The 240,105-nt window shown below is 40.1% G+C and overlaps 5 protein-coding genes, 1 long non-coding RNA gene and 1 pseudogene across 17 annotated transcripts; 3 read left to right on the top strand and 4 right to left on the bottom strand.

The window, feature by feature from the left end:
* The first annotated feature begins 12,498 nt into the window (after positions 1–12,498).
* On the top strand, positions 12,499–43,151 carry LOC137084836 (uncharacterized). Of its 10 annotated transcripts, none has more exons than XM_067451322.1 (21): positions 12,499–12,821; positions 14,494–14,628; positions 15,056–15,218; positions 25,082–25,274; positions 25,407–25,445; positions 25,584–25,683; positions 26,160–26,234; positions 26,369–26,397; positions 26,832–26,963; positions 27,665–27,736; positions 28,365–28,439; positions 28,859–28,930; positions 30,454–30,531; positions 35,733–35,807; positions 36,227–36,298; positions 37,259–37,333; positions 37,679–39,614; positions 42,313–42,393; positions 42,479–42,523; positions 42,645–42,686; positions 42,823–43,151. In XM_067451322.1, the coding sequence occupies exons 2-21, from the start codon at positions 14,523–14,525 to the stop codon at positions 43,035–43,037; spliced, it is 3,675 nt and encodes a 1,224-aa protein (XP_067307423.1). In that variant the 5' UTR covers positions 12,499–12,821; positions 14,494–14,522; the 3' UTR covers positions 43,038–43,151. The 10 variants fall into 10 exon arrangements, 8 of the variants coding, with proteins under 8 accessions (XP_067307423.1, XP_067307420.1, XP_067307424.1 ...); XM_067451319.1 differs by having other exon boundaries at positions 42,476–42,523; XR_010906806.1 differs by lacking the exon at positions 42,823–43,151 and having other exon boundaries at positions 40,187–42,393; positions 42,645–42,665.
* A 7,470-nt stretch (positions 43,152–50,621) lies between these two features.
* LOC137084848 (uncharacterized) lies at positions 50,622–59,763 on the top strand. The gene is made up of 3 exons (XR_010906809.1): positions 50,622–50,711; positions 51,513–51,630; positions 58,643–59,763. It is a non-coding gene; the product is annotated as an uncharacterized lncRNA (long non-coding RNA).
* A 469-nt stretch (positions 59,764–60,232) lies between these two features.
* Positions 60,233–64,282, bottom strand: LOC137084559 (gastrula zinc finger protein XlCGF49.1-like). The gene is made up of 4 exons (XM_067450849.1): positions 63,148–64,282; positions 62,791–63,025; positions 61,950–62,524; positions 60,233–60,256 (listed from the first exon to the last, which is right to left on the bottom strand). Exons 2-4 carry the CDS (start codon positions 62,843–62,845, stop codon positions 60,233–60,235), a joined length of 654 nt encoding a protein of 217 aa, XP_067306950.1. The 5' UTR covers positions 62,846–63,025; positions 63,148–64,282.
* Positions 64,283–78,358: 14,076 nt separating this feature from the next.
* On the bottom strand, positions 78,359–182,348 carry LOC137084841 (gastrula zinc finger protein XlCGF57.1-like). 2 transcript variants are annotated; one of them, XR_010906808.1, is made up of 6 exons: positions 182,113–182,348; positions 113,484–113,691; positions 113,164–113,222; positions 81,876–82,110; positions 80,496–81,625; positions 78,359–78,955 (listed from the first exon to the last, which is right to left on the bottom strand). XR_010906808.1 is itself a non-coding variant. In XM_067451335.1 (5 exons), exons 4-5 carry the CDS (start codon positions 81,958–81,960, stop codon positions 80,604–80,606), a joined length of 1,107 nt encoding a protein of 368 aa, XP_067307436.1. In that variant the 5' UTR covers positions 81,961–82,110; positions 113,164–113,222; positions 113,484–113,691; positions 182,113–182,348; the 3' UTR covers positions 80,494–80,603. The 2 variants fall into 2 exon arrangements, 1 of the variants encoding a protein (XP_067307436.1); XM_067451335.1 differs by lacking the exon at positions 78,359–78,955 and having other exon boundaries at positions 80,494–81,625.
* LOC137084845 (gastrula zinc finger protein XlCGF49.1-like) lies at positions 111,835–144,237 on the bottom strand. Of its 2 annotated transcripts, none has more exons than XM_067451339.1 (4): positions 144,173–144,237; positions 112,761–112,995; positions 112,080–112,529; positions 111,835–112,016 (listed from the first exon to the last, which is right to left on the bottom strand). In XM_067451339.1, exons 2-4 carry the CDS (start codon positions 112,843–112,845, stop codon positions 111,958–111,960), a joined length of 594 nt encoding a protein of 197 aa, XP_067307440.1. In that variant the 5' UTR covers positions 112,846–112,995; positions 144,173–144,237; the 3' UTR covers positions 111,835–111,957. The 2 variants fall into 2 exon arrangements, with proteins under 2 accessions (XP_067307440.1, XP_067307441.1); XM_067451340.1 differs by having other exon boundaries at positions 112,761–112,985; positions 144,173–144,226.
* LOC137084558 (zinc finger protein 721-like) lies at positions 158,781–231,238 on the bottom strand (annotated as a pseudogene).
* Positions 200,944–207,212, top strand: LOC137084835 (uncharacterized). The gene is made up of 2 exons (XM_067451318.1): positions 200,944–206,996; positions 207,090–207,212. The coding sequence occupies exon 1, from the start codon at positions 201,054–201,056 to the stop codon at positions 204,978–204,980; it is 3,927 nt and encodes a 1,308-aa protein (XP_067307419.1). The 5' UTR covers positions 200,944–201,053; the 3' UTR covers positions 204,981–206,996; positions 207,090–207,212.
* Positions 231,239–240,105: the final 8,867 nt, after the last annotated feature.

Genomic DNA, 240,105 nt, shown 5'->3' with positions numbered 1-240,105 from the left:
ACATATCTGGGCCAGTTTTGGCAAAGGTGAGGGACAGAAATCACTTGCAAATCTGAATATGAACCTAAAGTGGCCCAGACATGGCATAGCAAATATGGCCCGAATACATAACACCAAATTTGGGCCACATTTAGAAAATATATGGCAAAGTCAACACTGGCCAACCAGGGCTTGAACCTAAACTGGCCCACATTAAGTGCTGCAAATGTGGCCCAATTATGTTAAAACATATCTGGGCCAGTTTTGGCAAAGCTGAGGGACAGAAATCACTTGCAAATCTGAATATGAACCTAAAGTGGGCCACACATGGCATAGCAAATATGGCCCGAATACATTACACCAAATTTGGGCCACATTTGGCAAAAGTACAGCAAAGTCAGCACTGGCTAACCAGGGTGTGAACCTAAACTGGCCCACATATAATGCAGCAAATATGGTCCAGTTTTCTTAAAAACATATCCAGGCCAGTTTTGGCCAAGGTGAGGGACAGTAATCCCTCGTGAATCTGAATATGAACCTAAAGTGGCCCAGACATGGCATAGCAAATATGGCCCGAATACATAACACCAAATTTGGGCCACATTTGGAAAATATATGGCAAAGTCAACACTGGCCAACCAGGGCTTGAACCTAAACTGGCCCACATTAAGTGCTGCAAATGTGGCCCAATTATGTTAAAACATATCTGGGCCAGTTTTGGCAAAGGTGAGGGATAGAAATCACTCGCAAATCTGAATATGAACCTAAAGCGGGCCACACATGGCATAGCAAATATGGCCCGAGTACATTACACCAAATTTGGGCCACATTTGGCAAAAGTACAGCAAAGTCAGCACTGGCTAACCAGGATGTGAGCCTAAACTGGCCCACATATAATGCAGCAAATGTGGCCCAGTTTTCTTAAAAACATATCTGGGCCAGTTTTGGAGAAGATGAGGGACAGTAATCACTAACATATCTGAATGTGAACCTATGGTGGCCCACACATGGCATAGCAAATATGGGCCGAATACAATTACACCAAATTTGGGCCAAATTTTGGAAAATATATGGCAACGTCAACACTGGCTAACCAGGGTGTAAACCTAAACTGGCCCACATTAAGTGCTGCAAATGTGGCCCAATTATGTTAAAACATATCTGGGCCAGTTTTGGCAAAGGTGAGGGACAGTAATTACTGGTGAATCTGAATTTGAACCTAAAGTGGCCCAGACATGGCATAGCAAATATGGCCCGAATACATAACACCAAATTTGGGCCACATTTGGAAAATATATGGCAAAGTCAACACTGGCCAACCAGGGCTTGAACCTAAACTGGCCCACATTAAGTGCTGCAAATGTGGCCCAATTATGTTAAAACATATCTGGGCCAGTTTTGGCAAAGCTGAGGGACAGAAATCACTTGCAAATCTGAATATGAACCTAAAGTGGGCCACACATGGCATAGCAAATATGGCCCGATTACATTACACCAAATTTGGGCCACATTTGGCAAAAGTACAGCAAAGTCAGCACTGGCTAACCAGGGTGTGAACCTAAACTGGCCCACATATAATGCAGCAAATATGGCCCAGTTTTCTTAAAAACATATCCAGGCCAGTTTTGGCAAAGGTGAGGGACAGTAATCCCTCGTGAATCTGAATATGAACCTAAAGTGGCCCATACATGGCATAGCAAATATGGCCTGCACATAATACACCAACTTTGGGCCACATTTGGCAAAAGTACGCCAAAGTCAGCACTGGCTAACCAGAGCGTGAGCCTAAACTGGCCCACATATTATGCAGCAAATGTGGCCCAGTTTTATTAAAAAATATCTGGGCCAGTTTTGGCCAATAGGGACAGTAAATCTGATTGTGACCCTAAAGTGGCCCAGACATGGCATAGCCAATATGGCCAGAATACATTACACCAAATTTAGGCCACATTTGGCAAATATATGGCAAAGTCAGCACTGGCTAACCAGGCTGTAAACCTAAACTGGCCCATAAATAGTGCAGCAAATGAGGCCCAATTATGTTAAAACATATCTGGGGTAGTTTTGGCAAAGGTGAGGGACAGTGATCACTGGCAAATCTGAATGTGAACCTAAAGTGGCCCAGACATGGCATAGCAAATATGGCCCGAATACATTACACCAAATTTGGGCCACATTTGTTAAATGTACAGCAAAGTAAGCACTGGCTAACCAGGGTGTAAGCCTGTTAATAGTTAATAACATTTACAGCCATGTTTGCCAAATATACAGTACAGTTGACATGTAGCCTGACAAGCCAGACCCACATCAAGATGTTTGGTCTGGAAACTCATCATTGACAGCTCAATCAGAGGGGCGGATAAACTCTGTATTTACTAGAAGCACGCAAGCGCAACTCTGGCGTCATTATTTTAAGCCCCGCCCACCAACTCTATACACGATGTGATTGGCCTGACCAGAGTTTGGCGTTTACAGCTCAGAAGGGTATTGAGAGTTGCTAGACGACACTCGCGGCAGATTAGATTTGCTGCCGCTAGGGTGTGTCTAGATTTCTAGGCTAATTGACATGGAAAATATGCCATAAATATAATTACAGTTAATTTAGATGTATAGCTAAAAATGCCCACATTTGAAAATATGGCATAATACTTTGTAACGAAATTGGGCTATGTTTGATAGGATGCAACTCTTAATTGTACAGTTTAATCTGGACAAAAAGACTATATCAGTTGTGGATTGGCCTGCCTTGTGATAAAAAAAGTACATAACTTTAATTGTGTGTGTGTGTCTGTGTGTGTGTGTGAGGTGTGTGTGTGTGGGCATGTTTTTGTTAAATATCAGGACACTGATTAAATGTGTATTATGACATGGGTATGACACATGTGGGAGAGGGTGAAATATGAGGACATTACCCATGACCCCATTTTTCAAAATGCTTATAAATCATACAGGATGAGTTTTTTTTTTTTGTTGAGAAAATAAAAATGCAGAATGTTTCCTGTGATGGGTAGGTTTAGGGGCAATGTGTTTGTGTGTGTGTGTGTGTGTGTGTGTGTGTGTGTGTGTGTGTGTGTGTGTGTGTGTGTGTGTGTGTGTGTGTGTGTGTGTACTTGTTTATATTATATTGTAGGGACCAAACAATGTCATATAAACCTGAGATCACCAGCCAGCGGTCCCCACAATGTAAACGGATTCATAAACATACTATGTTTTTTGAAAATGTAAAACTGCAGCATGTTTCCTGTGATTAGGGGTAGGGGCAGTGTAGGGGGATATAATGTACAGTGTAAAATCCATTACGCTTATGGAAAGTCCCCACAATTCACACCAAAAACAATGTGTGTGTGTGTGTGTGTGTGTGTGTGTGGTCTAGGTATACCCTATGTTATGGGGACACAAAACTGGCAATATTTGAAATCCTTGTCCATGTGGGAATGTTTTTGGTCTCTATGAAGAAAACTAAATTAAAAATTATGCTTTTTGAAATGTAAAAAAAAAGTTTAGATTTCTCTGTGAAGGGTAGAAGTTTTAGGGGTAGGTTTAGTGTAGGGTGATACAATATACAGTTTTTACAGTATAAAATCATGTTTGTGTGTATACTGTGTACACACAGACAGCTACAGTAGGTTGAAAATATGTGTGTGTGTGTGTGTGTGTGTGTGTGTGTGTGTGTGTGTGTGTGTGTGTGTGTGTGTGTGTGTGTGTGTGTGGGTGTGTTTTTGCTACCTCCTGGGGACATGGATGTGTTTTTTAACCTTCCAAGTGGGGACACGATGACCAAGTGGGGACAAAATCCGTGTCCCCATAAGGATGAGCATTGGAACTGATAGAAAATAGCATGCTATATAGCCTGTGCAAATTTCACAGTTCCTTACTTGTGACCCCAGAAGGTGGTTTTACCAGTGTTGGAGTGTGAGGGTGTGTACTCGGATTTGCCCCTGGAGCCGGGTCTTGGTACTGCAGTGTGCATATTTAATAAATCTCCGCCTCATATTTACATGTATGGCGGGAAACTTAGAAGACGTGTTTCCCCCTATGGTTCGGTCCTGGCACAGCATTGAGCATAATAAATAAATGCCAGATATTACATATACAATAAATACTACATATTTGGACACAAGGAAGTTATCTCAGGTTAACTGCTCAGCTTTTGATGGAAATCAATCATGTATTATAGTAAATTAATAAAGTATGATGAATATAGACTATCCTACGCTTTGTCTATAAAAATTGATATCATTTTCAGACACTTTGTATGCTATAGCCTAGTAGGATGTTTAGATCTAGTTCTACAAGCAGCCATATAATATCAAATTGTTTTACCAAAACGTTGAAAAACCAACACCTGCTAAACATAGTAAATTACTAGTAATGAAATCATGTTAGTAGATCGCGTCGCTGATCGCTTAGGCTAGCTAACAATATAGCATCAGTGATTAGCACTACCTAGGTAACGTAACAGCATGTCCACGCACTAACGTTACAATAACCCCACACATTTGTATAGCGGCCAACACAAAGTAATGATAAAGCTATGAAACAACGTAGATTATGCAATTATTGTTATCCTACCTTAGACATGTTGTCCCCCGCACTTTTACTCGGTCTCACTAATCCTACTCGACCCGCTCCGAACGGGACTCGAACCGGCTTTCCTGCGCCGCGGCGGGGACAGGGACGCTAAAAATAGCCTTCTCTAAACTCGGTTGATAGCGCGCCCCTTAAAGTCACGGACAACTGTATTTACATGAAAACTGAAAGCTGAATTTATCATCATTATTCCAGACTTCAATGTCATATGATCCTTCACTAATCATTCTCATATGATGATTTCATAATCAAGAAACATTTATGATTATAATCAAAAAAAATGTTGAAAACAGTATGTTGTGAAATGTTGTGGAAACTATGACAGGCCTACATTTTATTTTTCAGGATTATTTGATGAATAGAAAGTTCAATGGACAGGAATTATTTGCATTTATTAAATAAATTATTATCTTTTGTATAAATAAGTAAAAGTAATAATTTCTCTATTTTTGAATTTTGCCACAAATGTTAGAATGGTATGGTTGTTTTCAAAAAAATTAAGCAGCAACACGAGCAGCAAAACTTTTAAACACTGATAATAATCATAAATGTTTGTTGAGCATCAAATCCTCATGAGAATGATTAGTGACACTGAAGACTGGAGTAATGATGATAAATGCAGCTTTGATCACAGGAATAAATTGCACATTATTATATATTAAAGAGAACAGCTGATTTACATCAGAATAATATTTTACTGTATTACGTTTTTATATATATATATATGCTGCATTTATTATTATTATTATTTTTTTTACATTGCATAAAATCTATGGAGACTTAATGTACAAGTGTTTGAAGTACATAAATACTAAAATTGGCATAAAATATAGGAGAATAATATTATAGATATTAGTGGTTATTGTTCAGCAGTGTATTTGATATCTTACCAAATTAAAAGCAAGTGATGCGATAAATTATATCGGTTAAAAAAATGGTATTACAACATTTCTGTCCCCCTCACTTCTGAAAAGATGGCTACGCCCCTGCAGAAGCTCTTCTTGAGACTGTCACTAATTGACTTTGCACGCTGACTAAAAATAGTTACAAAAAATAATTGTAATGAATACACATTTGAAATTATTTGTATGCTTAGATTACATTTAGGTGTGTATATTATAATCACATGGATTTCTTTCATTGGCTTTTCGTTTTTTTAGTTTTTTTTTTATTAAGTCATATACAGTGGAGAGAACAAGTAGGCCTACTTGATAACCTGCAAAATCGCCAGTGTTTCCCACAAAGTATATAGGAGTCTGTATTTTTTTTCATAGGTACTCTTAAACTCTGAGTCTGAATCTAAAACAAAAATCCAGAAAATCACATTGTATGATTAAAAAAAAAAAATCATTTTGCAGTTTATTTCATGATATAAGTATTTGATACATCAGAAAAGCCAAACTTAATTTTTGGTGCAGAAACCTTTGTTTGCAATTAAAGACATTATACATTCCCTGTAGTTCTTGACCAGGTTTGTACACACTGCGGTAAGAATCTTAAGCTCCCTCCAAACATGCTCTATTGGGTTCAGGTCTGGAGACTGGCTAGGCCACTCCAGGACCTTGAGATGCTTCTTACAAAGCCACTCTTTACCCACTAAGCAAAGTTATGTCCAAAAGACGTCTTTTCAAGGTCTTTGCCACTAGAGACTGACATTGAAAAGGCGTCCACTGAGGAGCCAGAATGAAAGTTTTTATGACGTCTGTTTTGGACGTGATCTGCACGTCTGATATATACGCTCATGGACCTCAAGGTTAAACACTAGTTCAAATCTGCTCATTGTGGACATATGTTCTATCTGTAATTGCAAAGCAAATCACAGACAATGTGTGTTTATCCAAAAATCATAAAAGTAAAAGAAACTTCACTCACACCTTTAGACACTTTAGACAACTTATCATCTGTAATTCACACATCTTTGGATCGTGAGAGAAACCAGACCTGAAGGAAAGACTCTCTGGCTCAGGATTCAATCCAGGATCTTCTTGATGTGAGGAGCCAGTGTTTCCCACTGAGACACTGTGCTGCCCTAATCACAGATATAAGACACACTTTGACTATTTCTGTCAGAGTCAGACAGTGGCGTAACTTTGTTTTAAAAAGTGGGTGGGACATAAATTGCATATCATATGCACGCAAAAAAACTGCCTACTATATGCACGCCAAAGCTCATTTTGACGTATAAGGGGCGCTCATCCGTCAACATGAGCTTTGGCGTGCATATGGTAGGCAGTTTTTCGCGTGCATATGATACGCACTATATGGTGTGTTAAGGGGGGTAGCATTGCTGATACAATGTTATATCAGATGTAAAATATGTACAATAACCATTGCAGAAAAATTAGTATTAAAATGTCCGGAAATCAATGAAATAGTTCATTTATTGATATAGATCTCGTTTAATTATTGCATCTAAAGTGCAATTGTTGTGCCAAGAATTTTCACGTGAATAAATGCAAATAGATTTGCACACTTGGTCTAGTCTGTTAAACTTGTCAGAAGTTCTCTTTTTTTCTAATCTGCCCTCGTGGTCTATTTTTTCTCTCATCAAACCGAATATCATCCGTACATCAAGAGTAGGGACAGTTTTTGTGCATTTTGTTTTGTGATATGACCTGAACTAATAGAAAGTCTCTGCAACGGCGTTATTAGCATTAGATTAAAGCACTCGTCTGTGTGAAGACTGCATGAGCCGCGAGAGAAATCTGATAACAGCAGCAACGAGCGCCAGATCTTATTTAACAAACGAACAAAATGATAGTGACTACTCTTCTAGTTAACCAGAGATGTTTTGTTTGTATTAGGTTCATCCATGAAGCAAGATGTTTTAAAAAAAAAAGTGTTGGGGACATGTCCCACCCGCAAATTACGCCTATGGAGTCAGATGTCTACAGAAGTGCTTACTGACAATGAACAGATATTTAGATGTTGATAAGTTATGGTTCATTTGAAGTCACCATTGTGGAGGGAAGCGTTTGCTTTAGTTGTGCTCTTGGTCCCCATATGTGTGTTAGTGTTTCTTAGGCTGCTGTAACTGTGTGTGTGAAACACAAGAGTTGAGGCTGAGAAAGCAAAGCTAAAGTGACTTCAGAGGCCTGTTGCATGAAACTAGCTGAACAAACTCTGAGTTTCAGAGTAGGTTTAGAGTTGACAAATGCAGATAAATCCAACCTGGTTTAGATCAAGTTCAACCGTTTCTCAAAGCTCGGTATAAACTTTCTCTGTCAACTCAAGGTTTAATCCAGAGTTAGCGATAAACTCTGAAGCGTGTGCACCTGAAAGTGTGAAGTGCGGCAAACAGCCAATCACAGCGTCTGTGTGATTTACTTCTCTTCTAAAGATTGAGAGATCATTTTGAAAATTATCATGAAATTAATTGCGTTTACAAAGTAGGAATAAATGAAACACAGAGAAAACAGCTTAAAGAATATCTGACTATATCAATGTATGATGTGAATCAAAGAATATGCCTAATAATTATAGGTTCACAAAGAGCTCAAATGAATACATTAAAATGTATTAAAAGTAATTTATATAATAAAAATCTAATAAATAATTAGCGCCAAAGGATGTGCAGTTTTGATGAGCAAACGTTTTTTTTCACTATAAACTGCAAATTTGGAAGAGATACAGGGGGTGTGGCTTTAGTGCGTCTTTGCTTGCAGCTAATTGGTCCAGTTTGGGTTCGCGATCTCAAACCCAGAATAAAACGGGCTCAGAGCAGGTTAGCCATGTAGTGTCATTTACCATGGTGATGACACATAATAAAAGACACAGACAAAAACCTATCCACATTCTTGAGCCCGAAAAAGAGTTTGCTCAAACTAATCTCGAACTTACCTGGGTAACAACTGAAACCAGCTTTGAGGAACAGGCCACAGGTGTTGCAGCTCCTTGTTGATGATCACTAAATCATCAGAAAGTGAGCATCTGATGTTGTTTTTTGTGTTCTTGTTTGGTACAATAGTAATGTGTTTTTAGCCTCTATAATCTTGTGAATCTGCAGTATTGGCACCAATAGCAATAAAATAGCCACCTATCCTGAAAGATGAGAAAAAAGTATGTGTACCCAATGTTTTGAGAAAATATTTCACATGGTCACACACAGACATCAAGATTTGGCCTATGATTCACAACAACGGTGACAATCAAATCACGCATCAGTTTTGTACTATGAAGCCACCTCATGAAGCCACTGCATGTATTGAGGCATGAAGCTTTTTTTGTCACCGTTGTTGTGAATCATAGGCCAAATCTTGATGTCTGTTTGTGAGCATGGGAAATATTTTCTCAAAATGTTGGGTGCTTATACTTTATCATTCTTCAGGATAGGGCTATTGGTGCCAATACTGCAGATTCACAAAATTATAGTGGCTATAAACAAATTACTATTGTGCCAAACAAGAACACAAAACCAGATGCTCACTTTCTGATGATTTAGTTATCATCAACTGACATAACCTGATGTCACTTAAGCTTTGCTTTCTCAGCCTCAACTCTTGTGTTTCACACACAGTTACAGCAGCCTAAGAAACACACATACGGGGACCAAAGCCCAACTAAAGCAAACGCTTCCCTCCACAATGGTGACTTCAAATGAACCATAACTTAATAACATCTAAATATCTGTTCATTTTGTTTTTATGATTTTTGGATAAACACACATTGTCTGTGATTTGCTTTGCAATTACAGATAGAACATATGTCCACAATGAGCAGATTTGAACTAGTGTTTAACCTTGAGGTCCATGAGCGTATATATCAGACGTGCAGATCACATCCAAAACAGACGTCATAAAAACTTTCATTCTGGCTCCTCAGTGGACGCCTTTTCAACGTCTGCCTCTAGTTGTAAAGACATTGAAAAGCAGCTTTTGGACATAACTTTGCTTAGTGGGCAGTTGTCCTGGCTGTGTGTTTCAGGTCATGCTGGAAGACCCAGTAACAACCCATCTTCAATGCTCTTACTGAGGGAAGGAGATTGTTGGCCAAGATCAGCCTTTTATCTCTTTGTCCCGTTTCTCTTGCCACATTCTGTTTAGAGCACATTTTATTATTACTTTAACTTCAGTTTTGTTTTACTCAGTGAGGAATTAATATCTATTTCAGTGTTTTTTTCAAAGATCTCTTTGCCAACAAATCTACCTCCTCATTGCCCTCTACCCCCACATGCACTGGAACCCATAAAAAGGAAATGTTTACTCCTATTCCATAAATTATGTATAGATATTGTAGTATCTCATACAATATATCCTGCCTAGATGATGATCTTCCACTGCTTAAACTCATCAAAACTGAAAAGAATCTGAACAAATCACTACATCCGTGGGGTGCACTTCTTCACCCATTGAAGTGCCATTAAAATTCCAATCATTTCTGCTGTATACTGAAACATGATCTGTAATTCTTTTTCCAATGCTGTATTTTAACTGATTTCTCAACCGCACGGTAGACCTTACTTTGAGTGTTAAAAAATGCAGTCAAAAGAAGGAGATGAGACAAAATTCTTCCACAGCTCTGTTGCTCCACTGATTTTGGAGCATGTCTGATTTTGGCATGGAGGGATTGGACTTTTCAGTCTTCAGGTGACAGTATCCGTTTGCACACTTCAATCGGTCACACAAAAGAATGAGGTTGCTGATCAGTCATCAAATAATGGGATCAAACAAGATATCAGTTGAGTAGGAAATCAAACCATAATAATGTAGTTAGTAGTCTGGACTCCAAACAATAAAAATATGACAAAATATAAGAAAAATGCATAAACACCTGTTTGCCATATTTTTCCAAAAGTATGTGTGACTATTCGGTTTGATATGTCTGTGAAGGGATAAAATAGCCAGATAGTAGGACAGACTGAAGTGTGACAAAAGGGCCTTCTAAGAGTGGATTATGAGGATGTCCAATGGGATATTTTATTATTTTCAAAAAGCAGACATAGTAAAATATATACATATATACACAATATCAATAATATTTCTCACACATACACCGATCAGGCATAACATTATGACCACTGACAGGTGAAATTAATAAAACTGATTATGTCTTATCACAGCACTTATTTGTGGGTGAGATATATTAGGCAGCAAGTGGAAATTTTGTCCTCAAAGTTGATGTTTTAGAAGCAGGAAAATGGCATATGTAGCAAGCAAGGTTTTGAGCAAGTTTGACAAGGGCCAAGCTGTGACGGCTAGACGACTGGGTCAGAGCATCTCCAAAACTGCAGCTCTTGTGGGCTGTTCCCGGTCTGCAGTGGTCAGTATCTATCAAAAGTGCTCCAAGGAAGGACCAGTGGAGAACCGGCCACAGGGTCATGGGCGGCCAAGGCTCATTGATGCACGTGGGGAGCGAAGGCTGGCCTGTGGGGTCCGATCAAACAGACCAGCTACTGGAGCTCAAACTGCTCCAGAAGTTAATGCTGATTCTGATAAAAAGCTGTCAGAATACACAGAGCAGCTCAGTTTGAGGCGTATGGACCAGTCAGGGTGACCTCTGACCCCTGACCCCGCCGAAAGCACCAACAGTGGCACGTGAGCATCAGAACTGGACCACGGAGCAATGGAAGAAGGTGGCCTGGTCTGAGGAATCACGTGTTCATTTTCATCACGTGGATGGCCGGGTGTGTGTGTGTGTGTGTGTGGCTTACCTGGGGAACACATGGCCCCAGGATGCACTATGGGAAGAAGGCGAGCCGGCGGATGCAGTGTGATGCTTTGGCCAATGTTCTGCTGGGAAACCTTGGGTCCTCCATCCATGTGGATGTTCCTTTGACACGCTCCACCTACCTAAGCATTGCTGAGACCATGTTCAGCCTTTGATGGAAACGGTATTCTGGTGGCTGTGGCTCTTCCAGCAGGATAATGCTCCTGACACAAAGCACAAATGCTTCAGGAATGGTTTGAGGAGCACAACAACCAGTTTGAGGCGTCGACTCGGCCTCCAGATTCCCCAGATCTCAATCCAATCGAGCATCTGTGGGATGAGCCGAACAAACAAGTCTAATCCATAGAGACACAACAGTGCAACTTATAGGACTTAAAGGATCTGCTGCTAGCTTCTTGGTGCCAGATACCACAGCACACCTTCAGGGGTCTAAAGGAGTCCATGGCTCGACGGGTCAGGGCTGCTTTGGCAGTAAAATGGGGACCAACACAGCCAACACCAAACCAATCAATGCCTGATTGGTTGTATAGTACATGTACAATAAATGTATACTGTACTGACATTGTTACCAATTTTATTCAACATTCAAAAAACATCATAAACTACTGTAAATGTAAAACAAGATTTACCACAAACGGACATCTGAATTTTAAGAAAAATATTTTTTTCATTAGCTCCTTCCAGAGGTGAGAGTTAAAGGGTTAAAAAGGGGAATGTAAACCGCTGCAGCTGTATGTCCAGAATCTGGATTCTTTGATCCATCTATGAATATTCGAATACTATTAAAATATTCCTGACTTAGGTGCTGCTTTACTACTATATCTTTTGTTTGTATCTTGTTTTGTATTGTTAGATCTACATCTAGTTCAGGGAAAAGCCAAGGAGGTATTGTTGGTATTACCACTGTGGTACTTAGATCTATCTTATTTATTTTTATATTCTGGGCTTCGTTTTCTACATTCCATCCAAAGTAACGAGTTCAAACCAGTGCAGTTAATAAAAAGGGGAGAAAAGGAGGGCTTCCTAAAGAAAGACTAACAGGTCTGTGAGAGCTGGAATTGTTACTGGTTGGTAGGTGATCAAATACTTATGTCATAAACAATAAACTGCAAAAAGATTTTTCTTTAATATACAATGTGATTTTCTGTCACATTTTCTCAATGTGACAATGTGAATTAATTTAAAATAACTTTCATATTATCTGTAATCGAATGTGTTCCATCCTACAATTAGTTTATTTTACTAACGTGATTTTTTCTTTTATCAACATGACAAAATATTTTGTCTTTTTTATTTATAATTCAGAGCTTAACTATAGAAACCTACATTTCAGTTGGATAAAGAAGGGTACATTAAATAACCAATATCAAGAGCGTATGTTGGTTGATTTGTGTAAGTTTTTCCATCTTATACACACACACACACTCGAGACCGGCGTATGTCCTGGTTAAGACTATCCGGGTCCCCACACGGTCAACCCTTCCCCCACACCGTTTCGCGCGCTCTGGAGCTAATGATGATCGAGTCTCGTGACTCACTGGACGACAGGTGCGAGTGCAGCTTCAATCAACGTGTTCATCTTCAAGGTAAGCTAAACACTTTTATTTCAAACATAATGTGTTTACTGCATAACAAATGCCACAACCATATATTATGGAGAAGGTTATAACAAAGCAGGCCTTGCTAGCGATAAATTTAACTTTGCAGTTTTCTGTTGGAGTCGGGTTAAGTCAGTATCATGTTAACGTTAGGTAGTTTGCGGCCTATAACGTTACACGTGCAATGTAGATGGAAACTATTTAACTTAGCTAACTACCACTACCAAGCTAATTGACTTATTAGCGAGGCACAGCTGAAACTTAATGAATGCCATAAATCCCAATTTTTTTTGCGTGTTGTATAATTTAACTACTTAAACTCCAAGACTTTTGGGGGATTTCCGTCTGGATTTGGCCGACCCAAATGGAAAAGCTTGCCCTACACACACATACAGTGGCCTAAGTTCAAAATGTTGGTGTAATTTTAAAGGAAACCCTTTGAAGTTACATTAAACACTGCTTAAAGTGATAAACATGTAAGTATATGTTTGTCTAAGCTGTTATAACCACCCCACCCCAAAAATAGGTGCCTTTTGATTATTATTTTTTATAAATTCATTTGTGAAAGTGTGTAACTCAGCTTAGACAACATATACTTACATGTTTATCACTTTTAGCAGTGTTTTATGTAACTTTAAAGGGTTTCCTGTAAAATGACACCAACATTTTGAACCTAGTTTAGTGGGACACTAAAATTATGATCAAAGTTATTCATCTAAATATACAAATAAAATATACGAATTAGGTTATATTTAATTCTATAAACTGTAATACTGATCTGCCAGCATTGTCTCTCTATGATAAATTAAAATAAGCTGATAACATCACTGTTTTCTCCAGAACGACTGTACAGCCAAATCTAATTCTGCTGCAGTATTGTCCTGTTTAACACTGAAGCTGCTCTGACACAATCGAGATTGTAAAAGCGCTATATAAATAAAGTTGATTGATTGATTGTATGTGTGTATGGGAGGCTTTTAAATTTGGGTAGGCCAAATCCAGGCGAAAATGGTACCAGAGTAATTTAGTGTAAATACATTACTTAGTATTAAACAAATGCAAATTATCTTTGGTCCCCTGATGCATATCTCCAGAAAGCAGAGACTCTAAGCTTTCAAATGGTACCACATCCATGGAGTTTAGCAATTATAGAACAATTACTCAGTCACCCTTTGTCGTTTCAAATAACGGCACAACGGCGAGCACGTCGAGTACACTTCCCCAAACAGACAAGCAAAGTCACATAATTTCATGATTTTTGATGTTTACAAACATTAACCTCTAAAATTAGAACAACATTAAAAAAAAATCATGAATTCAAAACCCATTTTGAAGTTCGGAGCCCTTCATAGATGTAAGATCCTAGGAAAGGGCAATTGTGGCATTTTTATAATTTAATTTGCCTAATGCGCCATCTCTCAACCACAATCGGCCCAGCTCCGCACAGCCATAACCTAGCCAAATCTGGCAACCATTACTGGGCCAGAGCTGGCTCACTTCCAGTGAACCGCTGTCAGTACACAGCCGAGTGCGCTGACACTCAGCCGTGATTGGCCCGATTCCAATGGCTGCTTGGGATCTGACAGGCTAAGAACTACTTTGTCATACAATTGGCAATGGGTTATTTACTGCATTTAAACTTATGTCTATTGTTACTTAGGTTAATGGTAACTACTTAGGTTTTCACTCATGGAGAGACGACGACGACTTCGACCAATCCAAGATGCGGAGTACCATATCCAAGCGGGGGTTGATAAACCATGTCTCCAGCAGCGTTTCATCAATAATTTTAAAGGTAAATGTTAAACTCCTGAATATGATTTATTAGGAATCAGTGAAATGCCTGCAGTGATTGTCTCTTGCTCAAGGGCACTGCACAGTGGTGGTTGCTAGTACACAGGGATGTTAAAACTGACAATTCAACAGCTTTTAGACATTTGATACACCATTTTTTCCTTCAGCACAGTGCTTTAAACAATTTTGCTTCTGTGCCCTGCTTGATTGCAGTAATCTAAGGGTTTGACAGGAATTATTCCCTGTAAAAACACACACTTTTTTTTACCTCTTATTTAACCAGGTAGGCCGATTGAGAACAATTTCTCATTTGCAACAGCGACCTGGGGACCAGCTGGGATTTGAACCCAGGACGTTGTACACACAAAGCATGCACTCTACAACTGAGCTACCAACTGCTAATTTAATCATCTTTTTGTTTATTTTAGGCCGAGGTGTTTTTGCCACTGAACTCATATTCAAAGGCGACTTTGTTGTGGAGTACCGAGGGAAACTACTGTCACAGCAGCAGGCAGAGCTCCAAACTATTGAGTACAATGAGTCTGCAAAGGTTTTTCTTTTTGATTTTCAGTGGAAGAGTAAAACATGGTGGTAAGTAGATGAAGTAGCTATGCAGCAACATTACAATGCAAGGGCCAATGCTAGAGTTGTTCTCTTTATGTTAGTGCCTTTGTCAGTACTACTTCAGTGACAGTTTCCTACCCTTCAGCACACCTTCACAGTGACGGTTTCATACCCTCCAGCACACCTTCACAGTGACGGTTTCATACCCTCCAGCACACCTTCACCTTCAGCACACCTTCACCTTCAGCACACCTTCACAGTGACGGTTTCATACCCTTCAGCACACCTTCACCTTCAGCACACCTTCACCTTCAGCACACCTTCACAGTGACGGTTTCATACCCTTCAGCACACCTTCACCTTCAGCACACCTTCACCTTCAGCACACCTTCACCTTCAGCACACCTTCACCTTCAGCACACCTTCACCTTCAGCACACCTTCACAGTGACGGTTTCATACCCTTCAGCACACCTTCACCTTCAGCACACCTTCACAGTGACGGTTTCATACTCTTCAGCACACCTTCACAGTGACGGTTTCATACTCTTCAGCACACCTTCACAGTGACGGTTTCATACTCTTCAGCACACCTTCACAGTGACGGTTTCATACCCTTCAGCACACCTTCACAGTGACGGTTTCATACCCTTCAGCACACCTTCACAGTGACGGTTTCATACTCTTCAGCACACCTTCACCTTCAGCACACCTTCACAGTGACGGTTTCATACTCTTCAGCACACCTTCACAGTGACGGTTTCATACCCTTCAGCACACCTTCACAGTGACGGTTTCATACCCTTCAGCACACCTTCACCTTCAGCACACCTTCACAGTGACGGTTTCATACTCTTCAGCACACCTTCACCTTCAGCACACCTTCACAGTGACGGTTTCATACTCTTCAGCACACCTTCACAGTGACGGTTTCATACTCTTCAGCACACCTTCACAGTGACGGTTTCATACTCTTCAGCACACCTTCACAGTGACGGTTTCATACTCTTCAGCACACCTTCACAGTGACGGTTTCATACCCTTCAGCACACCTTCACAGTGACGGTTTCATACTCTTCAGCACACCTTCACAGTGACGGTTTCATACTCTTCAGCACACCTTCACAGTGACGGTTTCATACTCTTCAGCACACCTTCACAGTGACGGTTTCATACTCTTCAGCACACCTTCACAGTGACGGTTTCATACTCTTCAGCACACCTTCACAGTGACGGTTTCATACTCTTCAGCACACCTTCACAGTGACCGTTTCATACTCTTCAGCACACCTTCACAGTGACCGTTTCATACTCTTCAGCACACCTTCACAGTGACGGTTTCATACCCTTCAGCACACCTTCACAGTGACGGTTTCATACTCTTCAGCACACCTTCACAGTGACGGTTTCATACCCTTCAGCACACCTTCACAGTGACGGTTTCATACCCTTCAGCACACCTTCACAGTGACGGTTTCATACTCTTCAGCACACCTTCACAGTGACGGTTTTATACCCTTCAGCACACCTTCACAGTGACGGTTTCATACTCTTCAGCACACCTTCACAGTGACGGTTTCATACCCTTCAGCACACCTTCACAGTGACGGTTTCATACCCTTCAGCACACCTTCACAGTGACGGTTTCATACCCTTCAGCACACCTTCACCTTCAGCACACCTTCACAGTGACGGTTTCATACTCTTCAGCACACCTTCACAGTGACGGTTTCATACTCTTCAGCACACCTTCACAGTGACGGTTTCATACTCTTCAGCACACCTTCACAGTGACGGTTTCATACTCTTCAGCACACCTTCACAGTGACGGTTTCATACTCTTCAGCACACCTTCACAGTGACGGTTTCATACTCTTCAGCACACCTTCACAGTGACGGTTTCATACTCTTCAGCACACCTTCACAGTGACGGTTTCATACTCTTCAGCACACCTTCACAGTGACGGTTTCATACTCTTCAGCACACCTTCACAGTGACGGTTTCATACTCTTCAGCACACCTTCACAGTGACCGTTTCATACTCTTCAGCACACCTTCACAGTGACGGTTTCATACCCTTCAGCACACCTTCACAGTGACGGTTTCATACTCTTCAGCACACCTTCACAGTGACGGTTTCATACTCTTCAGCACACCTTCACAGTGACGGTTTCATACTCTTCAGCACACCTTCACAGTGACGGTTTCATACCCTTCAGCACACCTTCACAGTGACGGTTTCATACCCTTCAGCACACCTTCACCTTCAGCACACCTTCACAGTGACGGTTTCATACTCTTCAGCACACCTTCACCTTCAGCACACCTTCACAGTGACGGTTTCATACTCTTCAGCACACCTTCACAGTGACGGTTTCATACTCTTCAGCACACCTTCACAGTGACGGTTTCATACTCTTCAGCACACCTTCACAGTGACGGTTTCATTCTCTTCAGCACACCTTCACAGTGACGGTTTCATACTCTTCAGCACACCTTCACAGTGACGGTTTCATACTCTTCAGCACACCTTCACAGTGACGGTTTCATACTCTTCAGCACACCTTCACAGTGACGGTTTCATACTCTTCAGCACACCTTCACAGTGACGGTTTCATACCCTTCAGCACACCTTCACAGTGACCGTTTCATACCCTTCAGCACACCTTCACAGTGACGGTTTCATACTCTTCAGCACACCTTCACAGTGACGGTTTCATACTCTTCAGCACACCTTCACAGTGACGGTTTCATACTCTTCAGCACACCTTCACAGTGACGGTTTCATACTCTTCAGCACACCTTCACAGTGACGGTTTCATACTCTTCAGCACACCTTCACAGTGACGGTTTCATACTCTTCAGCACACCTTCACAGTGACGGTTTCATACCCTTCAGCACACCTTCACAGTGACGGTTTCATACTCTTCAGCACACCTTCACAGTGACGGTTTCATACTCTTCAGCACACCTTCACAGTGACGGTTTCATACCCTTCAGCACACCTTCACAGTGACGGTTTCATACTCTTCAGCACACCTTCACAGTGACCGTTTCATACTCTTCAGCACACCTTCACCTTCAGCACACCTTCACAGTGACGGTTTCATACTCTTCAGCACACCTTCACAGTGACGGTTTCATACTCTTCAGCACACCTTCACAGTGACGGTTTCATACTCTTCAGCACACCTTCACAGTGACGGTTTCATACCCTTCAGCACACCTTCACAGTGACGGTTTCATACTCTTCAGCACACCTTCACAGTGACGGTTTCATACCCTTCAGCACACCTTCACAGTGACGGTTTCATACCCTTCAGCACACCTTCACCTTCAGCACACCTTCACAGTGACGGTTTCATACCCTTCAGCACACCTTCACCTTCAGCACACCTTCACAGTGACGGTTTCATACTCTTCAGCACACCTTCACAGTGACGGTTTCATACCCTTCAGCACACCTTCACAGTGACGGTTTCATACTCTTCAGCACACCTTCACAGTGACGGTTTCATACCCTTCAGCACACCTTCACAGTGACGGTTTCATACCCTTCAGCACACCTTCACCTTCAGCACACCTTCACAGTGACGGTTTCATACCCTTCAGCACACCTTCACCTTCAGCACACCTTCACAGTGACGGTTTCATACCCTTCAGCACACCTTCACCTTCAGCACACCTTCACAGTGACGGTTTCATACCCTTCAGCACACCTTCACAGTGACGGTTTCATACCCTTCAGCACACCTTCACAGTGACGGTTTCATACCCTTCAGCACACCTTCACCTTCAGCACACCTTCACAGTGACGGTTTCATACCCTTCAGCACACCTTCACCTTCAGCACACCTTCACAGTGACGGTTTCATACCCTTCAGCACACCTTCACCTTCAGCACACCTTCACAGTGACGGTTTCATACTCTTCAGCACACCTTCACAGTGACGGTTTCATACCCTTCAGCACACCTTCACAGTGACGGTTTCATACCCTTCAGCACACCTTCACCTTCAGCACACCTTCACAGTGACGGTTTCATACCCTTCAGCACACCTTCACCTTCAGCACACCTTCACAGTGACGGTTTCATACTCTTCAGCACACCTTCACAGTGACGGTTTCATACTCTTCAGCACACCTTCACAGTGACGGTTTCATACTCTTCAGCACACCTTCACAGTGACGGTTTCATACTCTTCAGCACACCTTCACAGTGACGGTTTCATACCCTTCAGCACACCTTCACAGTGACGGTTTCATACCCTTCAGCACACCTTCACAGTGACGGTTTCATACTCTTCAGCACACCTTCACCTTCAGCACACCTTCACCTTCAGCACACCTTCACAGTGACGGTTTCATACCCTTCAGCACACCTTCACAGTGACGGTTTCATACCCTTCAGCACACCTTCACAGTGACGGTTTCATACTCTTCAGCACACCTTCACAGTGACGGTTTCATACTCTTCAGCACACCTTCACAGTGACGGTTTCATACTCTTCAGCACACCTTCACAGTGACGGTTTCATACTCTTCAGCACACCTTCACCTTCAGCACACCTTCACAGTGACGGTTTCATACTCTTCAGCACACCTTCACAGTGACGGTTTCATACCCTTCAGCACACCTTCACAGTGACGGTTTCATACTCTTCAGCACACCTTCACAGTGACAGTTTCATACTCTTCAGCACACCTTCACAGTGACGGTTTCATACTCTTCAGCACACCTTCACAGTGACGGTTTCATACTCTTCAGCACACCTTCACAGTGACGGTTTCATACTCTTCAGCACACCTTCACCTTCAGCACACCTTCACAGTGACGGTTTCATACTCTTCAGCACACCTTCACCTTCAGCACACCTTCACAGTGACGGTTTCATACTCTTCAGCACACCTTCACCTTCAGCACACCTTCACAGTGACGGTTTCATACCCTTCAGCACACCTTCACAGTGACGGTTTCATACTCTTCAGCACACCTTCACAGTGACAGTTTCATACTCTTCAGCACACCTTCACAGTGACGGTTTCATACTCTTCAGCACACCTTCACCTTCAGCACACCTTCACAGTGACGGTTTCATACTCTTCAGCACACCTTCACAGTGACGGTTTCATACCCTTCAGCACACCTTCACAGTGACGGTTTCATACCCTTCAGCACACCTTCACAGTGACGGTTTCATACTCTTCAGCACACCTTCACAGTGACGGTTTCATACTCTTCAGCACACCTTCACAGTGACGGTTTCATACTCTTCAGCACACCTTCACAGTGACCGTTTCATACCCTTCAGCACACCTTCACAGTGACGGTTTCATACTCTTCAGCACACCTTCACAGTGACCGTTTCATACTCTTCAGCACACCTTCACAGTGACGGTTTCATACTCTTCAGCACACCTTCACAGTGACGGTTTCATACCCTTCAGCACACCTTCACAGTGACGGTTTCATACTCTTCAGCACACCTTCACAGTGACGGTTTCATACTCTTCAGCACACCTTCACAGTGACGGTTTCATACTCTTCAGCACACCTTCACAGTGACGGTTTCATACTCTTCAGCACACCTTCACAGTGACGGTTTCATACTCTTCAGCACACCTTCACAGTGACGGTTTCATACTCTTCAGCACACCTTCACAGTGACGGTTTCATACTCTTCAGCACACCTTCACAGTGACGGTTTCATACTCTTCAGCACACCTTCACAGTGACGGTTTCATACTCTTCAGCACACCTTCACAGTGACGGTTTCATACTCTTCAGCACACCTTCACAGTGACGGTTTCATACCCTTCAGCACACCTTCACAGTGACGGTTTCATACTCTTCAGCACACCTTCACAGTGACGGTTTCATACTCTTCAGCACACCTTCACAGTGACGGTTTCATACTCTTCAACACACCTTCACAGTGACGGTTTCATACTCTTCAGCACACCTTCACAGTGACGGTTTCATACTCTTCAGCACACCTTCACAGTGACGGTTTCATACCCTTCAGCACACCTTCACAGTGACGGTTTCATACCCTTCAGCACACCTTCACAGTGACGGTTTCATACCCTTCAGCACACCTTCACAGTGACGGTTTCATACTCTTCAGCACACCTTCACAGTGACGGTTTCATACCCTTCAGCACACCTTCACAGTGACGGTTTCATACTCTTCAGCACACCTTCACCTTCAGCACACCTTCACAGTGACGGTTTCATACCCTTCAGCACACCTTCACAGTGACGGTTTCATACCCTTCAGCACACCTTCACAGTGACGGTTTCATACTCTTCAGCACACCTTCACAGTGACGGTTTCATACTCTTCAGCACACCTTCACAGTGACGGTTTCATACTCTTCAGCACACCTTCACAGTGACGGTTTCATACTCTTCCCTACAAAGGGCTCCATAAAAAAGTTACTTACCTCAAGTATGTGTTAACATTTCAATGTAACAATACAAAAGTGCTTTAACTAATGTTTCCAAATCATTGCCATCTGCAGACCAAAGCATTACAGAATTGCTATTAAACAGATTTTGTTTTGTTTGAGGCAAACTGTTCTATTAAAGCCTAGTTCAGACTGCACGATTTTCAAACTCGTCGGGTCACTGCTCTTTTCACACTGCATGACTGTCTGGGGTAGCATTCAGTCACTGCTGTGTTCACACTGCACGATGGATCGGCAGGAGGAGGTTTCACACTGCGTGACTGTACAGGAGGAAGAATCGCCAATAACTCTTTCTCCGGTGCGCAAACTACGTTTCCCCACCAAACGCGTGCGACATGTAACAAGTAAACACGCAAGACACCGGAGTTTTCGCGTGAGACTTGGAATTGTTATTAAAAATGATAAAATGCACAAAGTTTGCTTCAAACTGTATGTGCGCTGATTTGTGGAGAAAAAGAAAAAAGATTATGGCGGAAGAAATTGTTGGAGAGACAGAGGGAGCCAGGATTGTTTTCTGCAAAGACAGTATGGGGTAAATAAATAATTTTGTAATGTGCTGCTGCGGCTGGATGTGCAAATGTTTGGGCTTTGTTTCCGTTTGATAGAATTGTAAATATATCTATTAAAATACTGATATTCTGCTTTATAACTCCTCCCTGAACCTCCCGCTGCCCTGTATCTCACTCTCTCATTGGCTGTCGGTCATCGCCGATGTAATTTTCAGTCCGAAATCAGGCCATCCTTAAAAATATTTTGGTTTGCAGTAACAGTAAAATTTTTTAAAAAAAAGGGTCGGTAGGTAGGTCACATTTTTTTTTCTTCAAATTTTAATGTTAAAAAAAAAGTACATTTTTGGTGATGGGGAGTACGTAGGTATGAATTTAAACTGACTGGGTCTTCAAGCCGTGCCTTCGGGCGCATAGGCTAATTGCAGGCTATATAGACCACAAACAAATTGAAATATTTGTCAAAAACATGTTTATTGCATAAATTTCAGGTGCATTCATTAAAAAAAGGTTCCACCACCGCTAGCTGTCATTGACTCATAGCTGTCAACCCTCCCTTTTTCCCGGGTTTCTCACGTATTTTAGCTCTTTTCCCGTTTTAGTATTTTCCAGTGATATGTATTGTATATGATATGTATATGTATTCGTATTTTTACGCTCGATTGAGTAAACTCAGAACACGCAGCTATCTGTGTCTCTGAAGTGGCTTGCACTTGTTGCTAAACCAACGCATCTGGTGATATAGACTAGTGCATTTGAATATTAAAAATATATATATTTTTTTATGAATTCAATTAATTAAGTAGCTATAACCTACTCTTTACTGGTAAATATTACAGTAAACAAACATGACAGACAATGGCAAACCATTTTTTTCAGACGTTATTTTATTTTTGTAATATTATGTATTGTCTCTCAGTTTTTTTGAAGAGACACTGCCCCTCTTTCCTCCTTCTTGACAGCCTACATTTACAATAATAGCTTTGATTAACATTAATGATGAAAAAGGTTTAAAAATCGTGATTGTTTGGATTGTTTTTCCTGCCGTCGAGCCACAGCCGTTCACTAAATCAGTGTTTCCCAACCTTTTTTCAGTCAAAGATCAATCCTTTTTAAAATTACAAAAGCTATTCAATCAAGAGCAGTGAGTGATGTCCTTATCTTTTGTTTGACAGACAGCAGAAGGCTACTGCCGCTTTAAGACCTAATACAGGGATATGCTCGTCTTTCTCGACTGTATACAGTTCACTTAAGGCATCAGACTATGTCTGCTTGGATACTCATCAAGATCGACATGTTGATATACTTTTTGTGTGAGTTTGTCCGTTCAAGCGCAAGACTTAAAATAACTCAATATTTGCGCGTTGATAGACGTGCGCGCGCTTTTGGACGAGCGCACAGAGACAGCTTCTCACACTGCAGAGTTCTCATTCGCGTCTTCTGGCGAATATACTGGGTGATGACGGCGAAATGACTGGTCATACGGCAGCACTCGCATGCATTGAACACAGTTTACAAAGATAGACCGTTTTGCCCACGTTTTTCTTTTATTATCGCTGTTGTAGTGTAGCCTATCACGAGGAGCCAGCACGTGTCTCCATCGACTGAACTTTACATAAAGCATTCATTTTCAAGTTACAACCAGTGCCGCCGCTCCCACCACGCGCTGCGGTCGAGCAAAACACACGCTACCCATAGCAACGCGTTATGACAACGACAATTCAGACTGACAGAGACGAGAGAAACTGCTTTTCCGCCATTTGTTACTGTTTTGTACACGTTGTTATTATTAATTAGAATTATAATTCTGTTTTATTGGCCACAATATAGTAATGATGAATGTTGAGAGGGGCACTTTTGATTAACTTTCAGAAAGGGCACGGGCTCAAACCCCCAAAGCCCTCGCCTCTGCAGTGCACTTGCCTGGTGTGTGTAACGTGTGTGTGATGTGTCCATGGTCCTGACTCCTGTCACACAATGCGGTGAAATCTCCGACAGGGCTTTAATAGTCTAACGTTACAGTGAATGAGAGGATGAGCCGAAACTAAACGAACGCACTGCAGGCCATAGTGTGACATCCGTTAACCTTAGTGTAAACATAGATGACGTCACGGGTTTTTCTATAAAAGAATGAACGTAGCCTTCGTTTGTAGACCCAGGCAATTTATATATTTATAATACTTACTCAAATATATTTCATATTATTTTATTACTTTTGTATTAGTTGTTTGAAGTGTAAAAAAAGAAATGAGTCGGTCTAATGCAAATTTACAACCGGCAAGTCGGTCGGACTAAAAGGAAAAAATAATAATAATTTGAGTCGGCCTTAAATTGACAGGGTCGGTCGGGTTACGGCAAACAAGAATATTTTTAAGGATGGCCTCATTTCACACAGCAGGAGTTTGAATCGCAGACAGGTCCAGATATTTAGCCAAATATCTTGCGGGCGTCAGCGACTCGTCGGCGATTCTCTCTGATTGCGTCTTTGATCATTCAAACTGCGTGATTGTCACTCGCGTGCACGAGCACCGATTTGCCTACGATTTCGGGCATTTGTCGGCGAGTCAAAATCGGGGCTAAAATCAGGCAGTGTGAACTAGGCTTAAGCTGCATATCTGGGAATGAGCGAGAGATGTGCATATTTATAAATTGCCTGGTTACTTGAACTAGTCTTTATTTGTATTAAAAACAACTAGGCTCATCTGAAACCCTATTTTCAGAAAAGGAAAAAAAAATATGGTGTGAGTCATTTGTCCAATTTGCTATTACTAAAACATTATTCCATACAATATTTGCTTATAGAATTGTATTCATTGGCACATCCTGCTCAAATAATTTAAACTTACCAAATGCCTCTTCATAGTCAAACCTCTGTGCTAATACATATTAATGAAACAAATGTTTCTAAACAGCATTGATGCATGTGATGAGGACTCCTCCCTTGGGAGACTTGTTAATGACGAACACAGAAGACCTAATTGCAAAATGAAAACCATCAAAGTAAATGAGAAACCACACTTGTGTCTCTTCGCGATTCGAGATATTACTGCTGGAGAAGAATTGAATTACAACTACGGTGACTCAAACTGGGCATGGAGAGCACAGGTAAGTTACCTTTTTATTTCCATCTCCAATATGCCACCTTCCTGGAGAAGAGTTTATTTTTCATGCAATTTGTTGCAGACACTCCAAACAAGAAAGTGGTAGTTGAATTTGTTTCTATCTTGGTTTACTTAGCAGGTTAACAAGGATGTACTACCTAGCGTGGAACCTGAGGTAGGAATTTATTAAGCGCATACTGTTTAAATCTTATCAAATGCAAAAATACATGTGAGTTGTTGTGGAACAGCTGTTGAACTTTTAGCTGTGGGCTATGCAATTGCACATTACAACTTGTAACATTTCCCTTTGTAGATTGGGAGTATAAAGTCTGCTGCTGCTATAGTACATGCTGATTCAGTAGAGACTGAACTCACCACAGTCACAACTGCAGACTCTCAGCCTGCTGACACAGGTATAGACCACTACAACTCTAAAACCCTTTCCTTAAACGCTGCTCTTTAATTGTTCAGGCCAATTTGTTTTTATGAGATATATTTCCTATGCCAAAGGTTTGATCACACCAACTGGTTTTTATTTATATAAATACCTTTATTTCCACTGTTTTAATGAATTGCATTAGGTCAGACGTCATAGTGGATTCTGTTTTGGATTTATCTATTGTATGCACCCATTGTGTACACACAGTTAGAACATGCAAAGTTGTAGAATTTTTTTTATTTAACTTGTGTTGCACTCATGCATCCATTAAAATGATTGAATTGCATGCTTATATTACAAAGATTAGAACCACGTATGGGGAATAAATGCTGTGGTGCTGTCTGATCAATACCTATCGTCTTCTGCAAGGATGTCCCATGTTTTTGTCAGTGCAAATACCCTCTTACTATATTTCACTTTTATTGCCATCTGTGTGGTTTCCTCTCCTAGCTCCCAAAACACACTTCACTGGCACAGACATGTCCCGTGACATGTTCCAGACATGTTCCAACATGCCCGTCTCAGGTAAAAGCAACTGCCCCCTACCCCATCACACATATAACTGTTGCAGGTCGCAAAGTCTAGACTGATTGGTTAGCTATTGTGTAAGGGAAGTGAAAAGTATAAATAAGGACTAACAAATTATGTTGTTCTTGCAGATGATAATTTGCAGAGTGAGCGCTCGAAGGTAAGCACATAAGTTCCCCAGACTGGGTCAGTTTGTGGATCTGCACTATGTATTCATGATTGTCAAAGTTTCCAGTGTCTGGTTCCAAAGTCTTCTGAACATTGAATTATACTCTTGCATAGGCCAAAAACGTCACTTCTACAGCTATTTGTTGCTATACTAATACTTCAAGCATAATATTGGCCCACATGAGTATGGACACTAAAGCATTTCTCATGTTTCTCATGAAATTAATTTTCAACATGGAAATCTTATCATCCCTAGTGTCAGTCTGTCTGAAGTAATAGACCATTCCAGGTTACTTAAATCCAAATTATTGTTTCAACCTTTTGGCAAATTTGGGAAATTGCATTTCACTTTTCACTTTTTTTTTTTTTTTTTTTTTACAATAATTTCTGGTACAGTGATTGTTATATTTGATTCAACAATTGCAGGCCAGGATTGACAAATTAAACGAACACCACAATAGGTGTGAAACTGTGTCTGAATCTACAGAGGAGAAGCGAAACGCTCTTCAAAGACAGCGACACTTACTTCTACTGCAATTGGCAAACTTGGATAAAATGGTGAGTCATTTTATTGTACGTTAACAGAACTTAGGTAAAATATTTTCTGTTTTAAAAAACGTAGCAGGTAAACCTAGCCTGGCTAACGTTAGACCAATTCTTATTCGAGACTTGGTCTGGGAACCACCTGTACATTTTCTTGTATTTGAGGCGTGGTGTACGAATGCCCAGAGCCGTTTATTAGGCGCTACGAATGTCTATTAAATGCGTTTGGTTTTGAAATTGTTTAACAGTTGGTATTTTTTCGAAACAAACTTACATTCTAAACTACCTAAAACACGATCTAAAGCTGCATCGAAAGGTAATTTCACGTCAGATCCCATGTTGGATCCATAAAACTTCTTCGATGTGTCGCACAGATGTCGTCATTGTCTTGCTGATTCCTCCCTGTTCTGTGATTGGTTCCCTTTTTCAGGGGAAAATTTAGTCCTTGGTGTCCAGGCTTCCTTAGCAGCGTGAATTAAATTGCGTGCAAGGCAGCCTGGGAACACCCAGGCTAAGGTAAACCAGGATTTGCATGAATTGAAAATAAGATTTACCTACTGCTAATTATAGATTTGATGGAACATATTTTAAACATTACTGTTTGTAATTAATAGGCATAAGGGATAGGGAACAACAGTGATTTTATAATTGTATGTACTTTAGTTAAAAATCATTCTACACTTTCTGTAGCATTGACTTTTTTATTTTATTTTTAGCTGGGTCCAGAATCACATCCAGTCACTCCACCAGCAGAAGATTCTGTGAGACCCTCACCAACAGACACACAGGTAATAAGACAAGTTGTTTTAGAACCATTTAGTTTCAGAGCTGCACAGTGTACATTATATTGTAGTAATAATTATTTCCCAGCAACAATGTTTATCAGAATAAGTTTGACAGAACGATGTGAGGATGGCATTATTACAGGCTTTGTCCCAACCCTGTTAGTGCATACTGGATTTTTTTGCACACATTTATGATACCTATCTACATTTGTGAGTTATGAATGACAAATCGTAATATAATTATATCGATTTCTACATTTTAAACGACTTACCACAACAATGGATACAAACACCTTCTAAACAAACCTGAAAGTTTGGTCGGCACTATAACCTCATAGGTAGTGATGAGTATTTATGATAAAGTGGGTCCAATTGGCCCAACTCGCGCTCAGCCAACATGAAAATGTAGGCTGTTATTTTTGCTGTTGGGCTCATTTATGAATTGAGGATAGAGTGAACAAGTGATGTGTGATGTTATTTGATACCTTCTGGGGACATTGACCTGTATTTTAACTATCCTTATGGGGACACCTTGTCTTAGTGGGGATTGCATTAAATGCATGATAATATAATTTGTGGAAAATTATCAAAACCTTCTTCCTTTGTATTTGTCCTGTTTGACTGATTACAGGTTGCCTTCCAAAACCACATGGACACAGATTCCAGCTCTGCTGAAGATGGGAATGTGTCCCACTCTAATCCCAAGGTAAGAAATTATAGATGATGGCCACAGTTCATAAAAGTTTGGGGAATAGTTAATTTTATCTTTACTGATTTTCGTAACAGTTTTAAAGGCAACACTTTCAGTGTTTGTTTGATACTTTAGACCCATTCATACTTGATAACTTGATTTTTGCAATAAGATATTAAACTAGATTATTAATCTGTTCTGGTCCATGCCTAAATTCTAAGACAATCACATGGCAATTCAAATAAGTTGGATCATTACTTGAGAAAAGTGACTACTAATTATAAATGTAAAGAACAGAAAATCATCGCATGGACATGACAAAAATGATCACTCTTAAATTATTATTTTTTTTTTTGCATTTTATAATTGTATGTACTTTAGTTAAAAATCATTCTACACTTTCTGTAGCATTGACTTTTTTATTTTATTTTTAGCTGGGTCCAGAATCACATCCAGTCACTCCACCAGCAGAAGATTCTGTGAGACCCTCACCAACAGACACACAGGTAATAAGACAAGTTGTTTTAGAACCATTTAGTTTCAGAGCTGCACAGTGTACATTATATTGTAGTAATAATTATTTCCCAGCAACAATGTTTATCAGAATAAGTTTGACAGAACGATGTGAGGATGGCATTATTACAGGCTTTGTCCCAACCCTGTTAGTGCATACTGGATTTTTTTGCACACATTTATGATACCTATCTACATTTGTGAGTTATGAATGACAAATCGTAATATAATTATATCGATTTCTACATTTTAAACGACTTACCACAACAATGGATACAAACACCTTCTAAACAAACCTGAAAGTTTGGTCGGCACTATAACCTCATAGGTAGTGATGAGTATTTATGATAAAGTGGGTCCAATTGGCCCAACTCGCGCTCAGCCAACATGAAAATGTAGGCTGTTATTTTTGCTGTTGTGCTCATTTATGAATTGAGGATAGAGTGAACAAGCGATGTGTGATGTTATTTGATACCTTCTGGGGACATTGACCTGTATTTTAACTATCCTTATGGGGACACCTTCTCTTAGTGGGGATTGATTTATATGCATGATACCTTCTGGGGACATTGACCTGTATTTTAACTATCCTTATGGGGACACCTTCTCTTAGTGGGGATTGCATTAAATGCATGATACCTTCTGGGGACATTGACCTGTATTTTAACTATCCTTATGGGGACACCTTCTCTTAGTGGGGATTGCATTAAATGCATGATACCTTCTGGGGACATTGACCTGTATTTTAACTATCCTTATGGGGACACCTTCTCTTAGTGGGGATTGCATTATATGCATGATACCTTCTGGGGACATTGACCTGTATTTTAACTGTCCTTATGGGGACACCTTGGCTTAGTTTGACACTGTGAAGCTGCTTTGACACAATCGTGATTGTAAAAACGCTATATAAATAAAGTTGGTTGATTGATTGATTGATTGATTAGTGAGGACAGAATCCTAGTCCTCTTAAGGATAACCATTGGAACTGATGTAATTTCTTACTGATATAATTTTTGTATATTTATACTATAATGATCCTGCTACTGTTTTTTTTTTTAACCATAAGGTGCATCATAGCAGTTTTCCTATATAGTTTATTGGGTACATCCATCAGTAAAAACCATTATAAATCCTAAAATATTGTTTGTCTAATTACTTTGTCCGCTGAAATTTGGAGACCATGTATTTAAATGGCTACCCTCATACACTGTCCATAAAAGATGGATAGAAACATTCTCTAAACAGAAGTTGGTAATAGCCTCAGGTCTTTATTTCAAATCCACTGTGCTTGTGTACAGAGCAAAACCAATAAAATATGTGTTTGGCCCAATACTTACAGAGCACACTGTAGATGTGTTAACTGGTTCCCGGATTTGAATTTTTGTTGTCACTCTAGCAAAAGGAAAAGCTTTTTCCCCTTGTTTTTGTTTTTGTTTTGACTGTTATTCAGTCTCAAAGTACCTAATCTTTTTTGTAATTTCATATCCTCAAATGATGATTATTTTTGTTACAGGTATGGTCAGAAATTGACCATGCATCTCCTTCAACCAGTGAATGTGTACCACCACTGGAAAGAACAGAGAGTGTATTTGTAAGTAACAACATGAATTACTTGCCTAAGTCTGTCAATTAGGGTTACATAAAAAATCTACCTTTTAACTCACTATTCTTGAAAGTTTGTGGTCTGAAGATCACATTTAACTGTGACGGGGTTAAAAGTATACGACTCGCCAATAAATATTTTGATTGTGTATTGCTCTGCATACAACTGTATAATGTCTAAATGTTAAACCAATATGTCTCCAATGATCTCTTTGTAAGGGACAAAACCACAGTAAGATTATTTATCGAAATGTCATGATAAGAGTGCATTATACAAGAAATTGCCCCAACTCGCGCTCAGCCAACATGAAATTGTAGTAGGGCTGTCAACGAATATTATAAATTCGAATATATATTCGAGTAGTTTTTAAAAAACAAATTTTGAAGGTGAAAATGAATTTTCGAAAAAAAGAATAAAAAAAAAGCGACGACAAACCCTGCATATCCGTAGTAGAGCCGCGGCTGTCTGCTTTCCGAGTGGGCGCGCACATTGGGGTTCAGGGACAGGTCACAGGAGTCACTGCTGAAAGTGGACGCGTCTTGCAGTGAAGAGGGCAGAAAATGCAGACCCCAACTCGACCGCAGCAAAGAAAGAGATTTTAACCCTATATAATCTAAAGCCATGTCTGGAAGTACTTTGGATTTTGGTCAGTAGGAGGTAAAATTGTTGAGCTGCAAGATAAAGTTGTATGCAAGCTATGTAATGTAAGATACAGTTAGCATACCATGCCTCATTTAAAGGCCCCGTTCTTCGCGAATCCATCTTTCAAACTTTAGTTAGTGTGTAATGTTGCTGTTAGAGCATAAATAATACCTGTAAAATTATAAAGCTCAAAGTTCAATGCCAAGCGAGATATTTTATTTAACAGAAGTTCCCTTTCAAAGCCTACAGCGAGCGGCCGGTTTGGGCTACACCGCTGCACTTCCTGCTGTGATGACGTCACTAGAACCGTTTGTTGACTAACCCTCCGCCCACAAGAACACGCAAAATAGGGGGCGTTGTCCTTTTGCTCTCGCAGGTCGAGAATAGGAAGCGTTGTTTTTGTAGAGTGTGTTTGTCGCCGTGCCATTGAAACGCTGTTATTTTCATCCCGGAGTCAGGTCACCTTTGTTTGGCCTTCCCACGGGCGCTGTACGTAGAGATCAATGGCTACAGTTTATGATTAACTCGGTTCCGGAAAATGATAATCACAATATAAAACTATTTGCAGCACATTTAGCTGAGGACGGCTTCCTCAATCTCAATCAGTTTAATGCCGGATTCACAGAAAGATTATTCTTAAAAGATGACGCAGTTCCCTCTTTGTCTGGAGAAGGCGTTGTTTATGAGCCACAACCGGTAAGTGTATTTTATTATTTAAGTCGGTCCGTTTAACAGTTTATGTAACTCATGACACAGAGTGCAACGCTGTTTAGCTTTGTTAACTAACATTAGATGGTAATTGAAACTAATCCGAAAAACTTAGCATATAAAAGTGTAGTAATTCATTCAGACACCATCGATTGTTGGTGTGTGTAATGATCAGTTTAAACTCCTGAATAGACAGCTGACCATTCTGAAACATCCAGCAAAAGTCTTTCCTGAGCAGGTTGTAATCGATCCTCTTCGATATTCTCCGGGTCTGATTCCGGCTCAAATTGACAAGGCAATATAGACATTTTTGCAATAAAATTGAGCGCGCGTATCGCCCCGTTATGGTAAGAGGCGGGACCTTTCCGGGCAACGTGCTAAGCTGCTGTCCAATCACAGCGCGGGAAGCGCTGGCCCAATCAGAACTCGTTACGTGTTTCTGAAGGAGGAACTTCATAGAACAAGGAAATCATCAGGCCGTTTTTAGGACAGAGGAAACAGCGCTGTACAGATAAGTTAACTGTGTGAAAAATACTGTGTTTTTACACGCGAAACATGAACTCATGTTATATTGCACACTGTAAACATAATCAAAGCTTCGAAAACACGCGAAGAATGGGACCTTTAACATTAAACAGAAACATTACTAAAGTGTAGGCTACTGTACTGACTAAAGAGATATTACATGAAGCCTGCTATATTTGGGACGAGTCGCGAGTCTGGCGACCTTATATTGCTTGCACAAAAATCTTGATCAGCACTCAAAGTTTGTTCATTGAGAGAGAGAGAGAGAGAGAGAGAGAGAGAGAGAGAGAGAGAGAGAGAGAGAGAGAGAGAGAGAGAGAGCTGTTCTCTGCGGTCTTGGCCATTAGTTAATTTACTTGTTTTTGAGTAAGTAATACATTGTCAAATATGTATAAACTTAAATAGACTACCTATACCATAAGTTATGTTTCTTTGTATTAATTTGTCCTGTTATTGGCGTAATACGCATCATTGACAAAATGAGCAACCAGATGTTCGAATAGTTCGAATATTTGTGTGTTTTTTTTAGCGGGAATATTCGAACGTCGTTTTTGAGCAATTTTGACAGCCCTAAATTGTAGGCTGTTATTTTTGCTGTTGTGCTCAGGCCATCCTTAAAAATATTCTTGTTTGCCGTGACCCGACCGACCCTGTCAATTTAAGGCCGACTCAATTTTTTTCTTTTTTTTTCCTTTTAGTCCGACCGACTTGCCGGTTGTAAATTTGCATTAGACCGACTCATTTCTTTTTTTACACTTCAAACATCTAATACAAAAGTAATAAAATAATATGAAATATATTTGAGTAAGTATTATAAATATATAAATTGCCTGGGTCTACAAACGAAGGCTACGTTCATTCTTTTATAGAAAAACCCGTGACGTCATCTATGTTTACACTAAGGTTAACGGATGTCACACTATGGCCTGCAGTGCGTTCGTTTAGTTTCGGCTCATCCTCTCATTCACTGTAACGTTAGACTATTAAAGCCCTGTCGGAGATTTCACCGCATTGTGTGACAGGAGTCAGGACCATGGACACATCACACACACGTTACACACACCAGGCAAGTGCACTGCAGAGGCGAGGGCTTTGGGGGTTTGAGCCCGTGCCCTTTCTGAAAGTTAATCAAAAGTGCCCCTCTCAACATTCATCATTACTATATTGTGGCCAATAAAACAGAATTATAATTCTAATTAATAATAACAACGTGTACAAAACAGTAACAAATGGCGGAAAAGCAGTTTCTCTCGTCTCTGTCAGTCTGAATTGTCGTTGTCATAACGCGTTGCTATGGGTAGCGTGTGTTTTGCTCGACCGCAGCGCGTGGTGGGAGCGGCGGCACTGGTTGTAACTTGAAAATGAATGCTTTATGTAAAGTTCAGTCGATGGAGACACGTGCTGGCTCCTCGTGATAGGCTACACTACAACAGCGATAATAAAAGAAAAACGTGGGCAAAACGGTCTATCTTTGTAAACTGTGTTCAATGCATGCGAGTGCTGCCGTATGACCAGTAATTTTTGCCATCATCACCCAGTATATTCGCCAGAAGACGCGAATGAGAACTCTGCAGTGTGAGAAGCTGTCTCTGTGCGCTCGTCCAAAAGCGCGCGCACGTCTATCAACGCGCAAATATTGAGTTATTTTAAGTCTTGCGCTTGAAGGGACAAACTCACACAAAAAGTATATCAACATGTCGATCTTGATGAGTATCCAAGCAGACATAGTCTGATGCCTTAAGTGAACTGTATACAGTCGAGAAAGACGAGCATATCCCTGTATTAGGTCTTAAAGCGGCAGTAGCCTTCTGCTGTCTGTCAAACAAAAGATAAGGACATCACTCACTGCTCTTGATTGAATAGCTTTTGTAATTTTAAAAAGGATTAATTTTTAATTTAAATAGTTAAATGTGCAGTTATTTTACATTTGATTAAAAACTAATGTTAGACCTACCTAAAAACTCTGAAAAGCATTGTTTATTTTATTAGTATCTTTGCTCAATAGTATTTTTTTGTGCTGTTGCTTGTATTTAAGTGTTTTGTTCTTATTTTTTTATTTTAATTTGACAGTAGTTCTTTCTGTCCCTGAGCATGGCAAATACCAAACCGTACTGAAACCGTGAACCTAAAACCGTGATACAAACCGAACCGTGAGCAATCTGTACTGTTCCACCCATAGCGTAACGCATGTATGGGGGGCCACAAAACATTAGAACATTTCCAAAGGGTGCCATGACTGAAAAAAGGTTGGGAAACACTGATTTAGTGAACGGCTGTGGCTCGACGGCAGGAAAAACAATCCAAACAATCACGATTTTTAAACCTTTTTCATCATTAATGTTAATCAAAGCTATTATTGTAAATGTAGGCTGTCAAGAAGGAGGAAAGAGGGGCAGTGTCTCTTCAAAACAACTGAGAGACAATACATAATATTACAAAAATAAAATAACGTCTGAAAAAAATGGTTTGCCATTGTCTGTCATGTTTGTTTACTGTAATATTTACCAGTAAAGAGTAGGTTATAGCTACTTAATTAATTGAATTCATAAAAATAAAAAAATCTTTTTAATATTCAAATACACTAGTCTATATCACCAGATGCGTTGGTTTAGCAACAAGTGCAAGCCACTTCAGAGACACAGATAGCTGCGTGTTCTGAGTTTACTCAATCGAGCGTAAAAATACGAATACATATACATATCATATACAATACATATCACTGGAAAATACTAAAACGGGAAAAGAGCTAAAATACGTGAGAAACCCGGGAAAAAGGGAGGGTTGACAGCTATGAGTCAATGACAGCTAGCGGTGGTGGAACCTTTTTTTAATGAATGCACCTGAAATTTATGCAATAAACATGTTTTTGACAAATATTTCAATTTGTTTGTGGTCTATAGCCTGCAATTAGCCCATGCGCCCGAAGGCACGGCTTGAAGACCCAGTCAGTGACGTCACGATATGCCAATTTGTTTAAATTCATACCTACGTAATCACCATCATCAAAAATTAACTTTTTTTTTTGTATTAAAATGTGGGGGGGAAAATATAGACCTACCTACCGACCCTTTTTTTTTATTGTTGCTGCAAACCAAAATATTTTTAAGGATGGCCTCATTTATGAATTGAGGATAGAGTGAACAAGTGATGTGTGATGTTATTTGATACCTTCTGGGGACATTGACCTGTATTTTAACTATCCTTATGGGGACACCTTGTCTTAGTGGGGATTGCATTAAATGCATGATAATATAATTTGTGGAAAATTATCAAAACCTTCTTCCTTTGTATTTGTCCTGTTTGACTGATTACAGGTTGCCTTCCAAAACCACATGGACACAGATTCCAGCTCTGCTGAAGATGGGAATGTGTCCCACTCTAATCCCAAGGTAAGAAATTATAGATGATGGCCACAGTTCATAAAAGTTTGGGGAATAGTTAATTTTATCTTTACTGATTTTCGTAACAGTTTTAAAGGCAACACTTTCAGTGTTTGTTTGATACTTTAGACCCATTCATACTTGATAACTTGATTTTTGCAATAAGATATTAAACTAGATTATTAATCTGTTCTGGTCCATGCCTAAATTCTAAGACAATCACATGGCAATTCAAATAAGTTGGATCATTACTTGAGAAAAGTGACTACTAATTATAAATGTAAAGAACAGAAAATCATCGCATGGACATGACAAAAATGATCACTCTTAAATTATTATAATTTTTTTTGCATTTTATAATTGTATGTACTTTAGTTAAAAATCATTCTACACTTTCTGTAGCATTGACTTTTTTATTTTATTTTTAGCTGGGTCCAGAATCACATCCAGTCACTCCACCAGCAGAAGATTCTGTGAGACCCTCACCAACAGACACACAGGTAATAAGACAAGTTGTTTTAGAACCATTTAGTTTCAGAGCTGCACAGTGTACATTATATTGTAGTAATAATTATTTCCCAGCAACAATGTTTATCAGAATAAGTTTGACAGAACGATGTGAGGATGGCATTATTACAGGCTTTGTCCCAACCCTGTTAGTGCATACTGGATTTTTTTGCACACATTTATGATACCTATCTACATTTGTGAGTTATGAATGACAAATCGTAATATAATTATATCGATTTCTACATTTTAAACGACTTACCACAACAATGGATACAAACACCTTCTAAACAAACCTGAAAGTTTGGTCGGCACTATAACCTCATAGGTAGTGATGAGTATTTATGATAAAGTGGGTCCAATTGGCCCAACTCACGCTCAGCCAACATGAAAATGTAGGCTGTTATTTTTGCTGTTGTGCTCATTTATGAATTGAGGATAGAGTGAACAAGTGATGTGTGATGTTATTTGATACCTTCTGGGGACATTGACCTGTATTTTAACTATCCTTATGGGGACACCTTCTCTTAGTGGGGATTGCATTATATGCATGATACCTTCTGGGGACATTGACCTGTATTTTAACTATCCTTATGGGGACACCTTGTGTCTTAATGGGGATTGCATTAAATGCATGATACCTTCTGGGGACATTGACCTGTATTTTAACTATCCTTATGGGGACACCTTCTCTTAGTGGGGATTGCATTATATGCATGATACCTTCTGGGGACATTGACCTGTATTTTAACTATCCTTATGGGGACACCTTGTGTCTTAATGGGGATTGCATTAAATGCATGATACCTTCTGGGGACATTGACCTGTATTTTAACTATCCTTATGGGGACACCTTGTCTTAGTGGGGATTGCATTAAATGCATGATAATATAATTTGTGGAAAATTATCAAAACCTTCTTCCTTTGTATTTGTCCTGTTTGACTGATTACAGGTTGCCTTCCAAAACCACATGGACACAGATTCCAGCTCTGCTGAAGATGGGAATGTGTCCCACTCTAATCCCAAGGTAAGAAATTATAGATGAGGGCCACAGTTCATAAAAGTTTGGGGAATAGTTAATTTTATCTTTACTGATTTTCGTAACAGTTTTAAAGGCAACACTTTCAGTGTTTGTTTGATACTTTAGACCCATTCATACTTGATAACTTGCATTTAATTTTGCATTTATTCATGCAATTAGATATTTAACTAGAGTAATTGCGTGCATGTAACAAAAATGCTTGCAAAATTATTTTTTGTGGATGTTAGAAGGAAATACTTTTATTCTACACACATTAGGAGATAGTATAGTTCTATTTTTTGACACAGACCTTGTATTTAGGAAATTTAATTTGCTGAATTCTGATTTCAGTTTAAAAAACAAATGCTTGGATATGATTCTGAAGACTCAGTAAGCAGCATGGAAATAACAGAGGATGAATATGTGCCAGGGTCAGATTGTGAAAGTGAGACCAGCTCAGAGGGAGGCAGTATATTAAAGAAAAATGCTACCACCATGCCCAGTCCTGCTGTTAAAGATGGAACAAGAAAAACATACAAGGGACCTAGAAACCGGAACTCTGACTCTGACAGCTCCATAACATCACTTACAGTCATGCACAGTCAAAAGACTGACGATGGATCTAGAAGATACACCAAAAAACATTACTGTCTCTTTTGTGAGAAACCACAGTCCAAAATCGCCAGGCATCTGGAACTTGTTCACAACGATCAATCTCAAGTCGCTAAGGCCATTTCATCTCCAAAGAACTCCAAGGAAAGAAAGCTCCAACTGACCATACTAAGGAAACAGGGGGACAGAGCACACAATGTCGATGTCATTAGAAAGGGAAAAGGTGTCATTGTTCCATGTAAACAAGCGAGTTCTCCGAATGTCAATCCAAATAAATTCTTACATTGTGCAAATTGCCAAGGACTTTTCAAAAAAAGATTTCTTTGGAAACATATGAAAAGGTGCCCACTTCGAGGTGTTCTTCCAAAACCTGGTAGAACTCGAGCCCAATCGATTTGCGCCTTTGCGCAACCTGTGCAGAAAGGAGTTAGCAAGGGACTGTGGAAACTTATCAGTGACATGAAACAAGGTGAAGTGGTAGATGTCATAAAGAGTGACCATTGTATTCTCAAGTATGGCGAGCAGAAATACAACATCATGGGACACCGGCGTTCTGATCATGAACTGATCCGTCAGAAAATGCGTGAGTTAGGGAGACTGGTTTGGAAAGGAAGACAGGTATCCCCTCTCAAATCACTTGAGGAATACATTGATCCAGCCAACTTCCAACACACAGTTAATGCAGTTAGAGCTGTTACAGGCTTTCAGTGTGAGACAAATAAGATGGTGGTGCCAACGCTAGCCAAGAAACTTGGTCAGAGCCTCATGAAGGTTGCCGACATTGTAAGTTGTGATGCAAGGATCTGCGGTGACACAACAAAAGTTCAAAAAGCAGAGGACTTCAAACACATCTATCAGACACGCTGGAGGGAGATGATCTCATGTCATGCTCACAATACCCTGGAAGGAAAAAGGTACAACGCTCCACTGATCTTGCCTTTTGCAGATGATGTCAAGAAACTCCATATATATTTAAAGGAGAAACAGCAAGAATACTACAGCACACTTTTTAATGCACCGAACACCAAGACCTGGGCTAAACTGGCTAAAGTCACTCTTGCACAAATGATCATTTTCAACAGAAAAAGGCAAGGGGAAGCCTGTCTGATGCCAGTACAATCTTTCGAGTCCCGAGACACCTCTACTTTAAATACTGATATTGCTGACTCTCTCTCAGAGGTTGAACAAGCACTATGCAAGTACTTTAGTCGTGTAGAAATCCGTGGAAAGCGCGGAAGGAAAATTGCAGTACTTTTGGCACCGGAAATGATCAAATCCATGGAGTTGCTGGTTGAAACACGTGAAGTTTGCGGTGTTCTGAAGGAGAACATCTACATGTTTGCAATCCCAGGCTGCGAGACATCATTTCGTGGATCAGACTGCCTGCGCTGCTTTGCCATGGAGTGTGGTGCAAAATGTCCAAAAGCCCTATCGTCCACAAAGTTGCGCAAACACATCTCTACAATGTCCAGAGTTCTAAACATGAATGACACGGAAATGGACCAACTTGCTGATTTCCTGGGGCATGATATTCGTATCCACAGGAAATATTACCGATTGCCAGAGGGAACACTCCAGCTTGCCAAAATCACCAAAGTCTTGATGGCAATGGAGCAGGGAAGGCTTAACGAATTCAGAGGGAAAGGTCTTGACCAGATCAACATCAATCCAGCAGGTATGTAAACTGTTTATAATAAATAATAATAATTTGTTACATTTATATAGCACTTTTTGCACCAGAACGCTCACCACATCGCTTTTCTAGGCACTCAAAGAGCTATACATAGAAGAGGGGATCTCCTCAACCACCGCTAATGTGCAGCACCACCTGGATGGGGCGACTGCGGCTATATTTCACCAGAACGCTCACGCATCGCTTTTCTAGGCACTCAAAGAGCTATACATAGAAGAGGGTATCTCCTCAACCATCGCTAATGTGCAGCACCACTTGGATGGGGCGACTGCGGCTATATTTCACCAGAACGCTCACCGCATCGCTTTTCTAGGCACTCAAAGAGCTATACATAGAAGAGGGTATCTCCTCAACCATCGCTAATGTGCAGCACCACCTGGATGGGGCGACTGCGGCTATATTCCACCAGAACGCTCACCGCATCGCTTTTCTAGTCACTCAAAGAGCTATACATAGAAGAGGGTATCTCCTCAACCACCACCAATGTGCAGCACCACCTGGATGGGGCGACTGCGGCTATATTTCACCAGAACGCTCACGCATCGCTTTTCTAGGCACTCAAAGAGCTATACATAGAAGAGGGTATCTCCTCAACCACCGCTAATGTGCAGCACCACCTGGATGGGGCGACTGCGGCTATATTTCACCAGAACGCTCACCGCATCGCTTTTCTGGGCACTCAAAGAGCTATACATAGAAGAGGGTATCTCCTCAACCACCACCAATGTGCAGCACCACCTGGATGGGGCGACTGCGGCTATATTCCACCAGAACGCTCACGCATCGCTTTTCTAGGCACTCAAAGAGCTATACATAGAAGAGGGTATCTCCTCAACCATCGCTAATGTGCAGCACCACCTGGATGGGGCGACTGCGGCTATATTCCACCAGAACGCTCACCGCATCGCTTTTCTAGGCACTCAAAGAGCTATACATAGAAGAGGGTATCTCCTCAACCACCGCTAATGTGCAGCACCACCTGGATGGGGCGACTGCGGCTATATTTCACCAGAACGCTCACCGCATCGCTTTTCTGGGCACTCAAAGAGCTATACATAGAAGAGGGTATCTCCTCAACCATCGCTAATGTGCAGCACCACCTGGATGGGGCGACTGCGGCTATATTTCACCAGAACGCTCACCGCATCGCTTTTCTAGGCACTCAAAAGAGCTATACATAGAAGAGGGTATCTCCTCAACCAACTCTGGACATTGTAGAGATGTGTTTGCGCAACTTTGTGGACGATAGGGCTTTTGGACATTTAGCACCACACTCCATGGCAAAGCAGCGCGGGCAGTCTTATCCACAAAATGATGTCTCGCAGCCTGGGATTGCAGTTCAGAGCTAAGCTGCACATTGGATACTCTTGGGACTGCTACTATATTGCACCAGAACGCTCACCGCATCGCTTTTCTGGGCACTCAAAGAGCTATACATAGAAGAGGGTATCTCCTCAACCACCGCTAATGTGCAGCACCACCTGGATGGGGCGACTGCGGCTATATTTCACCAGAACGCTCACCGCATCGCTTTTCTGGGCACTCAAAGAGCTATACATAGAAGAGGGTATCTCCTCAACCATCGCTAATGTGCAGCACCACCTGGATGGGGCGACTGCGGCTATATTGCACCAGAACGCTCACCGCATCGCTTTTCTGGGCACTCAAAGAGCTATACATAGAAGAGGGTATCTCCTCAACCACCGCTAATGTGCAGCACCACCTGGATGGGGCGACTGCGGCTATATTTCACCAGAACGCTCACCGCATCGCTTTTCTGGGCACTCAAAGAGCTATACATAGAAGAGGGTATCTCCTCAACCACCACCAATGTGCAGCACCACCTGGATGGGGCGACTGCGGCTATATTGCACCAGAACGCTCACCGCATCGCTTTTCTGGGCACTCAAAGAGCTATACATAGAAGAGGGTATCTCCTCAACCATCGCTAATGTGCAGCACCACCTGGATGGTGCGACTGCTGCTATATTGCACCAGAACGCTCACCGCATCGCTTTTCTAGGCACTCAAAGAGCTATACATAGAAGAGGGTATCTCCTCAACCATCGCTAATGTGCAGCACCACCTGGATGGTGCGACTGCGGCTATATTCCACCAGAACGCTCACGCATCGCTTTTCTGGGCACTCAAAGAGCTATACATAGAAGAGGGTATCTCCTCAACCATCGCTAATGTGCAGCACCACCTGGATGGTGCGACTGCGGCTATATTGCACCAGAACGCTCACCGCATCGCTTTTCTAGGCACTCAAAGAGCTATACATAGAAGAGGGTATCTCCTCAACCATCGCTAATGTGCAGCACCACCTGGATGGTGCGACTGCGGCTATATTGCACCAGAACGCTCACCGCATCGCTTTTCTAGGCACTCAAAGAGCTATACATAGAAGAGGGTATCTCCTCAACCATCGCTAATGTGCAGCACCACCTGGATGGGGCGACTGCTGCTATATTGCACCAGAACGCTCACCACACACCAACTGATTGCTGGAGAGGAGACAGAGTGATTAGGCCAATCCTTATATGGGGATTATGAGGCCATGATGGACAGGGGCCAATGGGCAAATTTGGCCAGGATGCCGGGGTTACACCCCTACTCTTTATCCTAGTGACTTTGGAAGAATCTGTGCATATCTCTGAATACTAAGATTATATTTCAGAGTGTGTTGAGCCTGATGCTGGGATGGAGAGTGAAACAGAACTGTCAGATCATTCTCATGATGTGACATCAAGTGAGCCAGGTAAAGATTTGTAAACAAATTTTTTTTTTAAAGATGTTTTTCATTTCCATTAGTTAAATAATAATTAAATCATGCCTTCAAGCAGGCACTTCAGGAGTGAAGAGCAGCAGGCGAGTAAACACGGATGAAGGTAAGATGTATGAACAGGCAGTTAAATGTTTAATGCAATCAGAATATCAAGAATTCCCACCAAACAGCCTATCAGTAATTAGTAGTTTGATTTAGAAATGTATATGATTGTGTTTCTAAAGGATCTCCAGAGAAGACACAGGAGGTCATGAAAGTAACATCAGGTAAGGAACCTGTCCAGTAATAGTTTTTATTTGCTTTATTTATAAAAGGTCAACAACATAAAGAATAGTATAAAAATAATCCAGTCTTGCTCCTACAACACATGCAGTGCAATTAATGTAATTTTCTTGTCATTAGTTCCTAGGAAGAGAAAGTGGAGTGAGGTGGAGATTGCGGCTGTAGAAGAAAAAATGATGAAATTTATTCACTCGGGAGTTACTCCTGGAAAATTCGACTGCATTGCATGCATTACAGCAGCCCCCAAAGCCCTCGGTGAACGAGACTGGCAGTCGGTAAAGTATTATATAAAAAACAGAATCACAGCTTATGTGAGAAAGACCACTAAAAAGTAAGGTGACATTTGTTTTTTTTAATTCTGTTTTTGCAATTTAATTGAATCATATTATCTGTTTTTTTTTGTGTGGAAACATTAAAATTTAAATAAAGTTTTGAAAGAGTTAAAACGGCTCGATGTTGGTTGTAAATTTGGTGCTTGGACTTCCTTGTACAGTAGCCATACGACAGAGTGCCTATAGTTTTCAATGCCTTTATTCAGGCCCCTTTATGTTTCACATTTTTAATTGTGTTGTGGATTTAATTTTAAATGGATTAATTTATTTTCTGATGGCACATTAGACAAAACACAACTTAAAACAAATATGTTGTAATATCTGGTGGCAAGCACGGAACCCATACTGTAACTGATTAAATTTGGCTGTAGATTCGATTTGTATCAATTTCAAGCTTGTACAACAACAACAAAAATCTTGGTACTAATTTCCCTTGGCTTTTTCTTGTTTTCTCAACTTTTGTAAATAACAGTTATACCAACTGACAATAAGTTGTCTGTGATACAAAAAAAAAGTTTAGTTGAGTGAACTTAATTTTTGTTTTCTGGAGATGCGAACTGTTCTATAACAAATCTTTAGTTGATCCAATTAAACCTTTTTTTGTCGGTAGAACTCAATATTTGAAGTCGAGTGAACAAAAAAATGCTATTGGAAATTAGTACCAAAAAAATACTATGTTAGGTGAACTATAATAACATTGGAAAAGTCAATAACTGAAAACAGTGAGCCAAGACATTTATTTCAAAAAGCATTTCAAGAAATGCTTTCAAAACAATTTGTACAGACTTTAGGTTAATAAAATGCCATTTTAGTTTGCTGTCATTGTGACAATTAGAATTTTTTATTAAAAGGTAGTGTTCACCCAATAATTCTCTCATTATTACCTTAAGTCACAAACTCATATGACTTCTTTTCTTCTGCAGAACACACACAAAAGCATACAGCTCCAATGGTTTAATCTGTACCTTCTAGAGCAGTGGTTCTCAAACCTGTCCTGGAGTACCACCAGCCCTGCACATTTTGTATGGCTCCCTATTTCTGACACACCCATTTTAGGTTTTGCAGTCTCTACTAATGAGCTCATGAGTTGTATCAGGTGTGTTAGATGAGGGGGACATACAAAATGTGCAGAGCTGGTGTAACTCCAGGACAGGTTTGAGAACCACTGTTCTAGAGCAATACAATCAGTAAATATTACTTGTTATACATCTTGACATCTGATTGTATTACTTCAGAACACCTGGAATAAATTACTGGATTCACATGCAATATATGTATACATATTGTAGGTTCTGAACCTCATTTAGTTGCATTGTATGGATTGTCTATGAAAACGTCTCTGTTTGTATTCTAGAGAAGAAAGGAAGACAAATGAGTTTGAGACATCAAATAATAATGAATAATTTAATTTTTGGGGAACCACCCCTTTACATATTTCTCACAGAAACGAATAAAATGCATCAATAATTGCTACAACTATCACATACAAATCCTGTTACACCACTTTTTTTTTTAATAATAAATAATACAATTGATTCAATAATGCATTACTAAAATTAAACACTGCAGTTAGAACAGTTTTAAAAAACAATGAATACTGAGTAAACAAATAAGCATTTATTTTTTTGTTAATCCAAGACTAAGTCTTAAAAATGTTAAATGCCCCATTCCTACAAAGATGTTCTGCATTGCCTCAAATGTATATTTGAATCCTTTTGTATACTCAATATTAAGCATATAGAAGTCCAAAGAGTACCGTGAAAGCAGTGGGAAGGTCAGATAGGTCCTCTGTGACCACAGTTTCCTCCAAGAAGCTGAAGTTTAAACATTTCTTTGTTTACGGTGTGAGGTTGTACTCCATGAAGTCCTAAGAAGTATATGAAAGAAAATAGTTGAATGTGTAAACTTAAATATCAAAACTTAAATACACTACAAACAAAAGATGGCGCATTGTGGTAACCTGATGTAAAGACTTCAGGATTTTTTTTTTTTTTATATTTACCAACCATTTCATTAAAAATATGAGAGAAACAAAAGTTGACTTACGAGAAGTCTTGAATATTGCATTACGCGTCCTAAAGGGTAGTCCCTGTAGAACTGTAGTGTATCTGTGTCATAGGACGTCTGTAGGAAAAAATAAATAATTGCATTAATGATTATTTACTTCTGCATGATTACTTCAAATCATAATTGAGTGTCACTGAAAATGTTCAAGGGATAGGAAGAGTATCAGAAATGAAGGGAAAAATTCCACAAAAACTTATATCTCTCTTCAGGTACTTAAGAAGAAATGACTGTCACATTAACCACTAACTCCTAGGCATTCAGATGTATAGTAATAATCATACCTACTTATCGTAGATTGTGATGGAGTCATTTTGTTGTTTTGAGGTCCACATGAAAGTTGGAAAAAAAAATCTTAACGGTAAAGTCTAAAAACAACCACGTTATTTTAATAATGTGCAGCTTAGCTCTGAACTGGAAGGACAAGAATTATTGTGGAGCCTATGTAGACAAGTTTTCAACATACCTGGTCTATTGAAAGTGCAGGCACACTCAGACACAACAGTGGTACGAGTCGTCCTGGGGGCCAATACAGATGCAAGTTAGTGAGTTACTAACACTGCATGAAATGTGCGCGCAGTGTAGATCTGTATTTAAAAAAAACAATGTGAATGATCAGGTTAATAAAGACAAAAATAATGAGAATAATTAAACGTTTACTTTATATAACTTTACTGCAGCACAGCTTTAAAATTATATAAATAAACATTATCTATTCAAAACTTTCCATAAAGAAATCTAATGTACAATTATAATCCTTTAACATTGCATATTTAAAAATGTTTGAGTGCTGCAGCTGCCCTGTGTATCGTTAACGTTAATAAGAATTATCAGATGCCCTCAGTTACAGTAAAGATGGAGAGTCGAGTAATAAATCTTACAATGCAACCGAAGTCATATGCACGTCTTCCAAACACACGAGCAGCTCGATTTAACCATTCAGGAACGTTTAAGGAAAGCAAGTAACGTCACATGCAACGTTAACTGTACTGTTATGCATTTTTCATATTGGTAGCCAATATCGACAAACGTAATGTAAAGGAGAACTGACAACAGAGAAAGGAAGAACAACGATCATCAAAAACAAAGGAAGCGCACTCACCATGAAGTTCTTCTGAATTATTGCCCACGTCGTGCTCTCATGAATATTTTCCTCCAGCCATTTGCAGAAACACTCCCCATTAAAAAGTTGATGTACGTTGACGTTGAATTCAAAAAGTAAGCGTTAACGTCCACAAGGGCGTGGTTAAGCGCAAGATCATTTTTTTTCCATCTTTTTGAAAAAAATGCTACAAATATATATTTTAAAATGTATGTTTTATTGAAATATAATTCAATAAACAGAACGGTCCACTCACGCAAATGTTTTTTGTTCTGTTTGTGCAGGGTATTACACACATGAGAGGATGCTTACTCCTGTTAATGAAACTGCACAATTAAAATCTTCCTGCTCCCAAGGCTGTGCAATAAGCATGTTTTAGTAATAATTTATAATTATTATTAGTAGTAGTAGTAGTAGTAGCTTAAATATTTTTATAAATTATATATTAGGCATATTTACGTTCTTTTAAAAATAGCAACAATTTTTCTCTTCAATTTTCTTTAGTATACATATTTTTTTTTAATCCACAATAGCACTTCACTCTATGGGAGGGCAGTTCCTAAATTTGATTGATTTAACTAAAATTAATTAGTTGGCAGGATGTCTTTTGGTAGCCTAGAAATCTAGACGCACCCTAGTGGCAGCAAATCTAATCTGCCCGCAAGTGTCATCTAGCAACTCTCAATACCCTTCTGAGCTGTATTCGCCAAACTCTGGTCAGGCCAATCACGTCGTGTATAGAGTCGGTGGGCGGGGCCATAATGATGACGGCCGAGTTGCGTTTGCGTGCTTCTAGTAAACACAGAAACTGGCGAACGGCGGCGGTCTGTCGAATCAGCTTTGACCGCGACTCTGGAAGACTTGGAGTTAAGCTTTTCTCTGAGAAAAGAACAAAGAACGGCACTGAAGTCATTCTTAAAAAGGGAAGATGTGTTCGGATTTTAGCCGACCGGATACGGCGAATGTTTAATCTGTCAGTTCCGCTTCACCGTCGTTGCTCTGGTTGGTTGTAGCGCTATCCTATCGTGTGCAGAGGGAGTTTGAAAGACAACCGTTTATCCGCCCCTCGGATTGAGCCGTCAATGGGGAGTAAGAATTGAGATTTAAGAATTGTAGCTCTGATCTACTAACCTTCCCAAATGTGTTATTACTGGTTAACTACAGGATATTTAACTTTACCTCAAACATAATACATACTTTTAACAGTAAGCTTACCACGTATACGTTTAATTGGTTTGGTAATTTTAATTTTTTTTTGTGTATCTACTTGTGTGGTCTGTAGGGTTTTATGGAGGACCAACCCTGCAAAAATTAAAAATAAATAAATCAATGAATGAATAAGTTAATAAATAAATAAATATACACATGTAAATTAATATAAACATAAATAGATAAATAAATGTGATAATAGGAAAATAAATAGCAGAATAAACGACTCGATAAAATAAATGATTAATTTTTAATCAAATACAATTTTGTATTATCTTTCCCTTAATTTATTTTTTCTGCTTTTATAAAAATATATCTTTAACTTTTATTTATTTGTTAATTAAATTTAACATTTATTTTTTACATTTATTTTTCCCTCATGTATTTATTTTTACATTTATTGATCGATTGATTCATTTCTTTTTCCGTGTGCAACATGTAAATGAGGAGGGCGGTCCTTGTGTAGCTTCAGCACATCATTGGTTGAGAGCTCACCACAGTCTCTGAAGCTCACACACGCAGAATCAAACCAGCGGAGGAGAGTCGTCAGTAAATGACGGCCGCATAATGTTAGTTCTTTCACTAAACAAGCGTATCATTGTTTCCAGCAGTTTGACCCATTGAGAGATTCGTTTCAATGGTCCTTATCAGAATAAAGTGCGATGGTCGTCCCCCCCCTTACTACCATCTGACTCACGGGTTTTGAATGTCCTGGGACATACAGTGTTGTGCAGCGTGTCTATTAATTATCGCGGCAACATTTCAGTCTTTAGTTCCACATCCATATCGGAATATAACTCTCCTAAAACATCGATAAGCACATCTAGTTTAACAACAGTAATTTGATGTGTTGTTTTCGACTTCATTCGCTAAGCGCAACTCTCTAACTAACGTTAGCTGTTTGTGAAACGTCCCCCATAGTATACACATGCAAGAGCTGAACTTACAACCTGTCGAGTTCAAAATCACTACTATAAGGACCACTGGAACTTCTCTCTCAATGGGTCAAACTGCTGGAAACACTGATACGCTTGTTTAGTGAAAGAACTAACATTATGCGGCCGTCATTTACTGACAACTCTCCTCCGCTGGTTTGATTCTGCGTGCGTGAGCTTCAGAGACTGTGGTGAGCTCTCAACCAATGATGTGCTGAAGCTACACAAGGACCGCCCTCCTCATTTACATGTTGCACACGGAAAAAGAAATGAATCAATCGATCAATAAATGTAAAAATAAATACATGAGGGAAAAATAAATGTAAAAAATAAATGAACGCATAAATATAAAAATAAATGCACAAATAAATATAAAAATAAATGTTAAATTTAATTAACAAATAAATACAAGTTAAAAAGATATTTTTATAAAAGCAGAAAATAATAAATTAAGGGAAAGATAATACAAAATTGTATTTGATTAAAAATGAATCATATTTATTTTATCGAGTCGTTTATTCTGCTATTTATTTTCCTATTATCACATTTATTTATCTATTTATGTTTTTATTAATTTACATATGTGTATATTTATTTACTTATTCATTCATTCATTTATTTATTTTTAATTTGTGCAGGGTTGGTCCTCCATATGGTTTAGGATGGGTGTTTGTAAAAGCACTCTGACAGCTTTGTTTTAAAGGGCTTTATAATATAAATTAGATTGACTTTGATAAGAGCAGCAAAATCACCTTCAATGTACGGCTCTCTTGTGTCATAATCAGTAAATGTAGCAAGCTAAATGTGTAAGAATGAGTTAAATGCAGTATATGAGTGTGGCAGTCTTGGAGGACTGAAATGACTTGCAGTTGAAAGATTGCATGTTGTTCAAGTTCATTTTTGAAGTGAAGCTGAACTAACTTATTAAACCACCCTATTTTTAACAAACCAATGTAACTTCCGGAAATACCATTATGAATTGGCCAGCTGGCCATATTATGACCTTTCTTTGTCTGTAGATTACACTGGTTTGTCCCCAGATAGGACATCCATGTGTACTTATTGATACACTAGTTGGTCAGGGTTTTGTCCCCAGATGGTACTTCCTGTTAATGCCCATATAAGGAGTTGTCCCTGTGTCCCCACATGTTTCAACCTGACCTGTCCCCAGATTACCACCTACCCTTATTTTAATGAATTAATTACATTTTAAGAGAGGTATTTATTAAACTTATGATTTTAGATTTTTTGATGTTTTTATCTAGTCTCTAGGATGTCAGGAAAGTGGTGTCCCCAAAATGTGGTAAATAACTGGTGTCCCCACGAGGCACCCCAAACAAGTATGTGTGTGTGTGTGTGTGTGTGTGTGTGTGTGTGTGTGTGTGTGTGTGTGTGTGTGCGTGCGTGCGTGTCTGATTAAGAATTGTTTGCAACAGGTCAAATTTGTGAACTGATGGTCCTGACTTGAATATTTGGCTGAGATACATTTTGAGTTGCTGTATGTGAAAATCTTTGTCATGATTTTAAGTAGGACATATTCCTGGGTCAACATATGTATATATTTATCCTGGAACACAATTCCTGTCATGAAACATAGTCCTAACCCCCTAACCCTAACCTAACCCAGAGGGAAATGATAGGTAAATAACTAGCACCAAACCCTGCATTTAAACATAAACTTGACATAAACTTTAAGCTTGTCACTGAAATATGATTTGTTGATTGGAATGCAGGATTAACAATGTTATAAATATCCAGAAACAGTCTTGTTGAAATCACATTCACCTGTAAATGTATGGAACTGTAAGGCAGTGTCATCTTATAAACCGCTTCAAGTGACCCTGATATTCTAAATTATTATAAATAAAATACTCAATTTGTCTTTCATTTTTGCTAAATATTGACTTAAATATTGAATATTATCTGTATCATATATGTCCTGTCCTATAACCTGTCAGTATATTAATTGAAATATGCATTTAAGAGTAGGCTAAATGAATGACAAATCAGCAAAACCTGCTATGAGAACATTTTATTGTTATTTTGAAGCCAACTTTTTTCAACCCTTTTTTTTTGTTATGGTTTCATTACAAAAAACATTTTTTATCCCTTGCTAGAATATATATATATATATATATATATATATATATATATATATATATATATATATATATATATATATATATATATATATATATATATATATATATATATATATATATATATTTAAAATCAACTGGTTCGAGTTCCTATTTCCGGCCCTTTAAATTTAAAAAATAGCCGCGGAAAAGGCGCCCAAAAGACGGAGCTGCAGAGGAGGATTATTGTTTGGAGATTTGACGGTGGAAAACGGCAAAGAAAGTTAAGGTAAGATTTAATAAAAAAAAATATTGCTTCGTTTTGGGGATTGCAATCATATTCAGTTGGAGTAACTTACTGCATGTTATGTGATATTTAAACGTTAGCTAATGAAAGCTACAATTGTTAGCTATCAAACATTAGTTATTTTGTCAATTCAAAACTTTTGCCATTGCCTGAAGGATTTTGTAAGTGACATAACGTTAGCAATTCAAGTTGATTATCGTTAGTTCACCTCTCTTTCATACATTTGTCACGTGATTTTTGATAATTACTAACTGCTAAATAAATGGTGATAAAATATTAATATCTGTCTGTTTCATTGCTGTACTAACGTTAGTCTATGCGGCTCTCACGTGACAAAAGTATGAACAAGGCCTAACGTTACCAGAATAACCTAAATGAATCATCTGTTTCTCATAATTTGTTATTTTGCCTGCAATATGTATAGTTTTTATTATCATTATTTTATTATTTATTTTAAATATTAAGTTGTTATCAAAGTTTGCGCTACTTGACGTGATTGCTAAATGATTTAAAGATCCAAGTCAGTAAAATGATCTGATTTTCCCATCACTAACGTTACAAAGAAGTCCTTCGAACTGAAAATCACATTGTCTTCTGCTGAAAAAAAAGCATAGACCAGCATGATTTCACTTTCACTCACTGTATACCAACCTGCAGTCAGTTCTGTATGGTCAACGTATTTTCCCAATTATAATGTTATAATTATAATGTATAATTTGAAATTCATCTATGTATAAATTTGACATTAAACTGCACTAACTAGTTGTATTACTTGTATTACAGAAACAACAGGATCACAGAGCAAGCGAGTAAGCTGTAGAATCCCACTTCAACAGATGGCTTCAAATTGCAAGTGAGACGGAGGGAGAAGAGAAAAGGAGTAACGAAAATGGACACGCAAGTAATTTACACGGTCTATTTTACTAATTGTTTGTAATCATTTGGAGTAAATCCGGGACTGCACTTCACTTCACTTGTTAGGTCTATCTCATCTATTTCATCTTTGTTAATAAAAATTAGAAGAAATATGCAATAAAAAACAGTAATAGAAACTGTATATATATATATATATATATATATATATATATATATATATATATATATATATATATATATATATATATATATATTTTAGGGATGCAACAATACAGTTAGTCCATGGTTTAATACATAACCTTACTTTGGTTTTTAACCACGGTTTTCCGGTTCGGTTCGGGTTTTTTTTTTGCTCTTCTATTCTTAGGTGACAGGAACAGGAAAAGGTAATAAAGGAGAGTAAAGGAGAAAATTGTTTTTATTGCAATACTCTTTCTTTATTTTACTTAAAAGACTTGAAAACCCTTACTTAAACTTAAAACTTTACATAAAAAAATGTATACACATTCCCAGTGTATTGTATTAAATAAAATAAATATATAAAGATTTACAGTGGCAGCTCAGAGATGTACAGTAGCATTTAAGTATGAAATTGAATGAATAAATGTAGAGTATAAACGTAAATGCGGGTAAACACCCTTAACTTTAGTGCATATGATTGGATATTTGCTCAAATCAGCGCATAGACTCAGGCAAACCATTAAAAAAAGAGCAGAATAAATAAAGAGGAATATTCAAGGGGGTAATCTAGCGCTCGGAAAGCGTTCCACCCATAGGGTGTTTAAATATTTTCTCCCGTTGCTTTTGGCTCACTATGGGCTTCTCCCCATTCTTCTCCCTTGACTTGATCAGACCATTGCTAACCAAGCCATCACCTGCTGTTAGCATCCCATTGACTCCCATTCATTTTTGCGTCTTTGACAGTGAATAACTTTACATCAGAGGCGTTTAAAGACTCAATTTGTCCATTGTTTATTTCTAAAGAAACTCGACAATGCATAAAAGGCTCCATTACCTTGTATCTCACACTATCGCCCCGCAGAAGCTGTTTTTGTAAAAATAGGCTAACTATTGCGTCATAACCAACGCGACTCTGTCGCACAGTTGAGAAATTACCGTATAGACCAGAGGAGACGCTCGCAGGCAATCTTTACTGTATATGAGGCAGTCGGGGGGACGTGGAGACATAAAGTCTGATAAAGTCAAGGGAGAAGAATGGGGAGAAGCCCATAGAGAACCAAAAGCAATGGGAGAAAATATTTAAACAATGTGATTCAGATTTCACTTTCCACATCTACTAGAAGACCTACAGCTGTCAGACAGGAGGCTCACGTCACATCTACGTCCTCAAACTCAGTCTGAGTCTGCGCAGTTCGCTCAGCCATCAGGAAGTGAGTGCCTCTGATTGGCCTCATTTTTCCGCCGTTGAAGTCAATGGGATAGCTCTGTCCATTTCTTTTACTGTCTACGGGAATATTTCAAACGGGGGGTAATGAAAATAAATAATTAAATGCAAAACCGAAAAAAAACACAATTCACCAGCGCAAATTGAACCATGAATGCGTACCTAACGGTTCAATATTATATTGAGTATTGTGGCATCCCTAATATATATATATATATATACAGCTCTGAAAAAAATTAAGAGACCACTGCAAAAAAACTAGTCCTCAGAATTGGGGAACATTGTCAGAGCAGAAGGAAGCATGTTTTCTTCTACACTCTTAACACGCTGGGTTAATAACAACCCAAGTTGGGTTGAAAATGGACAAACCCAGAAATTGGGTTGTTTGAACCCAGTGAATGGACCTTTTCAAACAACTCAATGTGTGGGTTTGTCCATTTTCAACCCAGCTTGGGTTGTTATTAACCCAGCATTTTTTAGACTGTAGGACAACCTTGTACGTGGTTTTATTCATGCGTCCTTCACAAAGACAAGTCTGCCCAATTCAAGCATTGCTGAAGCACTCCCAGATCATCACCGATCCTCCACCAAGTTTCACAGTGGGTGTGAGACACTGTGGCTTGTAGGCCTCTCCAGGTCTCCGTCTAACCATCAGAAGACCATGTGTTGGACAAAGCTGAAAATTGGACTCATCAGAGAAGATGACCATACTCCAGTCCTCTACAGTCCAATCCTTATGGTCTCTTGCAAACCTCAGCCTGGCTCTTCTTTGCTTCTCATTGATGAAGGGCTTTTTTCTAGCTTTCCACAACTTCAGCCCTGTCCACTGGGAGCCTGTTTCGAACTGTCCTCGCCGTGAACTTCACCCCAGCTGCCTTTTGCCATTCTTTTTGTAGGTCACCTGAGGTCATCCTATGGTTGTTGAGTGACATTCGAATGAGTTGGTGGTCATTCCAGTCAGTGTAGAGTTATTTTCGCCCTCTGCCAGTCTGTAACTTTGTTGTCCCCAATGTCTGCTGCTTGACCTTGTTCTTATGAACCGCCGTCTTTAAAATTTTAAGGATGGAAGCAACCCGACGCTCACTGTATCCCTATGCCAGTAAAGCCAGAATATACTTGTAGGCTTCCATACTTGTAGAGATGCTGATTTAAGAAAAAAATTGCAGTGGTCTCTTAATTTTTTTTCTCCCAGAGCTGTATAGATATTGTAGTGTTTTACTTATCTAAACTTTTTAGGGAAGAAAAACAAATAATCAAATAAAATAAAAATCAATGTTTAGTCTTTAGTGTGTTTATTACAAATGAATTGTACATTATTAAAGCTACAAATGTAGTTCAGTTAAGAACAGTGAGTGATTACCTTTTTTCTTTTATTGTTTCATTAACATAAATATAAAGACCTAATTCACAGATCTAATATAATGTTAGACATCATTTCCCCAACTGCTCCCCAAATGTTCACTTAAAACTGCATTAAGTTAGCCTGACAAGCCAGAGCCACATCAGGAAGTTAGCTCTGGGAACTCACCATTGACAGGGCTCAGTCCGAGGGGCGGGATAAACGGTTGTCTTTCAAACTACCTCTGCACGCGATAGGATAGCGCTACAACCAACCTTCTCGGAACCTTCTCTGCCGTCATTATGTTAAGCCCCGCCCACTGGCTCTACACACAATGGCCCTCATTTATCAAAAGTGCGTACACCAAATTTCCAGCGTACAGCTTACGTACACCCAAACCCACGGTGACTTTGAGATTTATCAATATGGACGTTGGCGTACGGCACGCTCAAATCCTACGCCAGCTCAGGAGGTGGTGTACGCACGTTTGAGTTAGTGGGAAAATGCGCAGAAAAACAATTCCTAACACCACAAAACGCACTGACAAGATATGCTATATGATCCACTGTTAAAAACCACAACAACAACATTTAGTGTTTATTTTTGTGCAACATGAACGTCAATGTTTAATTTGTGTGACTTTACCAAAGCGTTTGATCTGTAGGCATATGTAATCCTCCAGTCGCGAGCCTGTGCGCTTTACCTGACGGTTCAGGCCCGCGCCTGGCCCAGCAGCTGCGCACGGACTGGGACTAAAATAATTCAGACTGACAAAATAATAAAAATGGCCTTCTTCTTTTAAATAATAATAAAATCAATAAAAACGGCATTCTTATTCTAAATAACAAGCGTCATTAAGAATAATAATCATAATAATAAGAAGAAGAATCTTACAAATTTTCATGTATAATTATTAATGTGAATGAATGGTAGGCTACTCCACATCACATCAGCATCACTATCGTGTGTATACATGTGCCGTGATACGAAATTAAATGCTAATTGTTTCAAAACGTGCTGTAAAATAATGCATTGTGATGGTAATTTATCATCCAAACAGCTATTTAAACTACTGGAGTGCGCTTCTCAACCCCCACACTAACAGTAGCTACTCGTAATTTGGGTCCATATTTTGTTTTTGTGAGCGCCTTTAATCCCACTCTTTAAACTCCCAAATAAAACAATTTCGGGGTTTTTTCCACTTCCCTGGTGATCTCGATGGGCGCGTCTCAATCATCTCAATAGTTCACTAGTCAGAGCACTGATCAGGGAGTCAGCCCATTGACTTATGTCTTAATCAGTGCCCTGACTAGTGGACTAGTGAGATGATCGAGACGCGCCCGATCTCCACGTCGGAGAAGTTTCGTTTCTTTGCCGTCTTCTGTTTGTCCATGGCGTAAAATGAGGGCGTGCGGGAGACGGAGACTTGAATATATAGGGGCGTGTTATTCTAATGACGATCGTTTTCAGCCGCCGCATTTATCAAGGGCAGGTAAAGCGTACACCTGGACTGCAGAGGTGCGCACAGTTTCATAAATCAGGCGGTGAGAGGAGTGTAAGCATAATCTTACGCCAACATATACACCAGTTTCTACGCAAGATTGATTAATGAGGGCCAATGTGTTTGGCCTGACCAGAGTTTTTTTTTTTTACAGCTTAGAAGTGTATTTAGAGTTGCTAGACTAAACTCATGGCAAATTAGATTTGCTGCCGCTAGGGTGCGTCTAGATTTGTAAAATAGCATTATGTAACATTTGCAGTAAGATATCCCAAAACCACTAGGCCAATACTACATATTTTGTTCAGTTGAGAACCTTCAATATCCCAAATGTTTCCAACTATTTGTAAATCGTGAGAAAATTGCTATTTTAACTAAGGAACCGGGACGTGTGAGGGCGTCGCCTAACGATGTCATCATATCTCTTAACCCTCGGTTTCTGGTTTTATTCTGCTGATGCGCTTTACTCCGACTGTAGTGTTAACAAGTGTCACAGCAGCCGCTGAGTGAACGCACAGAGTAACGTCATAACATAATTTAAAACTCACTCAAATGTGTTATATGATAAACAGAGCTGCGTTACCTCATACTCATTACCAGAAAAGCAGAAATAGTGCCGGCGACTATGGCATAATCAAAGTTTTTCGCGCTGCTCGTGAGGCTTGTGTTGTTCATCTCATTAACAATCACTCCAGCAGCCTTGCTCAGCTCCACAACACTCGCTCCTGCTCTGCTTCACACTGCAGTAACGTTAATAGGGATGTAATGATAAATTGTTATATCGCATTAATAAAATGTGACGATATGTATCGTTGATGGAAACGATATGATTTGCAATATAGTTGTTTTATCCAAGGCTCAACTTGCTGTAGTAAGCCTATTTATAAGGTACAATTTACCCAGACACAAATTTACAAATGTACCTCAAATGTAAATTCTGTCATAATTCTCACCATAATGTCGTTTTTCGTTTAACTTCCAAACACAAATGAAGATATTCTTTATGAAACCCATTTTAAAGTCCATTACTCTCAAACTTAAACGATGCAAAAAATAAAGTAATCAAGTGGTCTAATCCAAATCTTCTGAAATCTTCAAGTCTTCTGAATAGACACAATGGCTTTATGTGGTGAAAATATTTAAAGCTCCACTGTGTGATAATTTCCCCCATCTAGTGGTGAAAAGGTATTTGACCAACCAGTGATTATTAGTTTCTGTTCCTCTCAATTCCGATTTTGTTTTAACTCCTACAGTGGCCAATTTAGTCCAAGATTAACATGGCATCCAGTTCAACCTCGTCCATGAGTGCCATCGAGTGTTAAAACGCGAAAGGCGAAGCTTGAATTTACGGGTATGTCCCTCTTTGGCTAATGTACTTTCAAGATGGAGGGGCAACATGGCGACCGGCATTCGAACCCCTCACCCGTATGTATTTTCAATGGCATATTATAAACTTACGAGAATACTTTATTACTTGAAAGAAGTGCATTACATCACATTACATACATTAATTAGCACATATTTTTGAAAGAACTAAGTGTTTTTAGCTAAGAATAAACTAAAAAAGTTACACAGTGTAGCTTTAACACAGTGAACATTCTGTAGTAAACACAGACGTTCAAATGATTGCGTAACGTGCGAAAACATGAGAGTGAGTTAAAATTCTTGGATGAGCTAAACATTTACAGTTTGAGAGCGGCCATTTTGACACACTTTCTTGCGATTAGAACTGTGATTGATTGCATTGATCATCTGAAATGCATGCACTGCTGGAATGACCCTCTTCAAAGTGACAGCGCAAACATTATTTAAAGTGGCACTCCTCCAAAGTCAAAGCGCAAACACCATTTAAAGCGGCAATCCTTAGTGAAAGCGCAAACATAATTTAAATCACCAGATCACATTTAGTTTTAGTAGTATGATTATTTAAAGCAGTTTAGATGGTTCATTCTTATACTGCATTAATAGCAGGAACAGCAGGACATAGTGAGCATGAGCAATGCTGCCTGCATTTAAAGTGTGAGTAATTCGTGAGGGATTTTTGTTTTTTAATTTACTTTGAGTTTCAGTGACACTATTACATTAATAATCTCATTACATAGAATCATACAATGACAAAACATAATGTTAAATATAATTAATAATAATGCAATGGGGGAATATTTGTGGGTCCTGATAATAATACACAAATAATAATATAATAACAATAAAAAAGTACAAAATAAAAATAAAAACTTTATTTCGGCTTATCGGGATACATATCATATCGGGATACATATCGTGTCAGGAGTTCAGTATCGAGATACATATTTAATCGTGACACGAGTGTATCGTTACACCCCTAAACGTTAATAATCACTCCCATGAACATGATTTCTGAGTCCTATCCCGATTTTTTTCCTACCGGCTGTGAGGTGAAGACCACATGTCCCAAGATCTTTCCCAAAACTGACCTGATTGTCGCTTGTGCAGATTAATATTAAGATCTGTTTGATCTTTCTGAATTGTAGAAATTAACCAAATGATACAAGGATCAGCAGTTGTTTCTGCACTGAAAGTAAATCCAGACACGATTAAAATCAACGTTTGGGAAGCCAAATTTTCAGTATTTTTTGCACAAAATAATAAATCATGTCAATAAAACCCTAATTTTAGTGTTTAGGATGTTATAATCTATATACATAAAAGTGACATACACATTTTTATATAAATATGGCAGCGATAAGGTACAGTAATGGTTTTATTTGGTGTATTTGGTGTATTCTTTGCTAACAATCTTTCATTCTTATCCCGAGGTTACCATTGTCAGCTGGATCTGCTCCAAATCCAGATCAGATGGTGGACCTGCACCTAGACATCAACGCAGCCCTAAATGTCAACAGATAACATGTCAACTAGACAACTCCTAGAGACGGATCCCCTGTGAGGAACTTGCTAACAGCCATCAACACAGATCCTCTGTCCTCTGCACAGACCCCTAAGGCCAGCTTCAACTCCATGTCGGCATGTTGTATCCTGATCTTCAAGCTGGTGGATCTAGATGAAATATTCTGAATTATTGCAATCCATAGTCTGACTTGTAATGCAGCCAGAATCATATTCACACCATGTTCGTTGGCCAGAGACAACTGGTCCCCCAACTCAGCCTGGTTTCTACCAAGGGTTTTTTCTTCTCCATTTCTGTCACCTGATGGATTTTGGGTTCCTTGCCACTTTCGCCTTAGGCTTGCTTAGTTTGGGACGCTTAATATTCTACAATAGGGGTGGGCTATATACTGGTAGATATGATTAACTGGTAGAAATGTATCAACTGCTACTGATTTTGGACCATCATCTCTATCGTAGTTACGTTGCTGTTCTGCTTGTGTGGTAATGAAATCTTATCATCTGCCTGCATTTTTAAGCATTATGGTTAAAAAACAAGGGATTTTAAACTGCTAAAGTGCAGTAAGCAGTGAAAGACACCTCGTTTGACGACATGTGCACGCTGTCAGAGAGACTGTTTCTAAGCACAATTTTTTTGTATCATTGGCAGCAAGAATTACAAAATGTCTATGGTATTTCTAATGTCTATATAATATTGATTTAATTGCACTGATGCTATTGGAGGAGAACTGAACTGCGCTGGATCATGTTTTCTGCAAAGCTGCTTTATAGCAAATTGAACTGATTTCATAATTGATGAACCTTACACAGTTATTGAACAGAACTGAATCAACACTGACCTGACTTAAGCTGTGACACTATTTTCTTTTTAGGGCTGCTTTACTGCAGAATTTAACTCTGTTTGAATAATTAAATAATTATTTTCATGTTTATTCCTGTAAATCTGCTTTGAAACTTTATAAAGCATTAACAAAGAAAGGTAACTTGAATTGTGCAATGGCCTGATTGTGGACCAGATTTGGCAAACAGCATGTGGGCCACATGAGGATTGTGTAAAAGACCAACTGTGGCCCACATTAGGGCCAGTTCTGGTTTATATCGGCCAAAGCAAGGTATTAGATCTGGGCCTGACCTGGGCCAGAATTAAATTTAACTGTGAGCCATATGTGGGCCATTTCTGCTTCATGTGTTTTGTTCATGGCTGACATGTGGCATTGCTATTGCTTGATTGTGGCCCAAATCTGGGAAACAAAAGTGGACCACTCAAATGCCATCATTTCACACGGTATGTGGGCCAGAGCAAGGTATTAGATATGGGCCAGACCTGGGCCAGAATTAAATTTAACTGTTAGCCAGATGTGGGCCATTTCTGCTTCATGTGTTTTGTTCATGGTTGACATGTGGCATTACTATGGCTTGATTGTGGCCCAAATCTGGCAAACAAGAGCGGACCGCCCAAGTGCTATTATTCCATGTGGTATGTGGGCCAGAGCAAGGTATTAGATCTGGGCCGGATCTAATACCTACACATGAAGCAGAACTGGCCCACATCTGGGCAACAGTTGTGGGCCAGTTCTGCTTCATGCGTTTTGTTCATAGCTGATATGTGGCATTGCTATGGCTTGATTGTGGCCCAAATCTGGCAAACAGGAGCGAACCGCCCAAGTGCCATCATTTCACACAGTATGTGGGCCAAAGCAAGATATTACATCTGGGCCGGATCTGGGCCAGAATTCAAATAAACTGTTGCCCAGATGTGGGCCATTTCTGCTTCATGCGTTTAGTTTATAGCTGACATGTGGCATTGCTATGGCTTGATTGTGGCCCAAATCTGGAAAACAGGAGCGGACCGCCCAAGTGCCATCATTTCACACAGTATGTGGGCCAAAGCAAGGTATTACATCTGGGCCGGATCTGGGCCAGAATTAAAATAAACTGTTGCCCAGATGTGGGCCATTTCTGCTTCATGCGTTTTGTTCATGGCTGACATGTGGCGTTGCTATGGCTTGATTGTGGCCTAGATCTGGCAAACAGGAGTGGACCACCCAAGTGCCATCATTCCATGTGGTATGTGGGCCAAAGCAAGGTATTAAATCTGGGCCGGATCTGGGCCAGAATTCAAATGAACTGTTGCCCAGATGTGGGCCAGTTCTGCTTCATGCGTTTTGTTCATGGCTGACATGCGGCGTTGCTATGGCTTGATTGTGGCCTAAATCTGACAAACGGGAGTGGACCGCCCAAGTGCCATCATTCCACGCGGGTAGTGGGCCAGATGAAAGTGTCAAGTGTGGGCTGGATCTGGGCCAGAGCAATTTTGCTATCTGGGCCAGATGTGGGCCAGTTCTGCTTCATGCGTTTTGTTCATGGCTGACATGCGGCGTTGCTATGGCTTGATTGTGGCCTAAATCTGACAAACGGGAGTGGACCGCCCAAGTGCCATCATTCCACGCGGGTAGTGGGCCAGATGAAAGTGTCAAGTATGGGCCGGATCTGGGCCAGAGCAATTTTGCTATCTGGGCCAGATGTGGGCCAGTTCTGCTTCATGCGTTTTGTTCATGGCTGACATGCGGCGTTGCTATGGCTTGATTGCGGCCTAAATCTGGCAAACGGGAGCGGACCGCCCAAGTGCCATCATTCCACGCGGGTAGTGGGCCAGATGAAAGTGTAAAGTGTGGGCCGGATCTGGGCCAGAGCAATTTTGCTATCTGGGCCTGATGTGGGCCAGTTCTGCTTCATGCGTTTTGTTCATGGCTGACATGCGGCGTTGTTATGGCTTGATTGTGGCCTAAATCTGACAAACGGGAGTGGACCGCCCAAGTGCCATCATTCCACGCGGGTAGTGGGCCAGATGAAAGTGTAAAGTGTGGGCCGGATCTGGGCCAGAGCAATTTTGCTATCTGGGCCAGATGTGGGCCAGTTCTGCTTCATGCGTTTTGTTCATGGCTGACATGCGGCGTTGTTATGGCTTGATTGTGGCCTAAATCTGACAAACGGGAGTGGACCGCCCAAGTGCCATCATTCCACGCGGGTAGTGGGCCAGATGAAAGTGTCAAGTGTGGGCCGGATCTGGGCCAGAGCAATTGTGCTATCTGGGCCAGATGTGGGCCAGTTCTGCTTCATGCGTTTTGTTCATGGCTGACATGCGGCGTTGCTATGGCTTGATTGCGGCCTAAATCTGGCAAACGGGAGCGGACCGCCCAAGTGCCATCATTCCACGCGGGTAGTGGGCCAGATGAAAGTGTAAAGTGTGGGCCGGATCTGGGCCAGAGCAATTTTGCTATCTGGGTCTTGTGTGTGAACTTTCATGTGTTTGTTAAGATTTTCTTTTTGTCTGAAACTCTTTCCACACTGAGTGCATGTGTACGGTTTCTCTCCAGTGTGAACTCTCATGTGTTTGTTAAGATTTTCTTTTTGTCTGAAACTCTTCCCACACTGAGTACATTTATACGGTTTCTCTTGTGTGTGAACTTTCATGTGTTTGTTAAGATTTTCTTTTTGTCTGAAACTCTTTCCACACTGAGTGCATGTGTACGGTTTCTCTCCAGTGTGAACTCTCATGTGTTTTTTAAGATTTTCTTTTTGTGTGTAACTCTTTCCACACTGACTGCGTGTGTACGGTTTCTCTCCAGTGTGAATTCTCATGTGCCTATTTAGGTCTCCTTTTTTTGTGAAACTCTTTCCACACTTAATGCAGGGTTGCAGCTTTTTGGCTCTTGTTCTTTGAGTTTTAAATGTATGATGTTCCTCCTCCTCTTCATTCAGCTGTCTTTGGAATTTCCCTTCCACCTGGTCTAAAATACACATCAAGTTAGAATCAGTTCAAGTGAACCCTGATTTAACAGCAGAAAGCTGAACAGAGATCAGGTATCAGATCTTTCATGAGGCAAAGTTTTGTGTCATTAAATTTTTAATATAGTTAACTATATGCTTGACAAGTACTATATACAAGGTTATGATAATTAAGATAAATATCTCAATCATTTATCATCCATATACAGCACATTAATGCACATCTACCAAAGCAGTCAACAATAAAGAATCAAGAAGGGACACCAACCTGTTTGTTCCTCAGCATCTTTATGTTTTATTCTGGATGGTTCTGGATCACTCATGTCTTCAATCTCCTCTTTAATAAACTCAATCTTTAACAGTCACACAGAGTTCAGCTGCTACACCTGGAGTTTGTCCTTCTCTTGTAGGATGATGTGAATATTCCCAGTATTTATTGGTGAATTGTTGTGGGCGGGGCTTCACTGCAGGTGTGAACTGTGATCACTGCGTTCTGATTCAATCTGCATTTAAAAAGAACAGGCCATAATGTTTAACTGAGCTGCTGAAAAGCCAAAAGTTCCCTGTTTTCACCTCATTCATTATGGTGATGTCTGAGATCTGCTGTAAACTACAGGATCATCACCTTTAACATTTCACTCCAATTCTTGTCTTTGCTCTTTCACTTCCAACGGGTCTGAAATAAACATATTAAGTTAGAATCAGTTCAAGGAGGATAAATGAGCCCAGATGTAATAACAAAAAACAAGCCTAAAGTTAGTTCTGTCATTTTACAGTCAAAATTTGAATGACTGAAAAATGAAAGCTCTAGTGTAAGTTCTACCAGGGAGATTCAATGTTATGCCGCTTATTACATTAAAACCTAACCAATCATGTCCTAACACTTGGAGTATAAAAGATTTATAATTACACATGTCTGTGTTCACAGATTATAATGCCAACATTCACCTCCCATCCAACCACCACCACCACCACCAGGATGGTCCCTGTCTATATCTTCTAGGAAATGCAGAGTCTGTTACCCTCGAGACGTGAGCTACGGACATAGCCTATGCCAAATAACCTCTTAATAAAATACTTGCTGGTCTGTTAATAAATATTAACACTTTGTTACTTCATCTGGCCCCACAAGTCTTTCTGGTAGAACTGCTGTACAGGTTTAGGATCTAATTGTATGTCACATATCCCCAGACTATGTGGTTATTTTTCACAGTTCTTATGAATGTTATCTAACAATATATGAACTAAGTCAAACAACTGTAAGACTGAAAAAAACTAGCAAATGCTGAAATGTCTAATTGAGGAACGAGGACTCTGAGAAAACAAAGTAAATTAACATCTAAACTGTCTTTCGTGCACCAATCGAGAAGCAAGTTTCACCTAATCTACATCTTTCTCTGTTGGAGAAAAGTGTGGAGATAAATTATGTTTAAAGGCTATTTTCCATGCTTCTAGTGAATGCTTGTGAAAATTAGATCATTTGATGGGAAGTTTGCTACATTTGAAGTCATATGATAGTAAAAACTTTTACCCACAGCATTTTTGAAAAAACAGGTTGGGGATATAAAACCAAATAGAATTATTCTGGGTCAAGCAGTGTTTTATCCAGTTCATCCAGTGGTCCTCTGAGACCAACAATTAAAAAAGGTTTTTACTTTATGCAAATATATATAAAAATAGTGTTCAACTATTTAATATGGACATTTATTAATTATAATGCTAAACTATCCAACCTTTTTTTAATCTTAATTCCACATACATCTGGGATATTAGACTGATGAATTGTCATGCTCTTTGATTTATTCTGATTAACAGCATCAGAAAAGAGTTTTACAGTCTCCGATATAGTGGGGACCTCTCTTTTATCTTTTGAGAAGATACATGTATCATCTGCCAGCTGACCAGGGCCGTTACCCCAGTACCTAAGACAAATAACGCTGATTTTGACAACCTTAAAAATGTTCGACCCATCTCTAACCTTCCCTTTCTTTCGAAAATCTTAGAACAAGTTGTGGCTTCTCAATTAAGAGCTCACCTGACTGTTACCGGACTATTTGAGCCCCTTCAGTCTGGCTTCCGTAAGTTGCACAGTGCTGAAACAGCACTGGTAAGGGTTTTAAATGATTTGTTAATTGCCTCAGATTCGGGTTATATATCTATTTTGATTCTACTTGATCTCAGTGCGGCATTCGATACCATTGATCATTCTACTTTACTCTTACGTCTTGAGCATGTCTTTGGTGTTTCTGAGATTGCTTTGAACTGGTTCAAGTCTTATCTCTCTGACCGTAAACAATTTGTTGTATTGGGGGGTTCAAGATCTGAAGTTGGAGTGGTGAAATCAGGTGTTCCTCAAGGATCAATACTTGGTCCATTACTGTTTAGTTTATATATATTTCCCCTTGGTCAACTTTTAAGGTCGCTTGGTCTTAATTTTCATTTATATGCTGATGATACTCAGATATATGTACATTCAAAATCAAATGTAGATGTTGATATCTCTACTCTGTCTCAAAGTATGTCTGAGGTAAAGAAGTGGATGTCTGAGAACTTTCTCTGCCTAAACAGTGATAAGACCGAAGTCATGCTCATTGGTTCACCACACCAGTAACGTAGAATGGAGCCGCCATCCTTACAGGTGGATGACTCCATTGTACAGTTTAAAGACAAATTAGAAAAGCTGGGGGTGATATTTGATCCTAACCTAACGTTTGACGTACAGGTTAGAAACACTGTGAAAGTATCCTTCTTTCACCTCAGAAACATTGCCAGATTGCGTCCAATGTTAACTTTTACTGTGGCAGAAAAGCTTATTAACACATTCGTCTTTTTTCGCATTGATTATTGTAACTCCTTGCTGGCTAGAATTCCAAAGACCAATCTCAATAAATTGCAGTTGGTTCAAAATTCTGCGGCACGCATTTTAACTGGAACCAGTGCAAGAGATCATATTACACCTATTCTTTTTCGTCCCCCTGTTGCCAGTTAATTTTGATTGTTTTAACCAAAAACTCACTTAATATTTTCCCCCCAAAAAACAAGAACAAATATCCTGTCATTTTTACTTATATAGTAAATTAATCTTGATTTATTCTTATTTTCTTAACAAGAATAAATACTAGAGAAGAGCATTTTTTTTGCAGTGAAGTTAAATCTTTTGATAATTTAAAATATAATAGGCATTTGTAATTTGCTTTTGTTGACTACATTCTAAATAAACTACAATAAAATATATTTCCTTTGTCCTGTTGCTTATAGCTCCATCTCAGTCATGTACCTGAAGCTCATTCATTATGCAGCTCATTATGCACCCTTTGTGTCTCAGGGGTGATACTCATATACAGCTCTGGGAAAAATGAAGAGACCACTTAACATTGATTTTTCAATGTTAAGTGGTATCATAATTTTTTTCAGAGCTGTATATTCATGATTGTTCACGCCTCTTCACATACGACCTTTGTAAAGAAAAAGTGCCTTACAAAATTTAAATCAATGTATTGTATTATGTGAATTAGCTGGCTCAACGATTCTCACATCAGTTTGAAGCAAAAATTCTAGGCAACAACACCCATTAGTCAAAAGTCTTGTGGCCGCATCTCTATTGTGTGTTTTGAGGCCTTCATTTTAAAACATATTTTTTTGTTTTTTCAAAACTCACACATAAACATTATTCTGTCAAAAATGCAAATAAGCATGTACATACATGTTGCTCACATATTATGGTAGCATATTTTGTATTGAATACAGTGTAATTACACTTTGCCATTATGTGTGTGGTGTGACAGGCAGCGGGGCGAGGGACCGCGAGAGCGGGCCGGTGATTAATGTTCACGAGTGCCAGCTGCGTGGCACACCGGTCTCGTCTCGCGGCCATGTGACGGGAGCATATAAGGAGGAGCAAGGGCTGCGGAAGACGAGAGAGGACCAGGCCTGGAGTTTATGTTTAGTTTTGTTTATGTGTTAGTGGGCAGTCGTCCGTGAGGGGCTGCCCACGTTTTATTTTGTGTGTTTGCGGGCAGTCGTCCGTGAGGGGCTGCCCACGGTTTTACTTTCATTTTGTTTATTTATTTTGAATAAATGTTTGTGAAACGTTCGCCGGTTCCCGCCTCCTTCCTTCCATCCACGAACTTCATTACAATGTGTTTATAAGCAACTGAAAAAATCACGTCAGAGCATGTCAAAATTTCTAAAGGGCCCCAAACAGCTCAGACTCCTAAGGGTTGGCCAATCAGATTCGGGGGTGATACGTCAGATTGGGGGTGATAAGTACAAGACTTATTTATTTGCAGCAATCGGCGGCATCTTAAACAACACAGACTCAAAATTTCTCCCCTGATCTGAAAGCACACAGCAAGGCCCTCCATACCGGCATACTCACTCCTCCACCAGCACTTTGGCAATGGACTGCGCCACCTGATTAGGCAAGGGAAATGCCTTGGTCCATTTCGAAAAATAGTCACCAATCACAAATATATGCCTATTTTTATTATTGTTTTCTGGTAGTGGACCCAGTATATCTAATGCTACACACTCATATATGGCTGGGATGCTACAGACATTTACCACAGACTTTCCCACTAGCTTTATGAGATGCACAATCATGGCACTCCCTACACCACTTTTTTACATCCCAACCAACGATCCTTCACCTAAGCTTGCAATTTCTGAATGTCCTGAAGTAGGTGTATTATGCAAAATGGACAACACCTCAAATTCTTAGGGAGGACCACCTGTGCGGCCGAAGCAGCATCAGAGTTAGATGGAGGTAACCTCACTAGCCGCTGGTTCTGGACCTGCAATTGATCCCACACTGGCATATACTTGGAAATGTTAGGGTTTAACTCTACTTCCCTACGCCCATCTTCTGGCCCCTTTTTCAACTGCATAAGAAGCTGAATATCAGGATCCCCCTGTTGAGCCTAAACCAAGTCATCTCCACTTCCCTCCCAATCACCCATGGGACTCCCAACTCCCCCTGCCTTACTCAGGGCACGTACAACAGTCACAGGTTCACTGGACTCCCCAGAGATACCCCCTCCTTATCTGGAATCCCCACCCACCACTTCTGGATAGTGATGTTACGTATGACACTGAAGCTTCGATGCACGTATTGCGCATGCGAGACCATTTCAAGTGAAGCTCCGTATCGGGGTGTGTATCGGTTTCCCAGAGTCACATGATCAATGACAAATGAAGCCTGACTTTCTGTCCAATCACGTGCGCGTTTCGCTTTGCGTCTCAGAGGGTTCGAACTCCAGATTGAGTCCTTGTTGGCTCAGTCAGTCTGGTTGATGTATTTGTGAGGAGAGTGCTGTACTTTAAAAGTTAATCAATACATTACATTAAGATAACCAAAATGTATTTGTCACAATTTATTTATTTATCTTTTTTTGGTAAAACATTTGCATGTTTTTTTTTTAGGTAATTTGGTGTTAGGGGATAGGGTTTAGTGTTTGTATTTAGAGTAATGGGAAAAAAAAGAGTAATGGCCTTTCCCTATCTGAGAATATTTTGAGTTTATAGCTTCCAATGTATGGAGCCCCTATCCTAACATCGCTAGCATCAGTATTCAGGATAAATGACTTTTTCGGGTCTGGATAGACCAAAACTGGGGCAATAGTAAGCCTGGCTTTTAACTGCTGAAAGGCCCCCACACACTCTTCCCCCCAACATAATCTCTTCACCTTTTCAGTAAGCTGATCCAAGGGCCGGGCAAACTCAGCAAATCCTTAAATCTCCCTTAATAAGAAGCCAATCTCAGAAAACTTCTCACCTCAGTTTGGGTTTTAGGGGTGGGCCAACTGTGTACAGCCTCTACTTTTAATGGGTCAGCCATCACTCCCTCTGCAGAGAAAACATCGCCCAAATATTGTACTTGGGACGCAAACAGTGAGCGCTTGGAAGGTTTAACTTTAAGATTTGCATCATAAAGTTTAAGAAGGACCTCATCCACTCTTTGAAGATGTTCTTGAAAAGTTCTTACAAAAACAAACATCATCCAAATACACCAAGCACCTGGTCCACTGTAGATCGGCCAAAACGATATCCATCAAATGCTGATCCATCAAAAGCCATCTTTTTTCCTCACTTAAACCACAGGACCTGCCCACGGGCTACATGATGGACGAATAATGTCATTACCCTGCATCTGTTTTATATGCTCCGCAACCTCCTGTTGGAGATGCAAAGGAACACAATGAGGGGGCAATTTGACAGGCTGTGCAGAACCAGTATCTATTTTATGTAAAGCCAAATGAGTCCTTCCCGAGTCAGTATCCCCTTTACTAAACACACATGCATTGCACTGCAATAACTCTTCGATTGCCAGAATCTGTACAAGGAGGGGAGAACGTTTTTTTGTTCGTTCCTTTGATCAACAAACAATTTTCTATCTCTACATTTGGGAAAAAAGTTCCAAGCTTCATATTTTGCTTCAAAATAGTTATTTTCTGACACGTTAATAACCCGCACAGACACCACCCCTCTATCAGCCTTACAAACAACTCAGGCTACCAAATCCTCACAAGTGGGAAGCATTATAGAAAGAGGCTACAACATACCCTCATAATGTTGTGGAAGGAGTCCTTCCAATTTAACAGGTACAATAACCTTAGAACGAGGTTGAAATATAGCATCAGCCTGTACCCTAACAACCTTAAGTTGGGCACTATCAATTTCAAAAAACAGGGTGAGCTTATTGCCCATTAACCGGATCAATAACTGCCCCATATTTAGAGAGGAAGTTGGTTCCCAACAAAACTTCTTGGGGGGTGACATCAGCCACCAAAAATTCACCAATTACAGCTAGAGACTCAAACTGGCAAACAGTCTGTCAGCGACCCAAAATCAGCATTTCTCCAGCATTTGCAACATCTACTCTGGCTTGATATCCCTAAAGAAGAGCCACGGTTAGTTACATCTAGCCAGACTTTTTTGGGGATAATCAAAACTTGTGCCCCCGTATCAATCAATACAAGAGTTTCACAACCCCCTACTTTACTTGTCAGGAAACCTCCCATTCCCGCGGCAGAAACTGAGGCCAAACTGTCAAACATTGGCATTTGGGCAAGCATTTGGCCCACTGTGCCTGCCCCCTAATTTCCCTGCACATATGGACAATTTCTGCGCAGGTGTCTAGTGCACCCACACTCCCAGCATGCTTCTGTCAGGGGCCGAACCTGTGGCTCAAAGGAATTAGTCAGGTGTGTAAGGCCTTAACCGCTTGCCGCAACTCTTCCACTATACCCAACAATACCTCAACCTTATAGTCAGAAGACACATTTCACGAATTTAGGCCACACACTTTAAAATCTAGACCATGAGCATGTTCTAAATTCTGAATAATCTGCGAAGGTAATCTAGCTCTACCAGAAAATAATCGAGACATAAACATTTACTTAAGATCATTATTCCATCCATTTACATGTGCAGCCATCTCAAACTTTTCTGACCAATCTGACCATTCACGTCCTACCTCAGTAAATGTTTCAGGCATAAAAAGGGGCCCAGAAACTGGAGCTACATTAGAAGCAGTAATGGCCATATTAATATCTGAAGCTGGCGAAATGACTCCTGATTGTGACACTGACATACCCTCATCCTCCACTCTGTCCTCAGGGTAAATTTATCTCACTGCTCCCACCTTTTTAAAAAACTTAACTGCAATCACAGTAATTGATTGGACATATGGACAACAGAGAATATGACACACGTTCAAAACTGTATGGAAAAGTGTCACTTTTTATTGATAATTTAATCCAGACAGACAGAAAAAAACATAAACATAAGTCTTGTATGCCCTCACTAGGATAACTACCATTGAGCATTGAATTTATACTGCACTGCATAGGCAACCCAAATGGACACTATGGTCAAACCCAACTCATTGCAAACAGTGGAAACAATGGAAGCGTTCCCCAGCCCAGCGCATACTAAACAGTGCATCTACCTTTAAATGTACAACATTCATTCATTCATACACATATAAACACAGAGTTAAAATATAAATCACTTCCCCATCTCCAGAAAACAAGACCTCACTCCAGGGTCTAGGGGGTAGAAAGCCGCCTTTTCCCGTCACACCCACGGAACATAAACGTCCTTAGCCCAACCTCTCGGCACAGAGGGGTCATCACAGTTTATATATTGGTCTCTTAAGTCCAAAGTCTTCCTCAGCACAATTGCCCGTACTCCAACATCCAGGTGCAACCAGCAAAGAGGTGAAGAACCAGAGCTCCTATGTACCAGCCTCCCACTATCTAACAAAATCAAACATGAACCTAGCTGTCTATCTTCATCGCCGGACAAACCCTAATGGTCTCGAGTGACACATAGTTTTCCCAGTTCCTCTCATGAGTGCAAAGGCAGACAAAATTTACTCTCCGTAAATCCAAGTGCTTTACTCTCCTGAATTTCTCTCAGGGTGCTTTCACACTAGCACTTTTGGTGCGCACCCAGATTCAATTGACGTCAGAGTTTGGTTGGTTTGGATGATGTGAATGCAGTCTTCTGAACTCGGGTGCGCACCCGCAAACCTCACCCGAGTCTGCTTAAAGAGGTGGTCTGGTGTTCGTTTTATGTGAACTCCTGTACAGTTTGCTGCTGATGTGAACGCAATCGTACTAAATCGCGGAAGTGAACCGCTATTAATGACATTTGAGTTGATAAAAATGTGCTTTGTGTGTTTCACTCATTTACCTGACGAGTGTCACTCACATACTGCAAGCAGAGAGTTGTAGATCCCATCTCTGCCCGTCTTCAGCGTTCTTTAGAGCCTTTGCAGTGCATATGCGGCAGATAGACGCAAGTGCCATTACGTACTGTAGCTTTGGTAACAAAACTAAAATATAAAAGTAACAGGAGCAACGCTATGCATTTCGCCGCCTTCACGCTGGCTGTCGTTACTAAGCAACCATGTAAACAGCTGCTTCTTTGATGACGCAAACCAACCCCGGTTCGGAACCAAAAAATATAATATGAGCACAGTCCAGTGGGGCAGGGGGAGGGGGGAGCAATCAAACTTGGGTTCGGTCCAAGCAATCAAACCAAGTGTGAAAGCACCAACTGATCTCTTAAATCTCTTCCCCACCAGGTGCATTCAATCATCCCCACATCCCTCACAGGGAGGAGAACATGCTGACAAAATACCCCATGGGTGTAGCAACATTTAGGGGCACATACACACTCCACCAATCTCCCAAAGTTCATTACACACTCTTTGAAAATATCAAAGATCAAATATTTTATTTCACTCCAAAAGGATTGCTTAAATTTAAATGGAAAACTGTCAGGGCCCGGATTCTTATTAATTGGGGACTTAGTAATTAGAATGTCCCGTTCTTCCACAGTTATCTCATCCTCACAAACAGCATGACTATCTTTGCTAATAGTTTAAATAAATGGATCCACCTTAAAGAAGAACTGATTTGAAAATTCTGAAAGAAAAGAAGTATAAAAAGTCATTGATAAAAGTCAGCTACTAACGTCATACATCGGAAGTGATATTACCATTGATATTAAAGGGTTAGTTCACCCAAAAATGAAATTGATGTCATTAATGACTCACCCTAATGTCGTTCCACACCCGTAAGACCTTCGTTCATCATCGGAACACAGTTTAAGATATTTTATATTTTAGTCCCAGAGCATAATGCAGTCAATGCCCACTTCACTGTCCATGTCCAGAAAACTAATAAAAACATCATCAAAGTAGTACCATATGTGACTAATCAGTTGGTTGATTAGTCTCTTGAAGCATCGAATATACATTTTGGTCCAAGAATATAAAAAACTACGATTTTATTCAGCATTGTCTTCTCCTCCATGTGCCTCCAAAAAGAATCAAACGGTCAATGAATCAGTGAATCGATCAATGATTCGGGTAGCCAATGTCACATGATTTCAGCAATTCTGAAGCCCCAAACTGCTGAAATCACAATTGCATGCCAGGCCAGTGTGTGGCGCTGTAATTCTCCCACAGAAATACACTAAAAACGGAGAAGAAGAGTTATGGATAGAATATGGGTAAAGCAGTGGTTGGAGGTGAGGCAAAATCTCACAATAAAATAACAATAAATACATTTGCTACTTAAAGGGGGGGTGAAATGCTGTTTCATGCATACTGATCTTTTTACACTGTTAAAGACTTGGAATCCCATACTAAACATAGACAAAGTTTCAAAAGTTAAGGTGGACGTTTGATGGGAGTATTTCTTTGTCAAAAATACTACTTCCGGTTAGTCATAAGTTTCGGCAAGTTTTTTGAGATCATGCGTCCCCTTTGACGTTAATGGGGGCGGAATTTCCTTGTATGGGCCTTACGGACAATTCTACCTGAAGCGCGTGAGAGAGAGCGAGGGAGAGAGCGAAAGCAACAGCCTACGCCCATCAAAGCGCTGGCTTGTAGGATGCTGGACAGGTGACAATTACACATAGCACATAACAATGTCACCAAAAAAGTGCGTTTTTGGTTGCCAGACCAAGACAGTCCTGCACAGATTCGCCAAAAACCCCGCGTTAAGGCAACAGTGGATGTAATTTGCTTTTCCGGATCAGCAACTGAGTTGCGCGAATGTTTATATCTGTTCGCTGCATTTCGGTGCCGACTGTTTCATAAACAAGGCCCAGCTCGACACAGGATTTTCCCAATCGCCTAATGCTGAAGGATGGAGCAGTCCCAACGTTAGAAGGGTGAGTGAGACTGCTTCAAATGTCTGTGTTTTTTTTAGTCCGCTTACTGTCTACACAAACCACGCGTAAACACACAAACACACGTGCACAACTGCACTTCCCACATGTACACCTTCAAAGACAAAAATACGACGATATAATTCAAGTATAAATATTTAAATAACACAAGCCGCTAAGCATATTATATAGTTAGTGTATAACTTGTAACTTACCACATACAGACGTCCTGCTCTAGTCGTTTTTGCTGCTGCTCCTGTTCAACTGCAGCCTCTGGGTCTGATTCCGGATCATAGATGTATGGCTGTATCTGATTAAAAGCCATATTTTTATTTTGAATAAAGTTTTTTTCCCGCTGTTAGGGATGACGCACTCGACTCAACACACAGTGCGCTGCTGCACACGTCATTATTTAGCTCCGCTCACACGACACGCCCCCACCCGCTCGGCTTTTTTCGGAAAGACTCGGAACAGCGCATCTTTCTTATATAATTATTAAAAAAATAAAGACTTTTCGGAGATATGCAGGATGCAATGCTACTCTATAGGTACTCAAGATTGACATGACACTGACTGAAACTGAGTGTTTCACCCCCCCTTTAACAGAAGTGTTGTATTAATGCCTACACCTACCCCAAACCAAAACATACCCTTACAATAAAGCAAATACGTGAATTAAATGACGGGATATTGATGTGCGCATGCCCAGTGCCCGTGGCTGTATCCTTTTAACTCTTTCACCGTGCTGGACGTAGTGTGATGACATCACCATTTCAGAAAATATACGGATTGGCCGTATACACAAAAAACGGAAGATTGTCATTTTCAGATTTATCCCCTCTGGGACCTGGTTTCAAAAAATATCGGATTCATGCTTCCATAATGCCGGATCCGTGTGGACGAAACGCTGATACAGTACAAAACTTATACGTATACAGCTAAACCCGTCTCCGTGTGGACGGGGCCTCAGTTGACCTGCTGATGAATTCTCCAAGCAGGGTTGAAACATAAACATCCTGTTCATCATTAATATGCATGCGGACAGCTGAAATGGACAATGATGGGCCGCCTCAAGAACTACTTTTAAAAAATGCGGGTCAGGTACAATATTTTCTTCTTTTTTTTGCGGCCCCAGTTGCGGGCGGGTCACTTGAAAATGTCGGTCAGATGCCCCCTCTTGTTTCATCTAGTTATAGGGTAAGTACAATAAAAACACATACACACTCTGATATCACTCAGAAATATTTATTTGAAAAACAACTTAATTCAAAAGATTTATAACACTTATTATTATATGAATAACGTCAAATGATAACGTCCTGACAGAAAGAGGCACGTTTTGTCCCTTTCTCTTTCTTTTCTTGTCTCTTCTTCATTTTCATTATTTCCATCAATGGATGTTAGGAGGAATGCCATGTCTTTTGAAATTTTGTATTATTATTTATCAAAAGAAAAAGAAGTACACCAAGAAATGCTGTCATAATTTAGTAATCTTTACGTATCCGATCAGCTGTTACCAGCACGTGCATGAGACGCTTCAAGCTTTCATGACGTTCTCCTGCGCGTTTCATCTGGAACACACGCAAGAACTGGTGCGTCTCTTGTCTTTTGTTCTTGTTTGTTTCTAATTACCATTATCATATATTATGTTATTGTTTGTATACTGTTGTGAGCATTAAAAAATAACTGACAGCATCAGACATCCGCATGACCAGAGTTTTTCAGCGCACGTGTTGAAGTTGCGTTCATCTGAAGAAATAAAGTCGCATACATCTCAGATGGCATGAGGATAAAGGACGAGTAAACGGTGAGGACATTTCTGTGCGCACTGTATTTTCAGTGTAACAGTTACAGAATACTAGCTAGAGACGTGTGGGATTCCTTCTTAAGATTCATATGTGGCAAGGAAGAAAAGAAGAGGAACAAGAGGAGGTTTAAGCCAAGCAAGACAAATGAGTGTGCTCTAAATCTGTTTTAAAAAAAAGTTTTTTTCATTTTTTTTCTTCTTTCATTTTTCAAATAAAGGTTTCCGAGTGATATCAGATTATATTTGTTTTTATTGTACTTACCCTGTAACTACATGAAACAAGAGGGGAACAAGAGTCACTTTAATTTACAGCCCGCAGATTCATACTTACCCTGTAACTACACTTATAGTTTCAGGGTAAGTACGTACTACACCCCTTAATTAAAAAATACTTACAGTATAAATAATTTGTTAATTTTCCAGATAGTACCCCTTTATTCCCAGAATATTACATAGCTCCCTTATACCTACACTTACTTACTTTATAGTTACACTATAATTACTGAAAGTTATGCTATGAATTCACTTTAATTATGCAGTACTTTCCGGGCCGTAATCTAAAGCGCTACAATTAACTTTAAGGTTATTTTTATCATGTAATCTACCTATAGACAGCATGTTATATGCATGTGTTTGGACAGAGGGGAACACTTCACATTTGCAGCAGATATATGCTGCCCATCATAAACCAAAGCATGAGAATGACAGTGACGGAGTGAACACTGGAAAACGTGAATTTGCAGGACATGAGCCACGGTTCAGGTGTCCACCTGAACGTAGTTCTGGGGGTGGTCAAGGCGGCTAGCTGGCTGAAGTTGCGAATAAAACGCCGGTAGAAATTGGCGAATCCCAGAAACCTCTGTAGGGCCTTACGGGAATCTACCACAGCCTTGACCTTCTCGGGTTTCATACGCATTCCCTCAGTCGAAACGACGTACCCCAGGAAAGGAACAGACTGTGCACGAAAAGAGCATTTCTCCGCCTTGACAAAAAACCCATTCACTAGCAACCTCTGAAGCACTCGTCGAACGTGCTGCACGAGTTCCTGGAGAGAAGAGGAAAAAATCAATATGTCATCCAGGTAGACATATATGAACTGATCAACCATATCTCGCAGCACGTCATTGACGAGTGCCTGGAAGACCGCTGGGGAGTTGGGCAGGCCGAAAGGCATGACCAAATATTCAAAGTGCCCCCTGGGAGTGTTCAAAGGGGTCTTCCATTCATCCCCCTCCCTAACGCGGACCAAATGATAAGCGTTACGTAAATCCAATTTTGTGAAAATCGACGCTCCCTGCAACCTCTCGAAAGCTAAAGACATCAACGGTTAAGGATATGTATTCTTTACCGTGATGTTGTTCAGCTCCCGGGAATCAATACAAGGTCGCAGAGATCCGTCCTTCTTCCCCACAAAAAAGAACCCTGCCCCCACTGGAGAAGAGGAATGGCGGATGAACCCTGTTGCCAGTGAATCAGAAATATATTTCTCCATAGCCTCCTTTTCTGGAGCAGAAAGTGAATATAACTTGCCTTTAGGCGGAGATTTACCTGGCAGTAAATATATGACACAGTCATAGGGACATTGCGGAGGGAGAGAAGCAGCACGCTAGACAAATCCACTGCTTCCTCCTGAAAAACAGACAGAAAGAGACGGACATGAAGACACAAGACAGGACTCATGACATCTATTGCTCCAAGCCAAGATTTCTTTCTGATGCCAGTCCACTCTAGGGTTGTGATGGGTGAGCCAGGGGTGACCAAGAACAATGGGTGCGAGGGGAGAGTCCAGAATATAAAAGGAGATAATTTCAGAGTGGTTGCCTGACGTGATGAGGGTAATCTCTCCAGTGGTGAACGAAATGGTGGGAAGTTGTTGACCGTTAAGAGTGTGTACAGCGATCTTGTTAGTGAGGGGTCTGACGGAAATCTTAAACTTGTGTGCAAATGTGTGATCCATGAAGTTACCTTCAGCCCCGGAGTCCAGAAGTGCCTGACAGTCGTGGGTGTTGGTTGACCATCTCAGTCTTACCGGGAGGAGTGTAGATGTAGATGAGGTCTTCTCGGCGGAGAGCTCACCCGATAGAAGCCTCAACACTTACTATCGGGCTTGGCCTTTTACCGGACAGTTGTAAGCGTAATGGCCCGCTCCCCCGCAGTAGAGGCAAAGGCCCTGAGATCTCCGCCTCTCCCTCTCCTCCCGGGAAAGCCGAGCTCGTCCCACCTGCATGGGTTCGTGATCGTAGACGGGGCTGACCGCGTCCCTGCCGCTGAAACCTGGGCAGGGTCCGTCGCTCGATTCTGGACAGTCGAGCATCCACTCTTAAAGCCAGCTCGATCAGTCCATTAAGTGATGTCGGAAGGTACAAGGCGTAAATCTCCCTCTGGACGCGGTCAGCCAACCCATGCAGGAAAACGTCCCACTGCGCCTCCTCGTTCCATTGACACTCTGCCGCTAGGGTACGGAACTCAATGAAAAAGTCAGAAACTGATCTCTCTTCCTGACGAAGATCCACAAGTATTCTGGCCACCTCTCTCCCGGCGACGGCATGATCAAATACCCGTTTCATCTCTGCGGAGAGTGTCTGTAACGAGGTGCAGCATGGATTCTGGTTTTCCCACACTGCCGTTCCCCATAGTGCTGCTTTCCCAGTCAACAGCGTCAGGACGAATGCGACCTTGGCTCGTTCCCTGTGGAAGGACCTGGGCTGAAGAGAAAAATGCATGGTACATCGTGTTAGAAATGCTCTGCAGTAACTGGGTTCACCTGAATATGCCTCAGGAACTGGTAGGCGTGGCTCTGACTGGGAAGGGCTCTCTGGTGGTGTGGGGGAAACGGCCGGTGTGGGCGGCGCAGTGGGAGCTCGCAGAAGTTGAAATTGTTGGGTGAGCTCGGACACCTGCGCCACCAGGGCCTGGACTGCGCAACCCGTGTCATTAAGATTCTTCTCCTGGAAATCCATTCGACGAATACTGCTGTTAACAAAGTCCTCCAGCCCTGACGATGGGTTACTTGCTGCTTCCATAGCTGGGTCAGATCGTTCTGACACGACAGAATACAGGAAGCAAATGCAAGTAAACTCATTTATTCTTACACAGAAAATAGAATCAACAGACACAGGGTGGCGCAGGGACTGAGATGGTCAACAAAGAACAGATGAGAATGGTGAGTCGTTGTGATCAGGTGCAGGTGCAGTCGGAATCCAGATAGAGCGTAATCCACAGGAACACTGAGCAGGAACACTGAGCAGGAACAAGAAGTACGAGACTGGAACGCGGAAACAGGACCGAGGAGACACACAGCACAGAAGACATCAACAACGATCTGACAATGGAGATGAGAAATGGATGAGTATATGTAGAGGAGAGTGATAAACTGCAGCTGGTGCTGTGATAACGATCAGCTGAGTCGCAGATCAAACAATGAGTCTCAGTCAAGCCAACTCACACACACATAACAACACAGACACAAGACAAGCAGGAAACAATGCATTCATAAACCGTGACATCAGGTGCGTGAGAGAAACGCTGCCAGTATGAATGCACAATGGACGCAAACGGCTCCAGCTCTCCATATGCACTTCTTCTGCCCTGCCAACGCACTGCTTGTGCAATGTGAAGCTGGCGTCAGTTAATTTTGGTATTTCTTTTAACAAGTTTCCAATTAAGGAATAATTCAATAATATTCATAGGAATAGTTAAATAAAGAACAAATATTGTGGCATTTCACAGAAACATGAGTTTATTAGTTAATTAACCACACATGATTTCATGATTTATATTTTTGATCTGAAGAAAACATTTGCTCACTGTGACACAGAAAAATACTTTTTAATATGAGTCACTAAATTAGCTGAATTTCCAAAACTTATACAGTACAGCGGTACGACTTCTCTCCAGTATGAACTCGCTCATGTTCTTTCAGGTTTCCAGACAGTGTGAACAGGGGCGTAGCCATCTTTTCAGAAGTGAGGGGGACAGAAATGTCGTAATACCATTTTTTTTTTTTTGGACCAATATAATTTATCGCATCTCTTGCTTTTAATTGGGCAAGATATCAAATACACTGCTGAACAATAACCAATAATTAATATTATTAATAATATGATGAATAATAAGAATAATGACAGGGAATTAACAATAATATTATTCTACTATTCTCCTATTTTTTTATTGCCAATTTTATGATTGGTTTATATACTACAAACACTTCTGCATTAAGACTCCGTAGATTTTATGCAATGTAAAAAAATATATATATTCTGATGTAACTCATCTGTTCTCTATGTGAATATATAGTAAAATGTAATTTATTCCTGTGATCAAAGCTGATTTTATCATCATTACTCCAGTCTTCAGTGATCCTTCACTAATCATTCCCATATGAGGATCTGATGATCAACACACATTTAGGATTATTATCAGTTGTGCTGCTCATGGTGATGCTTAATTTTCTAAACATTTGTGGTAAAATTAAAAAAAGAGAGAAATTAATACTTTTATTGGTCAGACATGCATTAAATTGATCACAAGTGATATTTTTAATATTACAAATTAGATAATTTATTTAATAAATCCAAATAAATGCTGTCCATTGAACTTTCTATTCATTAAAGAATCCTGAAAAATAACATGTAGGCTATCATGGTTTCCACAACATTTTGGGAACTGTTTTCAACACAGATAATAATCATAAATGTTTCTTGATTATGAAATCCTCATCTGAGAATGATTAGTGAAGGATCATGTGACACTGAAGACTGGTAATGATGATAAATTCAGCTTTGATCACAGGAATAAATTACTATATATTCACATAGGAAAAAAAGCGGTTTTAATTTGTAATTTAATTAGTTTTGTTTCAAAATATTACTGTTTTAACTATTTTTGATTACATAAATGCAGCCGTGGTGAGCAGAATAGCCTACTAAACATTAAAAAAGCTGCATTATTCATATACTTTATTGTCAATAAATAGCCTACATTGAGATGGCTTGAAAAACACACATAAAGCATATATTGTCGCAATCGTCTGATTGTCGTCGTAACGTTTCATCACTCATAACGATTGTTTTCCTTCAGCTGCAGCTCCAGCTTGACAGGGTATTACGAATCCACTTTTGGACTTTCTGTGAGAGCGCCCTCCTCATATTAAGATTCGGAAAAAATTACAGGTCATGCATAGATAATTTTTTGTCTCTGAATTTAAATCTTGATGTATTCACATTGGTTTCTAAGTAAATACACTTGCCCCTGACCTCAAGAAGCGCGCTATCAACCGAGTTTAGAGAAGGCTGTCGTTAGCGTTCCTGTTAACTTGTCCGCCCCCGCACAGGGTAACGCTGGTTCGAATCCCGCTCGGAGCGGGTCGACTAGGATCGGTGAGACTCAGTAAAAGTGCGGGGGACGAAAATACATTTTATTAAAAGTGAGGGGGACACGTCCCCCGCGTCCCCCGCGTAATCTACGCCCATGAGTGTGAAACTCTTGACACTATATGAGCACTTGTAAGGTCTTTCTCCAGTATAAATTCTTTGGTGCCGTTTCAGATGGTCATATCTAGTAAAGCTCTTCCTACACCCACAGCACACTTAATCTCTCACTTCATCATGTGTTTTCTGGTGCAGTTTAAAACTGAACAGCCTTGAAAAACTCTTTCCACAGTGAGAACACACATGAGGCTTCTCATCTGAATGAACTGTCAGGTGTTCTTTTAGATGTGATGATGAAATAAAATCTTTACCACACTGATCACAGTTAAATGGTTTTTCTCCAGAGTGAACTCTCATGTGTGTGTCAAGGTTTCCTTTATGTGTGAAACTCTTTCCACACTGAGTGCATGTATACGGTTTCTCGCCAGTGTGAATTCTCATGTGTGTGTAAAAGTTTACTTTTTGTATGAAACTCTTTCCACACTGACTACATGTATACGGTTTCTCGCCAGTGTGAATTCTCATGTGTGTGTTGAGGTTTCCTTTACGTGTGAAACTCTTTCCACACTGACTACATGTACACGGTTTCTCTCCAGTGTGAATTCTCATGTGTTTGTTAAGGTCTCCTTTATCTGTGCAACCCTTGCCACACTGAGGGCATGTAAATGGTTTCTCTCCAGTGTGAATCCTCATGTGTTTGTTAAAGTCTCCTTTATGTGTGAAACTCTTTCCACACTGAGTACATGTATACAGTTTCTCTCCAGTGTGAATTCTCATGTGTGTGTTAAGGTCTCCTTTATGTATGAAACTCTTTCCACACTGAGGGCATGTATACGGTTTCTCTCCAGTGTGAATTCTCATGTGTTTGTTAAGGTCTCCTTTATGTCTGCATCCCTTTCCACACTGAGGGCATGTATACGGTTTCTCTCCAGTGTGGATTCTCATGTGTGTGTTAAGGTCTCCTTTATGTGTGAAACTCTTTCCACACTGAGTGCATGAATACGGTTTCTCTCCAGTGTGAATTCTCATGTGTTTATTAAGGCTTCCTTTATGTGACAAACTCTTTCCACACTGAGTGCAGGTGTGCAGCTTTTTGGCTTTTGTTCTTTGAGTTTTAAAGGTATGATGTTCCTCCTTCACTTCATTCAGTTCTTGTCTTTCCTGTTTCACTTCCACCTGGTCTAAAATACACAGCAAGTTAGAAGCAGTTCAAGTGAACCCTGATTTAAAAGCAGAAAGCAAGAGAGATAAGGTATCAGATCTTTCATGAAGCAAAATTTGTATGTCATTATTTTTTTATATATATAGTTAACAATATATTTGTCAAGTACTATACATTTTTATGCTCATTAATCATCCATATCCTGCTTATTATTTAATTTATAATAAATTACCAAAGTAGTCAATGAAGAATCAAGAATGGACACCAACCTGTTTGTTCCTCAGTATCTTCATGTTTTATTCTGGATGGTTCTGGATCACTCATGTCTTCAATCTCCTCTTTAATAAACTCCATCTTTAACAGTCACACAGAGTTCAGCTGCTACACCTGGAGTTTGTCCTTCTCTTGTAGGATGATGTGAATATTCCCAGTATTTATTGGTGAATTGTTGTGGGCGGGTCTTCACTGCAGGTGAGAACTGTGATCACTGTGTTCTGATTCAATCTGCATTTAAAAAGATTTTTAATGAGCCAAAGTTTAGTTCTGTCACTTTAGTCAAAATGTGAATGAGACCTGCAGTACAAGATTTGGCTCTAAATGTATGTCATATATCCCTAACACATGTACATCGGGCTGACCCGGTGTACAAAGTTCCATCGGCAAGACGTACTGTAGCTCAGAGAGCGTTTGCTATTTGGGAAAATGTCGCTGAGACATCAGCATCTGATCGCGAATGCTCTCTGGCCGACGTGTGGACGATGCAAAATTGTAAATCCTGGCCACTCTGCATGGCCTTTCTAGGACCTTTATTCATTTAGGCTGAACCTTTTGGGTTTTACCCAGATAGCACATTGGCATAGAATCAACGTTACTCACGGCATCAAAGACCAAAGTCAGTAACGACATTCAAAACAAACGTAAATCTACGCAGATGATTTGCTTACCTTATGCTGAAACAAGGTTAATGTCAGTTGAGTGAAACACGATGTTGATTTCAGTTTGGTTAACGGTTTACAGTTTAAAAAAAAAATTGCATATACTTAATAAGAAGATAAATTACCTTGTTTATGTTATAATCACACATCATATTCAGTTAACATTGTTTTAATATTTACAAAGCAGTTACAGGTAAATTACAGACTAAACAGTCTCAAGTAAAAAAAAACTAAAAGCAATATTTACTCAAGAATAACTGATCATCTGCCAAACCTATTATTTTTTTCCAAGATGCCAGTCAGAACATAATGAGACTCAACTCACAGGTTTTTTTCTAATGGTGACTGAGACTATGTGACTCTCCTTTTGTGTTACACAAAATAAATGCATATGGATGAGTAGATGGTTTATAAAGAAAGTTTACCCTTGAAAATGGAGGACAAGAGAATACAGCAGATCAAAAGGACTTTGGTGTGTCGGATATGTTTTCTATGACGGAGAATGGAGGCAGGATGCTGAGGACTCGGTCAAGTAAATCTACTGTGAATGATGAACAGTTTCTTCCAAACTTATCAAAGTTCAAAATCAGCGATCTTCAGTCTATTGGGTCAATGAAAGGTCTGCACATGGTTCATCTCAATGTCAGGAGTTTGCTTCCAAAGATAAGTGAACTTCGTTACTTATGTCATGAATCTAATGTGGCGTTGTTCAGCTGTAGCGAAACATGGCTTGATGACTCGATACTGGACGCAGAGATTCATATAGACAATTATTGCTTACTGAGAAAAGATCGAAATCGAAAAGGTGGTGGTGTATGTGCATACATAAGGTCAGATTTAATGTTTAAAGAGAGAAAAGACTTTGTAAATACTGCAGTCGAGGCGGTTTGGCTGGAGGTTCTGCTGCCAAAGAGTAAACCGATTTTGGTTGGTATTTGCTATCGTCCTCCTCATCAAAGTGACTTTTATGAGAATCTTGAAGGGATTTTAAATGTGTCTAATTATGTTTTAGGTTAAGAGTTAATCATTTTGGGTGACTTAAATACTGACATGCTGAAAAAGGATTCGTCAATGTTTAAATATTTTAGTTCATTTTGTAAGTCTTATGCATTGAAACAAGTGATTGTTGATCCTACTTGATTGTATATTAGTGTCAGACAATTGCAAGATTTTTAGAAGTGGTGTTTTGGAGGCTAGATTAAGTGATCATAATATGGTTTATGTAATTAGGAAATTAAAGAAAGAGGCCATAAGGCAACATAATACTTTAAAAATTAGATCGCTTAAAAGGTATAGTCCACAAATATTTGTTGAAGAACTTATGAAGATAAATTGGATCGAGGTGATGCAGTGTGATGAGGTGGATATAGCTTGGGACAAGTTTAAGAATAATTTCTTGCAAGTTTTGAACAAAGTTGCGCCTTTCAAGGAGGTAAGAATTAAACAAAGAACAGAACCGTGGATGACGGATAGTCTTTTGAAGGATATTAAGGAACGCAATGATAGTTTAAGAGCATTTAGAAAGAATGGAAATAATGATGATTATGAAAATTTTAAACACAAAAGAAATGAGATAAGATGTAAGATTAAAGATGCAAAAAATACTTTTTTTGCATATAAGATTAGTGAGGTAAAGCAGGATTCTCAAAAGTTATGGCGAGTTTTAAATGATTTAGGATGTCGAAAAAGAGCTAAAAGTAAAGGTTCCAGAATCAGTCTTAAAGTTAATGATCAATTATTGACAGACCAGAAAGAAGTAGCCAATTGTTTTAATAGATTCTTTACTACTGTTGCTGAAAATTTGTTAAAGGAGTTACCAGTTCAGACCGGTTTTTATAATGACAAATTAGTTAAGGACTATTATGCCAACTGTGGTGTCACTTTAGGAGGTTTTTCATTTAATATGGTAAATGAGACTACAGTTTATAAGAAATTAACAGATTTGAAATACAATAAAGCGACAGGTTTAGATAATATTCCAGTAAGGTTTATTAAAGATTCAGCTTATTTTATAACCCCTATGGTTACTCACATTTTAAATCTCTCTATAGGCAAATCTAATGTACCTGATGAATTAAAACAGGTTTGAGTGTAACAATTATAGGCCGGTGTCTATTTTATCTTCCTTGTCCAAGGTGTTTGAAAAGATTTTATTTGAACAAATTGTAGAATATATTTCCAAATTTAATATTTTGTATGAACTTCAGTCTGGCTTTAGGAAGATGCACTCTACTGAGACAACAATTTTGTATTTGACAGATTTTATTAAGAAACAATTGGATAAAGGTAAATTAAGTGGGATGGTATTGTTAGATTTACAGAAAGCCTTTGACACAGTTGACCATAATATTTTGTTATTAAAATTAAATGCTATGGGTTTTGACACTAAAGCATGTAAATGGATTAACTCATATCTTTCAAATAGGTGTCAAATGGTAGATTTAAATGGAGTGTTTTCAGATAATTTGCCCATCTCTTGTGGAGTACCACAAGGTAGTGTATTGGGACCCTTACTTTTTTTACTATATATAAATGATCTAAAAATGGCCTGTTCTAGCCACCTTCTATTATATGCTGATGATGCAGCAATAATTGCCACTGATGAGAAGAAGGAAATAATAGAAAGTGAATTAAGTAAAGTGATCGAGGAAGTATCCAATTGGTTTTTTCAAAATAAGCTGTTTTTACATTTAGGTAAAACAGAAGCTATTTTATTTGGTTCTGCGGCTAAATTGAGAAAATGTTCCAAATTAGAAGTGAGGGTTGGAGATTTGATTATTAATGCTAAGCAAGAAGTGAAATATTTAGGATGTACTTTAGATAATAAACTGACTGGGGATAGTATGGCTGTTCAAGTGCATTCTAACGTTTGTAAACTAATTAAATTCTTAGCGAGACAGGCTGCTTACCTAGATTCACAAACCTTAAAAATGTTAGCTGGTGCATTAGTACAAACACATTTTGATTATGCAGCAACTTTTTGGTATAGTGGCTCTACTAAAAAAATGAAAATGAAATTACAGACTGCTCAGAACAAATTGTGTAGAATTATTTTAGGCCTTCATCCACTAATGCATTTAAATATTAATCATTTTAAGGAAATAGGGTTTTTAAAAGTGGACAAGAGGGTAAGTTTTCTTAAGCTAATGATGGTGTATAAAATATTACAGAGAAATGTTCCTAAGTATTTGTGTGACTACTATGTTTTCATAAGAGATGTTCATTGTTTTTCTACAAGGTCAAGGATTAATAATATATATGTGTGTGTCGGTATAAGGGTATAAATGGGAAGAATTCGTTTTTATATTCCAGTGCAGTTGCTTGGAATAATTTGCCCGATTGCGTAAAACAAATTCAAGCAGAAGGTACTTTTAGAAGTAAAGTTAAAAAATGTCTTTTTAATGATGTTTGAGGTATTATATGTGTATGTGGTTGTGTGTTGTGTTGATCTCATTCCCATTATGAACTGCTCGTCTATTTTGAACTCTGAGGACCACAATGGAAATAAGCCTATGGCTTTTTTGTGTATCTTATCCTCGACAGTTTTGTTTTTTATATGTATGAAATGGTCTTTTTGGGCCTGACTGTACTTGTTTTAAATTTAATTGTTAAATAAATCAAATCAAATCAAAAAATTGGATTTCCTTTGCAACTATTGTACTATCATCAAATGTAAACTCCTTGGGTGAAAAAGGTGACAAATATGTAACCCACAATTTCAATAGAATAGAGAAAATATTTTGTATTATTTTCAAAAATAAAATACTATGGGCCAAAAAAGAAGTTTAACCCGCACTAAAAAGGCTTTATTAACCCTATACCTGTCAAAGATCGTAGATGGCCCCAGATTAATATTGTTCAACATTCACGGCTTGTTAAAGCAGCACTAGGTAACTTTTCAACCTTCATAATATATTTTTTAAGACTCTTGTGATGATAAATCGACTTACAATAGGTTGAATGACACGTCTGCCATAGCCTGATGGGGTCTGTATCGTTTTTAATCGTACTTTTAAACTTCGGATTTCGGGTAGTAACCCGAGAACAAAAAGAACTACAAAATTCGACTGCTTTACGGCATATACGTCACTTCCACCAACACACACACTTCCTTACATTCAGACGTGCGAGCCCAACTTTGTTCGTCGGATAATATAGCCATGTCTGAAGCAGCACAGACAAATAAGAAAGAAAAGGTTTTGTTGGAGGAAAGCAATAAGAGGAAATGAAAAAATGATGGGATTAAAGGCAGGACGAGGATCAAAATGTGACCAGCGTTTGTTCGTCGGCGTGAGCTAAAGGAGGCGTGCCCGACCGATGCTGTCATGCTTGTTACGGTGAGCTACCACTCAAACATTGAACTGAAGTATCATATAGATTCTGTAAAACGGTAACCAATAGACTACTATAATGACGCTGGCTTGTAAACGTGAGCATCGTGATTATTTGGCATTTGAAAAAAATAAAACCCATTAAATTATATTCATATGACATGCTGAAACATATGCCACTGACTGTAACGTTACCTGGGATGAAGGCATTTCACACGCGACGCCAGAAGAACTCCTCTTGCAGTTTTCAGGGGAACTGTTAGTGCTGCACCGACCCGCGGGACGCTTTTATGAAGTTATTTGGCCCGCCCCGCACCACTGTATATATTTTTACAACACACCGCGCACCCGCGACCATTAAATAGACATACGGGGTCCGCGGGTTATGAGACGAACCGCGCATCACTAGTTCAGGGCTATCAGGGTTGTCATGTCAACAAATGCACGCGCGATGGCATCCCCTGTTGTAGGATGACAGCTCTTACGACAGTAGTTGAGGACATTATTTTTTCCAAACTGTAGGGGGACCCCGAGAGCAAAAGTAGCCAAGTGGGGCTTTAAAGGGGTGATAAAATAAGAAATCAACTTTCCCTTGAGATTTTGATATATAAAAGGTCATGGTAATATAAGATTATTCTGTAAATTTCAGAGCTGAAAACGTCCTTGTTAGTCAAAGAAAAGCTTTTGTAGACACCAGGCCCAGAAAACGAGTGTTTGCTTCTACTGACGTCAGTGCGCGACGAAACACATGGGATCACGCAAGCAGCAGCAATAAACAAACTGAAGATTATAGCCAGACACTGCGCTATTCCTGATTGTGGAAGAACACAGTCGCTGCATAAGCTTCCTTCGGATCCTAATATTAGGAATGTGTGGATGAACTTTATTAATGAAGTTCCAGCTCACGTTGGTGAGAAATGGTGTTCACTAATTTCACCGCGGAATCGTTTGTTAACAAGTCTCACAGTCACAATGCTATTCTTCTATATTGGATCCGACAGGAGGAATGTTGCAACACACTTAAGTGAGTAAAACGTGTATTTTTATATGTAATAGTATTGCATTATCTCGTTTTGCTTATTTGTACGTGTCTAACAGAGCATAAGTTACCTTTAGCACGCTAGACTCAGACACGTATGGGCCAGGGTTCGCAAAGCCCAACGTCCCAGAGCTGTGCGTTTTGTTCAAAACGGAAGCCCGTCGACAGGCTGATGAATCTCGTAATATTGCTTTTGTTCTGCTGTTCTCTCTCTTGACGTGACATTTGAAGGGTGAAGTCGCGCACGTGTATGTGTTCGCGCTTATATCGACCGATCGTGCGGGCCATGTAATACAAAAATAATAGTCCAATCAATCGCGGGTACACTCAAAAAAGTGCTCAGAGGCATTCTTTGGCTGACCATAAATTACTCATTTTAGATCAATTAAAATATTATACATTTATAAGAAAATGTATCTTTGTTTTTTTGAAGAAATGTAAATTGCTTGGGTTGTACAAGTAATGAGAGTGCATTTACTTGGATCAATGACTGAAATTTAAATTTGAGACCTGACCCCGCCTACTGCGCGTCACCGTCACCGAGATGAGCTGTGGACTGCGAGGATATTTTTGCCGCCATGATTCGAGAACTTTTGACGGATCCTGCCAAAGTTGTGTGAGTATTTATGACATGTCTAACAGTAACGATGTAATTTCTTATCCTGTCACATTTAAAATAATAATAATCATCTTTATATACACTTGTTAGGCAAAGCTATATTCTATGTAATGTTGAAAATCGGCTCCGTTGATAATGAAATAATTCGTTAACTAATTACCATTAACGTTAGCTTTAAGTTTATGATATGCTACAATTGTCTTAAATTGAGGTGTTTTGTTTGTGTACTATGTTTATATTTTACAAGAACCTAATACTAAGGTGATATGTTGTAAAGGAGCGGTCAGCTAGTTCTCTGCACTTTGCAACGGTCGTGATATGACGTCACATTCTGCGGGCCTGCTCTTTTTTAAAGCTTTAATCCAAGACGACGAAAGAGAACGCGCTAGTCTGTCAATGTCCTGGGTGCGTCTCAATCATCTCCTACCGTCAGTTTTCTAAGTCATGAATCATATCGTGTATAATCATTATATCGTGTATATGACTGTGTCCGACCCCTCCCTTATCAGTGCCCTAACTAACGTTACTGAACTAAGGAGCAGATTTAGACGCACCCTTGTCTGAAAGACGCGCGCCATAATCAAGATCTCTTCGCGCTTAAACGAACAATAACACACATAATTTGCAAATATGTCCGTTTTGTCGAAGATTATAGCAGTCTGATAGTTAAATAACGTCTTAAATTATTTTATAGGAGTTGTGAGGAAATGAGATGCGCGTGACAGCCTGTTCGGCAGTTCTTAAAGGAACAGCAACCACTAATGCTGTCTGTCATATAATATTCACCACAGAACAAAGGGAACATAGGAAACTAGTTTTAATACGGATTCATATGTATTTAGTTTATTATAAATACAGTGCATACTATTTGATAAGTTCAATTTTAACTTCAACTATCACATTTTTTACTGGTACTGAAAATCTTTTTTTTTTCTTCTAAAACAGAAATCTTGGACCAGTGCATTTGCTATCAGTCTACAAATAAAAAACATTGGAATCTCCTAATGGCAGTAAGTATTTATGTTGCGCTTAATTATTTCTGAGCATGCTTGCTACACAGAGTCATCACTTCATTAGCTATACATGACAATTTAATGCTATTCAATACAACAGCTCTGCCATAAGACTCTTAAGTCTTAGTGTTCAGGTTTTGACACTCATTGATTCCTAGAATATTAATTATTTTTGTTATTTCCTTAATTTGTGAAAGGGGCTATAGAGAAGTAACTATCGTAGATATCTTCCTGTCTCTGTCTTGAATTGTATGTCTTTTTATGTCTTTACAGATAAATGCCGAATTCATCAGGATTACTAAATTCTTTGCACAGATTGACCAGTGTACTAACAGGCTCATCGAAGTCTTCCATAGTGCCAAAAGAGTTGTTCAAAGAAAGATACACAACATTTTGGCTGTGTTAGAGGAGGTTTGTAATATTTACAGTAAGCTATGCTTAAATGCATGTAAATATGCATATACAATTTCTACACATGAACAGCTATTTCATAACTTGTGTGTGTTTTGCTAATATTAAATATTTGATAAAATATTTGATTTAAGAGTATCATACTTTTAATACCCTTCATTCAATAATCTCCTTTCATTTTTAACTAGCCTTTCTTTGTTTTAGTGTCTTTAATCTTTGTCATCCCAAATTCATTATTTGTGAATCTTTTCTCCTTGCACCCTTTCTGTTAGTCATGGACTGTGACTTTCTTTCCAAGTATATAGAGCAGGAAGTACCGTATTTTCCGGACTATAAGTCGCTCCGGAGTATAAGTCGCATCAGTCAAAAAATGCGTCACGGAGAGGAAAATAACATATATAAGTCGCACTGGACTATAAGTCGCATTTATTTAGAAATTTATTTTCACAAAATCAAAGACAAAGAACAAACATTTAATCTGAAAAGGCAATTTATTTAGCTACACAACAGCAGCTGTGTATATATACACACAGAACAATAGGCTGAATAGGTGTCCGTTATGTTAACGTAACACATTAATCGTTATTAAGCTACACAATAGCATAAAGAACATACCTACGAGGCTAATAGGCTAAATTACCATAACAAGCCAGCCAGCAAGTCCAACAAGCAAATTCACCAAGCTCCCGATCTTATTCCACATCACTGAATCCATTGAATTCTTCATCCTCAGTGTCGCTTCTGAACAACTCTGCCAATTCCGGAGGAAGATGAAGCGCCGTTTCCTCTTCTGCTGGGCTGTCGTCAGTAGGGATGGGTATCGTTAAGATTTTAACGGTATTACTCTTACCGATACTGCTTATCGGTCCGGTACTTTAACGGTATTCTTATCGGTACTTTTTGAGATTATTTATATTTATATATATATATATATATATATATATATATATATATATATATATATATATATATATATATATATATATATATATTGAGATATATATATACACACACACACAAAACAAAAATACACATTATATAGGCCTATACAGTGCTTTAATTTCAAGAAGAATTCTAGTAAAATAACACTGCATAGTTTATCATAAATAGCCAAAATAATGCGTAATAAAGCTGAAGTTATTAATTCAAGAGCTGTGAGTGATTTTCTCTTTGCATTTGGTTGTTTAATTCGTAGTAATTCATCAGCATGTTTATTTACACTGCTGCCTCTTTAAGACAGATGTGCAGCTCTAGGCGACTGATAATAGGCAGATACACTACACTTTCTCCTGACTATATCCATAATAACTACGTCCATTTTAGACACAAACTAAAACTGTTAAACTGTTTTGTTTAAGAGACTCTCCAAGCCGGGATTTTGACATAGATGTTTGTGTACATTTGATCGTTTAGACGCGAGTGTGAAACCGAAAGTGTAATTTGCTCGTCTCGTTGCGGCTGTTTCGGAGCGCGCGCGCCGACTTGGGAACATCCTCTTGCGCACATTTTTGTGCTTAATCGCTCTTTTTATTATTTAAACGCATCCCACAATTTACCAACAGTAGCTAGACTGTATATTACAACAATCTCTGATCATGCTGATTCTGTCATTGCGTTTGAGTTTTATGGAGAAATGACAGCGTAGGCTACTGCTGCAAAGGGAATTAGCCTAAATTGCGCTAGACAAATATTATTTTAATCTTTGGAAGCCAAAATCTAAAATAAAATCAGACTATCACAGATCTAAAGTGTAATCAGGCTATGTTTGACTGTTTAGTTCTGTCCTCTGTCGTTTTGCTCGTGGTCTCTCTTTCTCTTTCTCCACACGTGTATTTTCAAAAGTACCGACAGAAGAACCGATAACGTCCGAGCTTATCGATACAACGGTCTTTCAAAATTCACCCCCGGGGCCCGTTTAATACCGGTTTTCGGTACCCATCCCTAGTCGTCAGACTCGGCATCAGTTCCAGTTATTCCGGCCTTTCTGAATCCCGACAGGATGGTTTCGGTTGTCACTGAAGTCCAGGCAGTGTCGATCCATCCAAGGACTTGCTGGAAAGTTGCATGGCGCATCCTCCCGGTTGCTGTGAAGCTGTGCTCTCCATCCACCATCCACTCCTCCCACAGGCGACGCAAAACTGCCTTAAAGCTCCGGTTCACTGAGATGTCGAGTGGCTGGAGTACTTTGGTTGAGCCTCCAGGGATGATGACAGGTATTGAGTTGCAAGCTTTTATTTTATCTTTGAACTGTGGCTGTGGATTATGTCCATCACAAGCAGGGCTTTGCGTGTTTTAAAGAAGCCATCAGGACGCTTAGTGTAGCACTTTGTAAGCCAAATGTACATCATTTCTTGATTCATCCACCCTTTCTCATTCACGGCCACGACTACTGTGGGGGGAGATACATCTTTGGGCATGGTTTTCCGTTTGAAAATGACCATCGGTGGCAATTTCGATCCATCTCCACAACATGCAAGCACCGCTGTGAAGTGTGAGTTCTCATGACCAGTTGTCACTATATTCACACTTTTCTGCCCTTTCTCTGCAACACTTCGGCCCATGCGAATGTCAAACGTGAGGGGGACCTCGTCCATGTTGATAATATGATCTGGTGACACGTTTTGTTCAGTTACCTGCTTTTCAACAAACTCACGGAAACTGTCGATCTTGGCTTGGAAGTCTGCTGGCAGTTTCTGACACAACGTTGTCCGTGCTCTGATAGAGAGGCGGTTGCGTTGCATGAAGCGGTAACACCAAGAAGGCCCGCCTGCAAAGTCATTTATATTCATCTCCTTGGCACTGCCAGGGCGTGGAGACGTAAATGCACCGTTGACAAGCCTCTCCCGGCAGAGCGTTGTTCAAGCACCCATCTGTGGACTCGTTTCTCCAGCTCTGGCCATCTTGCTTTCAGACCGCGATTAGCTTTTTTTGTTTTCCTCATTGAAGTTAAAGTTACCTCAGCTTTTCGTCAGTCCCTCACAAGTTTCTCACTCACTCCAAACTTTCTTTCTGCTGCTCGATTACCGTTTTCGTCTGCATATCTTACTACCTGCAGTTTGTTATCTGCAGAATAGGATTTTCTTTTGGGGGGCATTTTGTTTGCGTTCAGTCTCAGTTGTCTTTAAGTTAATTTCAGTTAACAGTTTTTCAGTTGTTTTCAGTTAATTTTTCAAGGGATAGGCTACAGGAGCAGCATAGAGCGCCCTCTCGCGGCTGTAGACGTAAATGTTTTCTCTTGTATTAATTAATTTTGATATATAAGTCGCACCTGACTATAAGTCGCAGGACCAGCCAAACTATAAAAAAAAGTGTGACTTATAGTCCGGAAAATACGGTAAATCGTTTTTGTGTTTGTTTTTGGTTTTTAGTGCCACAACAGCATTGACCTGAAGAGCTTTAATCCCTTCTGGTGATTAAAGGCTTGTGTCAATACCTCATGGAAGACTATAGTGCCTTTATCAATAGTGCTTGGTAAGATATGTGAACATTTTGTTTTTTTGTTCCTCTGATGTACATGACAGGGAGTCAGCTGCCTTCACAATGTGTTATGTTTGGTATGGTAATACCTATTCAGATCTTCTTAAATCTTGCCCCTGAAAAATACCCTCTAATTCTGCCGCAGACCTCAATGTTCCTGTTTTTAATGCAGTGTTTCATGGGATGTTTATTTTATTTTATTTTTTACCATTACACACTAACACAATGTTTGTGTTTCTTGTGCTCTGGATCTTCAAGGATTCAGCAGGCTGAGAAAGCAAAAGAGGAGATGGTCCCAGGGATCGATGTGGTCCATGCAGATGGTGCACAAAAGCCACCAAAAGAAGTGACAATTGAAATTGAGGGAGTAGAGGTACTCTAAAAATTCTGACTGTGCTGTGTGCCATCACTTTGCTCATGGGCATAATTTATGCTCTGGATATCAGGTATCCATCCAACCTGCCGCATACTTTCGAGGTATTTCAAAAAATGTTCCTGAATCTGGATGGACAAAGGCTATCAGACAGAGTCCAAAAGCTGAAGCTGAAGATGTTTGAGTAGATGTATTTTTTTTATTAAACTTTTTTGTTTATTATTTATTTTGTTTTACATGTATTTTGTCTGCATATCTGCTACAACTGTTTCTGTTATAGCATTTGGCTGACATATATGATGATATATCTGCATTAAACATATCAGCTATTATATTGTTACAGATTATAATTATTTACCTAAAAGGAAATATGAATCATGACCTGTAAAGCAAAAACAACTTTTAATGTTTTGAACTTTTAACTTTAAGTTAAATTAATTGTAATGCTTCTTTATTTTTAAAAATTGTAAGTGTAGGGGCCTGGTTGGCTCAGTGATCTGTTTAGCTGCCTACCACACCTCAAGACTATTATTATTTATTGGCTCGGGTGGAAAGAGCCACAGAAAAATTGGGGAAATGGCCCAACAACAACAACAACAAAAAATCTTTGTAAATGTGAACCTGAGTGATTACCAAAGCGTAGATTGATCAGTGTTTACTCTGCTGCGTAGACCAATTTTTATTTTACAATAGCATGGCTAACAGAGCTCTGTTAGATTTAATGAGCTGTTTAATAGTGTCATGTACAATTGTTTTTAGCCATTGTGCATTTCTTTAATTTATGAAATGAATAAACAAACGCTATTTGATTTGTATTTGTTTGCTTTTTTGGTGTGCATACTGTAATAGCATATTTTTGATAGTATTTTTATGTATGCAACAATGTAAAATACATGAATGCCCCAAAAATTTTAAGATCAGCACAAGTCATTTTTGTATATTTTTACTCTAGAAACAAATGCATTAGGTTGTGACATTCTGTTAGACCTATATGGACAAACACATTGGTCACTGTAATACATAAATTAAATTTTGCTCTGGAAAAATTACATTAGTAAAATAAAGTTTAATTTAATTTTCAAGAATTACATTACATCAACGTAAAAAAGTTTAGTTTAATTTTCAAGAATTACATTACGTCAACGTAAAAAAGTTTAGTTTAATTTTCAATAAAATTACATTACCTCAATGTAAAACAGTTGAGTTTAATTTTAGATAAATTTACATTACGTCAATGTAATTGTGATAATTCTGATAGACATAGTTTGAGTATATTTGACAGACATGATTAGATACAGCTTTCTTAATGTAATAATTTTATGTGGAAATTTGCCACATAATTAATATACATTCAACTGATGAGGTATTTTTTTGTGTAGATGGGAAATAAATCATTGTTTGTTTGATAAAGACGTACTTGAATAAGTCCGGTTGCCGCTTTTAAATAACCCCTCCCTCATGTGAACTGAACTGACGGGGCATAGAAATGACAGCGGAGCTGAGCTCATTAAATATGCAAATCTTATCCAATCCTAGCCGTGGGCGTTTACTTCCAAGTCTGCAGTGCAGCACGCCCATCAAAACCCATCGTTTTGAAGAGAGCATCAAAATCAGTGTAGAAAATAGCCTATTTATTAGTTATGATATACGAATGTATGTATACATGGAACATGTCTTGCTTCACGGTTGAACCTAACTAATACAAACAAAACATCTCTGGTTAACTAGAAGAGTATCATTTCATTTGTTTGTTAAATAAGAGGCGATCAGGCGCTCGTTGCTGCTGTTATCAGTGCTGCAGATTTCTCTCGCGGCTCATGCAGTCTTCACACAGACGAGCGCTTTAATCCAACGCTTAACGCCGTTGCAGAGACTCTCTATTTGTTCCGGTCAGATCACGAAACAAAATGCACAAAAACTGTTCCTGCTCCTGATGTACAACCACTGATGGTATTCGGTTTTGATGAGAGAAAAAATAGGCTATGAGGGCATATTAGAAACAAGAACTTCTGACAAGTTTAACAGACTAGACCAGGGATTATAAGCAAAGTGTGCAAATCTATTTGCCTTTATTCACGTGAACAATCTTTGCACAACACTATTGTGTTTAGATGCAATAATTAAACGCAATTAATACATTTAATTATAAACTCAGTTTGTCTCATTTAGTTGGTAACATTTAAATTGGCCACCGTGTGAAATGACTCCCTGTCAAATGAACTTAAACAAACAAATGACTAGGCCTATAACATTGACTCGTGTCATTTTGGCTACTTTTTACGCTTTTTTGCAGTGCTGAATTGTGCAGCTGCCGACTTAAAATCAAAAGTTTCCAGTGTCTCTCCACAACTTGCAATGCACTTAAGCCGCGTAACCTTGTTCTCCGCAAGGCGACTTCACTGCTTCGTCTTTATCCGATTCTGCATCGAGAACCCCCTCTCTGCAAGAACACTCGAGACAGGGATTACACAGGCTATCTTGGTGAGCTTGGTCTACTCTGGATACATTTCGCGGCAATCACATATGAGGACTTCGCAGTAGGGGTGTAACGATTCGTTTTAACACCGATTCGATTCGGTTGAAATAAAACTTTCACACTGATTTAAATTTTTGGCTAAAAAGTTACTGAATTGATTTCAAGTCAATGAATCGTTTCGGATCATATCGTTCGAAATGAACGAATATCGTCCTTAAATCATATCAACAACCTCAAATCGTGATACGAATCGAATCGTTGTTAAACGAATCGTTACACCCCTACTTCGCAGGCTGTGGAGAATTGCAATCCTCCATAGCCACGGAGCGCTGTCATGACAGCGAGGGCATCACGTCGTAGGCTTACGGTATCGATAAGAGGCAGTTTTAATCTGACAATTTGACCGAAAAGATTTCATTTTGTCGGACATTTAAATTTTTCCCGGCCAATGTCCGGTAATTCCCGGACAACGGAAACCCTGTACAGAATACCATTTCTATTCATTTTTTACTGAATTATTCGATCTAAAAGAGCTAAAACATGCACATAGCTCTCTCTGGGTCTCCTCTTAATAATATGTATTAGATATGAGTCATCAGGCGTTCATTTGCTTACTGAGCTGTCAATAATAATTACATTCTCAACACTGCCCTCCGCCTGACGCACTCCTCCTGTGTGGACATTTCCTCAATCTGGCTCTGTGAAGAACAGGCGATTTTTCACGTGATTTCGGCTATTTTATATCAATAATTGATGTTTACATTATGACTGCAAACAGGTGTAGTGATTAGCTCCATATAAAATGATAAATATAACATTTTTTAACATCACCATATGAATGAAATCCCCATTATATCGTGACAGGGAACTAAAAAAAACACTCGATGGTGGTCTAAAGTGACATAGGTAGGGTTAGGTGTAAGGGAAGTGCCAACTGTGTAATTACAAATGTAAGTGCAGAAATTAATTACAGACGCAATTACATGCAGGTATTTTTAAAAAATGTAAGAACAATCCAGGAGTCCTAGGAGGTAATCACGACGGCGCTCGCGGCATATAACGTTACATTCACAGCACATGTTAAGTCTGGCGCGTTTTCAGTTCATGCCTTTGGAAGCTTTACTTTCATAGAAATTAATTTGAGAAGTTAAAACACTTACATTGCTCAGCATAGCGGTCACACTACACTTTACATTACATTGATTAGAAACCTTTGTTGTAAAGTCGAGTAGATATCTATATCTATATGATATAGATCTCATCTGGTACACAGCCATTACTCTGATATCTTTACCCCCTGACATTGTATTGGTATTGTTATAGAGGCTAATAGTATGAGCAGTGAGTAAGCGGAAAAATAACTTAAATGCCTGAAGTTGTCGACCCCCTGAACCACAGTTAGCATTTAAAGTATTTAGTAAAAGTATTTTAGAATTTATCAGTAAAATATATATACAAATAAATAACTTTAGTGGGGCACTGTAGTATGGTGTCCGAGAAATGTAACTCAAATCAGACCTAGAAAAAATATATTAATGACCACAGCATCCCAATAGTTTATCATAAATGCTGAATATAACATTACATTTGTCACCTCGTCTAATTTTGCTAATTACTTTGCCCTAAAGGCTTTTTAGACACTGAAACAACCTGGGGTTTAATGATTTTAAAATGTTCAAGTTAAACTTCATGTTAAACTTCATTTAAAAGAATAAAACTTTTGAACAGTAGTGTATGTTTGAGGTTTTGGTTACTAGTAATCTAGTTTTTAGCCTGAGATTTTCTTCAACTGGAGTGCAGGCCATCAGCATGGATACATTTAGGAATATAAACAATTTATCACAGAGCCTATATAATGTCAGGTTTATTAGAAGGAAACAAGCTAGAGGAGAGGTGAAATGCAGATAAGAGCAAGCAGTAGTGTTGGGCGATATGCCTAATTTTCCAATCGTCATATCGTCAGCCTGTGAGATCGCCGATATGCAAACTTATCGCGTCGGGGCGGAGCATTCAGTGGCATAACTTTGTTTTAAAAAGTGGGTGGGACAGTCTCACGAAAATGCGTATAGTACGAGTGTGCAATCTCGTGGAATGTATACGTCAAAATGAGCTTTGGCTTACAAATGGTAGGCTACGCAGTTTTTTGTGTGCATATGATACACACTTTATGGCGTATTATAAGGGGATGCATCTAAACACAATATAGCGTTAGTGTCCAGATTTTTCACGTGAATAAAGGCATAGATTTGCACACTTTAAATCCTCGTATTTTTTCTCATTAAAACCGAATATCATCAGTGATTGTACATGAAGAGCAGGGACAGTTTTTGTGCATTTTGTTTCGTGATTTTACCGGAACGAATACAAAAGTTAGATTAAAGTGCTCTGCACATACACGAGCCACGAGAGAAATCTGCAGCACTGAAAACAGCGGCAACGAGCGCCAGATCGCCTCTTATTTAACAATCGAAATGATGCTCTTCTAGTTAACCAGATGTGTTGTGTTTGTATTATTTAGGTTCATCCGTGAAGCAATCCGTGTGCAACTGGTCGGCTGTTGCATACCACAAACACAGCATTTATTCATTATTTTTTATTTAAAATCCAAAAGTTTTTACTGAACATGGCTCGTCACTACCCTACAGCATTTTATTCAATTAATTTATTCATATTTAGATTTAGCTCACACAAGTGGCAAAACATTTAAACATAGGTTATAGCCTAAATCACAAACATTTTAAATTAGAAACTTACAATAGGCTATTCAAAAACAGCCGACTCTCGTCTTTTCTTTCGTTTTTAAACCTTTTAAAGGAAATCCTGCAGTCTCGTTTCCTTGCTTAACTTGAGAAAAAAAGCCATGTGTTGACTTTGAAACAAGATTAGGCCTATATTTTAAATTATACAATTTAAATAATAGCCTCCGTCAATAGCCTACCTGTTTATTTTAATGCGAACAATGTTCTGTCGTTTTAATGCAGCAACGCAGCGCAGCAAAAAATAGCCTCGGTACGAAAACGATTCGTACACTGCTGCAGATGCACCGCTCCTGGAACGGACTGACGGACAGCATCCGCGTGCAGTATGAAAGCTGTCATCCGTTAACATGGGTACGGAAAAAAATACGCACCGCACACGCACTGCAGACGGGGTATGTGTGAAACGGGCTCCATCGGAACGCGTGTTCAGTGCAGCGGGCAACATACTCCCCACCGCAACCTTCTCAAACCAGCTGGTTTTCTTTATACAAAACATTTTTGGGAATAGATACCTGAATTGCATAACAATAATTGTTGTCTTAATTGTTTCTGGCCTTGTGTTTGTTTTAGCAATAAGTTCATTCGAGTAGCCTATACATTTGAGGTGATTTAATTGTTTTGCCGTTTTATTTGAGTTCTTTCATTGTGTTTTTTATTTATTAAAGCCTATTTCGTTATTTATTATTTTTAGGCTACCATCAACCTGGTGTCACAGCCTGTCTATTTTAATAAACTATTTATTTCTGTAGCCCATACAGCGGGCAAGGGCTAAAACACATTATTAGAAAATACATTGTCTGCTGACATTTAAGTATTTCACTGCACTTTAACAAGAAATCTTAGCTTAACGGCCAGTGCAATATTTTTTGTTCATTGTTGTTCCGTCGTTAAGTCGTTTGAAATAAAGCTGCTTTTACTTTTTGACTGATTGCTCTGTTCAAATGTATAGGCTATAGCCTATAATTATAATATAGCAATTTGTTATTGTATTATTATAAGTATAAAATAAATGTACATTTATGAAAAAAAAATGCTTTAGCCTGATGATGATGATGATGATGCCGTTTTCGCCGTGGCTTATGTGAATTTGTGAATATAGGGCTAGGTTGATCACCTTGCAATTAAATTCTGAAACTATGTGGTTTTTTCGTCTTTAAAAAAACATTTTTTTTCACTGAAGAGTAACTCATTTTTACATTTTAAAAGCGTGTGGTGTTGCACTCGCAGTATATATGCGGCACGTAGCCTGTGAGTGCAACACCACACGCTTTGATGTTGATGTGAATAGTAAGGCTAAGCAGAATAAGTACAATTAATGTAATGATGATGATAATAATAATAATAACTATGATCATAATATTTTCATTTAATAATAATTTTTATTTATTTATTATATTCATGGGGAACGAGCCAAATATCGCCTTGAAATCGCCAACAGCTTCAGCTTTCGGCGATCTCTCTGCCTATCGTCGATACACGATACTATCGTCTATCGGCACAACCCTAGCAAGCAGAATATATAGAGTATACATTATAGTCAACTGGTTGGGTACCTGCGGGCCTAAAAGTGGCTAAAATGGGTGGATTGAGACGTTCCTAAAATTCACGGGTGGGGATGCGGGCGAACAAAAATAAAGCATTTTAATTGCAATGATTTTAGCGTGATTTATCGCAGGCACGGATCGGGTAATGGGCCAAATATTAACGGGTCTAGCCAGGTGCGGATTTTATTTTGATCATTTTCACGGGTCAGGGGTCAGATCTGGTGCTGAACTTTGCGGGTACGGGCAGGGGCGGGTCTCTAAAAATGGACCCGTGCAGGACTCTCCTATGAAAAAATGTGCCCCCCCATTCATTCAAATGCGCTACTATTCCATTGTTTTTGTATGTACACATTAGACTAGTCTGATGTGCAAAACCGTTTCGCTTGCTACTATTACCGTTTAGTTGCATACAATAGTCCATAAACCAAATCATGTCCTCATAACCACGAGTAAACACACACAAATGTTGACAAGCCGCTAAATACACTTACAGTACCACAAAGAGACGTCCTGCTGTTGCTGCTGCTTCTGTTTAATTTCAGGCTCCGGATCTGATTCTGGATCATATATGTATAGTTGAATCTGATTGATAGCCATGGTTTAGGGGGGATGTCACAGCTTTCTGACGCTCTCAATGCAATAGCTGCAAGCTCTCGTGATTCTTTAGCTCCGCCCACATGATAGGCCTTCAGCCGCTCATTTTTCCCCCCGGAAAAACTCGGTACAGCCTATCTTTCTTTTATAAACATAATAAAACTAAAGACTTTTTGGAAATATGAAGGATGCAATACTACTCTATAGGTACTCAAGACTGGTATGAGATTGACTGAAATGGAGTGTTTCACCCCTTCTTTAATGAGCTCCCTCATTTCACCTGAGTTTCCTGCTTCTCTGTCAGCAGCCCCCGGGATAATCCTTTGCCTCCGTTGTTATAATATTATTTTTTACTGAAATTACAGAAAAAAAATTACCTTGAATGTAATTGGTATTAAATAATTAAACATTAAATGTAATCAATGTAATTTGTTTACCATGAAAGATAATTTTGATTCATTCGACGAACGTTTCCTGTAAGTTTCCTGTTTCCTGAACGTTTCACACGTTTCCTCTAAGAGATGCCATTAACTAGGGCTGTGTTGAAAAAAATCGATTCACTAATTCTGAATCGATTTTCATATTCATTTCTAAAGATCGATCCGTAACTCAGAGGATTGATTTAATAATAGGCCTACATTGAATTTTAATTCGCTGCGTCATTGAATTCACGCATGCGCACGAGGTGGAAGGACATTAACACAACGAACATGGCAGCTTTGAAAACTCCAGAAACGCCGCGGACAGAGAATACTGGCTGCCGTATTCAATTGTTTTCAATGAGAGCACCGCGTTTTTAGAACGCCTGGAGCGCACCGAGGCGCTGAGCGAGAATTTCACGCTCACGGGCTGAGCGCTCAGCGTTTTTTACTGGTCGCCGAGAGTTGAAGAATGTTTAACTTTGAGTAAAATGCAGCGCTGTCACTGTCGCTCTTTACCCAGCTACCCAATCACAGTGAGGGAGGGGTGGGACAAATACGACACAGACCAACTGCCACATTCTGCGTGTCGTCATTAGATGACAACAAGCAATAATAACGCAACAAAATTATTTAAAACAAATGCCAAAGCAAATACTTTACATTGTATCTGCAATTTTATATAGAATCAATACAGGAACAAACTACCTGTGAAATTAGAAAGACCTCTGCGGATTTTCCGTATCATAACATCAAGCAAGTCTCAACTGAGGGAAAAAAAACGCTGCCTGCCAAAACGCTCTCAAGCGCTCACAGCGAGGAGTTTTCAGCCGAGCGCCTAGGGTTTTCAGCTGGCTAAAAACGCTTTGGTGGACACACGGCCTAACGTTATACCGCCGTCACCGTGCTGCAGTGCGCTCTTAGTGCCAAGGAAGTTGTAATGGCTGCGTTGTCATGACGGCGCGCCACAGCACAGCTCCACAGTGTGCGTTCGCTGACTAGAGCAGCCTGGAAGGGGGATTGTTCTTTACAACCATCAATACTCCATTAATTTGCAGTTGAATGTCTATAATAATAGTATCAATATGTTGCATAACTACAGTCCTGTAATTCAGGTAACAGCTGGAAAAAAATGCTTTCTTCAAAAACACTTATAAAAATCTCGAAGATCGGATCGGATCGAATTAAATAATGATAATCGATTCAAGATCTTGAGGATCGGAATCGAATCGATTCTTGAAATTTGAATCGAAACCCAGCCCTACCATTAACAGTAACTTATAGTAACGTTACGTAAGTTTAAATAAATGAGCTCACTTCCAAACACTGAGTATCTGCACCTGTAACCCTGGTAGGAGGAAATTTCCATTCTAACTATTTAACCTGATTCTCTGTTGGTGAGTTTATGCATTAAACACTGGGAAAGTGTTCAGTGATCCAGTAATCTAATTCATCCAAACAGTGCTAATGTAAGACCAGGCTGATACACCAGAGAGAATAGAGACTCACCGTACGTTTTTAGTGATTTGTTTATACCAGTTTGTGCTTTGCTTTAAAACATGAGCTCTGTCGTATTCTGCAATTGTTTCTAAGAGTGCAATAGTTGTGTCGTACAGTACGCGTGAGAATCTGTTGATGCACAGAAGAACATGTGCGCACGATCTCACACAGCATTCATTCAGTACATCTGCGTTGTTTCCACACACACTCACGAAGAATAATGTTTGATTTGTCATGTGTGGACATTAGTGATGACCGGTGCGCGAACGAATCGTTCGTTTGAACCGGTTCTTTTTAGTGAATCAGTTCACCAAATCGGACTGAATGGTTCCAAACAGTTTGCGTCTCTAGTAAGCACTAATCCACACATTTCTTACGTTTTTCACTTTTTGACGTGTCTGACTCTCTCTCTCTCTCTCTCTCTCTGACTCGAAATAAACCAACATCCCAAAGTTATTCAGTTAACAGTACACTGACTTAACCTACTGTTAAAAGAGAACTGATGATGATAATCAGAGATATATACCGAGCTAGCGTGCAGCAGAGGGAGCGACATTGTTGTGTTTAGTAATAGTAGTTTCGTGAAGTCAAAGCGTTTTTTTTCTCCTTAGTTTTTTTGGCGTCTCTGTGTGTTTCTGCTCAGTATCGCAGCTTGAGAGGTCTACATTTAAATGTCTATTTTACATAACATGTTTACAATGAATACAATCTCAATGTTGTTCTCTACACATACTATACACTATGAGGTTTAGGTTTTGGTGCGTACAAATTTGAATTTATTATACTATAGAATTATATGGACTCCTTATATTTGGTTATTTGTTTTCCTTTTGGAGTCTCCAATGATCCTTGAAGCTTGCAGTATTGTTTTGTACAGTTTTAAAAATACAGTTTTGTCTAATGGTTTAGTTATAGCAAATTATGACAAAATTAATGTGTTTAATAAGATAAATGGCGACTGCTTAAATTCATAATAGGCATGCGATTAATCGCACAGAACAAGTGCGATTAAAAATAAATAATCTATTGACAGCCCTTATATATGTAAATATTAGAAGTGGGCATAGATCATTTTTTTAAATCTAGAATAATTTTGAAATTAATCTAGATTAAAATGGCTCATCTGAATTCTGCCGTGCTACCCTCTCACATAGGTTACGCTAGGGGTGTAACGGTACAGATTGCTCAAGGTTAGGTTTGTATCACAGTTGTATTTACTAGTCTCTATTTACTATGTTCAGGGAAAAAAGGACTACTGTCAAATAAAAATAAAGAAAATAAGAACAGATAATTTAAATACAAGCAGCAGCACAATTAAATACTATTGCTTAAAGATACTAATAAAATAAACAATGCTTTTCAGGTAGGTCTAACAGTTCTTAGGTACAGAAATTGAATACTCGTCAAGATGGACATGTTGACATACTTCTTGTGTGAGTTTGTCCATTCAAGCTCAACACTTGAAAGATAACTCAATATTTGCGTGCTGAGGCGTGTGCATGCTTTGGGACGAGTTCACAGAGATAGACCTTTTCACAGTGCGAGCGAGTTCTCATCAGTAGCGTACCGTGGGGTTTCAGTCAGGGCCTTACGATTATATTTCCAGAAAGAATGTATTTATTTTTGGTGTATTTCCCATATGTCATCATCTAAACGCATATATAATACCCTGACAGCCCACCACTGGTTCTCATTCGCATCTTCTGGCACTATACACTCGGGTGATGACGGAGAAATGACTGATCATATTCGGACATACGGCAGCACTCGCATGCATGAAGAGTAGGGCTGGGATAAACGATTATTTTTTAAACGATTAATCTAGCGATTATTTTTTCGATGCATCGATTAATCTAACGATTAATTTTTCCTGTCCGATTCGGTTACGATTCGATTACCGATTATCTCCCCATTAATTGCCTAATAGCAATTTATACATGTTGATTTAATTATCTGAATGAAAAAACGAATTCCTTAACATTGCAATATATGTTTATTGCTCTTAAAATTCCAAAGTAAGACTATACAATGCATTCAATAAAACCTTCAAAACATAAAGTACACACACACACACACACACACACACACACACACACACACACACACACACACACACACAAATAAATAAGTATTAACCTACAACAAAGAAACATATACGATTTTTCTATGTATGCAACTCAGCCTACAGGCTATGCCCATCGATTAAATATCAACAAGTTGGTTAATCAAATCTGGGGACACACTGCAAGCGTGAGCGTCTCGGCTGCGTGGCGTGTCCGTTTTTGTTTCGGCTCACATGTTAACAGGTTGGAGTTTGCACACTGACTGTGACGCGCGGAAAACGCGTGCATGCTAGAAATAGAAGAGCGCCTATTTTTCACGTGTGTTGGGAGCGTCTCCAGGCAAAATAGAATAGGAAAAGATGTTTATATATCATTTTGACACGAATACATATTATTAAATTACATTTTCATGTTTGAAAGTCTGTAGGTTTACATAAATGCAGATATAGGCCTAATTGTAATAATAAAAAACGTCAATTATCGATTTTGAAATATTGCAACTGTCAATACAGAACGAAATATTCTGTAGCCTATTTTGCCGTCAATACCATAGATATGTGGCTACTCCCGACGTTTTCTTTGCTGTATCAGTAGGCTATTTATGTTTAACATTAGGAATAGGGCTTCCCTCCGCATCAATAGCAGCAGCAGCGCCGCGTCAGACACGCTTCTAGTGTGCAAAAGCAGAGAAAACGCCACGCAGCCCCGTGGCTGACCCGCAACAGAAACGCCACGCGCATCCGCGGCATGACAGTGAAAAAAGTTACATGTAGAGTGCATTATGGGCGCCAATATTCCGTTTAAAACCGGAATAGTCCTGGGATGAAACTGCTCACTTAGAGGATGGATACCCTCGGTCACATCAGCGCGATTAGACATTGAACATTTTAAATTTAAAACAGCTTATTATGTAGGTAACGTAGCCAATGTGTCCGATGCTTTCACTTGATGCAAACGTTTGTTTTTGTGATTAAAATACATCAAATATTACCAAAACATCTGTCTTCCTGTGTGCAGAAATTTGTTTATGTAGCCGTGACAACAAAACGCGTGCGCGCCTGGAGCAGGCGCTCTTAACACAGACGCGCATGCCTGTGATGCTCCGTGCGCACCGCGCGCCAACCCCATAGACTGTGGCCAACCCGCAAGCCTTGCACTTCTGAAAGTCTGAGGAGCCACTCGTGTTGCTACCATAGATATACATAATAAATAATATACTTAATTACATAATATACTTTATTATGTACATCTATGGTTGCTACTACTCTCCGGCGCCGCCATCTTTATTTTGAATCTGACGAATCGACGCGCATATTTTGCGTCGACGTATTTTTTGCGTCGACGTCATCGATGACGTCGACGCGTTGTCCCAGCCCTAATGAAGAGTTTACAATGAGAGACCGTTTTGCCCACGTTTTTCTTTTATCATCGCTGTTGTAATGCATCACTGAGAAGCCAGCACGTTAGGGGTGTGCGATATTGACAAAAAATTATATCTCAATATTTTCTGGGATTTTCTCAGTAACAATCATTTTTATTATTATTCTTATTTACTTAATTATATTCATGCATCATCTTTGTGTTAATTTCATGAATTTAATCAAATTAAATCATAATAATAAGACACAATAGGGCTGTTTGGCATTTACACAGACTTTTTAATGAGCTTAGAGGTGACAAAGAACCTGCAGTTATGCAAAAATAATGTTTTGATGTTTTAAACACGACGTTGAATACTGATATTTAAAAAAATTTAAAAGATGAAAAGATATTTTAAATGTAAAATTAAAACAACCACCACTAGGCGGCAGCAAGTCACTGTTAATGAGTGAGTCATTGAGATTCAACCGATTCATTCAAACGACTGATTAATTCATGAAGAAATCACTTGACTATCTTAATCTACCTTAGTCACTGAATCATTGATTTAACTGATTCATTCAAAAAAAAGCTGATTATTCCAGTAAGGAAACACTGCGTGTTGCTCAGAGCCGCGATTACAGTGCTGTGACTTTCTTTTTAACTATTCGTTGGGGAAATAGAGTAAAAATGGGCAATATGGAGTCTAAAATTAAAGTCACTTAACATTTAATTCTTGTTTAGTAAACTTGTATAAAATCAATACCAAATTTGTTATCATGCTGATACCTAGATTCTTCCTGTGATATTATAAAAATATTAAATTACATAAATATAGACTCGCATAAAGTGAAAGTGTGCAGTGTAGTGTACGCAAACACACTCTCTCTGTGTGTGTGAGGGATATACTCGGTAATGTCAGATCGCACATCGTTAAAACAACAATTGCGATATTATCGCAGATGATATATTTCGCATACCCCTATCCAGGACGCGCCACTCTCGCTGGAGCTCACTGCCGGCTCCCATTGAAAATGAATGACTTCCGGCTACCTTGCCACCGACGGTGTAAACGCAGTCATACAGACCAGCGAGTCAAACGCTGTTCAGAGACCCCGCCCTCACATCACTCTGTAGGCTCTTTTTTCAGAAGAACAGCCTATGCCTTAAAGCCCCACCACCCAGAACACATAACACATGAAAGAACATACATGCACCTCGAACACACTCCATCTCTAAACAATAATAGAACATAAACAATCTCTAGACTTGCTACAGTATATTAGCAAACCGGTTCTGAAAACGGTTGATGCTAACGGGCTTTTTCCAAAGACACTGAATTTCAAGAAAGCAAATATTCTATAGAAGCATGTCAATTACGTACGTTAACATACATATGTGCTTACATTACATAAATAAACATCTACCAATATCAATTTAATGACCTGGTCAGTTGATTTTGCAGAGGATGACAAATGTTCAGACAGTTTGGTAATTTACAAAAACTTTGGCACGAGAGTTTGAACATTTCTGTATGAACAGTATGAACATTTCTCAATAATGTTCATTTTGAATGCCATTACCCAGTAGGTGCCTTATGGCTCTTTAATAAATATACATGTATGTAATCTAGTAGATATGATGAAACACTAGATTTCTTCAAATGTTAAATTTTAAAACGTTAATAATTAACTTGCATCCTAATATTTTTAATAGACAATGGCACTTACATAAGCACACACAAATGAATATTAATGAATGGGAGCACATAATTTGACCCAAAAAACGTGGAAAATAGTGCTAAGACAAACAATTTTTCCTATTATGTACAGTAGGCTATACTACATATGAATTGTGACTGAATCGAGATCGAACCCGATATCTCACCCCACCACAACCCTCCCAAAAAGTCTCACTCCAACCTGAACTTAAAAGTTGCAACCCTGTTAAATATGTAGATTTACAAACATTCACATCTAACTGTCATTTGAGTTATTGCCATATTTAAGTAACCTTACACATATATTCAATAATAATTTGACTGAATCCAGTATATGACGTTAGTTACGTGTTTGTTTACCTCTTGTGGTTTGTCCGTTCTGTCATCTATCTTCACTTCCTCAGGTTTGCGCTCTCCAGCTGCCGCAAACGCGCTCTCAGCTGTCGTGAACACCTACCGCACGCATTGAGCAGCAAACGTTACTCGCTTGTTTCCTCCAGGAGGCGCTCGGTGACTCCAAATAACCGAGAGGAACAACAGCAGGTCCACGTTAACCGAGCTGCTGAAAACATTTGTCTCATTCCAGTATAGACCCAATTTCATTTAATTTATAAAGCTGAGACAAACCTTTGAAATCTAATTTAAAGGGGTGAACTGAGAAAATCGTTCTAAAGTGTAGTTGCTTATTTGGGCTTGATCCCAGCTCCATAATAAGTTGTCAAGCTAATATTTTCTATTTAAACGTAGGAGTTTGACTAGCCTAGCCCGTTCTCTCTGTCCCTCCCGTTTTACCCATACACACAAGAGACAGCAGAGTTTTTTCCCACCCACATCTCTGACCCAGATGGCAACGCTAGCCACTCAGAGGCAGAGCAGGGCAATTTTTTTTTTCTGGTTAGGAAAAAGTATTCACTGTGTGATGTAAACTTTAAATGAATGCGCGCATTGCCACTGATGGTGACTGACTGGACTGTTGGGAGAGTTTTTTACAGGAAGTGGGCAAAATATGGGAAGAGATATAACAAAGACTGGAAGAAAGAGAAAGGAGTAAAATAATAGATCAACCCGCTGTGGGGGACGATTCAAAAGAACTGTGCAGAGTGTAAGTTAATGCTGCCTTCAAGTGCTATTGAAAATTTGATAATTCCCACTTCTGAAGTCGTGATTACGAGCTCATCACATACAAATGTTGAACAAATTGTTCCTGTGCAATTTGTACCTAATAAACTCGTATTTACGATAATTCCGATAGCTTGTGAAGGCAGCATAAGTGTGAAATCATAATAAATAAAGAATTTGTGAATTCAGGAAGATTATTTGTGTGCAAATTTCAGATGTTTACTGTGTTTAATGTACTTGGTACATCAGTCTATATTTGATATCCCATCAGTTTTATAATGTTAAAAGGTAGTTAACTCCCTCTTGTGGTCATTGTCTGAAGCTCAGGGGGGTGAAAAATAAATAAACTGTACAGTTTACCAATCTGTCCACATGGATTTAAATTGACAATCTGTACCCACAGTTTAAAATCCCCACACAGTTTATTTATTTTTCCTAGGGGGGCTCCGTAGAAAAAAAGTCGCTTGTTTTGGGCTTGTTCCAAAAGCGGTTGTCAGCCCCATACTGAAAAAACCCAATCTGGATTCTTTTGACCCATCTGATTACAGGCCTATATCTAAACTGCCTTTTTTTAATCTAAAATCCTTGAGAGAGCAGTGGCGGAGCAGTTGAATCCGTTTCTAGAAGGAAAAAAGTCGCTTGACAAATTCCAGTCAGGTTTTCGCAAATGTCGTTCAACGGAGACTGCACTTCTAAAAGTATCAGGCGACATTTTGATGGCTGCAGACTCTGGACACTACTCTGTGTTGATTTTACTTGATTTATCGTCGGCATTTGATACATTAGACCATAATGTATTGATAAATAGACAAAATGAAATGGGGTTCTCATGGATGGTTTTAAATTGGTTCTCCTCTTACTTGAGTGACCGATCATTTTCTGTGTTTGCTAATAACATTCTTTCAGAAATGACCCCTCTGTCATGTGGCGTTCCTCCTTTGTTTTTAATGTAATGTAATTGCCATTATCATATATTTTAGTTTGTTTACTGTTGTGAGCATAAAAATAAAAAATTAACAAACGTACAGCATCAGACATCCGCATGAGTTTTTTGGTGCATGCAAGTCACCCTTCAAGTTACGTCTAGCGTGAACTCAACCATCGCATGCACACGCAGATGACTGCTGGTCGGAAGTGATACAATCTACAGTTACATTTTTTTAAAATATTGTATTTTTCTTACAAATACTTATCGTTTAACTTCAGAAGACATTGATTCATGCATTGGGATCGTATGGATTACTGTAGTTATTGCTGTATGTGCTGTTTGATGTCTTAACTCTTAGAAACCCAAATGAATTTTCATTAGCAGAGAGTATTCATTTTTCTGTGTTCATCTGAAGAAATAAAGTCGCATACATCTCTGATGGCATGAGGGTAAAAGACGAGTAAACGGTGAGGACATTTCTGTGCTCACTGTATTTTCAGTGTAACAGTTACAGAATACTAGCTAGAGACGTGTGGGATCCTTCTTAAGATTTGGCAAGGAAGAAAAGAAGGATGAAGCCAAGCTAGATAAAAGAATGTGCTCTAAATCTGTTTTTTTTTTTTTTTTAATCATTTTTTTTCTTCTTTCATTTTTCAAATAAAGGTTTCCGAGTGATATCAGATTATATTTGTGTTTTTATTGTACTTACCCTGTAACTTCATGAAACAAGAGGGGAACAAGAGCCACTTTAATTTAAAGCCTGCACATTCATACTTACCCCGTAACTACACTAATAGTTACAGGGTAAGTACGTACTACACAACTTAATTAAAATTTATAAATAATTTGTTAATTTTCCTGATAGTACCTCTTTATTTCCCAAATATAACATAGCTCCCTTATACCTACACATACTTACTTTATAGTTACACTATAATTACTGAAAGTTATGTTGTAAATTCACTTCAATTATGCAGTATTTTCCGGGCCGTAATCTAAAGCGTTACAATTAACTTTAAGGTTAACTATCTATAGACAGCATGTTATATGCATGTGTTTGGACGGAGGGGAACACGCCACATTTGCAGCAGATATATGCTGCCCATCATAAACCAAAGCATGAGAATGACAGTGTCGGAGTGCGTGAGAGAAACGCTGCCAGTATGAATGCACAATGGACGCGCACGGCTCCAGCTCTCCATAGGCACTTCTTCTGCCCTGCCTTGTGCAATGTGAAGCTGGCGTTAGTTCATTTTGGTATTTCTTTGAACAAGTGTCCAATTAGGGAAAAATTCTATAATATTCATAGGAATAGTTCAATAAAGAACAAATATTGTGGCATTTCACAGAAACATGAGTTTATTAGTTAATTAACCACACATGATTTCATGATTTATATTTTTGATCTGAAGAAAACATTTGCTCACTGTGACACAGAACAATACTTTTTAAAATGAGTCACTAAATTAGCTGATGTCCAAAACTCATACAGTACAGCGGTACAACTTCTCTCCAGTATGAATTCGCTCATGTGATTTCAGATTTCCAGACTGAGTGAAGCTCTTGTCACAGTATGAGCACTTGTAACGTTCTCCAGTATGAATTCTTTGGTGCAGTTTCAGATCGCCAGCTGTAGTAAAGCTCTTCCCACAGTCATAACACACATGATCTCTCACTTCATCATGTGTTTTCTGGTGCAGTTTAAAATAGGACAGCCTTGAAAAACTCTTTCTACAGAGAGAACACACATGAGGCTTCTCATCTGAATGAACTATCAAGAAATAAAAGCTTTACCACACTGATCACAGGTAAATGGTTTTACTCCAGAGTGACGGATCAGATGAGACTTGAGAACAGATAAATATTTGTAACTCTTTCCACACTGAGTGCATGTATACGGTTTCTCTTCAGTGTGAGTTATCATGTGTGCATTGAGCTGTTCCCTGAGTCTGAAACTCTTTCCACACTGAGTGCATGTAAACGGTTTCTCTTCAGTGTGAATTCTCATGTGTTTATTAAGGTTTCCTTTATGTCTGAAACTCTTTCCACACTGAGTGCATGTATACGGTTTCTCTCCAGTGTGAACTCTCATGTGTGTGTTAAGGTTTCCTTTTTGTGTGAAACTCTTTCCACACTGAGTGCAGGTGTGCCACTTTTTGGCTTTTGTTCTTTGAGTTGTAGATTTATGATGTTCCTCCTTCACTTCATTCAGTTCTTGTCTTTCCAGTTTCACTTTCACCTGGTCTAAAATACACATTAAGTTAGAATCAGTTTAAGTGAACCCTGATTTAATAGCAGAAAGCAAATCAGATACAAGATCTTTCATGAGGCAAATGTTTGTTCTGTCGTTCACTTGTTAATATAGCTAAAATATGCTTTACAACTGCTATATATAGGGTTATGATAATTTAGATACATTTCTCTATCATTGATCATCCATATAGATATACTTAAGAATTAAGAATTGACACCAACCTGTTTGTTCCTCAGTATCTTCATGTTTTATTCTGGATGGTTCTGGATCACTCATGTCTTCAATCTCCTCTTTAATAAACTCCATCTTTAACAGTCACACAGAGTTCAGCTGCTACACCTGGAGTTTGTCCTTCTCTTGTAGGATGATGTGAATATTCCCAGTATTTATTGGTGAATTGTTATGGGCGGGTCTTCACTGCAGGTGTGAACTGTGATCACTGCGTTCTGATGCAATCTGCATTTAAAAAGAACAGGCCATAATGTTTAACTGAGCTGCTGAAGAGCCAAAAGTTCCCTGTTTTTACCTCATTCATTATGGTGATGTCTGAGATCTGCTGTAAATTGGCACATTAAGCACATTTTATTGGTGTCAACAGGCTGAAACAAACTACAGGATCATCACCTTTGTAATTTCCCTTCAGTTATATTTCACTTGATTTCGCTCTTTCACTTCCATTGGGTCTGAAATAAACATTAAGTAGTGAGAATCAGTCCAAGGAGGATAAATGAAGATTCAAGTAAACCCAGATAAAATAGAAAACAGAAAGTGAGATCATGTGTCTATCAAATATCAGATTTATGAACCAAACTTTCGTTCTGTAATTTTAGTCAAAATGTCAATGAGCACTGCAGTACAACATTATAATCTAAGTGTGTCACATATCTCTAGACAGAATAACAGGGTTCATAGACAAATGGAAAAGTTTTTGGGGCAGACCTGACCTGTTGAAGATAGACGGCATTCATCTGGTGCTGCTCTGACGGGCCGGTGCTGCTCTTCTCTCTAGTAATTTGGCACATAGTCTTAGAGCTAAACCTTGACTCACTGGGGCCCAGGTCAGGAAGCAGACAAACTGGCTAAAGCAACCGTCTGCTAGCTGTCTCACGTCACCAGAGTCAGCTAAATCCCAGCACATAGAGACTCTTTCACCTAGATATTAATCACATAGAGACTGTGTCTGTTCCCCGAATTAGTAAACACACAAAAAACATCAAAACCATTGAACAGTAAAAATTGAATTGATGTCCAACAGATATACTACAGATGAACAAATGATAAAGCTCGGGTTGCTGGATATTCAATCCCTTTATCCAAAAGCACTTATTGTTAATATGATTACTGATAATAATCTAGATGTGCTGTGTTTGACAGAAACCTGGCTAAAACCTGACGACTACAATTATTTAAATGAGTGCACTCCCCAAGATTATTGTTATAAATATGACCCACGTCTGAAAGGTAAAGGGGGAGGTGTCGCTGTAATTTATAATATTGTCAGCATTACTCAGAAGTCTAGTATCAAATATAATTCCTTTGAAGTTTTGGTGCTTTATGTAACATTATGTAGTGTAAATAATAAATCCCGTTTGACATTTGTGTTGGCCACTGTACACAGGCCACCAGAGCCCATTAAAGACTTTATCAAAGAATTTTCTGATTTTCTATCAGAGTTAGTACTGGCTGCAGATAAAGTACTAATTGTTGGTGATTTTAATATCCACGTAGACAATGAAAAAGATTAATTGGGATTGGCATTTTGGGACATTCTAAACTCTACTGGAGTTAGACAACACGTATCAAGAACCACTCATCGCCTTAATCATACATTAGATCTAATTATGTAACATGGAATAAATGTTAATACTGTTGAAATTCTGCAGCAAAGTGATGACATCTCAGATCATTATCTAATATCATGTATACTTAATTTAGCTAAGGCTTCAAAGCAATCCCCTCACTTCAAATATGGCAGGTCTATCCCCGCTGTGACTAAAGATTGCTTTGTACATAATCTTCCTCATCAGTTCCATCTCCTCAGCATTACAGATAGCCAAGAGGAACTTGATGCTGCAACAGAAACTATTGACTCTCTCTTTACTAGCACTTTAGACATAGTTGCTCCCCGGCGCTTAAAGAAGATTAAAGAAAATGGTCCAAGGCCGTGGTACAACGAGTACACTCGCGGGCCCTTAAAACTGCAGCTGGAAAAAAACAAAACTGGAGGTTTTTCGCAACTTGTGGAAAGAGAGCATGGTTGCATACAGACAGGCCATAAAAACTGCTAGATCTGCTTATTTATTGACTCTTTTAGAAGAGAACAAACACAACCCTAGGTATTTATTCGATACAGTGGCTAAATTAACCAAAAAATAAAGCTCCGACTTCTGATTTTTGTAAACATCACAGCAGTAATGACTTTATGAACTTCTTTATTAGTAAGATTGATAATATTAGGAATAACCATGCAGCCATCTACTACAGTATCACATCAGACAGAGCATTGTAGTGTCACTGAGGAAAAATTACACTCATTCACTGCTATAGGAGGAGAATTGGCTAAACTTGTTAAATCATCAATATCAACAACATGTATGCTTGACCCCATACCAACTAGGCTATTAAAAGAGATACTTCAAGAGGTCATAGATCCACTGCTTAATATCATTAATTCATCCTTGACATTAGGATATGTACCGAAAACTTTTAAGTTGGCTATAATTAAACCACTTATTTAAAAAAACGCATCTTGATCCTAAAGAATTAGTCAATTACAGGCCAATCTCAAATCTACCGTTTCTGTCAAAAAATACTAGAAAAGGCAGTGTCTTCACAACTATGTTCCTTTTTAGAAAGAAATAGTATCTGTGAGGATTTCTAGTCAGGATTTAGACCGTATCAGTGAGACTGAGACTACTCTAATTAGAGTTACAAATGATTTACTCTTATCATCTGATCGTGGTCGTATCTCTCTATTTGTGTCACTCGATCTTAACACTGCATTTGATACTATCGATCACAACATTCTCTTGAATAGACTCGAAAATGATGTTGGTATTAGTGGAACTGCATTGGCATTGCTTAAATCGTACTTATCTGACTATTATCAATTTGTAGCAGTAAAAAGCAAAACTTCCATGCGAGGAAGTAACACTTGTTTGTGTAAAACTAGCGATTGTATGTAAACAGATGCATATGCAAAAAAATGTGACCATAAACATTACACAGCATATAAATCAAAACTGCCTAAAGATACTGACTGAAATGTGGAAACCAACATCAAAACCATTGAACAGTAAAAATGTAATTGATGTACAACAAATAAACAACAGATATAATACGGATGAACAATTGATAAAGCTCGGGTTGCTAAATATTAGATCCTTTCGCCAAAAACGCTTATTGTTAATGATATGATTACAGATCATAACCTAGATGTGCTGTGTTTGACAGAAACCTGGCTAAAACCTGACGACTACATAACTTTAAATGAGTGCACCCCCCGAGATTATTGTTATGAACACGAGCCACATCTGAAAGATAAAGGGGAGGTGCTGCTGTAATTTATAATAATATCTTCAGTATTATTCAGAAGTGTAGTTTCAAGTATAATTCCTTTGAAGTTTTGGTGCTTTATGTAACGCTGTGTAGTGTAAATGATAAATCGCGTTTGACATTTGTGTGGCCACTGTACACAGGCCACCAGGGCACATTAAAGACTTTATCAAAGAATTTGCTGGTTTTCTATCAGAGTTAGTACTGGCTGCAGATAAAGGACTAATTGTTGGTGATTTTAATAGTCATGTAGACAATGAAAAGACACATTGGGATTGGCATTTAGAGACATTCTAAACCAGTGGTTTTCAAACTTTTATTTAAAGCGACCCTCTTTTTTTGTTTTTGTTTTTGTTGTCGCTACCTATATAGGCCTACAACCATTTACATTCAAATTAGTCAAGCCAAGCGTAACAATACTTGTATACAATGGGCCATTTGACTTGATCCTTGATGCGTTCGCAACCGCAAAGTTGATTCTGCACTAATTTGATAGCTAGGCATATCTATGGGACGCTAATTAACTGGTTAACCGTTAACCAACAAGACTTTTGAAAGAGAGAGAAAACAGGTAAGTCACGTATAAGTCGCATTTGATTGCATTCATAATAATACCAGTAGATTAAATAAAGCGAAATATTACTACAAACATAGGTTATTTTAGTTCCCCTCACTCCACAACAAATCCTTCAAATTTAATGGCATTCAGAACAGAAGGCAATAACTATATAAAGTCAAAACGAAATAATTTGATGAGGAACTGAAAGTAACCAGCGTAGACTCACGCAGCCTAACTCCCTCATTCGAGTCCAAATGTTTCCATATAGGTGATAATTTAGATGCTAAAACATTATTTATTATAGGCTTTGGCCACTTAACTCGCGTTCCAATATTGATGGGAAAAAATCATCCTCTTCACATGCGCAAAATGTGCTTGAGATGCACTCCCGCGGGACTCGCGGAACCCAACGCAAAAACGCATATAGAGTGCGGCGGCGGGACTCGCGGAACCCAACGCATATAGAGTGCGGCGCGGGACTCGCGGAACCCAACACATACAGTGCGACGCGGGACTAGATTTGATGGCTGAGTGCGGGCGGTATCGTGTGTGTGTGTGTGTGTGTGGATTTCGGGAGAGTAAAACTATTTGCATGATTACAGCAAAATAAAAAAAAATCTAAAAATAAAACATCTAGAAACAAATAAAATGTTATAAAATAAAAACAAATTACAGGTGGAGGCAGAGTATAACACGTTTTTGCCGCGTTGTGCAATTTAACCAATATATTGGTTAAACAAAGCCGATACAACAAATGTTTATTTCTAGAACGCAGTGGCCAAACAAAATAATTTAAGAGAAAAATCCCCTCACCATTCAAAAGAGTTTTTGTGCAGTGCTGAATTCTGTATGCTGACAAATCCTTTAATTATAACAAAGAAAGTTTAGACAGTATAAAAAAAAGATTATTGTGTAGTCATTTTTATTGATAACAGAGCTTTGTGAGATCGCATTGAACTATAGCTGATAGCTTTTTTGGAATTACGAGCGCACTTTACGCATATTCTGCCACGCCAAACCACGCAGAAAAAAAAACTATTTATACTTGTATGCGGCCAGGAGGGACAAAACATGCATGTTGCGAGCGGGTGTCTACTTGGAAACATCTCAGGAGCAGTGCTCACGCTGAATGCCACGAAGTGTTGGCTACTACTGGCTATTTAAACTGAGCTATGTAACTTTTTATATATTTGGTTGGCTATTTTATTTTGATAATGAACTGGCTGCGATGTCAAGTTTGCAATGCCCTCACAATGGTTTCTCACAAACGCCAGTGCAAAAGAGCAGAGGAAACAAATAAAATCTGTTATAGTCATAGGCTAGATAAGAGAAGGACATTATTTAAAATAGCAGAAGTGTTTACTTACATTGTGCTATAAAATAGCCTAAAGAAAACAAGATTTCCTTTCTGTCTTCTGGCTTTCCGTTCCGTGAACTTGTTTGGAGGAGTGTCGCGCCTCACGATAATGAACCAGTCAGCAGCAACTGTCACATTTCTTTTCCTTTTTTGTTTGTTTATCTGTTAATTATTTTAGTCAATATATATTCATGTATTTATTACTTTTATATAGGCCTATAGAATGATATTATGAAAAAAATATATATTTTTAAATTTTTAATGTAAGCTAACTCCATTTTTTTTAATTGTAAATGGTAAATGGACTGCATTTATATAGCGCTTTTATCCAAAGCGCTTTACATTTTTGCCTCACATTCACCCATTCATACACCGATGGCGATGTCAGCCATGTAAGACGCCATCCAGCTCGTCGGGAGCAGCTGGGGTTAGGTGTCTTGCTCATGGACACTTTGACACTTGGTCAGGTGGAACTGGGGATTGAACCACCAACCTTTTGGTTTGTAGACAACTTACATGAACCACTGAGCCACTGCCGCCCCATTTGTCCATTAATTGTCCTGGCGACCCATTTTTTAAGTCTCGCGACCCACCCGAGGGTCACAACCCAGGGTTTGAAAACCACTCTTCTAAACTCTACTGGAGTTAGACAACACGTATCAGGACCCACTCATCACCTTAATCATACTAATCTAATTATGTCACATGGAATAAATGTTGATACCGTTAAAATTCTGCAGCAGAGCGATGACATCTCAGATCATTACCTAACATAATGTATACTTGATTTAGCTAAGGCTGCAAAGCCATCCCTCGCTTCAAATATGGCAGGACTATAACCCCTGCGACTAAAGATTGCTTTGTACATAATCTTCCTCATCAGTTCCATCTCCTCAGCATTACAGATAGCCAAGAGGAACTTGATGTTGCAACAGAAAATATTGACTCTCTCTTTACTAGCACTTTAGACATAGTTGCTACCCAGTGATTAAAGAAAATAATCCAACGCTGTGGTACAACGAGCACACTTGGGCCATTAGAATAGCAGCCAGGAAAATGGAGCGCAGCTGGAAGAAAACAAAACTGGAGGTTAAGCAATTTGTGGAAAGAGAGCATGATTGCACAAATTAAGGTAGGGCTGGGCAACAAAACGATAACGATAATTATCACTATATAATTTTCCTCAATAAAACGATAACAGTTCAATAAATTCTTGATATAATGCTTACGCGCTATGCGTATTGCAGACCGGGCTTCTGGGTGCCACATGCGCTGTTGTTTACAGTCAGTGGCTGACAGGCTTGGGGGATCGGAGTGAAGTGAAGCGATAAAACTGAGCAATAGTGAAGAAAACTCAGAGCTCACGACCAGCTCGGAGGACACAGATATCGTTGACAAGTTAGTTCGCTCAACTTCAGTGGTTTGGAGATATTTTGGCGATCCCATCCGCAATAAAACAGCGTGACGTGCATGGGCTGCTTATCATCGGTTTACCACACGGAATTTATTTATTAAATTATCGTGCTTCTTGAAGTTCTTCCATATAACATTGAGCCCAACACAGCGGAAAATCTACATTAACTACATTCACGCACAGCCTAGGCTTATTATCACCTTGTTAGGCCGGAGACACACTGCAAGCGTGGCGTTTCTGCTGCGTGTCAGCCGCGGGGCGGCTGCGCGGCGTTTTCTCTGTCTTTGCACACCAGAAGCGTGTCTGACGCGGCGCTGCTGCTGCTGGGAAGCCCTATACTTCATGTAAAATATAAATATATTGCCTATTGATAAAGCAAAGACAACGTCGGCAGGAGCCTATTGACCTACATATCTATGGCATTGATGGCAAAATAGGCTACAGAATATTTCGTTCTGTATTGACAGGTTTAATATTTCAAAACGATAATTATGTTATTTTTTGTTATTACAAGTAAGCCTACCCAGATAGCACACATACGTCTGGCCGACGTCGGCCCCAGAGCGGACGTCGGCCTCCAAATCATAACATCGAATAAGTATCGGCCAGGCATACGCGAATATCGCTTTATTTCCAGCTCGTCGGCTTTGGGTCGGCCCAATATACTGGAGGCCGATGCTGTGTTTATCTGTTGTTTGCTCATGATGCCCATTCATCTCTTTGCCACCAACCCGAGAGAAGACGAAGCGACGCGACGCCATCTGTGGGTTTTAGGTAAATTTTCACTTGAGGAAATCAGAAAAAAAAACAGGCAGTTTGTAATCGCAGTTTTTACTCCAAGAATTCCTCACAGTTTTTAGTCAGAAATGGTGCATACTCTTGTGCCAAAGTTTTTTGAGTTGCCAAACTGTCTGAACATTTGTCATCATCTGATAAATAAACTGACTGTTCATTAAATTGGTAATGTACGTGTTTATTTACGTAATGCTGCTGCGTGACTTTGACGGGCGTGCGTTGAACAGGCAAACACTGGAAGTTACCATGGAAACGGGCCGGAGTTTGCAGCAAGCCAGCAACAGCACAGTAACGGACACGCTCCTGTTATTTTCGCTGCTTTCAGGTAAGTTTAGTCCATAAACATTACACAAATAATATAAAACTGTTCCGTACACGTTTCTTACTGTAATTGACACGCTTCTGTCGAATATTTACTTTATTAAAATTGTTCAGTGTCTTTGAAAAAGTCCGTTAGCATCTCAACCGTTTTTTATTAGCAGTTTGCTAATATACTTTAGCTCTAATGAAAGTGAGTTTTTAATCACGTCTTTATGTGCAGAAGAGAGGCTTTGATAGTTTTTTTAGGTTTGCTGGTAGTCTGTCAATGGGTTATTGGAAGTGAGCTAATTTATTTAACCTAACTTCGCTATAAGTTAATGTTATTACAGGAAACGCCAAAATCAAATGAAATGATCTTTCACGGTAAAAAAAAAAACGACAACAACCTAAATTACATTTATTGTTTAATTATTTAATACCAATTACGTTCATTTTTTTTCCCCCTGTGATTTCAGTAAAAAAAAAAAAAAAATACAACAACGGAGGCAAAGGATGGTCTCATGGGCTGCTGACAGAAGGGTAAAATCTCATTAGATCTTTAGTATTTTTTCTACAAAAGGTAACACTTTAGTAAGGTGAACGATTCTTAGCTTGCACATTTGCTGTTTATTAGTATTATTAAGCACATATTAATGCATGACCTTATACTACAACATCCCTAAATTCTTCCTGGTATCTAACTAAACTTAAACGCTACAACAACTACCTAACTATCTATTAAGCAGTAAATTATGAATTTGAGGCAAAAGTTAAGTGAATGTTTCCCATACCAAAGTGTTACCTTAATAAATATTTTACCTACATCACCATGCATGTTATTTTCTTTTGCAAAATTATTTTTTATTACAGTTTGCAAGGTTCTGACAACCACACGTAAGTAACACTGAGCAATGTAAAATGAAGTAAGCCTAAAACAAATTATGTTAAGAAATTATTGTATGTATACTCTGCATATTCTACTTTCTCTTATCTGCGTTTCACCTCTGCTCAAGCTTGTTTCCTTCTAATAAGCCTGACATTATATAGGCTCTGTGATAAATTGTTTATGTTCCTAGATTCTTCCATGCTGATGGCCTGCACTCCTGTTGAAGAAAATCTCAGGCTAAAAACTAGATGACTGGTAAGCAAAACCTCAAAAATTATACTACTGTTCAAAAGTTGGGGGTCTGTACATTTTAAAAACATTAACTCCATGTTGTTACAGTAAGACCGTCTGAAAAGCCTTTAGGGTAAAATAATCAGCAAAATTAGACAAGGTGACAAATGTAATGTGTTATAGTTTGTATTTATGATTAACTATTATGATAACAGGATGTTATGGTCTTAAATACTTTTACTAAATACTTAAATACTTTAAATGCTGACTGTGGTTCAGGCGGTCAACAACTTTAGGCATTTAAGTTATTTTTCAGCGTACTCACTGCTCATACTATTAGCCTCTAAAATGTTTGAATTATATCACAATACAGTGTCAGAGGGTAAAGATATCATTAGAGTTCTTACAGTTATTGCTGTGCTCTTATTACCAGATCAGATATAAAGCCCAGCGTTTGGTGCTGAGATTTTTCAGGACAAGGCCTTGATGACATCTACAATTAGTACATGAAGATGGTGAGTTTCCCAATAGCTGCCACTATCCCAGATCAAAAGACTGAAAACAACAGGCTTCAATCTGTATTAAAGGTATAGTTCACTCAAAAAATTAGACTGTGCTGTTTATCTGCTGGGCTTCCGAGATGTAGGTGTGTTTATTTCTTCAGTAGAACACAAATGAAGATTTTTAACTCAGCTGTTGCTCATATAATGCATGTCATGGGGTGTATTTCTATGAGAGTAAAAAACACAAAGACTTAGGAATCCATATTAAACACAGCGGCTCGTGGCGACACATTGATGTCTTAAAACACAAAACGATCACTTTCTGTGAGAAGCACACCAGTATTTGTGTTATTTTTTTACCTCATATCAGACGAATCTCATCTAGTATTCCCAACGCCATTAGTTCCATCTAAGAAGGTCAAAACCCGGTGCGATCATAGATATATGCCTTATTAGTGCCTCGATGGATCGGTCGAATGAGGCATCTACGTTCGCGCCGGGATTTTGACCTACTCATCCTAAATGAGATTCGTCTTATATGAGGTAAAAAAATAACAAATACAGTTGTGTTTATCACAGAAACCGATCGTTTCGATGTGTCGCCACGAGCCACAGGGGTTGGGGTTTAATATGGATTAATATCGCTCGTATAATGCATGTCAAAGTTAAAAATCTTCATCTGAGTTCTACTGAAAAAACAAACACACCTACATCTCAGAGGCCCTGCGGGTCAGCAGATAAACATCACATTTTCATTTTTGGGTGAACTATCCCTTTAATTTATTTTGATAGGTTTAATGTTACATTGTTAGTCTGAAAAATACACTCAAAAACAAAGCTATTGAACGCACTTAAATTAAGGAAAACTTTTCCACAAAATTGAATTACATTTTTCAAAATCTAATGGAATTATCTGTTATAATCTTGTTATATGAATTTAATGGGTTAGTTCACCCAAAAATGAAAAATCTCACTACAGTGGTTCTACACTAATTTTATGAAGCGATGAGAATAGTTTTTGTCCGCCAAAAAAAGCTAAATAACGACTTATATAGTGATGGCTGTTTTCAAAACACCGCTTCCTGAAGCTTCGAACCGTTATGAATCAGTATCGAATCATGATTCGGATCGTCAAAGTCACGTGATTTCAGCAGTTTGGTCATGAATCGATATGCTCGGATGCTTCAGGAAGAAGTGTTTTAAAATCACCCATCACTATAGAAGTCATTATTTAGTAGGGATGCACCAAATTTTCCGCTTTCTGCCAAAAGACTTTCATCACCAAAACAATATGGCCGAGCTATATAATATGGGTTATAACTTGAAAATTATGCTTTGTTTATTAAATTATCCTGTCGATAGATACACGTACTGGCTCCTCAGTTATACACTACAACAACAGTGATAATAAAAGAAAAACCAGTCATTTTCACCTTCATCACCCGAGTGTAGAGCCAGAAGACACGAATGAGAACTCTAGCGCGCTTTGAGAAGATCTGTCTCTGTGCATCATCCGAGAGCGCGCACGTCTCACAGCACGCAAATATTGAGTTCTCTTACAAGTCTTGCGCTTAAACGGACAAACTCGCACAAGAAGTATGTCAACATGTCCATCTTGATGAGTATCCAAGCAGATACTCATCAAGACCCCCCCCTGTCTGCATCTGTCTGCGTTTCGACCGCGATCTAAAGTTCCGAGAAGATTAGGCAAATTAGTCTGGTGATGTAACCTACTGCGCGACTGCTCCTCCATCAATGTCAGACAGAAATCATTTTTGTGTATACCGATTGAAAGATTTAGTGGACTGTCTACATGAGCCGTTATCTAAACTGATCTGGTGTTTACATGTGATGACTTTCAATCGCAATCATTTTGTCACATGCAGTTTGTCTGCCTCATCAAAAATGTCAACGCTGTTTTCTCCAGCAGCTGGAATGTGTTAACTGTAGCCATAGCAACTCTTAACGGCCACCAGGACTAATACAGTATTATTTATAGCTATTTATTTGTTGTAAAGTGTAATAATCATCTCAGAAAAAAAAATCTTCTGTCAGGCGCAGTTAAAGTAAAAACTGCCTGGGGCAATATACGCTGTGTCATTACTCCAACATTATCTTCATAACTTACAAAATAAAACGTTTACCCCTCAGAAAAATTAACTATTCTCTCTTGTCAACATGAGCGCGGCGCGCGCCGTCACGTCATGTAAGGACGCACACTTAAAAGTAATCGGTCAGGTCGTTTACATGGTGAAAAAAAATTAATAACAAGTATGGAAGAGATTCAAGCTGTGCTGCTTTTGCTGGTTATGACAGAAAAGAGCACTAATATGCAGATTCAGCAGCATATTCAGAAAGCTTGTAAAGCTAGATTTAAAATGACAATGTATATTATTATCAGCTATTACGGACATTGCACGTAAGATGGCTGAGACGAACCCGCGGTTGAAATAAAATGCTGCGTGAGCTCAACCAATCAGCATGTTCAGCGCCCAAGTCCCGCCCTCGAAAGTTCCTGAACTTTGAAAAAGTACTACCTTACTTACTACTTTACTATCATAAAATGATTGTAGAGCCGCTGTAGTGAGATGGGCTTTGTAACGCCGTCTTTAGTGCCTTTATGGGTCTTGAGAGAGGAAATGACATTGGTGTCAGTGAAGGCCTTTCTGAGCAATCTGATACATATTTTTATATGTATTTAATTGCTTTTTTTTACATCTTGGCCAGGGGACTACAGATGAAAAATAGCCTTTTAGCTAATTCTGGCTTTTTTAACCATGTTTGTTCATGTGTTTTATGAAATTGCACTGTCCCCTTTCAAATAAACCATTAAATCAAATCATCGGATTTCAACACTAATATCTTCATCTGTGTGTGAAGATGAACGGAGGTCTGACCGGTGTCCAACCACATGAGGAATTATGACAGAATTTATTGGGTTATTGGGTTAATTTTGGGTGAACTAACTCTTTAACTTTATATCGCACACCCCACCCGCACCACAGGTTTAAACGATGGTGGTGCGCACTGCAGCCTCACTTCACCGCTCTAAGACACCAGCATTGCATCCGTGGCTAAACACCCCCTAACTTTAGTGCATCGTGATTGGATATTTTGCTCATATCAGCATAGACTCATTGGCACACAAAACAGAGCCAATTCAGAGAGAAATAAAATGCACAGAAATTAATGCAATACAACAAGCGCCTATTGATCCAAGGGTGTCGTACCGAATGGGTCAATATTATATTGAGAATTGTGACATCCCTAATATTTTTCCAGTTTAGTTATGTAATTGTTTATATTTTACATTAATCATTCATTTTGTATAAAAATTAAATAGAGAAGAAAATGTGACAATGTCACTGGGCTTGTCACAAATTGCCAAATTAATGGAATATTCAGAGTGCATGACAAAACCGTGCCTTTTGTAAAATATTATGCTGCAAATATTGTATATTGAGCTAAAGTTAAATTGAACCTTGTATGATAATTTGTGTAACCAGATTCAATACTTTGTAATGAGTATGTACAATGGATTTTGAACTGTACTATTTTTGTTACAGGTTCTCTGGGAATCCCCAGTTGAAGGCATGAAGACATCAAATGTTGGCCTGGACAGATGGACCAACAGTCCACCACACTGACCTCTGCTTTTGCATGGATGGCTGATTGCTACCCTGTTCTGTGAGGGTATTATTATAGAAAAACTGAACACCTGTGACAGTGGGATTTGTAGTTGTAAAGAATAGTCACACATCAGTGCACTTAGGGTGCTTTCACATCTCTTGTTCAGTTAATTTGGTCCGAACCAAGGCCAAACAATTAAATAATACATTGTTGCATTTTACAGCTTTTTTGGTTCCTTTTCACACCACACTGATTGCTTTGGTCCGGACCAGTTGAAACACGTGACAACATCCACATCACTCATTGGCCATGGTGTATTACCTAAACTGCTTTTCGATTGGTCAGAATTTACTTTGTGGGAAAATTTCAACAGAAGAGGAAAAGCCAGCAAACTATAACACTATAGAAAGACGACTTCGGGCAGGTTTTGTCCCTGGCCATAATCTACTACATATTGTGTATTAACCACAGTATGCAAACAATACCTTTCTATAATGAAGCGCGGATGCGACTTGAAAACAACGTATTGCAGACGGCGAGCGCACATCACTCGTCACTTCAATCGGAGGCGTGCATTAATTATTCTTACCTCTGACACGCTCATTCCGAAAATATTTCCAACGATCTATCAGGTAATAATGTCATGCACATAATGTCAGCGCAGCTAACTATGGCAGCTGGTTTAGTCAAAATATTATCAGTACTTTTGCAGTTGGTTCTGTTCGAGGCCGGATCACGTTCTCACCACCAGCTAACCGCTCCAGAGTTCGTTTGAAAGTGCACCGAGACCAGCTCTTCAAGGAGGTCTCGGTACGCTTGTTTAGTCCGCTTTTGGTGTGCACCCGAGTGCGATTGCTGCTTTCACCAAACGAACCGCACCAAAGAGGGAAATGAACTCTAGTACGATTCAACTGAACTAAATAAGGCAGGTGTGAAAGCACCCTTAAAGTCAGAGAAAATGTTTTTTTAGAAGTTGCAAACTTTTCTTTCTCTTACAAAGAACACAACAGTTAAACCTTTTCAAATTATTTTCTGGTGGTGCACAAGTCCTATTCTACAAATTAACAAATGATAAAAACATGACAAAACATGATATGACTTCATGCTCTGCAGTCTTTATATAAACATGAATTCAACATTTAAAAACAGTATATTCAAAATATAAAAAAAATATCTACTTGACTTTAATACAAAGGTTTCTCGTCAATGTAATGTAAAGTGTAGTGTGACCCTATCTTTATTCTGCGTTTGGTGCACCCATGTATCAAAAGTGTGAAGCCATGGACAAATTTTACTTGTTAGATGATGTGAGATTGTGAGTATGATTTTTTCCCCCTTGATGGAAAAAATGAGCCCACGATTTTATTAATTTGTGATTTGTAGAATAGGATTAGTACAAATGTAACTGTTGTGTTTGTGAGAGAAAAGAAAACTACAAGTTTACAAATCCTAATACATTTTCTCATTGACTTTACTGAAATTTTCTCCACTGTCAGCAGTGCTTAGTTTTGCTAAAATAATACTCGATATTATACAGCACATGCATAGTTTGAGTCGATGTTCTGGTTATATTTTTTCCAGTCTCAATTTACCATTGCCAAACCTATTTCATTAACAACTATTAATTCTGTTTGTAGTCAATATATATACAATTAATATTTAATTCAAGAGATTGGCTGGACTTTGCGGACTCGATCAGTATTTCTCATCCAATGGTCAAACTTTAATTTTCCAGTTTCTCTAGTATTGCATCCTTCTCATCGGTATTTAATAATGACTTTTCAGTGTGGTTTAAACCTCTTTTTTGGCTCATAATATGCATTTTATTTTTTAAAGTAATTACAAATATTTTCTCTATGCTATTGAAAATGTGGGTTACATCTTTGTCACCTTTTTCACCAAGGAGTTTACACTTGCTGATAGTAGGCTGCAATAGTTGCAAAAGAAAACCAATTCATCTGCAATATTCTTCTGCCCTACATTTTCAAGGGTAAGCTTTCTTTATAAACCATCTACTCACCCATATGCATTTATTTTGTGTAACACAAAAAGAGTCACATAGTCTCAGTCACCATTAGAAAAGAACCTGTGATTTGAGTCTCATTATGTTCTGACTGACATATCCTTTTGTGCTCCAATAAAAATAATGTGTCTGGTACATGATCAGTTGTTCTTGAGTAAATATTGCTTTTAATTTATGTACCTGTATAGCCTACCTCTTTGTGTATTTGAATGTAAATGCCTTTTCTATTATATATATTTTTCTATTAAATGCCTTTTCTATTATATTGTCATATTGAATATTTATATAGATTGTTTGCTCTAAACATGTAGGGTATCTGTAACTGCTCTGTAAATATTAAAACAATGTTAACTGAATGTTATGTGTGATTATTACATAAACAGGCTAATGTATCTTATTAGTATTAAGTATTTGCTATTTTTAAAACAGAAAATGTGTTAACGTTAACTGTACCAAACTGAAATCAACATCGTGTTTCACTTAACTGACATCAACGTCATTCAGCATAGGGTAAGTAAATCATCTGCGTAGATTGATGTTTTGAATGGAGTGTCTGACGTTGGTCTTTAATGCCGAGAGTGTAACGTTGATTCTATGCCAGTGTGCTATCTGGGTGTAACCCGAAAGGTTCGACCTAAATAAAGGTCCTAGAAAGCCCATGAATAGTGGCCAGGATTTGCTGTTTTGCATCGTCCACACGTCGGCCGGACAGCATTCGCGATCAAATGCCGATGTCTCGGCGACTTTGTCCCAATTAGCAAACGCTCTCTGATCGATGTCTTTCCGATGGAACTTTGTGCATCGCGCCGACATCGGCCCGACGTATGTGTGCTATCTGGGTATATCTGCATTTATGTTAACCTAAAGACTTTCACACATGAAAATGTCATTTATTAATATGTATTCGTGTCAAAATGGCATATAAACTCCTTTTCCTATGCTGTTTTGCCTAGAAACGCTTCCAACACGCTCGCGTGTCGCGTGAAAAATAGGCGACTCTTCTATTTGAAGCATGCACGCGTTTTCCGCGCGGCTCGGACCGCGCGTGAGCCGCGCGGCTGACGCAGGCAGTATGCAAGCGCTAACCGGTTAACATGGGAGCCGAAATAAAAACGGACACGCCACGCAGCCGAGACGCTCACAACACGCTTGCAGTGTGTCCCCGGCCTTAGTTGTAGTGGGTGACTTGCAAGCTAACGCTACCAAACTATAATCACTAAAACACCGGACTTGTACATCGCTATCATAATTGTTTGTCTTTGGTGATGTATTAATGACTCAGCATCGCCTGTAACAAAAGAGAAATAATTTCATCCAATGTTTAAAATGAATAAAATAGACTAGACAGCCCTTACTGGAGATCCACAAATACTGAACTTTGCTCTCCCCTTCCTCTCCCAACCAGCCCACTGTCGGTGAGGTGTGTGTCAGTGAGATGGGCGTGTGTGTGTGTGTGTGAGAGAGAGAGAGAGAGAGAGAGAGAGAGAGAGAGAGAGAGAAAGAGAGAAAGAGAGAGAGCAAGCAATGCACGGTGGACCAATCCACTGTGAGGCAAGAGAGGGGGGACTCAAAATGTTTCTTAACTTAAAACGCTTTTTTTTTTTTTTTTGCCCGTTTGCATTTTTAGTGTTTTACTACTTACATAATTAAGTAATGATATTATTGATATACAGTGTAGAGTAAAAAAAATTACATTTTAATAAAAAATATACCTCAGTTTTAATAAATTGTTCACCTGTTTGGGAAGTGTTTGTCATGATTTGACAATAAAGGATAGTTTAAAACCACAGTTAACTGTCTGTTTTCTACATCTTTCACCGAGGAGCAAAAATATGCCTTTAAACTTTAAAGAAATGAAGATTTTACATTTATTGTGATATTTATTAATATCGACTGATATGGAAAATTATATTGTGATAATTTCTTTGGGCCATATCGCCCAGCCCTACAAAAAGGCCATAAAAACTGCTAAATCTGCTTATTTCTCAACTCTTTTAGAAGAAAACAAACACAACCCTAGGTATTTATTCGATAGAGTGGCTAAATAAAAAAAAGCTTCAACTGCTGACGTTTGGAAACAACACAGCAGTAATGACTTTATGCACTTCTTTACTAGTAAGATTGATAACATTAGGAATAAAATTATAACTATGCAGCCGTCTACTACAATATCACATCAGACAGAGCATTGTAGTGTCACTGAGGAAAAATTACACTCATCCACTGCTATAGGAGGAGAAGAATTGGCTAAACTTGTTAAATCATCAAAATCAACAACATGTATGCTTGACCCCATACCAACTAGGCTATTAAAAGAGATATGTCCAGAGATCATAGATCCTTTGGTTAATATAATTAATTCATCCTTGACATTAGGATATGTACCGAAAACTTTTAAGTTGGCTATAATTAAACCACTTATTAAAAAACCGCAACTTGATCCTAAAGAATTAGTCAATTACAGGCCAATCTCAAATCTACCGTTTCTATCAAAAATACTAGAAAAGGCAGTATCCTCACAATTATGTCCCTTTTTAGAAAGAAATAGTATCTGTGAGGATTTCTAGTCAGGATTTATACTGTATTATATACTGACACTACTCTAATTAGAGTTACAAATGATTTACTCTTATCATCTGATTGTGGTTGTATCTCTCTATTAGTGTTACTCGATATTAGCGCTGCATTCTATATAATCTAACACAATATTCTTTTGAATAGAATCAAAAATTATGCTGGCATTAGTGAAATTGCATTGGCATGGTTTAAATCGTACTTATCTGACCGTTATCAGTTTGTAGCAATAAATCAAGAAATGTCACACCACAAGTTCAGTATGGAGTACCCCAGGGCTCAGTGCTTGGATCGACTAACCTAGAATACTGTCTAAGACTTGATGACTGCTCTGTCAAGCCCTCATCGTCAGTCAGGAACCTGGGTGTGCTCTTTGATACCAATCTTTCATTTGAAAGCCACGTTTTTAGCATCTGTACTGCATTCTACCATCTTAAAATTATTATATCTTAATTATGGCACATGCTTTCAATGCAAAATGCTGAAGAGTTAGTACATGCGTTCATGAGCTCAAGGCTAGATTATTGTAATTCTCTACTGGGTGGTTGCCCTGCTCGCTTAATAAACAAACTCCAACTAGTCCAAAACGCAGCAGCTCGAGTTCTTACTAGAACCAGGAAGTATGATCATATTTGTCCAGTTCTGTCAACACTGCACTGGCTCCCTATTAAACATCTCATACATTTTAAAATTTTGCTTATTACTTACAAAGCACTAAATGGTTTAGCTCCCCAGTACTTAAGCAAGCTCTTAACATTCAGAAATTCAGACCGATCACACACTAACACTAACACACTGTCATGAGGAAAAAGTCCTGCAGAACGTGTGTTCGCCGTGCTCAGAGGTTCCCTATCTAATCGTTCGATCGTTGAGAGAAATTATACTCAACGATCGAACATCAGATCCAAGATGGCTCTGCCCTGCAGGCGACATGGAGGAGAGTTCTCGCTGCTCATTACTTGTTTGTTTTTGTTGTGCTTGCTTTTTTGTAAATGCAATACGCGAGTATCAGCTGGAAAGGATTACGATTAAGATGGAGGAATACAGAACTGGTGATGGTGGCGTGGCTAATGATGACTAGCTGCGCTGCGTTTGGAGTTACACATGAGTTGACAGACTTCGGACCGATGTTATACAGCAGAACGGAACTTCTGGATTTGCGGAGTTGTGGCGGGGTACCGTCGATCAACCTGATGAAAGATATACCTAAGGAGTGTGCCAGGAAGCGGGGCAAGAGAGGCGGCGTTAGGCAGCGTATCCGTAGAGCCAGCAAATTACCATTGCCACCAGTGTTACTCTGCAATCCTCGCTCCCTGTGGAACAACCTGGATGAGCTGCGTACACAAGTTGGAGCTTGTTATGAGTATCGTGAGTCTGGATTGATGGTGTTTACTGAAACTTGGTTGTCCAATGAGGTACCAGACAGTTTAATACAAATCAACGGTTTTTCACATGTACGTCTGGACAAAGATGAGAACTCTGGAAAAAGAGAGGTGGGGGAGTTTGTGTATATGTTAACGAAAGCTGGTGTCGTAATTTTGCAATTAGAGACAGCATATGCAATCCTGATGTAGAATTACTGTGTATAACATTACGGCCATACTATCTACCAAGAGAATTTACTAACATTTTTGTTTGCGCTGTGTATATTCCACCCAGTGGGAATGTTAGCAGAGCAGCCAGTCAAATTACTGACTGTGTTCATAGGCATTTACAAAACAAACCTGATACATCTTTCTTGATTCTTGGTGATTTTGATCAGTGTGGGCTGGAGAGGTCCTTACCGGGGTTTTTTCAATATGTAAAGTGTGGTACAAGGAAAGAAAACACTCTTGATAAGTGCTATGGTAATATCAAGGATGCATATGTTTCTAAAGCCAAACCCCCCCTAGGTAACTCAGATCATAACGCTATCCATCTGCTCCCTACTTACCGATCAGTTTTTAAGTCCCACAAACCAGCACCCAAGGTGGTAAATGTGTGGTCCAATGACAGTATAGAGGAGCTGAGAGGATGTTTTCTTTGTACAGACTGGGACATTTTTTATCAGGATGCAGATATAGATAAGGCAACTGAATCAATTACTGCATATATTTCCTTTTGTGAGGACTTAATTATACCTCAAAAAGTTGTGAAGTCATATCCCAACAATAAACCGTATATAACACGGGGGATTAAAGATTCTATAAAATTGAAGAAAGTTGCCTTCAAGTCGGGGGACGTTGTGGCACTTAGGTCAGTACAAAAAGACCTTAACCGGCAACTGAGGTCAGCGAGGATACAATTTAAGGATCGGGCTGAACAACAACTGCTAAATTCGGACACAAAAGGACTGTGGAACTCAATTCGGGGAATGACTAACATGCCTCCAAAAGGGAAACCGATGGTAGCCTGCAACGAAAGGGATAAAGCAAATGAACTGAATAAGTTCTATATGAGATTTGAGACTGATACTTTTAAAGAATGTAGTGAAATATTAGGTAAAATAAATCATAATAGTTGTAATGACAGAATATTAATAGACTTAGGTGCTCTTAGGAGGGTTTTTAAAAATGTGCATCTTAACAAAGCAACAGGACCTGATGGAATATCATGTTTTCTTTTAAAAACGTTTGCTGAGGAGCTCACACCAGCCTGGCATAGGCTTTTTCAGCTCTCACTTGATTTGCATAAAATACCAGAGCTCTGGAAAAAATCTTTTATAATTCCAGTTCCAAAACATTCTTCTCCTCAGGACAATAATGATTATAGGCCGGTGGCCCTGACATCTAATGTCATGAAATCATTGGAGAAGATTGTGGTAGGAGAGCTGCGAAGACAAGTGGAGCCATCTTTAGATCACTATCAATGTGCGTATAAAAGCAACCGTGGTACCAATGATGCTATTTCAACATTAATGCACCTTGTTTTGAAGCATCTGGAAAGCCCAGTTGCTTACGCTAGGTTGCTTTTTATAGATTTTAGCTCTGCGTTTAATACAATTCAACCACTTATTTTGGAGGAGAAACTATTTAATTTAAATGTGAATTCTTCTTTAATAAATTGGTATCATTCTTTTTTGATAAATAGGTCACAACAAGTAAAAATCAACTCTGTACTATCTGATGTAGCAGTAAGTAGTACAGGGTCACCACAGGGATGCGTAAGTTCGCCTTTTCTTTTTACTTTATACACTAATGACTGCTCCAGTCATCAATTTAATCAATTTGTAATAAAATTCTCAGATGATACGGTAATTGTGAATTTGTTATCAAAAGACTCCAGCATTGAGGAGTATAAAGCAGCTGTGGAGGGGTTTACAGGCTGGTGTGATGCACATCTCCTCCTGATCAATGGTACAAAAACAAATGAGGTTATTTTAGATCCCAGATCAGTAGGTGACAGGAGCTCTGTTGTAATTCATGGTCAGGAGATTAAACAGGTGGCTTCTTATAAATATTTGGGAGTCCACATTGACAGTGAGCTGAAATGGCACACACATGTTCTAAATGTCTGTTCACGAGTTCATCAGCGCTTACACTTTTTAAAAAGGCTAAGATCGTTTGGAGTTAGTAGGAATGTTATGTATATTTTTTACAAGGCTACAATTGAGTCTGTTTTGCGTTATGGAATTATTATTTGGTTTGGAAATTTGACGGTGAAAACAAGAGCTCAAATAAGCAATTTAATAAAGGTTGCAGGTAAAATTATTAGAGTAAGGACACTAAATAGTATACAAGGAATTTTTGATACATCTATGATACAGCAGGTTTATAAGATTATATTGGACCCTTCTCATGTATTGTACTCTGAGTATGTGTTGATGAACTCTGGAAGGAGATATAGGGTCCCTCTCTATGCAAGCATAATTGTTATAAACATTCATTTGTCCCGTTGTCGATAAAAGCACTTAATGAGCAATTTTAACTATGGCAATCGTGTTTTTACAGAATGTTTATATTATATAATTATGTGTATATTTAATAGGTATTTTTTTAAGAATTATCATGTTTGGAGAGTAGGGTTTCATGAATTGATGTACGTATGGGATGTATGTCTGTGTATGTTGATGTGCAGCAGTTCTCTCATCCAAAACAAATTTCTCCTAAGGGAGACAATAAATGATACCTTGACCTTGACCTTGATCTGGGTACTCGAGCTGCGTCGAAACGCTGTGAGAACGCCTCTGCGTGATTGCGTCGTGAAGCGCGTGCAGAACCAGTCCATTCAGCAGATCGATCGTCATCGACGTGGTGACGTCATCGACCGGAAACTATAAAGCATCCGCGAACACAAACAGGAACTAGCTTCTGTGCCTTCAGTAAGCGATCTGTGTGAACCTGTCTGTCTATTTGGTGTTTTTGTCTGTCTATGAGAGAGAATTTTCCACCCTTTGTTAAATATTCCTATATATATTAACAAAAAAGAGAAAATAAGAGATCAAATGGCGAGCGAACAGTTTAAGAGGTGTGTTCATCCCTGCCCACGCTACATCACGGGTGGGGATACACACGCTCTTTGTGTTATCTGTTTGGGAGCGCAGCATGCCCAGGCAGCCCTCGAGGGGGCTGCTTGTGAGCACTGCGAGCTGCTTCCATTAAGAACGCTGCGCTCCCACCGGGCACTCTTCGAGGAGGGTGCCTCGGCTCGTGATCCCCACGGCTCGGGTCCCGCTGCTGCCGAGGCAGAGCGGAGGCTTCAGTCGTGGGGTTCACAAATGGACCTTGCAGAGGGGTTTGAGATGGGCCCAGCCTTATTTCAGCCCTCACCTGTACCGTCCAGCGCCTCGTCTCGGGGTTTGGAAGCCCGCCCTGCGGTTTCTTCCCCCCCAGGTGGGGCGCCGGTGCTCCAACTATCCAGCTCTGAGGAGGTGGATGTTGAGAGCATCGCAACTGAAGACTCGCCACTTCAGTCACCTGCTAGTGAAGAGCTCATTGAGGTGCTCACGAGAGCGGTGGCCAGATTAAACATCGACTGGCCAACTGAAAAAAACCCAAAAGACAAAGCAAGCTAGATGAGAGATTTCTGCCCTCTCGTGCAGCAGAGCCTCAAAGTCGGGGCCTGCCGTTCTTCCCCGATCTGCACACCGAGGTGTCTAGATCGTGGAGGAAACCGGCATCATATCGGGTTTTCAGCCCACAAACGTCGACATATAGCAACATCGTTGGGCTGAAGCAGTATGGTTATGGGGCGATGCCGAATGTAGAAGAGACGCTTGCGAGCAATCTCTCGCCTTCGTCAGCATCGTCCCTTAAGGCCCCGACTTTACCCACCAAGCCACTAAAGACAACATCGGCGTTGGTGGGTAAAGCGTACTCGGCGGCAGGTCAGGCCACGGCATGCCTGCACACTATGGCCATCATGCAGGCGTACCAGGCTGACCTGCTGTGGGACTTGGATGGTAGAGATGAGGTGGGGGGCGACGTCATAAATGAGCTTAGACATTCTGCCGATCTCGCTCTCCGGGCCACGAAGGAGACGGCCAGATGTGTGGGCCGCTCTATGGCAGCCTTGGTGGCCACGGAGAGGCATCTATGGCTTAACCCCACCGAAATCAAGGAGAGGGAGAAGAGCTTTTTGCCGCTGTCCCCTGCAGGCCTCTTCGGTGACGCAGTACAATCTGTCACCGAGAGGTTCCAGGAGTCAAAGAAACAGGAAGCGGCGCTAAAGCAGTTTCTCCCTCTCCGGATCCAAGTCCCTGGGGCTGCAGCTGAAAAACAGCAGCCCAAGCCGAGTACGAGCTCTTCACACAGGGCGCAACAGCGGCAGAGCGTCGCCACCCGTACTCCTCCGCAAAGAGACTGGGAGGCGGGGCAGCGATCTCAGACGAGGCCTTCGAGGGGTAGGGCTGATCTGAGGACAGTCCTCATCGCCAAGGCCTCGTCGAAGCGTTCCTGACGCCAGAAGTGTCAGGACGCTGAGGGTAGTCCCCTCCGCAGGAAGACTGTGCTTACCTCAGTACACGGTACCCGTCTTCCTGCGGTGCCCTCTGGGGGCCACGCTGCCAACCCCGCCGCAATGCTCGGGTACTTCCCTTCGGTCTAGCACTATCACCCTGCACATTCACCAAGTGTGTGGATGCAGCTCTGGCGCCGTTGCGTCTGCAGGGCATCCGCATACTCAATTACATCGACGATTGGCTGATTTCAGCTCACACCGAGCAGATGGCGGTTCAGCATCGAGATGTCGTTCTCGCGCACATGTCGATGTTGGGGTTGAAATTGAACGCAACGAAGAGTGTGCTTTCTCCGGCTCAGAGAACCACCTTTCTAGGCGTGAACTGGGATTCGGTAATTATGTGGGCGCAATTATCGCCGACACGCATAGCATCGATCCTGGTAACAGTCAAAGAACTGAAGCTAGACCGTGCTGTCACTGTAAAGCAGTTCCAGAAACTGTTAGGCCTCATGGCGGCTGCGTCCAACGTGATACCTTTTGGCCTGCTGAACATGAGGCCGTTATAGTGGTGGCTCAGAACGAAAGGGGTCTCGCCGAGGGGAAATCCACTCCGCACGATCAAAGTCTCGCGGCGATGCCTTCGTGCTCTGGGACCTGTGCTGGGAGATCATGTTCGTCGCGTAACGCTAACGACAGATGCTTCCCTCACGGGGTGGGGTGCGACGCGACCATAGTTTCGTTCGTCCCAGGGTCTATGGCAGGAACATCAGCGGCTATGGCACATAAATCGGCTAGAGATGCTCGCTGTGTTTCTTGCATTGAAACAGTTCCTGCCCGACCTCAGGGGCCATCATGTATTAGTCAGAACAGACAACACATCGGTGGTCGCCTACATAAACCATCAGGGGGGTCTGAGGTCCCGTCCCCTATACAAACTGGCACCTCAGATCCTCCTGTGGGCCCAAGGGAAACTGCTTTCCATCAGGGCAGTTTACATCCCAGGGGTCCTAAATCAGGAAGCGGACATCCTGTCGAGGCAGGGGCCGAGGCCCGGGGAATGGAGACTCCACCCCGAGGCGGTAGAGCTCCTGTGGCAAAGATTCGGGAAATCAGAAATAGACCTGTTTGCTTCGGCAGAGAATTCCCACTGTCCTCAGTGGTTTTCTCTGTCACACCGCTGGGGCTGGACGCCATGGTACAGGAGTAGCCGAGGCTGCCCCTATACGCATTTCCCCCGATTGCTCTGCTTCCGGGAGTTCTGGAGAGGGTACGCCGGGACGGAGTCCGTGTACTTCTAGTGGCTCCGTACTGGCCGACCAGAATCTGGTTCTCGGACCTAATATCTCTCCTGGAAGGCTCTCCCATGGAGATTCCGACCAGGAGGGATCTCCTCTCTCAAGCGGGCGGGAGATTCCTTCATCCCCGCCCAGAGTTATGGAAACTGTTGGCCTGGCCTCTGAGGGGGCCAGGCTCCTAGTAGGAGGGTCTCTCGACTGAGGTCGTAGAGACCATCCTGCACTCCAGAGCTCCATCCACGAGGAAACTGTATGCTCTGAAATGGAGATTGTTCTCAGCATGGTGCAGAGAACGCCAGTTGGACCCAGTTAACTGCCCGGTTGGTACAGTGCTGGAGTTACTGCAGGCGAGATTCTTGGCAGGGTTGACCCCCTCCACAATAAAGGTGTACATGGCGGCCTTAGCTGCTTTTCACACTCCTTTGGGTGGAGTGTCTTTGGGAAGACACCCTCTAGTTACATGTTTCCTCCGTGGCACTTTAAGGTTGAGGCCGGTTGTACATTCGAGGGTCCCGACCTGGGATTTGGCCATTGTTTTCCGATAGAGGAAATATCAGAAAAATTCCTCACCCTTAAAACTATCTTTTTACTGGCCATCTCGTCCCTTAAAAGAATTGGGGATATTCAGTCCCTGTCGGTAGGGCCCTCATGTTTAGAGTTTGCGCCTGGCATGGTAAAGGCGTTCCTTCACTCCAGACCAGGATATATCCCCAAGGTTCCTACGAGCCCTAGGGGTCCCGTCACTCTGCAAGCCTTCTGTCCTCCTCCTTTCGTGACGTCAGACCAGGAAAAGTTAAATCTGCTTTGCCCAGTTAGGGCACTTGACACGGACGTCCAGAGAGCTGCCCTGTGGAGAAAGACTGATCAACTATTTGTCTGTTTCGGAGCTCCTAAGAAGGGAGCACCCGTGTCTAAGCAAAGAATGAGCAAGTGGTTGGTCGAGGCCATTTCACTTGCTTATGAAGCGGTCGGACAGCCGTCTCCTCTGGCTGTCCCGGCGCATTCTACCAGGGGTATGGCTGCTTCTAAAGCTCTTCTGTCGGGGGCTTCCCTCCAAGATATTTGTAACGCGGCAGGCTGGTCTTCGCCGCTAAATTTCCTAAGGTTCTACGAATTGGATGTTGCATCTACAGTTGGGGCACAGGTGTTATCGTAGTCGTGTGCGCTACAGTTTCACACATACGAGCACTTGGTCCTATGGCGATGTGGGTATAAGCGTTCTTACAGCGTTTCGACGCAGCTCGAGTTCCCAGATAGGGAACATCTCGGTTACGTATGTAACCCTAGTTCCCTGAGGGGAACGAGACGCTGCGTCGCCCGGCCATACTCCCGGCATGCCCGTGATCACTTACTTCAGGCTGTTTCAGAAGCTAGTTCCTGTTTGTGTTTGCGGACGCTTTATAGTTTCCGGTCGATGACGTCACCACGTCGATGACGATCGTTCTCCTGAATGGACTGGTTCTACACGCGCTTCACGACACAATCACGCAGCGTCTCGTTCCCCTCAGGGAAATGGAAGCTTCAGCTTAAGTTCTGCCAGGAAGACTTAATCACTTAGTCACTTATTAACCTAATCTCTGGCCAATCACGTCTTCATATTTTCTGTATAAAGGTCGTACTTACACGTTTGAGTTCGCAGATGCCGATGCGACAATAACCTCCATCCTCCCCACCACCACCAGGATGGTTCCGTCCATACCTCCAAAGGGTATTCATCTTCAGGCAGGAATATGCTGATCCGCTACCCTCGGATTATAAACTATGGACGGGGCCTATGCCAAAACTTTATTATGCTTGCTGGGCTGTCAATAAATGTATGCTACATTTATCATTCTATCTCCCGAGTCTTTCTGGTAGAAATAGGGTTACATACGTAACCAAGATGTTAACAGGGCTGAGTGAGAATATGCCGGTGTGTGTCAACTCGCTTTCAGTCAGAGAGGAGAGCGCAGCTGGTATCGATACTGTAAAAACTGAGAATCGTATCGTTTCAGATATTCCAGTATCGATACATATCAAAATATTGATATTTTTGACAACACTACACTGTTTAATAATAGGCCAGAGGAGAACTAGCACCCCGACTGAGTCTGGTTTCTCCCAAGGTTTATTTTTCTCCTTCATGCCCTGATGGCGTTTTGGTTCCTTGCCACTGTCGCCTTTGGCTTGGCTTGCTCAGTTGGGGACACTAATATTTGGATCCAAGTTATACAAATTAAATTTATTAATTAGGTCATATTTGATTCTGTAAACCATCCAAATCAAATTAGCCAAATAAAATTTTGTTGTAATATTGTCCTGTTTAATAATGTGAAGCTGCTTTGAAACAACTGTCATTGTAAAAGCACTATATAAATAAAGTTTATTCATTGTTTGAAATTGGTTATTTTTCACAGCTCTTATAATTGTTATCTAAAAATATGAACTAAGTCGAACTAGACCTTTATGCATGAAACAATTCAAAAATATGTAGATTTACAAACACTCACATCAGGGGTGTAACTACAGACAGTGAAGCTGCAGGATATTGTGACACTCACATTTCAAATGTAATGCACTGGTTTCAGATTCGAAAATCACACGGTATTTGCGCTCTACCGCCGGGCTTAGGATACTGACCACCTTTTCATTAGAGCATGTGAGCGAAGCAGAGTGGTGTGACACTCCACTAGATATTCCTCTCTATGCCAGCGAGCTCCACAACTCACTCTAAAATATGAATAGTTTTATTTAAAGTATTGATTTCAAGCTTTCTTTAGATGTATGTTTCCTGTTTATGTGATAAGTATTCACTGAGTTTCAGATTCTCTGGCAGACAGAAAGTGCACCTTTTTATTTATTTTACAAAAGCACAAAGTTTTGTTGTTATTGTGACTACACAAATAAAAACATTTTTTGTTTATAATTATGTTTTAAATTTATCTGTATGGCCAAATATTACGGAGTATTGCAATTTTTATCCACTGTCACGACTAGTGAGGAAAAATCCATCAGAACACGTTGGCGTGTTCGTCAGCCAGAGGGTTAAAGCTACACTGTGTAACTTTTTTAGTTTATTCTTAGCTAAAATCACTTAGTTCTTTCAAAAATATATGTGCTCATTAATTTATATTTACTTCTTTCAAGTAATAAAGTATTCTCGTAAGTTTATAATATACCATTGAAAATACATACGGATGAGGGGTTCGAATGTCGGTCCCCATGTTGCCCCTCCATCTTGAAAGTACATTTGCCAAAGAGGGACATACCCGTAAATTCAAGCTTCGCTTTTCGCGTTTTGACACTCGATGGCACTGTGTCGAATGTGAAGAGGGGGATTGCTGAGGCTGCTATATGATGATGGAGGATCACTCTTATTCTCGAGGATATTTGCCAGAGTCGCCAAGGAAGCGGAAAAGAGAATTAAGACGGCAACGCAACAGGCAAATCAACAAGACAAAAGTAAATATTGGAGTGGCCTTTCCAAGATGGAAAGAGCTCATGAGGAGCAACGATTTCAAAAAGGACGCCGACGTTGCCTGCTTTCTTCTCGACAGGTAATATTAATTCAGCCTATTTGTGTATATTGGAAGTTGTATTGTTGCTTGGCTAATTATATCATGGTGTGCTGTGCATAACACTAGAACGACGTCTAGGATAGTTTTCCTCGCGTCAATGATGAAAAAGTATTGTTTACCTTGTAACATAAATCCATGTTCTATGATGGATAACATGAGATTAATATTTTAATTGCATTATAATTTGTAGGCTATATATGTAGGCACTTTAAATTTGAGTTATTTTTCATTTATTTTATTGTATACACAATTAATGTAGTCTAATCTGATAATGCTAGTGTAAGTTAGCTGTTTCTAAGTGAGACTTTCACCTTTACTTTTACATCAGTCCTGTAATCTTATTCATTTAAGACATATTATTGTACGATGTAAATATGACTAGCCTACGAATGACTAGCCTACGAATGGGGCACTGGTAGGTCATTAAAGGATATGATATAGCCTACAATGTAAACTTTGCCTTACGCTAGTGATGTCGTACAATATACAGAATAACTACAGCACTGATGAAAGTTACTTTACTAAGATTAGCTTGCATTCGTCTGGGAACCTGATAGCTGATGTGAGCAAAGAAATGGTAAAAAATAACGAAAACGTAAAACTATTATTCATTTTACATAGATTAATTTGATTATAGTTCATTTGGCAAATTAAATAACTGCGAATTATAATAGTTTTCAAAAGTAACCTCATAACTTGAAGCAACATGAGCAACACTCACCGAAGAGGTCGAACTGGAAGCCGCTAAATCGGCCACCGTAGGAGTTGAAACAAAATCGAAATTGAGAGGAACAGAAACTATTATTCACTGGATGGTCATATACCTTTTTACCGCTAGATGGGGGAAAATATCACACAGTGTAGCTTTAAAGAAAACTTAGCCGATTTATTTTATATATAGTTGCGATTTATTTTATACATATTCACCTCGGCGATTCATCTAAACAGCATTGGGATGTTCATTAACCATATAACGCTGCAAAGGTATTTCAATGTTATTTTTACCACAAAGCAAAGTATTATCAAGAACACGAGCGTGTGTGTTGGAGAGACACGCAAAAAGTACCATAAGAAACTAATATACCGGTAGGCTACTGCTTTTAGTTGGTTTAAATGGGCGACCAACTAAAACAGTCTAAAACAATTCCAATTGTAGCCTTCAGGAAATTAAAAAAGCTCAGGTTTTTTTCTGCCTGTATTGGGCATAAGATTAGTTGCCTAATGAATGTGTGCATAATGTGAAATAATTTAATAAATGTAGTTACCTTTCCTGGTAGCCTTCAATAAATTAACATGGCTACGAAAATTATTCATAAAACATAAATATCAGTTGACTAGATTTAGTTTTTTTGAAAATGTAAACAACCATATCAGTCGCTGACATGGTTTCAAAGCTTTATTGTTATCTAATTTTGTGTCCTTTAGAACATCTTAAAATGCACATATAGATTATAGAAATTAAAATTTTCTTGGCGGAGCATGTGCCCGAACCACCCTAACTACCTCACATTTGGAATCTCAGTGATTCTAAAACTGTGCCTTTATTACAATTAAGGAATGTAGGCCCTACAATACGGTCATACAGAATAAGGCCTTAATATCTGATTTATAAGTAATAAACAGCCAATATCCCGATTTGGACCCTAAAGTAAAGTGTTATCATTTTTTCATACCCTCACTCTGACCCTCCCCTGTGCAGTCCAGGGGGCCCCTCGTAATAGCCTGCACTGGGGCCCATCATTACTAAGTTACGCCAATAATTCACATCCAACTGTTATTTGTCTTATTGACATATTTAAGTAATATTACACCTATATTCAATACTAATTTGACTGAATCCAGTATATCAAGTCCACCGCAGGAACTGTACCCAGGAACCAGGAACTTTGGGGTGGCACTCGGTGTGTTTAGACCGCAGGAACCAGGGTCTAAATGAAGTTCCGGGTAAATATTTCCCTCTCCAAACGGCCCTGCTCGCGAGGTAGTACTTTTTCAAAGTTCAGGAACTTTCGAGGGCGGGACTTGGGCGCTGAACATGCTGATTGGTTGAGCTCACGCAGCCTTTTATTTCAACCTACATTTTTAAAAGTCTTTTGCGAGGTTCGGTCTACGCTCAGTAAATATCAGTCTTGCTCTCTGTCTGATGGCGCGCGTTCGTCTCAGCCATCTCACGTGCAATGTCCGTAATAGCTGATAATGATATACATTGTCATTTTAAATCTAGCTTTACAAGCTTTCTGAATATGCTGCTCTTTTCTGTCGTTGTTAATTACCTCTTTAGTAAACCTAACGTTATACATAACCAGCAAAAGCAGCACAGCTTGAATCTCTTCCATACTTGTTATAAAAAAAATTAACAGTCTTTTTTTAACCATGTTAACGACCTGACCAATTACTTTTAAGTGTGTGTCCTTACATGACGTGACAGCGTGCGCCGCGCTCATGTTGACAAGAGAGGAAAGCTCATTTTTCTGAGGGGTAAACTTTTTATTTCGTAAGTTATGAAGATAATGTTGGAGTAATGACACAGCGTATATTGCCCCAGGCAGTTTTTACTTTAACGCCTGACAGAAGAATTCTTTTTTTTCTGAGATGATTATTACACTTTACAACAAATAAATAGCTTATATAATACTGTATTAGCCCTGGTGGCCGTTAAGAGTTGCTATGGCTACAGTTAACACACTCCAGCTGCTGGAGAAAACAGCGTTGACATTTTTTTAAGCAGCAGACAAACCGCATGTCACAAAATGATTTCGATTGAAAGTCATCACATGTAAACACCAGATCGGTTTAGATAACATCTCATGTAAACAGTCCACTAAATCTTTCAATCGGAATGGGGAAAAAAAGTTATTTAGTATCGTGCAAAAATGATTACTGTCCGTCACTGACTTGGAGGAGCAGTCCTACATCACCGGACTAATTTGCCTAATCTTCACGGTACTTTACATCGCGGTGGAAACGCAGACAGTAGCAGGTCTGGGAGGAGAAAAGCTCCTGTAAAAAAAGTTCCTGGTACAAATTGTTCCGGGTAATTTTGGTGGAAACGGGGCTTTAGTTACGTGTTTTTTTACCTCTTGTGGTTTGTCCGTTCTCTCATCTATCTTCATTTCTTCAGGTTCGCGCTCTCCAGCTGCCGCAAACACGCTCTCAGCTGCCGTGAACACCTACCGCACACATTGAGCAGCAAATTTTTCCTCCAGGGGGCGCTCGTTGATGCCAAATAACCGAGAGAAACAACATCCGCTCCACGTTAACTGAGCTGCTGAAAACAGCCATCTCATTCCAGTAAAGATCATTTAATTTATCAAGCTGAGACAAACCTTGGAAATGTTTTAAAATCTGTTCCTGCCTCAGAATTATAAACAGTTTTATAATACAGAGCATATGGATGGCACAAGTCAACAATATTCTTTCAGAAACCTGAAATGATTGAGACGTGTTAATTAATAACTAAATTACATCTATAAAAAATCTTTTTTTTTTGTGTGGCTCCAGTTATGAAAGACTTATGGATTTATACACGTACAACAGGCAGCAGTTTCACTTTATCTTTTATTCCTCTTAAGCCCCTTTCACACTGCACGTCGGACCCGCAATATTCCCGGAACATTGCCGGGTCGCCTTCTGTGTGAAAGCAACCACGTCCCGGGATTGATTACTGAATTCGACCCGGGTCGGGGACCTAGTAATATTGTGGTATTCGACCCGGGACGAGCGCTGTGTGAACAAAAGCCGAAACTAATGCCGCAACGTGTACGTAGTTATTGTGCGACTCCTAGAGCTTGATTTTTTAATAATACAACCCAGCAGTGCCAGAAGAGCTCGTCGGTGTTTTAAACGCAGAGAGTGTTCATATACAAAAGAAACTAAAATTAAACAAGCAGAAATGTGCGCAAACTGGACACAAGTCGAGACCACGGAGCTCCTTACTATCCGCGCTGAAGCTGAGATCGCTCGCCATTATACGTCACATCAGGATGTCACGTGTCAACTCGACCCAGGACCGTTAAGCGGTGTGTGTGAAAGCGCACATATTACGGCATTTCGCTGGCAGGGTGAATGGACCAAATCTAGCGGCCCGGGAACAAATGCCGGGTCGCATTATCCGTGTATTTGCCGGAATCGCAGTGTGAAAGGGTCTTTAGAGAGTGAAAATCATCCTTTCTGCCCAATTCAGTAACATTTCAAAAGGGAGCATGGAACTAAAATTGAGCTGAGAAATCACATTATACAAGAAAATTGTTTAACATAGAAAACATACCTGATATAAAACACACATATAAACAGCCTCTTTGAGTGTGAATCACCCTTTTGTTTTCTATTAAATAAATATGATGTGCACTTGTAGCACTGTTCCAGAGTTTAGGTGCTAAATAGTAAAACTGACCGCCTGCAGTTGATTTAGATATTCTAGGTATTATCAGCTGGTCAGAATTTTGAGACCACAATAGACCTGATGGAGTATAATGTGCAGGACTGGCCCACAGCATAGGCACATGCTAGGGGCACCACTCGTCCATAGGGGCCCCAAAATCAGTACCGCAAAAAACAAACAAAAAAAAAACCCGCCCAGCGAGTGCTTTAGTGCGTCAGATATAGAACACGCGATCAGATTAACATTGGGAATGGGTTGTGCCGCGTCGCCTCTCACGCATCTAATGTAGACAGGATTGCTTTCGTTTTTTAGGGTGCTTGATCGCTTGCGCCAGACAGTGCAAGTTGACTGATTATTTATGACAGATGGCCAAATTCACTGTGTCAAAAAGACTGAAGCCCACTGATGCAGGGAGGATAAGGGATAAAGGGAAGGGATAAAGACAGAGGCAAAGGGATGTAATGAATGAACAGTTTATCTAATTAAATAGTAAACTATGAATGTACGCTAATTAATTCCAGCTATTTTTACCTTAAATTTTATGCAAGCAGCTGTTATGGGTACTCAGTGTAATTTTGTAAAAATAAATGTCAGTTTTTGTTAACACATCACTTTTTAAAAGCCTAATGTAACCTTTTACAGTTGTGCAATTTTAAGGGGATATATGGCATTTTTAAGATGTATTTTCAGAAATTAGTAATGATATTTATATACAGGCTTATTTAAAATAGCATTTTTAAAAATGAAATAAAATGCACATTAAATATCTACATTTCTCTGTTTAATTCATGGTGAAAACATGAATGTGCATAGTTTAGTGGGAGATTGCTGCCATCTACTGGATTCAGGGTACAATTTTTAAAACGCAACCAACATATAAAACAACAACATGCATTACAAAAATAAAACAGTACCAGTGTTTCCACAACTTAAACTGGTAACATGTAATGTTAGTGCTAAATCTTGATCCAAGGGGCACCAAGTACCATCTTGCCTAGGGCATCAAATTAGCCTGGATGCCAGCCGAATTTAGCCCTGCCCACAACATTTTTAGGTCGGGCAATTCGAAATGGCATTTCTCCATAGAGGAGTAATTATCTCCGAACAGAAACTGTTCGGACCAATGAAATGATCAGGGCGGGCTTTGGACAGATGATCAACAGGAACGTAATCATGCACGTCATCAAAGGAGCTTGGATTTTTTTAGGCTTGTTCGAGATCCATTGGCGCTGCGCAGACCGATCGGTGTATGACATCAAAGTACCGCGAGAGAGATTCAAAAGCATGAGGAGTAGTTTGCTCTACAATCGTTCTCGCGGTACTTTGATGTCATATGCTGATCAGTCTGCGCAGAGCCAATGGATCTCAAACAAGCCTATTTACTCAAATCCTAAACGGAGAGCTTGTTTGTATCTGCATTCACCTTCATAATTTCTCTCAAAGATGATCATGTTGGGTAAGTACTCTGTGTATCAATAAATTCCTTTATTTTTTTACAACACCGGCAAAGATCGTTTATTCCAGCGCGTGTGCAGACAGGGTTGCCAAGTTTTTACAGCAAAATCCGCCAACTACTAGCCCTAAACTTCTCGGGGGGTTCTCCGGGGGGAAAATGGTGTTTGGGGGGTAAAATGTGTTATTTTGGCAAGGTTGCTGCTAAAATTCGCACTCATGGGTCTATATATCACATAATAGTCGCTTCAACCTTTGGACATAGAAAACAACCGTGGAAAAAAACGCGGACTTGGCAACACAGTGCAGTTGAGCTCTGTCTGTTGACATTTAACAATCCGTTGCTTCGTTGCTCTGATTGGTTCACTCCATTGGGCTGTGATTATGAGGCGTGTTTCAACCGAACCAGGAAAGACATCAATTGGATTGACCTACAAAGGTCTATCCAATTGATGTCTTTCCTGGTTGGGTTGAAACGCACCTCATAATCACAGCCCAATGGAGCGGTTTCAGACTCATATTCTGACCAGAATTGAGTATGACCATGTCAGGCTAGCAGCAAATTGGTCAGGGCTGGGCCTGATAATGGGTGCGTTTACATGCACACCAGTCAGCTGATAACTCACAAATATCAGCTTATTGAAATAATCAGTTTTCCCGGTTTACATGCAAACCAGTAAACTGACAACGCAAGTGAACCGCATTTACATGACTTTATTAATAAACCGGGTTATTTCCTTGTAGTGACATCAAAAATAATGTTTGTATCTGACTCTGAGTTTTTCAAATGTTACATCAGTTGTGATGTTAAAACGTGCACTGTGTCAGCGTGAGATTTACGGCTCATATTATTCCTAATGCAGTTAAAGATGCAGCGTTTTGACTGAACCTCTTCTGCTTCATGAGATGAGAGAACACATTTTGCTATTTTCTGTCTTAAAAGAGTCTGCGTTTTTGACATATGTTCTTATTTCATGCAAAACGCTAGCTCCCTCTGTCTGGAGGCGTTTAAATCTGCTCTAAGTTTGCGTTATTCTCACCTATCACACATGCGCACTTCAATAAGCCGACAGAATGCAGGTTAATGCTTTACATGCAGCGCAAAATCAGGATAAGAGGCAAAAAACGAACTGTCCCAATCAGTTTATCCTTACACCGTTTATGACCTTACACCGATAAAAGAAAACGGGTTACCGCGTTTATATGACCATGTTCATTGTCGGCTTATTAGGCATAATCAGCTTAAGAAGGTTCATGTAAACGCACCCAATGTGTTAAGAGCTTGCTTAAGTACTGGGGAGCTAAACCATTTAGTGCTTTGTAAGTAATAAGTACGATTTTAAAATGTATGCGATGTTTAATAGGGAGCCAGTGCAGTGTTGACAGAACTGGGCTCATATGATCCTGGTTCTAGTAAGAACTCCAACTGCTGCATTTTGGACCAGCTGCAGTTTGTTTATTAAGCGAGCAGGGCAACAACCCAGTAGAGCATTACAATAATCTATCCTTGAGCTCATGAACACATGAACTAACTGTTCAGCATTTTGCATTGAAAGCATGTGCCATAATTAAGATTTTTAAAGATGGTAGAATGTCGTTTTACAGATGCTAGAATGGTGGCATTGAAATGAAAGATTGGTATCAAGAGCACACCCAGGTTCCTGACTGACGACGAGGGCTTGACAGAGCAGTCATCAAGTGTTAGACAGTATTCTAGGTTACTACTTGTGGAGCTTTTTTTGCCCAATAATTAAATATTCTGTTTTTTTCTGAATTAAGCTGCATTTGTAACTATTCATCCAATTTTTTTATATCAGCTATCATTCTGTTAATCTTTTGAATTGGTAAGTTTCGTCACAGCGTGAAGAAATATAGAGCTAAGTATCTTCAGCATAATTAATAAATGAAAACTAACGCCATGCTTCCTAATGATATCTCCCAGAGGGAGCATATACAGGGTGAAAAACACTGAGCCTTGTGGTACTCTATACTGAACTTGTTATCGGTGTGACATCCCTTCATTTGCGGCTAAAACTGATTATGGTCAGATAAGTACGATTTAAACCATGCCGATGCAATTTCATTAATGCCAACATAATTTTCGGGTCTATTCAAAAGAATATTGTGGTCGATGGTATCGAATGCAGCGCTAATATCGAGTAACACTGATAAAGAGATACAACCACGATCAGATGATAAGAGTAAATCATTTGTAACTCTAATTAGAGTAGTCTCAGTGCTATGATACGGTCTAAACCCTGACTAGAAATCGTCACAGATACTATTTCTTTCTAAACAGAAGCATAGTTGTGAAGACACTGCCTTTTCTAGTATTTTTGATAGAAACGGTAGATTTGAGATTGGCCTGTAATTGATTAAAAATTCTTTAGGATCAAGATGTGTTTTTTTAATAAGTGGTTTAATTATAGCCAACTTAAAAGTTTTTGGTACATATCCTAATGTCAAAGATGAATTAATGATATTAAGCAGAGGATCTATGACCTCTTGAAGTATCTCTTTTAATAGCCTAGTTGGTATAGGGTCAAGCATACATGTTGTTGATTTTGATGATTTAAAAAGTTTAGCCAATTCTTCTCCTCCTATAGCAGTGAATGAGTGTAATTTTTCCTCAGTGACACTACAATGCTCTGTCTGATGTGATGTTGTAGACAGCTGCATGGTTATAATTTTATTCCTAATATTACTAATAATAGTTTGCAGACCCGCCGGTTCCTGCCAGGTTTGGGCTGGTAAATGCTAGATCTCTAGCTAATAAGACTTTTGTTTTAAAGGACTTTTCACGTCCCGAGGATTGGATTTCTTCTGTGTAACTGAGACATGGCTGAGTGATGGTGAGTCTAGCGCTTTCAATGATTTTTTACACCATGACTGCTGCTACTTTAACTCCCCGCGAAAATCTGGTCGAGGAGGGGGAATAGCAAATGTATATAAGAGTTATTATAAATGTAAGCAGATATTGCTGTCATCAGCTTTTAGCAGCTTTGAACTGAGTGTATTTGAGATAGGTCGCTCTCACACAGTGTTGTGTGTGGTCTATCGGCCACCCAAGTAAAATAAGGACTTTTTACATGATTTTTCGGATTTTTGGGCTGAAATCATGCCTAAATATGATCGTGTTCTTATTGTTGGAGATTTTAATGTTCATGTATGTTGTCCTGATAAGCCAATGGCAAATGGTTTTTTAAACCTCATTGATTCTTTTAATCTTGTGCAATCTGTGTCTGGACCCACACAAGAACATGGACACATACTTGATCTTGTTTTATCATATGGTTTGCCTGTTATTAATTAGAGATATGTAACGCAGTGTTTTCTGACCGTATGCCTGTATTATTTAAGACTACTCTTGCCTGTCATACAGTTAAACCTCGCGCTATTGCACGGCTCTGTCGCATGATTAACCCTTCCACTGCTGTTCAGTTCTCAGTTGCTTTTAGTCAGAATTCCATCATTCCTCAGTCTGTATTGAACACAGATGAGCTTAGTTCATGGTTTCACTCCACCTGCCAAACTGTTTTAGACACTGTGGCTCCATTAAAATCTAGGCAGCCTAAAACTAAACCTGAGCCCTGGCTAAATGACATGACTCATGCTGCCAGACGTGAGTGCCATAGAGCTGAGCGCAAGTGGAAAAAGGACAAATTGCAGGTGTCTCTTCAAATGTTAAGGGATTGCTGGCGTCATTACCAGGCAATTGTGAAGGATGCTAAAAGAAAACGTTTCTCAGATATTATTCTGGCTAATTGTCACAAGTCTCATGTTTTGTTTAACACCATTGACTCACTTTTAAATGCCCCGCAGAATGCTTATATGGAGACATCCCCAGCTATGTGTGAAAACTTCCTTTGCTTTTTTATTGATAAGGTCACTTCTATTAGGTCTCAAATTGTACCTTCAGCTTCAGACCCTTCAGTCTCTGTCCCTTGCTCGGCTGTTTTTGATCATTTTGAGCAGGTGACTTTTTCCTCTTTAGAGGAGGTTGTTGGTCATTTGAAGCCTTCGGGTACTGCAAATGATGCTGTCCCCCCTCGACTATTTAAGGTGGTTTTCCCAACTATAGGACCATCTGTTGTTACAGTTATAAATAGTAGTCTGACCTCGGGCGTGGTCCCTGAAATTTTAAAACATGCAGTAGTTCAACCTCTGATTAAAAAACCAGCCCTAGATCAGTCAGTTCTTGCTAATTTTGGGCCTATTTCTAAATTGCCTTTCCTTTCAAAAATCTTGGAGAAAATTGTGTACAATCAATTATTGGCCTTTTTGGAAGAACATAATATACTATTATAATTTTTAATTATATCTTTTTAGCTACTGACTCTGGTGACTATGTTATCCTGGTGCTTTTAGATTTAACTGCTGCATTTGACACAGTGGATCATAAAATATTGATTTCACGTTTAAGGCAGTGGGTGGGCATCAGTGGCATAGCTCTGGAGTGGTTTAGGTCATACTTAGTGGATCAAACTTTTTGTGTTAGGTTAGGTGACTACGTATCCTCCTCTGCTCCTCTGTTGTGTGGGGTCCCACAGGGCTCAGTCCTCGGCCCTCTACTTTTCTCTCTGTATTTGCTTCCACTTGGTTCCATACTTAAAAAGTATGGCGTTTCATTCCATTGTTATGCAGATGACAGTCAGATTTATGTTCCTCTTAAAAAGAAAAATGATAATTCTGTTGGACAATTACTCGCTTGTCTCGACGATATAAAGGCCTGGATGGCTTTGAATTTTTTAAATTTTAATGATAAAAAAACAGAAGTGATGGTTTTTGGAGGCACCACTGGGACCCCGCCGGTGGATCTGGGCTCCTTGACACCCTATATTAAACCTAGTATCACAAACCTAGGAGTTAAAGTGGACCCTGAGCTTAAATTTGACAGTCAGATCAAGGCTGTTGTCAAATCAAGCTTTTTTCATTTGAGGCTGCTGGCCAAAATAAAGCCAATCCTGACTATTTTTATTTTATTTTTTTATTTAACCTTTATTTAACCAGGGAAATCCTTTGCGAACAAGTCTCTTTTGCGAAGGAGCCCTGGCCAAGAAAGCCACAATCAAAGTTCCACATAAAATACAAAATCTAATAAATACAATGAACATACAAGGAATAACAACCAAGAGAAAAATAAAAAATATTTTTAAAAAAAAAAAAAGATCCCACTGTAACCATAGACTTTTCCTAATTTGTGAAGCAGGGACAGGTGCCCATTGTGCCTGCTTCCCGGCACTTTACTATCCTCTTAAATTGACCAAAGGAAACCAAGTTATCAAGTTTCAAGTCAATCTGTAACAGGTTCCACGCTAAAGGGGCAGAAATTCTAAATGCTTGCTTCCCTAACTCTGTGCGAGCCCTAGGCACAACCAGGTGGAGATTATCGTTAGACCGCAGAGAGCGAGTGCTGGCCTTGAACGACATAAGCCTACATAAATAAGGGGGCAGTGTCCCAATGATGGATTTATATATAAACAATCGCCACCGGGTTAGTCTGCGCTGGGCAAGGGAAGGCCACTGGACTAGACTATACAGAGTGCAACAATGTGTAAAGGGTTTGCACCCTGTAATAAATCTCAGTGCACCATGATAAACTAAATCCAGTTGGTGCAAATATTTATTAGGGGCATGCATATATAAAAAAATCACCATAGTCCATAAGAGTCATGAAAGTAGCCTCTACCAATTTCTTCCTTGTTGCAGGAGAAAAGCAGGCCTTATTCCTATAATAGAACCCTAGCTTTAACCTAAGTTTCCGTGCTAAACTTTGGATATGAGCCTTAAAAGTCAAATGGTCATCAAGTAAAAGCCCCAAGTACCTATACTCAGCCACATGCTCTATTAAATTTCCTTGCAGTGTGACAATTTTTGGAGGGGTTGCTGTAGAGTTCCTATTATTTGAAAACAGGACCGTCTTAGTTTTATTTGCATTTAACACAAGCTTGAGGTCAAATAGACAAGATTGTACAGTGTCAAAGGCATCCTGCAGGTACTGAAAAGTCTGATGAAGGGTTTCTCCACAAGCGTAAATTATTGTATCATCAGCATAAAAATGAAACAGAGAATTGTGGACATTTGAACCGAGGTAATTGACATAAATGGTAAATAAAAGTGGGCCCAGCACCGATCCCTGAGAACCCCCGATACAACTTGTAAAAAACTTGAAGAGATACCGTCAAAAGTGACGCACTGAGTCCTATCTGAGAGATAATTTTCAAACCAACCAACTGCCTTCTCAGAAAGACCAATGTTGAGCAATCTCTGTTTTAAAATACAATGGTTCACTGTATCAAAAGCTTTAGAAATATCGATGAAAAGAGCTGCACACATCTTTTTGCTGTCCAGTGCCTCAATGATGTCATTCACAACCTTCAGTGAAGCAGAGATGGTACTGTGTTCCTTTCGAAAACCCGACTGAAACTCTGAGAGAATATTATTAACACTCAGGTATTCTTTCAATTGTTCACTTACTAGTCGTTCTAGGACCTTTGACAGCACAGACAAGTTGGAGATAGGCCTATAGTTGTTTAGCAGGGTAGGATCTCCTCCCTTTAACAAGGGGAGGACATGGGCAGATTTCCAGATTGATGGCACAACATTCTGAGCCAAAGACAAATTAAAAATATACATTAGCGGTTTTGCAACAAAATCTGCAGCAATTTGTAAAAAAATAAGGAGCATGTGGAGCATGTTTATTAATAAGTTGCAAAAATCCATTATGAAAGTATTTCCAAGCTATTTCCACATCATCAATAAGCCTAATGCTGTCCCAATTAAAATAAAATAAATCATGTGTAAAACCTTGTAAGGAGAAATGTTTCATATCACGTTTTTCAATGCATCGAGGCCTAGATTTTGGAATTTTGGCATTTCTAACTGCAGCAATCGTGCAATGATCACTGATGTCATTAGCAAACACACCAATTTCAGAAAATTTATGGGGAGCATTGGTCAAAAGCAAATCAATTAGAGTAGATTTCTCTGGATGTTTTGGATTTGGACGAGTAGGAGACTCAATTAATTGTGTAAGATTTAATTCACTGCAAAGACCCTTGAATCCGTCAGAAGCAGGTTTGATCCAATCCCAGTTCATATCGCCTGCCAGGACAATCTCACTGTACTGCAGCTGTGATAAAAGCTGTGACAGCGTCTGAAGGGTGTCAGCTACTGCAGAGGGTGGTCTGTAGCTTCCAACAACAGTGACCGTCATGCCTTTATACACCTCAACATTTAGGGCCAGAAATTCAAGTTGTTTACTCACAGATATGGAAAGAACTACACTGGCAATGAACTTGCTCTTTACATATAAAGCCACGCCCCCAGCCTTACGAGGCCTGTCAGTTCTGAAGACATTATATCCACCGACAGCAATGTCTTTGTCTGTGACTGATTTAGAGAGCCATGTTTCTGAAAGAATTATAATATCTGCATCGGTGGATTTTGCCCAAATACGTAAGGAATCAATCTTAGGGAGCATACTTTGCATATTCAAATGAATAATACCCAACCCAGACCTATTTTTAAAATCAGCCGGAGTATTGCAGATCTTAGAGTCAATATCAACTGGGCCAGGATTTGGCTGCACATCACCACAGATAATTAACAACCTAATAATCAAACATCTCTCTTTCATTGTTGCACCAAGGCTCACAGCATTTTTTTTCCCGTATGTAGTGAGTTAAAAAACAACATAAGATCATTGTCAGATAAAACAGTAAAGCTTTTCAGAACAGCAAGACACAAAGAGCGAAGAAGGGATTCTGGAGGAGGACCATGAAAGGGCTGTAGTTTTTGCACAGGTAGCTCTGGCCTGGAGCAAGTCATACTGGGAACAAGTGAGGGACCCCAAGCCTTCACTAGAGAGGTTTCATAAGAGTCATAGTTCATATGCCCGTGTCCCCAGAGCAAGACAAAACTCAACAGAAAAAATGTCATTTTTGGCACTGTAGAGTTACAGCTTAAAAAAAATGCAGTTTGCTTGGCAGATGACTGCTTGTGCAGGCAATTAGAAGGCTGGAGAGTTCAGTGGCTCAGAAAACAAGCACAGATGCAGGCAAAGGAAATGTCTTACCAGTCGAAACCAGGTGAAGCAACAAGACGGGTATCATAGTTTACCAGTAAGGCCAAGTAGGAAGCCTGTTGAAGACCATGCAGGGGGAAACTTGGGCAGCAACAACAGCAAGAAGGTGCCAGCCAAACAGCTAGAGCAGCATGCAGTGAGGGTTAATGAATTAGCCAGGTCAACGCAGCCAAGCAGCAGTAGCAAACAAATCCATGTGGCGGGGAGACATGAGCAGCAACAACAGCAAGGAGATGAAGCCAAACAGCCAGAGCAGCATGCAGTGAGAGTTAATCAATTAGCCAGGTCAACGCAGCCAGGCAGCAGCAGCAAACAATTCCAGCAAAACTTAGCAGCTGAGATGGTGTAGGCAATGGGCAGAAATTAGTCAGGAAGTTGAGGCATTAAAATAAAATAATATAAAAGAAATTCCACTTCTTGGTAGATTCGTCGGGTTCAGCAAACATTAGACAAACTTTAGACAAACAAACACTACTACACATGTGCGGCCATCTTGGATTCCAAGACAACAGTTTGAAACTGTAATCCATGCCTTTGTAACTACACGGCTGGATTACTGTAATTCATTATATGTGGGGGTTAGTGGGTCCTCCATCACCCGTCTCCAGATGGTACAAAATGCAACAGCACGTCTTTTAACGGGCACACGTAAACATGAGCACATTTCCCCTATTTTAGGTTCTTTACATTGGTTGCCTATTCAATTTAGGATCCATTTTAAAATTCTGTTATTTGTTTTTAAATCACTTAATGGTCTTGCCCTGTCATACCTCTCTGAGCTTGTGCACTCTTATAAACCGGTCCGCTCACTCAGATCAGATGATCAGCTGCTTCTGACTGTGCCTAAATCTAAGCCTAAGCTCAGAGGGGATCGTGCATTTGCTGTGTTTGCCCCTAAACTATGGAATGATCTGCCTTTGCATGTTAAGCAGGCTTCTTCTCTGTCTGTTTTCAAAACCCATCTTAAAACCCATCTTTTTTCTTTGGCTTTTGACACTTAGATGTCGACTTTATTTATTTGATTTAATTTGTTACTTTGAATGCTTTTATTGAGTGGCTATTAATTGTATATATGTTTTTCTGTACAGCACTTTGGTCAACTGTGGTTGTTGTAAAGGGCTTAACAAATAAAGTTGGTATTATCAATCTTACTAGTTAAGAAGTTCATAAATCATCTAAAGTGCATCAATAGTTTCTGTGAGTCAATAGTTTCTGTTGCAACATCAAGTTCCTCTTGGCTATCTGGGATGCTGAGGAGATGGAACTGATAAGGTAGATTATTTACAAAGCAATCTTTAGTCACAGCTTTGATAGTCCGACCATATTTGAAGCGAGGGGACGGTCACAGCGGTGATAGTCCTACCATATTTGAAGCCCTCCCCCATATTATTATGAATATTATTACATAATAATATGGGGGAGGAACTCATTTAAAGTTATGTAGTCGTCAGGTTTTTGTCAAACACAGAACATCTAGGTTATGATCTGTAATCATATCATTAACAATAAGCGCTTTTGGAGAAATGGATTGAATATTCAGCAACCCGAGCTTTATTATTTTTTCATCTGTATTAGGCCTATATCTGTTGTTTATTTGCTGGACATCAATTACATTTTTACTGTTGAATGGTTGTGATGGTGTTTTGTATTTACTAATTCAGGGAACAGACAGTCTCCATGTGATAATATCTAGGTGAAAGAGTCTCTATGTGCTGGGATTTAGCTGACTCTGGTGATGTGAGACAGCTAGCAGAAGGTTGGTTAAGCCAGTCTGTCTGCCTCATGACCTGGGCCCCAGTGAGTCAAGATTTAGTTCCAAAAATTAATAAATGTACAACCCAACCAAAACAAAACAAAACATAAGAGTGCATAGCAAACTGCTCCTGAACAAGCGCTGAACAACTGCCCCGAAAACCTCTTTCTCCGTACTTAAATCAGATCCTGTGATGAGCAACAGATGCATGCAATTCCCACACCAATCACCCAACCAAGCCTGCAGTCTCCCTCTCATTTACTGAAGCTTTCGCGCCTCGATCGCCCCCCGGTGACCGGTCCCAGTATAGCCGCCCCTCTGTGTTTTCTAATGGACGCGAGGCAAACTAAATAATAAAATTACACTTCAAAAAATTTTCCCCAAAGTTAGTTTATGTCACTGAAGGCAGTTATCATCACGATGATTTCATTTCAGGTGTTCGTTTTAAAAATAAGTTTAGTTTGAGTTAGTTATTTGATGCTATAAAAACGGGGGGGGGGGGGGGGGGGTGACGTCATGATTGACAGCTGAGACTGACGGCTTCTCTGAGTGAAGTTGTCACTGAGGCACTAACAGACTTTTTTCGAAATTTTTGGGAGCAGATTAGAGCTTTAGCTTTAATTTCTACGTTTCCATAACTGTTTATTTCACACCAACATAATTAATTGTTCTGCATCTGCGAGAGTGTGGGCGGGCTTTTGATATCGCAGCTGTACTTCCTGCTCTACTTCCTGTGCTCTACTGCGCAACTCCGGTCCCGAAATCGCTACTGCGCAGACTCTGTCCCAAGATGTCCTCGCCGTGCAAGGCCGCCTGAAAGCTTCAAATCTGCCAAGCGGAAACGGATGATGTCGAGTCGTCCATATTTTTTTACGGTCTATGCACCCAACCTGCAACAAAAGGAAAAACCAAAACACCAACCAACACAACTTAATATTAACAAAAGTCAATCTCAAAACCTCATAATGTCAGTCACTGGATCTCAACTCAAAGTCAAGTAATTTTCTTAATTTAGTCAAGCAAGTCTCAAGTCCTTAAATTTGTGACTGGAGTCAAGTCATGTGACGTCGACCCGCAAATTTTGTGGAAACGGGTGAAAAACATCCAACTGTGTCGGATACAGGTGCGGGTCGGACAAGGGGGAAACAAGGGTCTAACACGGGTTTAAAACAGTCACGTACAAACGTAAAAATGTATGCATATTCTTGTCTTGCCTGTATTTCAAGTTAATCAGATAATTTTAAAACAATATCAGGTTATTTGTGCTCGCGCCGATGCGCGCCCTCCCTGGATTCTCTCACTTTCAATCTCAAATCTCACAAGGCTTCGAGCGGGTCGCACACCGGACTCAAAGCTCAGAGCCGGACACGCACATTATATATGCGCAAGCTCAGTTTTGAATCCATTTCTGACAGAAGAGCTGCACGATGTGTGCATCTTGTAGCACAGGGTGAAATCAGTAGCAATAAATGTGTAGGCCTATGTAATGTTATATGCTAAACTGATTTTATTTTGGGTGCAAATCAGGTGTCGGTTCTATTTTAAGCGGGTCGAGTGCAGATTTGAATTAGTGCTCCGTGTCGGAAAATGGGTCGGATGCGGATTAACGCACCGTCGGTACAGGCGGGTGCGGATTTATAAAATCGGACCCGTGCAGGACACTGACACGTGTCCCACATCTGGTGTACAGAGCTTATGCCATCACGTTACATAGGCTACATTCAAATTTTCACTTGAGAGGGCATTCATGTCAAAAATTTTTTAACTAGGACACTATTATTGAATTCTGATGTAATTTTAATGTAGAGAATTAACTGGTTTTATGTAATTAAACAAACAAATTTGAAAAAAAAAACATTGAAATTAAAAACTAAAATTAAGGAAATTTTTTCACAAATAACTTTTGTTACATTTGTTTGCAGTCTCTTTTAATTTTGGTATTTCTTTGCGTAAGCGTCCAATCAAAGAATAATTAAATGATCTTCACGTGAATAACTGAATAAAGCACAAATCTTGTGGTATTTCACAGCAACACTAGTTTATTAATTAATTAACTACATATGATTTCATGATTTACATTTTTGATCTGAAGAAAACATTTGCTCACTGTGACAAAGAACAGCACGTTTTAAAATCAGTCACTTGCTCATGTGTATTCAGGATTCCAGACTGAGTGAAACTTTATCCAGTATGAGTTCTTTGGTGCCGTTTCAGATGGTCATATCTAGTAAAGCTCTTCCTACACTCACAGCACACATAATCTCTCACTTCATCATGTGTTTTCTGGTGCAGTTTAAAACTGAACAGCCTTGAAAAACTCTTTCCACAGAGAGAACACACATGAGGCTTCTCATCTGAATGAACTGTCAGGTGTTCTTTTAGATGTGATGATGAAATAAAATCTTTACCACACTGATCACACTTAAATGGTTTATCTCCAGAGTGTACTCTCATGTGTTTGTCAAAGTTTCCTTTATGTGTGAAACTCTTTCCACACTGAGTGCATATATACAGTTTCTCGCCAGTGTGAATTCTCATGTGTGTGTTAAAGTTTACTTTTAGTATGAAACTCTTTCCACATTGAGGGCATGTATACGGTTTCTCTCCAGTGTGAATTCTCATGTGTGTGCTAAGGTATTCTTTACGTGTGAAACCCTTTCCACACTGAGGGCATGTATACGGTTTCTCACCAGTGTGAATTCTCATGTGTTTGTTAAGGTCTCCTTTATGTCTGCAACCCTTTCCACACTGAGTGCATGTATACGGTTTCTCTCCAGTGTGAATTCTCATGTGTGTGTTAAGGTCTGCTTTATGTGTGAAACTCTTTCCACACTGAGTGCATGTATTCGGTTTCTCTCCAGTGTGAATTCTCATGTGTCTGTTAAGATTTCCTTTATGTGTGAAACTCTTTCCACACTGAGGGCATGTATACGGTTTCTCTCCAGTGTGAATTCTCATGTGTCTGTTAAGGTCTCCTTTATGTCTGCAACCCTTTCCACACTGAGTACATGTATACGGTTTCTCTCCAGTGTGAATTCTCATGTGTCTGTTAAGGCTTCTTTTAAGTGACAAACTCTTTCCACACTGAGTGCAGGTGTGCAGCTTTTTGGCTTTTGTTCTTTGAGTTGTAGAGTTATGATGTTCCTCCTTCACTTCATTCAATTCTTGTCTTTCCAGTTTCACTTCCACCTGGTCTAAAATACACATCAAGTTAGAATCAGTTCAAGTGAAGATAAGGTATCAGATCTTTCATGAAGCAAAATTTGTATTTTTATATATATAGATCGATAGTTAACAATACATTTGTCAAGTACTATACATGTTTATAATCATTAATCGTTCATAACCTGCACTTATACCATACCCTTATTTAATTTGTAATAAATTACCAAAGTAGTCAATGGAGAATCAAGAATGGACACCAACCTGTTTGTTCCTCAGTATCTTCATGTTTTATTCTGGATGGTTCTGGATCTCTCATGTCTTCAATCTCCTCTTTAATAAACTCCATCTTTAACGGTCACACAGAGTTCAGCTGTTAGCCCTGGAGTTTGTCCTTCTCTTGTAGGATGATGTGAATATTCCCAGTATTTATTGGTGAATTGTTGTGGGCGGGTCTTCACTGCAGGTGTGAACTGTGATCACTGCGTTCTGATTCAATCTGCATTTAAAAAGTACAGGCCACAATGTTTAACTGAGCCGCTGAAGAGCCAAAAGTTCCCTGTTTTCACCTCATTCATTATGGTGATGTCTGAGGTCTTCTGTAAATTGGCACATTAACAACATTTTATTGGTTTCAACAGGTTGAAACAAACTACAGGATCATCACCTTTAAAATTTCCCTTCAGTTATATTTCACTTGTTCAAGGAATATATGTGAAGATTCAAGTGAACCCTGATTTAATAACAGAAAACAGAAATGAGATCATGTGTCTGTCCATCAAATATCAGATTTTTAATGAGCCAAAGTTTAGTTGTCACTTCATTCAAAATGTGAATGAGACCTGCAGTACAAGATTTGGCTCTAAATGTATGTCATATATCCCTAGCACATGTACATCGGGCTGACCCGGTGCACAAAGTTCCATCGGCAAGACGTACTGTAGCTCAGAGAGCGTTTGCTAATTGGGAAAATGTTGCCGGGCCATCAGCATCTGATCGCGAATGCTCTCTGGCCGACGTGTGGATGATGCAAAATTGTAAATCCTGGCCACTCTGCATGGCCTTTCTAGGACCTTTAGGACCTTTATTCATTTAAGCTGAACCTTTTGGGTTTTACCCAGATAGCACATTGGCATAGAATCAACGTTACTCACGGCATCAAAGACCAAAGTCAGACACGTGTGGGATTACAAATTTATAAATTGTTATATCAAGGTTCCAATGTAATAGTATACTAACAGTTTGTTATGTACATAATGCTTTACAGTTTGGAGGTTTCAGGTTGACTACATTCTAAGGAGATCAAGCTAATCAGTCTTTTGTCTTTATGCACTTCCTGATCTATAAGCAACATTGTCAGAGTGATCACATTTGCATCTCTTCGTCTGATTGGTACTGTTATGCTGATAGGATTTGGATTGGTGGTTTGATTGGCACTGTTATGCTGATAGGATTAGGACTGGTGACCTGGAAATGTATGGGGTGTGTCCCTTTTACATAAACAACATGTGCATTCCTTTGTTTAGATTGTCTCCTCCTCTACTGTGTAAATCCCTCCCCCTGAAATGTGGATAAATTACAATGTATACTGTTTAGAATTAGACTTGGACGACCGCAGCCACAGACGGCACGTGTGTTTCTCAATAAAGAGGAACGCCTGCCCGAAAGATATACCCAAGCTCTCCTGGTCTTCACTTCTGAGTTTCCAACAGTTTTGGTGCCGTGACCTGGATAGAGATCCTCACCTGAATCCAGCTCAACAAAGATTCTGACTTCGTTCCACCTGAATCCAGCTCAACAAAGATTCTGACCACGTTCCAGACTGAATCCAGCTCAGCAAAGATTCTGACTTTGTTCCAGACTGAATCCAGCTCAACAAAGATTCTGACCACGTTCCAGACTGAATCCAGCTCAGCAAAGATTCTGACTTCGTTCCAGACTGAATCCAGCTGAATTGTTCTGTACAACCAAGGGTTGGTGAGTCACTCTATCCAAAAGAACCATTAAGACCAGTACAAATTTGTTATCCTCTGCACAGCCAGAGAAGAGTTATCAGACAGCTGTAGGGTTTGATTAACTAAGTTATCCTCTAAAAAATGTGTTTTAGAGATGAAAGTTATCCTCTGTTTTCCAGGCAGGGAAGGTTAGCATCACAAGCTAATAGTTTGTAAGCCTCTGTTTCGGCAGGGAAGAATTGTTTAAGCCTCTGTTTTTCAAGCAGGGAAGAATTGTTTAAGCCTCTGTTTTTCAAGCAGGGAATAATTGTTTAAGCCTCTGTTTTTCAAGCAGGGAAGAATTGTTTAAGCCTCTGTTTTTCAAGCAGGGAAGAATTGTTTTACCTCTGTTCCAGACAGGGAAGAATTAGCATCACCAGCTAATAGTTGTTCAGCCTCTGTTTTTCAGCAGGGAAGATTAGCATTGCAGGCTAATATTTGTGTTGTCCTCTGTTTTACCAAGGAAGGTTAACAGTAGTTGATCTATGTTAACAAGTATACCCTCTGTTAACTAGAGTTTTAGTGTTTTGATTGTGTGGTTACAAAGAAACATGTTTAGAAAGAATGCTAGACTGATCTCCACAATTGAAAAAGGTGTTCTTGCGACGCCTTTGTGGTCAGATAGTGAATTTAAGTCATTGTTAGGAGAGCACATGGACTCAATTGTGACTGAGTCAGTCAGATTGTATTTGACAAAGAAATATGAAATCCATCCAGACAAGACTTGGTCAATTGATGAATGTAAAAAAGTTTTAGGAGCCTGTATTCGCAAGAACAATGTGAAAGGCATTATTTGTTGTCTCAGAGAATTTGGTTTAGCGCTAGCTAGACAACAGTCTCAGCGTATCTCAGAGCTAGAGAAACAGAACAAAGAGTTCAGTGCTAGGGTAGCATCTTTGACAAAGATATTGAACCGCAACAAAGCTGCAGAGAAAACTGATGTGAATGAAGTTAGTCAGACTGATAACACTTATCCTAAATTACAAACTTTGTTTGAAACAGATGTAGCTATCCAAACAGTAACTGATGTGCCTGTCGATTCAGTGAAGGTATGTGGTGCAAGGAAAAGATCTGGGATTGAAAGTGTTCCTCATAACTCTGTTGAACAAGTACAAACTGTAGCTAAAGGTCTAGCACCTAAAGACATAGAAAGATTATCCCAGAGCTTACCCTCAGCACGCACACATTTTTCTGAATTTAGAAGGACATTGTTATGCAAAATGCGTCTCTACGACATGTCGTTAACAGAAGTCACACAGCTGATGTCACAAATTCTAACTGAATCTGAATTCAACAGTTTTGAGTCTGCTGTTACTTCTGAACTACAACATGTCAGTAAAGGCGATATGAGAGAAGGTGTTTTGAAAATTCTAAAGAATATCATGGGACCCAAAGTAGACTGGTCCAAAATCACTAACTGTGTGCAAAGGAAAGAAGAAACTGTCAGCGAATACACTGAAAGATTTTGTCAGTCAGCTGTAACTTACAGTGGAATAGTTGATGATTCTGAATGTGTTTTAGATGACCAGGGAGCTTTTGTTCGTGTCTGGTCAGATGGTCTTTTAGCCGAGTACAGAAAAGCATTGCCATTCCTAGATCTAACTTGGTCTAACAATACTCTCAGAAGTAACCTAGAAAGGTTAGCTACATGGGAAAGAGATGCGGATGTTAAGGCAAAAGTAAGAGTAGTAGCAGCTACGTTTAGCACAAGAAATCAAGACAACAGATGGCCTAAGAGAGAAGGCAAATGTAACTACTGTGAAAAATCAGGTCACTGGGAGAAAGAGTGTAGGAAGAAGTTGCAAGATAGTAAAAGAAATGCTATGCATAATTCTGTTCCTTCTCAGCCAGCCTACAATCCTGAAGTAGTTCCGCCAGGGTACACTGAAACTTTAGGACAGCTTGATCAGGCTCTTCTAAAAGCACAAAATGAACAGGCAAAAAACTAATTGTTGGGGCTGTGAGTAGCTACCTTTCCCCTGTAATCCATCACAATAACAATAAAATTTTTGTGAAAGGTAGCAAACACGAGAAAGAGACTGACTTTTTGCTTGATACAGGTGCAGAAATTACAGTAATTCCTACTAAATTGGCTGAAGGTTTAAACAATGATCCAGCCCTTCAGGCTTCATCAGGAATGGTGTTAGGACAGACTGTAAACGTAAGATGCCCTCATGCAGTGTCCGCACTAATGAGTCAAGCAAAAGTCACTTCTGTCACCTCTTCTCGTTGGGGAAATTGGTTAACAATCCTCACAGCCCCGAACATTGTTTTACAGCGTGCACCTGTCACGAACCCATCCTCATGTATGATGTCTGCAATGACTGAAGTTTTGTTAGAGGATGAAGGAGAAATGACTCACGATTGTGTTACGCTCACATACGCAGCTACAAGTGAAATAGCAGAAACTCCCATTGAGAATGCAGATTTGGAGTTGTTTGTTGATGGTTCAGCTCAAGTGATTGTAGGTAACAGAAGAGCAGGTTATGCAGTCACTTCCACCACTGAAGTGGTAGCTTCAGGACGTCTTCCAGATCATTTTTCAGCTCAAGCTGCAGAACTAGTAGCCTTAACTAGGGCATGCACGCTAGCTTCAGGATCGGTTGCAAATATCTACACTGATTCCAGGTATGCTTTTGGGGTAATTCATGATTTTGGTGTCATTTGGCAAAGTAGACAGTTTCTAACTTCTGCTGGATCCCCCATTAAGCATGCTGGATTAGTAAAAGATCTAATGTTTGCCATGAAACTTCCAAAGAAATTAGCGGTGATCAAAGTGAAAGCACATCTCACAACTAATACTATGGAAGCTAAAGGTAATGCTCTTGCTGATGTAGCTGCTAAACAAGCTTGTTCCTATGCAACTGTACAAGTATGTTCAGGTAGTACAGCACAAAAGACGATTCTGCCTCCTGAATCAATAATTGACCTGTACAAAGATGTTCCTCTATATGAAGCATGGACATGGTTAGACAAAGGAGCCACAGTGGATTCATCTGGCTGCTGGACCAAGGGGGGAAAGTATGTTGCCCCAGAATCACTGCTTCCATATTTGGCTCAACAAATACACAATTTGGGTCACAGTGGTCCAGCAGCAATGAATCACAGGTTCTCAAATCAATGGTGGAATTCAAAATTCAGAAATGTAGCTAACGAAACAGTCAAAAGATGCGTTACATGTCAGAAAAATAATGATGTGCCAGCAGCAATTACAGCAGCAACACATACTCCAGCTCCACCAGGACCATTTCGTCACCTGCAAGTTGATTACATATCGTTGCCTCCTTGTAAGGGTAAAACTGATGTTTTGGTTGTGATAGACAAGTTCTCAAGATGGATAGAAGCTTATCCAACAGGGCGTGCTACAGCTGCACATACCGCTAAATGTCTTGTCACTGATTTCATTCCTAGATGGGGATTACCAGATTCCATTGACTCAGATCAAGGTACACACTTCACAGGACAGGTAGTCAAGGAAGTGTCTAAAATGTTGAAAGTTAAGTGGAATCTTCACTGCCCCTACAGGCCACAAGCATCAGGACAGGTTGAACGTGCCAACAGAACAATCAAAACCAGACTAAGCAAAATGCATCAGGAAGGAGTATCATGGGTTGAGGCGCTGCCAGCAGTTCTGTGTAGTATGAGAGCGTCACCTAACAGATCCGTAGGACTGAGCCCTCATGAGGTTATTACAGGACGGCCAATGCAGATGCCAGGCGTGATTGATCTTAGAAATGCTGATGTTCACATTGCCTCAGATGCCCTAATCACTTACTGTGAAAACCTCACAAAGGCAGTACAGAGTGCCAGAGAGAGAGTTGAGTCATGTTGGCAGACGCCACCAGAAGGTGGACACACGATCATCCCAGGTCAGTGGGTGATGATAAAGTCATTCAAAAACAAGCCCTTAGAGCCTAAGTGGCATGGACCACATCAAGTGATGTTGATTACAGCAGCTGCAGTGTTGTGTCAGGGAAGGAAAGCTTGGACGCATGTGTCACACTGTAAAGTTGTTCCTCCACCGACAGGGATAGGTTAGGACACACGGACCAGTGAGGAGCCCAGGAAAGAACCGAATGCACCAGGCATCGGGGGCCAATCCTGCGGTGAAGATTCCCTCATAGGCTTTCCCCTACCCACTAGTCCATCCTTACCTCACTGTTCTTTAGGTGTCGCAGGAATTAAGACATAGGGAAAGAAGGAACCACAATAGCAGACTCAGACTGAACAGAGGAAACAACCCCAATCTTTGCAGTCTTTTAGAACAAATACTGCTCTGCTGTCTTTTGTTTTCTTTCTTACTCTGTGCAGATACCACTTGATGGCTGTCCCCAGATCTATACGCACCGACTTCCTCACCTGCGTATGAAGCCACAACCTCTAGAGGACAACTAGACCCACTACCGAGCCAATTGTCATGAAAAAAAAAATACACAACGCAGAGAATCACCTACGGGAACTTCAGTCATCTGTCAACATGATCAAGATTGCCTTGCTACTAATCATCATGGACATCGCACAAAGTGTAGACTCCAGAAACAACCTATTCTTAGAGCTTATGAATATGTCAAGAAATGCCATGTTTGCTGGAAAGATGTCTGCATGCCACACCCACCTTCCCGAGAAGCAAGAATCCCATGGCTGGCATATGATGGGAGGAACTTCTGGTCTACAACATCCTACCCAGTCAATTCAACGGCAGGTTCACCCTGGTTTCTACATAATTCATAAGAACATTACCCTTAAGAACTACACGGACCCTAGTGGCATGTTTGTTTCTGTGTCAGCATGTCACTCGTCACTACAGACAATCAACACAGAGCAAGTGATATGTGCCTGTAACTTTTTCAAGTTACATGAATTGAAGATGGGGCTTATGCTAACAAACATAAGCTATAGAATGGACTTATAAAGGTTTAAATTTGTATTATGTGAGAGTTATTAGAACTCTCAAAGGGGGGACTGTGGGATTACAAATTTATAAATTGTTATATCAAGGTTCCAATGTAATAGTATACTAACAGTTTGTTATGTACATAATGCTTTACAGTTTGGAGGTTTCAGGTTGACTACATTCTAAGGAGATCAAGCTAATCAGTCTTTTGTCTTTATGCACTTCCTGATCTATAAGCAACATTGTCAGAGTGATCACATTTTCATCTCTTCGTCTGATTGGTACTGTTATGCTGATAGGATTTGGATTGGTGGTTTGATTGGCACTGTTATGCTGATAGGATTAGGACTGGTGACCTGGAAATGTATGGGGTGTGTCCCTTTTACCTAAACAACATGTGCATTCCTTTGTTTAGATTGTCTCCTCCTCTACTGTGTAAATCCCTCCCCCTGAAATGTGGATAAATTACAATGTATACTGTTTAGAATTAGACTTGGACGACCGCAGCCACAGACGGCACGTGTGTTTCTCAATAAAGAGGAACGCCTGCCCGAAAGATATACCCAAGCTCTCCTGGTCTTCACTTCTGAGTTTCCAACACACGCCATTCAAAACTAACGTAAATCTACGCAGATGATTTGCTTACCTTATGCTGAAATAAGGTTGATGTCAGTTGAGTGAAACACGATGTTGATTTCAGTTTGGTTAACGGTTTAGTTTTAAAAAGAAATTGCAAACACTTAATAAAAAGATAAATTACCTTGTTTATGTAATAATCACACATCATATTCAGTTAACATTATTTTAATATTTACAAAGCAGTTACAGGTAAATTACAGACTAAACAGTCTCAAGTAAAAAAAAAAAAACTAAAAGCAATATTTTGCTCAAGAATAACTGATCATCTGCCAAACCTATTATTTTTTTCCGAGATGCCAGTCAGAACATAATGAGACTCAAATCCCAGGTTTTTTTCTAATGGTGACTGAGACTATGTGACTCTCCTTTTGTGTTACACAAAATAAATGCATATGGATGAGTAGATGGTTTATAAAGAAAGTTTACCCTTGAGAATGGAGGACAAGAGAATACAGCAGATGAATTACTATCATCAAATGTAAACTCCTTGGGTGAAAAAGGTGACAAATATGTAACCCACAATTTCAATAGCATAGAGATAACTAAAAAGTAACTAAAAAGTTTGTATTAACCCCATACCTGTCAAAGATCGTAGATGGCCCCAGATTACTATTGTTCAACATTCACTGCTTCATTCACTGATTTATAAAAGGTCATGGTAATATAAGATTATTCTGTAAATTTCAGCGCTGAAAACATCCTTGTTAGTCAAACAAAATCTTTTATAGACACCAGGCCCAGAAAAAGGGGTGTTTGCTTCTACTGACGTCAGTGCGTGACGAAACACAGCCTCTGCAGAATAATAAGCGCGTGAAGTTCAGTAGCCCCACCCACCGACTCATGTACTAATGAAGTAATCAAAAAAATATATTTCATCCGACCAATAAAAGAAAAGTGTTTTTAAAACAAAAAAAGTCAACCTTCAAATAATTATGTTCAGTTATGCACTCAATACTTGGTCGGGAATCCTTTTGCAGAAATGACTGCTTCAGTGCGGCGTGGCATGGAGGCGATCAGGGGATGCTGAGGGGTTATGTAGGCCCAGGATGCTTCGATAGGGGCCTTAAGCTCATCCAGAGTGTTGGGTCTTGTGTCTCTCAGCTTTCTCTTCACAATGGCCCTCATTTATCAAAAGTGCGTACACCAAATTTCCAGCGTACACCTTGCGTACACCCAAACCCACGGTGACTTTGAGATTTATCAATATGGACGTTGGCGTACGGCACGCTCAAATCCTACGCCAGCTCAGGAGGTGGTGTACGTACACACACGCGCTCAAATCCTACGCCAGCTCAGGAGTTGGTGTACGTACATTTTGAGTTAGTGCGAAAATACGCAGAAAAACAATTCCCAACACCACAAAACGCACTAACAAAGATATGCTATATTATGACCCACTGTAAACAACAACAACAACAACATAGTAATTATAAACTTGCTATAAAATTACTACAACATGGACTTTAATGTGACTTTACCAAAGCATTTGATTTTGGCATGTATTCCACCAGTTGCGAGCCTGTGCGCTTTACCTGACGTTTCAGGGTTAGGCCCGACAGCTGCGCACGGACTGGGACTGAAAATAATTCAGACTGACAAAATAGTAAAAAAGACATTCTTCTTCTTTTAAATAATAAAATAAATAATAACGACGACATTCTTCTTCTAAATAACTAAGCGTCATTAATAATAAAAAATCATAATAAGAAGAATCGTACAAATTGTCATGCAATTATTAATGTGAATGAATGGTACTCCACATCACATCATCATCACTATTGTACACCCCAATAGCCTACATGTGCCATGATACGAAATTAAATGCTAATTGTTTCAAAACATGTTCTGTAAAATAATGCATTGATAATTTCTCATCTAAACAGCTATTTAAACTTCTGGAGTGCGCTTCTCAACCCCCACACTATTAACAATACTCGTAATTTAGGTCCATATTTTGTTTTTGTGGGTGCCTTTAACCTCACTCTTTAAACAATTTCATTTTTTCCCACTTCCCTGGTGAGCGGCTCGATGGGCGCGTCTCAATCATCTCACTAGTTCAGTAGTCAGGGCACTGATCAGGGAGTCAGCCCATTGACTTATGTCCTAATCCGTGCCCTGACTAATGGACTAGTAAAATGATTGAGACGTGCCCGATCTCCACTGAGAAGTTCAGCTTTTTTTTTGCCGTCTTCCGTGTCCATGGTGTAAAATGAGGGCGTGGGGGAGGCGGAGACTTGAATATATAGGGGCGTGTTATTCTAATGACGATCGGTTTCTGCCAGGGCATTTATCAATGGCAGGTATTGCGTACACCTGGATTGCAGAGGTGCGCACAGTTTCATAAATCAGGCGGTGAGAGGAGTGTAAGCATAATCTTATGCCAACATATATGCCCGGTTCTACGCAAGATTGATAAATGAGGGCCATTGTCCCACAGATTCTCTATGGGGTTCAGGTCAGGAGAGTTGGCAGGCCAATTGAGCACAGTAATACCATGGTCAGTAAACCATTTACCAGTGGTTTTGGCACTGTGAGCAGGTGCCAGGTTGTGCTGAAAAACAAAATCTTCATCTCCATAAATCTTTTCAGCAGACGGAAGCATGAAGTGCTCCAAAATCTCCTGACAGCTAGCTGCATTGACCCTGCCCTTGATCAAACACAGTGGACCAACACCAGCAGCTGACATGGCACCCCAGACTATCACTGAGGGTGCGTTCACACTTGTAGTTCGGTTAGTTTGGTTCGGACCAAAAAACAAAAAATATAGTCCTGGTCCGTTTAGCGTTCACACTGGCATTTTTAACAGCAAACCTAGTTACCGAACCAAAGGCTCAGGGAGACGCTCACAACCTGATTGGTCGGCTTATATGATGTAGGAGCTTGCTTACCGAACAATCAAAACAATGCTGTGTGCTGGATTACACACGGTCATTTTATGCGTGTACATATGGCATTATTTTTACCAGCTGAGAAATTAATGAAGAGCTCATAAAATGTTCAAAACAATACTGTGTGCTGGATTAAACGCGATCATTTTATGCGTGTACATATGGCATTATTTTTACCTGTTGAGAACTCATGAAACTCATAAAATGTTCAAAACATTCAAAACAGCAACAGTATTTCCTCCGTTGTATGCAGAAAAGAGACGGCGCAGTTCTGTCTTCTGTACCGACTAATGGGTAACACGGATCCTTTCATGAGAAGAACCAGATATGCTTTTTGTGCGTTTCTTCTAGCATTTTCGAAACATGCTCGTCGGACCAAATATTGATGAGGCACTTCCTCGTTGCTCTACGTTTGCCCTCTAACGTACATTATTCATTTTGGATACACTGATCTTTCCGCGTCTTCAAATCAGCTGACTACGCGTCGCATCTTGTGACATTACGTCCGGTTTTTGGGGTTCGGCTGGCAGCGTTCACATATGTTCAAATGAACCGCACTAAACAAACAAGCGCACCAGGGATCGTTTTAATCGAACCAAACACGACAAGTGTGAACGCACCCTGACTGTGGGTACTTGACACTGGACTTCAGGCATTTTGGCATTTCCTTCTCCCCAGTCTTCCTCCAGACTCTGGCACCTTCATTTCCGAATGACATGCAAAATTTGCTTTCATCCGAGAAAAGTATTTTGGACCACTGAGCAACAGTCCAGTGCTGCTTCTCTGTACCCAAAAAGTGGCTTGGCCTGGGGAATGCGGCACCTGTAGCCCATTTCCTGCACAGGCCTGTGCACGGTGGCTCTGGATGTTTCTACTCCAGACTCAGTCCACTGCTTCCGCAGGTCCCCCAAGGTCTGGAATCGGTACTTCTCCTCAACAAACCGGTCACCTTCTCGTTGTGCAGTGTTTTTTGCCTCACTTTTTCATTCCCACAGACTTCCGACTGAGGTGCCTTGATACAGCACTCTGGGAACAGCCTATTCGTTCAGAAATGTCTTTCTGTGTCTTACTCTCTCGCTTGAGGATGTCAATGATGGCCTTCTGGACAGCAGTCGGGTTGGAAATTTTGGGTTTTCATGAGCTGTATGCCAAAATCATCAGTATTAAAACAATAAAAGACCTGAAATATTTCAGTTGGTGTGCAATGAATCTAAAATATATGAAAGTTTAATTTTTATCATTACATTATGAAAAATAATTAACTATATCACAATACGCTTTGTCTCATTCAAGATGGCGCCGTGTGTGGCATCCCGTCTGCTGCTCTCCTTGTCGTCTGTATTTTTTATGTTTTTAAGCGTGTCTCTTTTAATCACAAACTGTAATAAGGTGTTTGTTTATGACCGCCAAACACTCATGTACATTCGAGTGGCTATTGAAACTGCCAGGTGTGACATTGGTTTGTCACGCACTTCTCTGCCTACACATTCATATCTCCCTGTACACCATTGCTGGCGTCTGGCTGACCTGCATTGGAAAAGGAAACATCGGTGGAAACGTGGAAAGGTGGGCGGAGTTGCTGCTCGGCTGAGATCCTCTGCGTGGATGTCGCATGGGTTGTCTGATAGGCCTGGTTTGGCCTCTGAATGCAGTGCTTGCTGGAGTTGGCTGGAAGCGTTGCCTCGGTGGCTTCGGCCTATTGTACCCAGTGTTCTTTCCATGTCTTCACGCTGTCCTCCTCCCTGTGTTCGCCGTGGTGTGAACATTTTTAATCTTCGACCGTTGTGTCGGACAAAGCAGCTTCAGGGAGATTCATCGCTATATAAGGTGGCTTTGATCAACCCGCGCTCTCTGGTAAACAAAACGTTTTTATTAAATAACTTTTTTACTACACATGCCTTGGATATACAATGAATTACGGAAACCTGGATTAAACCTGGAGACTTGAGTCCTTTCACTGAGCTGGTGCCACAGGGCTGTACATTTTTAAATTCCCCTCGGTTATCCGGTCGTGGTGGGGGATTAGCGGCGGTGTTTAAAGACTCTTCTCTGTCGTTGTTGATCAACTGGGACTCGTAGTAGCTTTGAAGTTCAGTTGTTTCTGCTCTCTTTGGACAACCCAGTGGTTGTTGCAATTATATATTGGCCACCTCATGTACACAAGGATTTTCTCAATTAATTTGAATTCACGGGAGAAATTGTCACTAGTCATGATAGAATCTTGATTTTAGGGGATTTTAACATCCACATCTGCTGTCACTCCAAACCACTTTCAAAAGACTTTCTTAAATTACTAGACACTTTTGACTTCGAGCAATGGACTTCGAGAATTTGACTTCTTTTATATATTTGTTTGATGTTCTGTATTTCAATCGCGGCTTTAACATGTTATGAGAAAACGGTTTACGAATGTTTATCCACCACCTTTTATTTAAACCTAAATAAGAAAGCCATTGTCAGTTCGTCTGTCAGTTGGCAGGCAGTTTTGGTCGTTTTATTAAAGTTGTTGCTGGATGCAGTCGCGTGTAAAGAAAAATAAGAATAGTTTTACCCTCGTGCTGACTGGTGTCCCCTCCCAACCCATTCACACACACATAGATGATTCGACTATCGGTCGACCATAGAGATTCGACAATTCTGATTCGAATGTCTAAATCCTTAGTCGAGGACAGCCCTACAAAAATATAGCCTGGTTTTACCAGACTCTCGTACATTTCATTTCTACATAAAGTCTGGCCACTCTTCATTGACAAAGGTTTATTTCCGCGAAGGCAGGCACCCTGTTGAGGTTTAAAACTATTGGATCTGCCCTGAGCCACTCTGGATCTGCCATAACCAATCGCTAACGTTTGGTCGTGACGTATGTCATGCGCCCCTGTTTCACTCATGGAAATCCGACAAAATGAAAGTGCACATGTGCATGCCACCTCAGTAATAAAACTATAGGATAAAACCTAAAACTCGTGCATTCGGATTGTGATTTATTCACGCCACGGTGGAGAGGAGAGTTTTGTGATCGGGAACGCGGCACTCACGTGGTGCGTAACATCATGGTATGCTGTAAATAAAATGTCATATGCTTGGTATGATAATAAATGCTGCTATAAATAACGGACCAATTCAAATGTTTAAGTGCTTTTATTTTAATTTGTTTGAGCGGTGATAAAATATATTGCTCTTCTAAATACTTGCCAGCATTTTAAGGAAATACAAGTCTATAAATGCATCCTAATAACAGCAAAGCAACCGTATGGTGTTCTGCAGTGGTCAAACATTATTACAAACAGTGAATTTTGAAGTGATATATTGTTGAAAACTCAGATTCGGACAGCTATTACATCAACACGACCTTGCGTTTGTCAAAAGCAGTAGGTAACTCAGCCGGGGATTTTTACACAGGTGGTGAGAGACGGACGGCAATAAAATAACTGACTAGCCCCCGTAACTTAAATGATGGCAATACCTTCCGACCCCACGAGAAACAGTTACCGTCCGAATAGCTTCAGCCAACTCCTTCTGGAAAATCAAACTTTTCCCGAATTTACCCTATTGGAGGGCCACAACATCATGGCCACCAACAAACCCCAGCAAAGACTGTTATTGCTCCGGCTTTAACTTCTGGATATTCGGCAGCGGTGCCACAATGCATTGAATGGTTTAGTTTGCATCTTTCTCCGCCGCCATTACTGAACTACATCTCAAACTAGCGCTCGACATCAACATCATCGTTCTCAGCCACTCCCTCTGTTCGCTGATTGGACCGGTAAAAATGTGTTCGGAGAAAACCTAAGACTACTCAGCAGTCCCAGACGTAGTACTGAAGGAAAATTAAAACTGAGCGGAAGTACGTAGGAGGGCAGAGCCAGGCTAACAAAAATATACAATACACTGGGAATGTGTAAAAGGTTTTTTTAAAGTAAAGTTTTAAGTAAGAGTTTTCAAGTCTTTTAAGTAAAATAAAGAAAGAGTATTGCAATAGAAACATTTCCTCCTTAACCTTTTTCTGCTCCTGTCGCCTTGATTCTGATTGGTCAATCGCGCATTCCAGCGGTATATGTTATTTCCAGATAACACCCGCTCATACGGGTACTACGAGTTATCTTGACCGGTACTACTTCTATGCTTTACGCTGGTGCCATCTTGTGGCTTAAACAGCCGTGGGTTACAATGGAAGACTTCAAGGCAGGTTTCCTTTATAACGTTTTTAATATATATTTTTCTTACACAAACGCATCGATTCGAACCAGAAGGCTCTATTAACCCGTCGAGCCGTGTGGAGCACGTTATTTGACGGACAGCTGCATTTTTTATGGACTTCAAACAACTACTGCTGGGATTAACGGTAGCCTGGACTTTTTAAATATCACTCCGATTGCATTTGTCTGAAAGAAGATTGTCATATACACCTATGATAATTGAGGGTGAGTAAATCATAGGCTTGGTTTCATTTTTGGGTGAACTAACCCTTTCAGCATTCATTTTCAACATTTAGCAAGGGCACATGCCAAATCTTCAGCAATAGATAAAGGCTTAAAGCAGGTTGGAACTGTTTTTCTTCGCGGAAGCTTTGCGTAAGAGCTAATAAAACATTTAATCTCAAGACAATATTTTGTGCCTAATAATTATTTATTTGAGACTAGTAGCCGTGTAATAAGCACCATGTAATAAGGCGCACAGAAATCATGTTCATGGATGTGGTTATTAACATTACTGTAGTATGAAGCAGAGCAGGACCAAGTGTTGAGGAGATGACAAAGGCAGCTGGAGCGATTGTTGCCGAACACGGCTCACGGGACTTTTATTATGACGGGACACAGTCGCGAGCGCAATTCCCGCTCTTCAGGTCATGAGTTTGAGGTAACACAGCTGTGTTTATCATATTAGATAGATGAAGATGAATCTGTATTTAAACTGGGTCATTAATGTAGTTTAAATTACATTAAACTACATTCATAGATTATTAACTCCGCTTCGCGTCGGGGTCCTGATCACTCTGTCGGGGTTTATTCTGCAATAACAACAGGCTGGGTGTACATTATCCCTTACTTAATGCAAATAAATTACAGAAGTACGTGAAGCTGTAACATTAAAGTAATTTGCATCACACAGTCGATCATAAAAGTCGGGAGTTTATCAATAACACTGAGCATCTGCACCTGTAACCCTGGTAGGAGGAAATTTCCATTCTAGCTATTTAAGCTGATTCTCTGTTGGTGAGTTTAAGCATTAAACTCTGGGAAAGTGTTCAGTGATCAAATCGGACTGAACCGTTCCAAATAATAATTTGCGTCTTAAGTAAGCACTAATCCACACATTTCTTACGTTTTTCACTTTTTGACGTGTCTGACTCTCTCTCTCTCTCTCTCTCTCTCTCTCTCTGACTCGAAATAAAGCAACATCCCAAATAGGGCTGGGCGATATGACGAAATATATCGTCTGGACGATAGAAAATGTCTATCGTTTTATATAAGGCTCTATCGCTTACGCCACGATAAGGCGTTTATGGCAGAATTTTACGTCAAGATGCACCTCACGCCACGGCATGCCCATGCACACTGCAATACATAAACACACATGGAGGAAGACGGTAGTAGACGCGGTTCAGACCAGGGTAATTATCAGAGTAATGATGCCAGAGTAATGGCAAAAGTGCTCGAAACACACTTCAGACACAGACGCTGCAGCGGGCTTTTACGCGTGGCACACCATAGCCATATATTGAAATATTTTAGAATATCACAACTAGTGTAGAGTGTAAAACACTAAACATGTCGCAGCTGTTTATATGTGGCAGTTGGGTTTGGAAGTTTGAAAGATTGTTTATATGTATGTATATGTATATATATATATTGGCAGGTGTAGGGATGGCGAAAACTAAACATTTTCTTGACCGACCACCGAGCCTCATTAGCCGGTTGAAACCGGTTAACCGATTAGTTTAAAATAAGCTGCGCTATTTGAAATAACAGCCGCGAGCCGCGCTCCCTCTGTCTCTCTCTCTCACACACTCACACACACACGCGCTGCCGCCTCCCTTCCACTCACGTCACTTTTTTTAAATCCCCCACAGAGCGAAACACGAGTCCCGCAAACGCGCCGCAGAGGAGCTTGTTTGTAATCAGAGGACAAATGGCTCCTTAGTTTCGAAATTGTTTGGTTAAGGTGATCGCGTTGTAAATAAAGGCGTTTGTCTAGCGTTAGAAGCTCATTTGAAACATTGCCGCGGCTCATTCAAGAAAATGACAGCTCCGAAGAGACGCCGCTTTAGCTCGAGGTAGTGCTAACAATAATAAAGAAAGACGATCAACACCTTATGTGTTCCCACTGAAATGAAGATGTAATATATTTCCAAATGTAAGCCCATCTTATGCGGAATGACGCTTCATCCTGTCGTCTGCCCTGACTCTAAGCTCGAGTGTTTACTTTTGGCAAACCTTGTGAGCGCGCTGTGACCTCGCGCCAAATGTTCTTATTGGTTTATTAAGTACAAACAGGCGAGTTATGAAGAATTGAGTGCGAGGGATATGTTCAATCACACAAAAAGATTTTGGAATGAGACGGCTAACTGTAGCGTTTAGCCCACTGTATAATAGCCTAATTTAGAGATCACTTTTTTATTTATTTTAACCGACAACTTTGATCGGTTAACGTTGATACGGTCAGCCATCGGTCAAACGGTCATCGGTTAACATCCCTAGGCAGGTGTTAACTTTACCAACAGTCTTGCTTGAAAAAAAGGTTCTAAATAAAATAAAAATGTAGTCCATACTACCTTTATTTGTTTTGTATATCATTTCAAACTGCATTTCCACATTGCAATTTTGTATAGACTATTCATAAACTGAATTAACAGAAAAATTGCTATATCGTTATGTATATCGTTATCGGGATATCAAATGAGCTATATCGGGATATGAAATTTTGGCCATATCGCCCAGCCCTAATCCCAAAGTTATTCAGTTAACAGTACACTGACTTAACCTACTGTTAAAAGAGAACTGATGATGATAATCAGAGATATATACTGAGCTAGCATGCAGCAGAGGGAGCGACATTGTTGTGTTTAGTCATAGTAGTTTTGTGAAGTCAAAGCGTTTTTTTTTCGTAGTTTTTTTGGCGTCTCTGTGTGGTTCTGCTCAGTATCGCAGCTTGAGAGGTCTACATTTAAATGTCTATTTTACATAACATGTTTACAATGAAAATCTCAATGTTGTTCTCTAGGTGCGTACAAATTTGAATTTATTATATTATAGAATTATATGGACTCCTTATATTTGGTTATTTGTTTTCCTTTTGGGGTCTCCAATGACCCTTGAAGCTTGCAGAAAATACGTTGTGTGTAATGGTTTAGTTATAGCAAATTATGACAAAATGAATGTGTTTAATAAGATAAATGGCGACTGCTTAAATTCATAATAAGCATGCTATTAATCGCACAGAACAGGTGAGATTAATCACGATTTAAAAAAAAAAAATCTATTGACAGCCCTAATATATATATAAGTGTCATAGTCTGTCCCCTTTCTCTGTATTCGCTGCCCCTGCTGGTTTCTTCTCCTCTCTTCTCGTTTCCCTCCTCAGCTGTTCCCCATTAGCGGGGTTCCACTGATTCGTTGCACCTGCCTCTCTCATCTTTCCACTTGCTATATTACCCTCCTGTGTCCTGTCGTATCCTGTCATGTGTCCACTATCTGGATCAGGTCAGCCCTAACACCTCGCTGCTTATAACCTCTCTACCACTCTGGGTCCAGCCCTCCCGCAGTAGACGATCTCCCGGAGCCTGGTGCGTGGATACGAGGGGGTTAGTCCCGCTCGCTGGTCTTCCGGACTCACGGCCACCTTCCGGTCTCCACCCTATCACGAGAGAGAGAGAGACTGTCCCGTTCGCAGGGGAACCTTCTTAAGACTGTGCTGCTAACCTTTTGTTATATTTCGCTTTCTGCCTGTGTTCCAGTTATAAGGGATCTACGGTCCCGCAGCTTCTTGCTTTCTAATTTGAAAAGAGACGTTGCAGCGCTCCCTCAGTAAACTATCTCTCTGTGCATTATTGGATCCTGTCTCTTCCTTACAACAATTAGAGGTGGGCATCCATATGCATTATATATATATATATATATATATATATATATATATATATATATATATATATATATATATATATATATATATATATATATATATATATATATAATTTTTTTTTTTTATCTGGATTAATTTTGAACTTAATCTAGATTAAAATGGCCGAAGGCTTTCCGAATATGTGTGCTACCCTCTCACATACATTACGCTAGGGGTGTAACGGTACAGAACGGTTTGTATCACAGTTTTAGGTTCACGGTTTCGGTTCAGTTCTGTATAGTGTTGTCAAAAGTACCGACCGCGATACCAAATCGGTACTGAAATGTAAAAAATGTGACGCTTCGAGCGCTGTTGAGCTGTAATAGTAAACACCTCTGACTGGTCATTGTGCTCACACGCTCCTCGGATGTGCCTGTGATTGGCTACAATGATCAATGCACGGCAGCGGTTTGAAAGAACACAGAAGTGTTTTGAAAGCGGGAGCAGGAGCGTTTGAAAGTACAAGCAGGCGCGTAAAGACGGGATAAGTGCGAATGTGCACGCGCCATCTGGTTGACGTTTTTTTCCCCTAGCGCTCAAGTCGCTGTTGAACGCGCATCGTCCGCACGGTTACAAAAGAGAAACTGCAAAGTTTTAAAATCTATTGTGTCTCTTGAATAAACACCTCTTGTTAAAAGTATCGGGGTCTAGCCTGGCCACCTCTTGATATAAATGAATGAATGAAACTTGTTTCATGTGTGTGGGAGACACACACACACACACACACACGCTGTTTTGTTTTTTTACCATGTTGGTACTGTTTGGAGCAGGTGTTAATTATTTTGCTACTGTACTTTCTGGACTGGACTTTTTTTGTACAAGTTGAGTTGTAAATTAACTTACAGTTTGTCCTGCAAAAGTGCCCAAGTCTAAATTGAGCATAAATGCAAACACACAGTTGTGTATGCATATCATACACATACAGATGAACATACACACACACTCTCGACACCAGGGGTCTATTGCACAATACTAGGATAAGGGATTAAGCCGGGATATTTTGGTGATCCTGGCTCAATTTTTCCACTAATATACAGTTATCTTTCATTATCGTTATCGTTCTTGGTATGAGTTTGACTTCAGGGTATGTTTACATGACAGCTGTGTACTAAATTTTGCATAAAAATGACAAGATCCCCAAGATATCCCGGCTTAATCCCGTATCCTAGTTTTGTGCAATAGGCCCCTGGTTTTGTTAATATTATGGATCACATGTTTTTGTTGCCGAATTGATTTCGGATAGTTTTTGTATAACTAAAAAAAATGTGTGTCTATATGCTTGACTTTTATTGATCACTGAAATAGCATTGATTGGAATGAAGTGGGTTCAATATAAAATTAAATAAATAAAAAGTAGCTTAGATGTAGTAAACTACTTTTGTCAAGTTGCTGTAGCTTAGCTTGCTACATTTCCAAGGGGGGTAGCTTCAGTGTAGTGAAGCTTAATTTAATGTAGAGGAACTGGTAGCTTAGCTCACTACATTTTCCTAGTAGCTTGCCTAACACTGGCAGGAAGTGCAGGGATGTAATGACATCACTAGAACAGTTTGTTGACTAACCCTCCGCCCACAAGAACTCGCTCGCTAGTTGCCAAGAACGAGTTAGCTGCCGGCTCCCATTGAAAATGAACGACTTCCGGCCACCTTGCCGCCGCGCTGTGAACACAGTCATACAGACCAGCGAGTCAAACGCTGTCCACAGACCCCGCCCTCACATCACTCTGTAGGCTCTTTTCTCAGAAGAACAGCCTATGCCTTAAAGCCCCACCACCCAGAACACATAACACATGAAAGAACATACATGCACCTCGAACACACTCCATCTCTAAACAATAATAGAACATAAACAATCTCTAGACTTGCTACAGTATATTAGCAAACCGGTTCTGAAAACGGTTGATGCTAACGGACATTTTCCAAAGACACTGAATTTCAAGAAAGCAAATATTCTACTGAAGCATGTCAATTACGTACGTTAACATACATATGTGCGTACATTACATAAATAAACATCTACCAATATCAACTTAATGACCTGTTCAGTAGATTTAGCAGAGGATGACAAATGTTCAGACAGTTTGGTAATTTACACAAACTTTGGCACGAGAGTATGAACATTTCTAAGCTAAAAAATTATCATCTAACCCATTCGGCTGCAGTGAGAAACTGCACTTACAACTGCCTGTTTTTTCCCCTTTCTGATTTACCTCAAGCGAAAAGTTAAAGATGGCGCTGCGTCGCATTTTCTCTGGTTGGTTGCAAAGAGATGAATGGGCATGTGCAAACATGAACACGGCCTCCAATATATTGGGCGGACCCAAAGACGACGAGATGGAAATAAAGCGCTATTCACCTATGCCTGGCCCATTCTTATTAGATGTTATAAATAGGAGGCCGACTAGACCATCATGCATAAAACAATTGATAAATATCAGGGTTGCCAACTCTCACGCATTTGGCATGAGACACACACTCTCACTCTGCCCAACTAAATCTCACGCCAAATTGCCAAACCTGTGGAATTCAAACAATAAATAGCGTTTTGGCTCTAATGGGGCATAATCTTAAAGCCAGAGAGTTGCAACATGCTCTCATCTCCCAGCAGCTCACGTGGTCATGTGGTTCATGGAGCACTCGATACTTCTAGAGCTGTCAATGCATTTGAATGGCTTAAGCGGATAAACAACAGTTTCACTATACAGATGTTTGCATTAAGTTTTGTTTAACAGTACAGCATAGAGTGCATTGATTATTAAGTCAACCATATTTACAGGATAGTTTTATTATGGAGAGAGATAGAGAGGCAACATTGTAACATTAATGTTATTCTTGTATTTAGCCCTCAGGTATTCCTTACTAATTGGTCACACTCATACTCATTGATGACAATATAGATAGACCGTAACTATTTTTCAATTAAATAAATGTTCTATATTTTAGTTCAATAATATTTATTGAATATTTTGAGGAGATATTTTGGTACTAAATACCATTTTTGCAATATGTATTGTCAATTAATGACTACTTAAAATACTTTTCTTCTAATATTTTTATTATTTATTTTACAATTAGAGTAGTAATTAAGGTTAAAATAGAGAATTCCAATTCAAAGAGGCAAATTAGAGTAATTTTGTGGCTAAAAAAAATTACCATTACCCAGGTGCCTTATGGCTCTTTTAAAAATATACATGTATCTAATCTAATAGATATGATGAAACACTAGATTTCTTTAAAGGTTAAATTTTAAAACGTCAATAATTAACTTGCATCCTAATATTTTTAATAAACAATGATACTTACATAAGCACACACAAGTGAATATTAATGAATGGGAGCACATAATTTGACCCAAGAAACGTGGAAAATTGTGCTAAGACAAACATTTGTTTCCTATTATGTACAGTATACTACATATGAATTGATACTGAATTGAAAACGAACCGAATATCTCACACCCCCCCCACCCTCCCCTCCCAAAAAGTCTCAATCCAACCTGAACTTAAAAGTTGTCAACTCTGTAAATATGTAGATTTACAAACGTTCACACCCAACTGTCATTTGTGTTATTGACATATTTAAGTAACCTTACAGATATATTCAATAATAATTTGACTGAATCCAGTATATGACGTTAGTTACGTATTTGTTTACCTCTTGAGGTTTGTCCGTTCTCTCATCTATCTTCACTTCCTCAAGTTTGCGCTCTCCAGGTGCCGCAAACGCGCTCTCAGCTGTCGTGAACACAATGTATTATTAAGGCATCAGACAAATCAGAGGAACTTGAGATTGCGGGAACTGGTTTCTTTATTCAACATGGGACTTCCATCACATACAAGTTACCAACTACTTCTTCACTCAATGCACCCCACTTTATACTTCCCATTACTGCCAACTAGTGGACCAAACAACATCCCACTCATTAAACCTACCGCACGCATTGAGCAGCAAACGTTCCTCACTTGTTTCCTCCAGGGGGCTCTCGGTGACTCCAAATAACCGTGAGAAATAACAGCAGCTCCACGTTAAATGAGCTGATGAAAACATTTGTCTCATTCCAGTATAGACCCAATTTCATTTAATTTATAAAGCTGAGACAAACCTTTGAAATCTAATTTACAATTTTCTAAAGTGTAGTTCCTTTTTTGGGCTTGATCCCAGCTCCATAATAAGTTATCAAGATAATATTTATTATTCAGTAGGAGTTTTTCTAGCCTGTTCTCTCTGTCCCTCCCGTTTTACCCATACACACAAGAGACAGCAGAGTTTTTTCCCACCCACATCTCTGGCCCAGATGGCAACGCTAGCCACTCAGAGGCAGAGCAGGGCAATCTGTTTTTTTTTTTTTTTTCTGGTTAGGAAAAAATAATCACTGTGTGGCGTAAACTTTAAATGAATGCGCGCATTGCCACTGATGGTGACTGACTGGACTGTGGGAGTTTTTGACAGGAACAAATGGCTGGGATAAAGTGGGCAAAATATGGGAAGAGATATAACAAAGACTGGAAGAAAGAGAAAGGAGTAAAATAATGGATCAACCCGTTGTGGGGGACGATTCTAAAGAATAATTCCCACTTCTGGATAATTGATAATTCCCACTTCTGAAGTCGTGATTACGAGCACATCACATACAAATGTTGAACCGGGAGGGCGCTCGTATTTACGATAATTCCGATAGCTTGTGAAGGCAGCATGTGTGAAATCATAATAAATAAAGAATTTGTGAATTCAGGAAGATTTTTTGTGTGTAAATTTCAGATGTTTACTGTGTATAATGTACTTGGTACATCAGTCTATATTTGATATCCCATCAGTTTTATAATGTTAAAAGGTAGTTAACTCCCTCTTGTGGTCATTGTCCTGAAGCTCAGGGGGGTGAAAAATAAATAAACTGTACAGTTTACCAATCTGTCCACATGGATTTAAATTGACAATCTGTACCCACAGTTTAAAATCCCCACGGATTGTAAAAGCGTGCACACAGTTTATTTATTTTTCCTAGGGGGGCTCCGTAGAAAAAAAGTTGCTTGTTTTGGGGTTGTTCCAAAAGCGGTTGTCAGCCCCATGCTGAAAAAACCCAATCTGGATTCTTTTGACCCATCTGATTACAGGCCTATATCTAAACTGCCTTTTTTAAAATCTAAAATCCTTGAGAGAGCAGAGGTGGAGCAGTTGAATCCGTTTCTAGAAGGAAAAAAGTTGTTTGACAAATTCCAGTCAGGTTTTCGCAAATGTCGTTCAACGGAGACTGCACTTCTAAAAGTATCAGGCGACATTTTGATGGCTGCAGACTCTGGACACTACTCTGTGTTGATTTTACTTGATTTATCGTCGGCATTTGATACATTAGACCATAATGTATTGATAAATAGACAAAATGAAATGGGGTTCTCATGGATGGTTTTAAATTGGTTCTCCTCTTACTTGAGTGACCGATCATTTTCTGTGTTTGCTAATAACATTCTTTCAGAAATGACCCCTCTGTCATGTGGAGTTCCTCAGGGTTTTAGGTCCTACTTTGTTTTTAATGTAATGTAATTGCCATTATCATATATTATGTTAGTTTGTTTACTGTTGTGAGCATAAAAATAAAAAATTAACAAACGTACAGCATCAGACATCCGCATGAGTTTTTCGGTGCACGCAAGTCACCCTTCAAGTTACGTCTAGCGTGAACTCAACCATCGCATGCACACGCAGATGACTGCTGGTCAAAAGTGATAGTCTACAGTTTAAAAAAAATAAAATATTGTAATTTTTTTACAAACACTTATCGTTTAACTTCAGAAGACATTGATTCATGCATTGGGATCGTATGGATTACTGTAGTTATTGCTGTATGTGCTGTTTGATGTCTTAACTCTTAGAAACCCAAATGAATTTTCATTAGCAGAGAGTATTCATTTTTCTGTGTTCATCTGAAGAAATAAAGTCGCATACATCTCTGATGGCATGAGGGTAAAAGACGAGTAAACGGTGAGGACATTTCTGCGCTCACTGTATTTTCAGTGTAACAGTTACAGAATACTAGCTAGAGACGTGTGGGATCCTTCTTAAGATTAATATGTGGCAAGGAAGAAAACAAGGATGAAGTCAAGCTAGATAAAAGAATGTGCTCTAAATCTGTTTTTTTTTTTAAAGTTTTTTCTTTCTTTTTTTAAATAAAGGTTTCCGAGTGATATCAGATTATATTTGTGTTTTTATTGTACTTACCCTGTAACTTCATGAAACAAGAGGGGAACAAGAGCCACTTTAATTTAAAGCCCGCACATTCATACTTACCCCGTAACTACACTAATAGTTACAGGGTAAGTACGTACTACACAACTTAATTAAAAAATACTTACATTATAAATAATTTGTTAATTTTCCTGATAGTACCCCTTTATTCCCCAAATATAACATAGCTCCCTTATACCTACACATACTTACTTTATAGTTACACTATAATTACTGAAAGTTATGTTGTAAATTCACTTTAATTATGCAGTATTTTCCGGGCCATAATCTAAAGCGTTACAATTAACTTTAAGGTTAACTATCTGTAGACAGCATGTTATATGCATGTGTTTGGACGGAGGGGAACACGCCACATTTGCAGCAGATTTATGCTGCCCATCATAAACCAAAGCATGAGAATGACAGTGTCGGAGTGCGTGAGAGAAACGCTGCCAGTACAGTCTGGTCTCATCGTAAATACGTAGGTATTAATACGTTACTTTCAAAGAGACTAAACGTACGTCTTAGTACGTTTGGAGAAGTGCTAAAATGTAAAATATAGACGTATTTGCAACATTTAAACTTAGTATTATTACATTTTTACAGCTAAAAAACGTAAAATATTTACGAATCCATCATAAAAATCTTTTTTTTTAAGAATACAAAACTTTATACCGGTAAAACATTTTCTTTTTTGCTATATCATAAAGATATCTATATAATTTCCCTTTGACCATTTTATTGATTAATGTACGATCCCTTAACACTACCCCAAACCTAAACCTACCAATTTAATACAGAATATAAAGAAAATAAAAGGTAAAACGTTGGAAAATGACGATTTTGATAACAATATAGCATTAAAAAAATATTTTGAACGGCTAATCCTACACTTACCCCTAAACCTACCCATTAGCATTTATTAAAACAACGTACTGTTATAAACCAAAGCATAACAGACAGACCAGTGTAATCACAATAATTTATTTATTGCAAACATGTCAAAAGCGGTACCAAAAGTAGTTCAAATGAAGATGTGTTGCAGTCGCAGTCCTCTCTGGTGGTATATAACGTTAATAGTTTTGTATGAGGTACAGAGCAGAATGTTAGCTATTAATCAATGAAAATATTAATCCGGCTTCTCTCCGTGAAGTTGCGCGTTTCCCATTTCAAATACAAATCGACTGAAACACGACATGTCAAAATCTGTGACGAAGCAGGCGAGAGCCAATGAGCGTTCGATGCCACTGCCGTAAATCATGTCGTAACGCTTCATGAGGGTGCGTTTTTTAAATTTGAATTCACAACGAGCGCGAGATTTGATGTTTACCGTCGCGCTACTGAGAGGAGATGAAGACTAATGGAAGGCTAATGGATTTGTTTCTCGCAAACTTATGGATTCTAACGATTTGGATTACAGCGAACGAATAAAGTGTTGTGTTTTGTGAATTGATGTATCTTGTGATCGCCAGTTGCTGAATAGGAGAAAATGCCTTTTTATGTCTCACAGCAAACAACAAGCTAAATACCACAAAATGGTTGGCAAGAATGTTATTCATCTGACGGTCTTCTTTTAACATTATCTAGTCATCCGAAATGAGTTTGTAGCAGAAGTCACGAGAGCAAAATGTTATTTTATATTTCTGTTATTTTATATTAGGTTGATTAACTTAGTAAAATGCATTTAATAAATGGGACTGAAAACATGTATTGATGTGACTATTGGATATAAAATAAACGATATTAATGCCACGATTTATGGGAGCCGTTGGCTGGCTGCTTACACGTTCACACTTGGATACGTAGATAATTTACATTTTAGTGCTGTCAATACGTCAATATTGTACGTTTTATTGTGTGTGAAAACGTTAGTAAATGTACGTGTAGTAGAATCACACTTTACGTAAAAATACTCACGTATTTTCATGAGATCACGTTGGCCAGTATGAATGCACAATGGACGCGCACGGCTCCAGCTCTCCATAGGCACTTCTTCTGCCCTGCCTTGTGCAATGTGAAGCTGGCGTTAGTTCATTTTGGTATTTCTTTGAACAAGTGTCCAATTAAGGAATAATTCAATAATATTCATAGGAATAGTTTGATAAAGAACAAATATTGTGGCATTTCACAGAAACATGAGTTTATTAGTTAATTAACTACACATGATTTCATGATTTATATTTTTGATCTGAAGAAAACATTTGCTCACTGTGACACAGAACAATACTTTTTAAAATGAGTCACTAAATTAGCTCTTTGGGGCTGGTAGTGTTTTTCAATTTTTAAAAAAAAATGTGTACCACTGACAACATGCAGGGACAGCGGCCCATTGGTTTGTCTTATGAATTGACAAGCCGAAGCAAGAGAGACCTCCCCTCCATATTAGGGGCTATTTTTTCTATGTATTTATTTATTAGGCTAGTATTTGAGCGCATGGAACTGCAAAAAGCGAATATCCGCACAGCGCAGCCGCTGACGAACGTACGCTGCGTTCAAATGCTGCTCTATACGGCACTTGGACTCCAAATTTAGTTTTATACAATCATGTGATATGGGAACATGTTCTGTGTTGAATCAGCTGAAAACAGCCGCGAGCATGTATTCATGACGAGGTAAAGTGGAGAACGGCTGTTAGGGGTTGAAGTTTTGACCCATAGACCAGATATGCGAAATGAAGACCAGGAGTCAGGATGTTCAATCATCGGAGAGAATTTTACTGAAGAATAGTTTGCAGTTTCATCAGTAGAGTCAGCTTCAGAGTCTCTCAGGGCGGTGTCAGGCCAGACTCTACTCTACACAAAATTACCACACCAGTTATACCAATTTCAAGGGCATGATTTACATCATTACAAACACGTGGAATATTACTGATTGGCATAAAGTCTAAACAATGTGTCACGCGAGAATAGATAGGAGATGTTGTTGTTAATCAGGATGTATACATCAGACAATCCCAAGATTGGGGTAGTGTTGACTTCAGGGGAGTCCTAGAAAGACACCAAGAGGTCTAGGGTGTGAGAAAAGCGGTCCAATCCAGTCCATAGACCTGCACAGAACATGTAACACACACACACACACGACTCTAGGGCACATCTCTCCTTCAAAGTTAGCGCAGCAGATATCAACACCACATGACAAACAAATCTCCAGAAAGAAAAGTATGACTAATATCATCTACCTCATTCTATAAAGAAATATAAAGACAAAAATGTACTTCTATCAATGGGGAAAAAAATCACACTATATAAATGGGAAGAAATCAAAATTGGGAGACTCAAATCCTCCCACCCCTTCCTGTCCTGGGGTTACTAACAACAGGCAGGATTCACCTCTTGGAAGTTCTAACTTTCTCTCCAAGGCCCTGTTGGTCAGGACCCAGAGATAGAGGTCAGGCTATCTATGTCAGGGCACATAGATAGGGGTCAGACTGTCTTTGTCAGACCGTCTCTGGAAAGCAAATTAGACACCATACAGCAGACACAGAGTCGAAATCATATTAAATAATAGTTAAATGTATTAATGATCAAATAAAATTGATTGTCAATAATTCATTATTTTGAAAGGATAATAACTGATTATTTAATTCATGAGGTTATTAAAAAATCATTCAAAGGGATAAGATGCATATGATGAAGAGGCAAGGGTGTCGGCCCACTCCCCCCCCTTCACGGCAATACTTTAGCACAACCACAATTTACCTTGCAGCTACTAACAGCGAAGACATATGGTGTTTTGGAAGAAACATTCATTTCACGAGTTCCCACTTACATCAAATTAAATAGAGTAAAGATTATGCGTATTTGGCGTGCTGTCCAGGGGAGGGCTCCGGGCTCGGATTTTTTTGCCCGAACCCAGAGTATCCCCCCCCCTGTGGTAGAGATACTCTATAACTAGACTGTAATGTTTTATGGATTGTGATGGCATCTAATGAGGGTTTATTAAATTGAAGTGAGGAGATGGGGTGGTGGAGGGATGCCAAAATAAAAATGGTCAACGAGAGGAGGTAAATCTGTAGTATAAGTACACCTCCTATCGTTGATCAGATTGATTAGCTTACCATGCTCCACCTGTGTTTAATTAGGTTTAATTATCTGACGTGCTCCCCTTGTTAATTAGGTTTGATTAGCTGACGGCTCCGTTGTTTAATTATCTGTTAGTGCTCCTCCCGAAATTAGTTAATAAAACTTCACTTCACGAGTTCCCACTTACATCAAATTAAATAGAGTAAAGATTATGCGTATTTGGCGTGCTGTCCAGGGGAGGGCTCCGGGCTCGGATTTTTTTGCCCGAACCCAGAGTATCCCCCAAAATGCAAGGAGTGGAGGACAGCCACCAGAAAAACCCCCAAATACGCAGAAAAATTGGTGGGCTGATAATTTGAGAGGCCTGGCTGCTAGACCAGGAGAGCCCGTGTTGCCTCGCTGCTTTGGGCGGACGGGTTCTACTGGCTGAAGGAAACTGGGCGTTGGAAGACCGATCGGGAAAGCTCTTGCCGCGTCTGAGGGGGGCCAGGCTCACTGCAACAGACGGGAAAGAACCCTACCGGACGATGGATGAGGAGAATTTTTTTGTAAAATTACAGATCGGGAGGGCCCTTTGCAACGTCTGAGGGGGGTCCGGCTCACTGCAACAGACGAGAAGCGAGCTCTTCCGGCTGATAAATGAGGAACATCCTCAAAATCAGAGAGGCCGATGGGAAGGCTCTTACAGCATCTGAGGGGGGCCGGGCTCACTGCAACAGACGAGAAAAACCCTACCGGACGATAAATGAGGAGCGGCCTAGAATTTGGCGTACCGATCGGGAAGGCTCTTTATCGAGTCTGAGGGGGGCCTGGCTCACTGCAACAGACGTAAGACGAGCTCTTCCGGCTGATAAATGAGGAGCATCCTCAAAATCAGGGGGGCAGATTGGGAAGGCTTCTTACAGCATCTGAGGGGGGCCAGGCTCACTGCAACAGATGAAAAAGAAGACCCTACTGAACGATAGAGGAGGAGCAGCCTAGAATTTGGCGTACCGATCGGGAAGGCTCTCTACCAAGTCTGAGGGGGGCCTGGCTCACTGCAACAGATGTAAGATGAGCTCTTCCAGCTGATAAATGAGGAGCATCCTCAAAATCAGCGGGGTAGATTGGGAAGGCTTCTTACGGCGTCTGAGGGGGGCCAGGCTCACTGCAACAGATGGGAAAAAACCCTACCGGCCGATTAAATTAGGAGGGGTCTTGAATAAAATTACCGATCGGAAAGGCTCTTGCAACGTCTGAGGGGGGCCAGGCTCACTGCAACAGACGAGAAACAAGCTGTACCAGCTGATAATGAGGAGCATCCTCAAATCAGAAGGACCGATAAGGAAGGCTCTTACAACGTCTGAGGGGGGCCTGGCTCACTGCAACAGACGAGAAAAACCCTGCCGGCCAATAAATGAGGAGCAACCTTGAATTTGACAGACTGATCGGGGAGGTTCTTGCAACGTCTGAGGGGGGCCCGGCTCACTGCAACAGACGAGAAACAAACCCCCACCGACCAATAAATGAGGAGCATCCTCAAATTGGAAAGACCGATCGGGAAGGTTCTTGCAACGTCTGAGGGGGGCCGGGCTCACTGCAACGGACGAGAAACTAACCCTAATGGCCGATAAATGAGGAGCTTCCTCAAATTAAGATGACCAATCGGGAAAGCTCTTGCAATGTCTGAGGGGGGCCCGGCTCACTGCAACAAACGAAAAAACCTTACCGTCCGGAGAAAGAGTGCACAACGAGATTCAACATGCGCAAAGTTTGAAAACCGTCGATCGGGGGCTCAAGCCGCATCTGACGGGAGATTAGAATCACAGCGTCAGATGAGTGAGCCCTACCAAATCGATAAATGGGGCGTCGAAATTAAAAAGAAAGACTGACCGAGGGGGCCCACCCAGCTTCCGCCAGGAGCAGATTCCTGGCATCAGATGAGTGGGTACTATCGGCCGACGGTACGGAGAAAGAGATGGGGAAACACACGCCAGGAGAGCTTTCACAGCATTCGAAGGGAGATCAATGCTCACTGCAATCGGAAAGGGAAGCTTCACCGGACGGAAAAAGAAAAGATGGATAGTGACTGAGATGCTCTGACGGCATCCGATGGGAGATTAAGACTCATTGCTTCCAATGGGGGAGCCTCGCCAGATGGATAAGGGAGAAAATTAGTCAGAGAAACTGAGCTCCTGCGGGAGCAGAGGAAACAGCACTGCTGTGGCAGTGGAGAAAATTAGCCAGAGAAACTGAGCTCCTGTGGGAGCAGAGGGAACAGCACTGCTGCAGCAGTGGTGAAATTAGCCAGAGAAACTGAGCTCCTGTGGGAGCAGAGGGAACAGCACTGCTGCAGCAGTGGTGAAATTAGCCAGAGAAACTGAGCTCCTGTGGGAGCAGAGGGAACAGCACTGCTGCAGCAGTGGTGAAATTAGCCAGAGAAACTGAGCTCCTGCGGGAGCAGAGGGAACAGCACTGCTGTGGCAGTGGAGAAAATTAGCCAGAGAAACTGAGCTCCTGTAGGAGCAGAGGGAACAGCACTGCTGTGGCAGTGGTGAAAATTAGTCAGAGAAACTGAGCTCCTGCGGAGCAGAGGAAACGGCACTGCTGCGGCAGTGGAGAAAATTAGCCAGAGAAACTGAGCTCCTGTGGGAGCAGAGGAAACAGCACTGCTGCAGCAGTGGTGAAATTAGCCAGAGAAACTGAGCTCCTGTGGGAGCAGAGGGAACAGCACTGCTGCGGCCGTGGTGAAATTAGCCAGAGAAACTGAGCTCCTGTGGGAGCAGAGGGAACAGCACTGCTGCGGCAGTGGAGAAAATTAGCCAGAGAAACTGAGCTCCTGCGGGAGCAGAGGGAACAGCACTGTTGCGGCAGTGGAGAAAATTAGCCAGAGAAACTGAGCTCCCGTGGGAGTAGAGGGAACGGCACTGCTGCGGCAGTGGAGAAAGTTTAGCCAGAGTAACTGAGCTCCGTGTGAGCAGAGGGAACAGCACTGCTGCTGCTGTGAAGAAAATTAGCCGGAGAAACAGAGCTCCTGTGGGAGCAGAGGGAACAGCACTGCTGCTGCTGTGGAGAAAATTAGCTGGAGAAACTCAGCTCCTGTGGGAGCAGAGGGAACAGCACTGCTGCTGCTGTGGAGAAAATTAGCCGGAGAAACTCAGCTCCTGCGGGAACTGAAGGAACGGCACTGCTGCGGCAGAAGAAAAAATGGTTGAACAGACAAATGGAGAAACATGTTTGTATAACCAACTGAGACTTTTGAAATTACTGCTTGATTATTGCAGAATGCTCCTTTTAACTAGTATGAAGGAAATAACATATACTCCCTCACAATTGTGTGCAACAAATTACGATATAATCGTAGTACAGAAACCTTCTCATTGTATGCATTTACTTGGCATAAACGAGAACTAATCATGATTGTGAACTGCTCTGAAATAAAGCGTTGTTGTTGTGAAGGCTGTAGAACGCTCAGATTCTGAATGTGAAGCTCACGTTTATTTAATGAAATCATGGCCTTTGAGGTTTGCGTAATCGTGATATACGTTTTCTTTCCCCAAAATATAAGATGGCTTAAAATAATGATTATTATGCTATACAATATAGCCTACTGTAAGAAATTTGTGTTATATTTAGGAAAACAGGAGCTCCAAATTGAATTGTATTTCATGAAATGCAGCTCGTCTTGCTTCGTCCGGATTCTGACTTTCAGTTTGCAAAGTCTCTGTCCGGATCAAACTGAACGAAGGTTAGGTTCGTTTCTTGTGCGAAAGCGTTCTGTATGGTTTGAATTATCTGACCATTTACAGGAAGTTTTTTTTTTTTTTTTTATTAATTAATTAATTTATTTATTTATTTATTTATAAACACGCAACCACCAATATTTCCACTTCTGGTGTCATTATAAATGTAGTACTAGTGAAGTAATTAGATGTGCTTAGTTTTCACAAAAGCTCTCACTGTTTGCTGCAGATCATTAAACTGTTACACTGCCTAAAAGTCTGTCCAAAATCATTGACAAAACGCTGCTTTACAAGCCATGTCTCGTAAGGCAGTGAGGCAAAGAGTCAGCTGGCTAAGTTTTTGGGAGTTACTCGCCCGAGTGACGATGCGCTGACGTCAGACGCACGTTCGTTTACGAGCCGATCAATGTCAAGAAGCAGCACACAATAGTAGTGGGAAGTTCGGATCCTTTTTACTGATACGGATCTTTGAATCTTGTTTAGCAAAATGGACAAATCTTTTCTAAAGTGATCCCGTTAATTTAAGCAGAATCTAATTAAAATGTTACATGTTACATTTTCCAGCACGTTTAGTACTTTCCTGTACAGAACATATGCGCGTGCTCGGTAAACAAATGAACGAATCGCTCTCTGAGAAAACTCGTTGTTCAAAAGATTCGGATTAAAGATTCATACAAAATGAATGAATCGTTCGTAAACAGCATCACTACAGCAGGACGCGGTATGTCATGTAAGTTCTTTACTGCACTCGCACAATTTGCAATGTGAAAGCAAACAAAACTAACCCAACATGTAAAAATGAATCAAAACATGAGCTTCAGTTCAGACCCCGGTGCGGACTTTAAGGTGTGGAAATGCCCTGAGTCGCAAATGCTTGTAAGAAGGTTGTACTCACTGTGTCCCTGTGTGACCGAGCTCATATGGGCATCAAGTTGAGACGTATTGAATCAAGGGAGAGCTGGTTCCGACTAGTGGCTTGTCTTTTTTGTGATGTACGCTGTAGCATTGTCATTATCTGAGTGATGTAGCCTCAAAATATTTGTATATTCACTTTCCCAGAAGTATAATTATTTGTTCATCGCCACGGTCACCGCGTGCGCGTCCATGATGTACGTATTCTCGTGGATTAAAAGTAACGTAGGCAAAGTACACAGCGATCGCAAGCTTGAGGTGTGCCAGTAATACATTCATTATTTAAGATCGTTTTCTATTTCTTAAGACAGAAACTGTTGTAGTTTAATGTTGCAAGTCTCTGCAGTGTGCATTCTTTGATGAACGAGTGCTGCTTTTGCAGTTGACTCTGTTGTCGTGGTTCCAAAAACGCAACGTTATTAACATGCCTTTAGGACATTGATTATTGAAGTTGTTCATCGATTAGAATTGTTAGAAGACAAAATGCCAATTGTGTTTCGTAGGGAAAAGCAGAAATCTTTTACCATGAATGCTGATGAAGCGGTATGAATTGAGTTTATAAATAGCTTAAAATTTTGTTAGGAAAATACTTGTTTCTTGAGCATTTGGAGTTAGCCTAGCAGCGTGAGTGTGCAGGCGGGGCGACCTGCCTGAAGCCATCCATGCCAAAATAAAAATGGTCAACGAGAGGAGGTAAATCTGTAGTATAAGTACACCTCCTATCGTTGATCAGATTGATTAGCTTACCATGCTCCACCTGTGTTTAATTAGGTTTAATTATCTGACGTGCTCCCCTAGTTAATTAGGTTTGATTAGCTGACGGCTCCGTTGTTTAATTATCTGTTAGTGCTCCTCCCGAAATTAGTTAATAAAACTTCACTAAAAATGTTGCTATATTACTTAAATTAATATTGCAGAATATAAATCATTTTTATTGAGGTTGTTTTCGTATTTTCTACAGGTGTTTACATTTTTTTTTTACTTACAAATATAATAGTTTATTATATATATTTTATATAGTTTTAGAAACCATATAGCCATATAATGATCTTGTATTAAATGAAACTGGCCTACAGTTAAACTATAGTCTATAAAACAGCTTTAAGTCTGGATCCCATGAATTAAGAACAAAGCTCCTCTTCCTCTTTAAAAGTTTTATTAACTTTTTTAATACAATTTAATGAAATTGAATAGCCTCATGAAAGATAGATATCAGTGTCTTACTTAAATGATGTGTTAACTCTTGAAAAATATGATTGTTCAACCCAAAAATGTGATCATTTACTCACCCTAATGTCATTCCAAACCTAAATGAATTTATTTCTGTGGAGCATAAAATGAAATAATCTGTATTAAATTTATCTGCATTTGCAGCAAATTCGATTATATCTATCATTATTTGTCCTTATCCTAGTTTTATTTATATACTCCAATTTAAGGCCCCAACCCCAGCAAAAACATTCACAGGGAACTCATGGGCCGGATGTGCTGGGTATGCCAGAGCCGAATTTTAGCTCCGGTTCAGCTCTCCAGTATGAACTCGCACATGTGATTTCAGAGATCCAGACAGTGTGAAACTCTTGTCACAGTATGAGCACTTGTAAGGTTTTTCTCCAGTATGAGATCTTTGGTGCTGTTTCAGATGGCCAACTATAGTAAAGCTCTTCCCACAGACATAACACACATGAGGCTTCTCATCTGAATGAACTGTCAGGTGTAGTTTTAGATGTGATGAGGAAATAAAAGCTTTACCACACTGATCACAGGTAAATGGTTTTACTCCAGAGTGACGGATCAGATAATACTTGAGAACAGATAAATATTTGTAACTCTTTCCACATTGAGTGCATGTATACGGTTTCTCTCAAGTGTGAACTATCATGTGTGTGTTAAGGTGTCCTTTTTGTGTGAAACTCTTCCCACATTGAGGGCATGTATACGGTTTCTCTCAAGTGTGAACTATCATGTGTGTGTTAAGGTGTCCTTTTTGTGTGAAACTCTTCCCACATTGAGTACATGTATACGGTTTCTCTCCAGTGTGAACTATCATGTGTGTGTTAAAGTTTACTTTTTGTGTGAAACTCTTCCCACATTGAGGGCATGTATACGGTTTCTCTCCAGTGTGAATTCTTATGTGTTTGCTAAGGTTTCCTTTATGTGTGAAACTCTTCCCACATTGAGGGCATGTATACGGTTTCTCTCCAGTGTGAATTCTCATGTGTGTGTTAAAGTCTCCTTTATGTGTGAAACTCTTCCCACATTGAGGGCATGTATACGGTTTCTCTCCAGTGTGAATTATCATGTGTGTGTTAAGGTAGCCATTACGTGTGAAACTCTTCCCACATTGAGGGCATGTATACGGTTTCTCTCCAGTGTGAATTATCATGTGTGTGTTAAGGTAGCCATTACGTGTGAAACTCTTCCCACATTGAGTACATGTATACAGTTTCTCTCCAGTGTGAATTATCATGTGTTTGCTAAGGTTTCCTTTATGTGTGAAACTCTTCCCACATTGAGGGCATGTATACGGTTTCTCTCCAGTGTGAATTATCATGTGTGTGTTAAGGTCTCCTTTTTGTGTGAAACTCTTTCCACACTGAGGGCATGTAAACGGTTTCTCTCCAGTGTGAATTCTCATGTGTGTTTTAAGGTGTCCTTTATGTGTGAAACTCTTTCCACACTGAGTGCAGGTGTTCAGCTTTTTGGCTTTTGTTCTTTGAGTTTTAAAGGTTTGATGTTCCTCCTCCACTTCATTCAGTTCTTGTCTTTCCAGTTTCACTTTCACCTGGTCTAAAATACACATTAAGTTAGAATCAGTTTAAGTGAACCCTGATTTAATAGCAGAAAGAAAATCAGATACCAGATCTTTCATGAGGCAAATGTTTGTTCTGTCGTTCACTTGTTAATATAGCTAAAATATGCTTTACAACTGCTATATATAGGGTTATGATAATTTAGATACATTTCTTTATCATTGATCATCCATATAGATATACTTAAGAATCAAGAATGGACACCAACCTGTTTGTTCCTCAGTATCTTCATGTTTTATTCTGGATGGTTCTGGATCACTCATGTCTTCAATCTCCTCTTTAATAAACTCCATCTTTAACAGTCACACAGAGTTCAGCTGCTACACCTGGAGTTTGTCCTTCTCTTGTAGGATGATGTGAATATTCCCAGTATTTATTGGTGAATTGTTGTGGGCGGGTCTTCACTGCAGGTGTGAACTGTGATCACTGCGTTCTGATTCAATCTGCATTTAAAAAGAACAGGCCATAATGTTTAACTGAGCTGCTGAAGAGCCAAAAGTTCCCTGTTTTCACCTCATTCATTATGGTGATGTCTGAGATCTGCTGTAAATTGGCACATTAGGCACATTTTATTGGTGTCAAGTGGCTGAAACAAACTACCCCAGCAAGCAATAACCGTCATTTCACCGTCTAGATTAACTATAGACCTGATATAGTCCGGCTATGAGTAGACCACTTTTAGCCAAAATAACCTTGAATTTGGTTACATGTATTTTTTGTCCAAATAACTTGGGAGATGTATGATATTCCATCATGTAAGCAAAGTCAACAGTGACTACAATGTGTCTGGTTTCATTTCTTTAACGTGATATATTCATGGCTATGCCTAGCCACGGTTTAGCTCCTATACAGACCGGCTATTTGTAGCCCATTTTTAGTCAAAAGACTAAACTGATTAATTGTAGTTTTTGGCAATGTAGCAAATTATATGGTTGCTATTACATCATGTTCGCAATGTCAATAATATCTGCAAGATGTGTCATTTCATGTCACGGTCTATCTGTAGCCACGATTTAGCTCTGAATTGGACGGGCTATGTGTAGTCTGCTTTTAGCCCAACCTTTTGTAAACATTTGAATTAGTTTTAGCTTTGCTTTCCCGCATAACATTCACTTAAAATGCAAGACAGTCAAAGAAAATCGTAAACTATTGTCTCGTTTTAAAATAAAATTAAAAAAATCAATTACAACTCTCAACCGCTAGGTGGCAACTGTAGCCTGTGCTACTGGCAACGGCAGATATCGCGAAAAACATTTCTGTCGGAGTGAATTGTTTTTACACAACAGGAGGAGAACGGAGAACAGCAACGGGCAACAGCAAATGTTAAAGGACATTATTTGGCCTTGTAAGTATCTGTGTTTTCGTTTTGACATGTGTTCATTATACATTATTTGTTATCGTGTATGAACGGTGAGATTTTAGCTAAGTAATATTGTCAAAGCCATGTGGTTAGCTTATATGCTACTTGTAGTATCTGTAGGCACCTTCAAAGGGATAAACATGAAACATGCAAACTATTATAATTTGTTATGATAGCCACAAATATCCTTTTACTCTTTGGATCATTATATGAAAATATGAGTCTTTGACTTGGCAAGGCAAATGTGTATTGCATATTTCACCAAGCCAAAAGTGCTTTACATAAAACATAAAAGCAACATTGGGGAATCTAAAAAGACAATATAAGAAGACATTGTTCTATAAAAAAACAAACAAAAATAAAAACATGATAACAGCAGAGTAAAAGTTACAGTGCAGTGTAAGAAATGTATCATTATTTATTTCCAGTTAATAAAAGGCAGTGGCAAACAGTAAACCTTGATTTAAAAGAATTAAGAGTTGCCGGAGGACTGCAGGTTTTCTTTGAGTTTGTTCCAGATATATTATGTATAAAAACTGAATTCTGCTTCTCCATCTTTAGTTTTGACTCGGGGGACAGAAAGCAGACCTGTCCCAGACACCCTGAGAGGATGGCTCATAATGCAGCAGAAGATCAGACATTTACTTTGGCCTTAAACCATTCAATGCTTTCCCAATCATCTATCTAATTGTTCTAATGCAACATAATGGCTAAAACATCTTTTAAACCCAAAAATCAAGTTGCTGTCGCTTCTTGTTTTTTCTTTTCATCTGTTGAACACAAAAGAAGATATTTTGAAGAACCTGGGTAATCAAAAGCTTTATGGGCCGCATTGACTTCCATTGTATTCACTTTCCTACTATGAAAGTCAGTGGCTACCATCAAATGTTTGGCTACCAACATTCTTCAAAATATATATTTTTGTGTGTTCAACAGAAGAAAGAAACCCATACAGGTTTGGAACAACTTGAGGGTGAGTAAATGATGACTCTTTAAACATGTCACAGACATGTATCTTAACCTTTTATTGCCCAGCTTTAGTGTGCATCCAAGCAAAAGAGAATGACTTCATCACAATTACTTTAAATACAGTAAAACATTATGATGTCAAAAATGCTTTTCTTGTGCAATGTTTTGTTTCTTATTTGGCAGGTGCCATGATGATGCGTTTTATAAACCAACAAAAGGGTTAACTTTTTATTTTGTTATTCTTTATATATATATATATATATATATATATATATATATATATATATATATATATATATATATATATATATAATTTTAATATTACGTTGTAAATATTCCATATTTCTTATCCTAATTTTATGTTTAATTGTATTTTTAACATTTTATTTGGTCATTTTTATCTTTTGATCTTTTTGTATTATCTTAAGTTATCTATGTTGTTAATGTTCTTTTTCTAAATAAACCCTTTATATTTAATGTGTTTGGATGGATTTTTATTTTTTAGAACCTGTTATATTTGAGTGAAAAGAATCCTTTAGCCATTTTGTTGTCTATTAAATGTATATATTAGTCATTCGTTAGCCATCTATTTGATGACTAGTCTATCCTTGGGCTATGGTTAGACGTCTATTAGATTTTCACTGACAGCCCAAGTTTAGCCTTGATTTAGCCTAGACGTCTGGGCTGTGTTTAGACGGCTAGTAGACGTCTTTTAGACGGAAAATTGCTTGCTGGGACAGGATCATCACCTTTGTAATTTCCCTTCAGTTATATTTCACTTGATTTCGCTCTTTCACTTCCATTGGGTCTGAAGTAAACATTAAGTAGTGAGAATCAGTCCAAGGAGGATAAATGAAGATTCAAGTAAACCCAGATATAATAAAAAACAGAAAGTGAGATCATGTGTCTGTCTATCAAATATCAGATTTATTATAACTGCCATACATATTTTTGTTATTTAACATTTTTTGTTATTTTCGTTTAATCTTTTCATGAATATTGAGTGTTAATGTCAATAAGGAACTAAGGTTCATTTGTGTTGCACACGGACATTTTTAAAAGGTGCAACAGGAAATGTTTACATTTCGGTGAAGGCAGCGTTTTTCTCCATGTGCAGAGAGTAGCTTGTGTTTACAATAGTTGCTCATGTTTGCTCAAAGAAGTGAAGATGTTTTTCATTTTTGTGTTTTGAACCGGGTATTTTCAAGTCAACTCATTCCCTCTTGGTTATATGCAGCCAGCGAGGTATGTGTATTACGTTTGTATTTCCTGAGTTTATTTGTATTTACCGCTTTATAGTGTATGTCAACATGTTTCTTTTATATTGTCATACTGTAGTTTGACGGTGGATTAAATTGACGGTGAATGTGATGACGGAGAAAGGATGACATGCAATAAATCCATCAGTAACCAGAACCACGGTGTCGTTTATTTCCTGGAGGGAGTGATAGTCAAACTCGGACCTGCGTCAACGTTCCCGAAGCTGCTCGTGCCCGGCCCAGACCAACTGCGTCACACTCGGCAAGGCGGGATGTAACGTTACACAGATAAGCCCATGTTTACGTTAAGGACCTGCAGTTCATCAGTGTTTCATTAAGACGTCCAAAAGTCAGACACTTAAGCTTGTGTTCTGAAAGGTGACAATAAGTTTAAACACTACAAGGGACTGTGTGTAACCTTAATAATAACTGTGATTTATCTTGTATAAGGGGAATTTATTGACATTGTCTATTGAAGAAAGTTAATTATTTAAAAGGAGTAAATAATTTGTGCACATTTAAGCAAGCTAATATTTTTCAGTTTTTTGAATTTATTCTTTTCTAAGGATGTTCACTTAATATTACCAAGTCTTTAGAGTGTTGCTTTAATTGAAAGTTGCTTAATTGAACATTGACATAATTTGATAACCAGAAAAGAAAAGAAAAGAAAAAGGAGATTTCGCTGATAATACACAACTAATTTAAGTGTGTACAGGCATTTCCCAGATAATGTAAGATGTCTCAAACAAGTGAAAGGGAAGAAGTGTTAGGGAAGTCTAGCAATGTACAACCAGCAGTACAGCCTGCAGAGCCTCGTAGAAGTGAAAGAGATCGAACATTAACAGAGAAAGGAAGGGAATTTCAGAAGGAAAAGGTGAAAGGATTATTACTTCGCTTTGGCAGTATTTATGAACGCTGGAAAGTTTTGACTAAGGTGGCTAAAAAATCTGTAATCAAACAAGATCCCAGTGATATCCTCCAAGAACACATTAAAGGTATTCAAAGAGAAGAAACTGAGCTGAATAGTGTTTATGATGAATACCGAAAGATTGACAGCCCAGCTCATGACATGAGACGCAAGTTGGACAGATGTGTATCCGTCACCAGAAATGTTATACAGAATGCACAGTCTCAAATTCAAGGAAATGAGGAGGAAATTATTTGGCCTGATGCTTCATCTGTATTTGCGTCTTTAAACCTCCAGTGTTTCATTTCAGAGCAGTAATGCTAAGGCTAATTCCATTCACTCTGCTGTATCCTCATCCAGAAGACAAGAAGCTGCTGCTGAGTATGCACATACACAGGCTGTATTGAAGATTATGAGTGAGCAAGATAGCCAACAAGCCGAACTGCAGAGACTCGAAGCTGAGGATAAGTTGATAGTTGCAGACCAAGAAGCAGCTGCATCGACTCGCCGTCTTCAAAGAGAAAAGGAAGAAATTGAACGCAAGATAGAAAGAGAGAGACAAGAGGCTGCACTGTTAAAGAGGCAACATGAAGAGAATGCTGCAAGGAAAAGGTCAGTTGAAATTTTGAAAAGAGAACTTGAGCGTTTGGAAGAGCTAAAGAGGCTAAATGCAGCTAAAGCAAAGCTGCAAGTGTACAATGCAAATGAGTTCTATCCAACCCAAGATTTTGTACCACAAAATTCTGAGGCTGAGTTGCCGACAGATATGCAGATAATCTATCAAGCAGGTCTTGCTGATAAGCATCCACCACCGCTTAGAGATGTGACTCCAAAAAGTGAACCTCAAAATGACATACGAGAGCTGGTGAAGGTCTTAGCTGAAGCTATGACAGCAAACAGGCTACCCATTCCAGAGCCTTCAATATTTAGTGGAGATCCACTCAAGTTTAATCACTGGAAATCCTCCTTTCAGACACTTATAGAGAAAAAGAATATTCCAACCGCAGAGAAAGTCTTCTTCCTTCAAAGGTATGTCGGAGGAGCTGCTAGAGAAGCCCTAGAAGGTCATTTTCTGGCTGGTTCAGAAGATTCATACAATGCAGCATGGGACCTGCTCAATGAAAGATATGGCCAACCCTTTGTAATTGCCAAGGCTTTCCGAGACAAACTTCATTCATGGCCAAAAATAGCTTCAAGAGAGAGTGCTGAGTTGAGAAAATTTGTGGACCTTTTACGCAGTTGTGAGAGTGCTATGGCTAACAATGACAGTCTTCACATTCTTAATGATGGAATTGAGAATCAAAAACTTACTGCCAAGTTACCTGACTGGTTAAGCTCTGGATGGAACCGACAGGCCACACAATATCAACTTCAACACGGAAAGTTCCCAAGCTTCAGTTATTTTGTGACGTTCCTTTCAATGGAAGCTAGCATCGCTTGCAACCCCATTACATCCTTCCATGCGTTACGGCAAAGTGAATCTGATAAAGCAAGGATCAGAACCCAGAACATTATGGCCTCCAAGAACCAAACTGTAGGTGCCAAAATCTTCACAACAAACACCACTGAAAGGAAAAAGGTCACATGTGTGTTTTGTCAAAAATCAGGACACAGCTTGAACAAGTGCTATAAATTAAGAGAGAAGCCAGTTACTGACCGCGTAAAATTTATGCAAAGTGAAAAACTGTGCTTCGGCTGTTTGAGCCCTGGCCACCAGTCCAAGAGCTGCAGTAACCGGATGGTCTGTGATTTATGCTCAAGGAGGCACCCGACCTGCCTGCACGAAGAACGTTCAAAAAGGGACCAAGAACTAAAGAAAGAACAATCTAAGGAAAGAACTCAACCACCAGACGTCACAAAGGAAACAACCTCTAACAGAGTTGTACAAGACACTAATAGTACACAGACGTCAGCAATAGTGCCTGTCTATGTGTCAACGCCAAGTGATCCAGGCAAGGAAGTTCTCGTCTATGCTCTGTTAGATTCACAGAGTGACTCTTCATTCATTCTTAATGAGGTGGCAGATGTTCTTGATACAAACACTGAACAAGTTAAGTTAAAACTATCTACAATGTCATCAAAGGGGACAATCGTTCACTGTAAAAGACTTAATAGCCTACAAATAAGGGGCCTGTTTTCCTCCAAGAAGTTAACAGTGCCAACAGTTTACACTCGTGACTTCATTCCTGCTAATCGCACACACATCCCAGTGCCTGAGACAGCAAAGGCATGGCCTCATTTGGAGCATCTTGCTGACCACATCGCACCTCAAAAGGAATGTGAAATTGGTCTGTTGATTGGGTACAATTGCCCACAAGCTCTAATGCCTCGAGAAGTCGTTTGTGGAGAAGAAAGCCAGCCATTTGCTCAGAAGACCGACTTAGGATGGAGCATAGTGAGTTATGGTGACCCCGGTGAACACTACGGTGATGCAATTGGAGTAAGTCACCGCATCATCGTAAAACAAGTCATGCCAGAAGTTAATGCAATGGTCAAGCTTAAAGGAGAAGTCCACTATGTTTGCAATACCCAGATCAGTGAGATGGTCACTCCAGTTGACATAATTAAGATGCTGGAATCTGATTTCAGTGAGCAAGCTGGAGACGAGACCACCTTCTCTCAAGAAGATCTTCACTTCTTGGCTAAACTAAAAGACGGTATCAGACAGAAGCAAGACGGTCATTTTGAAATGCCCTTGCCTTTCAAACAAGACAGACCTAATCTACCAAATAATAAATCATGTGCTGTTCGACGTCTAATGTCATTAGAACGAAGGCTCAGGAGAGATCAGCAATACTGCACTGACTATTTGGGGTTTATGAAAGACATTATTGCTCGTGGCGACGCAGAAAAGGTCCCTGGAGAAGAGCTTCACAATCAACCAGTCTGGTATATTCCCCACCATGGCGTATACCACCCCCAAAAGCCTGGGAAGATACGAGTGGTCTTTGACTGCTCAGCAAGGTTTCAAGAAACGTCACTGAATGACCAACTTCTTACTGGTCCAGAGCTCACAAACACCTTGGTGGGAGTCCTTTGTAGGTTTCGCAAAGGCCCAATTGCCATCATGTGTGACGTGGAAAAAATGTTCCACCAGTTCCATGTAAAGCCTGAGCACCAAGACTACCTAAGGTTCTTATGGTGGGAGAACGGTGATCTTGAGTCTCCACCCTCAATTTTTCGGATGAAGGTCCACCTATTTGGGGCAGCCTCCTCACCTGGATGTGCCAATTTTGGACTTAAGCATCTAGCCGCTCAGGGTCAGGATAGATTTAACCCAAGTACGGTTAAGTTCATCCAAAGGAATTTTTATGTTGACGATGGATTGGTGTGTGCAACATCTGACGCTGAAGCAATCCAACTGATTAAAGAAGCGAGAGAACTTTGCAGCACAGGCAAGCTTAGACTACACAAGTTCATCTCCAACAGCAAGGAGGTTATGAAATCAATACCGATGGACGAGTGTGCTGAAAGTGTCAAAGACATTGACATGGCTTTGGGGGAGCCACTTATGGAACGAGCTCTTGGCGTTCAATGGTGTGTATCCTCTGATGACTTCCAGTTCAGAGTGACCGTCAAGGAACACCCAAATACCAGAAGAGGAGTACTTTCTACAGTGGCTTCGATCTATGATCCATTGGGTTTCGTAGCGCCTTTTATTCTCCGTGGAAAGCAGATCCTACAGCAACTATGTCGAGACAAAGTAACTTGGGATGAGCCGCTCCCACAAGAGCTAAGAGCACAGTGGGAAATTTGGCTTCAAGATCTTCGAAACTTATCGGATGTAAGGATCAGAAGGTGCTATATCCCAGATAACTTCAAGGATGTCAAGCAGTACGAACTTCATCACTTCGCAGATGCAAGTGTCATCGGTTATGGGGAATGTACTTACCTCAGAGCAGTCGACGTCAAGGGAGATGTTCACTGCACATTAGTCATGGGAAAGGCACGGGTTGCTCCTACCAAGGTAACCACAGTGCCACGGCTTGAGTTGTCGGCTGCAGTGATAGCGGCAAGAATAAGTGTTATGCTCAGAAATGAACTTGAAATAGAAGGTCTTCAAGAACATTTTTGGACTGACTCAAAGGTTGTCCTCGGCTATATAAACAATGATGCCAGAAGGTTTCATGTTTTTGTGGCGAACAGAATCCAAAGAATCAAGTCCACTACGGATCCTGCACAATGGCATTTTGTAAGGTCTGAAGATAATCCTGCGGATCATGCATCGAGAGGTCTTTCCGCAGAGCAGCTTGTTGCTTCAAATTGGTTCACTGGCCCAGATTTTTTTATGGGAAAGAGAGCTACCCAGAGGAGATGTTATGGTGGGAGAAGTCTATGATGATGATCCGGAACTAAGAAAGGGCCTGGTGCTATGCACCAAGGTGAGGGAGAAGAGGACATTGTTAGACCGCCTAACCAAGTTCTCAGACTGGAAAAGAGCTGTCAAGGCTATTGCTCTTCTAAAGCGTCATGCTAAGCAGATCAAGGGCACCAAAGATAAAGTAAGTGGAGCAACAAGTATTGAGGAAAGGCAAGAAGCAGAGCTGTTTATAATCAAATTGGTTCAGAGGGAAGCATTCAGCAGTGAAATCAGAGGTATAAAGCAAGGCAAAGAAGTAAAACCCAAAGACAAACTACACAAACTGAGTCCGTTTGTAGATGAGCATGGTGTGCTTAGGGTTGGAGGACGTTTGACAAGATCTGTTCTTCATCCTCATGTCAAGCATCCGGCCATTGTACCAAATAAGAGTCATGTATCGTCGCTGCTTATTAAGCACTACCATGAAAGGGTGCATCATCAAGGAAGAGGAATAACAGCCAATGAATTGCGATCCAATGGAGTGTGGGTCATAGGATGCAGCAGTGCAGTTTCCTCACATATTTACAAGTGCACAACATGCAGAAGGTACCGAAGGAACACACAAGATCCTAAAATGGCTGATTTGCCAGAAGAAAGAATGGAAATGACACCTCCTTTCACATATTGTGGCATAGACTGCTTTGGACCGTTCTATGTGAAGGAAGCAAGAAAGGAACTGAAGAAATATGGTCTTATTTTCACCTGTATGTGCTCTAGAGCCATACATATTGAAATGCTTGATGACCTCACTACGGATGCTTTTATCAACGCATTGCGTGGATTCATCGCAATACGTGGACATGTAAGACAGTTGAGATGTGATCAAGGCACTAACTTTGTGGGTGCAAGAGGAGAGTTCATGAATGCAATGAAAAATATGGATCATGAACAGTTAAAGGAATACGGATGTGAGTTCATAATGAATTTCCCATCATCGAGCCACATGGGAGGCATATGGGAGAGGCAAATAAGGACGATCAGAAGTATTTTAACTGCAATGCTTGACCAGTCTGCTAAACGACTCGACAGTACTTCGCTCAGAACCTTTCTGTATGAAGTGATGGCTATTATAAATAGTAGACCTCTGACAGTAGAGCATTTAAATGACCCAACAAGCCTTGAACCTCTCACGCCCAATCACATTCTTATGATGAAGTCTAAGATAATATCCCCACCTCCAGGGGAGTTTGTGAGTCAGGATCTATACTTGCGCAAGAGATGGCGCCAGGTGCAGTTTTTGGCAAACGAATTTTGGACAAGATGGAAGAAGGAGTATCTCCTTAATCTTCAGCAAAGACAAATATGGCAGAAAGAGAAGAGAAATACGAAGGTTAATGATATTGTCATCCTGCAGGAGGACAGTTCTCCACGTAACCAATGGAGATTGGCAAGAGTGACAGGGGTGTATCCGAGCTCTGATGGAAAGGTTCGAAAGGTGAAACTGTTAATTAGTGACTCGACCTTAGACAGCCAGGGCAGACGCATATCTAAGCCAGTCTACCTTGATAGGCCTGTACAAAAGACAGTTGTACTGCTTGAAGCAGAGTAAAGGTTATGGTTGCCATTTGATTAATACAGTATTTGGTTACTGTAAGGTTTAAGGGCATACTGTATGGTTGAGATTAAGCTGTGAAAAGGTTTAAGTTGTGAGGTGAAATGACAAATAGTCATTTGGTGGGAGTATAACTGCCATACATATTTTTGTTATTTAACATTTTTTGTTATTTTCGTTTAATCTTTTCATGAATATTGAGTGTTAATGTCAATAAGGAACTAAGGTTCATTTGTGTTGCACACGGACATTTTTAAAAGGTGCAACAGGAAATGTTTACATTTCGGTGAAGGCAGCGTTTTTCTCCATGTGCAGAGAGTAGCTTGTGTTTACAATAGTTGCTCATGTTTGCTCAAAGAAGTGAAGATGTTTTTCATTTTTGTGTTTTGAACCGGGTATTTTCAAGTCAACTCATTCCCTCTTGGTTATATGCAGCCAGCGAGGTATGTGTATTACGTTTGTATTTCCTGAGTTTATTTGTATTTACCGCTTTATAGTGTATGTCAACATGTTTCTTTTATATTGTCATACTGTAGTTTGACGGTGGATTAAATTGACGGTGAATGTGATGACGGAGAAAGGATGACATGCAATAAATCCATCAGTAACCAGAACCACGGTGTCGTTTATTTCCTGGAGGGAGTGATATTTATAATGAACCCAACTTAAGTTCTGTAATTTTAGTCAAAATGTCAATGAGCACTGCAGTACAACATTAGAATCTAAGTGTATGTCACATATCTCTGGACAGAATAACAGGGTTCATAGACAATTGGAAAAGTTTTTGGGGCAGACCTGACCTGTTGAAGATAGACGGCATTCATCTGGTGCTGCTCTGACGGGCTGGTGCTGCTCTTCTCTCTAGTAATTTGGCACATAGTCTTAGAGCTAAACCTTGACTCACTGGGGCCCAGGTCAGGAAGCAGACAAACTGGCTAAAGCAACCGTCTGCTAGCTGTCTCACGTCACCAGAGTCAGCTAAATCCCAGCACATAGAGACTCTTTCACCTAGATATTAATCACATAGAGACTGTGTCTGTTCCCCGAATTAGTAAATACAAAAAAACATCAAAACCATTGAACAGTAAAAATTTAACAAATAAACAACAGATATAAGTAAGGGATAATGTACACCCAGACGGTTGTTATCGCAGAATAAACCCCGACAGAGTGATCAGGACACAGATATATTCTGCGATAACAACTGGCTTGGTGTACATTATCCCGCTTATTACACGGGACACAAAATATTGTCTTGAGATGAAATATTTTATTAGCTCTTACACAAAGCTTCCGCGAAGAAAAACAGTTCCAACCTGCTTTAAGCCTTTATCTATTGCTGCTAAATGTTGAAAATGAATGCTGAAAGGGTTAGTTTTCTAATTTGAAAAGAGACGTTGCAGCGCTCCCTCAATAAACTATCTCTCTGTGCATTATTGGATCCTGTCTCTTCCTTACAACAATTAGAGGTGGGCATCCATAATATTATATATATATATATATATTAGGGGTGTAACGATACGCGTATTCGTATTGAACCGTTCGGTACGAGGCTTTCGGTTCGGTACGCGGTACGCATTATGTACCGAACGGTTCTTGGACTAATTAATTAGAATTTGGAAAATAAAAAAGTGTGTGAAATATAATAATATGCGTTCAACAAGGTAGCCCAATAACCAAAACGACATAACAGGCAATGCCCCTGACACCGCCGAAGTGAAAGAACGAAAAAAAACACCAAATATGTTTTAGGCTGCTCAGGCAGGTGCTCGCTTACTCAGTAGGCTACGCGCTGAATGCTCGTGGCAAAATGGCAATTGCGTTTAACAAACCAGAAATAGAAGATCCTCCAATAACCAAAAGGTCTGGTGTAGAGTACAGCAGCGGGAATAATTTATGTCATGTCAATCAAAGCCGACAACAAGACGATCTTGTTGTCTTTACGCCGACAACAAGACGATAAAAAGGAGAAACAGCCACAAACTATCCCACAAACTATCCCCGCAGCATTTAGACAGACATTTCCAACTTATTCAAATGGCAAAAGACATCACCGGGGCGAGTGGTCCATTTATAGCCGCGGATATGAGACCTAACGCCCGTTTCACACATACTCCGTCTGCAGTGCGTGTGCGGTGCGTATTTTTTTTCCGTACCCATGTTAACGGATGACAGGTTTCAAACTGCACGCGGATGCTGTCCGTCAGTCCGTTCCAGGTGCGGTGCGTCTGCAGCAGTGCGGCGATCGTTTTCGTACCGAGTGTATTTTTTGCTGCGCTGCGTTGCTGCATTAAAGTGGTAGAACATTGTTCGCATTAAAATAAACATGTACTGACGCGAAAATCTAGTAATTTCACCACAGATGCATCTCATTTAAAATATACTCTCGTTTCAAAGTCAACACATGGCTTTTTTTTTCTCAAGTAAAGCAACAAAACGACACCATACCTGGCATGTAGGTTAAAAAAAATGTGCCATAATGGAGAGCACTCGTACTTTCTTGGAGGTGAAAAGCAAAGTTCTTTTTGACCTGCAGGATTTCTTTTAAAAGGGTGTAAAAACGAAAGAAAAGACGAGAGTCGGCTGTTTTTGAATAGACTATTGTAAGTTTCTAATTTAAAATGTTTGTGATTTAAGGCTATAACCTATGTTTAAATGTTTTGCCACTTGTGTGAGCTAAATCTAAAGTATATAAATATGAATAAATGAATTTAATAAAATGTTGTTTAAATGTAGTTGGCTACGTAACCTGACTTCTATTAAAGAGTAAACAAAGAAAATTGGAATTCTGACGAGGCATGTTCAGTAAAAACTTTTGGATTTTAAATAAAAAATAATGAATAAATGCTGTTTGTGGTGTGCAACAGCGGATCAGTTGCGGACTGCAAACGCAGCATATGTAAAGCACTACAGGGTGTGGGGCTCCTGCAACGCACACGCTAATGTAAAGAGCTAATGTCTTATTCCTGTAACTACATAGAAGATGGGTAAAATCATACAACAACAAAAAATCATACTTTGTTAGTTTTAATAAAAAAAATAAAAAAAGGTAATTTCTGCCAATTTTTTCTTTTTGCTGTATCTAAAACATACCGAACCGTACCGAACCGTGACACCAGTGTATCGTATCGAACCGAACCGTGAATTTTGTGAACCGTTACACCCCTAATATATATATATATTTTTTTTATTTTTATTTTAAATCTGGATTAATTTTGAACTTAATCTAGATTAAAATGGCCGAAGGCTTTCCGAATATGTGCGCGACATACATTACGCTAGGGGTGTAACGGTACAGAACGGTTTGTATCACAGTTTTAGGTTCATGGTTTCGGTTCAGTTCTGTATAGTATTGTCAAAAGTACCGACCGCGATACCAAATCGGTACTGAAATGTAAAAAATGTGACGCTTCGAGCGCTGTTGAGCTGTAATAGTAAACACCTCTGACTGGTCATTGTGCTCACGCGCTCTTCTGATGTGCCTGTGATTGGCTACAATGATCAATGCACAGCAGCGGTTTGAAAGAACACAGAAGTGTTTTGAAAGCGGGAGCGGGAGCGTTTGAAAGTACAAGCAGGCGTCGACCAGTGGACCAGTAGGCTGATAGACACCTGCATTCAAACGCTCTGTGTGTATCTGTCCGTTTACGATTCCGCTTAACAGGGTGGGAAATTAGCACCCGCCACCAGCCAATGGCGGGTCATTTTTCAAAGTGGCGTGTATACCAGCCACAGTGGCAGGTGAATTGTAAAACATTTTTACTGGTTACTACTTAAAACAGTAACGGATTGAACAGCTTTTGTCAAAGAATGATTTTGCTAGTAACAATAATGCACCTTTGTCGAGTAACTCATTTCATGATACTGACCGTTTCTGCCATTGAAATGCCTGGGGAAAAATGTCCCAATCAACCCAAATTCACCCCATACTATGCTAATGCACATTCTTTTAAAATTGAATTCTGTAAAAAGCGGCTGGTAAAAAATATAAATGGCTGGTAAAACTGGACATCCACCAGCCACTGTGGCTAGTGGGCAAAAAAGTTAATTTCCCACCCTCCCTCTTAACATTTCAGTACCGATTTGGTATCGCGGTCGGTACTTTTGACAACACTAGTTCTGTATTTACTATGTTCAGGGAAAAAGGACTACTGTCAAATAAAAATAAATAAAATAAAAACAGATAATTTAAAAACAAGCAGCAGCACAAATAAATACTATTGCACAAATATACTAATACAATAAACAATGCTTTTCAGTTAGGTCTAACATTAGTTCTTAGGTAGAGAAATTGAATAAATGAATCAAATGTAAATTAATTGCATATTTCACTGTTTAAATGACAGATTAATCCTTATTAAACTTACACAAGCTTTTCATTTAAGAGCAGTGAGTGATGTCCTTATCTTTTGTTTGACATTAAACAGAGTAAAGGCTACTGCCCCTTTAAGACCTAATACAGGGATATGCGTCATCTTTCTCAACTATATAAAGTTCTCTTAAGCCATATACAGACTATGTCTGCTTGGATACTCGTCAAGATGGACATGTTGACATACTTCTTGTGTGAGTTTGTCCATTCAAGCACAAGACTCGAAAGATAACTCAATATTAGTGTGCGCGTGCTTTGGGACGAGTGCACAGAGATGGACCTTTTCACAGTGCGAGCGAGTTCTCATTCACGTCTTCTGGCACTATACAATCGGGTGATGACGGAGAAATGACTGATCATATTCGGACATACGGCAGCACTCGCAAGTCTCGCATGCATGAAGAGTTTACAATGAGAGACCGTTTTGCCCCCGTTTTTCTTTTATCATCGCTGTTGTAATGCATCACTGAGAAGCCAGCACGTTAGGGGTGTGCGATATTGACAAAAAATTATATCTCAATATTTTCTGGGATTTTCTCAGTAACAATCATTTTTATTATTATTCTTTTTTACTTAATTATATTCATGCATCATCTTTGTGTTAATTTCATGAATTTAATCAAATTAAATCATAATAATAAGACACAATAGGGCTGTTTGGCATTTACACAGACTTTTTAATGAGTTTAGAGGTGACAAAGAACCTGCAGTTATGCAAAAATAATGTTTTGATGTTTTAAACACATGACGTTGAATACTGATATTTGAAGAAAAAAAATTGAGATGAAAAGATTTTTTAAATGTAAAATTAAAACAACCACCACTAGGCGGCAGCAAGTCACTGTTAATGAGCGAGTCATTCAAACATGATTAATTCATGAACGAATCACCTGACTATCTTAAAGGTCCCGTTCTTCGCAATTCCATCTTTCAAACTTTAGTTAGTGTGTAATGTTGCTGTTACAGCATAAATAATACCTGCAAAATTATAAAGCTCAAAAGTTCAATGCCAAGCGAGAGATTTTATTTAACAGAAGTTCCCTTTCAAAGCCTACAGCGAACGGCCGGTTTGGACTACAGCAGGAAGCAGTGTTGGGCAGTTGTGTCGCTACAAGTAGTGAAGCTACTAGCTTAACTACATTTTTCAGTAGCGTGGTGGTAGCGTCGCTGTTTTCTCAATGAAATAGCTTTTCAGGAGCGAAGCTCTTCTGTTGATCAAGTAGTGCGTCAGCGTCCACACAAGCTAACGTTACCTTTTCCCAAGCATTTCTGAGGATCAAGCACAAATTGGAAACTGATAAGAACGCTGATATACTTCACTTTCTACGTTCCTTTCTGCCTCGCGCGCGAGCCTTTTAAAGTACTCATTTGGCAGTGAGCGCGTAAAGACGGGATAAGTGTGAATGTGCACGCGCCATCTGGTTGACGTTTTTTTCCCCTAGCGCTCAAGTCGCTGTTGAACGTGCATCGTCCGCACGGTTACAAAAGAGAAACTGCAAAGTTTTAAAATCTATTGTGTCTCTTGAATAAACACCTCTTGTTAAAAGTATCGGGGTCTAGCCTGGCCACCTCTTGATATAAATGAATGAATGAAACTTGTTTCATGTGTGTGGGAGACACACACACACACACACACACACACACACACACACACAGACACACAGACACACGCTGTTTTGTTTTTTTGCCATGTTGGTACTGTTTGGAGCAGGTGTTAATTATTTTGCTACTGTACTTTCTGGACTGGACTTTTTTTGTACAAGTTGAGTTGTAAATTAACTTACAGTTTGTCCTGCAAAAGTGCCCAAGTCTAAATTGAGCATAAATGCAAACACACAGTTGTGTATGCATATCATACACATACAGATGAACATACACACACACTCTCGACACCAGGGGTCTATTGCACAATACTAGGATAAGGGATTAAGCCGGGATATTTTGGTGATCCTGGCTCAATTTTTCCACTAATATACAGTTATCTTTCATTATCGTTATCGTTCTTGGTATGAGTTTGACTTCAGGGTATGTTTACATGACAGCTGTGTACTAAATTTTGCATAAAAATGACAAGATCCCCAAGATATCCCGGCTTAATCCCGTATCCTAGTTTTGAGATGTAGTAAACTACTTTTTTCAAGTTGCTGTAGCTTAGCTTGCTACATTTCCTTGTAGCTTGCCTAACACTGGCAGGAAGTGCAGGGATGTAATGACATCACTAGAACAGTTTGTTGACTAACCCTCCGCCCACAAGAACTCGCTCGCTAGTTGCCAAGAACGAGCTAGCTACCGGCTCCCATTGAAAATGAACAACTTCCGGCCACCTTGCCGCCGCGCTGTGAACAGTCATACAGACCAGCGAGTCAAACGCTGTCCACAGACCCCACCTTCACATCACTCTGTAGGCTCTTTTTTCAGAAGAACAGCCTATGCCTTAAAGCCCCACCACCCAGAACACATAACACATGAAAGAACATACATGCACCTCGAAAACACACTCTATGGGTGTACTCACACTAGCCAGTTTGAACCGTGCCCGAGTGCGTTTGACTACCAAAGCGCGGTTCGTTTGACTAGTGTGAGTGCTCCGAACCGTGCCCGGGCGCGGCTCGATTAGCCGGCCCTGGCCCGCTTGGAAGAGGTGGGCCAGAGCGTGATTCAGTTGGACTCGAGCGCGGTTCGCATGCAGTTTGAGCGCTAACCATGCTGGAGTCCGTAATCAAAGCTGCAAAGTCCTTGCTGCACTTCAGCTGGTACCTTGCAAACCTCCTCATACGAGCAGCACGATTACGTGAACATTTTCGCGCCACTAAGGCGACACATCTGTTTAACAACAGGCTGTTTAACCAAACGACACAAAATTATCCACAAAGAAAACAGAGCGATGGACTCCATTGTGTTCAGAGAGCACCGCTCTTTCTGTTTATCCCGAAACCGTCGCACCATAATGACGTAAGCGTGCTCCGGCACGAATGCTGAAACCCTCCTATGTGAGTGCAGGCCAGCGGGGGAGTGGGGAGGGGGGACATTCGTACTCGGGCCCAGTTCATGGCAACCGTGCCTAGTGTGAGTACACCCTATCTCTAAACAATAATAGAACATAATCAATCTCTAGACTTGCTACAGTATATTAGCAAACCGGTTCTGAAAACGGTTGATGCTAACGGACATTTTCCAAAGACACTGAATTTCAAGAAAGCAAATATTCTACTGAAGCATGTCAATTACGTACGTTAACATACATATGTGTGTACATTACATAAATAAACATCTACCAATATCAACTTAATGACCTGTTCAGTAGATTTAGCAGAGGATGACAAATGTTCAGACAGTTTGGTAATTTACACAAACTTTGGCACGAGAGTTTGAACATTTCTGAGCTAAAAAATTATCATCTAACCAATTCGGCTGCAGTGAGAAACTGCACTTACAACTGCCTGTTTTTTTTCCCTTTCTGATTTACCTCAAGCGAAAAGTTAAAGATGGCGCTGCGTCGCATTTTCTCTGGTTGGTTGCAAAGAGATGAATGGGCATGTGCAAACATGAACACGGCCTCCAATATATTGGGCCGACCCAAAGACGACGAGATGGAAATAAAGCGCTATTCACCTATGCCTGGCCGATTCTTATTAGATGTTATAAATAGGAGGCCGACTAGACCATCATGCATAAAACAATTGATAAATATCAGGGTTGCCAACTCTCACGCATTTGGCATGAGACACACACTCTCACTCTGCCCAACTAAATCTCACGCCAAATTGCCAAACCTGTAATAAATAAATAGCGTTTTGGCTCTAATGGGGCATAATCGTAAAGCCAGAGAGTTGCAACATGCTCTCATCTCCCAGCGCAGTCATGTGGTTCATGGAGCACTCGATACTTCTAACGCTGTGTCAATGCATTTGAATGGCTTAAGCGGATAAACAACAGTTTCACTATACAGATGTTTGCATTAAGTTTTGTTAAACAGTACAGCATAGAGTGTATTGATTATTAAGTCAACCATATTTACAGGACAGTTTTATTATGGAGAGAGATAGAGAGGCAACATTGTAACATTAATATTATTCTTGTATTTAGCCCTCAGGTATTCCTTACTAATTGGTCACACTCATACTCATTGATGACAAATGTGACCATACACCGTAACTATTTTTCAATTAAATAAATGTTCTATATTTTAGTTCAATAATATTTATTGAATATTTTGAGGAGATATTTTGGTACTAAATACCATTTGTGCAATATGTATTGTCAATTAATGACTACTTAAAATACTTTTCTTCTAATATTTTTATTATTTATTTTACAATTAGTACAATTAGTAAATAATTAGTTATTTAAGTTTTGAAATTTCACATTTAAAGAAATCTAGTGTTTGATCATCATATCTAAATATTTATTAGAATGCAAAGACTGCAATATATTTTTGAGCAACTAGATTAGATACATGTATATTTATTAAAGAGCCATAAGGCACCTAATGGCATTACAAATAAACATTAATATTTTTTAGCCACAAAATGACTCTAATTTGCCTCTTTGAATTGGAATTCTCTATTTTAATATTAATTACTACACTAATTGTAATATAAATTTTAGAAGAAATACAAATATTAGAAGAAAAATATTTTAAGTGGTCATTTATTGAAAATAATTGTTGCACGAATAGTATTTAGTACCAAAAGATCTCCTCAAAATATTCAATAAATATAATTTAATGAGTATGAGTGTGACCTATTAGTAAGGAATACCTGAGGGCTAAATACAAGAATAACATTAATGTTAACAATGTTGAATCTCTATCACTCTCCATAATAAAACGATCCTGTAAATATGGCTGACTTAATAATCAATAAACACTAACACTATGCTGTACTGTTTACCAAAACTTGCAGCAAACATCTATATGGTGAAACTGTTGTGTATCCGCTTAAGCCATTTTAATGCATTGGCAGAGCGCTAGAAGTATTGAGCGCTCATGGGCCACGTGACCAGCGCGCACCGCAGGGAGATGAGAGCATGCAACTCCGCTTTTCAACGCCTCTGGCTTTAACATTATGCCACATTAGCGCCAAAACGCTATTTATTGTTTGAATTTCATTAAAACACATTAAAAAAAATTAAAGCTTATAGCTTTGTTTAATATCAAAAGCAGGTTTGGCAATTTGGCGTGAGATTGAGTTGGGCGGAGTGAGAGCGTGAGACAGAGCCTGAAAGCGTGAGTATCATGGGCCTTTCACACCGAACGCGGAATGCGCTGCGCTTGCCGCGGGGTTCAGCGCAGCCCTTCAGATGCGCTTCACTGGTCAGCGCAAAGTAGGCGGAGTTTTCAAAACTTTTTGCGGGAGTTCTATATGTCTATTTCTATTCATTCAATCAGCAGCAAATATGTATCTGTCCCGTGCTAAAAAGCGAGCGATTAAGCGATAGCAATAACCATTCTAGTAAGAAGAAGAAGAAGAGGGAGAGCAGCAAGGAAGAAGAGGTATATATAAACACACACACAGTGTGAAAAAAGGCATATAAATAAGACATATATCAATATATCATTATCATTATTATGTATATGCCTTGTTTGCACATTGTTTGTGTGTGTAGGCCTATATGTGTGTATTATATTATAATAATATTATTGTACTGACACGCACAGTAAGATGTTCATCCATTTTGATTTCCGTGCTCGTTTCGATGTACCGTTTCAATTGGCCGCGCGCGTAATCGTCACAGAGCGCAGCGGCAAAAGTTAAAATATTTTGAACTTTGACCGCGGCATGCGCGCAAGCTCGTCAAGGGTGCGCTCCGCTGCGCATGCGCTTTGGCCGGCGCAGCAAAAAACCGTCCTTGCGCGGCGCAAGCCATTGAAATGAATGGATTTCTTAGCGCAGCGGCGCCGTTGCCGCGTTCGGTGTGAAAGGCCCATGAAAGCGTGAGAATCACGCCAGATGCGTGAGAGTTGGCAACCCTGCAATGATACTTACATAAGCACACACAAGTGAATATTAATGAATGGGAGCACATAATTTGACCCAAGAAACGTGGAAAATTGTGCTAAGACAAACATTTTTTTCCTATTATGTACAGTATACTACATATGAATTGATACTGAATTGAAAACGAACCGAATATCTCGCACTCCCCCCACCCTCCCCTCCCAAAAAGTCTCAATCCAACCTGAACTTAAAAGTTGTCAACTCTGTAAATATGTAGATTTACAAACGTTCACACCCAACTGTCATTTGTGTTATTGACATATTTAAGTAACCTTACAGATATATTCAATAATAATTTGACTGAATCCAGTATATGACGTTAGTTACGTGTTTACCTCTTGAGGTTTGTCCGTTCTCTCATCTATCTTCACTTCCTCAAGTTTGCGCTCTCCAGGTGCCGCAAACGCGCTCTCAGCTGTCGTGAACACAATGTATTATTAAGGCATCAGACAAATCAGAGGAACTTGAGATTGCGGGAACTGGTTTCTTTATTCAACATGGGACTTCCATCACATACAAATTACCAACTACTTCTTCACTCAATGCACCCCACTTTATACTTCCCATTACTGCCAACTAGTGGACCAAACAACATCCCACTCATTAAACCTACCGCACGCATTGAGCAGCAAACGTTCCTCACTTGTTTCCTCCAGGGGGCTCTCGGTGACTCCAAATAACCGTGAGAAATAACAGCAGCTCCACGTTAAATGAGCTGATGAAAACATTTGTCTCATTCCAGTATAGACCCAATTTCATTTAATTTATAAAGCTGAGACAAACCTTTGAAATCTAATTTACAATTTTCTAAAGTGTAGTTGCTTATGTGGGCTTGATCCCAGCTCCATAATAAGTTATCAAGCTAATATTTATTATTCAGTAGGAGTTTGTCTTGCCCGTTCTCTCTGTCCCTCCCGTTTTACCCATACACACAAGAGACAGCAGAGTTTTTTCCCACCCACATATCTCTGGCCCAGATGGCAACGCTAGCCACTCAGAGGCAGAGCAGGGCAATCTGTTTTTTTTTTTCTGGTTAGGAAAAAATAATCACTGTGTGGCGTAAACTTTAAATGAATGCGCGCATTGGCACTGATGGTGACTGACTGGACTGTGGGAGTTTTTGACAGGAACAAATGGCTGGGATAAAGTGGGCAAAATATGGGAAGAGATATAACAAAGACTGGAAGAAAGAGAAAGGAGTAAAATAATGGATCAACCCGTTGTGGGGGACGATTCTAAAGAATAATTCCCACTTCTGGATAATTGATAATTCCCACTTCTGAAGTCGTGATTACGAGCACATCACATACAAATGTTGAACCGGGAGGGCGCTCGTATTTACGATAATTCCGATAGCTTGTGAAGGCAGCATAAGTGTGAAATCATAATAAATAAAGAATTTGTGAATTCAGGAAGATTATTTGTGTGTAAATTTCAGATGTTTACTGTGTATAATGTACTTGGTACATCAGTCTATATTTGATATCCCATCAGTTTTATAATGTTAAAAGGTAGTTAACTCCCTCTTGTGGTCATTGTCCTGAAGCTCAGGGGGGTGAAAAATAAATAAACTGTACAGTTTACCAATCTGTCCACATGGATTTAAATTGACAATCTGTACCCACAGTTTAAAATCCCCACGGATTGTAAAAGCGTGCACACAGTTTATTTATTTTTCCTAGGGGGGCTCCGTAGAAAAAAAGTCGCTTGTTTTGGGCTTGTTCCAAAAGCGGTTGTCAGCCCCATACTGAAAAAACCCAATCTGGATTCTTTTGACCCATCTGATTACAGGCCTATATCTAAACTGCCTTTTTTTAAATCTAAAATCCTTGAGAGAGCAGTGGCGGAGCAGTTGAATCCGTTTCTAGAAGGAAAAAAGTCGTTTGAAAAATTCCAGTCAGGTTTTCGCAAATGTCGTTCAACGGAGACTGCACTTCTAAAAGTATCAGGCGACATTTTGATGGCTGCAGACTCTGGACACTACTCTGTGTTGATTTTACTTGATTTATCGTCGGCATTTGATACATTAGACCATAATGTGTTGATAAATAGACAAAATGAAATGGGCGTTCTCATGGATGGTTTTAAATTGGTTCTCCTCTTACTTGAGTGACCGATCATTTTCTGTGTTTGCTAATAACATTCTTTCAGAAATGACCCCTCTGTCATGTGGAGTTCCTCCTTTGTTTTTAATGTAATGTAATTGCCATTATCATATATTATTTTAGTTTGTTTACTGTTGTGAGCATAAAATTAAAAAAAAAAAACGTACAGCATCAGACATCCGCATGAGTTTTTTGGTGCATGCAAGTCACCCTTCAAGTTACGTCTAGCGTGAACTCAACCATCGCATGCACACGCAGATGACTGCTGGTCGGGAGCGATACAATCTACAGTTACATTTTTTTAAAATATTGTATTTTTCTTACAAACACTTATCGTTTAACTTCAGAAGACATTGATTCATCCATTGGGATCGTATGGATTACTGTAGTTATTGCTGTATGTGCTGTTTGATGTCTTAACTCTTAGAAACCCAAATGAATTTTCATTAGCAGAGAGTATTCATTTTTCTGTGTTCATCTGAAGAAATAAAGTCGCATACATCTTGGATGGCATGAGGGTAAAAGACGAGTAAACGGTGAGGACATTTCTGCGCTCACTGTATTTTCAGTGTAACAGTTACAGAATACTAGCTAGAGACGTGTGGGATCCTTCTTAAGATTCATATGTGGCAAGGAAGAAAACAAGGATGAAGCCAAGCTAGATAAAAGAATGTGCTCTAAATCTGTTTTTTTTTTTTTTTAAGTTTTTTCTTTCTTTTTTTTAATAAAGGTTTCCGAGTGATATCAGATTATATTTGTGTTTTTATTGTACTTACCCTGTAACTTCATGAAACAAGAGGGGAACAAGAGCCACTTCAATTTAAAGCCCGCACATTCATACTTACCCCGTAACTACACTAATAGTTACAGGGTAAGTACGTACTACACAACTTAATTAAAAAATACTTACATTATAAATAATTTGTTAATTTTCCTGATAGTACCCCTTTATTCCCCAAATATAACATAGCTCCCTTATACCTACACATACTTACTTTATAGTTACACTATAATTACTGAAAGTTATGTTGTAAATTCACTTTAATTATGCAGTATTTTCCGGGCCGTAATCTAAAGCGTTACAATTAACTTTAAGGTTAACTACCTATAGACAGCATGTTATATGCATGTGTTTGGACGGAGGGGAACACGCCACATTTGCAGCAGATTTATGCTGCCCATCATAAACCAAAGCATGAGAATGACAGTGTCGGAGTGCGTGAGAGAAACGCTGCCAGTACAGTCTGGTCTCATCGTAAATACGTAGGTATTAATACGTTACTTTCAAAGAGACTAAACGTACGTCTTAGTACGTTTGGAGAAGTGCTAAAATGTAAAATATAGACGTATTTGCAACATTTAAACTTAGTATTATTACATTTTTACAGCTAAAAAACGTAAAATATTTACGAATCCATCATAAAAATCTTTTTTTTAAGAATACAAAACTTTATACTGGTAAAAACATTTTTTTTTTGCTATATCATAAAGATATCTATATAATTTCCCTTTGACCATTTTATTGATTAATGTACGATCCCTTAACACTACCCCAAACCTAAACCTACCAATTTAATACAGAATATAAAGAAAATAAAAGGTAAAACGTTGGAAAATGACGATTTTGATAACAATATAGCATTAAAAAAATATTTTGAACGGCTAATCCTACACTTACCCCTAAACCTACCCATTAGCATTTATTAAAACAACGTACTGTTATAAACCAAAGCATAACAGACAGACCAGTGTAATCACAATAATTTATTTATTGCAAACATGTCAAAAGCGGTACCAAAAGTAGTTCAAATGAAGATGTGTTGCAGTCGCAGTCCTCTGGTGGTATATAACGTTAATAGTTTTGTATGAGGTACAGAGCAGAATGTTAGCTATTAATCAATGAAAATATTAATCCGGCTTCTCTCCGTGAAGTTGCGCGTTTCCCATTTCAAATACAAATCGACTGAAACACGGCATGTCAAAATCTGTGACGAAGCAGGCGAGAGACAATGAGCGTTCGATGCTACTGCCGTAAATCATGTCGTAACGCTTCATGAGGGCGCGTTTTTTAAATTTGAATTCAAAACGAGCGCGAGATTTGATGTTTACCGTCGCGCTACTGAGAGGAGATGAAGACTAATGGAAGGCTAATGGATTTGTTTCTCGCAAACTTATGGATTCTAACAATTTGGATTACAGCGAACGAATAAAGTGTTGTGTTTTGTGAATTGATGTATCTTGTGATCGCCAGTTGCTGAAGAAAATGCCTTTTTATGTCTCACAGCAAACAACAAGCTAAATACCACAAAATGGTTGGCAAGAATGTTATTCATCTGACGGTCTTCTTTTAACATTATCTAGTCATCCGAAATGAGTTTGTAGCAGAAGTCACGAGAGCAAAATGTTATTTTATATTTCTGTTATTTTATATTAGGTTGATTAACTTAGTAAAATGCATTTAATAAATGGGACTGAAAACATGTATTGATGTGACTATTGGATATAAAATAAACAATATTAATGCCACAAATTATGGGAACCGGTGGCTGGTAACTTACACGTTCACACTTGGATACGTAGATAAATTACATTTTAGTGCTGTCAATACGTCAATATTGTACGTTTTATTGTGTGTGAAAACGTTAGTAAATGTACGTGTAGTAGAATCACACTTTACGTAAAAATACTCACATATTTTCATGAGATCACGTTGGCCAGTATGAATGCACAATGGACGCGCACGGCTCCAACTCTCCATAGGCACTTCTTCTGCCCTGCCTTGTGCAATGTGAAGCTGGCGTTAGTTCATTTTGGTATTTCTTTGAACAAGTGTCCAATTAAGGAATAATTCAATAATATTCATAGGAATAGTTCGATAAAGAACAAATATTGTGGCATTTCACAGAAACATGAGTTTATTAGTTAATTAACTACACATGATTTCATGATTTATATTTTTGATCTGAAGAAAACATTTGCTCACTGTGACACAGAACAATACTTTTTAAAATGAGTCACTAAATTAGCTGAATGTCCAAAACTCATACAGTACAGCGGTACGGCTTCTCTCCAGTATGAACTCGCTCATGTGATTTCAGAGATCCAGACCGAGTGAAGCTCTTGTCACAGTATGAGCACTTGTAAGGTCTTTCTCCAGTATGAACTCGCACATGTGATTTCAGAGATCCAGACAGTGTGAAACTCTTGTCACAGTATGAGCACTTGTAAGGTTTTTCTCCAGTATGAGTTCTTTGGTGCTGTTTCAGATGGCCAACTATAGTAAAGCTCTTCCCACAAACATAACACACATGAGGCTTCTCATCTGAATGAACTTTCAGGTGTAGTTTAAGATGTGATGAGGAAATAAAAGCTTTACCACACTGATCACAGGTAAATGGTTTTACTCCAGAGTGACGGATCAGATGATACTTGAGAACAGATAAATATTTGTAACTCTTTCCACACTGAGGGCATGTATACGGTTTCTCTCCAGTGTGAATTCTCATGTGTCTGTTAAGGTCTCCTTTATGTGTGAAACTCTTCCCACATTGAGGGCATGTATACGGTTTCTCTCCAGTGTGAACTATCATGTGTGTGTTAAAGTTTACTTTTTGTGTGAAACTCTTCCCACATTGAGGGCATGTATACGGTTTCTCTCCGGTGTGAATTATCATGTGTTTGCTAAGGTTTCCTCTATGTGTGAAACTCTTCCCACATTGAGGGCATGTATACGGTTTCTCTCCAGTGTGAACTATCATGTGTCTGTTGAAGTCTCCTTTATGTGTGAAACTCTTTCCACACTGAGTGCAGGTGTGCAGCTTTTTGGCTTTTGTTCTTTGAGTTTTAAAGGTTTGATGTTCCTCCTTCACTTCATTCAGTTCTTGTCTTTCCAGTTTCACTTTCACCTGGTCTAAAATACACATTAAGTTAGAATCAGTTTAAGTGAATCCTGATCTAATAGCAGAAAGAAGATCAGATACCAGATTTTTCATGAGGCCAATGTATCCAATTTAGATACATTTCTCTATCATTGATCATCCATATAGATATACTTCAGAATTAAGAATTGGCACCAACCTGTTTGTTCCTCAGTATCTTCATGTTTTATTCTGGATGGTTCTGGATCTCTCATGTCTTCAATCTCCTCTTTAATAAACTCCATCTTTAACAGTCACACAGAGTTCAGCTGCTACACCTGGAGTTTGTCCTTCTCTTGTAGGATGATGTGAATATTCCCAGTATTTATTGGTGAATTGTTGTGGGCGGGTCTTCACTGCAGGTGTGAACTGTGATCACTGCGTTCTGATTCAATCTGCATTTAAAAAGAACAGGCCATAATGTTTAACTGAGCTGCTGAAGAGCCAAAAGTTCCCTGTTTTCACCTCATTCATTATGGTGATGTCTGAGATCTGCTGTAAATTGGCACATTAGGCACATTTTATTGGTGTCAAGTGGCTGAAACAAACTACAGGATCATCACCTTTGTAATTTCCCTTCAGTTATATTTCACTTGATTTCGCTCTTTCACTTCCATTGGGTCTGAAGTAAACATTAAGTAGTGAGAATCAGTCCAAGGAGGATAAATGAAGATTCAAGTAAACCCAGATATAATAAAAAACAGAAAGTGAGATCATGTGTCTGTCTATCAAATATCAGATTTATAATGAACCCAACTTAAGTTCTGTAAATTTAGTCAAAATGTCAATGAGAACTGCAGTACAACATTAGAATCTAAGTGTATGTCACATATCTCTGGACAAAATAACAGGGTTCATAGACAATTGGAAAAGTTTTTGGGGCAGACCTGACCTGTTGAAGATAGACGGCATTCATCTGGTGCTGCTCTGACGGGCTGGTGCTGCTCTTCTTTCTAGTAATTTGGCACATAGTCTTAGAGCTAAACCTTGACTCACTGGGGCCCAGGTCAGGAAGCAGACAAACTGGCTAAAGCAACCGTCTGCTAGCTGTCTCACGTCACCAGAGTCAGCTAAATCCCAGCACATAGAGACTCTTTCACCTAGATATTAATCACATAGAGACTGTGTCTGTTCCCCGAATTAGTAAATACAAAAAAACATCAAAACCATTGAACAGTAAAAATTTAACAGATAAACAACAGATATAAGTAAGGGATAATGTACACCCAGACGGTTGTTATCGCAGAATAAACCCCGACAGAGTGATCAGGACACAGATATATTCTGCGATAACAACCGGCTTGGTGTACATTATCCCGCTTATTACACGGGACACAAAATATTGTCTTGAGATTAAATATTTTATTAGCTCTTACACAAAGCTTCCGCGAAGAAAAACAGTTCCAACCTGCTTTAAGCCTTTATCTATTGCTGCTAAATGTTGAAAATGAATGCTGAAAGGGTTAGTTCACCCAAAAATGAAACAAAGCCTATGATTTACTCACCCTCAAGTCATTATAGGTGTTTATGACATTCTTCTTTCAGACAAATACAATCGGAGTTATATTTAAAAAGTCCAGACTAACGTTAATCCCAGCAGTAGTTGGAGCTGTTTTTGAAGTCCCTAAAAATGCAGCAGTCCGTCAAAGAACGTGCTCCACACGGCTCGATGGGTTAATAGAGCCTTCTGATTCGAATCGATGCGTTTGTGTAAGAAAAATATCTATATTTAAAACTTTATAAAGGAAACCTGCCTTGAAGTCTTCCATTGTAACCCATGGCTGTTAAAGCCACAAGATGGCGCCAGCGTTAAGCACAGAAGTAGTGCCGGTCAAGATAACGTCTCAGGTTACGTATGTAACCATGGTTCCCTGAGAGGGAACGAGACGCTGCGTCGAAACGCTAGGGGACCTCAATACCCACGCCGCCAGAGTCCCAAATGTCTGTTTGTGTGATTTAACTCAGAAACACCCGGGACCCCGGAGTAGAGGCTACGTCAAGATTTTAAAACCTCACAAATGTATGTGGAGAGGACCACCCAGCCGCATCACAAACCTCTGACAGCGAAACTCCCGAAATAAGAGCCATAGAGGCAGCCATACTCCTAGTGGAGTGGGCGCGGACCCTCATAGGTGAAGGATGTCCGACCGACTCATAAGCGAGCGAAATAGCCTCGACTATCCACTTGCTACGCGTCTGCTTTGAAGCCGGTTTCCCCTTATTGGAGGACCCAAAACATACAAACAACTGTTCTGACTTTCGCCACAGGGCAGCTCTGTGGACATATGCATCTAGGGCCCTGACCGGACATAGCAGATTTAGCTTCTCTTGGTCTTGACTAGTGAACGGAGGCGGACAGAAAGCCTGCAGCATTACTGGTTCCGGCACGTTGGTCGGGACCTTGGGAACATATCCTTCCCTCGGGAAGAGAAATGCTTTCACCATTCCTGGTGCAAATTCAAGGCAAGAAGGTGCTACTGATAGAGCCTGTAGGTCTCCTACTCTTTTCAGTGATGAAATCGCTAGGAGAAACACTGTTTTTAGTGTGAGGAACTTTTCTGACACTTCCTCTAACGGCTCGAAGGGAGCCGACATAAGGCCTTCCAGCACTATGGCCAGGTCCCAAATCGGCACCCTGGAGCGTGCCGCAGGTCTGAGCCTCAAGGTACCACGGAGGAAACGCGTGACCCACGGGTGTCTCCCTAATGATGCGTTACCTAATGGATTATGATACGCAGATATCGCCGACACATACACTTTCAGAGTCGACGGGGATAACCCTGCGGAGAATTTTTCTTGCAAGAACTCGAGAACTGAACCGACCGGGCAGTTAACAGGGTCCAAAGTCTGGTGCGTACACCAGGCGACCAAAAACTCTCCATTTGAGTGCGTAAAGTCTCCTTGTGGATGGTGCTCTGGAGTGCAACATGGTCTCTATCACCTCAGTCGATAGACCCGTGTTTATGAACTGGGCCCCCTCAGGGGCCAAGCCCACAGTTTCCACAGTTCCGGGCGTGGGTGCAGTACTGACCCCCCGGCCTGTGAAAGAAGATCCCTCCTGACTGGGATTTCCCAGGGAGGACCCTCTAGGAGAGACATGATGTCTGAGAGCCATACTCGGCCCGGCCAGAACGGGGCTACCAATAAGAGCTGAAGCCCGTCCCGGCGGACTCTCTCCAGCACTCCTGGGAGCAACGCCAGAGGGGGAAAGGCGTACAGACGCAGCCTCGGCCACGTCTGTACCATTGCGTCCAGCCCCAGTGGGGCTGGATGTGTGAGGGAAAAGAATGCTGGACAATGTGTCGTCTCTCGAGACGCAAACAGATCCACCTGGGCTCGCCCAAAGCGGATCCACAGCTCCTCCACCACCTCGGGGTGGAGCCTCCATTCCCCCGGCACCACTCCCTGCCTTGACAGGGAGTCTGCCGCTACATTCAGGACCCTCGGGATGTACATCGCCCTGAGCGAGAGTATCTTGCCTTGGGCCCATATCAGAATGTGATGCGAGAGCTTCCACAACCGACGCGATCTCAATCCCCCCTGGTGATTTATATACGAGACCACCGAAGTGTTGTCTGACCGAACTAACACATGGCGGCCCCATAGGTCTGGGAGGAAGTGTTTGAGTGCTTGAAACACAGCCATCAGCTCCAGCTGGTTTATGTGCCAGGAGAGCTGATGGCCCCTCCACAGACCTTGGGCCGAGCGGCCACTCATGACCGCTCCCCAGCCAGTTAGGGAGGCATCCGTCGTTAGCATTACGCGACGACAAGGAGCCCCAAGAACTGGACCTTGGGAAAGGAACCAAGGATCTTTCCACTTCACCAAGGCACGTAGGCAGCGCCGCGTGACCTTGATTAGGCGAAAAGGGTTTCCCCTCGGGGAGAACCCCTTGGTCCTGAGCCACCACTGCAAGGGTCTCATGTACAGCAGGCCAAAAGGTATCACGTTGGACGCTGCTGCCATCAAACCCAACACTCTTTGAAAGTGTTTGACAGTGAGTGACTGGCCTAGCTTTATCTGGTTGACGGTATTCAGGATCGTTTTTACCCGGGGCGGAGATAGCCGAGCCGACATCGTTCTCGTGTCCCAAACTACCCCCAGAAAAGTAATGCTCTGCTGTGGCGCCAACATACTTTTCTTTTCGTTCAACCTTAGCCCCAACACCTTCATGAGGGCGAGAACAGCATCTCGATGCTGAACCGCCAGTTGTTTCGACTGTGCTAACACTAGCCAATCGTCGATGTAATTTAGCACGCGGATGCCCTGGAGTCGCAGCGGAGCCAGAGCTGCATCCACGCACTTCGTGAAAGTGCGGGGCGATAAAGCTAGACCGAATGGCAGCACTCGATATTGGTACGCTTTTCCCCCAAAAGCGAACCTGAGGAACTGTCTGTGCTGCGGAAGGATGGAGATGTGGAAGTACGCATCTTTTAAATCTATCGTGACACACCAGTCCTCGGACCGGATGTGACACACGATCTGTTTTATCGTGAGCATTTTGAATTTTAATCTTTTTACTGCTCTGATGACGCAGATCTAAGATAGGCCTTAACCCCCCATCCTTCTTCGGAACTATGAAGTACCGGCTGTAAAACCCTGACTCTCTGCAGTGGGGAGGGACCCGTTCTATAGCCTCTTTTCACAAAAGAGTCTGTACCTCTTGTTCCATTACCAGAGCCTGCTCGGGGCTTACTACCGTGGCAGTAACCCCGTTGAACACGGGCGGGTGTAACCCGAATTGAATTCTGTACCCTTTTTCTATTGTACGCAGGACCCATTCTGAGACATTCGGCAGAAGTTTCCACGCTGCCAGAAAATCTACTAAGGGAACCAGCCTCTCGAGGCTGGTCTCTGGATTTTCCTGTGTGGTCAGCCCGGTGTCCTGTAAAGGATAACCGGCAGGTAGCAACCGAACTGACCGCCCAGGGGCCCTCCCGAGAGGGCGCGAACATCCCCAAGCCGCTACGTTTCCGGGCGGACATGGAGATATGCGTTCGCCGGGGACCGCCGCGCCCTGAAGCACCAATGGTGGCAGGGTTGGCAGACCGGCCCCCCGATGGCTACGGGAAAGAGCGGGCGCCTCGGCGAGCCGCACTTTCCCGGAGGGGACTGCCATCGGAAGCCCTGCGCTCTTGGCGTCAGGACTTCTTAGCCGAGGCCTTCCTAGCGATAAGGACGGTCCTCAGATCCGTCCTACCGCGGGAAGGTCCCGGCTGAGCGCGTCGCCCGGACCCCCGTTCTCTCTGCGGGGGGGCCCGAGCGGCCACGCTCTGTTTCTGTTGCGCTCGATGCGCTGCGGAGGAGGACGTACTCGGCTGGGGCTGCCCCCGCCCGGCAGCCCCTGGGGGATATGATTTGCGGGGGAGAAACTTTGAAAACGCCGCCGCCTGCTTCCTGGCCTCCTGGTAACGGTCGACGACCGTTGTTACAGCGTCACCAAAGAGGCCAGTAGGCGAGACGGATGAATCCATAAGAAATTTTTTATCTCTCTCTTTTATATCTGAAAGATTTAACCACAGATGTCTCTCCGTGGCCACCAGGGCTGCCATAGAGCGGCCGATGGATCTGGCCGTCTCCCTGGTGGCACGAAGAGACAGATCTGCCGCCCGTCTAATTTCGGCGATCGTTTCTCTCCCCACTTCCTCTGTTTCTTCATCAATATCCCCCAACAGATCAGCTTGATATGCTTGCAGGACGGCCACCGTATGTAAACAGGCGGCCGCCTGCCCTGCTGCCGAGTACGCCCTGCCCACCAGCGCTGATGTTGTTCTTACGGGCTTGGTGGGCAGCTGCGGGGCTTGCAGCGACGATGCTGACTCGGGGGAGAGATAGCTCGCGAGCGTCTCTTCCACCCGCGGCATCGCCGCATAACCATGAGCCTTCAACCCGTTTATATTTGAATATTAAGATGTGGACGGGTTAAAGACTCTGGCAGATGCTGGTTTAGCCCAGGACCTCGACACCTCGGTGTGGAGGTCCGGGAAAAATGGCAAGCCCCGCCTAGGAGGTTGAGTGTATGAGGGCAGAAATCTTTCATCTCGCCTGCTTGTGTGTTTTTGTGACTCATAACACTCGGCCGGCCAGTCTAAACTTAATTTGGCAACGGCGCGAGTGACAACCTCCATTAGCTCCTCCTGTGCGTGTGTGTGTAATGGTGGAAGTAGTTCGTCAGTTTCATTTACGCTTACAACATCCAGTTCCTCGGAACTGGAGTGCTGCAGCTGATCTTGTGCCTCAGCGCGAGCGGAAGAAACCGCAGAGCGTGCTTCCAACACGCAAGCTGAGGCTTGAGATCCAGCGGGTAAGGGCAGAGATAGGGGATCACCCGTCTCTAACCCTGCCACCAGATCTAACTGCGATCCCCAAGACGCGAGCCTTCGCTGTGCCTCGGCAGCAGCGGGACCCGAGCCCTGAGGACCGCGAGCCAAAGCACTCTCCTCGAAGAGTGCCCGGCGTGATCTTAATGTACGCATTGGGAGACTCTCGCAATGCTCGCAGCCAACCCCCTCGAGAGCTGACTGGGCATGCTCGAGCCCCAAACACATAACGCACAGGTCGTGTGTATCTCCACCCGTGATGTAACGAGGGCAGGGAGGAACACAACACCTGAACTGACTAGACATTCTCTTTTCTCTTTTGACACACACACAATAAATGGACATACAATATCACACAGAGCGCTTGTGAAGACACAGAAGCTAGTGACTGTTTGGTCCGGGCATGCTTTATAGCTTCCTGGTCGATGACGTCACCCACCCGTGACGTATCGTCCCGCTATTGGACTGATTACACAAGTGCTTCATGACGTGGCACGCAGAGGCGTCCCCTAGCGTTTCGACGCAGCTCGAAGTTCCCTCGAGATAGGGAACTCGTAGTACCCGTATGAGCGGGTGTTATCTGGAAATAACATATACCGCTGGAATGCGCGATTGATCAATCAGAATCAAGTATTTCACAGAGCTGTGTAATAATACGGATGAACAATTGATAAAGCTCCGGTTGCTGAATATTTGATCCCTTTCGCCAAAAAAGGCTTATTGTTAATGATATGATTACAGATCATAACCTAGATGTGCTGTGTTTGACAGAAACCTGGCTAAAACCTGACGACTACATAACTTTAAATGAGTGCACCCCCCGAGATTATTGTTATGAACACGAGCCACATCTGAAAGATAAAGGGGGAGGTGCTGCTGTAATTTATAATAATATCTTCAGTATTATTCAGAAGTGTAGTTTCAAGTATAATTCCTTTGAAGTTTTGGTGCTTTATGTAACGCTGTGTAGTGTAAATGATAAATCCCGTTTGACATTTGTGTTGGCCACTGTACACAGGCCACCAGGGCACATTAAAGACTTTATCAAAGAATTTGCTGGTTTTCTATCAGAGTTAGTACTGGCTGCAGATAAAGTACTAATTGTTGGCGATTTTAATATCCACGTAGACAATGAAAAAGACACATTGGGATTGGGATTTACTCATCGCCTTAATCATACTTTAAATCTAATAATGTCACATGAAATAAATGCTGATACCGTTAAAATTCTGCAGCAGAGCGATGACATCTCAGATCATTACCTGATTTAGCTAAGGCTGCAAAGCCATCCCCTCGCTTCAAATATGGCAGGACTATACCCAGCGAGCAATTTTCCGTCTAAAAGACGTCTACTAGCCGTCTAAACACACCCCAGACGTCTAGGCTAAATCAAGGCTAAACTTGGGCTGTCAGTGAAAATCTAATTCTTCTGCCCTCAGCTTGCGTTTTCTGAACTTTGCTTTGGCAGCGAGTTAAACAAAGTCCCAGTAAAGGTCATAGACGGAAGTCAGGGTCAAACTTTCTTTACTGAAGACCAATTTGTGAAATTGCAACACAAATGAACAATGATATTGAGAAAACACTATCTCGTACAATGTTACAGTCCCTTATCCCAATGTAAGATTCACTGAAGTGTAAGATGCATATAAATTGCCTTTACAAAACGTAGAACATACGATGTTAAAGTAAATACACAATCTAGCATCACAATTAAGTTATTTTGGATAAGTTACATTTATCACATCACATGTAAATAGATCTCCAACATTTGCCTAACTTATCAAATTACACATAGTCATGTATTTTTGCATAGCTTAATCTTTTAAACTTACAGATTGTGCCTTGTTCAAGAGCGAAACGAAAAGGATGGACGTGGATGCACCTCTATACACTGCACCAGTGGCGTGCACAGACCTCCTCAGGGGCAGGGGCGGAAGGACCAAAAAGGGCACTAAAAAGAAAAAAAAAGAGAATTATTACTTCAAATAACAATCAAATGCATTTTTTTTTACAGAATTTAAATTAAATTAAAGCTGCGAGCAGCGATGGCGGGCCCAAGCCGGTGGCACCGCCACCCCGGTGGCATCAGCTTAACTGTGCACAGCAGGCAATAGGCATTTAATATGGGAAAAAATAAATAAAGGGACTATGTAAAAGTCATTTGAATTCACCTCATTAACTGCAGCAACTGGTGCTGCTATGACCAGGAACCACAACAGTCACATCTCTGAGATCAAATACATTTTATTCATTAATTTTATGTTAGATGATGTCAAATGTCAATTTCAAAATGAGTGCAGAATACCGTCCAAATGCTGAAGTTGTATTATCCTTACACTTCTCTTAAAAATAAATTAAGCCAAATCACAGAGACCGCAACAATGATTTTAATATCAGTGTCAGGTAAGAGTAATATGCGTGCATATCATTTATAGAAGTTTATTATAAACAGCCACTTTTATAAGATCATGTGAAATTATTTTTTTTATCCATTTGAATTTTATCAATAAATTATTAGTTTAAAGAGGTGTCATACGTGATCTTTGCAAACACAGCACATGACCTTCTTTAAAGCTCATGTGATAGAAAACAATTAAAAGTATTAGGATATCACTTTCAATTATGTGCAAATGCATTTTTTGCAGCTCAAAATATTGTAAGTTCAGAAGACCAGTGTTATATATATATATATATATATATATATATATATATATATATAATACATTTTTTAAACTTATTTTTCACAATAAAGTGATAGAAATTGCTGATATAACCTATGATATGAAAGGGTTAAATTATGAAAAAAAAACAAAAAACAAGGCGACACACACAGAGTGAGAGAGACCCCCTCCACACACACACACACACACACATAGAGTGATCCTGAGAGAGGGAGAGAGACCCCCTCCACACACACACATAGAGTGATCCTGAGAGAGGGAGAGTGAGGGGGGAGGGGAATGACAGACACAAAATCTAAACAGTGAGCGAACATTGTTTTTATTTCACTGTCTGAAAACACTGTTTTTCAATAACAACAATAGTTTAATCTTCAAAACAGTGTTCCCTTGGACATATCCAACCTGGTTACTAAATAAGGCTACACTTCCACCTTCTGGTTATTCTATATGCCGGTAGCTCATTGGTTCTCATTTTTGTCCTTAAACAAAAGGCATTAATCTTCTCATTTTTTAAGTTACACACACTACTTTTTTTTTTTTTTAAAGACAATTAAATGTGTTTTTTCTTTTGTTAGTAATGTTTTTTTATATTTATATTTTTTATTAATAATTATTTGTATTAACACAATTATTTAACTAATTATATAAAACAATATTGTCAATGCCCTACAAATAAACTGGTTTTATACATTCATTTTTTTATTCAAACCCAGAATACATTTTTTTATCCTTGAATGCAGGCCAGAGCACAGCATTGAGAGGTAATCTTTTTAGACAGAAGGGTGGCTCACACACACACACACACACACACACACACACACACACACACACACACACACACATACATACACACACACACACACACACACACACACACACTGTAGAAATCAGTGACACGTGTCCCCATGAGTCTGTGTGCATTCAGGTTGAAGTCCCCACCAGGCTAGAAAAAAGAACACACACACACGCACGCACACACGAACACACACACACACAGTAGTAATGCTGAAGTATGCTGCAGGCAACTCTTATCAGTTAAGCCCATCCACCATCCCCCATCCACAACACACACCCACCCACCCACAAACACACACACATACACACACACTCATGTCTGGTTCACTATCTTTCTGGGGACTCATAGATGTAATGGTTTTTATGCTGTACAAACCATATATTCTGTCATCATACACTGCTCCTGCCCCTAAACCTACCCATCACACAAAACTTTCTTCAAAAGAACTCATTATGTCTGATTTATAAGCTTGTGTACCCATTGGGAAGTCCCAATGAGTCTGTGTGCATTCAGGTTTAAGTCCCCACCAGGTTAGAAAACCATTCACACACCCAGAGAGGCAAGGTTTTTTGCTTGAAAACTTATACAATATTGCCCTCTACTGGTCATTTAAGGGAGAGCATAAGTGTTGAAAAAACAGAAAAAAAAAACAGAAAAACAACAGTGTGATATATAGAATAACCAGCAGGTGGGAGTATAGCCTTATTTATGAACCAGGCACGTGTGTCCCTATTTTGTGTTTTTTAGGCTTTTGCTACGGGAACACCGTTTGAGATATCCAATAACCGTTCGCATTTTAGCATCTTCTGTATATTTACTTCATGTTGTCCGAGTTTGGAGTAGATTGAATGAATCGCTTTTGAGGAGAAGGTAAAAACTCAGAGCTCGCTTTCCACTTTGTGTTATCTTCCAACCAAATTATCTGACTTCCTGTTGGTCAGAGCTAATGACAGTAAATTAGAAAGTTGTCCGGCTCGAAAAGTACTATATATATACCGAGTTTGGTGAATGTAGATAAAACTAACCCTCCTCTTTGGACAAAAGTGACACTTCCTGCTGCCAGTTGGTGGCGCTATAACTTTGACTCACAAAAGTCATATCCATGTGATCGGCCTCTTACAACGAACACACAGCTGAAGTTTCATCAAAATGAATTAATGTATGCAGAAGTTATTACACACTTCCTGTTTCCCTTTTCTCGCCATAAATTCGTCTCTTCGCCACGGCCAAACCGTTTGAGATATCAAAAAGTCGCTTGCAATTTAGCATCCTCAGTGTCTTGACTTCATGCTGACCGAGTTTGGTGCTGATCGGGTGAATCGTCTAGGAGGAGTATCGCAAATTCCACAGCATGCGTTTTCCGAACAACCCATAATAGCTCACTTCCTGTTGTGCTGACGCATGACTTAGAGCACGAAAGTTGTTCGGCCCGATGAGCTCTATATGTGTACCGAGTTTCATATGTGTACGTGCAAGTGTGTTTGATTTATAGACCCCGTTTTCAGACCCCACTTTAGGGGGCGCTGTCGAGCCCCCCTGCCACGCCCGGGTCCCAGCCTCAGCCCGGCCCTGATGGCCGCGCATTCTGATGCGTGTGCAAAGTTTCAAGAGTTTTCGAGCATGGGAAGGGCCCCAAAAATGCCCAAATAGTCGCGTAAAAAAATAATAATAAATTAAAGCTGCGAGCAGCGATGACGGGCCCAAGCCGGGGGCACCGCCACCCCGGTGGCATCAGCTTAACTGTGCACAGCAGGCAATAGGCATTTAATATGGGAAAAAATAAATAAAGGGACTATGTCAAAGTCATTTGAATTCACCTCATTAACTGCAGCAACTGGTGCTGCTATGACCAGGAACCACAACACTCACATCTATGAGATCAATTACATTTTATTCATTAATTTTATGTCAGATGATGTCTAATGTCAATTTCAAAATGAGTGCAGAATACTGTCCAAATGCTGAAGTTGTATTATCCTTACACTTCTCTTAAAAATAAATTAAGCCAAATCACAGAGACCGCAACAATGATTTTAATATCAGTGTCAGGTAAGAGTAATATGCGTGCATAAAATTTATAGAAGTTTATTATAAACAGCCACTTTTATAAGATCATGTGAAATTATATTTTTTTATCCATTTGAATTTTAATCAATAAATAATTAGTTTAAAGAGGTGTCATACGTGATCTTTGCAAACACAGCACATAACCTTCTTTAAAGCCCATGTTATAGAAAACAATTAAAAGTATTAGGATATCACTTTCAATTATGTGCAAATGTATTTTTTGCAGCTCAAAATATTGTAAATTCAGAAGACCAGTGTTATATATATAATACATTTTTTAAAACTTATTTTTCACAATAAAGTGATAGAAATTGCTGATATAGCCTATGATATGAAAGGGTTAAATTATGAAAAACAAGAAACAAGGCGACATACACAGAGTGAGAGCGACCCCCTCCACACACACACACACACACACACACACACACACACACACACACACACACACACACACACACACACACACAGAGTGATCCTGAGAGAGAAGGGGAGGGGGGAAGGGGGGAATGACAGACACAAAATCTAAACAGTGAGAGAACATTGTTTTTATTTCACTGTCTGAAAACACTGTTTTACAATAACAACAATAGTTTTATCTTCAAAACAGTGTTCCCTAGGACATATCCAATCTGGTTACTAAATAAGGCTACACTCCCACCTTCTGGTTATTCTATATGCCGGTTGCTCATTGGTTCTCATTTTTGTCCTTAAACAAAAGGCATTAATCTTCTCATTTTTTTAAGTTACACACACTACTTTTTTTTCCTTTTCTTTTTAAAGACAATTAAATGTGTTTTTTCTTTTGTTAGTAATGTTTTTTTAAATATTTATATTTTTTTATTAATAATTATTTGTATTAACACAATTATTTAACTAATTATATAAAACAATATTGTCAATGCCCTACAAATAAACTGGTTTTATACATGAATTTTTTTATTCAAACCCAGAATAATATGTTTAATCCTTTAATGCAGGCCAAAGCACAGCATTGAGAGGTAATCTTTTTAGACAGAAGAGTGGCTCTCACACACACACACACACACACACACACACACACACACACACACACACACACACACACACACACACACACACTGTAGAAACCAGTGACACGTGTCCCAATGAGTCTGTGTGCATTCAGGTTGAAGTCCCCACCAGGCTAGAAAAAAGAACACACACACACACACACACACACACACACACACACACACACACACACACACACACACACACACACACACACACACACACACACACACACACACACACAGTAGTAATGCTGAAGTATGCTGCAGGCAACTCTTATCAGTTAAGCCCATCCACCATCCCCCATCCACAACCCCCCCCCCCCCCTCCCACACACACACACACACACACACACTGTAGAAATCAATGACACATGTCCCCATGAGTCTGTGTGCATTCAGGTTGAAGTCCCCACCAGGCTAGAAAAAAGAACACACACACACACACACACACACACACACACACACACACACACACACACACACACACACACACACACACACTAGTAATGCTAAAGTATGCTGCAGGCAACTCTTATCAGTTCAGCCCATCCACCCCACACACACACACACACACACACACTCATGTCTGGTTCACTATCTATTTGGGGACTCACCATAGACATAATGGTTTTTATGCTGTACAAACCATATTCTGTCCTCCTACACAGCTCCTACCCCTAAACCTACCCATCACACAAAACTTTCTGCATTTTTACATTTTCAAAAGAACTCATTCTGTCTGATTTATAAGCTTTTGTACCCATTGGGAAGTCCCCATGAGTCTGTGTGCATTCAGGCTTAAGTCCCCACCAGGCTAGAACAACACACACACACAGAGGCAAGGTTTTTTGCTTGAAAACTTATACAATATTGCCCTCTACTGGACATTTAAGGGAGAGCATGTGTTGAAAAAAAAAAAAAAAAAAAAAAACCACAGTGTGATTATATAGAATAACCAGCAGGTGGGAGTATAGCCTTATTTATGAACCAGGCACTTGTGTTCTTATTTTGTGTTTTTTAGCCTTTTGCTATGGGAAGACCGTTTGAGATATCCAATAACCGTTCGCATTTTAGCATCTTCTGTATATTTACTTCATGTTGTCCGAGTTTGGAGGAGATTGAATGAATCGCTTTTGAGGAGAAGGTAAAAACTCAGAGCTCGCTTTGCCACTTCTTGTTATCTTCCAACCAAATTATCTGACTTCCTGTTGGTCAGAGCTAATGACTGTAAATTAGAAAGTTGTCCGGCTCAAAATGTACAATATATATACCGAGTTTGGTGAATGTAGATAAAACTAACCCCCCCACTTTGGACAAAAGTGACACACTTCCTGCTGCCAGTTGGTGGCGCTATAACTTTGACTCACAAAAGTCATATCCATGTGATCGGCCTCTTACAACGAACACACAGCTGAAGTTTCATCAAAATGAATTAATGTATGCAAAAGTTATAACACACTTCCTGTTTCCCTTTTCTCGCCATAAATTTGTCTCTTCGCCACGGCCAAACCGTTCGAGGTATCAAAAAGTTGCTCGCAATTTGGCATCCTCAGTGTCTTGACTTCATGCTGACCGAGTTTGGTGCTGATCGGGTGAATCGTCTAGGAGGAGTATCGCAAATTCCAGAGCATGCGTTTTCCGAACAACCCATAATAGCTCACTTCCTGTTGGGCGAAGCTTATGACTATGAGTGCGGAAGTTGTTTGGCCCGATGAGATCTATAAGTGTACCGAGTTTCATATATGTACGTGCAAGTGTGTTTAATATATAGACCCAGTTTTTCAAGGGGGCGCTGTTGAGCCCCCCCTGCCACGCCCGGGGCAAAGGCCTCTGCCCGACCCTGTTGGCCGCGCATTCCGATGCGTGTGCAAAGTTTCAAGAGTTTTCGAGCATGGGAAAGGCCCCAAAAATGCCCAAAAGGCGAAAAGATAATAATAATAATAATAATTAAAGCTGCGAGCAGCGATGACGGGCCCAAGCCGGTGGCACCGCCACCCCGGTGGCATCAGTTTAACTGTGCACAGCAGGCCAACAGGCATTTAATATGGGAAAAAATAAATAAAGGGACTATGTCAAAGTCATTTGAATTCACCTCATTGACTGCAGCAACTGGTGCTGCTATGACCAGGAACCACAACAGTCACATCTATGAGATCTATTACATTTTTCTCATTAATTTTATGTTAGATGATGTCAAATCTCAATTTCAAAATGAGTGCAGAATACTGTCCAAATGCTGAAGTTGTATTATCCTTAAACTTCTCTTTATGTGTTTTTGACCTTCCTGTAGCTTGTGATTGCTCACCAATTTTATGCAGCAAAAAGCATGCATGTTTTTATTTCAATATGTGTGGCATTCAATATTTTTTTAAATACAAATAAATAAATAAAGCTAAATCACAGAAACCACAACAATGATTTTAATATCAGTGTCAGGTAAGAGTAATATACATGCACAATTTTGTAAGTCCAGAAGGCCTGTATATTTTTTAAAGATATGTTATATTTTGTGTTGTTTTTTTTAAAACTTATTTTTCACACTAAAGTGATAGCTATTTAATATTTGTGATAGCCTATGATATAAAAGTGTTAAATTATGACAATCAAGAGACAAGGTGACACACACACACACACACACACACACACACACACAGAGTGAGAGATACCCCCCCACCACCACCACACACGCACACACTCACGCACACACACACACACACACTCACGCACACACACACACACACACACACACACACACACACACACACACACACACACACACACACACACACACACACCGAGTGAGCCTGAGAGAGTGAGGGGGGGAGGGTTAGGACAGACAGAAAGAGAGAGGCATAGTCTGATTCCGATTGAACAAGATTTAAAACAAAAAAATTAAATGTAAATTCTCAAAAGAACTCATTCTGTCTGATTTATAAGCTTCTGTACCCATTGGGTCCTCAATTTAGGTCCCTACAGTGACACGAGTCCCCATGAGTCTGTGTGCATTCAGGTTGAAGTCCCCACCAGACTAGAAAAACATGAACATTGAACAAGATTTTAAACAAAAAATAATAATAAAATCTAAATGGTCGGAGAAAATTATTTGAAAAAGAAACTCAAATGTGTTTTTTTTATGTTAGTATTTTAGTTTTAAGAATTAATCTTCAAATACAAAATGTTAAAGAAAACCAATATATTGATAAAAAAAAAAAAACACAAAAAGTACATTCATTTTACATTTTTATTCATTCTGAGTTTGGTGACTATAGATAAAACTAGCCAAGTGTTTTATTTTTATATATATTTCTCAAAGACTTCTCCAGCCGTGTTCATAAATAAGGCTATACTCCCACCTTCTTTGTATTTTCACAATGATGAAACTAATTATATAAAACTATATTGTCAATGCTCTACAAATTAACTGGTTCCATACTTTTTCCATTTTTTTATTCAAACCCAGAAATATATATATTTTTTATCCTTTAATGCTGGCCAAAGCACACAGCAATGAAAGAGCTAATCTTTTCACCATCAAAATGCAACTGGCCCCCATCCCCCATCAGACACACACACACACACACACACACACACACACACACACACACACACACACACACACACACACACACACACACACACACACACACACACACACACACACACACACTCACATGTCTGGTGTGCTATCTTTCTGGGGACTCACCATAGACTTAATGGTTTTTATACTGTACCAACTATATATTCTGTCCTCCTACACTGGCCCTACCCCTAAACCAACCCATCACACAAAACTTTCTGCATTTTTACATTTTCAAAAGATCTCATTCTGTCTGATTTATAAGCTTTTGTACCCATTGGGACCTCAGTTTAGGTCCCTACAGTGACACGAGTCCCCATGAGTCTGTGTGCATTCAGGTTGAAGTCCCCACCAGACTAGAAAACCACTCACACACACACACACACACACACACACACACAGGCAAGTTTATTTTGCTTCAAAACTTATACAATACAGACACACTGTAGTAAGCTGAAGGTAGAAATCAGCCCCCCCACCTCTTCACACACACACGCACACACACACACACACACACACACACACACACACACACACACACACACACACACACACACACACACACACACACACACACACACTGTAGTAAGCTGAAGGTAGAAATCAGCCCCCCTCCCTCTCTCTCTCTCCACACACACACACACACACACACACACACACACACACACACACACACACACGTCTGGT

Source organism: Pseudorasbora parva, chromosome 8 (genome assembly GCF_024679245.1).
Source record: "Pseudorasbora parva isolate DD20220531a chromosome 8, ASM2467924v1, whole genome shotgun sequence".
Classification (NCBI taxonomy): Eukaryota; Metazoa; Chordata; class Actinopteri; order Cypriniformes; family Gobionidae; genus Pseudorasbora; species Pseudorasbora parva.
The sequence above is the reverse complement of the archived record's forward strand: the minus strand, read 5'-3'. Positions and strand labels throughout refer to the sequence as shown.

Excerpts from the sequence above, each read along its gene's own strand:
- LOC137084836 (XM_067451319.1), top strand. The coding sequence starts at position 14,523 with ATGGAGAGACGACGACGACTTCGACCAATCCAAGATGCGGAGTACCAT. Across the intron at positions 26,235-26,368 it reads TTCCAACATGCCCGTCTCAG|ATGATAATTTGCAGAGTGAG; the intron begins GTAAAAGCAACT and ends TTGTTCTTGCAG. Across the intron at positions 39,615-42,312 it reads GATCAACATCAATCCAGCAG|AGTGTGTTGAGCCTGATGCT; the intron begins GTATGTAAACTG and ends ATTATATTTCAG.
- LOC137084559 (XM_067450849.1), bottom strand. The coding sequence starts at position 62,845 with ATGAGTGATCCAGAACCATCCAGAATAAAACATAAAGATGCTGAGGAA. Across the intron at positions 62,525-62,790 it reads AGATGCTGAGGAACAAACAG|ACCAGGTGGAAGGGAAATTC; the intron begins GTTGGTGTCCCT and ends TGTGTATTTTAG. Across the intron at positions 60,257-61,949 it reads TCATCTGGCCCACTACCCGC|GTATTAGATCCGGCCCAGAT; the intron begins GTGGAATGATGG and ends CTTCATGTGTAG.
- LOC137084841 (XM_067451335.1), bottom strand. The coding sequence starts at position 81,960 with ATGGAGTTTATTAAAGAGGAGATTGAAGACATGAGTGATCCAGAACCA. Across the intron at positions 81,626-81,875 it reads AGATACTGAGGAACAAACAG|ACCAGGTGGAAGTGAAACAG; the intron begins GTTGGTGTCCAT and ends TGTGTATTTTAG.
- LOC137084845 (XM_067451339.1), bottom strand. The coding sequence starts at position 112,845 with ATGGAGTTTATTAAAGAGGAGATTGAAGACATGAGTGATCCAGAACCA. Across the intron at positions 112,530-112,760 it reads AGATACTGAGGAACAAACAG|ACCAGGTGAAAGTGAAACTG; the intron begins GTTGGTGTCAAT and ends TGTGTATTTTAG. Across the intron at positions 112,017-112,079 it reads ATTTACCTGTGATCAGTGTG|AAAGAGTTTTTCAAGGCTGT; the intron begins GTAAAGCTTTTA and ends TTCTCTCTGTAG.
- LOC137084835 (XM_067451318.1), top strand. The coding sequence starts at position 201,054 with ATGAGTGAGCAAGATAGCCAACAAGCCGAACTGCAGAGACTCGAAGCT.